Source organism: Ambystoma mexicanum, chromosome 5p (genome assembly GCF_040938575.1).
Source record: "Ambystoma mexicanum isolate Mex_15411 chromosome 5p, UKY_AmexF1_1, whole genome shotgun sequence".
Taxonomy (NCBI): Eukaryota; Metazoa; Chordata; class Amphibia; order Caudata; family Ambystomatidae; genus Ambystoma; species Ambystoma mexicanum.
Genome location: NC_090930.1, coordinates 798,372,938 through 798,661,295, shown reverse-complemented (window position 1 = coordinate 798,661,295; position 288,358 = coordinate 798,372,938). Strand labels below are relative to the sequence as shown.

Sequence of the window (288,358 nt, the reverse complement as noted above, 5' to 3'; positions counted from 1 at the left end):
CATTTTATAGATGGACCATCTTTGGTGATCTTGATCGTCTAGCCCAGCAAACAAGATGAAGTGTTCTGAGGAGAAGGTCCATTTGATGAACTCCATGGAATTTTGATAATTTTTGGATGCCAAATTATGTCATCATTTGGTCACACAGTTCTAGATGCTCCCATACTGATTATTTGGCATTCTTGTAATATGGTGTCATATAGCTCCTGATGGATTTTATTTGCCAAATTGGGTCTTTTACAAGGCCTCTCTTCTGTTTGCCTTTTCTGCTGCACCAGAGTACACTCACCCTCTGACTAAAAGCTGCTATTATTGGTGGTCCTCTAGGCACTCCCTACCTCTATGAGACTGGGAATCCCTCCCAGAATGATGGGGTCTGGTCTCTTCTCCACTGTGGTGCTGTGGGCTCTCTGGGTTACTTCCCTTGGGCTCCCCTCTTCACACAGGGGAGTACTCATCTTCCTCATCCCTTCTTCTGGATACGGTGGAGAATTCCTCCCCCTCCCTGAATGTGAATGTTTTTAAATACTGTTTTGAAGCCTGGATTCTGGTTCCTCTCTGTCTGCAAAGCGGACCAGGTGGTCCCTTTGTAACTTTAGTTTCTGCCAGTCTAACTCCATGATCCTCTCATTTTAGGAGCCCTCCTGTTCAGAAGTATTTTCTAGGGTATTTCTAAATCTGGGTAGAGATGAATACCCATCAATGTCTGATAAGGACTGGCCTTCTGGCTCAGTTGGACTAGGCCTGGTTGAGTCCAGCTGCCTCATGTTTCCCTGTTCTTGCAAACTGGCAGGCATGAAGTTAGCAGCACCCTGTGCATATAATGTGGTGAGTTGACTTGAGGTCCCTGGTAAGGAGGTCATCACTCCATGATTGGAGGGTGCCTTCCCATTCTCTAACTGGCTGGGGTGCCTCAAAGCCTGCTTGCATTTGGCCATCTCCTTTTCCAATCTCCCAGATTTATTTTTCTCAGCCCCTATCTCTCGGTGATATATAGAGGCAGTTTTCAACTCTGCTATCAAGGGTTGAGTAGCTTCTAGTACTTTGGTTTGTGCCACTAATTGGTCAATGAGTCCCTTGGTATCCTCACAAAGGGACTCATTTTCCTTCTGTGATATTTGTATCATCTGGGCATTTTCAGACCTCTTCTTTTACAGGTGACTAATCTCCTCCCTTTGTGCACTTTTCACCTGTGTTGCCTGCTCTACGTCCAACTCTGCTTTCCTCACATATTCCCTTAATTTTCATTTTCTATCCTCATGTCAGTCAGTTCCTGAGAACATAACTCACTTTTCTCCGTGTCTGTCCTTAACTCACACACTTCTTGACACAGGGCACTTTTCTCATGACACAATTTGCTATTCTCTCCCTTTAGGTGTTCTCTCTGTCGTTTCAGAGAATTCAGATTTTGGCGCTCCTGATAAAATTCCACCTGGGAATTGACCTCCCTAATGATTAACTGACTACTCTCATCTTTCCGTTGCTTAATCTGCATTTGAAATGCAAAAATGTCCTCTAAACAGGCTCTATTGTGCACAACTTGCTCTCTTCATTTTTGTTGACTCTCAGATTTTCCACACCTTCCTGATACTCTTTCAGTGCAGAAAATGTAGCTTCAAGCTGCAAATGTGCTTGCTGCTGCGCCACAAATTCCTCTTTTAACTGCTGAATATTTTCTAATTTTAACTCTGAATCTTGGCTCTGTTGTGCTTTTTCATCTAATTGTTTCAATTCTTTCTGTGCTTGATCCAAAAGCTCAGATTTATTTTGCACAGAGGCTACACAAACCTGGTATCTTTCTTCCATGATTATCATATGGAAGTACATATGTGCTGTGAGCTGAGCCATTTTAATTTGCTCATCTATGGTGGTCTGTGTCATATAAAAGTCTGTCAGGGCCTGATGTAACAGGCCATTATCTTGCCACGTATCCACATTTACAGAGGTAACCTCGTGCATCATTCTAGATTGCCACATTTCATGCTCCTGTTCTACCCATTCACCCTTAACACACACTTTGTATAGAAGGAGTTTCCTGGCCATATTGATTTCTACGGTGCTAATTATGAAATGTGTTCTGCACCTAATATGCTCTCAATGCATGGGCAAAATATAAACCCTGATGCTACTTAGTTTGTACTTACAATGACAATCAATAAATTCTTCTATCTACAAACACCACCCTGAAACCCTGGGTACAGGTCTGAATGGAGCCTTCACAATGCAATACAACTTTCCATCTACTGAAATGCTATTACACCTAAATGAATAGACTGCTGCTACTGCACTGTCATGAGTGGAAACTCTCTACCAATCACGGCACAAGCCCCCAGTTTTGTCTGGGTTTATTACGCGGTTACGTGGAGGTCAGGGAGTTCCTTTCCCCACAATGAATGTGGCACACAACAAAGCACTTTTGGTTTTTATTTGGTTCACTGTGGTGAGGCCTTCAACCCGTCTCGCACCCAACCTCAAGAAGCACCCGGTGCCACAATGGACTAGGAACCAGGCGGTGTGTATTCAAGTTAGATACATTTATTAATTTTTTAAAACCAAATAGATTAACATCAGCCACCAATGCTGTGGCACCATAAAAACTAAAATGACTTCTGTACAGGTACCAACACAGAGATAATACTAAGATATGCCGTCACAATGATGGTGTTTTAAATCACCCACCAATACAGGAAAAGAACAATTCAAGGCACAGCGTAATAATTGATTGAGTTATAGTACTTTTCTCTCTCAGCAATTCCCCACCCTCGAAACATCAATAGGACTTGACTACTCTGAATGCAAGGCAGTGGCAGAGAGTGGGAACACAATGGGAAAATCGGTTTTGGGGTATATATATCACAGAAACAATATGGGAGAGATAAAAGCAATGGGAAATTAGTTTTGCTCCACAGAAAAAGAACAGGCAGGGCTTTGGGGTTTTGGTCAAAGCACAATGAGAACACCATTTTTTGTCTTATTAGCACAGATGCAATGGGAATGAAAGAAATGCCAATGGGAATATTGCTTTGCCGCACCTAAAAGGAACAGGCAGGGCTTTCGGATTTTGGTCAGAGCACCAAAATTCCAAAAGAAAAATAGTTTTTTGGATTATTAGCACAGATCCAAAAGAATAAAAGAAATGCAAATGGGAACATTCGTTTTGCCACACCTAAAAAGAACAGACAGGGCTTTGGGATTTTGATCAGGGCACAATGGATACCAAGGGGCAATTTCGTTTTGCACCTTGCATATGCAAAGGCGCTACTAGGCTTCCCCTTCTGATTTAAACTGAAGGGGATCAATGGGGAATTTCATTTTTCATCCTGCACACTCACTTGGAAACAGGGCTTTGGGATCAATTCTTTGGATACATCTTTATGTCTATACAAGCTCACAACAAACTGGGAACAGTTTGTTTGTTTCCAATGCCAACAAACACCACCCGTGATTTCTAGAGGGAAATTTATTGGTTTACTTTGTTTAAATATGCTAGGGATCTACACAGTGAAACAGGGCATTTTTCTATGTGGAACTAACTAAAACAATGCCTCAAAAATATAGGGTCTACACAATCTATGGCTTTGGGGTGGTTCTACTTAGAGTTGAGCCCCTGAAGTGGGCATCAGTAACATCAAGGCACCGCTGGGACAGCTAGGGGGGTCAGTCAAAGATCTCCTCTGAGTCCTCCAAGGGTTTCCAATCAGCTTCTATGTTTCCTGGCTCCTGTATCCACTGCAAGACTTAGGCCTCTCTGCTGGGATGATTCTCGACATGTTTCAGCAGCAGGTCACCACTCGGAATTAGTGGAAGAAGTCCAGTCCTGATGCAAACTGGTTTATTTATAGGGCAAATTACATCACAAACTTGTCATGATTCTCACGATAGGGATTGGTTGATTATCACTACCCACCTCTCACCTGTGTGTTGATAGGAATAGGCGATGGGGGAGTAATTTGGACAAGCTGTGGGAGGAGAAAGCTTCATCATCCCACTTTGACAGATCGGCTTGGTCATGTTTTAGGACACAGAAATCGCTCAACATGGTAAGTACCCTACATTTCCAAATCTTTACATGTATGAATATATTTTGAAGAATTACTTTTAAGGCGAATCAGATAAGGCTACGCAGCAATCAGCACACCCTTCCTATGCAGAGATACCGTTTTTCTTAATTTACTCGAGTCATATCAATGAAAAATATGCCACTTTACCATTTCCATGTTAATTATGACCTGCACACGCATACCAACTTTCACCTCTCTTGGAAACAAGGGAAGGCCCAAATCACATGTTCCTTAATAGTTTAGTTATGTTTATCACACCAAAATCATTTTAGCATGGTTACAAGGGGGTGACCGTCATCTTTAATAGACTGTCACCTTTAATAGCTAGTCTGGAATGACCATTGTGACATGTACGCCAAACTTCTTCTCCCATTTAATCAAACTACAGTTTCATAAGCTTTCATCAGGGATGAAATAGACTATAAAATTGGAAGAGTATACACATAACAATGGAAATACGATATCAAGAGTCAAGCAAGATTTAAACCAAAGGCATCTGCAGCAACTAATTTAGGTACACCATCACAATCATCTGACACAGAAACCAATAGTGAATCAGATAAAGAAACAACTTCCATACCAAGTACTTCTGCAAACCCTCAGGATCTTTCGTTTTTAGAAGAATTCCGCAGATACAAACAAACAACAAGACTTTATATTCGACAAACCAATGTTTCCAAAACAACGTCAAGTTCCAATCTCGGCGCAAATACCTCAACCAATTTCACAAAAACAAGAGGGGGAAGAGAGGAGGCACAAACAAACCAAGGTTTAGGACAAAGAGGTATGCAAACAAGATCCAACAACAAGGAAAACAAAATGAACCAGTGAACCTAGTCCTCAACCTATCAGAACAACATTTGGATGACACAATGCTAACAGCGCTTAACAGGGGGCTAAACTATAGCCCAAATAACAAAACAGACTACTTCCACAGGCAAGTAGATCTGTTCAAATGTTGTAAGAAACTTAAGCTAAGATAATATTTTGCTGAAACACCAATGAAACCCAAGGTACACAACATTAAAGACATCTCACCCCTCACTGTGGAATTGGCAGAAGGAACAGTCAACATCATGAATGTGACCGAAGCATTTTTTTCTTTAGAAAACTTAATGGAAGAACAAAATATAGATTATTTTCGGACTGAAGAAACATATTTGAAACCCAAATCAAAATGTATACCAACTTTGATGGAAAACAACGCCATAGATATTTTTCATAAAGCAGTAAGTAATGAACTGCGTAAGAATTACCTGGAGAATAAAACTTCAAAAATCAAACATAACCTCACCAAGGCAGAGAAAGAGGCCTTATATCAAATATCCAAGAACCAACAAATAGTAATAAAATCAGCAGATAAAGGAGGGAACATAGTACTCATGCAAAGAACAGATTATGTGGTGGAAGGCATCAAACAACTAAATGATACAAAGTGTTATGCTACACTAAAAACCAATCCAATCAAACATCTACAAGCACAATGGCACCAAATGCTTAAAAACTGGAAGGAAATGGGCTTACTAACAGAAGAGGAATCAGACTACATGGACATAGCCATACCAATGATGTCTATCATTTACTTCCTGGCAAAAATACACAAGAACTGCAAGACTTTTCCACCATGCAGGCCAATTATTAATGGTATAGGGTCTCTCACGGAGAGGATATCACAATACATCGATCTACATCTTCAACCTCTCACACAGGACTCGCTTCATATCTGAGAGATACCAAACATGTCATTCAGCAGATGGAACTTATCCCGTGGGAATCCAACTTTTTATTTGTGACCCTAGATGTTTTCTCCCTATATACCAGCATACAACACATCAAGGGACTGGAAACAGTAGAATTCTTTTTGAAAACACGGTCTATATCATTCGTACAACAGAACAACATGATTTATTTTTTATTTTTATTAGTGTTAGCTTCAAAAGAAGCTTTTTCACCAATTACAGTTCAATTTCAGCATGAAAGAAAAATAAAGAAAGATAAAAAAATATATTAAAAAAAAGAAAAACGAAAATTCCATAATTCTAAAGAAAGAAAAAAAACATATGATACAATTGTTTCAATCAATTGCTATAAAAAGGTAAAAGAAAAAGGAAAAGGAGAGAAGTTTAAGAAAGAAGAGAAAGATACACGTAGAAAAAAGGGGGGGAACCACGTTCCGCCAGAATTAGCAGCTCTTTCAGTCTTGTTTTTCAGAAATGAACTTTCTTTCTCACTTCTCTCCGTCAAGTTTTTTAAAGATGATTGATACCATCTCCAGCAGGGCAAAAGTTATAGATAGCCTTGAGCCCTGTAGCAATTGTAACCAAACGTCTTTCTTTGTTGAAGTTCGATTATTTACAAAAAATCGCCCCAGCAAATTACGTCAAATGTCCATGATGCCCTGACAACTTATAATGAGATGGCGTAGTGTTTCCATTGGGTGACCACAGAGCCGACAGTTATAGTCTCTCATGCTTTTCTGTTTTCTCGCTTCTAGAATTTCTTTGGTCCGAAAGATGTTGAAGCGAAGTCTGAGAAATTGCTGTTGCTGCTCCGCCGAGGGGAATTTACTCAAATACAGCAGAGTTAAGCCACGCTTGTTCAGAGCAACGCAGTATTTGCCATAGAGTTTAGATGAGAGCGCCAGCTCTGAGGACTCGATCCAATCATACTCATACAGCCGTTTTTTTCACAAGATCTGGGTTTTCAATAAGTAGTTTCACAGTAGAGTCTATTGAGTCCAACAAGCCCAAACATTTGGCGCTCCATTCAGCAAAAGGCTCTTTTGCTAATTTTAGTGCTTTACCCAACAGCTCAAAGCCACTGTCTGGTAGGGGCAGTAAGCATTTATGATAGAAAGATAGAGTTTTCCAGCTGACATAAGTAATGAGAGAAGTCAGTCCGAACTCTTTTCTTATCACAGCCACCGATATACAGTTTGGGAGGTCAAGTATGGCTCTCCAAAATAGGCCCTCTAGAATTTGCCATATCTTCCAGCTCATCTGGAGAGAGCACTCAGCCCCATAGGTCACAATAGGGACTACCTTCATGGTGTAAAAACGGAGCATGGGTGTCAGTGTAAATTTGCAATATCTGCGTTTGATAAGTCTTGCCTGGGCTGTCAGCATCTTCAATTTGCGCCTGAGCGCTAATTCTCTTGGGGCTTCACTGAAGTTTACGTTGATTGGAATACCCAAATAGAGCAATTCTGATGTCTCTCGGATCTGGTCACCATTTATATACCAACCCTTGAATTTCATGGAGTTGCTTCTTGTCTTCCCCAGGGTAAGCACCATTGATTTGCTGGCGTTTACTCTTAAGTCATTGAGAGATAAAAAAAAGTGCTAGTGCATTCAATTGGTGCTGGAGCCCGATTGGAGTTTCATCCAGGAGAATGACATCATCTGCATACAACAGTCTATTCATTGGGGAGCCCGCAATGCATGGGGGGAAGCATCTAATGTCCGTAAAGGCGTCACCCATGTCTGAGATGTATAGTTTAAAGATATCTGGGGCTAGTCAACACCCTTGCTTGAGGCCCACTCCTGTTTTGATGGAATTTGACAAGTCACCCATTTGGTTCAGCTTGATTTGAATACTTGCATTATTATGAAGGGCCTCCATAGCCTCGCGAATGTCAGTAGGGCACCACCAGTCTTTTAGCTTCTGCCAAAGTTTTTCTCGATTTACTGAATCGAAGGCTTGCGACAGGTCCACTGATGCGAGATATACGTTTTTACCATTCTTTTTTGCCGTTCTCAGTTTCAGGTAGTTTATCAGAAAAAGGTTTAACGATGTTCCAATTCCTTTTTCAAATCCTCCTTGCCAGCCATTCCGATGTTTGGAATCCCAGTGCCAGGCCCTAAGGTGATTCAAAATCAGGGCCTCAAATAGTTTACCAATAACATCCAAGAGGGCGATAGGTCTGTAGTTTGTGGCCACAGACCTATCACCCTTCTTGAAGATCGGTACAATAATAGATTTCGTTCAGGTGGCCGGGATACAGCGTTTTGTTTTCACCAGTAGAAAGAATTGATGTAAAAAAGTTGACCATTCCTCTGGATATTGTTTTAGTGTCGAATTTGTGAGGCCATCAGGATCCGCAGCTCTGGAATTGCTGGACGATTTAATTAGGGCGAGGATATCTTCCCTTTCAGTTTCAAACTCCCAATTTGAGCATGAGTTTTCTAAAGCCTTCGTGGCTTGCAGGGTGGGCTTTGAGAAGAGCTTGGAGAAATGGTCCATCCAGTCCTTTGTCGGAATAGGGTTGGAGATGAGACTCTGTTGAGGTCCGTCTAGCATATTAAAGATTTGCCACATTTCACTCGAGTTTTTTGTTGCAACTAATTTCAGCATATGTTCAGCATTCGATTGCAATAGAAATTGCATATGCTGTTTTAACCAGTTGTTGTACGCGGTCCTCATTTTCTTAACAGCCACCAGCAATGCCGGAGAAGGATTTTTCTTCAGTGCTCTTTGCATCTTTTTTAGATTCCTTTTTCTTGTAGCAACCTCATGACTGAAGGTATATTCATGGCAGAAGCCCTTAAATCTTACTGGGCCAGATTTTCGCTAAAGATGGCCAAGGACAGCGTATAATCCAGGTCTTCCGGCCTGCCATTGTCTCTTAGATTTTTAGATAATGTTGATACATTATTCCTCAATAGTCTTACTCTGTTCCTTCCAGGCTGTACTTCCAGGGCACCCCCATCCGGTAGGGACTTAGCGGTTCTGCCCAGTTCAAGAGTTAATTTCAGCATATTGTGGTCAATCTGTGGAGTTTCTATGATCGTCAAGGCCACTACTCTGCAATGAAGGCTGTCGGAGGCAAGGACATAGTCTAGAATGTGAGAATCGGGCCCTCTCTTCCAGGTTGGATTTGGTGGAATGTCCCCCGGTGTAATACCATTTAGTAGTGAGATATTTCTCTGCTGGAACTCCTTCCTAAATGGCAGGCCTCGCTTTTCAACTTCTTGTAAGTTACTTGCATAGTGATTTATGAGAGCGCCACAATTATTGAAACAGTGAATATTTAAGTCCCCACATAAGATCACATTCAAGTTGGAGTAGTCAATCATAGCAGCGTCGACCTCCTCCAATAACTGGTCCATGAAGTTCTTGGCTGCAGGGTTGTTGCAGTTCCAATACAAGTTACACAGAAGGATCCTCCTCATAGGGTTCTCTTCACCTATTTGGTATGTCAGTAGGTTGATCTGAATAAATGGTGAAATGACCTTTGACCAACCAACTCGCAGGCCACAGCTTTCGTTAATGGTGGTCAATAGGCCTGCCATTGGTCTGCCCTTTAGGCCTTTTATTGCTGGGTTGATGAGGACAGCGAAATCCCTAATGATAGGTTGAACATACAGCCACGTCTCCTGAAGACAGATGACCTCAAGGTCTCCCAATCGAATACTACCTTCTCCCAGTAGATGTTTAAAGCCACGCATATTCCAGCAGCCCAAATTGATGTAGGGCGGGGGATAGTTGTTATCTGGGCTCTGGCGTTATGATCTTCTAGCCAGTGAGCCGGCCAGCCAGTCCCTGTTGTCCCCTGCCCTGTCACCCAAGGTCCCTTTTGGCACATCCGAAGTGTTTCTTGAGGCAATATGGTTGTTGATCGTGATTCTGAATTTGCCCTTATTTTTTATGTTCGGTCCTTCATCACATCTAATTTGGTTTGTGTTCAAGGTACGGTCACTATCCATATTGCCCATCTTCCCGCTCCCCGAATCAGAATTATTGCTGTTAGGATGATGAGATTTAGTGGGCATCTGATCATAGAGTTTGGCCTCATCTCTTCTTTCTAGGTTCGAGGTTGATCTGGATTTTAGGGAGAACCCCATATTCTTCAGAGGTCCAGAGTTTTGCAGCAGTACAGTTTTCACGTCCATGGAGGCAAGGTGGATTATGGCTTTGTCATAATTCGAATCATCCGGAAACTCTACTAGTGATAAGTCCTTTGTGTTGAGCCCAGATAGTGCATCGATGCTACGGAAGAGCCTCAGGTTGTTAGCTCTATTTAGGATAAGATTGTCTTTAATACAAAGGATTCTGCATAATTCCATGCAATAGGAATCTGAAAAAATCTCCTTTTCAGGGCTGTTCTCACATTGTCTGTTGCAATGTTATGTTCTTAATCACCCCCTTAGATTGCTTACCTTTGGCCCTACTGTTTTGATCATACATCATAAATCTCCTGCCCACCAGAAGCTGTGAATCCTCGCTGAAAGATCTTTTCATGTGGACTCTGGATGCAAATCTAGTTCTAAGTTGAGGTTTTGTAATCGAGGGCTGGGGCAATTTTTATAGGTCCTCACAATCAGAATTGCTAGAAGACTCACCATCAATGCCTTCAAAGTTGATCGCCTCCAGTAGGATGCTGGGTGAGGATGCCCAAGCATTGTATGTTTTCAATGCCTTAAGGCGATCCTCCAAGGAGGTATCAATCTTGAGGACCTCGTCCCAATCTGCAGAATACACCGAGAGGTTCATCAGATCCTCTAAGTCCCCTGAGTTTAGGATATTATTAGTCTTAGATGTGGAATTTTGGGCAAAAGAGGACTTTCTGATTTCGTGTATATCTTCATCCGATTCCATGCTCGTGAAAGAGTCTTCATTCTCTATCAATTGTTGATGTATTTGTATTGGATCTTGGTTGATGGTCTGTTTAAGCGCCACGTCCTTGAAGTTTTTTATTCCAGCCGATAGACATGATTTGCTTTTTGCGGTTTTATTAGCAAAGTTCACATGTTTGGGTTGTTTCTTGGACTGAGTAGGTTTCTTTCCGAAAATGGGACCAATCTTACCAGCAGAACTGTGTCCCATATCACCATTTGTGAAGATGTCATAAGTTTTAGGAAAAAGTGAAGACGCAGCTGCAGGAGGCCCAGGTGCCATAGTAGATCCAAGTGGCAAGGAGTTGGAAATAGCAGACCTGATCTCCTCTGGTTTTTTGAGATTTCTCCCCTCGGTGTTACTACATTAATTGTGTCTGTTGGGGGGAGGCTGCTTCGAGGTCCCCGGGATCTGATTGTCTTCCACTCCCACAAACTTCCATCCCCCTGGATGAGGCATTGGGTCGTCTGGGGATAATTCATTGCGTGATCAATTGATGGGTTGTTTTAAAGGCTTCTTGGATCCATCCCGATGTGATGTAATGGTGCCACCGGTGTTGACCATGACAGTAGTCGGTAAAGTTGGTGTAATACCCAAATTCGTAGCGTTTTCCCCAGAGTTTGTCGATGTAGTGTTTAAGTCAACATCGAAAATGGGACCATTCTGATTAGTGCTTGACAAGGATTGCCTTCTTTTTTTCTTATCTCTAATTAGAGGTTCCAGGATGGTCTTAAAAAAGCTAGTAATGTGCTCCTCTTGCTTATGTTTATTTTCGGATAAGGCTGATATGAATCCTTCCACGAAGATCATTTTGGTGTGGAGCATTGCGATCAGGGTGGATTGATCTTTTAGTTGGTCGCAATGCTCTCATACAATTTCATAAAAGGACTCATGGTGACAGAAAATGCCACAATCATATTGGCATCTAGGAGTGCACTTGATGAAGACTTTTCCTCCACATGTGCCGCAATCATGTCCAATAATAAGTCTTCATCGGATATTGAGTCATTGTTCCTTGGGTCGGTCCCCACTGATTTAGAAAGTCTGCGCCGTTTCTTGGGGGAACTTGCCCCCAGTAAGGGTAAAGGGTCTTGGGGCCTAGAAGACTTAGCTATAGTTGTGTTCTTCATTCTCCACTATGCTCAATGTAATCTTCTTTACTGTTATTCGCTCTCTTTCCTGTTCGAGAAGGGGAATTAAGTGCCCCTGAGTTTTCCCTCAAGAGAGCTACTTCTTTCTCACAAGCGATCTCCAAGCCTATGCTGCCATGATTTTTCTCTGGGCCGTTGGTGGTTATGTGATGAATAATTGAGGTTTGTCTTGTTTTTCCGATTCTGCCCTCATGGTTTTTCCGTGGGGGGGTGGCATCCCCACTTTTGTACTTAGACAGGGAGTCACGGCAGTAGGCAGCAAGGTGGGTGGGGGTCTTTAGGAGGAGTCGCTCTGCGAGTAGCATATGTTCCCAAAGTTGGAGCCGAAACTTAGGCCACTAGGTTTCCATGCCTGTAGCTTTGGAGCCCCTCGATTAAAGGTCTTATAAGGTTTGGGCTCCGAGGGTTTAGGCGGACCGGTAGGCCCCAGGGTTTTAGGCGAACCGGTGGCTGGAGCCATGTCGCAGGGTAAATCGGCCATAGGTAGATTGTTATCTTCATCTATGCTATCAGCAATCTCTTTAAAAGGTTGAGTTGAACCTTTGGCAATGTCCTTGTCGCTCGTCTGCGATTTTCCTTGGACTCCTGTTACTCTGTTGTAGTCGCCTCTAGGTCAGGTTCCACATAAACACAGGAGTCGTTTAACTGATTTTGTGATGTATCCGAACGTACCCCTTCGCCGAGGGTGTTTTTCTGGCTCTTGTTCAATGTTGAGTTCAAAGTTCCTCTCGGGATCCCTAGTATTTTTGGCAGACTCTGTTTTCCGACCCACTTCAACTAGAGCATCTACCGGGTAATTTATAGTAGGCTCTAGGTCGAGGCTAAGGACTATACCTCCACCCGTGGTATTGTCGAGACTGAGTAGGACTATAGCTGTCATTATACCAGTAATTTGGTCAGTCAAGCAAAAAATCACAGCCACTCGGACTAGCCTGGAACTTGTCTATAGTGTGTCAGTTGCCAACTGCAGGTACAGGCTGTGTAGAAAGCGCTGTAGAAGGCACTGTGATGTTTCCTACCTTCTTTAGCCTGTCCTTTTTTAGGCAATAGATGGTAAAAAGCAAGAACATGAAATAACTTTATTTTAGCACGTAATGGTTTAGCCACTATATGAGTGAGCAAGTGTTGGAGGAAGCACACTATGTGGCAGGGAGCTCAATGACATGTAATCCGCAGTCGCTCCTCCTCACACAACAACACGTGTGTCTGTGATCTGCCCTTAATAATAATACAATATTAATAGTATTAATAGTATCAGTGGTATTATTATGCAGTATTGGTATTGGTGCAAGGAGCTTTGTAGACCTGTGCTAAAGTCAGCGCTAGTGCAACGTCTAGGGCAGCCCCCCCCTTACCGTAGTCCTTGTTTATCTTTCTTCACAGCCGCCTGGCTCTCCTCCAGAGCTCAGTTGCCAGGAGGGTTGGAGGTGGGGGGGTGGGGATCACAGCTGTAATCGTGGTCCCAAAGCTCCCAAGCTCCCAGGCCCACCAAGCACACAAAACAAAACGGGAAGCAGGTCACGGGACTCAGAACGCTCAGGACACAGGACTTACAGGACACAGAACTCGGCTCAGGAGTCAGCAGTTTTCGAAGAAATGACCTGGAAGCTGGAACGTACAACGTGAAGGTACGCAGAATGGACACAGAACTCAAGCCGCACCTCTCAGCTCACACCAGCAGAGCAACAGAGGCCGCCTCCGAGTCCATCTAACAACATGATTATAGAAATGCTCAATTTTGTTTTAAATAACAACATCTTCATGTTCAACAAATAGATATACAAACAAGATCAAGGCACGGTCATGGGTGCCAAATCTGCACCCACATATGCCAACCTATTTATGGGGCATTTTGAGTTAAATCACGCATGGCAACACAAAGCATTCAGTGACAAAAATGTGGTATATTGCGGGAGGTACATCGATGATGTATTTATGATATGGAATGGAAACAGAATTGAACTGGACATCAGTACATCATGCATCTCAATGACAATAATTATAACATCAAATTTACAGAGAAAGTCAGCTCAACAACGATCACATTTTTGGATTTACAACTATATACAGATGGAGAAAGAATACTAACACATCTCTACATCAAACCTATGGCAGTAAATAATAAACTACATGCATTAAGTAACCATGTGAAACGCACCATCAAAAACATCCCATTTGGGGAAATTGTAAGAATTAAAAGAAATTGCAGTATGGAAAAGAAGCATCAAGCACACTTAATGGATTTAAAAGAAAAATGTATCCAAAGAGGATACAAAGAAGAAGCCTTGAATCAAGCCATAAGGAAAGCAGAAAGAATTCCAAGATCAAGTTTACTGACAAACAAACAAAAAATTACCATTAAATGTGTAAAAACACACTTCATCACTACATACAGCAGTGAAGCTTACAAAGTGAAAAAAATATTAAACAAACATTGGAACATTTTGCTAACAGATGAGACATTACACGAGTACCTAGAAGAAAAACCATCAATGGTATACAGGAAAACACCCACATTAAAACAGAGGTTAAGCCCTAGCCACCTCAAGGACTGCACAAGCAATCTCAGTGAATTTCTTAAACTACCAGCACCAACAGGATCATATAAATGTGGGATTTGTACAATTTGCGTCCAGATGTTGCATGGCACAAAACACATCAAGCTACCAACTGGAAAAACACAAGAAATCAGACAATTTATCAATTGCCGAAGCAAATTTGTCATTTATGCAATAATATGTGTTTGCGGTAAGAAATATGTTGGAAGTACACTAAGAGAAATGAAAAATCGTATTATGGAACACCAAAGAGCAATTAAAAATGGAGACATAAGATATACTAACGCCACACACTTTATACAAGAGCACAACCAAGGTAACATCAAGGACATTAAAAGTTTTGGGCTTAGAAAAAATTCCCCTACCAGAAAGAGGTGATGACAGAGAACCTCTACTATGTAGAAGACAAGCTAAATGGATTTGCATTTTGGACACATGCTCTACCGGACTGAATACAGAACACGAGATGGCCTACTGGCTGCAAGAAGAAGGTATGAGAGACCTATTAAGGCACAGGAACAATGAAAATGGACAAATGGAGTACAGGAGGCTTAACCCCTACACACAACGCATGGGATAAATCGATGAGTTCAATCTGAAGAGGAAAAACTCTTATGTTATCTATTTTTTGTGTTTTTAAAATGTGCATATAAATTTTGTCTCCACTTATATATTCATCTTTATTCTCAAAAAACCTTTTTATAATTTTTCATACTTTTCTCATAATTTATTTTTCTTACCCTTCACTTATATTTTTCTGTCTCACATTAATACATTTTTTCTGATTTGAACTATGTATCCTCTTTTTTACAATTTTTTATAACTTTTACACCATCTGGATAATATGGGGATCAAAAGAAATAATGTGTTACCACAGTTGAATAGAATCATTTAAAGTAAACAATAGTAACGTTAGCTTAGCGGCAAAATAAAACACTTTCCAAAATGGCTGCGGCACATTTTGGAACGCATGACGTCAACGTGGCATGCACACGTGATGATGTCATCACGTGCCAAATCGCACAATAAAAGCGGAAACAGGATATCCTTGAAAACGATTGCGGATCCTGGCGAGAATACACAAGGCAATAGGACCTTATAAAGAATAGGAAGACTAAGGTAAAGCAGAATTTCTGTTTTCTTTTTCTTTCTTTCTTCTTCTTCGCCTTAATTTTTCTTATTTTCATTCAGAAGCTCTCCTGATGAACCATGGCTAAATGCTGTGGAGAAACACCTGTTGGGAGACTATATATGTTTCATGGGAATTCAAAAACATGCATAAATGTATGAAGTCAAAAAATTGAAAATGAAAGAGTAACTTCTTTGAATGTAAGACGCAAATATATGAAAATGAAGGAATAAGTACTACAGATTGATCAATGCTATGTATGAAACCAATACATGGTGAATAAATCAATTTATAATTTCAAAAAAACTAAGAGTCTTTTTCATTACATTTGGTGCTGGGCTCGCAAAAATTACAAGTGACAACACAAGAGGAAAAATATTCAGACATTATTGTTTCAGCCACAATAAACACACTTGGAGTGCAGATCCTAGCACAAGCATAACACTGGCACAGAAGAGTCGCCCTTGAGAGGAGTATAAGCCAACAAAGGCTGAGTCATACAAACAAAATACAGTTTCATAAGTCTCTTTCACTCGGGCCCCCACCTTTTTTAAATGTTTCAATTCTCTTTTTAGGCATGTGACTGTCATGGCCACTGGACAAGGGGCCAGTCCTTCCTCATCCTCAGGGTCCAATTGGACCCAGTCCTGGCGCCTCTGGTGCCAGGCTCATGTAAAAGTGTGCCTTGCACACTCTGTGCAAATGGCAGGTGCAGCTGGGCTGGGCGTTGCCATAGAACAGCATTGGAAGGTGCGTGCCAGAGTCTCTGGGAAGGGCAAGGTGGAATCAGTAGGCAAGGCTAAAGGGAGGGGCCTGAGCCAGCCTATATAAGGCCAACCCATCCACGTGCCTTTGCTTCGCGTTATTCTGCTTTCAGCAGCGTAACGCTCTCTGCTGTGCTTACCTGTGCATCACTGGATTCCTGCAGCTCCATTCCTGAAGACATCTCTGAGGACGCTCCTTACCTGCTGCCAGTCGCTACATCGCTGTGCGCACCTCTTACCAAATCCAGTTACTCCATCGCTGAGGGTGCTCCTTACCTGATGCCAGCCGCTACATCAATGTGCGCGCATCTTACCTGCATTCCATCACTGCTGGAGCCGGAGTCTTCATTTTACCTAATCCTAGCGCCCAGTTACCCAGAGCTCCTCTTCTCTCCATTTTATCTGCTTTATCTTCATCCTGCAACTGCAACACTTCATCGAGCATCTGGACGCCATTCGTCGGCATCGGCCTGCACCTGCGAGGAAAGAAAGAACACAACAGGTTAGAACTCATACGAATAACGAACGCTTGGCCGCACCATACAAGAGACTAGAGTTTCCTTATAAAGACCAACTCACCTGTCACTGTTGAAACTCCATCAGTCTCTAGGGACTTCCCGGACCCTCCTCGCTCCGATTTACTTCTTCGTACCTGTGGGGATGGAATGAGACATTGCAAGAATTATTATAGACAAAATACAGACAGTCTAATCAACAAAAGTCATAACTAAAAGACTTACCTTCTAAGTGGATTGGTCGCAGCTGGTCTGGATCAACACTTCCACGGACCAGTGAAGCAACTCGGTCCGTTCTAAGCGCCCCTACTAGGATAAGCAGGACGGATAGCTCAACATTACAAAACAACAGGTGAGCTTGTGTGGGAAGGTGCTTGCACACTGTATTTTGGCACGAAACGGTTGGGGGAAGTCACAATATCCCCCACTCCATTTTCATTGCCTCTCATCTTCACTCAGGGGCAACACCAGTATCTCGAGCAGCAGGCCCGGCAGCAATCTAGAGGGGGAGACCATTCCGAGGAGCCAAGTCACAGAAGGGCTCCAACCGTGCCCCAATGCCCTTGCGGAGACCAGATAAGCATAACAGTGACTAGCAGTGCCTGGTCTGTGTATAGGTCTGACTTCCCCTTCATAGCATGTGATGTCCAGATAACAGCTCCTTATGGACACTTTATGGGCCCAGTGACCTCAAAGGTCATTCTTGCTGCAAGAACAGAGATGGGATTATCTGGTCTTCACTGCTTTTTGATCTAAGCTATGTAATACTTTCTTGTAGTTTTAAGAAATGGTTCCGGTTGATGATGACAACAGGCCTGTCCTCAGAACAGCAGAGGGGAGGTCCTGGAGGTTAGTTTCTTATTGGGAGTAATAACCGGCTTGTGTACCCAGCAGCACCTATCCTTTAAACTCGCTCACAATTGCACATTTTAAATGACATCCTATAAGGCTTTCACAGTTTCCACACACATGAGTGTCACTTCTAAACTGTCCCTGTGTATACAGCTGTTAGATGAGAACACCATATTCACACTTTGAAGGTCTAGTGAGCATTTCGTTTAGCAGATTGTCAATTTGGATGAAGGAAAAAATGAAAATGACATTATTTTATTTATTTTACATGCAATGCTCCGTTTCACTTTAGCTGCTTACAGGACAATTCTGGGATCCCGTTGAAGCTACTCTGCACTGCGCTTCCTTTGTATGTCAATGCAGTTCTCCATGGATTTGTCAAAACATGATTGCCACGTGTCTTTCTTTTCTTCCTGAAAGGCATTGCGCATATCTTTGCACTTTAATTTTAGGCCCACTTTCTTTCCTTTAGATTTAGGTACAATAAGCCTTTATGTCTGACATCCTTTCTGTGATGGCCTTATATTTCGGTGAGCATTTCCAAATGACTGCGTCTTCTTTATTTCTGGCATCCAGGGGCTATATTTCACCCCACAAATTGTAACCCATCAGTGTGGTGCAAAACAGGTCCATGGTGAAGGCAGGGTGGGGACATCAAACAAAGATACAAGGCCTGGACATTAGATGCTGGACCTTGTGGCCAAGCAGCAGTGATTGGTTTAGTTACTTTAATTTGGAAGCCCCGCCCCCTCTGAGGCATCGCTACATATTGAGGAAGCCACACGCACCAGCGCGCACACACCAGGAAGAAGCACCGGTGAAGCACCGCTTTGCCGCTTCGCCGCAGCACTGAGCGGCGCCAGTGCTTGGTCGTCATTTCTGTCTGTCCTGATTCCATTTCGTGACATGCCTACTCTGCGAGTTTGGAAGTTGAATTAACCTGTACCCCCGAGTAAGTGTCCTCCTTTGCTTACACTCCTCGAAGCTCTGCTCTGTGGGGGTGGATCCGGAACTAGCGGGAGCCTTCGTGTGTTTGTTTTCTTTTGTGCTCCCGAGTAAGTGTCTTTGGTTTTTATATTTCTCGAAGCCCCCGCTCCGTGGGGGTGGATCCGGAACTAGCGGGCGCTCTCAAGGGTTTGTTTTCTTTTGTGTTTGTACTCGTTCACCATGAATCTGCCCATTTACATCACAGCTGCCTAACGGGTGTGCAAACGCAAGGCTTGATTTAAAAAAACGCACTACATCATACAAAAACTTTTTTGATGCAAATAATTGCTCCACCCCAAAACGCTTTTTGGCGGTAGCCTCTAAAGCTGCTGCGAATTCACTAAAGCGGTCTGGTGCCACAGACATTCGTGGTTTCTTTCCAGTTAATGTGGTAACGGTGCCTGACACTCCTCCCCCAACGGGCTGCTTAAATCAAGTGCGAACTGTTAATGGGAGAGTGGGGGATGATTGTGTGATGCCTGGAGTTCCAGTAGATTGCACGGTATTACGAGGGGTATCCGTGACATCTGTTGCCACTTCTATTAGTGAGAGTTTTGTTATGGCCTCTAATGATGTCGCTGTAATTAATTTGAACTCCATGCATACTGATTATTCTTCTCAAACCTTGTCCGGAAAATTGTCGTTTTCACCAAATATGTTCCCTGTGGTTAGTCCATCTAGGTCTAGCCTCTCTGCTTCCTTTATGGCTCCCACTCCTAGGCAGACTAGGCAAGGGGAAGATGAGTCACCTTCTCCTAGAGAAAACAGAGTGATTAATTTAGCCTTTGAAGCCATGAACACCACAATGAACACTCTAGTTAAATTATTTGAATCTTTAAATGACAAGATTTCAGCGCATAGTGCGCAGATGGCCGCTATTGTGGCCTGGCAGGCCTTGCATAGAGATTTGAGGGGAAATGATTGTGGTGAGCGAAAAACAGTAGCTCTCTCCCCAATCAGGGCTCCGGTTATTGATTGTGCCACCTCTCCTATAAGGCAAACCATTTCCACTCATTCCTCATGGCCTTGTTCGACCTCAGCAGAGAATTCTGCTGTACCTTTATTTACAGAAGTTATCACTGATCCCTTTGTGTCTGATAATGATGAGGTTAATCCATCCACTCAATCGCCAACTCAGCCTGAAAGACAAAAAAAATATATGGAACTGAACAATCTAAAAAAGATTAAAGCAGGGGTGGCTAACCAAAAAGTTATTCAAGAGCCGTATGCCCCCTTGGATAATCTTGTGGCTACAGATTGAATCTAATCCTACCATGACTCCAAGTTTGGAAGAAGGGTCCCAGACTGTCATTCCAGCCCCTAAGCAATCTAACACACTTACAGTCTCAAGTGGCTCAAGTGGCTCAAGTGATAGGCGGGAAGAAATCAGAAGGGAAGTGGACGCCTATATGTCCAGGTTTGTGCATTTGCCCAATATAGGTACCCCCAAAACCTCGCTTAAAACGGTGACTTTTGGTGCCTTGGAATCAAGTGCTACAGGCCTTAAACCCAAAACATCAGGTTCAAACGTGAATGAGCCTTGCCGCTCCCAAAATCAAGAAGGTTCTTCGGCGCGGGTGAAGCCCACATTTGACTCCTTTGAGGGAAGCGGTGATGAAATAGCTCAGTTACTGCAAGCCCTTCTGCCCAAACCAACTCCCAAAGTTCCAATACCTGAGGAATTAAAACTACCATCTCGTAAGCAGCCCTTTAAAAAACCGATGCTGAACCCTAAACAAAACATACATGTAAACACTTTAATTCTGGGGTGTAGACCTGATCCCTATCCTCAATATCTGCTAAATAGGCATAGTATATTGGAAATATTCTCTGATGTTCATCAACTTGAGGACATAGGTTCAGCAGACATTGAACAAATTGAATTTAAAAAAAAATATATTTTTATTGGCATTTCTTCAAAGTTAAACATCGGGACACAACACAGTCCCACCATCCCCTCCCTCCCTCCCACCCCTCTCCCTCTCCTCCGGTTAATGTCCCTGTATTGTCTTTGCAACCCTTGGAAGTGTTCATTTTAAGCTGTAAACATATCAAGAATGCGGATGTTGTGTGGGCACCATTGCAGAATATAATCGCTTTGTAGGAAGTCCATGGCGTCTCCCCAATCTGTGGTGAACTTCTGTCTGTCTCCTTGAAGGTTAAAGGTGATCCTCTCCATGGCTACATAGTTCCAGATCCTCCTGAGCCATTCTTGTGTTGTTGGGGGGGTCTTCTGTTTCCATTTTTGCGCAATGGCTAGCCATGCTTCTATTAGGAAGCCCATAAAGTTCCGTTTTTGAGTTTTCATAAGGATCTTATCTCGGGGGCCCACATACCACACAGCCATATCTCCTCTCCTAAATTGGCCGCGCCCTCGAAGATTTTCTGCATCTGTGCTTTCACTTCCGTCCAGAATTGTTGCAGTACTATACAGTCCCACCAGATGTGTCTCCAGGTTCCCAAGGAGTCACATCCCCTCCAGCATTTCCCTTGCGTTGTTGGGAACATTTTGTGAATTCTCTCCGGCATGTAGTGCCATTGGACCATCACCTTCATCCAGGCTTCCCTCGTTTGAACTGCACGTGTCCATTTTGGGATTATTAGCCAGAGGTATGTCCATTGGTCCCGATCAATTTGTTTCCCTAGGGTTACTTCCCACTTTTTCATGTACTGCCACGTGATGTTTTCTTCTTGGGCGTTTATAAATTTGTAGAGAGCGGAAACAATTTTTTTCCCCCCGTTTGGGTCAACATATATGTTTCAAATGGGGTGAGGTCCCTTGTCCATGCTGTTGTTATTTTTGGTGTTGAAAGCCAGTGGTGGAGCTGCTTGTATTGGTATCTATCCCTTTCCGTGAGGCCCAGCAGCTCCTGGCAATCTGAAAAGGTTCTGATCTGTTGGCTTTCTATCATATCGCCTACCTTTGTTCAGTCAGCCTCGCGCCATTTCCTGAAGGATCCTTTCACTAGTCCGGGGGGTAGGTCTGGATTGTCGAAAAGTGGCATGAAGGGGGCGGGATCCCTCGTTAAGGTTTCCTTCTTGGTTGCTCTGTTCCATATTTCCATGGTGGTGTTCATAACTTCGCTAAGTTTGATGTTGTGATATCTGTGCTCGGGTCTCCTCCATGGAAGGTGGCGCAGATTTGATCTTGCGACGGCTCTGTCCTGTGCCTCCCACCATTTTTCTGAGTTGTCTGTGATCCATTCATGTAGGACCCACAGTTGTGCCGCCTCGTAGTATTTTTTGAAGTGGGGGAGTGCCATTCCTCCATCTGATTTATGTGCAGAAAGCACCTGTTGTGACATTCTCGGTGTTTTGTTTTGCCTAATGTATTTTGTAATGATTTAAGAGAGGGTCTTGAAGAATGTTGCCGGGATTCGGATGGGGAGAGCTTGGAAGTAATACAGGAGCCTGGGCAATATCGTCATTTTGATGACCGTTAATCTGCCCCACCAGGATATTGATAGAGGGTTCCATCTGTTTAGGTCGGATCTTACTTCTTCCATAAGTTTAGGGTAGTTTCCGTTATAAAGGTCTTTTATTTTAGGGGTCAGGGTTACTCCCAGGTATTTCACTCCTCCTTCGGCCTTTAGTATGTTTAGGTCTTTAGTTGTCTTGTATATTCCCTCTGTGTCTCCCGCCAGGGCCATTACCGATGATTTCTGCTTGTTTATTTTCAGCCCTGATATCGCTCCATAGTCGTCTATCTGCTGGATAAGGAGGGGTAGTGTGTTGCTTGGATCTGATATGGTCAGCAACATGTCGTCTGCGTATGCCGCCGTTTTGTGCGTGTGTCCTCCCATTTCTATGCCCTTGATGTCCGGGGCCGCTCTGATCTTCGCTAGAAGGGGTTCCAAGAAGATTGCGTAAAGTAGGGGTGATAGGGGGCATCCTTGTTTTGTTCCCCTGCCTATTATGACTGGGTCAGAGAGTTTGCCGTTGACTGCAATCCTGGCCTTTGGTGAGTTGTAATTTGCATGGATCATAACAATAAAATCCTCCCCCATGTCCATTTTCCGTAGTATAGCGAATAGCATCGACCACTCTACCCGGTCGAATGCTTTATCAGCATCCAGTGCTATTATTGCCGATGGGATTTCCATGATTCCGGTCTTTTCTATAAGGTGGATTATTCGTCATATGTTGTCGTGGGTCTTTCTGTTGGGGATGAAGCCTGATTGTTCTTGGTGAATTAATTTGGGGAGCAGGGGTGCCAGCCTGTTGGCTAGGACTTTTGTATAGAGTTTGGCGTCGACATTGATTAAGGCGATTGGTCGATATGAGCCCAGACTTTCTGGATCTTTCCCTTTCTTATGGAAGACTAGAATCTTTTGGCGTCATTCATGGAAGTTGCTATATTACCCGTTGACTTGAAGGTGTTAAATAGCGTAGTTAGATAGGGTGATAAAGTTTCTGTGTATGTTTAGTAAAACGCTGCGATAAAACCGTCCGGCCCTGGAGCTTTATTCTTAGGAAGGTCTCTTATTGCCTTCAGCACCTCCTCTGTTGTGATTGGTTGATCGAGAGTTTCCTTTTCTGCCTGAACCACTGTGGGTAATGTTATCCCAGACAAAAAAGCCGCTTGTGCCTCTTCGCTCAGACGCTGTGACGTGTACAGATTCTGGTAGAATTCTCGGAAAACCTCTTTTATATCCTTCGTTTGTGTTCTCTTAACTCCCTGTCCATCCGACAGAGTTTTCACTGTTTGTTCTTTCCGTTTGCCTTTGAGTTGTCGTGCTAGTAGCTTGTCTGCTTTATTCGATTTCATCGCGTACCAGTGTTTGGTGTGAAGTAGTTGCATTTCAGCTCTCTTTGTTCTTATCAGTTCTATCTGGCTCTGGATGTGACGGTAAGCTCTCTTCATTTTCCTTGAGGTGTTCTTGGTCATTTCTTCCCTTAATTCTTCCAGTATGACCCCCAACTCGTCTTCCCATTTGTGTAAAAGTTTATCTTTTTGCGCTTTTAACGCTATTAGATGTCCCCTTATCACCGCTTTGAAGGCTTCCCACGTGGTGCTCGGGGAGACGTCCTGGGTAACATTATTCTCAAAGTATTCCTCAATTTTCTCTTTGATTATTTCTTTTGTCGCTATATCTTGAATCATTTCTCTAGGGAAAGTCCAGCGTCATAGGCCTGATTGTTTTCACAGTTTAGGAAGGGTAATCCATAGTGGGGCATGATCTGATAGTGAGATTGTGCCTTTTTCTATGTCCTGTATTTCCCCGACTAGGCCTACTGTGGCCCATATGTAGTCGATCTTAGAACTAGTATCGTGTACGTGTGAGTGATACGTGTAACCTTTAGTGGATCCTCTGAGTCTTCTCCACACGTCTTCTAATGCCAGATTCTGCATAGTCTGTCTGAGTGCGTGCGACGGAGCCCCTTGTTGGGAGGTTTTGAGATTCGAACGATCTTCTGTTAGATTCCACGCTAGATTGAAGTCTCCTGTTAGGATCACCTCTCCCTCCGTAAAATTTTGTAGTGAGTTTATTGTTGCTTTGATGAATCCTTCCTGGCCCGTGTTCGGGGCGTAAAGGGTTGCAATGGTTAGTTTACGGTTGTCTATTTGGACCTTCACAAATACGTATCGGCCGGTTTTGTCCGCTAATGTCTCCTTGATTTGGACCTGCAGATGGTTGGCGAAGGCTATGAGTACACCTTTTTTTCTCGTCATCATTGGATTGGATGATTTGTTTGTAGCCTTTTATCCGAAGTAGGCTTTTCCTCTTTTTCTGAATGTGGGTTTCTTGGAGCAATATTATGTCGAACTTTTCCCTTTGTAAGAAGTGTTCAGTTTTCTTCCTCTTCACCGCTGTGTTCAGCCCTCGAATGTTAAACGTTAGGATTTTCAGCCCCATTCTTTCACGTGAACTTGGGTTTTCTTATTGGGACCTTCCTGTGGGTTGCCATGGGGTCCATTTAAATCAGAGTGTGAGTCTTCCCCCCCCCGAACTTCTCCTTGATTTCCCTCCCCTCCCCTCTCCCTTCCATCCCCCCCAACATTGTCCCTGAGGAGGGCTCTGGGCCCTATGGTTGCTCCGGCGTGGTGCCTTTGCTCCATGCCCTCTAAAGTCTCAGGGTGATTATTCGCAGGGGATCCTAAACCCTGCTTGTGGTGCGAATTCCACTGGTGTCTCGTGGCTCTGCCGCACCTACTTTTTGGCACTGGCCCTTGCTAGGATGTTTGTGCCGGTGTTTGTACTCCCTCCTAGTCTGCATTGGAGCTACTGGTTCTGGTGCGTTAATTTTGTTCTGGATTGCATGATTGGAGTCTTGTCCTTCTTTTCTCTGTTTGCCATCCCCTTGGTTGTCTCCGTTGTTTTGGGGGTTCTCTTGTTTTAGTATGGTCATATTCGAGTTCCTGACATCCCATAATCCTGAGACCCTCTTCGCATGTTGTGATCCGGTGTTGCCTTTCTTCCCATGAGAATAGAAGGCCAAAGGGGAATGTCCATTTGTACCAGATTTGTTTTTCTGATAGGATTTTGGTCAGTTGACTCATTTCTCTTCTCTTTCTGAGCGTGGATTCAGCCAGGTCCTGGAACAGTAGTATTTCTCTGCCATTCATTCTTATTTGATCCAAAGTCCTGGCCTTTCTCAATATCTTTTCCTTTTGTGTGTAGCTAGTCATGGCCACTAGGATGTCTCTGGGACGGGATCCTGGATGCCCTGTTCTCCTGGGGCCTACCCTGTGTATTCTATCGATGCAGATGTCTTCCCCGGGAACATCCCCCAGAATATCATGAAATACTTGTTGCATTGCTGAGCGGAGATCTTTATCCTCTACTGTTTCCGGCATATTTTTGATGGAAATGTTTGATCTCCTTGATCTATTTTCCAAGTCCTCGCATTGTGATTCAAGTTCCATCGCCAGGCGTGCAAGGCGGTCTTGTGCCTCAGCTTGTAGGGTTGCCTCCTCGTCCACGTTCTGGACCGTCTTTTCCAGGTTGTCCGTCCTCTCCTCTAGGGATTCAATGTCTTTTTTTAGTTCCTGTAATGCCTGCTTCAGTTCCCCTTTCATTTTATCGAATTGTGACTGAGTTGAGGTGATGAACTGGTCTTGGAATTCTTTAAACCATGTTTTCATGTCTTCCTGAGTGGCCATGTCTAGTTCTTCGCTACACTCTATTGGGTCTGCTTCTTTACTATTCTGTTTATTTAGTTGTCTTTGTCCTGCGTTTCCAGTTCCCCAAATGTGTGTCAGATCTGGTACCTGCTTGGCTCCTTTTTTGTTTGTTGCTGCAGCCTGTGACCCCTGCCTCGCCTTGGCTTTGGACACGTGTGTGACTTCTTTGCCTGGTGCGCTATCCCTGCGTCTTTCTCTCGTTGGGCCTCCCTGGTTCGGATACTTTTGTGTAGGGTCGTTTTCGCCCCCGCATGGGCTTGTGTCCCGCCGTTTCTCCGGTGTGAGGTCTTTTTCTCGGGGAGGCTGGTGAGGTTCCGCCTCTGTTATTGCTCTCGGAGTTGCGGGTCTCTTATGAGTACCTGGGGGTCTGTTCCTTTGGGCGCCAAAATGCTCCCCACGGGTCCGTTGTGTGGTGGTGGCCCCGGTCCATTCCCAGTGTGGCCCGTTTTTGTGGGACCACCGATTCGGCCCCTAATCTGCATGCTGGGGCGGCATAGCTGGTTGCCCCGAGGGGGCCCTCCCCACTCGTCCCCGGAACCCTGCCCCGCCTCGTACCTGCTTATCGCACCTGGATCACTGGGTTCCGTCTGTATCCGTCGTAGTGTGCCGGGGCTTGCCGTCCGCTCCCCGTCGTTCCTCTGGGGTGCGGTTCCTTCCGCCTGGCACCTCCATCTCCTTGGCGGTCGCTTGCCCGTCCGGTCCCCTCCTTTTCACTCGGCTTCCGTGTCCGCCTGCTCCTCTCTCACTGCTTCCCTGTGGGGCGGGGACCGTGGCCTAGATTCACTTAGGGGTGCACTCCGGTGGGGGTCCGGATGTCCCCTGTAGGGCTCGCTCCTCTGTTTCCGGCGTATTCACTGGCCCCGCCTTCCTCGGCCTAGCGGCGCGGCCTCTCGGGCCTACCCCGGCGGGGAGACTGTCCCAGGTCAGGACCGGGGGGCACCCCTCGATCGCCCGCAATCTGTTCGTCCCGGCTCCTCTTCACCCCTTTTTCACTGTCCAATGAAGGAAGGTTCGTCTTGAAGGGCACAGCGCCTACTTATTTCATTTCTTTATTGTTGCGGCCCGAGCTTGGGGACAGAGCTACGCTCACGCACATCTACCATTCTCGGCCGCCATCTTGGAATTCACAAATTGAATTTTTGAAAGAGAATGTGCTAACCACCATTTGTTTGAAATTGCAATCAAGGTTGGTACGTAACATCATTTGGGCACCAAAGAGTGAACTATTTGAGCTGGGATTTATTTTATTATTGGGTCCTGGTGAGAATGAAAACCACAAAAATAGTTCCATTCCTAAGTCAGTCACAAGCAATGTCATGGATTGTGCTCAGTCGATGCAATCTCAATGTGCTTGTCACTGCATGACAAAAAGTTAACTAACGCAACAGTGTAACAATGATGTGATAAAGTTTGCCTCGTGGAATACACGTGGGCATTCTCATTTGTTTAATAATCAAAATTCCTATCTCAATAATTGTGACATTATCATGTTGCAAGAAGCATGGCTGACAATGTCCCCAATTTGGCATGATAACATTATGCACTTCACCCCTGCCTTGTGTGGGGCTAAAGGTCGTCCCATGGCCGGTCTGATCATGTGCATCAAAACCAGCTCAAAGCTTAAAATGATTTCCACTTTTTCACCGAATCCATATTTGCAATTGACCATAATTTCCATCAGAACAACGCTGTATGCGTTAGTTAACATCTATTGCAACTGGCAGGGTCTTGATGACTCGACATTTTTTAATGATCTTGACTGTCTGGTGGACTTTGTTACCTTGCTCCCAAATGTGGCTCATGCGGTGTTGGCTGGGGATCTTAATTTGCATTTGTTTTCACCTGATAAAGCTGGGGAATCCGTACGCCAAATTCAATGGAATCATATAATGTCTTCACGTGGCCTAATGATGCTTAATTGTTCATGCTTGGATAATAATCCGCCAAACTTCACCTGGCATCGTGGGCAGTCTCAAGCCATTATTGACTATGTGTATGTGGACCCCAAGCTGATGTCATTGGTAAACCAATTTCAGACAGTGCCAGTCTCAGTTAGTGACCACATGTTATTGGCCAGTTCATGGCTTCCTCCCCCAAAAGGTCTGGTAAATGTAGAGTCAAAGTATCATGGGACCGTGAAGTCCAATACTCAGGTCAATCGGGTAAGATGGACCGAAGAAAGTCTTACACAATACTCTTCTTCGCTTTCATCTGCATTTGCCCATTCGTGACTAGCTGGGGAAAAATCCAATGTGTGCTATTTCGATCTTATGCAGCAGCATCTAGTAAGTCAGCGAAAATCTTCCACTCTGACAGTAGTGAAAAGACACACATTTGACGCACAGGTCAAAATTTTAAAAAACAAATTCCGTGCACTGAAACGGAAAGCTGCTCAGTTGCCAGTTGAGCTTAGAACAGCTGCCTTGGCTATAATAAAAACACACTTCAAAAATTGGTTGCAGAAACACTGTGCAACACTATGGCAAAAGGATGGGGAGCATATGCTTAATCTAATGTGTAATCAAAACACTGCACTAAATTGTGCAACTCTCAATGAAGCTATCAGTACTCCTCAAACATTAGTTCAGGGCCATAATGTACCTGAATTGGCTTGGATTGTCCATTTTAGAGCTGTGCATGCCTCCACTGCTTCTGTCCACACAATACAGGAGGAGGTCCGGGCTTCAGAATTTCATCTTGAGATATTAAGAACGGACATACGATACTATATCTCTTCCATAAGCCAATCCAGAACACCAGGCCCTGATGGGTTGTCTAATAAGACCTTCAAACTTAACATTGATTTGTGGACTGAGATATTGTTCCAAATGTTTGAAAACATTAACATCATGCAGACGATCCCCAATTCCTGGAAGCATTCTATAATTATTCCCTTGTTTAAAAAGGGTGATAGTAGTTTACCACAAAGCTATCGACCGATTGCTTTGTTGACGCTCCAGGAAAACATTATAGTCGTATTGTGTTACAAAAATTCAATGAGTGGTCAAAACTCGCAGGTAAACGAGATCCTTTTCAGGCAGGGTTTGTTTCGGGTTTGGGTACTTCTGATAATAAGCTTCATCTAAACTTGATTAAGGGCAAGTATGTTGAACGTGGTCAAAATCAAGATATAGCGTTTGTTGATTTCAGCAATGCTTTCGACTCTGTTGATCGTCAGTTGCTGTTCAAGAAGTTAGAGCATTATGGTTGTCCTAGCTCCATACTGGCTATTATTAAATCTTTGCACACATCTCTCCAAGTCAGATTGTCCTTGGACGGAATGTTGTCTGCCCCGATTCCAACTTACCAAGGACTTAAACAGGGGTGTATCCTGGCCTCAACAATATTTTATTTGTTTTTGCTTGATCTGGGCTCCAATCTTGTCGATCTTATTTCCGATGCACCTAAACTGGGTACACAGAAAATCATCTGGCTTTTATATGCCGATGATCTCGTTTTATTATCATGCTCTCCTGGTGGGTTGCAAAAATTGTTGGAAAAACTTCAAACCTCTGTGAGTGAAAACCATCTCACTATTAATCTTGCTAAGACTCAAGTGGTAACCTGTGTTCCTAACGTCAAAAAGAAGTCTTTTAATTATAAGTGGACATTACATGATCAGGAGGTTGTTAAAGTCACTCAATATAAATATTTGGGTCTTCCTTTTACTGGGCGGCAAAATGAACAAATCTATTTGGCACTTTTAGATGCGAAAGTTCGCTCATTAACATCTCAAGCAAACATACTACTGTATAGATATGGGAAATTTACGTTAAACCATGTCCTAAAGTTTTACCAACAAAGAACAGTCCCCATTATTAGTTATGGAGCTGATACAAGAACCCCTAAGGAGAGAGCTTTTTGGGATCATCTTGAATCCAGTTTTTGGAAAGCAGTCTTAAAGCTCCCCAAATGTACTCCTTTACCGATGATTAGTTATGAATTGGGTACTGTGTCTTTGCATAATCAAGTAGTCTGGAAGTTCTGTTTGTTGTATAGAAAATGTCTTATAAGTGCCTATGTTTCAAATGTGTTGGGTATCCTCGTGAAACACTTACTCATTCCACGTATTGCTATTGCGAAAAAATGGAATAACTATGTGTTGGATGCATTATCTAGTGCTGACATCTCGCTTAGTCTCTTGTTATTGAATCCAACTAAAGCTAGACAAAAACTTTATCAGGCTGATTGGATTTACACCCGCAGTCAATGCTTGGACAACGTGGACAGTGATCCTTCTGTGCGGCCTCATAAAAAATTACGCACCATGGAACAGTATTAAGTGAAATGTCCGTCCAACTACATCAGATCTCAATTGCTGCACATCCGATTGAATTTGTGTGCGACCAGAAAGATTATGGGAAGAAGGCGATTATTTCTACAAATTAAATATTTTGTCGGTATTGTAAGGATGTTGGACAGATTGTAACATTGTGCCATCTGGTTGTTGATTGTCAAGCTTTGATGGAAACATGAAAACAACTGTTTAAGATGTGCAGTCCTCTTGCTCTGCCTCGACCCAGTGAGGAAATATGGGCCTATCTTTTGACTAATGCTAAAGCCTCTATTCAAATTGCACTATTCCAATTTTTCAATGCAGTTATTCCTTCCTGTGTATTGTGAGTTATACCCTGTCAGTTATAATGCTTCTTGCTGTATACATGGAGTTTTAGTTTTCATTAGGAATTTGATTTTGGTATTGTGTCTTGTAAAAGCATACTGATGAACTCTTTTTTTATGTTGAAATTTTAATTGTTTTTTTTTTATTTTTTATTGTTAAAACTGCTGAATGATCACTGTGATGTGAATAATCTTTGTGAAAAATTTTGTAAGGTTGATATTGTTCAGCCAATCAAAATAAATAAAATAATAATAATAATAAAGTAAACAACTTTGCGATTTCCAGAAGGCCGAGTAGGAGCTTTCCACTCGCAGAGATGGTGGGAGTAGGTTCCACTGCTTGGCTGCAATGGTTGGGAAGCTTCCACCTCCAGCTTTCACCCATTTAAATTTGGGCTGAACGAGGCATTGGTCGATCTCGTTGGTCTGGATGATGTAGCTCTAGTAATTTTCTGTGAGAGGTAGGGGTGCTTCCTGTGATAGGCATATGTGAGTGATTGATAGTGTCTTAAATCAAATCCTCTCGCGGATGGGGAACCAATGTGCCTTTCCTCTTGCTGCACTGATGTGTTCAAGTGCGAGTATGTTCAAAGCTGCTCTGAGGACATTGTTCTGGATGACCTGCATCTTCGTAATTGTTGAGTTCTCAGGTGCTTGCAACAAGTGTATTGCAGTAGTTAAGTCTTGAGCCCACAATGGCTCTGGCAATTGTGAGGCAGCTCTCCATGGATAAGAAGGTTCTAGCTGCATTAATCAACTTGGTTGTGTAGGTGGCAGATGAGGTCATGGCACTCACTTGGCATGTGAGGAAGAGTGTGACGTCACCGGTGAGGTTGTTTAATAGGACTTGAAGTGTACAAAATGCAGTAGAACTTGGTGGGTAGTTTGCCAATTGCAATTGAAAACCAGTGTTATGCCATTTGGGTGGAGATTGAGAAGCTTACAAGTGCAATTGTGATTTGAGCCTTCAGAGCGGAGAGCCACAAGAGGGGCAATGCCCTGAGCACACCTATGTTTTTGGTGGTGAGCCGAAGAGGCTAAAGAAAATATTTATTATATTGGATTGATTAAAATTGGTAAGTATTGGTAAATACTGATCTAGGGCCTCATTACGACTCAGGCGGTAAGGGGTTTACGGCGGCGTAAACAGCGCCGACCCTTACCGCCTGAGTACGAGGTCCCTTAGCGCCATGGAGGTTTTAACACCTGCTTTTAGCAGTTGTTAAAATCCATGGCGCTAAGGGACCATGGAGTTAATTACGCCACCGTAATTTACGGTGGCGTAATTAACGCCTTCCCCACTCCCATTATGCCCTATGGGGCAAAAATGGGAATGGGGAAGGGTAAATGGGGATTGGGGACTTACCGCCCCGCCGACCTCGGAATGGGGCGGTAAGTCCGCCTACCACCATGGCGTAAACGTAGTTTACGCCATGGTGGTAAAGTCACGGCCCAGGCGGTAACTTACCGCCTGGGTCGTAATGAGGCCCCTAGTGTTACATAAGGCGATGGAAATGAGGGCTACACCTCTTCAGCATTTGTGCAAGTCCCTCACACAGTATCAAGACAAAATACGCAAGTAAAGCGCAGAATGGACTCACGACACAGAGGGAAAGTTGGCAAAGCCATGGCCCAACGACAGAAGTTTTACCAAACGTATGCAGCAACAAATGACCACGTATTTGCAGGCAGCTTATAAGGGGAGTAAACTAAGCAAGGATACACCAATCCCACTTTCCCATAGTGGTGAAAGCGCACCTGATGGCGCAAAGCAAGTGAGCGGAACAGTGCAAGATAGTAGCATCGAATGTAAGGAGCGCAGCGAGATTTGAGTTAAGCTAAATGAGAACGACTTGGGGAAAACAAGACTTAGTGAAGGCCAAGAATTGGTAGTACTGAATGAATAGATAGGCAGCCAGATATTGTGCAAACTGGATGGGAAAACAGCATGTGAGACAGCGCCCACAGGGATGGAATTGCCAAGTAGCAAAGAACTAGAGGAGGTAGCTACAGAATGGGCTGAGATAATGGAGGAAGTGCATGGAAGGTAAAGGGAAGAGAAGGAGGAAAGTCAAAGATTGAAAATAGAAAGAGAGAAAGGAAAGGGAGAAAAGGAAACAGAGCTAGAAGACTTAGCAAGAATGAAAGCAGAAGAGCAAGAAAGGCAATTGCAAATAAAGAAGGAGAAAAGGAGGTTAGAAGTCAAGCGGCTTGTTAAAGAACACAGAAGCAGGGACAGAGAGGAGCGCAGAAGTGAGCAAAACAAAGACAAAACAAAGACAAAAGCATTGAAAGATGCTCTTCGAAAGCAGTAGAGAGGAAGATGGACTTGCCACATTTAGGTGATGAGGGCGAAGATATACGCAGGAGGATAGGGGAACTCTATAGGAGCAGGAGGAGTAGCACGGTTGACCCACAGACAGAGAGGAGTACTGAACCCTTGGTGAGGAGGGATCACAGAGATACATACCGAACAAAGGAAAAATTACAGGAAGACACAAAATTAAAGAGACTTAGCTTCGATGAAGAACTAGAAGGGGACACTGACATTAGTATTGGGATTATGGGTTGAGATGAGTATTCACAGGGGAGCAAAGACAAGGAAGAGAAATACACTCTTGCCACTCCAGGAAGGCAAGCCCAGACAGAGACACAATGTAGGGAGGCAAAGAAAATATGAGTAGAAGAGAGGAGGACATTGAAGGGCAACTACAGCATATCTAGGGTGGGGCGTGAACGCAGACAATATCACTTCGTATGAACAGAGGCTCAAGGCCCAGCCAGGACGGAAAAGCATTATCACTACTAAGTACATGGGAAGACAAGACTGAGGGATGACACTAACAAAGTTGCCATTATTGGAAAAGCGTGAGGGGCGACCTCAGTATATCCCCAGGCAGCAGGTGAACAAAGACAATTTAAGATGTAAACTGCCTTTGTTAACTGCAGGGGCTGATAAGTTGATTTATGAGATCGAAAGACTAAAAGCAGGGACGTCATTAGTGGTAGGGGACATGAAGAGTCTACTCTCAGACATTCTTGGGGCGGTAGCTGACGATGTATGGAAAAGAGCAGGATATCCTGGAGTGACTGCACAGAACACAGCACATGATGGTGCACCTTCAATAACTGCTGAGCAGCCGTATGGCAAGCTCTAAGGGTACAATACCCAGACACCTCAGACAAAGGTGCGATCATGGCACGCAAAATGCATGAGGACAAAGACCCACTTCAATATATTCAACAAATTCAAGATAAATGGTGCCTTCAGGTGAGAGAACCGTGGGACAAAACAGTGGGGTTATTTTACCTCATATTATGTCAGGGGTTACCAGAGCAAGTACAAAAGCAGCTTAAGAAGCTAGTGGGGATGGAGTCTAATCCATGGTCAGAAATTCAGCTACCCATAGTGCACTATTGCAGGCTAATGCAAGAGAATGCGAAAAAGAAGTGCGAGGAGAGGAAAGAAGAAGAAGCAAAGTTTGTACAGAAGAAATGCTCTAAGTATAGAATTGAAGGGGAGATATTAACATACAGAGAAGGTCAGAACCGACCACAGATGACAGGGGGGGGTTTTTCAGGGTGAAGGGATATGAATCAGTGGCCAAGGGGAAGATGGGGGATACCTCAAAGAACATGGTTCGGACACCCAATGCAGCGGGACGCAGGAGCATTTCATGGGGCACAGAAAAGTCCAATGAGGTCCCACACAATGTTAGGTGGGTGGACACAATGGCCATATATCGCAAGTGAGCAGATACAGGGGCGGGATGCCTCAGAATTGAGGAATGCAGCAACATCCCACATACCAGACAGAGCAGACTGACTATTATGCTCCAGATTACATGCAAGCACAGATGTACGCACCACAACAGACCCATACTCAAGACATGTAATATCAGCCCATGACACATGCATTACAGACACAGGCACACATGCAGCAGTCAAAACCAGCACAGTAGGCACCAGTTTAACAGAACATCATAACCACATCACGTGCAGCCTTCTTGATGTCGGCTCCCATGCGAAAGCTGGGAGGAGCAACTGTTGTAGGAGGCAAGTTATTTTCAGGGACAGGAATGTCATATCCACAACAGGACAGCCCATAGACAGTCTGATGTGTTGGATCCCATTTGTTACACCCAATCCGGCTGAGGAACCACATATAGGGGTGACTATAGGTAACACGACTTTTTCCTTTCCCGTGGACACTGGGGTGACTAGGTCCTCTATAAGGGAGAGGAGAAAACCAATGTCAAGCATTGCCATGAATGTGCAGAGATTCTCTAGGGCCATGGATTGGGTTCCTTTTACTGACGAACTACCACTCCGTGGGAGAACATGACTTGTCCATGCCATTGTTGTATTCCCAATAGACACCACTGAAGACAATGGGAAGAGACACGATGTGGTGACTAAACATGACCATTTAATTTACAGACAAAGGGATGGTGTTCTCAACACCATGGATTCATTACATGAATGTGAGGGAACTCCTCCAAGATTATTGTGGTATGATGTTACAGAGGGGGGGTGCCAGTAGACACTGAACAATTTCATTAGATCTATCTATCGTGATTTGGAAGTGGACATTCCAGCACAATGTCTGGCGGCAGGCTGTGCACATTCTGGGTCACATCAATGTTGCGGCAGACTCCCTGAGCCGCCAGTCTGCAACGAGCTACAAGTGGGAGTTGAACAGCATGTTCTTACCAGGATCTACCAGCAATGGGGGTCTCCAGCGGTGGACATCTTTGCAACCTTAAATAACCAGAAACTTCCTTTTTATACTTCCAGGGACGGTCTCAGAATGTCTTCATTGGGGGCGCTCTCGAGATCCCTTGGGACAACATGAAGGCTTACGTCTTCCCGCCTTTGCCGTTGATTCATCGGTCGCTCAGGAAACTCAGAAGAACTTCCAACTGCACTCTTCTCTTCATAGCTCCTTGGTGGCCAGCCAGGTTCTGGTTTTTAGAGCTGCAACACTGATCGGTATGCAATCTGATCAGGTTGCAGGAGATTCCCAACTTTCTCCACGAGAGCATTCACCAGTTGTGGCACCCCTGCCCACAATCTTTCATCTTTGGGACCAGGTCCCTGAGATCAGGTCCTTAGTGCATTTTCACCTTTCAGAGGAAAATATGCACATAATTCAGGCAGCACGTAAGTCTTCTATAACGGCTCAGTATAAAAGCAAATGGCTTTGTTTTTGTCATTGGTGTCTTGCTAAACAGCTTGATCCTCGACAGGCTTCTATTGTCTGTATCTTATCTTTTATATTAGACCTTGAAGCTTCTGGAATCCACGTATTATCCTGCAGGACATACCTATCTGCCATTGCAGCCTATCTGTCTACAGACAGTTGCTCCTTTTCACTGGCAAACCCAGTAATCAAGAGGCACTTCGCGGGTCTTCTTCATCTCTTTGCTCCGGTCAGGCATCCTCATCCAAAATGGGATCTGAATATGGTCCTCACCACTTTGTGATATAAGCCATTTGAACCTCTGGCCACTAGCAATCTCAAGAACCTTTCTTGGAAAGTGGCCTTCTTGCACGGCTCCGCTCTAGTACCTAACTTCATTAACTCACCCATATATTCCACATAGGGTCGCCACATACAACCCTTGCCCCTGAATAATGATACACTTTGACCCCCCTGTACACCCTCCAGATATCAACGACTAGAAGACAATCTAACTGGCTCTCCACAGTCGACAAAATTAAACTCAAAACTGCTTCTCTAACATTCAAGTGTCTCAACAACCTAGCACCAAGCTACCTAACAGAGAGATTTAAAAGAGGAGTTACATCTAGACCCACGAGAGCTGCCTATACGAACTGCCTATCAGTTCCCCCATTCAAAATGACCACAAATGGAGGAAATAGTTTCCCCGTCAAAGCTGCCCAATTGTGGAACTCCCTCCCACCCACACTAAGGACGGACCAATCATGCCTACATTTTAGAACAAATTTGATTAAGTGGTTTAAAGAAAATGACCTATAATCCATCCCCATGATCCATTCGACCTAGCAAACAAATTGGACCTTTGACCTTCGTGCGCGACTCGCACCTGCACTGCATTTGGACTACCTACTGTATTGATTCTGCTTTTGCAATGCATATGTATTATTTGTTGTACTCGTACTAATCTGCATTTTGTCTATGTAACCTGTAACCTATAAGTAACTTGTAAGCCTAAAGTATTCTTGCTCCCGCACCCTGATACCTTCGGATCTGGCGCACGTTACAAATAAATAAACAATCAAACAACCATAATACCACTTCTAGATCAGAGGAGCAATCTTGTGTGCCAAACACTGCTTGCCTCAATCCCTCATCGTCACCTCGACCTACCTGAACACATCAACATCCACCTTCCCCCTAGCATCTATTAAGAACAACCCCACACTCCCCATCCATACACCCCATGCAATCTCAAACTCACAAGCCAGAGGAGCTCTCTGGTGCTCCAAACATCACAAGTCCACCGCCACTACCGCAACATCCTTGTGCACACTGGGGAACTCCTCATACACTCACCATACCTCCCACGCTGCCCTCTCCCCCAGCTCAACCCCAGCCCACATACCCCTCTTCATACCCTTTCACTTCTCTGAAAGTAGCATGTCTCACCCTTTCTTGAACAGTCACTTCACCCTCTTCTGCCTCTGACCCTCCTACCCTCTCCCACACTCCTCTGGCACCCAAACCCACAAAATGCTGAAAGAGTGACGGGCACATTCCCTCAATGCTCTATACCCCACCACTTCTCCATCAGTCCAACCTCCCATCCTTTCCTACCCTACCCTCAGACCCTCCCCTTCCCCCTCTCCCAGTCTCAACCCCCTTGCTCTCAACTTCTCACGTAGTACAACTAAACGCCCTGCACTCTCCAGACTCAAACCACAAAAACCTGCCTAACCCCCCACACCACAAACACTCCACTCACCACCCTCTGCCCTGATTCTCCCCACCACGTCTCTCGCATACCTACCAGCGCCCGCCTACTGTTCCCACTCCCCATTGACGGAATCCTCTGACCTGAGCCACAAAGTGCACATGCATCCAGACCCCACACTACCACCCTCAGTCTCAATTGACCAGACTGATCCTACCACACCCGCCATTTCATCTGACACCCATGTCCACCGAGCACTCCCAGCGATGAGCGTCATGAAAACCACCTCCCCTCATGAAGTCACATACATCCTTTTCAATGCCCGCTCCATTGCAAGAAACAAGCACAGCATCTTTGATCTCCTATCCTCCGACAATCCTGACCTTTTAAAATTGAAACCGGGTTCTCAGACAATTTTGCAACAGTCACGCACAAGGCCCCCTCCCCTGCTACTCGCTTATCGCCCACAACAGACCTTCCCCAATGGTGGCGAAGTGGCAATCCGATCTAAACCTCATTTCTCTGTCTCCTTCATCGAGACCCAGACATGCAAAGCTTTCTGGGAATCTCTTCTAGTAAAACTCTTGCTACCATCAACACTCACCCACAGCTTCCTACTCATTTACAGACCCCTTAGATATGACAGACACTTTGCCAACAATCTCTGTGACTCAATAGCTACCATTCAGGTAAATCACCCAACTCGCACACTATTGGGAGATTTCAATATCTGGTTCAATATGCCCAACAACCCCATGACCCAACCTCTGGTCAACAGTCTTGATGCCCTCAACCTCTCCCAACATACCACTGGTCCAACTCACTCAGGTGGGCAAACCCTTGATGCGATCTTCAGCTTGTAGGACCTCGTCTCTATATCCAATCCCATGTCGCTTATCTGGACAGACCACTCTGCCATATCTTTCTCTATCCACAAACCAGCCCCTCCTCCCATAGCTCACCTACCCCCACTTTTGATCACAAATACTGCAACAAAATCAAGGTACTCCCTGACATAGCCGAAGCCCTGCTAGTGTGTGTCCCCCAGCGACGACAAGGATAAAAAAGATATCTTGTATCAAAGACCCTGCAGCATTAATTGCTTGAAATTAACAATTGCAAAAAGGGACTATCACTGAACAGCATCCACAGTTTGGGCAATGATATTGTCTATCTATTGAACCAGTATCATGCATATGTCCTTTTTGCACTCTACTCTATGATTTAGTCACTTTAGTGAAAAGAAATGAATTTAAACCCAATGTTCTTTGTGTTTTTTGTTTTTGTTCTGTGAATATAATTGTGTTAAAATACTTATGTATACTGTAATCTTTCCCCAGAAAAACGTTGTCTTCTCAATGTAGCATGTGGATGTACTTGTATTTTGTTCTCCCTTGGTTGAGATTATAACCTTGTTGACTTCCGATTATGTGTTGTGTTTTTCTAAAAATATATGATTTTGATCTTCTTGGAAGTAAAAAGTGATTGTCTTTTATTCTTCCTAAACTATATTGGTTATCTTTTACCTATTTCTCAAACACTGGAAACATCACTGTAATATTTGTCCTTTGAAACACAGAGCAACTTCACTATTTGGGTGGACACATGAGAACAGTGGTTGATCTCACCTTAGGATTTCCGCAATCCGGAAACCTTGTAAAAATAATAATTAACTTTTAAAAGAAAAAATATGAAAATAAATAGTAGCAAGGGTACATTCTTCTGTTTAGATGTTCCCCAGCGACGCTGGCCAGTGGTAGTCCCTTAACCATTGAATCCTTTGACTCCTGGCTTAAAGAATCACTTATTCCTCTCACCCCCTCACGCCTGGCATGAGGGGGAAGCCTCACACAAAGATCCATCACTCCAAAATGGTTCATGCCCCACCTGAAGACTTTCAAAAATCAAAATAATTCTTGAATTCGAATGGCGAGCATCTAAAACCAATCTCACCAGATCTACGTTCGCCCTTCACCATCGTAATTACTAATCCGAGATCCGAAAGGCCAAAAAGGCCCATTACAATAAACACATTTTGAACTGTGGCAGCAGCAAAGAACACCACAAGATCATCTGTGAATTCATGAAAACTACTTGCACCTCTGCCCAAACCACTCACATGCAAACACTCTACTACTACCTCTCGCTACATTTCTACAACACAAGACTTGACAGGATGGCAACCCTTAACACCAAACTTTCCACCCTCACCCCCTGCCCTACATCTACCACTCCCGATCCCGTTGCCCCAGCGACCACTATGCTAACCTTTGACACTTTCGAACCCATCTCTAGTGACGAGTTCCTAGATCCACTGTCCAGCAGCAGACCCTCCACATCCCCCCTCAACCTCTGCCCCACCTCTTTTCTGAAATAAATATTTTCCTCTACTTGCGCAGGAGAACATGCAAGATCCATACTAAATGACTCCCTCACATCTGTCAGCTTTCCAGAAGCCTTCAAAATAGTGCATGTCAAACCACTTCTAAAAAAGGCATCCCTCGACCTCCTTGACCCTGAGAATTACAGGCCGATCTCCAACACCAGATTTCTTGCGAAACTCAATGACCGGGCTGCATACTCCAAGCTGAACTGCTTTGTAGAATCCAGAAACCACTCTGAACTCGATCTGGGATGATCTCAAGGTCATGACAGACTGAGGGCTGCGTAGCACTGATTCTCCTCGATCTGTCAGCAGCCTATGACACTGTTAACCATTCAATCCTCCTTGACCGCATCCACTCCCTAGGAATCCATGGCTCTGCATTCAAATGGATTGCATCCTTCCTCAGCAACAGGAAACCAATCACCTTCTTCTCAGCCTTTGTCTCAACTGCTCGCGCTGTGAACACTGGAGTACCTCACGGTGCCTGCCTCTCTGCTCAACTTTTCAACCTCTATCTGACCACCCTACCAGGAATCATCCATGTGTGTAACTTCTCCTTTTACAACTACATCTACAATACCCAAATTATCCTAAGAATTCCCAAAACAATCACCAACCCACATCCCTATCTTGAAGCATGTCTCAGTGATATTGACCGATGGGTGACAAGAAACCACCTCCTTCTGAACCCTGATAAAACTGAAATCATGGTGTGCAGCAATACTGCCCTTCTCCCACAACCACTCCCATAGCCCCCCTCCCTTGGCAGCCCCCCTCTCTTTCCAAAATAGTCAAAAACCTTGGCTGCACTATGGACTCAGGCCTAACCCACTGCTGTCAGATCAATAATGTATTATAATCCTGTCACTACCACCTCAAACTCCCTAGACACATTATCCCTTACCTCACCTATCCCAAAGACTTGCCGCTGTTATGTCTATTTTTATGTCGAGACTGGACTATGCCAGCTCCTTATACCTGGGAGCACCGGGATACCAAATTAAACTCGAAAGAGCCCAAAATGCTACCGCCAAACTCCTTCTCACCCTGGGACACAGAGACCACATCTCCACCGCTCTCCGCACCCTCCACTGGCTCCCTGGTGGATGAAGGGCCAACTTCAAAACCCTAAGTATTACTCACTGAGCAGTGCACAAGTCCGGCCCAACGTACTCACAATTGATGATAAAACCCTATCTCCCATCACGCACCCCAAGATCAAGTACTGCCCTCTTACTAGTGATTCCAACCTCCAATTCAGCCATGCCTTCACAACTTTGGCTCAAACTCTGTGGAACTCACTCCCCCACCAAATTCGACACACCCAAGACTGCATGGCCTTCCGCAAAGCTCTAAAAACCTTGCTCTTTCCATAAAACCGATTATGACAATATAAGGCTGCTGACACCCTGCAACCTGCGGACAAATGTTCAAGGAGATTCCGAGCAATGACACTACTTAAAGTGATTAATAAGTGACTAATAAGTCACTCTGAAAACACAACAATCACAAATGCGTTAATGAAATCTGGAACAGTGGCTCGTAAGGATAAAACCTCCTCTCCAGACACTCACCTCTCCTATCACTATGCTCACTCTCTACTCTACACCAACAACACACAATAGAGCGCATCTACACCCCGTGATCAATTTCAGTCTAGCTGCTCAAATACGAACAATACTCCATGAACTCCTCAACATCCTGCTCGAACGCAGCTATACCCCCAAAAAATAGCCTAGCTGAATACATAAGCGTGTTACACAGACCTAGCACAGCCAGAATCCAGTCTCGGAGACCAACCTCCAGAGTGCACATATTCAATTGATATCAATAACACCACACCTAGGGTTAGGATGCAGATACCATCAGCAATCGCATCAGCTGTGCACATATTGAGTGCAGCCAAGCACCCTATGATACCCTACTCTCTCAACTGACCTGGTCTATGGTCCCGAGGGCGTTCAACCCACAAGCCCTTTGAGGTCATACCAATGACATATAGAGCACTATATAAATGCCAAATAACATAACTTAACATAACATATGAGGTAGAAGTGGTAATCGCATGGATCCCAGAGATACAGGGTAGACTGTTACACATACCCAATGAATTCTTATTCAGACCAGAGATTCCTTTAGATGAGAAAAAAGGAAAATTGGTCCCAAAAGAACTTGAGGCAGTTAATAGTGAGAGACGGGAGAATAGTACTGCATGTGACTGATAATACAGGACGATCATGGAGAACTGTCATTGCAGTGGGGGAAGGATACAGGTTGACAGACGTGACAGATGATGAGCTGTACCGATAGCAAGGTGATAAGACATAAGCATTACACATTGAGTGGAAATATATTACAAAGAAGTGCCGCAGAGAATGGCTGTGTTGCGAAAACTGACACCACCATTTCTCGAGAAAGACTTAGGGCGGGTACCCAGTGTATTATGAACCAATAGTCCCTATGATGTGGGTCTGTTAAAAGGGATATGAGCGGTCAAGATAAAGCTTAAAAAAAGGGCTATTTTACCAATGGCAGGACAGTTATCCTCTATCAAGGGAGGCAGACGAGGGTATTTATGAGACATTCACTGCATTAGTGAAGCAAGGCATTCTGGTACCTTCAGAATCGCAGTGTAACACCGTAGTGTATACGGTGAGAAAGGAGACAGGGGGATCATGGCGTTTTATTCAGAACATATGCCATTTGAACCAAATTGTCGAAGCAGAATTCACATTATTTTTGAATCCAGCGACAATTTTGTGCAGCATCCCAACTGAAGCTACACACTTCACAGTAATAGACCTGAAGGACGCCTTCTTTTCTATACCACTTCTTTAAGAGTCACAGGACTTAACCTCCTTCCTATAGAGAAACCAGAATTGGAAAAACACCAGACTCCAACAAGGATACTGTGAGTCACCTTCCATCTTTAATAGGGTCCTTCAAATGGATCTAGACAACATACAGATAGCGAGCACACTCATACAATACGTGGATGACATTTTAATCTGTAGCAAGTCAGAGGAACAGTGTCAAAATGACTCTGTATATTTGCTGAAAGTATTGGCAGAAAAAGGTTACAAAGTGGACAAGGCACAATTACAATATTGCCAAAGAGAAGTGCTATACGTAGGGCAGTTGATATCACAAGAAGGGTGAAAAGTGACTACAGGCTGAGGCAATCAGCAGAACGTTGATGCAAAAGAGAGTGAGAAATGCAGCAGTTTATGGGCCTTGGCAATTATTGCAATGCATGGGTGTTTGACTGCAGCACATACACAAGACTCTTTTTGAACGGGTTTAGGAAGGCACAGAAAGAGAATGGTAAATTGGTATGGGCAAATGAAATGACTGAAGTATTTGAAGAGCTGAAAAAAGTAATATGCACAGCTTCAGTACTGGGGATACCAAACTAGCACGACAAATTGCATTTGTTCTCACACTCCAATGGAGTAATAATGACTGCAGTATTCACACAGAAGACTACCCTGGGGCAAATGCCATCAGCTTATTATAGTGGATGTCTAGACCCAGTAATGAGTGGACATTACCCTTGTGAGCAAGCACTGGCTGCTGCCACATTCACAGCAGCACCACACTTTATGTGGAACACACCCTCTTTGCAATTCTCAAAAGACCCAAGTGTAGGTTAAGCACACAGTAAGCTTCTGGATACAAGGTGATTATTTCAAATCCAGCAATCAAGGTAGTGAGGAGTAGGACTGTAAACCCTGCAACATGTTTAGCTGAGCCAGTAGAGGAGGGAGACTGTGTACACAACGGTACTACATACATGGGGGGACAGTATGACGACCTGCCCAAGGTGGGGGAGACGCGCTTTACATTGACATCTCATTGACAATAAACCAGACAACAGGGGAAAGACATACAGGGACGGCAGTGGTGAGACTAAAAGCAGATGGTACAGCAGAGGTAATAGCAAGCACGAGATTGCCTTCACATTTTCGGCGCAAGCAGCTGAATTAGTGGCTCTCATGGTGGCATTTGAAGCAGACAGGGGCCTCTACATTACAGTGTATTCAGATTCAGATTATGTGACGTCTATAGTACACTCTGGGATGTCACGGTGGCAGAGAAGGGGCTTCTGACATGCTGACGGCACACTGGTGCAGCATGTACCCCTTTTGGGTAGGCTCATAGACGCACTTCAATTCCCAGCAGCAATAGCGGTCATAAAGAGCCAGGTCCACATGAGGGAGAGGACGCAGTCACCCAGGGCAGCGAAGCAGCATATTTTTCAGGAATAACAGACTTTTGTACCCCATCAAACACACAGATACGTGCGTGCAACAGGATTCTAAAGGAAGGGTATAATAAGTTACCAGCCACACAGATAATGGAGTTTCAGGGAAGGCCACCAACAAAGCAGAAGGACTTATGGGTGAGAGGGGGATGTTCAATATCTCCTACGGATGCTTTGTGGTGACAGGAAAGCACAGGCAAGCTAGTACTCCCAACAACATTATAGCAGATTTGGACTTCCACAACTGCATTATCCTGCTCATATGGGCAAAGAAGTACTTGCTACTCACGTTTGGAAAGATTGGTTCCATCCTAATATGGCAGAGCATATAGCCACGTTCATGGAAAACTGTCACCGGTAAAAAGTTCACTACAGGACATACTTTAGGTGTAGTGAGCAAAGCAAAACCCTGCCCGATTGGGCTTTTCCAACATTTACACATTGATTATGTCGATGTAATCCAGGTGTGCAAGGGCTTATGCTACATGATAGTGGTTGTGTGCCTGTTCTCCAGATGGATTGAAGCAGGTCCCTGTTCACACCCAGATGCCCTCACGGCAGCAAAATTCCTCATTAAAGAGGTATTCCCACGATGGGTGGTGTGTGAGGTCCTGTGGTCAGACAATGGGCCTCAATTCCTTGTGAATGAGACTTTTCACCACATCACAACCCTACTGTGGATACAGCACAAATTCTCCTGTGCTTATTCACCGGGTGTGAGTGCCTCAACAGCCTGCTAAAAGAAATGATTGTGACAATAAAAGCCACCTTAAAAAAGGTTTAGCTGCATTGTTTGCCCCTAGCATTGTTCTCATTGTGCAGTCAGCCTGGATCCAACCGCCACTTAACGCCCCATGAGGTGGTGACAGGATGGCGCATGCAACTACCCCTGGCTCCTCGCACTAGGGCATTGACAGATGCAAAGGCAACCTCCAGTGTTTTTCAAAATGAAATGTACAAATATGTGGCTTCTTTGATGACTAGTGCTTTTTTTATTTCTCGCCAACTGCAGGCGCAGTGCGAGAGGTCGAAGAACAGTGAGAAAGATATCATCCCAGCTGCCAGTGAAAGACTCCTCAAGCAACCACTACTTTATCCTGGGGACACTGTCCTCCTCTGGAATTTCATAATGCCCTGGTTTAAACAAGAGTTTGAGGGGCCCTACACAAAGCAAGCAACAGAGCATGCTGTGAAATGGGAAAAAAGTGTGGAACTACATTGGAGACGTTAAGCCCTGCCGAGGTGAGACGTCTTCCCATCTAAATGATGACAATTTGATGGAAGGAGAAGACAAAGAAGAACAACCACAGACAACATGGTCCAAAGCCAGAGAGTTAGGGAAGGGCAATACACACACCTAGAATAGGCACACTACCTTTTCTTTACAATGGGTTTCATCGAGACAGCATGGATTGTTCAAGCAATATGGTCAGGAATGCTTTATCCACTTTGTGATATGGACAGAAACTGAATGAATGATTCCTCCAAGATGGTTTTTTCCTGCCTTTCTGCTTTATGTAGCCCAGACACACCCACATTTGAAATCCATCTATCATTATTCTACGTGGAGATGCGAGAATCTGTATAGTGTGGGAGAGATTGTTCTTTACAGCACCCGCCCAGTACTATAGGCGTAGAGATTAATCTAACATGCACTTTCACAGCAATAACATATTTCTCAGGCTTTTCAGGTTAGTTATACAAAACCTTGCTTCAACACAAAGAATCATTCAATAACAACATGGGAAATGCAATTTGTAATATTGTGATACCTCTTTACACTCCTTGCTTTATGAAGGTTGATATCTTCCCAAGCACAAGCTTTGACCCTTACTAACATAGCCCCAATCCATGCTTTCACGGAAGCCATATCTAGACAGACAACAAGCACTGCTAAAGAAGTAAAGAGAGTTAGGCACAGTGCAGAAGTAGATTTCAACCAGGTAAACGCCTACATAGCTGATTTGGCCCATATATCAAACAACATGTGGGTTAGCCACATGGCCAAAGTGGAGAAACAAATGACGAAAGAGAGCCGTTATGTCTGCTCTTTCATCCCCTATGCAATGAGTCGATCCAGAACGATCATGGCAACTGAAATTCCAGCTGCAAGAGCACAATGCCTCATGCATTTATCGCTATGCATCACAAGAGGACGATTTCAAGGGAAACGCACCACACTAAGGTGGATGTCCAAGAAGATATTCCTGTACGAAGATAACTACATAAAGACTCAGGAAATGTTTGATGATTACTGCAATGCAGACAAATGTATAGAGTACATCACAGTGTCTGCGCAAAGAAGAGGAACAGACTGGTGTATGGACACGTATTCACAAAAGATGCATGGAATAAGGAGTTGTTAGGAGCAAAGGACATACTTTTCTAACAGTTCCAGTTTCAGTGGAAGTAGTACAGCAAGAAAATGACAAGTACCTCAAGGAATGGAAACAAGTGTCAAACTGATCACAGGGGTAGAAAACGAAGCAGAGTCCATGCCCATAATACCGCTCAAGGAAGCAGCTTAAATTTTTCTAGCATGAAGGTGAAGTAGAGGTTCGGGAAAATGACTGAAGCAGATTTAAAAAAAATACCAGGCATGAAGCCCGGTACAGCAGTGCTCATGGACATTGGGCCTGTGGATGGAAGGCATATCTGCAGCTGCCACCAAACTGGGGAGGGATCTGTTCACTCATACATCTGAACACACCAGAGCTAGTAGTGCGTAGGAAAGACATACAAATAGAAGGGTTCCCTAAAATGGATACGAGTACAAGAAGGAAGAGATCTGTAGCGTTGAGCAGAGTGAAAAGAGGGAACTATGTCTAATCATATATGGAAAAGGCATTGGATGCCATACTATCAGAGCACATGCTGTTCAGCAGTACTGAGATGTTCTTTGCATCTATCGATCCAGCAGTACAGACACGCGCAAATGCCAAATGCCTTCAGATTACACATTGGGAGCTGATGCAGACAGTAAACTCACCCGTCAAGGGGTTCAACGCCATCAAGGAAGAGCTGAGAGCAGACTAATGGCCCTCCAGAATAGACACATTGTAGATCTCCTCACAGCCATGGAGTGAGGTATTTGCACCAAGATCAGGGCTTCTTGCTGTACATTTGTTCCTGACAATGACTAAGGCAATGTGACGCTGACAGAGGCCATCACCCAGCTCTCTGAACTGCACACAAAGATGAAGGCAGAAACGAAAAATCTCCGAAAGGACAAAGGCTGGCTGTCTTATATATTCTCATGGATACCAACATGGATGGCCAACGGACGGAAAGTACTGGCAGCAGCTTTGATATTAGTGTTACTGACATTTTGTGTCATCAGGATAATCATCACAGTGTAGGAAGACAACTAAAAAGATTTTAGGAATGAAAGTACTGATAGATGTAGAGACTGAAGAAGATGAAGAAACAAAGACACGGAAAGCACTGAAATAACAACTGACAGTGTCCTCTGTTCCCGACAGGAACAGTGTTCCAGTACCCATACAACACCCATGAACATTGGGGAAATGGGTTATGGTGCAACCCTGAGGGGCACTGCAGGTATGTGACTTGAGCCTGGATGATCATTCAAAATAATATGGACTTCTCCGAGGGATAACAAAGGTTTGTCTCTTGAAATTGCAGAGAACACAAGAGAGTCGTGCAAGTAGTGTGGTTGACAGGTCAACCAGAGGGGAGATTGTAGATGATGGGCCAAATCTAACAATCATGCCCCCCACATGACTCAACACAAAGGCAGAGAAACAGATGTGCCTCACTTTTAGTCCCATCACCACAATCATCGATGTATCACAGGTGTGAGAACCATTATTCGCTCAGACAGCCATTCAGACCATACCCAATCAATGTTTTGGATGACATGAAAAGGACATCGATCAAGCAAGTCGACTGACTGCAAATCCAGAAATCAATCACATCATCACAGACATCATGAAGTAGCCGCATTATACATGAAGTACATATTCATCCATTCATGAAGTTACAGGAACATGCACTTGTTTATTGCATATAGTCACAAAGCACATGCTTATGACGGACGTAAGTAGAGGATGGACACAAATATTTTTTTATATCCATATCCTTCGCCAAAGCTGAAACCGCAAGATGAAAAGTATTTATATATTTAGCTTGCACATGCTTGACTGCTACTAACACAGAGAAGCCATAAGGAATGATATGGAAGCCATAGCCCTGTGAATCGATGGCCAGAGAGAGACAGGCTTCGAGTACATGGAAAGCTGACATGATCTCAGCAGCCAGAGACAAGCAGAACCAAGGCACTCAGCCAAGGACAAGTGGAGATGTAAAGGTTCCAGTTACCAAGACAATGAGCCACCTGCAGAAAATCAGGCTAAAATCCTCTTAATTAAAAGCAGGACAGCTTCATTTTGAGGTCTCCACGTATGAAGCCCAGCCAAACAGGACAATGCCCATTCAACCAAGGAAGACGTAGAGGACTGTTTCCATCAAACCACAGGGGAAAGAGCTACAAGTGTTGCCTACAAACTGCTAACTGAATGCACTCTCCCAGGCTTAGGTGATCAGAGATGGCAACATTAGGGAACACTTTGCAGCTCCATGTTCATTCACATAGCCTTGAAATGATACACTCAATCTGTTAACTGCCCAGCGTCCCAGGGATGGGAGGACACATTCTGCCCAATCCAGATACACCTTTCATGTGGGGATATCATTTGTTGCAAGGGCCAATGGTCTCTTTGCAACCCTGCAACATTGGTGATTGATACTAGTACAGGTGGTCCTAGTAGGGGCCACTAGATATGGTTATTCAATGGAACAACCAACCCATATATCTTTTATATGTATCCTACCCAAACTGACCAAATTAAATGTTTTATAGGTTTCTGGGATGGAACCTGGATTTGTGACGTCACACCGGAATAAAACCCAGTGACACATACTTAGAAGACGAGAGCTCCAGAGGGTACTTGTTTTTCTGGTGTGATCCCTGTTATTTTGTTTGCTAATAAAAAGGCAGTAACTTTTGCTTCTGTTTTGTGGAGGGGAGGCTTTGATGGCCGAAGCATTCTCTGCTGATTATTGGGGGACTGCTAAAGAGCCTCGGCCACACCTACACACTGTATCGACCTTATATGCATAAGCTCTAAGCGGTTCCAGAAATGTGAACACTTGGTGATAATACCAACTGAGCTTAGTGATCATGATTATCTTACTGCAACTTTGATTTTAAATTTAGAGGCTTCAACCTGCTATGAATTCAGATGAATTAATCATTAATTGTGCATACAACCTATATATCCTGGAACTTAAATGCGTATCTGATAAACCTACATAAGGAAAAGTTAGAGGAGATATGTCCGCCTGATGTGTTAAACACATTTTTGAAAGAGAGGCTGGACAGTATTAAGTACAAGGAGAAAGTGAATGCTAGATCATAACCACATACATATGATGCATAAGTAATAAGGTACAAAAAGGGAGAGGAGGAGATAAGTGAGGAGTATATCATCGTCCTGTTTGGATCAAATGGAAAAAATCCAATTGGTCAAACGCTGTAAACAGCGATATAAAAATTGGCTACTTCAGCATTGCCACCATATGCTGCAGAAATGATGTTATCAGTGATTACATTTAAACAGGAAAGTCATTTCTGGTTAATTATCAACTCTACAAGTGTACGCAACTGAAGATGCAGATCAATCCGGTCTTGCAGGAGAAATGTAAATCATGCTTCAGTAATTTCCATAAGAGCAACCTGAAGAAAAGTAATTTGGGATTGAAAAAACTAGATAAAATGGGAAATTAAATGCTCAAAGTGAAGACATCCTTCTCCCTATTAAATGTGCGAGCAAATTCGAGAGCTGTTGGCTCAAACAGCTTTTATAATTTTACAAATAATTCTAATCTGGAGTTTTGGGACAATATATTATATGCATTATTCTGCACTGTCATCTGCTGTGGCAAAACTCCTGACTCCTGGAAATTGTCATATGTGGTGCCCATTCTTAAAATGGGCAACTAATTTGACCCACTTAACTATCACCTGATTACATTACTAGATGTGGAGAGTATGGTCTTCTCCTCCTTAATCTTAAAAGAAATAGAAACCTGGCCAGTCAAGGCTCAACACCTTCCTGGAAATTAGACAGGCTTCCATAAAATGGTCAGAACATCACTACATACATTGATTGTAAGCATATTCCAATATATATATATATATATATATATATATATATATATATATATATATATATATATATATATATATATATATATCGAAGAAAGAAAAACAAGAAAAAAAAGCTAATCAAAGCATTTTTAGGCAGCACTCTTCTCCCAAGTAAAAAATGCACCAGATGCAAAAAAGGAACTCCATCACACGTCCTTTATTTTGCCAGAAAAACACGGTGGACAAGCAGTTTCAGGAGAGAACAAACAATAACGCATTTCACCCTTCCGGGATTCGTCGGATTGTATGTACACACGGGTAGGTTATTCTGAACTTTATTTTAGCTTTATTGACTTCTCCAATGCCTTCAATCTCATAAATTGCTATGCGCCAAGTCGGCTAAAGGGGCCTTCCTCCATGACTGTTAAGTATCTTAGTCTATTTACATTCTAACGCCTAGGCTCGATCTGGCCGGGTGTGTAATGGAAATGATTCCAAAGGACAATGGGTTGAGGCCGGCGTACGTTTTGCCCCCCTGTCGCTTCCACATCTATATATCAGATTTGGGCAAAGCCATAGAGGACCATGCATTTAGTTCCCAGCGTTTGGGTGAAACTAGAATAAGATGGTTAATCTATGTTCATGATATCCTATTGCTAGACCAAAACCCAAGAGGTTTGCAAAAATGTTAAGTTGTTCTACAATCCTATGCAAGAGCTAGCAGGGATATTAATAGATAAAGCCAAGACAAACATCATGAGGTTCTCCCGCTAACAGGTGGAAGTGGGTTTTATATAGATGCTTGAGAAAATCCCTATTGATACTGTTGAGAACTTCATGTATCTTGGAACTCTGGTGCATTGTAGATGGAGATCTGGAAATATATTAAAAATTATGAAAAACAAAAGCTGACAGTTTTACACCAAAAAAGAAGAAAATCAATAGGAAATATCGGAGGTTTTCTTTGCGTAATGTAATTAAATATTATACAATGAAGGTTGTCCTAAAATGGATTTTTCGTCTGGAGAGGATATCTTTCAATAAAGAATGCATGAGAGGTCTAGAAGCAAATGTTTGGATGAAAGTACTCTGTATTGTGTACCGCTTATGTCCACCCGTTATGAGCTTGGCCTACTATCCCGAGACGCTAGGGTGGCATGGAAAATGTAACTTTTTTATATGAAGGTGATTAGTCCCCCTGCAGAATTGCTTATTTTAATGATAAGGACTTGCTATTGGGCCAATCCTGTGAGAGCTTTTAAGACTGGATACAAATTGTAAATCTGGACTAGAGGATGTGATCCGATAGAAATACCAATGGTGGTAAAGAAACACCTTTGAGGTGGGACTAACAGGTGTTCAAATCTGGGAAAATTCAAACTATACCAGGACCTTGCAAGGGAACATAAGACACAAGATAAGCTACCGAGGTATTTCGAAAAATTACCAAATGCAAGATTAAGAGCACTGTTTATGAGATTTCATTTCAACCTCATTTTGATGAGCGAGAATTGTACTACCTGTAATGTGATTTTCCACCTAACCCATGTTGTCGTTTCTGAAAAATTGACCCAACGAGAGACACATTAAGACATTTACTGATATAGTGTATGGGACTCCGAGGTTTGGAGCTTGTTTCTGGGGCAATGTCCAGGTGACTATGAAATAGAAGATTTGTTGTGGCAACAGTGTTACTCAGATAAGGTTACACTGACCATAAAAATAACAACAATTTTAAAATCTGTATTTTATTGAATGGTAGCCTCATGATGATTGGGAAATACCTGGAAATGTAAAGATGAGAACAAAGTGTAACTATTATTTAAAATGGCCATGTTCCCTTTTCTTATTTTTTCTTTCTCAAAAAAATGTATGATATGAATGTTTTTTATTTGTAAATTCATCCATCTATAATATTTGTTTCATTTTTACAGATTTTTTTAAAGATTTAAATGCTTTATTTTTTAAAACCATAATTTAGTAAATAAAGAAAAGAAAAAGTTAGCAGAAAACAACACACCTTGATGATCTTAAGTTAAGGAATCTATATCAGGATTATTAAAAAGGGGAGGACAAGACTTGCAGATGAAAGTGGTGTTCTCTCTCTCTCCATGCATATAAACGGCTAGGGTTAGTTGGAGACTTATTTATCTTTAGGTTCTCACACATCTCTGCAAGACAGCATTCTGTTTTTGCTTTGTCCAACTACCTTTAAAACCACCTTTAATCAGTATCGAGTGATAAATCCACCCACCTGGCAAATGGTCGACAGGAAGTGATATTTCCCAAAATGTGCTCTCCCAAGAAAATCAAACACTTTCCCCAAATATTCTACGACTGAAGATTACAATAGTAAATTAGATCCATCCTAGGGTAGGTGGGGGTGGCTTTTAGGGGTGCAGGAAAAAATTCACCTACCTGGTGACATTTTCCCAGGTGACAATATCACATAAAAACCTTGTCATAAGGCATGCATGTGTGATATAGGTTTTTTTTAGGGTTCTGACAACATTTGGCAATGAACACATATTACAAGCCACCTGCAATGAAGGAAAGTTTCCTCCAGCACTGCGGGTATGTATTCCATTGTTTTAAAAGGACTTCCACACCGTTTTATTTTTTAGCCTCTAAAAAAATATTGAAAAATATCTGCAGCCCAATGTTCCTTTCCAGAAATTCAGTTGCACTTATAAACATGTATTTCAAATCTTGCTGAGGTGCAAAGAAAATCGTGTGTACTATTTCTATGCAATTAACAATATTTTAAATACATTTTAATCAGAACTACCAAGAGGAGAGGGACGGGCCTCAAGGCTGCAGGCGTTTTTTTCAGGAGCCTTTCTTCACCTTCGGCGTCTGGGAATTTGACTGCACTTAGCATATGATCACAACACCTACAAGACTGTACATATAGGGCCCGATTCATGGAATATTTGCCTGGTTCAAAGTGAATATGCACTGCTGAAAATTGACTTTGCCCTGCCGACGCAAACCCTGATTCATGGAACCGTGCAGAGTGTATTTTTGCAGTGCAACATCCAGGCAAAGTCAATTTGTACTGCAAAAATGACTATGTGCTGAATTTGCTCGGACTTTGCACTGCAAAAATACACATTGCACGGTTCCATGAATCAGGGTTTGCGTCAGCAGTGCAAAGTCACTTTTCAGTATTGCAAACCCACTTTGAACCGGGCATATAGTCCATGAATCGGGCCCTTAGTGTGGTAAATTAATAGACATGCATGTAGCTATGTAGGTATGCATGGAATTCATAAAGTGAAACCCTGAATGGGAAGCAATGAAGCAATGTACAAAGGGGATATACCTAGGGAGTAAAGGTCGGGTGCTGGGTATCAGAGGTGCTGGGATGAGCAGTGGGATCAGGGCGTGGGTGGAGCTACAGAGCTTGAGAATAGGTTTGAGTGGCGCCATTAGTGAGTGCCAAGGTGTTCTTTGAAGAGTTTGGTCTTCAGGTCCTTCCTGTAGTGTAATAGGGAGGGGGCAGTCCTATCTGCATTGGTAACTTGTTCCAGAGACAGGGTGCATAGCAGGAAGAGGCCTGTTTCATGTTTCCGTCGCCCTTTGCTGTGCTTTGTTTGCAGCATGGCGTTATTGAGGCTTCTGGTGGTGCGCTGATCCCCGCATAGAGTGAGTTTCTCGGCAAAGTAAAGTTGTGTTCTGGTGGCGACTGCTTTGTAGGCATATACATTGGCATTCCTTTGTGTGTTTGAGGCTCCAATTGGCATAAGATTGTAGCAACTAAAGGCTAAAACTTTCTTAGGGTAATTTGCCTGGCATATATGATGCCATTGCTTGGGCTTTTGAGGCGGCCCTAAACCTATAACGGCAAAACGTACTGGCTTTGCTCAAGATTGTTTAAATATGCCTACTGCAAGCAGTAATCATTATCTAAACGTTATATATCCTTATATTGCATTGGATGTCTGATGTTCATTTTGACAATATCAAGCTTGGCGCATTTGCTTCAAAATACAACAGACTAAATGAATGCAACATTACTCATATTAAATGCATTTAAAAAAGACTCACAAACCCATAAAGAAAATCAATACATGTGTGTTTAGATTTTATTTGAAGAGCGAAGTTGGCATTGATGTGTGATAGTCATCATGTCAAGCAGCAAACACATTTCTAAATCATTTGGAGGCACAGTATTCAGACGTTTAGAAAAAGGGAGGATAGTTGAAAGCCGTATTCATTAAAACAAACCTATCACTGGACGGACTAGTGCTGCAGAAAGCCTTGTGAACAAACAATACAAACACGCAGCTGTACTCCAGAAGGTTCGTCACCGGCGCATAGCAAAGCATGGCAGCAGTCCTGTGCAAGCAAATATCTACACAGAGATCACTTAAACACATAAAGCCCGATTCATGGAATTTCTTGCCCGGTTCAAAGTGACTTTGCACTGCTGAAAAGTGACTTTGCACTGCCGACACAAACCCTGATTTATGGAACTGTGCAAATTGTATTTTTGCAGTACAAAGTCATTTTGTACTGCACAAATGACTTTGCACTGGCATCGCGCTGCAAAAATACACTTTGCACAGTTCCATGAATCACGGTTTGTGTGGGCAGTGCAAAGTCACTTTTTAGCAGTGCAAAGTCACTTTGAACCGTGCAAGAAATTCCATGAATCGGGCTTTATAGTGCACTTGTATGTGGCCATGAACGTAGACAGCAGGTTGCTCTGCAAAATGTAATTTGTGCTTTGCTTTTGCATGATTTCATGGTCATCATTTGCTTGTCCACTTATTGGCGTTATAGACCGGCTTTGCAGCCAGCTCCTTGCGGTGACTATTCCGCAAACTGTCCGTTATACCGTTTTGCACAGACAGCACCACGAAAAAACACAAATGTAGGCGTCCCACTCAAGCCTACGTTCAAATGAAACATGGTGAACAGTGTACATGGTATCACAGCTTGTTTCTTGCAATGCATTTCTTTCGTTTGCTGTGATTGATGACTGCTGACTGTGCATTACACAAGTGAGGTGTATATAAAACCTTCTCCATTCTGTCTAGCTTACAATTGTAGGAAACAGACGCATTGCCATTGGAGTACCCACTTACCAATAACACTTGAGGGCTGGAAGAGATTGCAGGCAGTGCATGGTCACAAAGTATATGTGTGTGTGTGTGGGGGGCAGCTCAGAGAGCCACTTGCTTCATAGATCTATGTGCAAATTGCAGTAACCAGTTGAATCCAGCAGGGCTGACTCAGCAATGTAGCCTCTGGATCAAATTGAGTGGCGTAACACCTTAGATTACAGTGCTTAGGAAAGGAAGAAATATGTCATGAAGCGCTATAGAATGAAATTACAATTTGTTTTATTGTTAATCTCAGGGACGTTTCACATTTATAGGGGGCAAAAAAGAAAATTCAGGGAGCAGGTCCATCGAGCACAGGGTTGTTGCTAGGTCTGGATTAGATCCAGGGCTACACTAATATCGGGACTGTCCGGGCTAGCTAGTCGTTTAGTTGTAGCTCCTGAGCTTCTATCCAGGGCTACAACCAAAAGACCCAGGGCTATAACTCCCTCTGCCCCCAAACCCTTGAGCAACGCCTCTGATCGAGCATATAGAAATGCATCGAGATTTTGCTCACCATGGAGGTAATAGTGCTGGCAGTATAACTGCATGCCATCATACCACCACTCCCCAACTAATTCAAAGGCAGCACTACAACCTATAATCAAATGCTAAATTACCAGTACAGCTGCACATATCAGTGAGAGACTTTTAGAGATCTGCTGCCCCAGCCAGGGCTCGCTGAGGAAAATTTGCTGATGTCCCCAGCATGACAGTTTCAGGAAACAGAATCAGATTTCCAATACTAGGCGCCACCCCATAACAAATGAATGCAGCTTATATGTAGCCCCTTGTTGCACACCTGAAATTCATTTAGCAAAAGATCTTGTCCCGGTTTAATAATGCACAAATACTTCACAGTGCTGTCGCTACAAAGTGGGGCCACTTAAACAACATCAGGAATGCGTTTTTTCTTCATCTTTCTCTTCATCTTCTGCAATTGTCCGTCTGTCATCTCTGACAAGTTTTCCACCTACAAAACAAAAAGCAAAGGCAGGCGTGATTCGGGTGTTTTTATATGTCATGCGCAGAAGGAGCGTCTTTCAGGAAGATGAGCGCCTGCAGGCAGGTTGCCACCGCCTATACCAGTCATCCAATATCCCGTTTTCTTCATGACATTCCCTTCAAGGACTTCAACGTTTTCAATGTCTCTGTGACAAATTAAATATCAGCCTCCAATCTATATTTAGATCAAATATTGTCTACAGTGGTTAACGATGCAGAACTGTGACCTCATCGTGTAACCAGGGCGGCCCCATTAGCGATTTGACTTCTCTTTAAAACATTTTAATTTGGAGCCGTTACCTAAATGAGAAATTAAATGTAAACACGGTGTTTAAAGGAGAGGCAATTTGCATGAGGAACACACTGAACGTAAAGATGGGGCTTATGCTGCGAACGAGACTTTCGCAAACAAATCATTGGCAAATGCAGCAATTCTGAAATGTGCTGCTGTTCACTGTAGTCTAAATGTATATGCATGACTTTCTGCTCGCACCATAAAGAAGTGTCTCTGCTCAAAGAAGACAGAAGCTGAAGGGTGGTTCATCGCATGGCTATTATGTGAGTTGTTAGCCTCTGGTTGCTGATTTAATAGTATAACATTTTACGTCAGCAGCAGAGGTCCGGAACCTGCAGCGTATACAGACTGCCCGGGAGGCCCATACAATGCATGATTATCCCACTTGTCACCCTTGTAACTAAGCTCCCCTCAAGGAACAGCGCCACTATGCCCGTGGGCTGCTTTGTGCGCTATACAAATGTAAAAAATAAAAAAATAAAAAATGCTTTTGGCCCCTACACTATACAGCATAGCATCATCAGTAATGTTAAAACACACCCTGAAGCTCGGATTACCCAGGGCTATAAACAGTGTCCAACAGAACATTGTAAGCCCAAAGGCCACTCCAAAACAAAAGACAAACACATATACTAGGCACAGGAGGGTGTATATTGCTGAACAAATATTGTGCTGAACCAAGCCTCAGCCCCAGTTTACCAGACACGCCCACTTATAGAAGGCATCAGCATTCATGTAAACATGCTGTAAAATGTAAAAGTGGGAGTCTTGTCTGGGGTATGATCACCCTCTGGATGAAATGAGTAGTTGCAGCTTTCAACATATGTTTTTGTTGTCCAAAACGATACCATTTCACAGCAGGAATCACTTAAGATATTGGCATAAATAAGCATATCTCTTCATGCGACGAGGATGGGAAATACCTTGGGCTTTGCAAACTATCAATCCTAAGAGTTAACATGCAGGCAGCTTGGGGAATATTCCCCAACTCCATCTGGGTGCCACATTGAAACCGGAACAAAACAGAATTCTCGCAGGTGTGCCTGAGAGTCAGAGAGGATGGGCGACTTTCTCTATCCGCACAATTTCCATCTTGACCACAGCTCATATTATCCCAAGTAACAAACACGTACAAGGTCCTGCACTAGCTAACATTTCTCTTTAAAAAGTGACTCGCCAAAAACGGTTCTCAATGATGCCTTGACCAAAATAAAGCACTGCAGGGGCCTTGAAATATTCTGGAACACATGGCACTTCAACCATAGAGAATGAGAACTAATATTCCCCCTTTTAACACGTGTTGCATTGTTCCTACCAAGAATGTCCAATGTTTTGCGTTTTGGGCTGAATTCCTCTTTTCTGTATTGCATATTCATCTTTTGTCTACTCTACTGTTCTGGTCACTACAACATGCCTCACCATTTTGTTACTATACATTACCTTTTATATAGCTACTGAATTATAGATTTGACCTAATCACTGAATCATTCCTTTGTTCTGGTATCTTAATGGTGCCCATGGTACATGCATGCCCTTCATCTTTCACAACTCTCTTGCCCACTCATTCTTATTGGGATCTTGGCACACTTGAGCTCTGGGCCCCACCCACCGTACAGTGGACAATTCTCACGAGAGCTTCTTGAAAATCAATATTCATTCATAATAATTGTCTGTGCTGAAATGTGTGGAATTTATGGATACAAGGTTCAAAATGGCTTCCAACTAGATGCCTGAGTTTTGACACATGGATGACATGTAGTTCCTTCTGTGTGGCTTCCAACAGATGCTTCTTGTGGTGCTTTACAAAACAGCAGTGCATGTTATTTGTCGTCAAGGTCCAGTGTCATATTTCAGGTATGTAAACTGTACTCCGCAATATTCTAGTATTGCAATTTATCATTATGCTCCTGTCTTTTTTGGTGACTTACTTTGGCAGTGTTCATTAGACCACTTACATTATTGGTTTCATTGCTGGAGTTCATTTATTGCATTGCTTAGTTGCTAAGCCATTGTGCCCAAGCACAGGGCACTAGGCATATAGATGCCAGCTTCAGTGGTCAAATTCTGTGGCAAAACTTTAAAGGATCTTGTGCTGCATTGGAATGTCGACAGAGAGATAAATACATCAAGCCAGCAACAGGAAGTCCGCCTAACTCCTCTGCTAGGCAAAGCTTTCGGGATCCCCAAATTATCCTTTTCCTGTGTTAAGTCCTTCACTCTCAAAGGACATTTAGAAAAGATTTAATATTGGTCAATAAAATCAGGGTGACAATGGTGGTTCCATGCATTCCATCTCAGCAGCAGAAGCAATTATGCACATTGCAGCGATTTACAGACACGTGTATGCAATGTAATTTGGCAATGGTATAGCGCCTAATCCCATCAGTATGGCCATTAGTATGGCCTCAGAGCAGTGGTACTGCTAGGAGGGGGTCTGAGGTGGCTATAGGCCGTGTCTTTAAATTGTAGCCCCGCATAGGAGCTACAAGGAAACAGCTATCTAGCCCGAGTCCCGACAGTCCTGACATTAGCGTAGCCTCAGATCTTTTCCAGACCTAGCAAAACCCTTGCCGCAGAGCACTGTAGGTGAATGGCCTCAGAAGACCGAAGTCGTGGTTTGGGAGATTCCTTGGAGGAGTTTAGAATCAGGTTGGTTGTATGCCTTCCCTTCAAAATCCCGTTTTGCTATATTGTTCATCTGCCCGCCGCTGCCTATGCGCTGTGTCATGGACAAGCAATGCCACTCACATGTGGTGGTAACAGAAGGGCGTTTAGTAAGTGCAGTGGCTGTTGGATGAACGGCTATAGGGACTAAAGGACAAACAACTACAATTAAAAAGGGGTTTCCAAAGTCAAACAGTGCACATGATGCATTCATGTGATGTGTGATTTCTTAAGGGTATCTTAAGGGTGTCCAACACCTTTAATATTTATGATTCAAACTACTTCTCAACCTATACTAACAAGTCTGTATCTGTCCTTGAGACACTTAATGCCATAATGCAAAAGCACCAATGGCAGGCCAATGGAAAGATTGAATACCTTATTATAGTAAGTCGCCATCTCTTTGTCTACCCTAAGCTAATCACATAAATGTTCCAAAGTTTGGCCCAAAGCAAAAGTTACAAACACTCTTCAAAGTCCAGCCCTATTCTAATAAAGCCATAACATAAGTATTCGGCTGTTTCTCAAATTTGGCCCCTACCTATGTTGCTCACGCAGCGATTGGCATATCTTACATAGAAGATACCATCATACTAGCCCCTATTGCTCTGTTTTCCATGTTTTATCAAATTATGTTGCCTGGTTATCTTACCTGTTGCTTATCATCCGGTATAAAATGCCGAAATTAATTGGATACAATATATATCAAATACTCTCTCTCAGGGACAAGTCTCACATTTCCGATAGGTTAACTTTAACCTTCTAACAAAAAGGTATCAAATTGAATATTATTTTGACCTAACATGTGCAAAACCCTAAGAGAAACGTACGCCTTGATTAGGCCTCATAACTGCTGTGTTTTAGCAGTATTTTATTTATTTTTTCATTTGTAAAGTGTACAGAAACCAATAGGCATCGAGGCTCTGTTAAAAGGTACCAGTTACATGTAGCCAGTTGGCAACAGGAAGTGGTATACAGGGTAGAATAACAGAACAGAGATGAACAGAAATTTGAGGTTACATATGTAGTGATGATCCAAGAGGGAAGGTCAGGGCTAGGCACACCAGATTATGCAAACAGCCAAGTTTTGAGGGCTCTGCGGAAGACCCAGTAAGACTCTTCGGCCCTCAGAGCAGGTGGAAGGGAGTTCCATTGTTTAGCTGCTATGCATGGAATACTTGATCCTCCCGCTTTGGAACATTTGAGATTAGGTTGAACCAGCCTATGGGAGTATGGTGTTCTGGTGGGCCTAGACAAATGCATCTTACAGATGTCCCGGGTCAGGTAAGGCAGGGCAGACCTGGAGATACACCTACCATTGTGAGTGTTTTGAGAATAATCCTTTCTCGAATTGGGAGCCAGTGTGCCACTCCATCACCAGCTCAATTTTATGAAGCACTGTGGAATTAAGTAATGATGTGGCTCACCCACCTGCTGGGCTTGGGAATGGTCATAACCCCAGATTTGAAATTCCTAAAGCAAACATTTACAGACAGTGTCCCTGGATAAAGTATTGAGGCACAAAACATTAGCACTCAAATAGAAATCGGCCACCCATGTTATAGGGGATCAATCCATAAGGTTTAGCACATGAAAGAAGGCTTTGAAATGATGAGGTATGTAATCAGACAAGGAGGCCCACACAGTGACGGTCATTCACAGGACTCGAGGGCACCACGTCTACCATCACATCATCATAATAAAGCTGAGCACAAGGATATGCTGGGAAGAAGAGCAAAACGGACCCAAAACAATACACTTCAGAAGAATCAAAACCTGGATTTTACAGAAAGATGAGAAACTGCAAAATTCAAAACGGCATTTGTCCTTTCAGACACAATTGCAGTCTAAGGACACGCCCTTTCGCTAAATGCCCTGGTAAGAGAAGAATAGCGCTGCATGTGTTACATATATTTTTTCTCATATTTTACTTTATCAAAAAAGGCTTCTGGATCTGTAATTGTCAGATGTTCACGGACACCTTTTTTGGGGGGAGGTGGTCTGAACACCCAGAAATATTGGACTTAGTGTTTCCAATTATACAAAATGTGTATTCTATGGGAACCTTTCGAATTAACATTACCTGGCACAGGAGAAACATGTTAACAAGAATCCTTCCTGACAGTAGAAACACCTCCAAAGGGTCTGCATGTTCCATGTGCATGTGTGTGACCAGGGCTGATCTGGTTAGAATTCTGGAAAAATACAGGTTTATCTAAGTAGATAATTTTATCTTGATAACTGTGCACCTGCTCATATCCAGTTCAAATTATTTCCCTGCAGCGCACCATGATAGACACCTGCATTGTGGTAGAACTGAGGAATGAGAATTTGTCCAACTTTGTCTCATACAATTAACTAGCAAATATACATCGACTTATGTAGGGGGATAGCTTTGGTTTAAGGCTCAGTTCCTTCCTCTACAGCCCCCATTGTATTTGCTTTCATCAGGGTTCTTTTGTAGCGACAGGTAATTGTTAGCATTATTTGAGGAGAGAAATCATTTAACCAATTCTTTAGAGCTTTTTGCACTGTCATTGTTTTTTCTGAAGAAGAGACACGGTCAACATGCTTACACGAGGATAGATAAGATTCAAATTATTCAGAGCCTCTTCTCCGTTTGATTGATAAGAATGCCCTTGCTTTCAAGGTCTGAGGTAGATGTTAAAAATGACTTCTGACAGTAGGAATCCCTCTAGAAAAGCAAAGGTTCCAGCTTCACCATCCCTGTTAAAAAGCCTGAAAACATCTCCGGTTTGTCCCAGATACCCGAGTATGCAAAGAGAGGCATTCAAACAAAAGGCCAGAATCAATTCCATTGAAGCCAAGGACCAATCCTACAGAACAAGTTAAACAGGATCTTCATTGGCATAGCAAGTAGGCACCAATGCATTCTCTTTGCCATGCTTGCAATGGACCTCTCACTGTCATCTGCCGAGTATCACCCAGAATGGGCTGTAACTGGTTCTGCAGGACCTTTGCCAAAATGTGTGTCATTTCGACATCACTTAGAACTTTTATCTCTCTGGTGAGCTTGATGAAAAGTTGAATGGTTGGTTTTATAGACATAAGTAAAATACCTTTTTTACAAGGAGAAGTTAACAATCTGTGCTATTGATGTATCAGGGCTCTTCAGATTCTATATGTGGTACTTGGGGGCCGACGTTTGGTACACATAGCAAATTAATTCAGAAACAAATGCTGTGTATCATTTTGCTGAAGTGAGAAATCGTCATACTCATGAGGGCAGGTCTTACAAGTGCTTAGACTTTTCGTGTGCTTTTTCAGTGTCTTTAAAAATGGCCACTTGGTTTGATTTTGAATAAAGTTAAGAGACCGGCAAAACCTGAACAGGACATTTGTTCTTGGTAAAGACAGATGTGCTATTAATATTGGATCAAAGTGATGAATAATGGTTCTGTTTATTCGTGATTTACAAAACATCTTGCAGATCTACGAACATACAGTTTGGGTGAACCAAAGTTCACAGCTTAGGTGCACAAGACTTTAAAGCTACCTGAGATATATTTATGCCATGTGATATAAATTGCTGTTTACATCACTTTGTCTCATATCTACACAATCCAGATTGTTCTATTGGCAGACATGTTATGTATGCTGTGACGTATAATGAATGTTATTAGGTTCTATTTTATGGAACATTAGCACCCTAGATCAAATGTGGAATCCTGACAGCCAATCATGACCCAGGGATTCAGGCAAATATTTGGCTGGGTAGCAATGGATCCTGATGCCTGTCAGGATTCCAGTGTTTGCCATGCTGGGTCCTTGTCAGGCCTCCCCCTCCATCTGCTTCACTCACTCCGTCGCCTACTTCACCTCTGCCCCCTTAGCTCAATTATTACTTACCTCTGCCCGTGTCCCCAAGCACGCTCACCTCTCCTTCCTCTCACTGCCACTCCACCATCTCCCCAGCCTTCCCGCAGGGTAGCCTGCATGCCATAGAAAGCAAGAACAACTGCACTGCATTTACTGCCCAACCACAGACTCAGTGGCCAAGGCAAGGAATATAGTGCTCACTTAACATTTCTTGGAAAAGAGCCATTGGGGTGCAGAGAGATGACGGACAGGCAGCGCACCACCCACCCGTCGGCCAAGCATTCACGTGGGTGTAGACAGCAGTATCGTCTGTATCAGTCGGTAACAGACACTCCTAGCTTCACTCTGGCCCATAGTTGGTGTTTGAGGGGACAAAAGAAGCTGCATTGCTTGCTGTCATGGGCAATAACACATAGTTAACATTCAAATTTTACAACTGATAATTTCCCTATTCACCTAACAGTATAAATACAGAAACTGCTTTGCATTAGTTAATTTAGTTTTCACTAACTAATTTGGTCTTGTTATGTTTGAAATTAATTACATGATATTTCAGTATAAAGCCACACAGAATTTGCATTATTTAAAGGAAACCATTATATTTAATCAGATAATACGCTACAGCAACCAACACACAGTCAAGTTGCTTTTATTACAGATGTTGCATTTGATAAAGAGTTGTGCCAATCATGAAATAACCTTGTAGAGAAGGAGCCAAGTACCACCACCTCAAGCATCTCGCCCATATTGCCTATATGTTGGGAACCAGAGTGTGAGACATGTGCAGTACCAGTGAAAATACTGATACCAAGGAGAATCCTGGAAGCAAGGTTCCCATTGAGAAAGCCATACCTGCATACAAGACAGTATGATGGCCATTTGAATGAAATCCCAATAGAAGCATGAAAAAAGAACAGACTGGTGATGTCATGCAAAGTAATACTGACGCACCTGGAAGAGATGCATAGATAAGAAAGTGAAAATAGTCTATAAGGCATCAATAGAGTATCAAAGATAAGTGGCATCTTGGGCTCGAGATGAAGAGGCTTATGCTACAGCAATGATGATCAAGTCATTTTACAAGTGTACAGATGCAAGGAAACGCAAGCAGACAAAGTATTCTTAAGGCTAGCTATGTAGTGAATAGATTGCGGCAAGCGCCAACGCATACATATATAGAAGTAAAGAATGGATGTTTCCACTACGTGTTATAGCATAGCTGGACTAAAAAAGGAAGGCCTCTTTTCCAGTGTTTCGCAGTTGAAAAGCAATTGAATTATAGAAGTGAATCTCATAAGGGCGAAGCTGAATCAACCCCAAGAAGCCAAGGTCGTATCGGACTGGGATGAGCAGACATTAGTTACAATCGTGTGAAAGAATGAAACTCCTGCTCAGAAGACATGAACGGAAATAAGGAAGACCTCAGAGGTTCATTAAATAATAGTATTTTAATGCACCAGAGCTCAAATTTGTGGTCTTCAGTCATGTGGAGGGATGGAACTGGACAAAAATGACAAACCACACCTACGCAGGGAGGCAGAGAGTTCCTCTACTCCCCAGAATTCTAAAGAACAATTAACATTTCCAAGGCCAATTTCAAAGCCTTAATTGACGTGCAGACCATTGAGGTGATGATAGATGATATGCTAATTGGTGAGAGGCTATGGTTATGACCAGCTCACCAGCATCTGGAAGACCAGCCTGAGTGCTGCTAACGTAGGTGGAAAAGTACTGAAGGATGTAAGAGTGCCAACCAATTGTAGGGGGCCACGTAATTAAGAGCCCTTTAGCTTGTGTAACCAATGGGACATCGTGTATATAGTGACGTTCATAGTGACTTGTTTGAGGGGCAGGCTTATTTGTCCCACCTGATGTTGAAGAGCCTATCATTTTTTAGACTAGTATGGAACGTATACTAAATGTTCCCTTTAAGCCTATCACATTTGCCACTAGGTTTTTGTAGTTTGCCACATAGGATGACGTTAGCCAATACATAGAGTACCGTCATCAATGAAGAGTTTTGGCTATAAAAATAAAAGTTTTTTATGAACTGCATTGAGAGACCATGCTCGGAGATGCCTGTTTATGTCTGTCATTCTTCCTGTTTTAGATAATTGATATTAAAACAGTAAACTTTGCTAACTCCCTGAGTCATTTTGATCAATGTTTGAGTATCTTCTGCATCCCCATTCATCTCAAAGTATGGCTACCTCATCTTAAAGGGCTGGGTCGGCTGTCCCGGTTCAACTTGAATAACTTTCATAATGCAGGCTTAAAACACTGAAGTAAACATAATTGGCAAAAGATAGTGAAAAGAAGATGGCCCATAGTATGGATGCTCAGTTAATGAAAGAATAATACTGTTGATGTGGCAGGATTGTTATGCTATGCTATGTTATCTATTCTATGGTAAGCTACATTAGGTTCTCTCTCATACATTTAGGCCTTAGATTTTCCATTTTGCCATTTCCTCCATTTCCGCTTTGCCTCCCTCTGCACTCCACTCCTGACATGCCCAAACCCCTCTTGGAGTAGATTATACCAAGACACTGTAACAAGGCAAAGGGACACGTCAAACCTTCTCTTCCGCTTGCTCTCTACAAGTATAGCATAAGCACCATACATGGTAGATAACAGTAGGGTTTCTGTGAATGCCACTTATCCATAGTATAACACGATCCCTGCAAGGCTTCGTCACAAGGCCACAAGTGAGATGTTGACAACTATTGCCAAATGTCAGCAATTTCATGCCAAGTACCTCCCACCATTGTGTAAAAGTATATTAGTGATTGCATATGATAATCTATATTACCTGCACTCTAAGGGCTGTCCCTTGAGAGCTCTGAGTTCTGACGGGCCACCACTTGTCCTGCTGTATTTTCCTGTTTATCAGCAGATCATTCTGTATGCTGTGTATTTTCTATCTAATACAAAAAGCTTGGTTTACCCATCAGTATGTGTCTAATCTCCTAATTTACTGCACGCTGAAGCTGAGGCCAAAGTGACCCATGGGGAGGGGCCGCTTTGGTTACCGCTGATGGTACCCGGGACTCTGGCCTACCTGTGCAGGGGTTTTCTGTGGGCTGCCCTCGACCACGGCTGAGTACACACCAAGGTACTCATCATGACACAGTTCACTTTTATAAGCGTGGCACACTTGTTGAAGGCAAAGGTACCAAATCTGCAGTGGGGGTTGAGAGGTGGGCCCCACAGGATCTCCAGCGCAGCGCATGGCTCTGAACCTGTTCCCCTCAGGCTGATCAATAAATACAACCTTCCAGGCTGATTATTTTCAGTCACTCAGTTTTCCGCAGGATTGCACTATATTTTGGCCGAACATTGATATGCCACATCATGTATACACTGCCTCCCTATGTACACCCTCTGGTATATTTTTTATTTGTTTGTAACTGGTTAGATAGCTGCGCCGCAGATAATTTTAGCTTTGTCCGTCATATTCATTATGTCTGTCTTGCTTCTATGCCCTGTATGCGGGCTTCAGTGTAGAGATAGGTTAAAATTAAGGTCCCATGGTTGAAATTAGGGCTGCAGGCTTTTCCTTTGTATAGGTATTCCTAATGCAGAGCGACTTTTGGCAGACAAGTTCAAGACAAACAAGTAGATTTCCCATATTTTAGCAGGGCAGGTCCCTGCAGTCGCAGAAGCACTGACAGGCTGCCGCTTGTGGGATGTTTTTACCCATGCATCCAAGCCCTACAATAAAACTGTGCAGTACTGGCATGGAAAACATCATGATGGCCAGAACTCCCCAGAGAGTGCACAGGGAAAACATGAAGAATAGGCTGCCACCCATGTTTGCCTATGTTGTGAGCACAGGAGGTCACTGCCTAAAACCACCATTGGGATACACACGCAGTAGCCTGAAACCATTGGGAGTGGCAATGCTGATTGCCAAAAAAGCAATTCAGAACTGTGGGGAATTCATTTTCTTAATCCCAAAAATGGTTGCATTACCAGTACTCACCACTATCAGAAAGCCGGCGTTTTAAAACCACCAGACTTTTGTGTAAAACTGAACAAATGAAACAAAACCAGACCAAGGAAAGACTTGCTAAGAGGTGGATACAATGTAAAACTATATTCTGAAATGACTTGAAGGAAGTAATTATTTAATGTATATGTAAAAATTGACAGTTTGATTTGAATGTAGAAAACTGGGAACAAAAAGTGACATTTAGCTGAAACCTGGCTTAATGAAACTGGATTCTGCCCGACAACTACCCCTGACAGGAGTTGAAACCTGTTCAGCCACTCCCCTTGCCAAAAGGAGTTGTCACCTCTCTGATTAGATTAGGGGTGGAGCAGCTGGGGACTACAGGGAGTTGAACAAAGGCCTGTCCTGGACTCAGGCAAATGTTATATTGGGGGGCCGTAAACTGGGAGGGGCAGTGCCTCTGCTAGCAGCTGAGCTTGGGGGAAGTGGATAAACCAGTTATTTCACCCTGTGATGTGGGAAGCCACACCCCTTTTTGACCATGGCATAATTTTAAAAAGATAGATAACTCATAGTGCGGACTTGTCAGAATTATATAAGTAATATCATTATTTTTGTGATTTTTCTGTGAACATTTTGAGAGGGGTTAGGACCCTGTGGTTTATTCTGGGGGGTTGCTAGCGGAAAATAGGGTCTCACTCCAAATGTCTGCATGTTAAAAATCTGACACTTCATCAATTAATGTCCATACTCCTTGCGCACATGTGTGTAATTTTGGGTAAATGTCCGATATTGCAAAACCAGTTAAAAAGCGCAAAATGTTGTCATTTTTGAATGCAAGCCCCCAGTTAGATCAGAGGCGGACAAGCATGGACCATAAGGAATATATAATGTGCACATGTAATTTCAACAAATTGTATATCTGGGAAGGATGTATTTGAATCAAATATAGATTTGTGGGCAAACTGACCAGGGGAGGATCCTCTGACCCATAAACAGACTTCATCATGCTGACAATCCGTTTCCTTCCCTCAATCATGGGAGAGGGGAGAATTGGGCCAATGACAAGTAGAGAGGGGCAGGCTTAGCTAGGCCCAGGCACACACCCATTTTCAAAACACATAAAAAGAGACTGCTGGGACAGGTAGAGACATTCAATTCCATTTGCTGCGGAGCATGCTGACCGACGATTTCACACCCAGAGATCCAGACTTCAAATCCATCAATCTCCAAAGACCAGAACTTTACTTCAGAACTTAAAGCAAGGGCCTAAACCCACAAACTGAGAACTCTTCTCAGCAGGCCTCAGCATCCTTAAAATCATTTGCAACTATTCCACAGCCGGGCGAGCTGTTTGAATTCTTTTGCCAAGAACAATTGCCAGAGACCAGACCAGAGATCCAGAGTGACCCAGACCGCTGTGAGCAGAACCAGAGAGCTGACCCAGATCACTGTGAAGTGCCGAGACCAGAACCGGAGTCCAGTCCAAAACCTGACCAGATCCGTGGCGAGGCCTATTTCAAATTTATATTGTGAGTACCTAGCAGAACCAATCTCTTAGTTAAAATAATCTAATCCAAACTATTTTAACCTAAGTAGAACTGCCTCCTAGAAATCGTGTCATCTGTCATTTTTAAAGCTGCACAACTGTCACCTGTCAATTCTGCAGCTGCAAGCTGTCACCTGTCATTTTGAGTTTACTTTAAATCCGAAAAACGACCTTTACAAAATCGTTCATATCTCTGGAACCGTTTGTCCTAGGAACTTGGTTTAACTTTCCTCTGAAAGCTTAGAATCCCAGCTTTCCAACGAACCTAAAACCTTGCTACTCCTTATACTTTTGCCGTAATCACAATTCACGCACTCACGAATTTTGCCGCGATTTGCGATTTGGCCTGATTTCTTTACCTGTAAAAAGATAGCAGCTTTTTGCTTTCCTTTGCTAAAAATGTTTTGCCTCTTAATAACCATCCCTGAATCATTGCTAAAGTGAACCTGAGCTCATCCCAAGTATCTCTCACTCACCCTGAACCTCCGAAAGGGAATTAAAAGCATTTTCAGCATATTTCTCACTTCATTGCCACCACATTCAAAGCACTTGGGCCTGTGTTTTAAAACTCATACCGGTTTTCTCTAAGCTTGCTGGGGTGGGAATTGAATTTCGTATTGTATTTGATTGCATTCCTGAGAACTGTGTGCTCCTCTTTCCATCTCCTTCCATTTCTTACATTGCATAGGGGAGGGGGGTGAATTGCCAGAGAAAAAGTGATTATCTTATCTTTTGCTAAAATCATATCAAGTATTTCTGTACTGCATTTTATTCCTCATTGCTTTTCCCTTGAAATCATAAAAGTATTTTTGCTACTTTATCCATCCTATACTAACTCCTCATTGATTATAAAGAAGTGTGCTAGTGTCAGATTACCCATTGTTGATTATCATTATATTTATAAGGGCGATATCGATTATTAATTTATTATAAAAGCGTGGTATCTATATTTTGTTTTATTTCTCAAATAAACCTTTTAAACTTGCAAAACAGAACTACTTCTTGGCTCAGTGCGGTCAGGGGGATTCTAAGAGAGGGGTGTTATATAGGGGTAGTCATCCAGAACTCATGAACTGGACATAAAGATATATCAATAAGAGTTTCCATTCAGTATCCCAGACTAGGCATTGACTTAGCTGTAGTGTTGAATTGAATCCTCTTACACACAGTCCACAACTCCCCCCTCTTCCCTGTATCAGAGCAGCTCCCTGCAGATGCAGAAAAGCACTGGCAGGGTGCCTAGGCATCAAACATAAAACAAAGATAAAGACAAGCACTGAACTACAGAATGCAGTCCCTGGGTAGTTCTATTCAGTAATTTTGATCTGGGTATTGTAGTTTTTCGGACTCCTGCTTTTCCCTCAATAAGCATCTGTACTTTAAAGCGGGCCTTTCTTGCAAACAGCTTGCACGTGTTGTTAATGTCTATTTTCCATGTTAAGTAAATACAGGTTCTGCTGCTGCTGAGGTTCATTGTTTTTTCTTCACACATTTTCTGGTGAGATTTTGATTTCTCTTTTTGGTTTGTCATGTTAAGTTTAACAGTTTATGTTGTTGTCCGGTTTGCAGTTTACACCGTTTAAAGATGATGTTTTGATCCTCATTGTGTTTTCTTGTGATTAAGGCCTACAGCCCAGTGTCATGTCATGGTCAATTTCTGGTTTGCAAACTATTGGGACATGCCACTGTCTCCAGAATTAGTGATTTTCAGAGTCACTGCACCCGTGGTCAATGTGTACCACCACATAACCACAATTTGTGACCATTGAAGGGTGTAGAGATTTGGGGTCCAGATGTGTTGTTGTATGGCCCCCCAGATCAGTCATAGGTTCTGATGCATTTGCCCCTTGTTGTCCATTATGAGTTCTTTCTCAGCGTGCCATCGCTGTAAGATTATTGTGCATTCCTGGGGCTGCTGGTTCTATAGGCGCAGCTGATTGTGTAGCCTTGTGTTTGTCCTCCGCCGCTGTGTTATTTTTGCCTTTCTCCAAGCCGTGGCTTGCCTTTGCCACTCAATCAGAAGGTCACCATGATCCTCAATTACCACACATATCCTTGGCCTACGCCAGACCTCTTTAATTTGCTGCCTGCAGGCCTGCCTTGTTTCGGGAATTTACATATTCCCCTGGGGTTACTTATGTGATTTTTGGTTGATTGACTTTGTGTTTTATTTCTTGATTTATTGTGGGTATTGCCAAGATGTTTTTGCAACTATTCACCAGCGCCCTGTCCATGCTACAAGGAACTTAGTGCACAGACATACCTACACGCTTTGCTTCAATGCTCAGGGAGGCCATGATTGGCAAGAACAACAACAAACAATTGATCATAACATTTTCATCATTGGCCTGCCTTCATTGCTTTATCTACTACAACACTCAGAGCCTTTCAGTATATATTTGTGTTCTTGTTTCTGCTAAAGAGGCAATGCTGATGGCACTCTGCCATTTGGGAATTAAGTGCCAAATGTTATTGTTATGCTAAACCCTGAAGCGGTTCCTCTAGTCCTTCTTGTGTTTTACTTTCTCTTTATAGTCTGCAAACTATCACTCCTTGCTTTCTGCTGTTTGCCCTTATTGTAACACCTCCTTTGTTTATCTTTCCAGTGTCACCAACAGTAAATACCAATCATCATTAGGTTGTGTGCACGACCCCTCTTGACCGGTACTACCTGCAGGCCCAATCTCCCTTTGTGTCTCCCTGTTCTTTTAAATTCCTAGACTTAGCCATGGGCTCTGAGCTATCCACAATACTACTTACACATGCAGTAGGGAACAATACCTTCATGTTTTCAACATATTGTGCATTCACCTGTAAATATTTGAAAGAGTGGAATGTTTTCACTCAGGTACAAAAGGAGTTTCAGTGGCCACTTGAGGGCTCATTTCATGTGGTTCATATTGCATGAGGCTCTGGAACAAAGAAGAAAGCATAAGGTGTCTGATGGCCATTGGTCAGCTTATTTCGTCTGGTACAAAGTGTCTACAGGCAGATTGCGTGACAGACTAGATCACAGAGGAACTCTCAGGCTAAGCTAGAGAAGGAATTCGGACAATACAAGCATCCCTACAAGGCCGGTCAGCCATACAGTAAACTCACCCACAGAACAGGACTCTACCCAAGTGTTTCTGCAGACACTGTTAAAGACTCCCCTTCAGAAGCACCTACAGCACCACCTGTTGACCCGTTAGACGAACTACCTCCTTTTTTGCCTCAGTGCACCTGCACACCCTCTACTCTGCACCACGGTGACCCACCACCCCCTACACCACAGCTAGCTGACATGCCAGCCCAGCCAATCGCCACCCTACCCAACCATCCTCCCCAGCTGCTCACCACCCCACCTTCATCCTCGGCCACCCTATCTTCCTCTCCCACCACGACCTATACATCCACTCCTCAAGGAGACTTAACCACAGCTCCTCCTCCTAATATTACCGCTGTTACTGCTCCTTTTCAAGGTTGCTTGTTGAAAGGTTACAATCGTTTATGCAAAATACATTGATGTTTCATTCACATCATAGTTTGCATACACATTGAAAATGAATGTGGAATTTAGCAACATCAATATTAAGTGCAGTCACGGTTGTAAGTACATATCATGGGACAGGATGGGGGGGGAAAGAAAGGAATAAACAGACATGTTTTTTATTCATTTATTTATTTTATTTTTATATTTGTAAAGCGCACAAACCCTGAGGCACCACGGAGCAGTTGCAACCAGTTACATGAAGCCAACTTAGCTGATGCAATGTACATATTGACTTGGGAAGTGCATTCAGGTTCTCCAGTGAGAGGTGACAATCAGAACAAAATGAGATACAGAAAGAGATGCATACATTAAAACATAGAGGGCAAAATGTAAACAATTTTAGGGGATTGCTGAGTTTTAGGCAAAGAGACACATTTTTAGCACCTTACGGAAGGCCCAGTAAGTAGTTTCCGCTCTCAGAGATGTGGGTAGAGAGTTCCATTGGTGCGCTGCTTTTGAGGGAAATCTCACCCCATCCCCCTCGGCTCTCTTGACTTTGGGGCAAGTGGGTCTATGCTGGTACGTAAATCTAACTGGTCTAGAAGAATTTCTTCTCTGTATTTTCTGGGCCAGGTAGGGTGGGTGGTGTTACTCAAGGATTTGTGTGTAATCGATAGTGTCTTGAAGGTGATCCTTTCTTTGATTGGGAGCGAGTGAGCATTTTTCCAGGTAGCTGATATGTGATCTCTTCTTGGGATGTTCAGGGCTAGTCGAAGGGGGTTATTTTGAATTGTCCACAGTTTGTTTATGTTCTGTTTAGAAGTGCCCGCATACAAGATGTTACAATAATCCAATTTTGTGCCTGTGATGGCTCTGGCAATTGTCAAGCAGCTCTCTGGGGTAAGGAAATGTCAGGCAGCGGTGAGGAGTTTGGCAGTGTAGGTTGCTGATAACGCTACTGCGCTCACTTGTTTGGTGAGGGCGAGTGGAGAGTCTAGGTGGACACCCAGCATTTTTTTACAGAGTCTGAGACTGGTATCTGAATGCCGTCTGTGGTGAATGAAGAGTATTGTGGGCTGAGCTTCTGTAGTCGGGCGGTTGAGCCATTAAGGAAAATCTCTGTTTTTTCATCATTGAGACAAAGGTAGTTTGTAGCCATCCAGGTTTGGATGGTGGAGAAGTAGTTGAGTGTGCAGGATTCCTCTTTGTAGGAGCCCGACAATAGGATGAGGATTTGAGTGTTATCAGCATAATTGGTGTATGATATGCTGATGCCATCGAGGATGTCCAATAGCTGCTTGATGAACATTTTGTAGATGGAGAGACAAAGGAGCCTTGGGGAATGCCACAGGAAATGATTATGGGAGGTGCATTAGCTGTGTCGGAGGAGACTCCCATGGTTCTTCCATTGAGGAAGGATGCCATCCAGGCAGTGGCATTTGCAGAGAAATTGGCTGAGGTTATGAGATTGTGGAATAGGGTATTGTGATCAACCAGATCAATTGTGGCAGAGAAGTCGAGGAGGGGCATGGCTGGTTTGCCTTCATCTGAGTGAGTGTAGCTGGATTTTCAGGTCAAGTAGGGCCGATTCTGTGCCGTGCCCTGGTCGGAAGTCTGATTGGCACATGCCTAAGATGTTGATTTCGAGGTAGGCTTGAACCTGATTGTAGGTTGCTCTGTCTAGGATCTTGAGAAAGAATGGCACAGTGGGCATAGCGTGAAGGTATTAGTTAGAGCAGAGTCAAGTGTAGGTTTTTTAAGGAGAGGGCGGATCCAAGATTCCTTTAGGCTGGCTGGTGCTTGGTTGGCTGCGAATGAGGCATTAATGAAGGTGGTGAAGAAGGGTATTAGGGATTCTGCGCAGTCCTTGATTACTGATGCTCGGCATATATCAGCCTTGCAGTTTGAGGGTTTGAGGTTGCTGATTCTCAGTTTCGGATTCACAGATATCCCTGAATTGGAAGGGGGGGCTGGATTTGCTATGACAGGGGGTGGCATTGTGGTGGCTGAGGTTTTGACTAGCTCGAATTTTTTTCCTGAAGTAAGTAGATCTTGTCTCTCATGGCGCTCTGGATGTTAATGGGTGCGGTGGGTGTTTCCAGCTCCCTGAGGATTTTAAAGAGCGCTTTACTGTTTGAGTTTGCTTGTTGGATTCTCGAATTGTAGACTAGGGCTTTAGCTGCTGTGATCGCTTGTTTGTAATCTTTAGCAATATTCAGGAAGGCTGTTTTGGAGCAGTCAGTGGGGTCTTTTTTCCAGGCAATTCAGCCTGACACTTTTTTGCACGCATGGCTTGTAGGTCTGTGGTGAACCAGGGGTTGAGGTGGTAAATTGGTTTGGTTTTCCTAGGAAGGAGTGGGTGTACAGGATTGATGGTGTTAGTGAGCGTACTTGCATATAGGGTAAGTTACGTAGCAGGATTCTTTGCTAAGGGGTTTGAGGTGGGGGTAGATGGAGTCATTAGACATTTGCGGGCACTGCGTGTACAGGTGGAGGTAGTGCGAGCTGGGGGCTGGTGGCTGTTTGAGTGTAGGGAATGAGAATTTTATGATATGGTGGTCTGACCAAGGGCAAGTGGTGTTGGAGATGATGTTGATCTTACTGTTGAGGACTGCAATCCAGTCCGAATTCTACCCTTGTCATGCGGGGGTAGAGGAGATGCAGTGCACAAAGTGAAGTTCAGTTAGGGCAGCTGCTGTAGAAGTGGCTGCCGGGTCTGAGGGATCTAGATAGCCTAGGTTGAAGTCACCTAGTAAGATGACTCTTGAGATGAGGTTAATGTTACCTATAGTGTGGTTGAGATTTTCCTCAAAGGCATCAATGGGTCCTTGCTGGCGGTAGAAAATATGCAAGGTGATGAAGTCTGTTGGGGAGTTGGTCAATTTGACTACAAAGTGTTCTCAATGTTCGTATGTGGAGTTATGTGAGGATCTAATTTAGAGGGTATCCTATAGATGATGGCAACACCACCCACTGGGGGGGCACGGTGGTCACATCCAAGTATGGTGAATCCATCAGGTATGTCTAAGGACAAGGCAGGTGTAACGCTCACCTGATTCCCGCAGAGGCGCCGGTCTTGACTGGGTGAATGCCGTATCTTCAAAGGTGATGTGTAACACACGGTTGGCTCTTTGGGCTGGACCTCTGTGCACTGTATGTCTGACTTGAAGAGTAAGATGTCTGCAGATAGAAAATATGGGATTAATGAACTGGGGTTATTGGGTGCCTCTCTCCTCTTCCCTTTCTCTTCTCCTGTAGAACCCCAAAGGTTAACGCCCTCACCTTAGGTAAGTGAATGCCGAGCTCTCCATCTGCCTCGGGGCAGGGTGCCGTAACCAGTTTCTTCACTGGATAAGGGTGCAGGCCTCTTGACCTCAGAGGACTGCTGTCCGTCGTTAACTGCACGAACGGTAAGTTCTGGGCACTTCAAATGTCTTAAAAGTCTTTTGTAATGATATCTCTTGTTTTGCAGGGTTCCGGCGATGGCGGATGGCGGGCTGATGAGAGTTGAGGATCGAACCCGCGTGAGGAATAGAAGCGCCTGGAAGCACGTAAGTAAGCGCTTGTAGCCTGCTTCACGATGCGCACTAACTGTCCCTTTTATCTTGCAGGTACAAGTTCGGAGCTTTAAAGAAGCTGAAGGGTGCTGGAATACCCACTGGATTCGGCGTGGGAAGGAGTAATGGCACGTGAGTAATAAAGTTGCACAATGTCTTTAAACGCACCTTCTTTTGTCTTTCAGATGCGGGATGCAGCGCCGAAGGCCTACGGAGCGTGCGAAGAGTAGGTAAGCCTTTGTCTTTCAGATGCCGGAATGCAGCGCGAGGCGTTGGTGACAGCCGATGGACCAGGTAAGAGATGCGCTGCCACTGAAGACTGTAGTGCTAACCTGTTCTTTCTTTGTCTTTACAGGTGCTGCTGAAGACTGGATTCCAGGATGGTAAGCCTTTGTTCCCTTAGGCCCAGGATCAGAAGCAGAAGACACGATGAGCGTTCTGCTGCAGAGAATGCAGAATAACACAAAGCAAGATTCATCCATCGGGTGTGGTTTAAATAGCCTCCTGTAGTGCTTAGGTGTCTCCTTCCACAGCCACGCCTAGGTAAGAAAAGAGTTCCTGCTTTCCAGAAGAGTTCCAGTGTTCTGAACCTAGGGAGTGGCTCCTGCCCCACCCAACAGGAAAAGTAGTCCCAAACAGAAGAGGATCAGGGGTTCAACTGGCAGGTAAGTAAGCAGCATGGTCTGCTGCAGGTAAGTCCACCCAAGCATTATGAGCCTGGCGCTTCCAGCGCTGGGACTGGGCATCTTTATGAGCCTGGTGCCACTGGCGCCAGGACAGGGTCCAAAAGGTCCCAATTTGGACTGGCTGGCACTCGGAACCGGGGTTATGGGTCTGCTTCCAAGGGAGTCGGGCAAGTCCTGATCTTTTGGAAGCAGAGATCATGACAGCACCCCCCCTCAAGGCCCCTCCCAAACCGGGCTTCTCCGGGGGTTTGGGCTTGTTAGGAAATGTTCGATGAAATCTTTTGATTAGACGAGGCGCGTGGACATATTCTGCAGGTTCCCAGGATCTTTCTTGGGGACCGTAGCCTTTCCAGTCAATCAGGTAAAATAGTTTAGATTTGGAGATCTTGGAATCCAGGATGCTTTTGACTTCAAACTCGAGTTCTCCATCAACTAGAATAGGTTTTGGAGATGTAGTTAGTCGGGTTTGAGGTTGCACGGGTTTTAATAGAGAGACGTGGAAGACCGGATGTATCTTCATGTGAGGGGGCAAGTCCAACTTGACCGCTACTGGATTTACTATGGCAGTGATGGAATAAGGACCAAGGTATCTTGGGTTGAATGTGCGTGGTCCTTTTAGAGGTAGATATTTGGTGGATAACCAGACTTGATCTCCTACTTGATATTGGGGGGCTTCCTTCCGATGTTGGTCTGCTCCTTTCTTGTATTGTTCTTTAGCCCTTTGGAGGTGAGAAACGGCTTCCTTAAAGGCTTGGGTGATTGTAGAATGCAGGTGGTCTACTGCTGGTGTTCCAAGATCTTGGAGTGGATCCAACTCCGAGGTTCGAGGGTGACTACCGTATAAAAGAAAAAACGGGGTCTTCCCAGTTCCCGAGTGGACAGAGTTATTGTAGGCATATTCGGCTATCCAAAGGATATCTTTCCAAGTTTTTTCAGTTTGTTGTAGCATGCAGCGCAAATACTGTTCCAGAGTTTGATTGGTCCTCTCGGTTCGTCCGTCGGTTTTAGGGTGGTGGCTGGTCGAAAGTCTCACATCAATTTGAGCCGACCGACAGCAACTTCGCCAAAAATGAGAAATAAATTGACTACCTCAATCCGAAATTAGAACTGAAGGAAAAACGTGCAGTCGGACGATGTTTTCGAGAAATTCTCGGGCCAGAGTTGCTGCTGTTGGTAAGCCTTTGAGTGGAATGAAATGCGCCATCTTGGAGAATAGGTCCACGATTACTAGGATCGTATTGTATCCGGAGCATGGAGGTAGATCGGTGATGAAGTCCATAGAAAGCGTATGCCAAGGGCGAGGCGGGATGTCAATAGGGCGTAAGAGGCCGGCTGGTTTTTCCTTTTGACTCTTGTTTTGGGCGCATACTCCACAGGACATTATAAAGTCTCTGATATCTTTTTTCCAAGACGGCCACCAGGAGTAGCGCTTGATCTTTTCCGAGGTCTTGGTCATACCGGGATGTCCTTCCATTAAAGAATCGTGATAACAAGAGATTACCTTTTTCTGTAAATCTGTGCTGGGCAGGTATAACCGTTCTTGGAAATATAATAGGTTGTCCTTCACCGTAAAGTCCTTTCCCTGCAGATGCCAATTCTGTATGTCTGCTGGAGTTACCAGTAGCCTGGCTTTATCCTTAACTTCCTCTATGGATTGTGTGGCGATTACACCTAGAATTCTTTGTTCGGGAATGATAGGTACAGGTTTAGGATTGATCAAATGTTCTTCCACTCCCATCCGAGAAAGGGCATCAGCTTTACCGTTTTTTGTACCAGGTCGATAGGTAATTATGAAGTCAAACTCGGCAAAGAATAGTGCCCAACAGAGTTAATAATAATAATAATAATAATAATAATAATAATAATAATAATAATAATAATAATAATTAGGCTTTTATATAGCGCTACAAACCCTCAGGTATCTGAGCGCTGCTTATTATTACCCACGGTGTGTGGTGCTAGTTGCCTAGAGGATTGAGCTTTTGCGGTTTTCAAATATTGCAGGTTTCGGTGATCTGTAATCACAGTAACGGTGTGTCGGGCCCCCAGAAGATAATGCCGCCAAGCCTTAAAGGCAGACTTGATAGCTAGAAGTTCCTTATCAGTAATAGTGTAATTGATTTCAGGAGGCGAGAATTTGCGGGACCAAAATGCCACGGGATGCAACTGATTGGTTACTGGGTCCTTTTGTCATAGAACTGCCCCCATGGCAAGGCTCGAAGCATCAGTTTCAACGATGTAGGGGAGTTCTGGGCGAGGATGTTTTAAGATCGGTGCAGAGATAAATCTAGTCTTCAAATTCTGGAAAGCTTGTTCCGCCTCGGTAGACCATTCAAAACGTTTGTTTTTCTTTAACAAGGCGGTGATGGGCTGGACTATTCTAGAGAATTCAGGGTTTAACCTGCCTTAAAAGTTAGCGAAGCCTAACATGCTTTGAACACCTTTTACGGAGGATGGCGATGGCCATTTGAGAATTGCATCGACCTTCTTTGAATCCATACGCACTCCGCTAGGTGATAATATGAATCCCAAGAATTCAACTTCAGTCACGTTGAAAACACATTTTTCCAACTTAGCGAAAAGTTTGTGTTGACGCAATCTCTCGAGGACCATTTTCACGTGTTTCCGATGTTCAGTTTCCGATGAAGAATAAACGAGGATGTCGTCAATGTAAACAACAACACACACATCTATGAGCTCTCTGAGGACATCGTTCATAAAATATTGAAAGGCGGCCGGGGCATTGCAAAGTCCGAAGGGCATGACCTGATATTCAAATAGCCCATACTTGGTGCGGAAGGCCGTCTTCCATTCATCGCCCTCTTTTACTCGTACCAAGTGGTAGGCTCCTCTAAGATCCAGCTTTGTATATATGCATGCTTTTCTGACTTGGTCCAGGAGTTCAGGGATCAAAGGTAACGGATATCTATTCTTAACAGTGATCTGGTTCAGGGCGCGATAATCTATACAAGTTCTAAGGTCCCCTTCTTTTTTTGGAACGAAGAACAAAGCTGAGGAAGCAGGGGACTTGGAAGGACGAATAAACCCATTCGCTAGGTATTGATCCAGGTATTGTCGGAGGTGAAGATTCTCAGGCTCGGTGAGGGCATAAATTCTACTACAAGGAGGAGTAGATCCAGGTATCAGGTCTATCTGGCAGTCATAAGACCTATGAGGAGGTAGAGAGTTAGCCTGATCCTTCCGGAAAACATCTTGGAATTCTAGATATTCAGGAGGTAACTGGGGAGCCTCCGAGGAAATTGCTGCCAGTGCAAAACCAGGTCGAGGGTGACAAGTAGAGACACATTCTGGAAACTGAACCGTTCTTGCTCGCCAATCGATCTGAGGATTGTGCTTCTCTAACCAAGGAATTCCTAGAATAATCTGGAACTGAGGGGCCTTGATCACATCGAACACGATCTTCTCATGGTGTCCATCTTGACTTACTAGCGTCACTTCTTGGGTGGTATGCGTTACTGGTCCGGAGGCTATCTCCGTACCATCCACCGTAGTAATGACGTCCTTTACAGCCTTTGGACAAAGAGTCAGATTCATCTTCAAAACCATTTCATGATCCACATAATTGCCGATGGCACCGCTGTCGAAGTAAGCTTCAATCGCATGTAATCGATCCGGATGTTCAGGGCTAATGAGGACCATAGGTATCACGAAATGCGAGGTCACTGAACTGGTTTTAACGCTCGGCAAGAGGACCTCTATTCTTGTCGGGCGAGGTCGTTTCCCTGCTCAGAGTTTGTGACCTTGGTAACTGCAGCTCCTACTGCCTTCTTGGCTGGTTTCACCAGACAGTCTCGAAGAAAGTGCCCCGAGTTTCCGCAATAGAGGCATAATTGCAGCTGTTTTCTCCTTTCCCGCTCCTTTTGTGTTAGTGGTCCTTTCAGGCCCCCTATTTGCATGGGTTCCCCGGAGTCTACTCCTTTGGTAGGAGTTAGTGGTTTGGAAAATACTCGAGCATCAAACTTGGAACGATCGGCCTTCCTGTGCTGCAGTCTGTGGTCAATTTGAACGACTAAGTCAATATAGTCCGAACAGTCTTGCGGGGGATTCACTACTTGGGCTAACACATCTTTGAGCTCTCCACGTAGACCTCTATAAAACAGCATTATTCTTTTGTCCTCAGGCCATCGAGTTTCCACTATCAGTCTGTTGAAAGACGCAATATAAGCCAAAAGGTCTTGATTACCCTGTCGCAATGAAAGGAGCTCATTGTCCAAGGCCTGCCCCTGTGAATGTCTTGCAAACAGTTTTTCCATACTGAGCTGAAAAGCTTGAAAATCATGGAGAACCGGATCATCTTGATTAACTAGAGGGATCGACCAGTCTGCCGCATTGCCACTAAGGTACGAAAGCACGAAAGCTACCTTAGCTTGATCAGTTGGAAAGGCTGCTGGCCGGCATAAGAAGTGCAACCGGCACTGATTAATAAATACTGCAAACCTCTTTGGGTCACCAGAAAATCGTTCGGGCGGAGCCAGAGGTACATTCCCAGGTAGGTTGATCTGCACTGGGTTCGTAGAGGATGTTGAAGGAAGATTTGCCCCTGATGCGGGTAACGGAGTTTGTCCGGCTTGTGACTGTAGCAATTGTCTAGCGAGATCGTCTGTTCGCTCCTTGGAAATAATCAGTTCCCTTCTTAGAGCATTCGTTTCCTGACGGGCTGCATGCACTTCTGCTCTTAGTTCCCCAAGTAACTGGGCTAGCTGGTCGGTATCCGAGGTTTCCATAGCGCCTGGGTGGGAGTTTTGCGGTAGGCTTTGTGTTCTGTAACGCTCACCTGATTCCCGCACAGGCGCCGGTCTTGACTGGGTGAATGCCGTATCTTCAAAGGTGATGTGTAACACACGGTTGGCTCTTTGGGCTGGACCTCTGTGCACTGTATGTCTGACTTGAAGAGTAAGATGTCTGCAGATAGAAAATATGGGATTAATGAACTGGGGTTATTGGGTGCCTCTCTCCTCTTCCCTTTCTCTTCTCCTGTAGAACCCCAAAGGTTAACGCCCTCACCTTAGGTAAGTGAACGCCGAGCTCTCCATCTGCCTCGGGGCAGGGTGCCGTAACCAGTTTCTTCACTGGATAAGGGTGCAGGCCTCTTGACCTCAGAGGACTGCTGTCCGTCGTTAACTGCACGAACGGTAAGTTCTGGGCACTTCAAATGTCTTAAAAGTCTTTTGTAATGATATCTCTTGTTTTGCAGGGTTCCGGCGATGGCGGATGGCGGGCTGATGAGAGTTGAGGATCGAACACGCGTGAGGAATAGAAGCGCCTGGAAGCACGTAAGTAAGCGCTTGTAGCCTGCTTCACGATGCGCACTAACTGTCCCTTTTATCTTGCAGGTACAAGTTCGGAGCTTTAGAGAAGCTGAAGGGTGCTGGAATACCCACTGGATTCGGCGTGGGAAGGAGTAATGGCACGTGAGTAATAAAGTTGCCCAATGTCTTTAAACGCACCTTCTTTTGTCTTTCAGATGCGGGATGCAGCGCCGAAGGCCTCCGGAGCGTGCGGAGAGTAGGTAAGCCTTTGTCTTTCAGATGCCGGAATGCAGCGCGAGGCGTTGGTGACAGCCGATGGACCAGGTAAGAGATGCGCTGCCACTGAAGACCGTAGTGCTAACCTGTTCTTTCTTTGTCTTTACAGGTGCTGCTGAAGACTGGATTCCAGGATGGTAAGCCTTTGTTCCCTTAGGCCCAGGATCAGAAGCAGAAGACACGATGAGCGTTCTGCTGCAGAGAATGCAGAATAACACAAAGCAAGATTCATCCATCAGGTGTGGTTTAAATAGCCTCCTGTAGTGCTTAGGTGTCTCCTTCCACAGCCACGCCTAGGTAAGAAAAGAGTTCCTGCTTTCCAGAAGAGTTCCAGTGTTCTGAACCTAGGGAGTGGCTCCTGCCCCACCCAACAGGAAAAGTAGTCCCAAACAGAAGAGGATCAGGGGTTCAACTGGCAGGTAAGTAAGCAGCATGGTCTGCTGCAGGTAAGTCCACCCAAGCATTATGAGCCCGGCGCTTCCAGCGCTGGGACTGGGCATCTTTATGAGCCTGGTGCCACTGGCGCCAGGACAGGGTCCAAAAGGTCCCAATTGGGACTGGCTGGCACTCGGAACCGGGGTTATGGGTCTGCTTCCAAGGGAGTCGGGCAAGTCCTGATCTTTTGGAAGCAGAGATCATGACAGCAGGGCCAGATGACTGAGCCAGGTTTGTGTAATCGCAAGAAGGTATAAATTCTGGTTGGTTATCAGGTCATTTATGTCTGATGGATGGGTGGGGAGTGACCTCGCATTTATGAGGTCTCCACGGATCTGCGGGGGGTTGGGCTACAATGGGAGTGTGGTTAGTGATGTCTTCCATGGGGCATTGTAAATGGCTGACTGTGGGCAATGGACTTATAGGGGTCTTGGAGCCTGTACTGGTGGCAGTGTGGATAGGGGTGAGCGAGTGGGGTATGGAGGGTGGGCCGTGGGATGTTTGGGGTGAGGTCGCGGGTAATGGAACGGGAGCGTAGGCCAAGGTGAATATTTCTATATTCATTTGGTGCTGGGAAGTGAGAAGGGGACTACTAATGTTCTGCAAGACCAGGCGTGCATTTCTCAGATCTAGGAGACATGGGTACGAGTCCTTTGCCGGGAATGAAGTGATCAGGTAGTTTGGATGTGCTGCAATATTAGATGAGAACTTGTTGTGTAGTATGTCTCTGTACAAGGCATGTGCAGCGCTTCATAGATGGGGGTGTGAGTGTTGGCGAGCTGGAGCATTGTATGTCTACTCTGCTGATAGGGTTCCAGCAAGACGCTCGGTTGATCGGGTGCTACAACTGCGTGACTCATATTCGGGCTGAGTCGGCTGTGAGCGAGGGGGGCTCCGTGGCTTTGGAGGGAGAGCGTTTTGCTGCTCGTGCTTTGCGTCACATGTTGTGAGTCTGAGTGAGTGTTACGGTTTGCTTGGATGGGTGTGAGTGAATAGCTGGTTGTCACGGCAGACTGCGAGGGTGTTTCACAACCACAACAGTGATCCAGTGAGGGGCCAGATAGGTAACTTGCTGCTGAAAGTCTATGGTTCTTAGAGAGGGAGGAACATTCGGGGGAGGAGGAACGGGGTGGGGAAGGGGTGTATACAGCGTTGCGGGTTGTGGGCACAATCAGGAGGTGTGCAAAAAACACGGGTCAAGCCGCCGGTATGATATAGTGTGGCATGCTTATCTTTGCTTGCAGTCTCGGGAGGATAGCTCAGCGGCAACGTGCTTGCCTTGGAAGCAAGACGACACGGAGCAACACAGGTTCGATCCCCGGGTGCACACTTAGAAACCTCTGGGTATTAAGCGCGTTATAAATAACCTATCATATCATATCAGGATGCAGCTCGTGGGGAGGTAGCAGGCACTCAGGCATTGGCAAAGGTGGCAAGCAGCAGGCAGCTGCAGATAGCTCCTTCTGCCTTTGGAGTCTGCCTTGGGAAGATGCCTGCTCCACCATTCGGTAGACCTCGGCAGGGGACACAGGAAGCAGTTGCAGCCAATCAGGTTGTTCGTTGGAGGTATGTGCCTCCTCCAGGGTGCCAATTTCTTCGGTAATGCGGTCAGCCATCTTAGCAGGGGGTGATCTTGATCCAAAGCGGGTCATCTCTCTTGGAGGAAACATGATGAGATCCTCTTGATAGAAACGCAGAATGTTTGTCATCAGTATCAAAAACAAATAGCAAACAAGGCATATAGGTTTTGTAGTTCGACCCCATACATTACCACATGCTATTATAGTATCTGACTAATTAGCTGGTGGTTCTCCAATATAACACAGTTGAATAAGCTTGTAAGCACTTGTATGATCACATGGAAAGTCTCATTGCCATTGGTGAAGTGCATGAGCCAATGTGATTTGTGCATTCACATTCCATGGTCGGTCACCTAATTGTATATATGAAGTTGTCTATATGGTGGAGTGTAACATGCCCCAAGTAAACTATATATTCCATTCTCCAAAATGTCCATCTGATGAAGGTGGGAGGTTGGTGAGGTGGGAAGGAGAAAGGAGCAGAAAGAATCCCACCTATTATCGGCTAATTGCGAAACTGAAATAACACCATTAAAATGAGCTTTTAGTAACTTGCTATGTTGCCAAAAAGGTCACATTCTCCCAAATATTTTGCTGTCATCATATGGCTGGGGGCAGCCCATATCTTAATAGGTTGCAGCTCTGCAAACCCACTGTCTGTTACCTAGGAAACGACATGCCCCATGGCACTGGGCAGCTTTCCCCCTCTCTGTATGCTGTATATTTTCTCTCTCATACAAGAAACGTGGTTTACCCATCAGTCTTTATCTAATCTCCTTATTTACTGCATGCTGAAGCTGAGACCAAAGTGACCCTTAGGGAGGCGGCGCTTTGGCTACCACACTGAAATGCTTAGATAAATATAGCACCACAGAGAACTTCTTTTGTCTTTTGCAAGAGATTCTAACTAAGAGAAGCCAAATAAATCATTGAGCTTTTCACAACACGGCTATTCGTAAATCTGACATATCCTCAGGGTAACGTATGAGGAGAACTAACAAAGAAGGGTATTAGATGGCCCTGTGATTTACACTTGTATTTTGTGTTTGTGTTTATTTGAAGAACAGGGGTGTCTATTTTGAACAGAAATTACTTACAATAACACATTTGAAGATTGTGGAGGCATTCCCACCAAGGGTGCCTGTAGAGTAGCATAAAGATGAGAACAATTAGTGAGCCAATTTATGATGGTGTAAAGAAATTAGGACATATACCAGGGACAGAACAGAATAGACAGAAACATAATGTACATAAGAGAACAGGTAAGAGACATTGGCCTAAGGCACAAGCTCTTTAAACTAAAAAGGCGTAGTAATTCTATGTACTAAATTACATTATTAAGTGTCACTGGAGGCAGAGGTGGTGTCAGGTAGGGAGGATGGATAAGAGAGAAGGGGGAGCTCCATGTTTAACAAGAAAGTGATGTTTAAGCCAAACTTTGAAGAGATCCAAAATTGTGCTGGCTTTGATTGATATGGGCAGCGGGTTCCAGTGGAGCGGAGAGAGTAGGAACAAAGACCGGAAGCGAGAGAAAGCACAGGGATGTTATGGGGCAGTGAGATTGAGTGCAAATGAAGATCCCACGCGAATGAGATGGCGGGGAAACTGAGCGTTACTGAGGAGCAAGACAATTGATAGCTCTGTAGACTAGGAGAAGAAACTTGGGTAGGTCGTAGAGAGTGCAGGTAGCAAAGTTGAGGACTTTGTTAAGAGGGAGGAAGGAATTGAGAGGAAGGCCAAGGAGTAGGCTTGAGCAGTAGTCCTGTTTGCTAAGCACAAGAGTGGAGGTTTCTGAATGTTGAGCATGTGAATACAAGCAGCAGAGGCAGTGATAGAGATGAACGGTTGCAGTCGTAAATTGCTATTAAAGAGGACCTCAAGAATGCAGGTCTTGGCTGAAGCAGCAAGAAGGTCCGGTGGTGAAGGATATAGGAAAGGGGATGGCATTTGAAGTTGGGAGAAAAAGGACTTATTTTTGAAGAGTTCAGCATGAGGCAGTGGATAGCCATCCAGTGACAAATTCCATTGAGACACTTTGTAATCTGTTCTGAAACGGCTGGGCTGAAGGAGCAAATGGAAAAAAATATGTCAAAACGGTGATAGTGAAATCCAAAGGATGGGATTAGGCTTCCTATAGCTGAGTTACAGAGGATGAAGAGCAGAGGTCCAAGGAAAGATCCTTGGGGGATGCTGAAAGGGAGAGGGGAGGGGTCAGATGTTTGCAAGTTTTAAGAGATTTTAAAGGATTGACGTTCCAGGTAGGAGGTGATCCAGGCAAGATCAATTTTGTGAAACCTTAGGTCCTGGAAAGTGCGGTGGGGAGAGAAGTGGTTGACAGTTTCAAAAGCAGCAGAACGTTCTAAAAGGAAGAGCATATAAGAGTTCAGAATGGTGAGCATTAGAGATAAATTTGGAGCCATGCATGAGTGAAGTCTGTGTGGAGTGTTTAATATGGAAGTCAGATTTAAGTGGATCTCCAAGCTCATTATCCTCAAAGTACTTGGAAATCCAGCTGAACACCACCAGTGCATGGACTTTTGAATAATCGGGAAGGAGTGAAATTGGGTGATAGTTTGCTGGAACGTGTGGGTCAGCAAGGGTGTTTTCAACATGTATAAGGCAGTTGCAGATTTGAAGGAGGCAGGAAAGAGGCCATCAGAGAGAGAGGAAAAAGTGTTCATAGATATATGGGCAAGTGATTGAGACTCTCTGGGTCATTCCGAGGTTGGAGGTCAGTAACTGTTCTTACCGGCATGACGCAAATAGCATGTCCGTGTAGTCACAAGCCCGCTAATAGAGGGCTATTACAACTTCACGGGCACGAGCTTTGCGCCATGCCGGTAAGGGCATTACCGCAATGCCATAAAAGGCCACAAAAAGGCCCTTAGGGGCATCATGTATAGCGCAGATTGCACTATCAGCATGAACCAATGCAGCATTAGCGGTCACCGCTATGAGCGGTGACTGCTAATAACGGTCACCATAAATAAGCAGAACCAGAAGTAGCGTCATCGCACAGGAACGGGAAGGAGCACGGCGGCCAGCTTTAAAAACACAATCCATTGCCAACCTCAGCAGCCAAGACCTGTATGATACTGCTGTTGGTGAAATATCATACTCTACCATACAACAATGCCAAAGGCTGTCAAGAAGGGCGCCTCCCGCCAGCGCAAGGAGCGCTTCAATGAAGATGAGCTGGCCATGCTAGCTGAGACCCTGCAGGAACATGCTGACATCGTGTTTGCCCAGAGCATGAAGAGGGAGGCCATTATATGCAAGAAAGATCTGGGCACTTGTGGCGCAGAAAGTAAGCGCAGTCGGGAACACCCCACGCACTATAAAAGACTGCAGGAAGCGGTGGGATGACTTGCGGCTACGAGTATGCAACATACTCTCTGCCAACAGGAGCCAGGCAATGGCAACTGGGAGAGGAGCTTGCTCCCCCATAAAGCTGGCCCGATGGGAGGACATCTGTGCTAGCCTGATTGGCATGGAGGGCATAGAAGGTGTCGGCGACATTGAGTGTGACGCCACAACATCGGCGGATGGAGGTGAGTGTCCTAATAAAAAAACTGGAATGCAGAGACTGATGAAAGTCCACCAATATGTCTGTCCAAAGAGGCAAGCCATGGCCCAACGCACACACATTCCCAGCAAATTTGTCAGACGCAGCACAGACACAAGCAGTTGCCTGCAGAAAGGCAATGCCGTACATGACACATACCACACAAAGATGCAAATGGCATAAGTCACACTGCAAGCAGGCCCCAACCAATATGCATGTCACATACCATACCTCTGCCCCAACATGAGTGACCCCAATGTATGTCTGCATCACCCACCCATGTAGCAAGCAACGTGATCATCCAAACTCAAATGCCTTTTACCCTCGATTGTGTAGATGATCAATTGTACAAATGTATGTGTGATGCCTATCAAACCATCATTCATTCCGTCCCTTTCTTCGACCCCCACAGGCTCAGACCATGACAGCGATGCACAGGACTCACCCCCACAGCAAACCACACCCCGGAAGAGGGCCCGGGATGAGGCCAACAGGCCTTGGGCCAACCCAAGTCCCGCTGTGCACCACCAATCAAACCACCTCAAGTTGCCAGGGCACCGGTGCTGCCAAGGGCCGTTGAGAGTGAAGCGCCAACACCTGCCACACTGCCACACGAGACAGCTGAGGCTCCACACTCGGCAGAGTCCAGTTCGGTTGGGGAGGTGGCAGCCACAGCACCCCTGGCTGAGGAGGAGGAACAGTAAGAGGTGTGGGTGCCTGTGGAGGACGAATCCTCGGAACATCCCTGCACACCAAGCCCTGCACCATCCCCCCAGATCACATCTCTGGAGTCAGACCACACAACCACCCCGGAGCAGTCTGGCGGGGGATTTTTCCCAAGGGCCCATGAGCCCCATAGTGGGGCCCATCCAGGTCCACCATGACACACAAGCACCCTCCACCCCCACAGGTGTACCGGCAGGGCCGCAGCACCATGAGGAGATGACTGCCCTTGTGCGTCAGTTCGTGGAAGACAATGCCCAGGCAAGGCAAGAGTGGCGGGAAAACATCGCCTCTCTGGGCAAGACAATTACTGACAACACCGCCTCCCTGGGCAAGATTATTGCAGACAATACTATCCGACTGTGCAAGGAGGTATCCGCCCTGCGGCAGGTCCTCAGCCGCATTGCCGATGCCATGGAGGCAGAACGTCTGGCAACCCAGTTTGCGCAGGCGGCCACACCATCCTCATCAAGCTCAACCCAGACCAGCCCACTCGGCAGGTCATCGCGCACCCTGCGCCCGCCGGACATGCCGCCACCAGGTCCGGGGAGTGCAAAAAAGTAGACTGGCCAGTCAGATGAAGACATTAGACACTTGTTGGGACATGTGTGGGGGAGTTGTGGGGGGAGGCGGTGAGGGTGTGTGGGGGAGTTGTGGGGGGAGGAAGAGGGGGTGAGGGTGGTGGTTGGTTAGTGCACTTTAGTTATCATTGTAAAATGTAATGCACCCGTTGTGTTAAAAGAAATACTTGAGTGGACATTCATCATTGCGCATGTGTCATTTATTCATATACAGTGCATAATGTACATGTACCCACATACGCAGTGCCCTCTGTCCAACTATCATGTCGCTCTCTGCAGCCATGTGTGTCAGAAATATTGTGCAATCACTGACTGACGCACAGCACATCCCACCTGTGCATCAGCACTGTGATGATGTCCAGCCACATCTTCTTCATCCCCTTCATCATCACCAGGTGGTAGCAGTTCAATGTCATGGGGCAGGGGCACGTTCCGACGGATACACATATTGTGCAGCATGACACATGCCATGATGATCTTGGCCACCTTCTCATGCCTGTAGAGGAGTGCCCCACCCGACCGGCTAAGGCAGCGAAATCGTGCCTTCAACAGGTCAAAGGTCTGCTCAATGACGACACGGGTGCGGGTGTGGGAACGATTGTAGTCCTCTTAAAGCCTGTTCTGTGGGTTTCGGACAAGGGTGAGGAGCCACGGCTTCAAGGGATAGCCACTGTCACCTGCATGGGAGGCAACAAAAAGTACATGTCAGTCAAATCATGATGGACAGCTGTACTAGTCACACATGCCTGCAGGTATCGTTGGTCACATGCACATGTCCCTGGTTGTATGCACGCCATTTTCAGGCCCTCAATGTGTCCTGTGCCATGGACTAATTGTGTGGGTTGCATCTTCAAGATGATACATGGTGTGCACTACCGTCTTGTTGCGCATGCATCGTGTACGCATACAGCTGTGTTCGTGTCAAATTTGTGATGTGTTGTTTTCTGTGAGATTTACTTACAGGGAGCGTTGGCAGTAGTCTGTGCAATATTAGGCATTCAGTGCTGATTTTTCACATGGTGACATGCAGCATTCCTGTGGGTGTGGCGGCCCTGTGACAGACAGTGGATTCACTTGTTGATTCAGTTCAATGCACTCCCAGCGATGCTTGTCCTGTGTGGTGATTTGCTGGAGACAGCAACATAGTGCATATGCACTGCATGTTGTTGGATGGCGTTACGGAGGGTGAGGTCCACTGATGAGTGGTGCACGTGTTGTGTGATCGTTTACTGATAGTCATGTAGTGATGGGTGTCGACCTTACTTAATTCCTATGGGATTTGGGTGTCATGTACCGTTTGTGATGCTTTGGGGCACAGTGTTCGGTGATGTGCACATAGTGCAGTCACATCAACATTGACAGTATGGTGGTGTGTGCATCTCTCCCCCCATTTCAATGCCATGTGCCAGTCATGCAACTTACCAAGCAACCAGGCACGTCGTCCAGCATGTCGCTCCATGAAGCGTGGTAGCGTGGTGTTCCGCAGGACCATAGAGTCATGAGTTGATCTAGGATATCGGGCACAACAATGTGTGATGATCTTGCTGGCGTTGTATACCATTTGCACATTAATGGAGTGGTATTGCTTGCGTTTGCGGTACACCACCTCCATGGAATGCGAGACCACCAACTCCACGTGGGGGCAGTTGAGGGCACCTACACAATTTGGCATGCCTGCTAGTGCATGGAACCCAACATTTGTATCAAAAATCTCCTGGGGAGTCCGTGGTAGGGATATGTAGTCCCGTGTGTGCTTGAGGAGGGCATCCAGCACTTGGTTCAGAATGCGAGAAAATAAGGGTTGTGATATGCCATGCATGTGCCCCACTGTGTGCTGGTAGGTGCCAGTGGCAAGGAAGTGGAGCACAGACACTACCTTCAGTAGTGGGGGGGTGGCGGTGCGTAGTTCAATGAGGCTGACAATGTCATTGTGTATCATGTCCACGATGGTGGTGATGGTGTCCCGGTCAAGACGGTACAGGGTGTGGATCTGCTCAGGGGTTATGTTGAAAGGACTGGCTCTGATGCGAGGGATTGGCGGCTGCCTGCATGGTAACGCTGGCTGCACTGGTGGGGCATGCTGGGCCTGTCTCACCCTCCTTCTCCTCCTGCGTCTCCTCTGTGGTGCCGGCTGTTGTTGTTGTGGCAATGCAAGCATGTCCTCCAGCTCCAGCATTGCTACAACTATTGGAATCATCTTGGTGTGGGAGGGGGTGTGGTATGTGGGTGTGCTCCTTTTGTACTGGGCCAGACTCCATTGCCTCCACCTCTGCCAATTGTGTGCACCTGTGGCAGTTGGGAACACTGCACATGGCATTTTACGGTTGGTTTGCGATGCCTGTATTACCGGCATGCCGGTATCGCATATTAGCGCCTTCATGATGCCGGTATTTGCTTGTCTGCCTACCTTGTGATTTCTGCGGATTTACGGTACCGCTAATAGCGGTTTACCAGGTCCAAATAGGCCGGAGGCGTATGCGATGCTGGTAATCCTTTACCGGCATCGTTTTTCCATTACCTCCAACCTCGGAATGACCACCTATGTCTTTGGAATACAAAAGAGGTGATGGCTAGAAGGTTTAGAACTAATCCTAACCTCTGGCATTGCCCTGGGCAACCTTCCAGACCATCATTCTTTGTTCACCAAACCAGTACAAAAATGGAAAGACCATAGGGAATTCAGGCTTGGTCCAACCCCAAAATGTGCAGTCCATCCCAAAATGCTTGGCCACATCATTTCAGCAAAAGACCACAAGCATCCCCAGACAAGTTTCAGTCCCATTGGACCTCATTAGTGAGGAGTAGATTGGGTCTCTAGGCCTAGCAGGCACGGGACCCACATCTGGACATACCCGTCCCACTCGAGGTGACTAACCAAAACAAAAGAGATGATGGCTGGAAGGTTCAGAAGAAATCTTAACCTCTGGCATTGCTCTGGGCAACTCTCTAAACCATCATTCTTCGCCTGCCAAGCCATTGTAAAAGGGGAAAGACCATATGCAAATCAGGCTTGGTTCCATCCCAAAAGGGGCAGTCCAGCCCAAACTGCTTGGTTATATCCCTTCTACACGAGACCACAAGCATTCCCAGACAGGTTTCAGCCTCATAAGTGAGGAGTAGGTTGGGTCTCCAGGATCAGTACCCACATCTGGACATAACCATTCCACTTGGGGTGACTAAGCAAAAGAAAAGAGGTGATGGCTGGCAGAGGCGTTTCTAGGAGGGGCTGAGGGGGCTGTAGCCTCGGTCTTTTGGTTGTGGCCCTGGATAGAAGCTCGGGGGCTACAACAAAAAGGCTAGCTATCCCGGAGTCCCGCCAGTCCTGAGATTAGCTCTGCCCCTGATCTTTTCCAGACCTAGCAACACCTCTGATGGCTAGAAGGTTTTGAACTACTCTTAACAACTAGCATTGCTCTGGGCAACACTCCAGACCATTGTTCTTCACCTGGCAAGCCATTCCAAAAGTTGAAAGACCATTTGTAAATAAGGCTTGGTCCCACCCCAAAAGGGGCACTTATGCCCAAACTGCTTGGTCACATCCCTTCTGCATGAGACCACAAGCATCCCCAGATATGTCTTAGTCCAACAACCATTTGTGCAGCAAAAGTGTTGATATAAGAACACAAAGTGGGCTGGCACAGAGAAGGATGGGTGCTAATTAAATAGGATAGGTGGGGGAAAGTAGTTGAGCATTGACGAGGTAGGAGAGAGAGATGGTGCAAAAAAGGAGGGATGGGGAGGGAGAGACAAGAGGGCTGGGAGCGTATCACAAATTTGAGAGATTTTACCAGAAAAGTATTCAGCAAAGCCATTAGCAGAAACGGAGGAGGTGATGAATATTTGCATGGGAGGTGTGAGGAAAGGGTAGAGGAGCAGGTGCATGCCTCTACTCTAGTCCCCGCCGCCCCCTCACCACCGTTTTATTAGAGTAACAGATGAAGAGCTACAATTGGAAACCCATGCACAGGTTTTTGTGACATGTTCATATCGCGTTGATTATATGAAAGCCGAAATGCACTCAGACAGTCATTCACAAGATACCATCACGTTGGGACAGTGGAAGGATGTCACCAAGAAGGATGCCTTCCCACTACCAAAGTTCCAGAATATGGCTATGGGAATCATGGATGAACATTAAGTAAAAGTCTGGCGACAACAGAATGATGTCATGAAGAAGATATATGAACCTATGTTGAAACAATATACTTAAGACTGACAAGGTAACTGAAGCACGAAGAAAAACATGTATCTAAAAATGAAGTAATGGTAAATATAAGAAGATAAAGTAACTTGAAGACCAAAAACTATAAATATGCGGTAACACAAGGTAGAAAAACATAGAGAAGCTTGCTAAAAAAGAAGGTATATACACAACGTTTAGGACGGCCATTGGAAGAAAATGGACGATCAGCCCATCTATCTCAAAAAATGGATTGCAAATTGAAGAATTAATGAAAATCTGTTTTTGTGTGCAGAATAAGGGAGTGGCTTGGCCTGGGATCAAGGAGGCTTTTTAGAGAGTTGGGTGCAAGGCACAAAAGGAGTCGAATGAACAGAACATGTGCGCAAGACATATTTCTGCTAAAATTAGGAGAGACAAGGAGATTTGCAGATGACAACCAGGAAGGAAAATGCCTATGTGAGGTGGAGTGAGCAAGTCTCTGAAGGTCAACAGGGGTAATGACACCCTGTTTAATAAAATCAAATAGCTGTAATTGAGAGGCTGAAATGGACAAAACCGTGGTCTCCTAACACATAACGAAGAACTCAAAACAAAGGCTATTCATTAGAGCTTTGATTTAAGATAGTGGTGTGCTTGCACTCCCTCGAATGTCCCAAAATAGTGAGCAGACTAAAAGGTCAACTACAAACAATAGACTGACTCAGAATTGGGTTGATGACCTATGATGGACTAATTGGGAAAACAAAGAACAAGTTGACACAGCTCGAAAACCTAGGTTTTGTTTTCACTCATGTGCTGCTTGACGAGCCGAAAGTCCAAGGTTGGATAGGGTTGCAAGCCAATTAAAAAGGCCTGCTATGCACTTTCATATAAAATGTTGCAGTTATTAGTCCACTGCCATATTCTCTGTATAATCGGTATGTGACATGTCTAGAAGTAGATTGGGAGTGTCCTACAGACAAGGACAGCCAATGAGATATTAACCCGTATATAATTCTATAAGTAGATATATTGCCCTAATCCAATCCCTCCCGGCTATAGGTTTTTATGAAATGCCATGTAGGATGAGGTCATACCTGATGTATGTGAAATTATATAAACTCTGAACAAACAAAATGATGCGAGAATAATGAGCATCTACTTTGATAGCGGTTGTATTTCCCTGCTTTCTTTCCTTGAGATTAAAGTAGTATTTTACCATCTTCCTTTTGTCTGTCCGGTTATTTGGTCCGAGATAATTATTGGTAATTCTATCTAGCGCATAGAAGACACTTCAAGGTGCTAGAGCACACAACATTGGAGGGGAAAGTTGTCATGGGTTATTGTGAAAGGAGGATATTAGATTTGTGAAGTTGGAGGATTTGTCACAGTTCAGCACAGAGGTTAGGACACCAGGGGAATTTTTGTAGGCTAGGAGTAGGGAAGGTGTATGTTATTTGTGCCAGTGTCATACCTGATAGCATTTGTTTGTTTTGAGGGTCTGAATTTCAGAGGTGATCGAAGGCTGAGGACGGGAAGGGGAAGGTGCAAAGGTGCAAGCAGTGTAGTGATGGTCTAATGGAGTCATAAGTGCATAGTGAAAGTCAGAGAAAGCACAGTCAATGGAAGAGGAAGGAAAGAGATAGGAGAGAAGTCCCACAACATCAAGGTAAGTGGCAAGAGAGGCCTTTCTGAATTTCCTGTTAGTCATTGAAGAGGAGAGATGAAGCATAGAAGGTGGAGGGACCAAGATGCTAAAGTGAACAATGAAGTGATCAGAGGGAGAGGGGTCAATGGAGATGTCGGAGGAGGAGAGTAAATTAGAGAGAAAGTTAAGGTCAAGAGAGATCCTGACAGAGTGGGTAGGCTGGTCATGGAGAGAGTTTTCATGAAGGAGGGATTTAAGTTTCAGACAACGGACTGCAGAGGGCTTGGGTAGGTTAAAGTTCACCAGCATGATAATGTGGATATTAGTAGGATGTGTTTCAGGGAGAAGAGAAGGAGGAGGAGTTGAGGGACCATGGGTCCGATAGAGAGCCAGAACAGTGAGAGGAACTGGAGAGAGCTTGCTCTATGAAATGGCCTATTCTATTCTCACATTAGACTGTAGATGTTGTTCCTTGCATTCTCTTACGTGACTTTAACCTTCCCTCTCCCACCATTTTCCAGAAATCTAAACTTCAGTCTTTTCTTAGTGACCATGCTATCCACTCTATCAATAAACTATCTATGCACACAAGGGTTAACTCTTTGGATCTCTTATTCATCTCCACCTCTTTCTCAGCCACTCATACTACTGCCACTCCATCCATAAAATATTCTGCAATCCCCCCCTTTCTCTCTGACCTGCAGTTCTCATTCCCCTCCTTCACACCCAATGCCTCTTCCACCAACACTTCCTTCTCCAACTTCCAATCCCTTCTATATGACTCATTCTCTCACTTCCCACTGCTTGCTTTCACCCCAAGTCTCAGCATCCTTAGCCGTGGGTCACACCATTCCTGTGATCTCTCCGCACAGAGATGCATTGGCTACTGCACAAATGGAGGCGTAGCCACTCACATGAGGACCTGCAACTCTACCTCTCTGCCCTGAACTCTGTCAATTCCACTCTTGATAGAGCAAAAAGGGAATTCTACCTAACCCTCATTGACTCTCACTCCAACCATCCTTGATGGCTACAGGGCACCCTAAACTCACTACTCACTACTTCTAAATATGACTTCCAACTCCACTCTCACAGCTAATGACCTCGCTAAGTACTTTGCTGCAAACATTTCCAGAATTGGTGACTCTCATAACCTTCCTCACACTCCCTCCTACATTGTACACTCTGCCTACTCTACCATCATCCTCTGCCTCTATCTCCCACTTTAGTCACACTAATACTGATAAAGTGCAATCTCTACTGCTGGAGGCTAGCCCTCTTGTACCCCATCAGACCCTCTCGCTCCTCAGCTAGTCCAGCCTATTGCCCCTTTAGTGGCCTCTCACTTAGCTGAACTCTTCAACCTATCCTTCGACTCTGCTTGCTTTCCTAAAAAAGCCAGGGGCTGAGCTGAACCTACCGGCAAGCTTTTGCCCTGTTTCTCTTCTTCTGAACTACTCTAAAGTGCTTGAAAGGGTTGTGTTCAACCGGCTTACTAATATCTTAGACATCCACAACCTTTGAGACCCCTACTAGCAGGTTCCCACTCTAGTCACTACACGGAAACCGCTCTCATGAAGGTGTCCAACTTCATCGCCTCTGCTAAGCACTCCAACGTATCCTCTATCCTAATTATTCTTGAAATGTCTGCTGCCTTTGACACTGTCAATCACTCTGATCTCCGCAATGCTCTCTATCTTCTTGGGATTCACAATCAAGCCCTTGCCTGTATTAAATCCTACATTTCACCTCGCCACGTCTCTGTCTCCTGTAGCAACATCTTTCAACTCACTCCTCTGTTAGTGTTCCACAAAGTTCTGTCCTGGGTCCACTCCGCTTTACACTCAACACTTCTACTCTTGTGGCACTAAACTCCTCCTTTGGGTTCTCATACCAACTCTTCGCAGATGACACCAACATCGTCTTCTCTTTTCCTGAACTCTCCTCTGATATCTCTATCAGAATGTCCAACCGTCTCTCTGCCATTAAATATTGGATGGCTTTACACTCTCTGATGTTAAACTCTACCAAAACAGAGGTGCTCTTCATCCCTGCCAAAAGTTCTCTCATCTCTTCCTCTGCCTATCCAGTTCCCACCTGACACTCTACCCTACTCTTCTTCAGATGGAAGCCTCAGTGTCATATATGACTCATCTCACACCTTCTCTACTTTCCTCTCCAAAACTAGAACAGCAGCTCACCTCAACCTCCTAACTATTAGGAACATCAGGCAACTACTTCCTTTCAACACCTCCAAGCATCTCCTACCCACGCTTGTCTTCTGTAAACTGGACTACTGTGCCAGCATCCTCTTTGGTTTCCCCAACTATGGCTTCTGTCCTCGCGACAAAATCATTAACTTCACTACAAGAATTTTTTGAACTCCCTCACTTCAGAACGACATCCTCATTGCATCAGCAGGCTGGATGGTTGGTGATGGAAAATGAGGCTAGATTTAAATGTCTTTTCCTGGTTCACAAATATATCCACATTAAAGTTCCACTGTATTCATCCTCCTCTTTCCAACTCTACAAGATTGTTGTAATCTCTGCTCTGCCTCGCTGACTACCCTTGTGTCTCCTCGGCCTCCCTGTGCTTCCTCTCACTTCCGCTCCTTCTCTATTTTTGCTCCATTTGCATGAAATTCTCTTCCCCCGGACTTCCGAGAAACAGTCTGCATGGATTTGTTCAAAACCAAACTAAATACTTACATCTCCGCCTCTGAGTTACCCTCTTAACTACCTCTCATCCGCCAAATAGCTAACATTTTCCCCTCGCCTCAAACCTGCCTCTGTCCCTCTCTTCCTCTGCCTCCACTCTAGCACTTCACCCATCATGGTGGTCACATCCTCAGCACAGCTGGTTGTACTGCCTACCAGCACCTAAAAATGTCCAATGTTCATTTTCCTTAATCTATGCATGTGTATTGTCCTCAGTGACTGTTCCATTTACTCCCCTCCACAACCAGTTCATAATGTCCCTCAAACTCCCCCCATTGTAAGACGATCACTGCTTCCCATCAAATCTGATTTCTGATCTATTGCACGCTCTTTTGTGATCAAAGAGCATTGTTGCTCCTGTATAAAAATAAATACAATTGTTAAACCAACCATAATATTGCTGGTGTACAGTAAAGGTCAGCAGTCAAAATGTGTTTATTCTTAGGAAACGGTTGCTCTATTTACTGTTATTGTGTAGCCCTAAAACTCACCCTGATGAGAAGAACACCCTTTCCCTTTGTGGTGTCGGACAGCCCTAGGTAGCGCTGAGGCACCGCCTATCTAAAAGAGATAGATAAGAAGAAACTCGCCCTATTTCTACAATGAATTTGAGTGATTAGAGCAAGTCCGTGGCTCATCGCTATGTAGCTAAAAACACAACTAAAATTGCAGTTTGGGTTAGTTGTTCCCAGGCTGAATACTTTGGTTAGTCAGGCAGTTCACGTGGGACTGTGTCATGAGGACAGTTTATTTGCCCTCTGTGAAGGGTGTCTGACTAGCAGGGTTGGACTGGGACAAGAAAAAAAAAAGTGGCCCACCCCTCGCCTCAGAAAAGTGGCCCACCCCTCACCTCAAAAAGTGACCCACCCCTCACCTCAAAAAGTGACCCACCCCTCACCACAAAAAAAGTGGCCCTCAAACCATCATCTGTGAATCGCGTCAATTCACAACTTAACAGAAAATGCTACTCATGGAGGCTTCATGTGTCTGTTGCATGTTGTTATGTTTTGTATAAACGCTTGAGAAAGTGATTACATTCCTTTTGTTCTTTTTTTTTAAAAAAACAACATCATCACATAGTAAAATACTTATTTTGCAGAACTCATTTATCTTCCTTGAAAGGATGAAGGACTAAATTGGCCTTGCCGGGATTTGAACCTGCACATCACGCATAGATCTGTGGATCTTGCTGACATTGTACATTCTAAGCACCTGTCCATGCTAGTAGATAGTACATAACATGAATGGAAACCAAAGTTTGGGTGGCTTGGTTTATCCTCCGATATTAAAGAAGGGCCTAATTTGGTCATGCAGGGCCTTCCCAAAGTCACTTTGCCTTTTAAATGGAAGACCGGCTTAGAAATGTAGAATACATAGTCCATCATAGCAGGAATGTTGGCATGCCCGATGCCTTCTAAAGTCTTACGCTAGTAGTGGAAAGATGTGATTCATTTGGTAGCCAAGTAGATCTCTTTCTTAAATCACCTGCTGCGCTTGTCACCACTTTACTTTGTTTTTTATGGCTCTGCTGCTTTAATAATAGTGCATTGTTCTCTTGAGTTGATTAGACTAAATGCTTGGTTTGCGTCCTTCCAAACTGCCAGATTGCTAAATGTACAGAACACGGGCAACCTCCTGAACAGAAAACGGATTGTTTGTGGGATTGTTTGGGTTCTTCAGAGGATGCCCGGCTGGTACTCACTACACATAGATTATACCTTGTGCGCCTCAGAATAAGTAAACCTGTCTGTGGCCTGTGAAAAGAACCTGTTTCATCCACAGACACGTTTCTTCAGTTTGGCCGGCATATGCACAGTGGGCTCACTTTTACTCAGAGCAGTGTATGTAGGCATCCACTTTCCAGTGCAGCACCACGTTCAGGCTCATTGCATATTACCTGGCCATTTTATTGTCTCTCTGCCTTATATTCCATCAGCCATTTGCAATTAGAATGTCATAAATCCACGTGCCTGGAGCCAGGTTAGGGTGCCATAAGTTGGTTCTATGAAAGCACTCCACATTCAACCAAGAGAATTAACAAGCATTGGCAATGCCAATAATGTTGGTGTTTACTGATGTTACTTGCATTTTGCATTTATAGGTGCCAGGGTGCAAGGAGGGGGTGGTGGTTGAAACAGGGGGGTATGTAGAGAGAATGGGGGTCTGGTGATTGAGGTTAGAGAGAGTGGGGGTACAGAGAGTGGTGGTTGGGTGGGTGTTGGTAGAGATGCAGTATGTAGAGAGAGTGGGGGTGGGGAGTAGAGAGTGGGGGTTAGTGGGAGTAGAGATAATGGGGGTAGAGTGGGTTGATTGAGGTTAGAGATTGGGGTACAGAGAGTGGAGAAAAGGTGGGTACTTAAGGGTAGAGAGAGTGGGGATCAACAGAGTGGGGCTAGGGACAGTGGGGTTAGTAGAGTGGGGTAGGGTGGGGTGGGTTTCGAGCGGTGATAGAGTGGGGGTAGGGTAGGTGGGGATAAAGAGAGTTGGGGTAGGGTGGTGGTAGAGCAACCTATGTCTCTCCAGATGTGTTGGACTACAACCACCCTGAGTTCTCAGTGTTAAGTATACCGGCTAAGGCTGATGGGAGTTGTTGTCTGATATATCTGGAGAGCGAAAGTTTGCATACCCATGTGCTAAAGATTTCTATTTCTATTTTCAGAATGCACATGCCATAACAAAACTAAGAGTTACAAGGGAATAAGCATAGCAAAGTAGATATGTTGCTATTATAAACCAGCTGTCTGTTTTCAAGTCAATACATACTTTTCATAACACTGGGAAGGTGGCCCAACAATATTCAAACCGTACTGCCATCAATGGTAGTAACTCAGCCAGAAATAAAGTACATCTGATCTTGTATAAAACATGACTTTGACCTCATCTTTCCTGAATGTTTATTATAGTTTTGCAATATCGCTTGACGCTTTTCTGCGTTCACTTAGCTTAATGGCTGGGACTCCTGGGAGGGTTGTCCTGCTGATGCTGGTGAGAGCGACGGCATCTGCCGCCGGACACTCGCAGCTAAAGGGCTGGGGCTCTGGGCTCAGAAAGCCGGGAGATAGCTGGCAGGGGAAGGGCAAAACATTGCACACATTGGCAAGACGGGCACAGTGGATCTACTGGATATAGTTGCCTATGCATAGGTGTCTGTACATCTCTCTAAGAAGAATGAAACCCCTCCCACTGCACTGCACCACCCTCCCTCTTTTTCCATGTGCATACATTTATCAGAAAACAGTGCAATGCCAAATCCTCTTCTCATGGCGACTCGACACACCGTTTAGGAAGATCTCAAAATCCCACAACCCGCCACCACCCTCACACACACACTCCAACAGGGTATTACAGAAATAAGCCACACCCCTTATGGAATCTCTCAGTTCTTGGGCATCAGTCTGCCAGTCTAGATATGCTTATGCAATGTTACGTGTTGGTTTCCTGACTCTTGCTGCTGGGTTTTTAAAATAACAAAGTAGGCAAACTGTGGGACGTGGTGGCTACTACGGGAGACATTATGTTTTCCCATGAAGCGAAGGTATCAAAATATTTGGTGCAAAACATGCCAGGAAGAGTAAGCTTACGACGAGCCACGTTTTTATGTCTCTCTGCCCTTGTAGTCTCGGCCTCTCTCTTTCACGTGGTATATTACCTCAAGATCTCACTCTCTCTTGAGTGTCATTACACACACACCCTCACCTACACATAAGGGCCCTTCAGATAATGTGTCCAATCAGGATTACTAAACATCCATGAGCGGCTGCTGGCCATTCTGAGACTGGTGAGTGCAGGGTAATGCGTTTTCTCCCAGCAATGTTTCGCATCAGCACATTGTAAAGCTTGTGGTAATGTGGGATGTGGAGAGTTACCACATAAGCAGAGCCCTACATACAACCAAGTGCAGCATTTCTCATCCATGGTTACGCAGCCCGCATGTGGTGTTCTGCAGACCTGGGTGAAAACGACAGGGGAGGCACTTAAACAAACTGAGGCAACAGGAACATCTGTCAGTTTGTAAAAGGAGGCACAAATCATCATTATGACCACTATACGGACGGTGGACTGGAAACCAATCACACACCCCAAGCAGCTGATCTGAGCTCTCCTTACCGGGGTCAGTGAGTCTGCTGCTTGCTGCTGCTGCTGGGGCGTGGGCCTGGGCCAGGTTCAGGGCAGGCTGCTGGCTCTGTGGGCGCCACGGCCACTCTAGTGCTGCTGCCTGCTGCTGGGCTGGCTGTGAGTCAAGGTCAGTCTTGGGCAATAATGGCCTGGGCACTGAGCTGGCTGACTAGTGTGGGCTGCTGCCTGCTTCGTCGACTCGTTGCCACTATATCAGAAATCACCCTCACCCCACCCCAACGCCACGTGTCCACACTCTCGCAGCCCCAGCCCCCACCCACAGGCACAAGTTGCTTTCAACTTTGCAGGGCAAGTGGCAACAAATTTGTTGTGGTTACTGCCTGAAAGTTGAAAGCAACTTGTTGTGTGTGAACTCTTGGGCAGCCCCGGCCCCAGCCCTGCAGGCAGAGGAGCCGGAGCAGCAGTCCAGCCAACCTCGTGCTGTGTGCTGCAGTCTGCAGACCGCTCCCGCGGGCCCCGCCAGTGTTGTATTGTGTATTCGTTTGTAAAACACAGAGTTCAACTTCCAGGTGGGTGGGGGGGGGCGCTGTGCTGCCGGCCTTCTTATATGCATGATGCATCATGCATGCATCATGCATTGCAAATCAAAGCAAGGTAACAACAACGTGTGTGTTGTTGTTACCTTGCTTTGATGAATATGCTCGCTCCACCCTCCAGGTCAGGAGAACCATCGGCACTGCAGCTCCAGGCTGAGCCGCGGAGGCTCCCCCTACCTGGGTGGGCTGGCCCCCAGTCCCCTGAGTGTGAATGAGAGAGCCTGAGAGGGCTGCTGCGTAACAGGCTGACAGCGTCAGTTTCCAAATTGTTGTAATTGTTTCCTTTTCAGCCCGGCGCACGAGGCAAGCTGGCTGCTCGCTCGGGCAATGCCCAGCGAGCGGCCCAGGCCACCATGGCCCACGGGCATGGTGACGGCATGGGGCATGATGCACCATGCATGATGCACCGTGCATGCAGTGCTATTAGATATTTCTGTTTTTAATTCTTCTGTGTGTCGCCCTTATTTAGGAGACATCAGGAATTCTGGTCGACCGGCTTCAATGACATTTCCTCTCATGCGTCATCAAGCGGAAACTCGTGCTGAGGAGCCTCGCTGCACGCTTGGAGACACCCGGAGGAGAAAAAGAATCACCCCGTGGGACAAAAAAGAGGTCCTGTCCAATACAGGATCTGATTTCGATAATGAGGATAACAATAGAAAAAGAGAATAACCTAATTGTTTTATTGAAGATTTCTTTGAGCTAGTCAGACACACTTCACGGAGGGCAAATAAACTGTACTCATGACACACAGTCCCACGTGAACAGCCTGACTAACCAAAGTATGCAGCCTGGGAACAACTAACCCAAACTGCAATTTTAGTTGTGTTTTAGCTACATAGCAATAAGCCACGCACTTGCTCTAATCACTCAAATTCATTGTAGAAATAGGGGGGAGTTTCTTCTTATCTATCTCGTTTAGATAGGCGGTGCCACAGCACTACCTAGGGCTCTCTGACACCACAAAGGGAAACGGTGTTCTTCTCATCAGGGTGAGTTTTAGGGCTACACAATAACAGTATATAGAGCGACTGGCTCCAAAGAAGCCTTAACTGTCCTGTGTTTTGTGTGATGCCATGTATAAAGTTAACAGACAGGACAATGCCCCAGTTTTGAGGTGTAATTTTAGAAGTTGAAATCATCCCTGTATTGTTTGTATTCTTAGGAAGATTTGTGAAAACGATGACATACAGTATGCCGGTATAAGTGCATTGCTTTGTCACCCATATTGAGTGGCCTGCTTTGAAGCTCGGGGAAGGGGAGGCTGAACCAAAAGACATTGATGGGTTTTAAAAAAAGATTGTATTCATAAGTTCATTTGTATCTTTTTATATTTCTTCCATTACTTCCAAGAAGTCCGAATTCCAAATCGAATGTTGATTTGATGAATTGTTATTGATATAGTGCTTACACCCAACTGCTGTAGATGGAACATATTTACGATCACAACCAAAGTTGGTACTCATGTATTGACCTCAGAATGATAAAAGGCTGAGTTGGCCTTGCCGGCATTCAAACATACAACCAGCAGATCACACAGATTGCAGCAGCCAGCACTCAACCCGCTGAGCTATCTTATAGACTAAAGATTGAAGAATATTGTTTTCTTCATGCATCAGAAAGCAGGCCATATTTCTTGTAATCAAATGGAGAGTTTTGTCTTCAATTAACAGTACTAAAATACGTCGCTATTTACTGCAAAACAACTTGAGACATGCCATTCAATATATTCCCATCATGGGTCCCTTCTGTTCTAGCACATTCCCTCCGGTCAGGACATGCTGTCCTCTTAGATGCTTTGTTCTTTGAAAAGCTCTTGCCAAGTGGCCCTCGTCGAATAGAAAACGAGTGGCTTGAGGAGCAAGCGACTCACGACTGAATCTGTTCTCTGCTGTATACCCAGCGCAGAACAGAGGCGGATTAATGAGGCCGCCGTTGAGTGCTCATCAGTATTCATAGAGTCCGTTTACTGTTGTGGTGTCTTTACAAGGATCCCCTTGTTCGCTTAAATCGTGTTTTCCACACCAGAGGACCGGCAGATGGCATGCTGAATGCAACTATTTTTAATTGCAACACTTGTGAAAACATGATATGCCATGTGGTTTACTAAAGCACTAATAGCGCGTGGGTGACATGAAGGGGGGGATTGATAATACGTCTACCAAGTGGGCACCAGGCACAACGATCCATGTTTAGCACTCGTGAAGGACCATCCCTTTTAATGGAGGAACATGTAACAAAATGGCTGTTGGTCCTCTGCAAGACTGACAGTAAAACAAATCTAGGCATGAGCTTTGCGCATTGGAGTGCCTGCACCAAGCTCGACCCCCGATTTGTCAGGCATTTTAAACTTTTGAATTTTGGTTCCTATGTCATGATTTTTATCCACCGACTGAGGCAACACTATTAGTGCAGAGAATGGCGGCATTGCAGAGGCAGGCCATGTCTGCAGGTATCCTTAGGTTGCTTAGTTTTGGACCAGGTGGTGCTTTTGTGCCACCCCTAGTTTGGCTCCTCAGTTACCCTTAATCACCAGGATTCGCCTTTCCGGTGCTGCTTTGCTCTGGTCCACAGGAGGCGATTCAGCACTACTTTTAATTTCCGTTCATAGATAGAGCCGCCTAATGGAGGTACATATATTTGGCTCCCAAAATACACGTGAACACCACTCAGTTGTTTTCTGTCACGCAGCACTTTTGTGAGTCTACATATATTTTTAGACCACATATGGAGCTTTTGAGCCACCATTAGTTTTGCCTCGAGTGACTATTGGGTGCCACCGTTAACTTTGCTGAGAGATGGCGCTTGTGCGCCTTTAGTTTTGTCTCAGGAGTTATGTTATCTTAGCGGTACTTGTATAGTGCACCGTCACCAACGGAATTGGTCCCCAGGCGCTCTGGAGGATGTGTAAACAGTAAGGGTAGGGGTAGGGGTAGGGTTAGTCGGGAGGAGGGGAGAAGAAAAGTGGGAGAAGTGGTGTGCTGTTGGCAGCTTCAGCTCGGTATACACCGCGTGCTGGGTTTTGGTGCTAGTATCGGATCGGATGAAGGCCTCGAGTGCTGTGGGTGAAGTTTATGTGTTGTTGATGCAGTGTGGTAAAGTGCGTGCGGATTGCTGGAAGAGAGATGGTTGTGTTTTGTGTGGCTTTAAGTATGCAGAAGATTGAGGGTTGGGTTAGTAGGGTCTGTGTCCTTTTTCAGGTATTTATGATTCTGTTAGAGTTGTATACCTGAGGGTCGTTTGTTGCTGGTTCCTCGTAGTGCCTCCATTCACTGTAAATATACGGGGTGCGCCACCTGACAGGTAGTGCACAGTGAGATGCACCACCGTCGGTGGGAAGACGTTTGAGTCCAGGGGAGTGCTGGGACATTGCATTCCTCTCTAGCAGCGACGCTTCTTTGTCCTTCCAGGTCATCTTTACAATCTACTGGGACACAGGAGGCCGCCTTTACATTCCAAGTAGTTCCGCTTAGCAAAGTCAAAACGATTGGCTTTCCGGAAGTATGCTCTTTCCATCCCTGGATGCGGCAGGGCCTTGCATTCATATTGTTATGCGAGAGCACCTACCCACCTCCAAATGTGGAATAACCTTATTGCACTTTGGCATGTTCACAAAAATAAATCGATTGAATATTACAGACTTCTTTTAGACAGTATGGAAGACTGTTTGGTGCAACAATATCACTTCTGCCCTTCTCCAAATGGGGTTCAAATTATCACATCCAAAATGGACATGCAACAGCTATACTCATACAAACACTGCACACTCCCAGTTGGCAAAACACAACATTCCTAATAGCAGAATTATTTTTTTTCACCAAACTATGGGTTCAATATAACACAGTGTTCTGAATGTTGCAGATTCAACAGCTCGTCCTTGCTAAGAATGCTTCCATTGCGTTTTTGAAAAGAAGCTCCCTCTGAGCGTGCAACGGGTCTGACATTTTAGTCAATGGGTAGAAGGGCCGCTGAACAATGGACACCGCATCAGAACCGGAAATGCCTCCATCAAGCTTAGGCCTTCCTTGATTGTACGGATAATGGACATCTGTCCACATATTCTAACCAATGCATGGCCCCGTCTAACTCCCAGAACACTGTACATTTTGAGGCGATCAATCACTCTCTGGCAAGATACAGAGGGCTCCGAATGCACCCCTCACTGGCATAACGAGCACCAAATAATTAGTATGTTGCATAATTATCAACAGATGAACATTTAACTTCTAATTAAAATGATAATTTGCCATTTAAAATGTCAGATAATATATGGGGTGCAGCTGTACTGGTATTCTATCTAGTTATGTTGAATATACAGTACACACGGGAATTGTCATCCGCAATGCCTGCTACCTGTAATTGGTGCCACTGTGAAGGTGAGAACACGCAGGTCTTCACATCGTATGCAATCGGATGCAGAGTGGATGCATAAATCAACTGTGCACTGCATACTTAAGTATTCCTTTCATTCCCATGGTAACATGATACCTGACTATCAAAAGACAGCCTCATAGAAAATGATACACCGGCATATGTGCAGTAGACATTTTACTGACAAACAGATCTATTGTTGAGATTCCAACTATTGAAATATCTGAAAAATGGCAATATAGACTACACAACTGATGCATTGCCTGTATAAAACACAATATTGTACTGTCAGAATACAGTAGTGATTTTGCCATTTTATAAAGGGTAAGGCTCTGCATTTCTTTCCCCTGAATGATTGTTTAGGTTTTAAACGAACATTGTTAGAAAGTAGAGAGGGAAGCTGCAAACTATTAAGGGATACATTAGTCGTTGCTGACCAATTAGTGTGGTGTGGTTGTTGCCCGACCTCTTTTCAGCTGCCATTAAACGAGAGAGAGACGAGGCCTATGACCGACAGGAAGTATAACATGACATCTCTTAATCCTAGTCATCCCCTCTATGCAGTGGATGTGTGCTCTGGGGAGGGCTGGATGAACCAACACAGCACACGTGTGTGTTATTGGTTTGTCTCTGCCTTGGAAAGCTGTGTCTTAGAGGCCACCCTCAAAGCCATAGCGTATACAGACAAAATCCTCCCAGCATCCATCCTCAAGACCCTCCCTGCAGAAGCTATCCTGCCCTACCTGGACATCATCAACAGCTCCCTAACTCAAGGCACCTTCCCATCGACCCTAAAGAAAGGACCAATCCTCCCTCCACTAAGGAAACCCATTCTGGATCCCAACAACCAAGGTAACTATCACCCCATCAACCATCTTCTCTTCCTAGGTAAAATCATTGAGAAAGTGGTAGCCATGAAACTGCAGCAACACATTGACACCAACAACCTCCTCCAAACCTAACTATCCGGGTTCAGACCCAGATGCAGCACAGAGACAGCAACCATACAGGGGGTCGACAACGCCCTCAACGTTCTAGACAATGGCCAACCCTGACTCGCCCCACACTCCTACAGTTCAGAAAAGAACTGAAGACCCAATTCATCAAGGAATCTCTCCTCTTCAACACCTGGGCCATTCTGTCGCCCGACGCACCACCTGACTCACTAGATGCTCCCCACCCCTCTCCACCTCGCCATCCGGTACAGCTGTACCCCTCCTCTGTGTCCCTCTTTATTCTACCCCTGATGTATATCTGTTCTGTTATCTCTGAAAAGCGATCCGTTATGCATCTGTGCTGTTGTATACCTCTGTAAAGTGCTCTGTTGCTTCTCGAAGCTAGGTCTGCGCTCAATAAATACAACAATAATAATTATGATAATACGAATAGGCAGATCAGCATTCCTCTGGATCCTTCACTACTGTAGTGCTGGGACGGTGAAGCACCATCTGTCATACTGCCTCGAGAAATGATTTAGACATGGGGCTCTGGCTTATCCTTTGATCAGCTTGGGTCTGTGTTGTGACACTCGAGCATCTGAATAGCTGTTAGGGAGAATTCTCACCCAAGCACTAAATTCCCTCTACCTTAGAGCCCTCCAGCTCTTTTGCTATATTTTGGGACTTTTAACTTTCCATTTTCAATGTGTTTTACTTTTTTGTTCTTTGGATATGGAGTTTTAATCAACTCCATAGGCATCATCTTTTTCTTATGTGTCACACAGCACCTTCAGTGCAGTGGCACAGGGGTGTCTTTTATACTCCCCAAGGTTTATATCCTTTCTCTGGGACTGACTACTGTCTCCCAGAGCATGTAAAGTTAAATTGACTTACTAGTCTCTTTAAATTTACCGACCCAACACACGCTATCTTACTATAGAGTGCTGGAGGGGTTGCCTAGCATCCTGGAGTCTAAACACTCATGTAACAGTCAGATGTTACCCTTTCCTAATTTAAATGGCTGGTGGCAGTGGTTTTAAACAAACTACCATGATTTTCTCCAACCGCGAACACCGGTAGCTAAAAATTGGGTCAGCCATGTTTTCCAATATGGCGTCTCAGACCTATCTGTAAAAACAGACTCTGGTTATCTTTTTTGCCGTTTCTATTAGGAAAGATCTTTCTAGTGTCCAACTCTGTGTGCCAAACCAGGTTTGGTCCCTTTCTTCGTTGGCCTTTGGCAGGCTTCAGTGCTGAAGCCCTCTTCTGGCGCCTGAGTGTCTGGGGTGGACAGAATGTGAAGGAGGTGCCCGAAACTCCCTGTGCTTAGTCTCCTAGGAGGCCTGAATGCACTCTGGCATTATTGGCTGGATTGTTGTCCAGCAAGGACAGCCACCCTGCTGTGTGAGTGACAGCAAGGCTGGAATGAATGGGGGAAAACTGTTTAAAAGCAGGCTTCTGGGACTTGGAAAGCAGAGTCGACCACTGGAACGAAAGAACCAAAGACGAGCTGAAGGAAGACGACTGCTGCAACTCCTGGGCCACCGGTGAAGCCCTGTTGCAGGTCCGAATTGCCTGAAACTCCATCGACAGAGAAGCCCTTCAAGGTTAACTTCTTCCCTTGAGTTTGATGGACACAACCAACTCGTAAGCCGCCTGGACATCATCCTTATACTGGTAGTATTTTCTGCAGAGTGCTCTGGAAAACCAGATAGCCAGTGGGAAGGACACCAGTTAGTGTTCTTTAAGGCACTCACACCTTAAACCGATGTTTTTAAAAGGTTGTGGCCTCTTCCCTGGGCAGTGCAGGAACCTCCCAACATCCTCCTTGTCCCCACGACTGAAGCTCAGGAACAGCGAGATCTGCAGGAAATGCCAGGAACAAGTGCCTCAGCTACAGCTCTTCTTCACTTTAAATGGTACTGTGCAAATGCGGTCAGGAAATCTTTTGGGCCGCGTTGAAAGTTTGTGAAACTTTTTCAACTTTGAAGGCTTGTTCTTCCATAAACCAACATCTAACTTTTCGTCTGACCAAATTCTTCTAAGATCCGTGGCAAGGACTTAACCGTTTACTACCTGAACTGTGCTACCCTATACAAGACTCTGAACCATTGACTTTGGCCAGGCCTATTGAAATGAATTGCAGGTTGTAGTGAACTGAAACCCTTTGCCCTGCCTATGAAAGTATTTGTGCCTAGATTTCTTTTAACCTTGTCTTTTTGCTCCTTTTAAAAGTAATTGAAGTGCCATATTGCTCCCACTTCAGGGGAGCTGAACTTGTTCAATAACTTATTGGTTGTGTATTTGTAGTATATTAGGATATGATATTGAGCTGCTCTTGCTAGTGTAATGTTTTCCAAACGACTGTGTAAATAAATGTATATTCTTTTACCAAGACCTTGAGTAACTGGTTATTTGAATCACTAATTGTTGGTCCCTTGTGTAACCCCTTGTACTGCTCACTTTACTCTTGAGATAAGGCTAGCTGCTCAGCCACTGCTACCACAATAATGTGTAGTACAGGCTTGTACCAAAGGTGAAATTGTACTGACACTTGTAGTCTTAATTGCATGTAGTGGTTCCAAACCGTACTGCATGTGATTATGCCTAACAATTGCTGACTGGATCTCCAGGTAAATTGAAGAATGACTCATTGTACTAGATGTGGTGCATGAACATATGATGTGGGTTCCAATGTTCGGTTGCATTCTACAAAATCCCTCCAATTAATAAGGGAGTATCAGAAACCCACATCATCTGAAAGCCGCATATCACACTAACTTCCTATTCCTTTTTGCTGCAACTGAAATGGGTGTTGGTCTAGGCTTGGTGCAGTTGTAGCAGTCAGCCATGATAATTTAATAATGAGACATGAAATACGGGATGCACCAGTCAGGTATCAGGCAGCTTTAGACTAAAAACAAAACAAGACTAACATTGAACGAATGATAAAGGTCCTAGAAAGTGAGGAGCACGTTTCTTTGTTAAGTTGAACACAGGTAGCTTTTAGGCCGGGAGCCCAAACTCGTTCCCAACCCGAAATTGAGATTTGAGGGTGCATTTCTTGTTGCCATGTTTCTTTTGCATTCCCTTGGTGTCCACTAAGAAGGATATCACTAATAGATGGGTGCCTTGTATTCAACATACTAAGTTGTCTGAAGAAGGTACATATTGGGAACAACGGGTGTCCCAGGAAATATCTAATGGTTCGGCCAAGACATGCAGTAAAATGAACAGAAGCCTGCTGCTGAATGTGCAGTCTTATATACTTTTCATTTCTTTTTTATTCCACCACACCCTTTCCTTTACAAAATCTACAGGTTGCCATTGTCACGCCTAGTCCGTCTCTTGCAGATATGATCTCCATTGTGCTACAAAGGTAGCACAATGGAGATCATATCTGCAAGAGACGATCATATCTGCAAGAGACCTTCTCCTAATCCTCAAAAATTAATCCCTTATCTGTTGGTCAGGGTATTTCTTTAGGTAGAATGGGATCTGGCCACAAGCTCTTGTTTCAGTTTGCTGAATAGGGAAACAGTGTGTAGCTTGTTGCCTCGTTGAGGGTCGCAATCCAGTCTTTTCCCACAGCTTCCTTTTTACCTTGCCTGGGTTAGCCAATAACTTCACAAGAAGGCCCCAGGTCGGTTAGCAGGGTTTTACAGGCGGATTCCCATGCTGCAGCCACTGCCCGTTACTGCTTTTAGAACTACCAAGATTGGAGGAGGTAGTTCTTTCGAAAAGGTCAGAGTTCTCCAGTCTACCGCTGCTTTCAATGAGACCAGTCCAAGTTCTCTTCTGATAACTTGACTTGGTGTGGACCTTGAAAGGTTCAACACTCTTCCAGAACATTCCCTCCAATCTGTTCCTATGGTTTTTCGGGACTCGTGGCAAAGCATCTGCTCCATAGGTCCTGGTTGGACTACTTTTGCGCTATAAAAAACGAGGAGGGGTTGGATAGAAAACCGGCAAAACCTGTGCTTCAGAATCAAGGCTTGGTTTGCTAGAGCAGTCATTTTCATTTTTTGGCTTGCAACCTTTTGGGCTTCAACTGTGCTATTGCTAATCTGGATTCCCAGACATTTAAAAGAGTCAGCTAGCTCTTCTTGATTCCCAAGTGTCAAGTAAACCTCGCCCTCTTTTTTCCATGACCTTTTTGCAGGATTCAAATTCTTGTTTTACCTGCATTGCTCTTCAGGTAGTTTTGCCTGGTGGATTCGTCTAGTCAATTTAACTGGCGTTACAGAACAATCGGGGTTGAATTTATCAAAACCAGGTTGTCTGCAAAAAGTACTCTTACACCTCCAATTTCTGTTGGGAAACATCTTGCCTGTTCCATAAATGCTGCCAAGTCGCATATATACAGATTGAACAGGGCTGGCGCGAGTGGACAGCCCTGTTTGACTCCCCATGCCGTAGGAATCTCTTTGCTTAAAAGCCTGTTTATATTCAGACAAACTCTGATCAAAGTGGCTGTATGGAAATCCTTTATTTGGTCCACCAGGTCCAACGGGCAGTTCCATGAGAGCAGTTTGGTGCACAATCTCTCCCCATTTAAACTGTCAAAAGACTTTCACAAGTCGACAAAAGGCAAGGCAGATTTATCTGTTTTTTACAAAGGTTTTATCCTTCAATAATGATAGCAAAAAGATTGTAGGGGAGGTCCCCAACCCCTTCACAAAACCTGATTGGAACGGATCTTTGCGTCCATCGCTCACCAACCACGTCAACAGCATTTTTAAGAAACGTGTTGCATATAATTACTCCAATACGTCCAAGAGTGTTATAGGGTGGTAATTACTTGGATCCTCGCAATCACCACTCTTGAATATCGGAATCACGTTAGCAGATCGCCACTTAGGTGGAATGTTACGGGCTGTCGGCACATTTTCCAACACCCTACTCAGAACCATGGGTCATTGTTCAGGATTTTGTTTAGGCAGAATGTTGGATATGCCATCAGAACCTGGTGCTCTGGAGGCTTTTTCCTTTATCAGGGCCATCAGGCCATACTGATCGTAGTGCAGGGTCCACGTGGTTGATTTCCAAACAGTTTTCTCTTTTTGAGGCTGCTCAGAGAAAAGGACTTTAAAGAACCTTGCCCAGGTATCCTCAGAGGCTCCATTTATTGCTGTCATTTTTCCACAGTCACCCAAGATTTTAATTATGGCCCAGGTTTCCGATATGTTCTTCTTGGCTAATGCGCTCAACATTTTCTCTGCGTCTTCTGTGCCATTTCATTCCTATGGCCCTTTAGCCAGTTCTAGTAGTTGTTTCTCAGTCTCCTAATAACTACGGCTGTTGACAACAAAGAGGGTCCTCTTTAGTCGGACAAATGCCCGCCTCACTTCACGCCATTTAAACACTACCTGATTATTGAAATAATGTTGGTGGTTCTTTACCTGGCCCGTTTTATAGACATCAGTGAACCCTTACAGTCCTTAAATTAGGTAAGACGTCATACGATGGATGGGATGCAGAATAACTCTAACAACAAATAATAAGACCGACTCAGGAAGTTAGCAAAAAGCATTTTCCAACTGTTTTATTAGCAATTTTCTAAAACAGGGAGTTACAACAGACATCAACAGATGTCGCACAAGCTCGCTCAATGCATTTCATAAAAAACAATTCCTATATACTAAAAATTCATCATATGTGAAGTCATACTAAATGAAAAATTAAGAAAACCCTACAGGGAATTGTGGTTGGCTTAAAGGAAACATTTAAGTATACTTTATATAAGGGAACCGGTTGTGATTGGGTCTCTACAGTCAGGTGGACAACTTATGCCCACCCCTAGTGCAAGTCATCTTCGTCAGTTATAAGAATCACGGTATATCATTAGCTCACAAACTATAAGGCCCTTCATTATATGGCCTTCTAGAATTGGTTGGCACGCTTGTACCCTTCTGGAAAATTTGGCTCATTAGTAGCACGTACACTGGTTCCCCAGGTGCCAGTGGGTGGACTTGACAGTGTCTCCCCACCCAATTAGCCCTAGATCTCTCATTGCTCATGCCTTCTGTCATACAATTGTCTTTGAACTCGGCCTTGTAGTAGCTTCTTGCTCTTGGGAATATGTGGGAGTGTCAGAACACGCTATCTTCTTTCTGGTGCAGCATGCCCACCTTCTATTTTCATCCACAGCTCACGTGACTGGAGACCGTGAATCGGCCCATTTTATAGCATTTAATTGTCTTAAATTAAGAAACTTGGCAACCATGGTGTTCTTCTCTGTACCTTGGTTCAGCTTCCCACAATTACTGCCTTTAAGAAAAGATAACCAGTTCTTGGCTGCTTCAGCCTTTGACACCAGGCCAGATGGTCCTTCTTGGTCTCTTTGTTTGTCAGCTAATTCCTTGCTGCGACACACACATAGCCATCAATCCTTCTTTCTCCATGGGGTTGAGCTTACTAAAATTGTGACCTTGAATATCCAGAATCTATATAATGGCAGCACCGCCTACAGTCTATTCACTACATATAGCCATCCTTATGATTACTTAGTCTACTTGCGTTGCTGCATCTGTACAGTTATAAAAATGACTCGCACTTTTTCTGCAGTGCTCTTCACACGTGCAATCTTCATTCTGCATGTGAAAGCTTACTCAATTCTTTATTTCGTCATCAGATTCTGTAAAGTCTATGCATCTTCTTCGACCACTCTTCTCCTGTGACATCACCAACCTCTCTTTATCTCATTTTCATATTCCTTCAGGGATCTCCTCCACAAGATTGTCGTCTCTCTGGGGGTACATCACTGGTGTTGTGCATGTTGCGACTTCTGGTTTCCAACATATAGGAAGAATGGGGGCGGGGCTTCCTGCAGAGCCATTCAGCTGCTCCTCTATATTAGACATAGTTAACGTTGGCCATAGCCAACTGTACCTTATTGGCCAGGGCATTTTTTGGGTAGGTGGCACTGAGATGTTCCACACTCAGCTTTAACATCTTAAGCCTGGTGCCCCTATTTGTCGAGACAACATCAATGGACATTTAAGATTTTTTTCTTTGGGCCCCAGTTGCCCATAATATTTTAAGCAAGATATGGTCACTCACTTCAGTTGAAACTACTTCCAGAGAATAGATGGCCTCCATCAAATCTCTAGATACGAATATGAAATTGAAGACAGACAATTGTAGTCCTCGGTTCCAGGTATGATGACAAAACTTTGCCTTTACAAAGTGGCCATTTAACATATGGAGATCACGGGACTCCATTAGATTGTTCCAAAGCAGCTATCTATGTTTCTATGAGTTTCGAGCTGCTCCACTAACGTTTCCCTTTTCATTCTCACAGGTCGCATTGAGGTTGTCACATATGATTGGTGAGTTCTCCAAGGTGCAGGCTTCATCTATCGGCGATGTGACCACATCAATTAAGTCCTCTGTATTGATTCTAGAGGATTCCAGTAATTGATAATTATTACCAGATCGTTTATAGAAGACTTCTTCAGTGATTTGTAGTCAGATCTTGCAGTGAGAGTAGTCAGCTGAATGAATGGCCCCGGTTAGAGCAACCAATCGATTTTAAATCGTTTCCTGACTTTATCAAGGTCAGGAGGTCCGCAACTGGTCGACCTATACCACTATATATTGGCGGGTTCAAAAATGTCATAAAACCATCCATTATAGGTTGGGTTCTTAGCCAAACCTCCTGAAAGCAGATAAAGTCTATCCCATCCCACCTCGTCTCCCACTTTATAAACAGATGGGAGAAGACTAGTGTATTTCATCAGGCTAATGACAAGCTTCTTTTGGTCCTTTTGATGGCTCAGCTATTTGTTGTCGTCACTCATCAACGCAGCTGCTAACCAGGGCCATGATTCCAGCTCTGGTGGTTCTGAAGGATTTTGCATAATTAATTCAGGGTTACATTCAGAAACCTTTTTACTTTGTTGAGAAATTGTTATTGTTAAGTTTAGTTTAACCATTGAGATGAATTAGTGATATCCTTGATTTCCAGGCCAGTGGGGACCTCTCAATGGTGGTTTAGAGCCACCAGGCCTTGATTCTACACACCGTTTAGTGGCTGTGTGCATTGTTGCTTCCTTTGATGAATGATATGTGCCCAAAATGTTTGGTTGAGGTTGCATGGCAGCATTTTCTGCCACATGATGTTGCAAGTCTGTTAAGTCAAATCCTAGGAGTAAGAAGCTCAATGCCGAGGCCAGCAACAGTTTTGTTTTACAATTGAGCAGAGATGGAGGTAAACCAGATCCATATGGTCCTCTCGAATAAACTCAGTTATCAGGAAATCATCTGTATTGATTTGGTGAAGGGTGGGCACACATTGGCAAAGTTCTAGGACATTGTATCTATTTAATATACACTCATCACCTTGGTCTACCACTCTTTTAAGCCTAAGGCATCTGGTGTAGTCTCTTGACAAGGTTTATAGATCGATATTGCCTCCATCTTGGAATTTTTCATGCCTTAAATATGGTTCTGCACGAGTGTGTTTTCTCAAGTTAGTATGCTTCCCTCCACTTTTTTTCTTGCTGATTTGGTTTGGTAAAATGTACTAATCTCATTGTCAGTTTATCTGACCCACTGGTAAGGCCTTCGTATAAGGGAGAACTCCCCTGTTGCTTTCTCGCAATGTTTACTGGTGGACATTTGCCTCGTGTATCAATTTCCTCAGGGTGGCCGTCCTCCCAGGTTGTCACCCCGCTGGTGCTATGTTTAGCCTCCACCATCCCTCTTTTCTCTGCTAGGTTCTGAAACGTTTATTTGCTTTGCTGGTTGGCAATGGTCTCCAGGTGGGCTGCCAGAGGTGCACTCGAATCTGAGGGTTAACATCATGTTGGTTTTCCACACGGGCGTCCCCTTCCCCGTCCACTGAATAGACAGATGTTTGTTAGAAATTCTTCAACGTCGTCAAATATAGTTTGGCTGGGTTCCGCCACCGGCATAGGTTGTGTTGTTTTGGGACACTTGGATGAGCCATTCAGTATGGGTCCAGGTTTTTTGGGGTTGGAAAATATAGAATAAGCCTCAAAAGTAGATCGTTTTGTTGTTTGCATCTCAGCGGCTCTCACCGACCTCCCCTGGATGAGACCACAAGCTATTTTTTCTGAAATCACGCCGGCCAGCTCGTCCATCCTTTGGAGCGATGGCAACGGAACAGGTCCTGTATTGGTAACATCAGCCTCTTCACATCAAACTTCAAGTATCTGGGTTTTTTGGGTTGGAGGTCAGCCTCTGTTGGGGTTTCATGTAGGTCTTCATGAGTCCTATCCCTACTCTCTGTTGGTGATTTAGCCTTGCCCAGCGGAGACGACAGAGGCTTCACCAATACCGCCTGAAGGGTTTGTGGCAAATGAGAAGCCTTCGATATAAATAATCTTCATGTGGACCATCGCCAGCAGCGTGGTTTGATCTTTTAAGGTATCGTTTATAGCTTCATAAAAGGAGCCATTGTGATGGTTACTACGGACATCTGGGGCAGCAGGTCTACTGAACGCTTATTTCCCTTTCCTGAGGAAGTGATGGTCCCATACTCTGATTTGGGACATTCCAATCCTTTCTCAAAGGAGTGGGTGGAGCTCTGGGCGTTATTTGGCCAGATGAGGGCAGTCCTTTCCGTCGGGGACCCTCCTGGTGGCCCGGAGGCCTGTGGCCGCTGAGCTGTCCTCTCAGTATTCAGGGGCCGCACCTGGAAGAATGGGTCAGAATATACACTTTCTGGTTGGAAATATGTGTCATTATTAATAATAGGGAACTTTGCCAACAAAATCAATAGTTTCCACGCAAAACGTCAATTTCATGCTGAAATCCTCTGCCTGGTTAGTTAGTAGGCAGAGTATTTGGTGTTTTCTTATGCAAGCTTGTCAGCAAAATCTCAGAAGACTGCAGATGCTTCCTTTTCTTTCATCGTAGTTGCTAACACCAAGTTTGTGCACACTTTTATTTAGCAGGGCGTTTGCCCACATAGACCCGAGTCATCTTGCGATGCAGAAGCAGTAGATGGAGCTTGAACAATCAGTGTTTCCGCACCTTCCAATATTTCTCTGTCAGTTAGCTCCATAATAGGGTCTCTCTGGTCGGGAGTCTTTCCATCCTGATAGCCGTAAAAAGTAACAGGTCTGACACCTTGTGCCCAACCGAGCCAAAAGAAACAACATTTTGCCATTTTCGGCTTCCCTCCAGACCATTTCCACCTCACTGAAGGCAAGTTATAAGTAAATTTGTTCGAGTTCTCGCCATGGTTTAGGTCAGGAATGATCTTTCGTTTATTCAAGTCCATAAAGGGGGATGTCTCCATGGGAAGGCAGTAAACCTCTTCTGCCTACCCCAAAGTCAGATCTAAGGCCATTTGGTGTTCCAATGGCCCCCCGTCCTGGTTCGAATTACTCAATGGAGTAGGCTGTATAAAGTCGAATCCGATCCCCATTAACAGATCTGGACAAAAAGCTCCCTCTGCCGCTGCCAGGGGGGAATAACTCAGTTTGGTTACAAAGCAGTCAATTATTCTCTGTGTCTTTCATTTGCTATAACACAGCTTCAACGGCTTTGTGTGAAGCGTTTGATTCTACAGTATGTGCCCGAATGTTATCGGGATGCTGTAATACTGGGGTGAAGGTGAATGCTTTTTAATTGCCTGAAAAGCATGTTTGACTATTTTATCCAATTAGAACCTGCATTTTTTCTTCAGCAGGTGTGTTACGGTAGCAGACAGGTAGGCTCCGAGATTAACCTTTGATAGTAGATTTCCAATCCCAAAAACGTCTGGATGGATTTGACATCCTGCAGGCTCTTCAAATCTATGGTTGCTCTTGGGAACCATATAGACACCATTGCTGCTGATGACATATCTGACGCATGGAATTAGCATTTTTCCATTTTTATAGAGCGGGGGTTCTGTTGAAGATGGGACAGCACTACTGAGGCACAAAGTGCATGGTCCTTCCATATAAAATGTCATCTAGGTAGACCCCAGCTGATAGAAGCAACAGTTCAGAGACAATACAGTCCATGAATGTCTGGAAGATATTAGAGGCACTGGAGAGCCAAAAGGGCATCACCGGGTACTCCCAATGTCCTAAACTTATCTTGAGCATCATCTTCCATGCGTCTGATTGTAATGTGGAGCAGATGACACACCCCATGCAGATCCTTCTTTGCAAACATGGTGGAAGCATGTAAGGCCTCCAATGTGTTGCGTATTGAAGCTACACAGTGTTACTTTATATGGGTGATGGTGTAAAAGTCCTATTAACTAATAACTTCTTTGTGATAAGAAATAGTGGAACCCTAGCCAGAGACCAAGAAAGCATACCGTAACCCCCAATGAGACAATCATTTTGGAACTTCAGGAGCTCTGTTCTTTCTTTATCAGTAAGGAGATACAGCAATGTAGAATGGGTTTATCAGGTATCAACCCAATTACGCAATCAAAGGGGTAAGGTGCTGACAAGGAAATAGCAAATACTCCTGCATAGTTGGCCTAATATGATTGCACAACCTGGCAGGAGTTTATCATCTCTGAAGGCTGTGAGAGAGTGTCTGGTACTGGGGACAAAATGACATTCAACATCTGGTATTCTTATAGGAACAGGTTTTGAGGTTTAATTGATGTACACATTTTCGTCAGAGAGACACAGTGTACCAAACATCACCAGATCTGAGGGTCTGCCAATCAGACCAAAAGCTCTGCGCTCCACATGGTTCTCAAAAGCTATGCAATATGCATTGTTGTTTATGATAAATGTTAAGGGTATTAATTGATTAACAATGGATCCTGAGGGTATGGGGCTCCATCAATCACCTTGATAAAGACAGCCTTTGGTTTCCCTTACACTGGAATGCCACTCTACACAAAGAGGCAAGGGTACCACTTTTGGATGGAGGAGTTGATGTTGCCTTCTTGTCTCCTTCATACACTGTCTCCCATTTAACCTATGGTCAATATAGAGCAACTGATCCATTAAAGCTTAGCTAGAACACGCTTCAGGTGTTCAAACAAGTGTATCTGTATATTCCTCAGGCAGCCCTGCCTGAAGAAGTGTGTACTAGGTTATCACTGGCCAATGAGAGTCTCGTGCCATTTCCCACAAATTCCTCCTATATGTGATCATGTCCTGATGTCCTTATTGTATGTCTGCTAGTTGGTTCTGGGCTGCTGATGGTTCGTTGGGTGATTGAAACACCCCCAGAAATGCTTCTTGAAATTCCGGGAAGTTGTCCAAGCGGGAGCTTTTGGCCGAAATGCATGGGGCTGCCATGACAGGGTCATACCTATGTGATTGCTCACAATAAACACAATTTCTGCCTTGACATTCACAAAGTTGGATGGTTTGAATAAGAACTATATTTTGCAATAACTGCAAAATTAATTGAGGTTCCATGGATCCCAATCAAATGTAAACATGCTTGATTGCACAACTGAGCTATCGCTCAGGGGTGCCGCAGTATTCAGAATTTACATCTCCTTAAGTGGAGTGTTATCCTGTTTTATCGCAGCTACTAACAACCAAAGTTCTTGATGTTCATTATGGACCGCTGCATGGCACTTTCAGAGCTGATAATAGGCATCACATTCAATCGAACTGTGCTTTGCTCGGGTGCTGCATACCACTTTGCTGAAGCACCATTGGCCTTTGGCGGTCTCCTCCATCTGTCAGTGGGATAGATAATGGAGAATATCATAACATGCAGAGCCCGTCTCAGTGCCATTCGAGCTTTGGTGTTGAATCATCAGGTTGGGCTGACTCCCCATGCCACAGGGACAGCCACCTATGATGTGGTTGGTGTAGAGACAGCACCGACATCAGAAGCTGAATGCAAGATGTGGCGTCCAAACCAAATGCAGGACAGGACATCAGAAAGGCAGAAAGAGCCACTCGGGGGCCAGGGGGAGGGGAATTAAGTGACTGAGACAAGAACAAAAGATGGGGAAGTCAAAAGTTAAAGAGCAGGCAGAAGGCCACGGAAGAAGAACTTGGGGTCTGCTGCTATGAGGAAGTAGTGTGAAGCAAGTTCTTTAGTGAGACAGACACAATAGCTATGAGAACATAGAGTGCAAACTCCAGAGGAGTTTAAGGCACGTTTTATGGAGCTCTGTTACCCCACTTATTTGTCACAGCTGTGTGGATGGGGGCTCTGCTCCAATTCCGATGTTGCCATAGCACCTATCAGAATTCTTTGTATTGCCCATGTGTAGAAGAAAGGTCCACCCCAACTGTGCTGTGCAGGCGAGTTGGCCACATGACCACATTCATGAATGCTGTAGGAGTGTTACAACAAATATGCCACTAACCCGGCAGGCAGCCAACATCAGCATTTCCAATAAACACGAAGAGCCCGTAGTTTGAGGTAATGTGATTAAGGCATTCATACCTGTTCATTTTGAAGATAGTTCATAGTAACACATGTATTTATGTAATAATAGTGAAAAGCCTGTTTGTGTATGGAGTCCTAGGACCTGCCTAAAGGCTATGCATTTGAGCTCCAGAATACTGGGAGTCGATGAGTGTTTAGTCTGCCAACACTTGGGATTCAGTAACATAAGATGATGTCCTTGTGTGTTGGCACTCCAATCAAGCACTACATTTGAGTGTTGCAAACCGCTAGTAGCATGGAAGTAATTAACAGTGTTGTGAGACCCAACAGCCTTGCAGGATGGTAGCCCCCAACCCCCACAGAGACATAAACACACATATGTTCCGTCTGGGCTCCACCTGCACTCTGGAGCACGTTTGTCAGGAAACCCCTTTATTCACTGCAACAGTGACTGCAACAGTGACAGTTACGTCACTCCGTCGCGGGCATCACATGACTCACGTCACCCTATCCCTCCTTTTTCATAACAATGAAAATATTTTTGCACAACCAAACTGGATAGTGCATCAACACATCCAAACTTAACAGAATTGCAGCTTAACTTGAAACTGTCATACTTGTGATAGTCCGTGTTTTACTCCAGTTCAATTTTAACAACACATTAATCAAGCATATAGTCCTTCAGGCGTGATGGACGGCTTCGGGACTCGCTCTGTGGATATCTCCTACCTGTACGTCCTCGGAACTTGTCCTCCCCATCTGGGCTCAGATCTGGCACTCCTTCAGGGCAACAGGTGCCTTCAGGTCACAGGTCAATCTCACCCCGCACTGGACTGTGGTCGATCGGGTGATTGCCCCCGAGCTTCTTGAAGAAGCTGGAGGTGCGGGTCACTGTCTTAGTTCCGTCCGATGCCATCACCATGGACCCTTACACCCCTACCACATCCAGTTGCTGTGGGTAATAGGGCAATGAGATCTTTCCTTCTGGGTGCTGGTTCTTGACTATCACCTCGTACCCCAGCGATATGTCGGGTGGCCACAGCTTCCTCCGGATGTTCTCCCTCTCCTTCAGTCTCCGGCAGTCATCGGCTACCTGCTCCTCATCGATCACTCCCGGTTCTCTCTCTGTGCCATCTGGCAGTGGGCCGCATGGGCATCTCTGGAATATGATCTCTGCAGGGGTCTGGTACAATGTTCTCGAACGATCGTGACTCAAACTCTACTTCCCGGTATCGGCTCCATTCATCAATCGCAACGACAAACTGTGTCTCTCTTCCTATCGAGCCAAAGTCCATATGCACCACCTCTCATGGCTTGGTCCCGCTTGGCATCGACACGATCTGCTGCTCCTTTTACACAGGGGCTGCAGCCTGGCATCATACCAGTCCCTCACAAACTCTTCAACGAGCAGTTCCAGATTGGGCAACCACACTTTTAACTTGAGCTATGACTTGGTTTTCGCGGACCCCTGATACCGGTGATGTGCCATTGCAATGACCTTGCCGACCAGCACTGACTGTACCGCCATCTTCTGGCCCCTCAACAGAAGTCCCGACTCAGAGAAGGACAACTCATTCCGCACTTCATTAGTTGTTCTAGCGCGACCTTAGCCTCTTGTGTGCACCTGTCCAACCCCATGAGGGCCCATTTCCAGTCTCCTTTGCCAAGAGCTTCCCGTAGTAAGTAGAAGCATTCGTCATCAGAAGAGTGTTCTTTAGTCTCCTGCCATGGAGTTTGGTACATTAGACTCCACTACCATCTTCACATGATCCTCGACATCAGTGTCTGCGTACTCTGCATTGTACTTCCCAGGGTCCCTAGACAGATAATCCACAGCATTGTTTGCCCCTGACCGATATATCAGAGAAACATTGTACTCGAGGATAGCCAGCATCCCTCGGTCGATGCGTGCATGGGGCTTCGATGAGGACCCTGCTAGTATGGGCAGTAGCGGTTTCCGATTGGTCACCACTGTCACTGGCCTTCCCAGTATGCAGAGCCAGAAGTGCATGCACCCCCATAGTAGGGGTGTAAAGGTATAACGGTATACTGTTATAGATACCGTGAACAGCTTAATTGACCTAAAATAACCGTCACATTGTTTATACTGGTATACCGTTTTAGGGCCTGCAGCTATTAAGTCAGCTTTTCAATCTGATTTGGGAAGGCTGCAGTAAGCAAGTGCTGTGCATTCTGGATCTTGCACTGTGGGATGTGGCATTTGGCAGACAAGAGCATAGGGAAAGTGAGGCCACATTAGTAAATGCAGCTTTGATGCTGTGACCAGTAGAGTCAGGTTAAAGATCAGTCGATTTGTAGTGTTCCCACCAATTTGAAAGATGGGTTACTACACATCCAAGAATTCGAAGGGTGAATGAACTAGAGTTGTTTGCTTCTCTTGGTCCTTCACCTGCCTTCTGCATATGGCACTGGACTCAAGCAGGCAGAACAGATTCTACATTCAATTTGAAGTATTCAGAGCAACGGGGATGAGATATAGCTCAGGTCTATCCTCGATTTGTGACACCACCCATGAAAGCATTGCTCTGTCAACTCACATGTCAAGGGTCCTAATGCGCTCAGACCTGTTTAAAATGGTAATGATGGACCTGTGGTGGTCTAGGCCATACTTGTCCCGATTTAACTTTGTCATTTTCAAAAGGTTTTTGTGCCACTATCTTTAAGAAGGTAAATGAACCTGTATTGCAAGAATGAAGAAATCAATTAACAGCGCCCACTGAACGCTGCCCTGTTAGGATTACATGGTCAGTGGCGACTCCAACATCAGACCTTTATAATACACCATGCAGATGGTAAACAAGCTATAATGGATTTGATCAATATGCAACCTTTCGGTGAGTGACTGTTGGCTATGACATATTGACAAAAGAAACACAATGGGCCTCATTACGAGTCCGGCGGTAGCTGTGCTGGAAAAACTGGAAGGCTGCCGTCGGACTCTTAGTGAATTACAGCCTCCGTGCTTGCCGGAATCACCGGGGCATTACAACCCCAGTGACCCAGTAATTCCGGAGACGGAATTCCGTTAATCCACTCCATGGGAATGGGGACCCTGGAAACACTGGTTCCGTCTATGCCGGAGCCCGTGTTTCCATTTCTGTCTGCAGGAGGGCGGCGTTACTCCCACCAGGTCAGACTTGGCAGGAGTGACACCACCCGCCTGCAGAACTCGTAATCTGCTTGTCCGGAAACAACTGTGGCGGCGGGTTTACCCCCACCGTTGTTTCCAGACCGGCAGACTCTAAATGAGGCCCAATGACATGGGCTATCAGACCTCACATGAGTGACTTTTCTCCCTTTTAATCTGATAAAGCGTCATCAAAACAAACTTTTATGACTGATCGCAGAGAGGGGTAATGATTCCCATGCCATGTGCATCCAAAATAATGCAGGTCGAGGCTGATTTTCAAAACGATGACGTGTGAGTGAGCAGCAAGCTCATTGCTCAAAATGTGCATTTTAACACTTCCACTAGTCACTCTTTCATTCAAGGCGATCAACAAGTGAGCGCCATGAAAGACCTAATCTGCAGCATCCTTAGATTCCTGGAGGATCAGCTAAAAATGTGCAGAGACAAGTTTCAAAATGCTGACAATTTATAACCTTTAAGAAAATAATTGTTAAGATTAGTTAACTCTACCTGCTAAACCGCGATAAGCATGATATACCGTCATTTGTCAAGAAGGTTATCATACGGCCATAAAACCAATATCGTGACACACCTACCCCAGAGTACCACCACGGCCTCTGGCTCTATTTGGGAGTATCTTTGCTCAGTGTCCGTCAGCGCCCTGCTTGCAAACACTATTGGCAGGACATCTCCTCTTGAGTTCTGCTGGGTCAGTACCGCCGCCAGTCCAAACGGGCTTGCATCAACCATGATGTCAGATGCCATGGCCGGATTGAAGAATGCCATGGTGCTTTCAGCTGTCAGGGCTGCCTTGATCTCTTCAAACGTATTCTGTTTGAGTGGGCCCCACTGCCATGTGCATTCCTTCTTGGCCAGGTTTCACAGTGGCACCGACAGTGTCGCTAGGTTCCAGATGACAGGTACGTTTATGCGATAAATGAAACACAGATGGCTTTACATCATCAATGCAGTCTTGCTATTAATACCTAGTTTAACCTTAGGAGTAAGGACCACACCAAGATGGTCATTTCTATGACATCATATTTTCAGGTAACATGAACTCCTTTTCTCACTCTATTGTGATTAACATAATGACGCTGTGTTGGCAATATCCCTTACTGATGTTAAAACAATATGTATTTTCCGCATAGAACTGAAGATTGAAAAAGCAACAAGGTAATCACTTTAAGATATACTTATGCCATACTAGTCCATGTACAGCAGCAACCTATATTAATACATACATCTATTTGCCCTGCTGTTTCCCTCTATTTTTAATTTTTCTGGCACTGACAGGGAAACACACATTTTGGTATGTGCTTTTGACGTTTACTGATCTTTTTCCTTTTAACGGATTACCTGTCACTGCTCTTGTAATAATCATATGATTTCTGTTTTGTGGACTGTTGGTTATGTTAATCTGATTTAAGATGGATGTCACACAGCCCTGAAGACGGAACTTGTTCTGAAATGCATTGGTTCACACTGCTGAGACACTGATTCGCAGATACATACTGCTTTGTAGAAAATTAAATATCTGAAAATAACCTTTACCCTCCCAGTGATGAAGTTATTTTTGAGACTTGTCTGAAGAGTCTGCAAACAGCAAATAACAATGTGCACAACTTTTTTTAAGAGCATTATGTGAGCATGCTACGAACTGGGAAGTCTTCCTGGTTCCTTTCTTCGCAGTCCTAATTAAAGCCCATCCCCAAAGACCCACCATACAGACTGAGGTCAAGTACCCAAACGTCCACCCTGGCAGGGTATTATGAGGAATCCGTTCAGATCCAATGTGAGGGTTCCACATACCAACCTACCAGCAGTCAGGGCTCTGGCATCCTCCAAGATCCCAAAGACCATAACAGTGATTTGGAGGGGGAGCAGCTGGGTACCTGAACCCGAACCCCAAAGTCATCAGACTGTAGCGAAACATGACCAGCCACAAACATGATCTCAGTCATCTGGCCTACTCTTCTGCACGGTTACATGTTGGAGGGAGGTCATCAGGAAACATTGATATTTCTTCAATTCACCAACACCACAGAACAGTCTCCACCAGGCCCCACCAAAATGCAGACTGGGGCAGGAATGTCAGTTGCAGAAGGAACTGGGTACCAAGGAGAAACCTCAATACTAGCCACCCTCTTCGCCAAGCTGATAGCATATGATCAGCAGAAACTCAGACCTTGGCTGCTCTAGTGGAAGTGCCAAAATAATAGGTATCTGATAAAGTGTTTAAAAAAGGTGCAAAAGATTTTCTGTATCAGTTGCATCAGGTTACAATATGTGCATATTTATATAGGACTCTAGTTCTCCGTTTTGACACCAATGAACCTTACTTATAATTCAGTTATTTGTAGTTAAAACACATAAGAATTGCCAGGGCTTAGTTGATGATTCCAAGGAACTAGAGCTGGTACATGGTCAGAAAGGCTGTACAGTAGAATATGCAGTGCATTCAACATGGTCCCTGGGATTTCTCAGCTTAGAACATCCTGCAGCATAGATCGATACCAGATAGGATAGAAACTAAACATGATGCTCGAGACAAGTACTTTTTTCACTTATTTAAATTGATAACCCCAATAGGATCACCACTGAAGAGAAATAGTCAGCAGAAAAATATGTTTCTTTAGTGTTTTACTTCAAATGAAACCGAAAAAGAAGTTCGAGGATTTTAAGTCCACATTTCTGTAGATGGTTTGTCTTAAAAATGGACTTGGGTGAGAATTGTAACATCACATCTTGAATACTTTTCACGGAATACTCCTATAAAACGTTTGACTTAAAGAAACGCGTACATCCACCAGGTAGCAGTTAATTGGTGCAAGATTCTGGTTGTCCAGATTTCGTATGTGTTCCCAAAACAGATAATTGAAAGCCATGTAATTGATTCAATAACATATCGTCATGAGGTACAGATCCTAGGTCTACTTGACAACAGTCATGGAGATGAGTTCAAAGTTCAAAGACAGCATCCCCCATATAGGACCCTCTGGTCCCTCTGCAATCGAAGGCAAACTTGTGCCACATCGTCCCACATGGTCCCACCAATGCTCAAAGACGTCCAGGGTCCGAAAATAAATCATCACTTGTTGAAGATGGCAATGAGAGATCTGCTAGGAAGGGCACACAGACATCCATCGTATGCTTGGAAAATGGCAAGACCTGCTTACCTCAGATGTTCCTATGCATATGGCTTGCTGTGCATGCTGGGCAGGGAGACCCAGAGCTCTAAAAAAAAAAAAACTCACAGGTGACCCCTCCTCCTAGATTATAACCATGTTATATATTTAATGTTATGCATTGGGCATTTATAATGAGCCTATAGAGCAAATGGTGTTTCAAGGTGCAAACCATGCCCTCACTCCAGACACCAAATCATACTAGAGTGAGCCTCTGACCCTGCCAGAGCCTGGGGGAAGCAAGGACAAAGGGCACACACAGTTTCTATGTATTTTTGGGAGCAGCTTCGATGTTCCAGGCAGGCATCCAAGTCAGGTTAGGAGATTTTGAATTCCAGTTCAGCCACGCACTTCAATAGCTATGTGTGGTGGGGGTGGTTGGCAAATCTCATTCCACATGTGGAATTCATCATAACGTCCAAGAAGGAGGGGGGGTTGATATGTCCTGCCTCACCCATGGACATTGTTGGAAGGGCTGTTCATTTGGCTGTGGAAGAAAACTGCCTCATCTGCTCCCAATGGACCATCCACCACTGGCAAGAACACTTTTAGAAATTGGTAGCAATTGAGGTAAAAATGTCCAACTTGAAAAAAACAGATTCTTTTCCAATATATCAGAAATTGTAATGGCTGAAACAAATCTAAGTTGATTTTGCTTACATTGGTTGAAAAAAATGACAAATCCAAAGAAATTTCAGAACAAATGAAAACAGACAAGTTTCCCAAAAATGAATGGACAATTAAATGAATTAATGTTTACTTTTCAACTCCTCCACCTTTGGTTGTTGACTCTCCCACCAGGAGACATACCCAAATAGACGCCAATGCAATTATCCTTCCAAAATTGTTCACATCAATTGGCCATAATAGGAACAGCCTCCCAAACATCTTACTTCACCCTCCTTCGAAAGGCAATGGGCCTCATTACACGGACGGCGGTAAGGGTTAACTGTCACCGTTAATTGTACCGGTGACCGTTAACCCTTACCGCCTTACTACGAGGTCCCTTTGCGGGTTGGAGACTTTAACACCTGCTTTTTGCAGGCGTTAAAAACTAACCCGCAAAGGGACCAGGGAGCTTATTACGGTAACGCAATTTGCGGTGCCGTAATTAGCACCTTCCACATTCCCATTATGCCCTATGGGGCAAAAATGGGAATGGGGAAGGGCAATGGGGGGAAAGGGGAATTACCACCCCACCAACCTTGGAATAGGGTGGTAATTCCCCTTTCCTCCAAGGCGGTGCCAGTATTTTACCGGCATGAACCATGGCCCTAATAGCACCTTGGTCCACCGCCGTCCGTGTAATGAGGCCCAATATCTTTACCGGAATGTCTAAATGTGCACATACATTTGTCCCGTAATGTTCACTACGAAGGCCTTTGAGATTGGCTGTTACTCACATTTTGTTTAGTGTCAGGTTCATGTGACCTGTGCTATTGTATACTTTAGGTGTGTAACGCGGTCTTCATATGACCGTATGAAGTCTTTCCATTGACACACTATGCCTGGGAGGACAACCAGTGGAAGATCCTCATGAAACCCGACAGCGGACTGTTCTGTTCCTGCTCTTCCTTACCACTACCTTTTTCTTGTCTATCCCCAAAGTTTCTCTTTCCGTGCAGCGGATAACAATGATTTAGGTGCATATGACAGCAATGCATCCATGTCCAAAGCAGACAAGTGTAACATTGGTTTGCAGAGGTATGGTTTATAAAACGTAACACCATATTTACCTTGCAGTAATGGTGGGATGTTTAAAGCTGGAGTATCTTTTCTTCTTGGCTTCCTCGGCTCTTGCCCATTGCCCTGCAAGGCTTGCCCCATTTTTCCTCTTTGTTGTTTTTCTTTTACGTCACATCTTTTAAGCAACTGCTCTGACAAGTCTGAAAGGGAACCTTCACCAGTGAAAAGTAGAACCTTTAATTAAAATGGGGCAAACTGTGGAATGGAAATAATATTTCGACACTGCAATTAGTGAACACATTTCAGTAAAAGGACATGGAATCAGGCAGTTTTAATTTGCTTGTATCACATTGTGGTGTGCAAAAAATATGGAATGATGCATTTTCAAGATTTTTGATGCACGTGAATCCCAGGGGAGGTCATTAAGTGGTGCTCGGACATGGGAGGGCCCTACAACACATAGAAACTACTTCTACTATTTTTTTAAATGTATGTAATTGTTTTTTTTTATAACACACAATACCGTACCTGAGTTCGGATTAGGGATTCCAACCTCTTGCACTGCTTGGTCTTGCTTCCAAAACCAGCACGTTGCCCCTGTGCGGTCCTCCGTTCATGGTTTATTTTCTACCAAAGTTTTGCTAATTGCATATTATTGGAACATCTCTGAACGGCAGGTGTGTCTGGAGGTGGGGACAAAGATATTTAAAACCAATTCAACTTGTCTTTAAGTTTCCTAATAGGCCGCCGTTGGGTCGTGCCTTCATTTCAAATGCTGATTATTTGGGGAGCACTTGGTCAAATTCAAGACCTGCATCACAGTTGCATTGTTAATATACATTCCCACAGATGCGAGTATTCAAATATTTCCATGAAGACTATTATTTTGTTTTACACATCTTACATGCAATTGGTGTGTTCTTTTGAGGCCTCACGCAGCAGCTGGTCTCGTGCAGGACTTCACAAAATATAAAATGGACGCTGCAAAAGTTTCGGTTAAAACGGAGTCATTGAAAATGCTCCATGTCCGTCGGTAGCTCAGCAGACATGGCCGTCCAGGTTCCATGTCATTTCCTCGTGGGATTAACCGTCGCTGGGTTTTTCTCTGCGGAAATGTTATTAAAAAAAGATTTTTTTTTCGATAAAATTTCCGCTGAGAAAAACCAGGGTTAATCCCGCAATCAGAGGACGTCGTTCCGACCGTCCAGATTCACAAACATGTCGGCATCTAAATAGAGCACTTTCGTCGATGCCAGAGTTTCAGAAAATGCTCATGTTACCCTATTAACAAAGGGGAGTGGGGCATTTCATTGGAGAAATGCGCCAGAGCAAATGACACACCGACCAACCCACGCACTTCTTCAACCAGGTGGGTAAAGTTCATCAGGAAGGGCCTTTTAATGGCGCCGGTGCTTCTGTGGTTCCAATTCCCATTGAGTACTATGGGACTCAAATGGGAATGGGGATTAACAATTACCGCCGCCTGACTTACCGGACTGCCGGGGCTGTAATGCCCCAGTGTTTCCGGCATGTCAGGCGGCGGTAATTTATTACGGATCCGGCGGCTACCTGCCGGTTTTACCGGCACGGTTACCGCCAGACCCATAATGAGGGCCATAGTCAATATCAAGTACATCATTGGACTTTCAATAACTTTTCCTCTATCAATTATCAGCGGGCAAAGCCTTTGCAATGAAACGCCATAACTGGTACAAAGCTATGAGCACATTTTCAGACTCTGTGTTGAGACAATAGTCCCAAAATGTATCATCTATTATTCGAAATTGTGCACGTAGCCACCCACGATGGTCATATATGCAGGACACAGTGGTTAGCATTCAGTGAATAGATGTTTAGGTGTTTCAAAATTACCAGGGACATATACAGCACACCCTATGCGATAGGGGACTCTTGAGATGTGCACCACGAAAAATGTAAAGGGGAAGTTTATTTATGCGTAGTCTCAAAATTAAGTTCTGGATTGTAGGACTCGGCACTGTCTCGGATGTCTTTGAGTTTGCAGGTATCTGTGCAGCGTTTGAGACAGTTATAAGTGCGTAGTGCCAAGAGATGTAACTAATTATTTGTCCAGTCCAATTGGCCCAGTTTTCTTTATATCTGTTTTAATACATCAAACCTTGTACCTAAAATCAGGGTGCCAACCGCCAACCTCATAAAGGGTCGCATTAATGGGTTGAATTCCCCTTCACCATAATTAGAACTTGATCTATTAACGGGCCCCAAATTGCAATTAAACTCAATTAACTGTACTATGATTATAATTTGAGGCCCTGCTAGCCACTACACCTCCACACAACCTCGTGCCTCTGTGAAAACCTTTACCATACTACTCAAGCACATCATAGAATGTACTCTTTCTAAAGACGAGAGCCCAAACTTTCTTTCATTTCTTTTCCTCGACTCAGGAGAATTTGTAATGGTTCGATTTTGAGAAATCTAGCAAAACGAGAACAACGTTTCAGAGTTTCGACCAGTTGTTCTTTCCGATGAGAAGTGTGTTGAACCCAAAGCTCTTGAAATACTAATTGTTCATGGGAAATACATATATTCGTACATCTGTGGCATGTTCCTTCATGTGAGTGGTGCAAGAAAATAGTTATTTAAACATTCTAGAAAAAAAAGCATAAATTAAACATGTTTTCAAAATGTAGTCTATGTCAGATAAGAGAAGGACGCTGACCGACCACTTGCTGGAAGATTGTATAGTGTGTACAACATAAGAAAACAAGTTTTACTCTTTGTCACTATGTAGTTCCACAAAATGTGATCCTCAAATATTTTTCCAAATATTCTATTAGCAAGTGAGTAAACCAAAATCTCTACGGAATTTGATCAATCCTGTGTTTACAGAGATTTCAGACCACGAATGTTCAAAAGCTTTTCAGCCACAGTGCTAGAGTTTGTAGTACAATGTTGTCATTCTGTACCTGATATAAAAGGAGAAATGTGTATGGCTGGGGTGTCTTTCCTCCTGGGTTTTTGCAGATCCTGGTCAATCGTCTGTGAAACTTGTACAGCTTTTCCTGTCCGTTGTTTCTTCTGGATCTCACAGCTTCCAATTAACTTTTCTGTCAGATCATCTGCTTGAAAAAAGTAAACACGTTGCCATCCCGTTAGGTTTATCTTGAACACACTGCTCTCGATTTCTAAAGACGACATTTTCAATTGGTAGATAAAGGATCCATTTAATTTAAAAAAAACAAGGCGACAATTAGCAAATAATAATAATAACGGTTCTATGTTTTTAGTTAGCACCCACTGTAAATGGCCGATATATTATTCAAATTTTTGAAGCATTGTTAGCCAAAATAACACTGGCTTTTATAATTCAAGTAAGGTAACAGCTCTTTGGCTGGTTGTTGCCTTCCTGTTCAGCAATTACCCACTCAGTTTTGTTGACCTTCATATGCCATCATCAAGCACAACCTGATTGGATACCTACTCGTAGCAACCAACCTTCATCCAAACAGGTTTTGCCTGACTTTGATATGACATGGCAGTGTGGGTGCACGCTGAATGGATTAATATTCATTTAACTCTTCCAAACGCCACGCCATTCCTTTCTCACTCCCTGCCAGCCCATTGCCCATAGGTGTTTTGGCTTGTTTTTTCTTTGTCCTGTCAGGGGCCCGGGAGCTGTGTAGGGTTTCATTGGACAAATATTGAGGGTGCCAAGGCTATGCACGATGGTTTTTCAAACTCAGTCCTCAGGGGTTGGTTGTGTATTTTTGTTCCATTTGTTGTGTGTTTGCAAGCCCAGTACACTCCTAAACAGCCTTCAGTCGCAAATGCACTGCGACTGATTTTGGTTCTATCACACCTGTGATTTCTGCATGGCGCAACCTTTTGTGCGTGACCTCCGGTCCCTGTCAGAGGGGATCCCCCCCGAACCTCCAGCTGCTGCGCAGTTCCCTCATCCTGCTCCTGCCCTCTCCGCCACTTACCTGCTGTCTGCTCCGGCCTCCAGCTTCCTGCTTCTGTCTTCCGTTTGCGCTCGGCGGAGTGCTGCGTAGGAAGTCTGGGTCATAGCCCAGTGCACTTGTGTGCAACCTTTTGTGCCTCGGGCTTCCGGCGCCTCATTCTTCAAGCACTGATTTTTGTGCGGTGTCTTTCTACAGCTGGAGACCCACATTAGGTTCTTGCAGCGGTTCAACCATGTTCCAGGAGTGAAGCAACACCGGTGCAGCAGGAGAGCATCAAGGTCAGTCTGCTCTCTCCTCACTCACAGCACAGACATCCTGCTGGGTTTTTCTGCTTGCTCTTTCTCCTTTTGCCTCTCCTTCGGTTTGCCAGGGGTGGGCAGTGGGGATGGTGTAGTGACATGGTTTCTACCTATTAATCCCAGTGTTGGCTTCTACTTATTCATCCCCAAGCGACATATTGCTGTGAGTGAGTGTATGTGTGTGGGTTCCCTAGGACATGGTATACCACAGCCCACCTTATCATCACAAAATGATTACTTCCCAGAACGAGTACAGGGATGAGTAGTTGTTTCTAAACTCCTACTCAGCCCCCACACTACTACTAAATGAGCAGGGATCCCAATCGACATGCACACACCTACAGGTATGGCTCCATCGCCTCTTATGGTAGCATGGGCAGAGGGCAAGCTATACACTTCAAGAGGGATGCGAGCTAGCAAAGAAGTAGCTAAACAAAACTAGTACTATGATATCAAAATAAAGTAAATTCCCAGAAAAAGGTTCTATACAAAAACTGAGTTTTTGGGCCTGATTTACAAAAGTGTTCTTGAATAGGAAAGTCCCATTCAAAATCACTTTGTAAATCAGGCCCTTTAAACTAAAAATACAATCATAATGTTAAGGGCACAAATAATCCTCCCCTGTAAAGGAAGATACAGAACTTTGGATGATGACAGAAGTAGACAGACAAGAGTTTGTGCAGGAATGTTGAAGGACATACTCAAAAAAGGTCATGAGAAGGGGGATCTCAAATTGTCACAGGGGCCCTTACAACCAGGTCAGGTGGACAGGACAACTGTGAACAACTTTATATTCTTCACGAGTGGCTCCACAGTATCGAGCGGAGCTTCCTAGCACTTTTCAATGGGTTGAGTCGGGTGTTCCCAATGGATCGAGTCTGCATTGAAACCATAGAGCTGGGTTGACGCAGGCCAAAGAACAGACAGGCAATGATGGAGCAATACGGAAGTTGGTTGGTTGAAGTCCAGCGATGTTATGCAGTCCTGCAGCAATAATGGCTAAAGTTGAGGCAGGCGAGAATTGAGTCAATGGCTCAACTTCCTGAAGTAGTTTGGAAAAGCAGTGAGCAACAGTGGGGGTCCTGCAGCAGTTCAGAAATTACGCGAAAGCCATCGAGTCACTTTTAAATGATTCGAGTGGGGAACCCGAGTGCTCCTAAAAGCTTTTTCATAAATTATTAACTGAAAGCTCAAGCTGTTTAGAAGTTATGACATTCATCTATCACTTAAAATCATTCTGTAAAAATAAGGGACTGTTACTAAAGTTGTAAGTAAATAACTTTGACATTTGAATTTTCAACTAGGACTTTGAGAAAGGTGAGTTGTTTTCAAATTGATGGATAGTTGACATAACGATTAAACACCTTGAGCTTTTAGTTAATTTATAAAATGCATTTTATTGTTTGAAAAAGCACATTCTTCTAACATAAGGAACAACTACTAAGGTTAGTTTTGAAAATTCAAATATCAACGTTTTTTAAGAAAGGGGTTAATGGCGATGATCCGCAAATAACACTTGTGCTGAATTTCGAGTAGCATTTGTGCTAAAGCCAGCCATGTACCATTTAATTTATAGAAAAGTCGCTTTTGTTCCTGAATTGTGTCCCTCATTTGAAATTCCTTCCACATTATATCCACTTGAATATGTTTACATTGCAAACAGTGCAATTATGGATTAGGATTCTTGCAGGCATCATATTGGCAGCCTCACACAATGTTCTTTTACTTTGTTCTATAACATTGTCCCAATTCATATTACTATAACAGGTTACCATCAATTTGCCCCTGGGATTTTTGGTGGGCAGAACTTGCCTCAGCCTTCGACACTCAGGGGGCGATTCATGGAATTAATGTGCGCCGAAAATTCCCACGCAGAGGTGCCAAAACGTGCGATTCGCAGTAAAAGTGCGAAAATCGCAGGGCAAGTGCGAAAATCGCAGGGAAACCAGCGCACATCAATTCATGGAAGTCCGTGCGCGAGAAAAACATTGGATGTGCACTGAAAAAGTGCGCCGCGCACGCGTCATCCAACAGCGTGCGCCACGGCCACTGCGAAATCGCACATAGCGCGGCGCACATCACAAAAGTAGGCGGAACACGGGGCGTAACACTCGGAATGGGGAACAACGCGTGAAAATATGGGCGTCACAGGGGAAGTACAGGAGGCAAGTGCGCAGAACGCCCACACACTCGCCTACAACCCGTATTCATGGAATCGAATAGGGCAAACCAGCGCACGGTCAAAGACGCGCACAGGGCCAAACAAATACGCCACAAGAAAGCAGGCGGTAGCGTCCCTGCGCCTGAAATAAATGTGCGCCAAAATGTGCGCCAACAAAAAGCACCCACAAACAGCCATGATGAATGGTCCATACAGTGGCCCTCTGGGACAAATGAGGTGCAAAGGGGTACCGACAAACACGGACACCCGCTGTGTGAAAAATAGCGTGTGCATGTGTTTCGGGATGCGCGGGAAGTTCCACACACGATTGGCCTGGGTACGTGTACTTCGGGGTGCGCGGGAAGTTCCACACGCGATTGGCCTGGGTACGTGTGTTTCGGGATGCGCGGGAAGTTCCACACGCGATTGGCCTGGGTACGTGTGTTTCGGGATGCGCGGGAAGTTCCACACGCGATTGGCCTGGGTACGTGTACTTCTGGGTGCGCGGGAAGTTCCACACGAGATTGGCCTGGGCACGTGTACTTCAGGGTGCGCGGGAAGTTCCACACGCGATTGGCCTGGGTACGTGTGTTTCGGGATGCGCGGGAGGTTCCACACGCGATTGGCCTGGGTACGTGTGTTTCGGGATGCGCGGGAGGTTCCACACGCGATTGGCCTGGGTACGTGTGTTTCGGGATGGGGCGGGAAGTTCCACACGTGATTGGCCTGGGTACGTGTACTTCGGGGTGCGCGGGAAGTTCCACATGCGATTGGCCTGGGTACGTGCGTTTCGGGATGCACGGGAGGTTCCACACGCGATTGGCCTGGGTACGTGTACTTCGGGGTGCCGGGGAAGTTTCACACGCGATTTCAGCAGGGTACGTGTATTTCGGTGGTGCCGAGGAGTGCTAAACGTGATTTGGCCGTGTGGGTCCTCCCAGGTGTTCCCTCTACACCCTCCACGGCCTCTGCAGGCAGCCCACACCACAGGGGACTACCCTGCACCCCTGCTCATGTCCCACAGGCAACCCATCCACCATGGCCATGTCCCCCAGCCAACCCACATGTCACCTTGCACTACTGATCACCAACGCATGTCTCCCAGCACCCCCACCCCCCAGCACTGTGGGGCACTCCCCACCAGGCCCCCACTCATGTCCAACTCATGTCTCGCAGCACCCCCTCCCCCCAGCACTGTGGGGCACCCTCCACCAGGCCCCCACTCATGTCTCCCACCACCCCCACCCCCCAGCAGTGCAGGTCACCCTCCACCAGGCCCCCACTCATGTCTCCCTTCACCCCCACGCCCCAGCAGTGCAGAGCACCCTCCACCAGGCCCCCACTCATGTCCAACTCATGTCTCCCATCGCCCCCACCCCCCAGCAGTGCAGGGCACCCTCCACCAGGCCCCCAATCATGTCCAACTCATGTCTCCCTGCACCCCCACCCCCAGCATCCAGGGGCAGCCTCCACCAGGCCCCCACTCATGTCTCCCTGCACCCCCACCCCCCAGCATCCAGGGGCAGCCTCCACCAGGCCCCCACTCATGTCTCCCATCACCCCCACCCCCCAGCAGTGCAGGGGCACCCTCCACCAAGCCCCCACTCATGTCCACCACCACCCCCACCCCCCAGCAGTGCAGGGGCAGCCTCGACCAGGCCCCCACTCATGTCTCCCACTACCCCCACCCCGCAGCATCCTGGGGCACCCTCCACCAGGCCCCCACTCATGTCCAACTCATGTCTCCCATCACCCCCACCCCCCAGCAGTGCAGGGGCACCCTCCACCAGGCCCCCACTCATGTCTCCCATCACCCCCACCCCCCAGCATCCGGGGCATCCTCCACCAGGCCCCCACTCATGTCTCCCACCACCCCCACCCCCAGCACTGTGGTGCACCCTTCACCAGGCCCCCACTCATGTCTCCCATCACCCCCACCCCCCAGCATCCGGGGCACCCTCCACCAGGCCCCCACTCATGTCTCCCATTACCCCCACCCCCCAGCAATGCAGGGCACCCTCCACCAGGCCCCCACTCATGTCCAACGCATGTCTCCCATCACCCCCACCCCCCAGCAGTGCAGGGGCACCCTCCACCAGGCCCCCACTTATGTTTCCCATCACCCCCAACCCCCAGCAGTGCAGGGCACTCTCCACCAGGCCCCCACTCATGTCCAACTCATGTCTCCCATCACCCCCACCCCGCCAGCAGTGCAGGGGCACCCTCCACCAGGCCCCCACTCATGTCTCCCATCACCCCCACCCCCCAGCATCCGGGGCACCCTGCACCAGGCCCCCACTCATGTCTCCCACCACCCCCACCCCCCAGCACTATGGTGCACCCTCCACCAGGCCCCCACTCATGTCTCCCATCACCCCCACCCCTCAGCATCTGGGGCACCTTCCACCAGGCCCCACTCATGTCTCCCATCACCCCACCTCCCAGCAGTGCAGGGGCACCCTCCACCAGCCCCCCCCCACTCATGTCTCCCATCACCCCCACCCCCCAGCAGTGCAGGGCACCCTCCACCAGGCCCCCACTCATGTCCAACTCATGTCTCCCATCACCCCCACCCCCAGCAGTGCAGGGGCACCCTCCACCAGGCCCCACTCATGTCTACCACCACCCTCACCCCCCAGCAGTGCAGAGGCACCCTCCACCAGGCCCCCACTCATGTCTCCCATCACCCCCACCCCCCAGCAGTGCAGGGCACCCTCCACCAGGCCCCCACTCATGTCCAACTCATGTCTCCCATCACCCCCACCCCCCAGCATCCAGGGGCACCCTCCACCAGGCCCCCACTTGTGTCTCCCATCACCCTCACCCCCCGGCAGTGCAGGGGCAGCCTCCACCAGGCCCCCACTCATGTCTACCATCACCCCCACCCCCCAGCAGTGCAGGGGCACCCTCCACCAGGCCCCCACTCATGTCTACCACCACCCCCACCCCCCAGCAGTGCAGGGGCACCCTCCACCAGGCCCCTGCTCATGTCTCCCATCACCCCCACCCCCCAGCAGTGCAGGGCACCCTCCACCAGGCCCCCACACATGTCCAACTCATGTCTCCCATCAACCCCACCCCCCAGCAGTGCAGGGGCAGCCTCCACCAGGCCCCCACTCATGTCCAACTCATGTCTCCCATCACCCCCCCCAGCAGTGCAGGGGCACCCTCCACCAGGCCCCCCACTCATGTCTACCACCACCCCCACCCCCCAGCAGTGCAGGGGCAGCCTCCACCAGGCCCCCACTCATGTGTACCACCACCCCCACTCCCCAGCATCCAGGGGCACCCTTCACCAGGCCCCCCACTCATGTCTACCAACACCCCCACCCACCAGCAGTGCAGGGGCACCCTCCACCAGGCCCCCACCATGTCTCCCATTACCCCCACCCCCCAGTAGTGCAGGGCACCCTCCACCAGGCCCCCACTCATGTCCAACTCATGTCTCCCATCACCCCCACCCCCCAGCAGTGCAGGGGCACCCTCCACCAGGCCCCCACTCATGTCTCCCATCACCCCCACCCCCCAGCAGTGCAGGGCACCCTCAACCAGGCCCCCACTCATGTGTACCACCACCCCCACCCGCCAGCATCCAGGGGCACCCTCCACCAGGCCCCCACTAATGTCTCCCATCACCCCCACCCCCCAGCAGTGCAGGGGCAGCCTCCACCAGGCCCCCACTCATGTCCCCCTGCACCCCCACCCCCCAGCATCCAGGGGCACCCTCCACCAGGCCCCCACACATGTCCCCCTGCACCCCCACCCCACAGCATCCAGGGGCAGCCTCCACCAGGCCCCCACTCATGTCCAACTCATGTCTCCCATCACCCCCACCCCCCAGCAGTGCAGGGGCACCCTCCACCAGGCCCCCACTCATGTCTCCCATCACCCCCACCGCCCAGCAGTGCAGGGCACCCTCCACCAGGCCCCCACTCATGTCCAACTCATGTCTCCCATCAACCCCACCCCCCAGCAGTGCAGGGCACCCTCCACCAGGCCCCCACTCATGTCCAACTCATGTCTCCCATCACCCCCACCCCCCAGCAGTGCAGGGGCGCCCTCCACCAGGCCCCCCACTCATGTCTACCACCACCCCCACCCCCCAGCAGTGCAGGGGCAGCCTCCACCAGGCCCCCACTCATGTCTACCACCACCCCCACCCCCCCAGCAGTGCAGGGGCACCCTCCACCAGGCCCCCACTCATGTCTCCCATCACCCCCATCCCCCAGCAGTGCAGGCCACCCTCCACCAGGCCCCCACTCATGTCCAACTCATGTCTCCCATCACCCCCACCCCCCAGCAGTGCAGGGGCACCCTCCACCAGGCCCCCACTCATGTCTCCCATCACCCCCACCCCCCAGCAGTGCAGGGGTAGCCTCCACCAGGCCCCCACTCATGTGTACCACCACCCCCACCCCCCAGCATCCAGGGGCACCCTCCACCAGGCCCCCACTCATGTCTCCCATCACCCCCACCCCCCAGCAGTGCAGGTGCAGCCTCCAACAGGCCCCCACTCATGTCCCCCTGGACCCCCACACCCCAGCATCCAGGGGCACCCTCCACCAGGCCCCCACACATGTCCCCCTGCACCCCCACCCCACAGCATCCTGGGCAGCCTCCACCAGGCCCCCACTCATGTCCAACTCATGTCTCCCATCACCCCCACCCCCCAGCAGTGCAGGGGCACCCTCCACCAGGCCCCCACTCATGTCTCCCATCACCCCCACCCCCCCAGCAGTGCAGGGACACCCTCCACCAGGCCCCCACTCATGTCTACCACCACCCCCACCCCCCAGCAGTGCAGGGGCACCCTCCACCAGGCCCCCACTCATGTCTCCCATCACCCCCACCCCCAGCAGTACAGGGCACCCTCCACCAGGCCCCCACTCATGTCCAACTCATGTCTCCCATCAACCCCACCCCCCAGCAGTGCAGGGGCAGCCTCCACCAGGCACCCACTCATGTCCAACTCATGTCTCCCATCACCCCCACCGCCCAGCAGTGCAGGGGCACCCTCCACCAGGCCCCCCACTCATGTCTACCACCACCCCCAACCCCCAGCAGTGCAGGGGCAGCCTCCACCAGGCCCCCACTCATGTGTACCACCACCCCCACCCCCCAGCACCCAGGGGCACCCTCCACCAGGCCCCCCACTCATGTCTACCACCACCCCACCCCCCAGCAGTGCAGGGGCACCCTCCACCAGGCCCCCACTCATGTCTACCACCCTCCCACCCCCCAGCATCCAGGGGCACCCTCCACCAGGCCCCCACACATGTCTCCCACCACGCCCACCCCCCAGCAGTGCAGGGGCAGCCTCCACCAGGCCCCCACTCATGTCTACCACCCTCCCACCCCCCAGCATCCAGGGGCACCCTCCACCAGGCCCCCACTCATGTCTACCACCACCCCCATCCCCCAGCAGTGCAGGGGCACACTCCACCAGGCCCCCACTCATGTCTCCCATCACCCCCACCCCCCAGCAGTGCAGGGGCACCCTCCACCAGGCCCCCACTCATGTCTACCATCACCCCCACCCCTCAGCAGTGCATGGACACCCTCCACCAGGACCCCACTCATGTCTCCCACCAGCCCCACCCCCCAGCATCCAGGGACACCCTCCACCAGGCCCCCACTCATGTCTCCCATCACCCCCAGCCCCCAGCATCCAGGGGCACCCTCCACCAGGCCCCCACTCATGTCCCCCAGCCAACATGTCATCACAATCTAGATCCCTGGCCCTTAAGGTCAGCCTCCAAATGCCAAACACCCACCCGAGTATTGCATCCACCCACTTAGAAATGGCAAAAACATGATAGAACCCCAATTGCAAGTTTGGAAATGAACACATGTCCCTCACATACACCCAATGGGTGTCAGTGAATGTCAAAACCCATATCATGATATGCATGAAACCAATGAGATGATACTACATATTGAAGTTTGAAGAAAAAAATATGTATTAAAAGCAACATAAATCGAATCAAAAATAAACAAACAATAATGGAAATTTTAACAAAAAAAACCAGCAGGTCTGTGAAATAATGCAAAACCACAAATCATAATGCAAAGGAAAGGTGTCCGAAGTCACAGTCCACAAAAAGAAAACCATAGCTCCATGGGGAAATCATGGTTTCATGCATATCATGATATGGGTTTTGACATTCACTGACACCCATTGGGTGTATGTGAGAGACATGTGTTCAGCATCCAGGGGCAGCCTCCACCAGGCCCCCACTCATTTCCAACTCATGTCTCCCATCACCCCCACCCCCCAGCAGTGCAGGGGCACCCTCCACCAGGCCCCCACTCATGTCTCCCATCACCCCCACCCCCAGCAGTGCAGGGCACCCTCCACCAGGCCCCCACACATGTCTCCCACCACCCCCACCCCCCAGCAGTGCAGGGGCAGCCTCCACCAGGCCCCCACTCATGTCTACCACCCTCCCACCCCCCAGCATCCAGGGGCGCCCTCCACCAGGCCCCCACACATGTCTCCCACCACCCCCACCCCCCAGCAGTGCAGGGGCAGCCTCCACCAGGCCCCCACTCATGTCTACCACCCTCCCACCCCCCAGCATCCAGGGGCACCCTCCACCAGGCCCCCACTCATGTCTACCACCACCCCCATCCCCCAGCAGTGCAGGGGCACCCTCCACCAGGCCCCCACTCATGTCTCCCATCACCCCCACCCCCCAGCAGTGCAGGGGCACCCTCCACCAGGCCCCCACTCATGTCTACCATCACCCCCACCCCTCAGCAGTGCATGGACACCCTCCACCAGGACCCCACTCATGTCTCCCACCAGCCCCACCCCCCAGCATCCAGGGACACCCTCCACCAGGCCCCCACTCATGTCTCCCATCACCCCCAGCCCCCAGCATCCAGGGGCACCCTCCACCAGGCCCCCACTCATGTCCCCCAGCCAACATGTCATCACAATCTAGATCCCTGGCCCTTAAGGTCAGCCTCCAAATGCCAAACACCCACCCGAGTATTGCATCCACCCACTTAGAAATGGCAAAAACATGATAGAACCCCAATTGCAAGTTTGGAAATGAACACATGTCCCTCACATACACCCAATGGGTGTCAGTGAATGTCAAAACCCATATCATGATATGCATGAAACCAATGAGATGATACTACATATTGAAGTTTGAAGAAAAAAATATGTATTAAAAGCAACATAAATCGAATCAAAAATAAACAAACAATAATGGAAATTTTAACAAAAAAAACCAGCAGGTCTGTGAAATAATGCAAAACCACAAATCATAATGCAAAGGAAAGGTGTCCGAAGTCACAGTCCACAAAAGTAAATCCAATGGAAAATTAAAATCGAAAACCATTGCTCCATGGGGAAATCATAAAAAAAATTAAAAATCCAAAAGTCAATTATATACAGATAAACAATCCAGGGTTCATGATCCCAACCGAAGAAATGAAACCTATCTAATAACACTACCTAAAAAAAGAACTATATACAAAAATGTGACCCATTGTCCAAAAGGTCCAAAAAAATGCAAAACCAAAGGAAACCTAACACTAACTGCAGAACTATTTACAAGTGCAGCGGGCTAGTCCGATGGCTCACTTTGGGATGTTCCGGGCCAGGGCATCATCGAACTCCTGCTCAATGTCCCGGAGGCGGTCCTTCTCCATGGCCCCGAGGGTCCGCAGGGCCGTCCACATGTTCACCCCAAACTCCCTGCGGATTGCCTCGAGGCACTCGGCCCGCCTCAGGGCCCTCCACATGGAGTTCTCCGCCCTGACCATCGTGAGCCGTGCCTCTTCCGCCCGCTGCCGCTCCGCATCTATGGCGTAGCCCAACCGCTGCCACACGGAAGACACTTCCCGTCCTGGGTCCTCCTGCCCTCTGGCCAATGCCTGCCCCTCCGATGTTGAAGGCCCCGAGCCATCATGGCTCCCACCACGTTGCTGCTGCTGCTGCGCCTCTGCCCGTGCACTGCCTCCTGCTGCCTGCACATCCTCCGCTGGCTGGGGTGCAGTCGTTGATGTGGCCACCCCTGCTGGACGTCCGACTCCCGACTGTGGCAGGGATGCCTCCTCCACCAGCCTGGCCGCACCGTCAGAGGCAGCTCCACAGGGCACCCAGGTGACTGACGGTTGGGAAGATGGCACGGAGGACGACTGGTGCATAGGGGGTTCAGTTGAGGAGGGGGTCATAGCAAGCCCCATCAAACGGAGGAATCCGGCCTGGGTGACCTGTCCCAGTAGGCCGACGCGGTCAACGAGCCATTCGAGATGACGTGCAGTCTCCTCATGAAAAGACTGCAGGTCACCTCGCATGGCCCGTTGACGCAACGCCACACCAGTCAGGACAGGCTCAACCCGGACCCGGATAGCCACGTCCGCAGGCAGAGGAAGGCCAGTTGTCGTGCGCTCATCCCCTGCCTGAAAACGGGTCTGGACGTAGGCATCCCTGCTGGTGCAAGATGATGCAGTGACAGGATCAGGGACAGGATTGCACACAGGCACCTCCGCGGCGACCTGTGCTGCCTCCTGTCCCTGGTCCTGCACTGCACCACTAGCACCAGTGGAATCCCCACCTCCAGACCCCGTCTCTGTTGCTTGCACGGCCTCCTCCTCCACCAAACCCCCCACCAACCTGGATGACTCCGTGCCATCTTCCCCCGTTGGGCCCTGTGGGGTCCCAGCTGCCCCTTCTGCTGCCGAGGAGTCCAACTCCGACCTCCGCCTCTTGGACCTCCCCCCGGCAGCTGTGGCCTGGGACGCGGCACCAGACTCCTCACTCCCTGACGAGATCACAACCTGGTAGGGGAGCCGGGCCTTGCGTCTCCGGCTGGCGGTGCGATCCCCGCCGCTGTGCTCCACAGCACCTTCTCCGCCCTCTTCATCAGTTGACGCTGCAGACAGGGAGAAATAAAACACAGGCATCAGAGCACTGTACAATGGACACATGCACACATAAGTGGCATTGGCAAACCTCAGACATGGCATCACAATCGGCAACACACATGTCATTTCAACTTGCACACATGAGCCATACCACAGCCACATCGCAACTTTCAGCACCATCCATACACATACAACAGCATGAGCAGGCAAAGGTGAGCCAGACATCACATGCAACACAGGGAGTGCACTACACATGCACGCACACCACCACACTTGCATGCATGTGTACACCTCAGCCAACTGTCGCAGTGTTCAGATGGGCATCCATGTCACATCTGCCAATCAGGCTTCCACATCCCGCTGTCACATGCATCCATGTTGCATCACTGTTGCACCCTTGTCAAATACACACACATGCACATGTACACAGTGCTGATACATGCAGCTGAAAGCAACATACATGCGTGACATCACGAACATGCCTACTTACATACACATTCATCTAAACATGTGTGCCCACACAACTGCATTTGGCATGCAAGCCTACACACACAAGCACCATCCATGTCTCACACATTACAGCCCTCGCATGTGTTAGCCTCACGGCCCTGTACACCCCCACTCATACTCGGCCCCATAAAAACAGATGTGCAACCGGCACACTACTGGCACATCACCACACGCACAGCTTACAATCATGATGCATGTACACTTACCGCTCGACTCCAGACGGGTCTGCCTCTCAAGGACCTGGACGTGGAGCGCTGGGGATATGCATTCCAGGACCCTCATCTGATCTTCCGACAAGTGGCCCCGGCGCCCCTTAGCATCCGCTGCCTTCAAGAGGCGCTGGGCCTTGTTCAGGGTCCTGGACCTGAAGTCCTCCCAGCGCTTCTTGACATGTTGGAAGTCGCGGACTGCCACCCCCTCCGCGTTGATGGCAGTCACGATGTCCGTCCAGATCCGAGTCCGTCCTTCCTTGTTGGCGCGCACACTTCCCTAGAGGGCATCATACTGCCCCAGGACTTGCTCCACCAGGACACCAACTTCCCTGTCACTGAAGCTGGTGCCCCTCTGCCTCTCTGGCCGGGGTTGTCAGTGGTGCCAGATGTTGCAGTGCCCGACATGACCACCCCAGAGGCAGGAGTGGGTGGGCAACTGGGTCCTGGGGCTGGGCTGTGGAGCGATGGAATCCCAGTCGGGAGTCTTCGGTTCCAGCAGGGGTGGTCACAGCAACAGCACCCCTGGCTGATGTGCAGGCAGCAAATGGCAGGGCACGTGGGCAGCAGGCAGTCAGGCAGCAGCAGATGGCAGGTGGGAGCGTGCTCGTGGGTCTGGGGGGCAGTAATTCGGCCTTCTGGGCAGGAGCGTGGTCTTCCGTCTGCTTATGCGTGGCCAGCTTGATACGGAGTGATTTTGCACATGAAAATCATGCACGTCTGCGTGTAAATCGAGGAAAGGCCCTTAGCAACTATGCACGTCAGCACGCATATGCGATTTCATTGGAACAAAGGCCCTTAGCGCGTAAGCGTGTCTGTGACGTGACGCGTGCAGGTGTTTCCCTCATCACACGTGATGACAGTGCATGAAACCAATGAGATGATACTACATATTGAAGTTTGAAGAAAAAATATGTATTAAAAGCAACATAAATTGAATCAAAAATAAACAAACAATAATGGAAATTTTAACAAAAGAAACCAGCAGGTCCGTGAAATAATGCAAAACCACAAATCATAATGCAAAGGAAAGGTGTCCGAAGTCACAGTCCACAAAAAGAAAACCATAGCTCCATGGGGAAATCATGGTTTCATGCATATCATGATATGGGTTTTGACATTCACTGACACCCATTGGGTGTATGTGAGAGACATGTGTTCATTTCCAAACTTGCAATTGGGGTTCTATCATGTTTTTGCCATTTGTAAGTGGGTGGATGCAATACTCAGGTGGGTGTTTGGCATTTGCAGGCTGACCATAAGGGCCAGGGATCTACATTGTGGTGATATGTTGGCTGGGGGACATGGTTGGGGGCCTGGTGGAGGGTGCCCCTGCACTGCTGGGTGGTGGGGGTGATGGGAGACATGTGTTGGACATGAGTGGGGGCCTGGTGGAGGGTGCCCCTGCACTGCTGGGGGGTGGGGGTGGTGGTAGACATGAGTGGGGGCCTGGTGGAGGGTGCCCCTGCACTGCTGGGGGGTGGGGGTGATGGGAGACATGAGTGGGGGCCTGGTGGAGGGTGCCCCTGCACTGCTGGGGGGTGGGGGTGATGGGAGACATGAGTGGGGGCCTGGTGGAGGCTGCCCCTGGATGCTGTGGGGTAGGTGTGCAGGGGGACATGTGTGGGGGCCTGGTGGAGGGTGCCCCTGGATGCTGTGGTGTGGGGGTGCAGGGGGACATGTGTGGGGGCCTGGTGGAGGGTGCCCCTGGATGCTGGGGGGTCGGGGTGCAGGGGGACATGAGTGGGGGCCTGGTGGAGGCTGCCCCTGCACTGCTGGGGGGTGGGGGTGATGGGAGACATGAGTGGGGGCCTGGTGGAGGCTGCCCCTGCACTGCTGGGGGGTGGGGGTGTAGGGAGACATGAGTTGGACATGAGTGGGGGCCTGGTGGAGGGTGCCCCTGGATGCTGGGGGTGGTGGGAGACATGTGTGGGGGCCTGGTGGAGGGCGCCCTGCACTGCTGGGGGGTGGGGGTGATGGGAGACATGAGTGGGGGCCTGGTGGAGGCTGCCCCTGCACTGCTGGGGGTTGGGGGTGATGGAAGACATGAGTGGGGGCCTGGTGGAGGCTGCCCCTGCACTGCTGGGGGGTGGGGGTGATGGGAGACATGAGTGGGGGCTTGGTGGAGGGTGCCCCTGGATGCTGGGGGTTGGGGGTGGTGGGAGACATGAGTGGGGGCCTGGTGGAGGCTGCCCCTGGATGCTGTGGGGTCGGAGTGCAGGGGAACATGGGTGGGGGCCTGGTGGAGGGTGCCCCTGGATGCTGGGAGGTGGGGGGTGGTAGACATGAGTGGGGGCCTGGTGGAGGCTGCCACTGCACTGCTGGAGGGTGGGGTGGTGGGAGACATGTGTGGGGGCCTGGTGGAGGGTGCCCTGCACTGCTGGGGGGTGGAGGTGATGGGAGACATGAGTGGGGGCCTGATGGAGGCTGCCCCTGCACTGCTGGGGGGTGGGGTGATGGGAGACATGAGTGGGGGCCTGGTGGAGGCTGCCCCTGCACTGCTGGGGGGTGGGGGTGATGGGAGTCATGAGTGGGGGCCTGGTGGAGGCTGACCCTGCACTGCTAGGGGGTGGGGGTGATGGGAGACATGAGTGGGGGCCTGGTGGAGGGTGCCCCTGCACTGCTGGTGGGTGGGGTGATGGTAGACATGAGTGGGGGCCTGGTGGAGGGTGCCCCTGGATGCTGGGGGGTGGAGGTGCAGGGAGATATGAGTTGGACATGAGTGGGGGCCTGGTGGAGGGTGCCCCTGGATGCTGGGGGGTGGGGGTGGTGGGAGACATGAGTGGGGGCCTGGTGGAGGCTGCCCCTGGATGCTGTGGGGTGGGGGTGCAGGGGGACATGAGTGGGGGCCTGGTGGAGGGTGCCCCTGGATGCTGGGGGGTGGGGGGGTAGACATGAGTGGGGGCCTGGTGGAGGCTGCCCCTGGATGCCGGGGGGTGGGGGGGTGGTAGACATGAGTGGGGGCCTGGTGGAGGCTGCCCCTGCACTGCTGGGGGGTGGGGGTGGTGGGAGAAATGTGTGGGGGCCTGGTGGAGGGTGCCCCTGGATGCTGGGGGTTGGGGGTGGTGGGAGACATGAGTGGGGGCCTGGTGGAGGCTTCCCCTGGATGCTGTGGGGTCGGAGTGCAGGGGGACATGAGTGGGGGCCTGGTGGAGGGTGCCCCTGGATGCTGGGGGGTGGGGGGGTGGTAGACATGAGTGGGGGCCTGGTGGAGGCTGCCCCTGCACTGCTGGGGGGTGGGGTGGTGGGAGACATGAGTGGGGGCCTGGTGGAGGGTGCCCCTGCACTGCTGGGGGGTAGGGTGATGGGAGACATGAGTGAGGGCCTGGTGGATGCTGCCCCTGCACTGCTGGGGGGTGGGGTGATGGGAGACATGAGTGAGGGCCTGGTGGAGGCTGCCCCTGCACTGCTGGGGGGTGGGGGTGATGGGAGACATGAGTGGGGGCCTGGAGGAGGCTGACCCTGCACTGCTGGGGGGTGGGGGTGGTGGGAGACATGAGTGGGGGCCTGGTGGAGGGTGCCCCTGCACTGCTGGGGGGTGGGGGTGATGGTAGACATGAGTGGGGGCCTGGTGGAGGGTGACCCTGGATGCTGGGGGTTGGGTGTGGTGGGAGACATGAGTGGGGGCCTGGTGGAGGCTGCCCCTGGATGCTGTGGGGTCGGAGTGCAGGGGGACATGGGTGGGGGCCTGGTGGAGGCTGCCCCTGGATGCTGTGGGGTGGGGGTGCAGGGGGACATGTGTGGGGGCCTGGTGGTGGGTGCCCCTGGAGGCTGTGGTGTGGGGGTGCAGGGGGACATTTGTGGGGGCCTGGTGGAGGGTGCCCCTGGATGCTGGGGGGTGGGGGTGCAGGGGGACATGAGTGGGGGCCTGGTGGAGGCTGCCCCTGCACTGCTGGGGGGTGGGGGTGATGGGAGACATTAGTGGGGGCCTGGTGGAGGCTGCCCCTGCACTGCTGGGGGGTGGGGGTGCAGGGAGACATGGGTTGGACATGAGTGGGGGCCTGGTGGAGGGTGCCCCTGGATGCTGGGGGTGGTGGGAGACATGTGTGGGGGCCTGGTGGAGGGTGCCCTGCACTGCTGGTGGGTGGGGGTGATGGGAGACATGAGTGGGGGCCTGGTGGAGGCTGCCGCTGCACTGCTGAGGGGTGGGGGTGATGGGAGACATGAGTGGGGGCCTGGTGGAGGCTGCCCCTGGATGCTGTGGGGTCGGAGTGCAGGGGGACATGGGTGGGGGCCTGGTGGAGGGTGCCCCTGGATGCTGGGGGGTGGGGGGTGGTAGACATGAGTGGGGGCCTGGTGGAGGCTGCCCCTGCACTGCTGGGGGGTGGGGTGGTGGGAGACATGTGTGGGGGCCTGGTGGAGGGTGCCCTGCACTGCTGGGGGGTGGAGGTGAAGGGAGACATGAGTGGGGGCCTGGTGGAGGCTGCCCCTGCACTGCTGGGGGGTGGGGTGATGGGAGACATGAGTGGGGGCCTGGTGGAGGCTGCCCCTGCACTGCTGGGGGGTGGAGGTAATGGGAGACATGAGTGGGGGCCTGGTGGAGGCTGCCCCTGCACTGCTGGGGGGTGGGGTGATGGGAGACATGAGTGAGGGCCTGGTGGAGGCTGCCCCTGCACTGCTGGGGGGTGGGGGTGATGGGAGACATGAGTGGGGGCCTGGTGGAGGCTGACCCTGCACTGCTGGGGGGTGGGGGTGGTGGGAGACATGAGTGGGGGCCTGGTGGAGGGTGCCCCTGCACTGCTGGGGGGTGGGGGTGATGGTAGACATGAGTGGGGGCCTGGTGGAGGGTGACCCTGGATGCTGGGGGTTGGGTGTGGTGGGAGACATGAGTGGGGGCCTGGTGGAGGCTGCCCCTGGATGCTGCGGGGTCGGAGTGCAGGGGGACATGGGTGGGGGCCTGGTGGAGGCTGCCCCTGGATGCTGTGGGGTGGGGGTGCAGGGGGACATGGGTGGGGGCCTGATGGAGGGTGCCCTGCACTGCTGGGGGGTGGAGGTGATGGGAGACATGAGTGGGGGCCTGGTGGAGGCTGCCCCTGCACTGCTGGGGGGTGGGGGTGATGGTAGACATGAGTGGGGGCCTGGTGGTGGGTGCCCCTGGAGGCTGTGGTGTGGGGGTGCAGGGGGACATGTGTGGGGGCCTGGTGAAGGGTGCCCCTGGATGCTGGGGGGTGGGGGTGCAGGGGGACATGAGTGGGGGCCTGGTGGAGGCTGCCCCTGCACTGCTGGGGGGTGGGGGTGGTGGTAGACATGAGTGGGGGCCTGGTGGAGGGTGCCCCTGCACTGCTGGGGGGTGGGGGTGATGGGAGACATGAGTGGGGGCCTGGTGGAGGGTGCCCCTGCACTGCTGGGGGGTGGGGGTGATGTGAGACATGAGTGGGGGCCTGGTGGAGTCTGCCCCTGGCCTGCTGGGGGGTCGGAGTGCAGGGGGTCATGGGTGGGGGCCTGGTGGAGGCTGCCCCTGGATGCTGTGGGGTGGGTGTGCAGGGGGACATGTGTGGGGGCCTGGTGGAGGGTGCCCCTGGATGCTGTGGTGTGGGGGTGCAGGGGGACATGTGTGGGGGCCTGGTGGAGGGTACCCCTGGATGCTGGGGGGTGGGGGTGCAGGGGGACATGAGTGGGGGCCTGGTGGAGGCTGCCCCTGCACTGCTGGGGGGTGGGGGTGATGGGAGACATGAGTGGGGGCCTGGTGGAGGCTGCCCCTGCACTGCTGGGGGGTGGGGGTGCAGGGAGACATGAGTTGGACATGAGTGGGGGCCTGGTGGAGGGTGCCCCTGGATGCTGGGGGTGGTGGGAGACATGTGTGGGGGCCTGGTGGAGGGTGCCCTGCACTGCTGGGGGGTGGGGGTGATGGGAGACATGAGTGGGGGCCTGGTGGAGGCTGCCCCTGCACTGCTGGGGGTTGGGGGTGATGGAAGACATGAGTGGGGGCCTGGTGGAGGCTGCCCCTGCACTGCTGGGGGGTGGGGGTGATGGGAGACATGAGTGTGGGCTTGGTGGAGGGTGCCCCTGGATGCTGGGGGTTGGGGGTGGTGGGAGACATGAGTGGGGGCCTGGTGGAGGCTGCCCCTGGATGCTGTGGGGTCGGAGTGCAGGGGAACATGGGTGGGGGCCTGGTGGAGGGTGCCCCTGGATGCTGGGGGGTGGGGGGGTGGTAGACATGAGTGGGGGCCTGGTGGAGGCTGCCACTGCACTGCTGGAGGGTGGGGTGGTGGGAGACATGTGTGGGGGCCTGGTGGAGGGTGTCCTGCACTGCTGGGGGGTGGAGGTGATGGGAGACATGAGTGGGGGCCTGATGGAGGCTGCCCCTGCACTGCTGGGGGGTGGGGTGATGGGAGACATGAGTCGGGGCCTGGTGGAGGCTGCCCCTGCACTGCTGGGGGGTGGGGGTGATGGGAGTCATGAGTGGGGGCCTGGTGGAGGCTGACCCTGCACTGCTAGGGGGTGGGGGTGATGGGAGACATGAGTGGGGGCCTGGTGGAGAGTGCCCCTGCACTGCTGGCGGGTGGGGGTGATGGTAGACATGAGTGGGGGCCTGGTGGAGGGTGCCCCTGGATGCTGGGGGGTGGAGGTGCAGGGAGATATGAGTTGGACATGAGTGGGGGCCTGGTGGAGGGTGCCCCTGGATGCTGGGGGGTGGGGGTGGTGGGAGACATGAGTGGGGGCCTGGTGGAGGCTGCCCCTGGATGCTGTGGGGTGGGGGTGCAGGGGGACATGAGTGGGGGCCTGGTGGAGGGTGCCCCTGGATGCTGGGGGGTGGGGGGGTAGACATGAGTGTGGGCCTGGTGGAGGCTGCCCCTGGATGCCGGGGGGTGGGGGGGTGGTAGACATGAGTGGGGGCCTGGTGGAGGCTGCCCCTGCACTGCTGGGGGGTGGGGGTGGTGGGAGACATGTGTGGGGGCCTGGTGGAGGGTGCCCCTGGATGCTGGGGGTTGGGGGTGGTGGGAGACATGAGTGGGGGCCTGGTGGAGGCTTCCCCTGGATGCTGTGGGGTCGGAGTGCAGGGGGACATGAGTGGGGGCCTGGTGGAGGGTGCCCCTGGATGCTGGGGGGTGGGGGGGTGGTAGACATGAGTGGGGGCCTGGTGGAGGCTGCCCCTGCACTGCTGGGGGGTGGGGTGGTGGGAGACATGAGTGGGGGCCTGGTGGAGGGTGCCCCTGCACTGCTGGGGGGTGGGGTGATGGGAGACATGAGTGAGGGCCTGGTGGAGGCTGCCCCTGCACTGCTGGGGGGTGGGGTGATGGGAGACATGAGTGAGGGCCTGGTGGAGGCTGCCCCTGCACTGCTGGGGGGTGGGGGTGATGGGAGACATGAGTGGGGGCCTGGAGGAGGCTGACCCTGCACTGCTGGGGGGTGGGGGTGGTGGGAGACATGAGTGGGGGCCTGGTGGAGGGTGCCCCTGCACTGCTGGGGGGTGGGGGTGATGGTAGACATGAGTGGGGGCCTGGTGGAGGGTGACCCTGGATGCTGGGGGTTGGGTGTGGTGGGAGACATGAGTGGGGGCCTGGTGGAGGCTGCCCCTGGATGCTGTGGGGTCGGAGTGCAGGGGGACATGGGTGGGGGCCTGGTGGAGGCTGCCCCTGGATGCTGTGGGGTGGGGGTGCAGGGGGACATGTGTGGGGGCCTGGTGGTGGGTGCCCCTGGAGGCTGTGGTGTGGGGGTGCAGGGGGACATGTGTGGGGGCCTGGTGGAGGGTGCCCCTGGATGCTGGGGGGTGGGGGTGCAGGGGGACATGAGTGGGGGCCTGGTGGAGGCTGCCCCTGCACTGCTGGGGGGTGGGGGTGATGGGAGACATTAGTGGGGGCCTGGTGGAGGCTGCCCCTGCACTGCTGGGGGGTGGGGGTGCAGGGAGACATGGGTTGGACATGAGTGGGGGCCTGGTGGAGGGTGCCCCTGGATGCTGGGGGTGGTGGGAGACATGTGTGGGGGCCTGGTGGAGGGTGCCCTGCACTGCTGGTGGGTGGGGGTGATGGGAGACATGTGTGGGGGCCTGGTGGAGGCTGCCGCTGCACTGCTGAGGGGTGGGGGTGATGGGAGACATGAGTGGGGGCCTGGTGGAGGCTGCCCCTGGATACTGGGGGGTGGGGGGTGGTAGACATGAGTGGGGGCCTGGTGGAGGCTGCCCCTGCACTGCTGGGGGGTGGGGTGGTGGGAGACATGTGTGGGGGCCTGGTGGAGGGTGCCCTGCACTGCTGGGGGGTGGAGGTGATGGGAGACATGAGTGGGGGCCTGGTGGAGGCTGCCCCTGCACTGCTGGGGGGTGGGGTGATGGTAGACATGAGTGGGGGCCTGGTGGTGGGTGCCCCTGGAGGCTGTGGTGTGGAGGTAATGGGAGACATGAGTGGGGGCCTGGTGGAGGCTGCCCCTGCACTGCTGGGGGGTGGGGTGATGGGAGACATGAGTGAGGGCCTGGTGGAGGCTGCCCCTGCACTGCTGGGGGGTGGGGGTGATGGGAGACATGAGTGGGGGCCTGGTGGAGGCTGACCCTGCACTGCTGCGGGGTGGGGGTGGTGGGAGACATGAGTGGGGGCCTGGTGGCGGGTGCCCCTGCACTGCTGGGGGGTGGGGGTGATGGTAGACATGAGTGGGGGCCTGGTGGAGGGTGACCCTGGATGCTGGGGGTTGGGTGTGGTGGGAGACATGAGTGGGGGCCTGGTGGAGGCTGCCCCTGGATGCTGTGGGGTCGGAGTGCAGGGGGACATGGGTGGGGGCCTGGTGGAGGCTGCCCCTGGATGCTGTGGGGTGGGGGTGCAGGGGGACATGGGTGGGGGCCTGGTGGAGGGTGCCCTGCACTGCTGGGGGGTGGAGGTGATGGGAGACATGAGTGGGGGCCTGGTGGAGGCTGCCCCTGCACTGCTGGGGGGTGGGGGTGATGGTAGACATGAGTGGGGGCCTGGTGGTGGGTGCCCCTGGAGGCTGTGGTGTGGGGGTGCAGGGGGACATGTGTGGGGGCCTGGTGAAGGGTGCCCCTGGATGCTGGGGGGTGGGGGTGCAGGGGGACATGAGTGGGGGCCTGGTGGAGGCTGCCCCTGCACTGCTGGGGGGTGGGGGTGATGGGAGACATGAGTGGGGGCCTGGTGGAGGCTGCCCCTGCACTGCTGGGGGGTGGGGGAGCAGGGAGACATGAGTTGGACATGAGTGGGGGCCTGGTGGAGGGTGCCCCTGGATGCTGGGGGTGGTGGGAGACATGTATGAGGGCCTGGTGGAGGGTGCCCTGCACTGCTGGTGGGTGGGGGTGATGGGAGACATGAGTGGGGGCCTGGTGGAGGCTGCCGCTGCACTGCTGAGGGGTGGGGGTGATGGGAGACATGAGTGGGGGCCTGGTGGAGGGTGCCCCTGGATGCTGGGGGTTGGGGGTGGTGGGAGGCATGAGTGGGTGCCTGGTGGAGGCTACCCCTGGATACTGTGGGGTCAGAGTGCAGGGGGACATGGGTGGGGGCCTGGTGGAGGGTGCCCCTGGATGCTGGGGGGTGGGCGGTGGTAGACATGAGTGGGGGCCTGGTGGAGGCTGCCCCTGCACTGCTGGGGGGTGGGGTGGTGGGAGACATGTGTGGGGGCCTGGTGGAGGGTGCCCTGCACTGCTGGGGGGTGGAGGTGATGGGAGACATGAGTGGGGGCCTGGTGGAGGCTGCCCCTGCACTGCTGGGGGGTGGGGTGATGGGAGACATGAGTGGGGGCCTGGTGGAGGCTGCCCCTGCACTGCTGGGGGGTGGGCGTGATGGGAGACATGAGTGGGGGCCTGGTGGAGGGTGCCCCTGCACTGCTGGGGGTGATGGTAGACATGAGTGGTGGCCTGGTGGAGGGTGCCCCTGGATGCTGGGGGGTGGGGGTGCAGGGAGACATGAGTTGGACATGAGTGGGGGCCTGGTGGAGGGTGCCCCTGGATGCTGGGGGGTGGGGGTGGTGGGAGACATGAGTGGGGGCCTGGTGGAGGCTGCCCCTGGATGCTGTGGGGTGGGGGTGCAGGGGGACATGAGTGGGGGCCTGGTGGAGGGTGCCCCTGGATGCTGGGGGGTGGGGGGGTAGACATGAGTGGGGGCCTGGTGGAGGCTGCCCCTGGATGCTGGGGGGTGGGGGGGTGGTAGACATGAGTGGGGGCCTGGTGGAGGCTGCCCCTGCACTGCTGGGGGGTGGGGGCGGTGGGAGACATGTGTGGGGGCCTGGTGGAGGGTGCCCTGCACTGCTGGGGGGTGGGGGTGATGGGGGACATGAGTGGGGGCCTGGTGGAGCTGCCCCTGCACTGCTGGGGGGTGGGGGTGATGGGAGACATGAATGGGGGCCTGGTGGAGGGTGCCCCTGGATGCTGGGGGGTGGGGGTGGTGGTACACATGAGTGGGGGCCTGGTGGAGGCTGCCCCGGCACTGCTGCGGGGTGGGGGTGCAGGGAGACATGAGTTGGACATGAGTGGGGGCCTGGTGGAGGGTGCCCCTGGATGCTGGGGGGTGGGAGTGGTGGGAGACATGAGTGGGGGCCTGGTGAAGGCTGCCCCTGGATGCTGTGGGGTGGGGGTGCAGGGGGACATGTGTGGGGGCCTGGTGGAGGGTGCTCCTGGATGCTGGGGGTGGGGGTGCAGGGGGACATGAGTGGGGGCCTGGTGGAGGCTGCCCCTGCACTGCTGGGGGTGGGGGTGATGGGAGACATGAGTGGGGGCCTGGTGGAGGGTGCCCCTGGATGCTGGGGGGTGGGGTGGTGGTACACATGAGTGGGGGCCTGGTGGAGGCTGCCCCTGCACTGCTGGGGGGTGGGGGTGGTGATAGACATGAGTGGGGGCCTGGTGGAGGGTGCCCCTGGATGCTGCGGGATTGGGGGGTGGTAGACATGAGTGGGGGCCTGGTGGAGGCTGCCCCTGCATTGCTGGTGGGTGGGGGTGGTGGGAGACAGGTGTGGGGGCCTGGTGGAGGGTGCCCTGCACTGCTGGGGGGTGGGGGTGATGGGAGACATGAGTGGTGGCCTGGTGGAGGCTGCCCCTGCACTGTTGGGGGGTGGGGTGATGGGAGACATGAGTGGGGGCCTGGTGGAGGGTGCCCCTGGATGCTGGGTGGTGGGAGACATGTGTCGGGCCTGGTGGAGGGTGCCCCTGGATGCTGGGGGGTGGGGGTGCAGGGGGACATGAGGGGGGGCCTGGTGGAGGCTGCCCCTGCACTGCTGGGGGTGGGGGTGGTGGCAGACATGAGTGGGGGCCTGGTGGAGGCTGCCCCTGGATGCTGGGGGTGGGGGTGGTGGGAGACATGAGTGGGGGCCTGGTGGAGGCTGCCCCTGCACTGCTGGGGGGTGGGGGTGATGGGAGACATGAGTGGGGGCCTGGTGGAGGGTGCCCCTGGATGCTGGGGGGTGGGGGTGGTGGTAGACATGAGTGGGGGCCTGGTGGAGGGTGCCCCTGGTGGCTGGGGGTGCAGGGGGACCTGCGTTGGTGGGCAGTAGTGCAAGGTGACATGTGGGTTGGCTGGGGGGCATGGCCATGGTGGATGGGGTGCCTGCGGGACATGTGCAGGGTAGGCCCCTGTGGTGTGGGCCACCTGCAGGGGCCGTGGAGGGTGTAGAGGGAACACCTGGGAGGACCCACATGTGCAATTCACGTGTGGTGCTCCCTGCGCACCCCTGGAATACACGTACCCTGATGGAATTGCGTGTGATACTTTCTGAGCACCCCTGAAATACACGTACCCTGCTGCTTTTGCGTGTGATACTTCCCGCGCACCCCTGGAATACACGTACCCTGATGGAATCGCGTGTGATACTTCCCGCGCACCCCTGAAATACACATACCCTGCTGCTTTTGCATGTGATACTTCCCGCGCACCCCTGTAATACACGTACCCTGCTGTTTTTGCGTGTGATACTTCCCGCGCACCCCTGGTATACACGTGCCCTGATGGAATCGCGTGTGTTACTTCCCACGCACCCCTTATGTACACGTACCCAGGACAATCGCGTGTGAAACTTCCCGCGAACCACTGAAATACACGTTCTCCGCTTGGCGTTTGCTGTTTGGCAGCCCTGTGAACTGGTCCAGGGTTAGCGCAGCCCTTTGCGATGATTTGGGGATTTTGAAGGCTTTTCCTTGCGCGAGGCGTTCTTGGGGGCGTAACTGGCGCTGCTGCAGGGTCGCTGCGCCACTCTGCGCCACGGCTGGTTTCGGAGGCTAAAATCCATGAATACGCTGTGCGATGAAAAGGATTTTTTCGCACGCGGCTGCCGCAGTGTATCGCACGGGGACACTGTGCGCCACTTTTGTATGAATTTATATGAATTACCCTGACAGTCTTCCACTAACAAGCGCAGGGCTGTGGAAAGTCAACTCTCTGAACTGACGTCCAATGAATTCATCCTTAACTTTTTGTCCAAAAGCAAATACAAAAAAGGTGTCAAAGAGGGGCAAATGCCACAGGCGAGGGACTAAAGCAAGCCTGCTTTACAGGGCAAAATCTCTGTCCCTTTCCTTCTGACATCATATCCAAAGTGTTTTGTGCTAAAAGAAGTGGTGGAGATAGGAAGGCAGGAGATATGTATAGAGAACAACATTGGTTAAATCTGTCTACACTTACTCTACCACCTTCCCTTGTCCATAGCAACAAAGGCCTTTATGGTGTGCAACACCCTGGTGTGACGCTAGTCCTTTTGGGATGGGCATGTCCTATTTCCCAGGACAGCTCCCAGTGGGAGGCTGTCCTGCCGGAGAAGGATTTTACACGGCCTCACAAAAGAGCAAAGGAGAGGCCCAGCCATTCAGTCTCTTGTAGGGCTAGGCTGTCTGACCAAAATACACACAATCCTTCCAGAGCTGACCCCACCTCACCATGTTGACGCATACATGATATTAATCTGATGTCGCTTATATAAGTATGAGAGATGCGGACCACCATGCCTTAAACTCAGGTAGAGCTTATATTTTGGTTTACAACTGCCTCCAGGATACCAACTCTAATAGTTATGTGGTTTGGAAACAGAGGTGCACTAGTAATAAGCATCCTCTGGGCTGAAGGGACTTTGCTGTCACTGTCTGTAGCTGTGGGCACATTGATTGGTCATTTATTATGTACCTATTTACAACTGTTTCGAGGCGCAATTTGGCAAGCGAGGGGGAACAAGGGGAAAGCAAGACAAAAATCTTACTAGGTCTAGTGTCATTTATATCGGGCAAGTGCACAACAATAAGTGAAGGGAGGAGGGTAAGGGAAAGGGGGCGTGCTCCCAGACCAGCGGGGATCTGAGTTAAGTGCAAGGAAGGCTCAGGCTCAGGCTCCAGGGAGCAACCCAGCCAGCTAGTGCAAGGTGGGCCAGGTGGCAAGTGCATGGAGACTGGACAGGGGTGGGGGGGTCTGGTGCCCTGTAAGACTCATAGGACACCAAGCAGCCAGTCAGCAGATGGATAGGGAGCAAAGGTAGGTTAGCAGTGGAGAGGGTGCGAGAAAGGAGAAGTAAAGGAAGGTCTTGAGAAACATTCAAGGCAGAGAGAGGCAGGGAGGCCATTCCAGAGGGAGGCACCTGCAGAGGAGAGAGATCAACCCCCACACCTCCATTCTATGCTTGGAGAAATGACTGACCAACATATAATTAGAGGGAGATGAGCAGAAGGCTCTAGAAGGAAGGCATATAGGAAGAGATTGTTGAGATAGTCAGGACCACAGCCCCAGAAAACCTTGTGGATGATGCAGAGGGTCTTGAACTTGATCCTTCCAGCCACAGACAGCAAGTGGAGGGAGTTCACGACCAGAGAGATGCAGTCCCTGTGCGTGAGGCCAAGGATAATTCTTGCGGTCCTGTTCTGAATGAGTTGGAGAGGGCAAAGTGTAGAGTTAGGCAGACTGAAAAAGTGGCTGTTGCAGTAGCCTAGAGAGAACCAGAGCTCTGGAGACAATGAGTTTATGGGAGAAGGTGAGAACAGGGAGAATGCCTTAGAGGAGGTACAGTTGGAAATGGGCCTTCTTGGAAAGGTCTCTGATGTGGGGAGAGAAGAAGAGAGTGGAGTTGAAGATGACCCCAAGATTTGGAGAGGGCCAAGAAGGGTGGCCAGAGTGAGGGAGGAAAAGCAGGAGAAGGATCTCAGTCTTACTGGCATTAAGGCAGAGATTGTTAGAAGCGCGCCATGCCTGAATAGTGGATAGACAGTCAGGGATGAGCGAGAAGGAGGACAAGGCTAAGGGTAGCCTGAAAGAGAGCAGCATGTCACCCGCATAACACTGAAAGTTAGAGGAGAAGTTAGAGATCAAGAGAGCCAAAGGTGCCAGATAGTCATTGAAGAGCCAGGGTGAGAGGACAGAGCCCTGGAGGACACCACATTTGAAGAGAGAATGGTGGTTGAGAGAAAGGACCCAAGCTGAACTGGGCCGGATTGGTCCAAGAGAAAGGAGGTCAGCCACGCCAGGGCCTGATCTGTGATGCCCATGGTCTTGCAGAGACTATTATTCAAGATGGCATGGTTGACCATGTCAAATGCAGCGGAAAGGTCAAGGAGAATGAGGACAGAGGCGGAGCCGGAGTCAAGGTTAGAGAGCAGGTCTTCACAGCTGTTCAGAAGAGTAGTTTTCATGCCTCTGGCTGCTCTGAAGCCAGACTGATGGTCATGGAGACAACCAACAGATTTGGTGTGGAGGGTTAGCTAGGAGATAGCCAACTTCTCCAGGAGTTTGCCCAGGAAAGGGGGTGATTGAGATCAGGTGATAGTTTGTCGCAATGCAGGCGTCGGTGGAAGGCTTTTTAAGTAGAGGGTGTACCAGGGTGTGTTTCAGAAGAGAGCCCTGAACCTACTATGTGACTGTTGAGAGCAGCCGAAGCAGATCAGGATACTGATTCAGCAGTGCACAGGTGTACACTATGGTTTTGGCATGGAGTTTTCTGAAAGGGAGGTCTGGTTTACAGGTCACCCTATCTAAGACAGAATTACTGCATCATTGTACTACTAATACAAATTAAAAAAATCAGGGATTCTACGCCCTTGTCAGATGGCAATCCTTCACACCAACCAATAAAATATATGTTGAAATATTAAACATGCGTTGACACAGCCAGGTCCTTAAAAGCTTGTACTCTCAATGCACAATGGGCACCCATGTGAGTGGAAGCGAGAGGTCACCACTTTAGTGGTGAGGGCCAATGCATATGTCGTTAATGGGCATGTGAGCAGGCAAAAGTGGAATGGCACAAGGCCAGCTTATTGGCCAATGGGGGCTGTCCTTATGGACAAGTGTGGACCACTTTGTGGTCTTAATGCACTGTAAAGCCAGTAATCTTGAAAAACGTAAAGGTCCTGATGAACTCTAACATGCATACGTTTTTGTAAATGTTCTCACACGTGCACCTCCATGTACTTTTCAAAAGGCATTTCCTTTGGTGACCTCATCTATTTTTTTCTCCCAGTCTGAACTTGCATGCTCCCAATGCTTACAAAAGTATGGAGCGTCTGGCAGTGAGTCACTTCCACTCAGTGGCGGACTGGCCTAGAAGTATCTCTGGAGATTTCATGGTGGGCCTATGCACCAGGCACCTCTTTTATATGCAATGAGGTAAAGAATGTATTACATAACTTCTTGTATATGTTAATATGGAGCCACTTTAAAAAACATTTCTAGGGCCACTTTTGGTTCCCAGTTCAGCCCTGCTTCCACTCCGAGGCAGCTCACCTTACTGCACGCGAGTCTGTTCACGAATCATAGGACTCGTGTTCACAATATGATGGACCAGAAGGCAGTCAACGCTGTGCTCTTTGGAAATAATATAATTATATATTAATTTAGAAAAGAGTGCTCACTTCTTTTTGGCAAAATATCTGCAATTGTTTTTCAGATAAATCTATAACTTAAGAAAACTTTTCTACAAAAAGTAACTTCAAATGTACAAGTGATTCTTTTTTCAACAGGATATCTTTTTAACAACATTGTGTTAAGATAAAAAAAAAAAATCACAATTCATAAGAAACAGATTATCCCAACATTGCAATTAAAAGACAGACAAGAGCATTCATACAATATTTATACAATATATATTGATACTAATATATAAAAGAAAACAAACAATAATATATATTTTTTAAAGCCTTAGTTACTGAAATTCTCTTGCTAGTTCTGCAATAAATACTACTGGGAGTGACCACATTTCCTCCTTACGTTTAAGCCTTTGACAAGGGGTCCTCACGAGTTTCCGCTCTAAATTATAAATTACACTAAACAGAGACGGTTGCAGCATTTTGTGTGATAATACCTCTTAAAGTTAAAACCAGTAGAATACCAATAAGCCAGCAATTTTCTTGACCATCAATAGTGACAACCCGCAAGCACCCACAAACTCTGGTTTACTACGCAACTATAGTTTCGTACTCAATTGGAATGGAAACACCAGTGACCCCTACAATGGATTTGTTACACAAAAGCCCATGAAGGTCCAATATCCAGAACACAGATATTTTCTACAGCTTATGGACCTCATCACGAGTTTGGCGTTATCCGGGCGCATATACCGCAAATAGCGTTCGGCAGTAATAGTGACTGAGAATCCAAAAACTCAGCATTCATTGCGCTACCGGTGTCCTGCACTATTAGGCTGGCAGTGTGCTGTTGCACAGCACCATGGAGTCGTGAGTGGATCCTGGGTAGCAAGCGCAGCAGTGACTGATGGTCAGGTCTGGGTTACAGGTCATATGCACGTTCAGGGAATGGCAATGCTTTCGATTCCTTTAGGCTGCCTCATGGTCCCAGGGTGCTACCAGTGTAACATTTTGTAACGCTCACCTGGTTCCCACGGAGGCGCGGCGTCAAAGGCGCAGAACTCTGAAGATGGACAGGAAGGGCCCCTCTATTCTGGCTTCCCTGGCTCGTTGGATACCCTCCTGTGCATGAAAAGGGAGTATTACCAACTGTGGAACTATGCTCAAGCCTCCCACTCCCTTCCAACCCTCCACGATACCTCCTCCACGATTCCCCGTGAAGCCTCACCTTAGGGTTTGGAAGGATGAGCTCTCCATCCTGCTTCTGATGCAGGGGCGCGTTGAAACCCAGTTACTTCACTGGATTAAGGATTGATGGGAGTTCAGGTAAGCTTGACTGTTCAGGTAAGGCGCTGTAAAAGTTATGTTCAAAAGTTCAAGCTTAATAATAATGTTCGTTGTCTAATTGCAGCAAGCGCTAATGCTTATGTCTTTTTCCCCTTAGGGGCCGGGGTTCGGAGTGCCGGAGATATGGCGCCGACCCGAAGTGAAACAGTTCTGGATGAGCGCTCAGGTAATGTCTTTGCATTCGCTCATTCAATGTCTTTGTCTTTTTTCCCCACAGGCGCCGGGGTCCGGAGATGCCAGGAAGCGGCAGGACCCGAAATGCAGTGGGAATAATACAACAGGTAAGACTTAAAAGGAAACGGAGCTTTCCTTATTCCTTTTCTCCCTCTCACCTTTGTTCTTGTCTTTTTTCCTCTAGGCGCCGGGGCGTAGCTGAATCCGGAAGATCGGTGCTGAAGATGGAAGCGCCTTGCAAAGATGAGTAAAATGCAGCGCTGCAGCGATCGAAACGAAATGCCTTTAAAATGATGTCTTCCTTTTCAGGGCCGTTGGAGAAATGACTCCGGGATGCAGATTTAGCAGGTAAGGGCTTTTCTTCTCCTATTCTCTTCCTTTCTCCCCTTGCAGGTGTTCCAGGGTGCTGGCAGGCGTGGCTGAAGTCAGGATGCAGGAGCTGACACGGTGAGCGTCCAGCTGCTAGGTGCAGAACAACGCGAAGCATGTGTGGCTGTTTGGGTGGGGTTTAAATAGCCTTGGAAGAAGTTCCTGGTATGTATCCTTCCACCAATCAGGTATGTATCCTTCCCCGACCACGCCCGGGTGGTGAAGTAGTCCTACAGGTTAAGTAGTCCCATTCAGGCCTCAAGAGGGCCTGGATGAAGCAGCAAGGTCTGCATCAGGTAAGTGTGCACCCAAGCACTTAAACACATATCCTCTTCTATGAGCCTGGCGCCTAAGGCCCCAGGACTGGGGTCCGCTATGAGCCTGGCGCCTAAGGCGGCAGGACTGAGTCCAAAGGGCCCCGACTTGGGCCCGCTGAGACTTCCCTGGGGAAAATGATGTCTGCCTCTGGGGTTGCTGGGCCCGGCCTGGCTCCTTAGAGGTAGGCATCATGACAGTACCCCCCCTCAAGGCCCCTCCCAAGGTCTTTTCCTCCGGGGGTTTTGGTTTGTGCGGGAATCTTCGATGGAATCTTTGAATTAATCGTGGTGCGTGAACATAGTTACTGGGTTCCCAAGATCTTTCCTGAGGTCCATATCCTTTCCAATCAACAAGATAGAAGAGTTTCGACTTAACTATCTTGGAATCTAAAATGTCTTTCACTTCGAATTCTAATTCTCCATCAATTTGGACAGGGCCTGGGGGCTCAGACAGTCTGGTTCCAGGTTGTACTGGTTTTAGAAGAGATGCGTGAAAAACGGGATGAATCCGCATTTTGGATGGTAAATCGAGTTTAAAGGCCACTGGGTTGATAATAGCTTTGATGGGGTAAGGCCCAATGAATCTGGGATTAAAAGTTCGCTGACCCTTGAGGGGTAGATGTTTAGTTGCTAGCCATACCTGATCTCCTACTTGGTAAGGAGGAGTTTTACTTCGGTGCAAATCAGCGTTTTCTTTATACTTTTTCTTGGCTTGCTGTAAGTGGGTTGTAGCTTCTTTGAAGGCTTGGGTTATTGTGGAATGTAGGTGATTTACTGCAGGCATCTCCAGGGTCAGAGGTGGATCTAGGTCAGAGGTCCGAGGATGGTGACCATACAGGGTATAAAAAGGAGTCTGTCCGGTTCCAGAATGCACTGAATCGTTGTATGCATATTCTGCAATCCAAAGGATGTCCTTCCAATTCAACTCGGATTGGTGTAACATGCACCGCAGATATTGCTCGAGAGTCTGATTGGTTCTCTCAGTTTGTCCGTCGGTCTGGGGGTGGTGGCTGGTGGATAACCGCACGTCTATTTGTGCTAGTTGGCAACATTTCTTCCAAAAGTGGGAGATAAATTGACTTCCACGGTCTGAGACTAATATGGAAGGGAAACCATGTAACCGCACTATATTTTCCATAAATTCCTTGGCCAAGGTGGAAGCTGACGGCAATCATTTTAAAGGGATAAAATGGGCCATTTTGGAGAATAGATCCACTATTACGAGAATCGTGTTGTAATCACCACAAGGAGGCAGGTCAGTTATAAAGTCCATTGACAAGGTGTGCCAAGGTGCTGGTGGAATGTCCAAAGGTTGAAGTAGGCCGGCTGGCCTTTTCTTTTGACTCTTATTTTGGGCACAGATTCCGCAAGACAACACAAATGACTTTATGTCTTTTCTCCAAGAAGGCCACCAGAAGTGGCGTTTGATCTTTTCTTCTGTTTTCGCGATACCGGGGTGTCCTTCCATTAATGATTCATGATGACGGGTAATGACAAGTTCCTGCAATTCTTTACTTGGCAGAAATAACCGCTCTTGGAAGTAGGGTAAATCATCCTTAACGGTGTAGTGAGGACCCTTTTGACTCCATTCCAGTAAGGCAGAAGAGTCAAAAAGCTGTTTTACTTGAGCTTGGATGTCCTCAATGGTTTGCAATGAAGTCAAGCCCAGAATTCTTTGTTCCGGTATGATTGGCACAGGTTCTAAACTCGAATTGGGTTCTTCCATGCCTATCCGGGATAAGGCATCTGCCTTACCATTCTTGCAGCCAGGGCGATAGGTAATTACAAAATCGAATTCCGCAAAGAATAAAGCCCATCGGAGTTGTCGCGAAGATTGAGCTTTGGCCGTCTTTAAATACTGCAAATTTCTGTGGTCTGTAATTACGGTGATGGTGTGTCTTGCACCGAGAAGATAGTGACGCCAAGCCTTGAAAGCTGATTTAACAGCCAGTAGTTCTTTGTCGGTAATTGCGTAATTGAATTCAGGTGGAGAGAATTTTCTGGACAAAAGGCTACAGGGTGTAGTTGGTTAGTTTCTGGGTCTCTTTGCGACAGGACAGCTCCCATGGCCGAACTGGATGCATCGGTTTCCACGATGTAAGGGAGATCTGGGCGCGGGTGCTTCAATACAGGTGCAGAGGTGAATTTGGTTTTCAGGTCCTGAAAGGCTTGTTCAGCCTCAAGAGTCCATTCAAAGCGTTTGTTTTTCTTTAGGAGAGCTGTGATGGGTTGAACAGTTCGAGAAAATTCCGGGATGAACCTTCGATAGAAATTGGCAAAGCCAAGCATGCTTTGCACTCCCTTCACAGAGCTAGGAGATGGCCATTTGAGAATGGCGTCCACTTTCCGCGAGTCCATTCGGATTCCTTGAGGTGTCAGGATGAATCCGAGAAACTCCACTTCTGTGGTATGAAAAACGCATTTTTCGAGCTTGGCAAATAATTTGTGCTGGCGCAATTTCTCAAGAACTGCCCTAACATGGTTTCTGTGATCAGATTCTGAGGAGGAATACACCAGGATGTCGTCAATATAAACGATGACACAAACATCGATAAGTTCCCGAAGAACATCATTCATGAAGTACTGAAAGGCGGCAGGTGCGTTGCACAAACCGAAGGGCATTACTTGATATTCGAAGAGCCCAAATTTGGTGCGGAATGCAGTCTTCCACTCGTCGCCCTCTTTTATACGTACCAGGTGGTAAGCTCCTCGGAGATCTAGCTTGGTGTACACACAAGCATCTTTTACTTGGTCGATAAGCTCAGGTATCAGGGGCAAAGGGTAACGATTCTTAATCGTTATCTGATTTAGGGCGCGGTAGTCAATACAGGCCCTAAGGTCTCCTTCCTTTTTAGGTACGAAGAACAAAGCGGAAGAGACTGGTGACTTTGATGGGCGAATGAAACCATTGGCCAGGTATTGATCCAAATACTGGCGCAAATGCAGGTTCTCAGGTTCAGTAAGAGCATAAATCCTACTACAAGGTAGTTGTGCATTGGGTACCAAGTCGATTTGGCAATCGTAAGATCGATGGGGAGGTAAGGTGTTAGCCTGCTCTTTCTGAAAAACGTCTTGGAATTCTTGGTATTCAGATGGTAGCTGTACAGGGGTGGAAGTTACAGAGGCTAGACCCATAGCTGGATTCCTTGGGTAACAGGTTGGTTCACAATCAGGAAAAGTTATCTTCTTTGCTCGCCAGTCTATTCTCGGATTATGTGTTTCTAACCAAGGGATTCCAAGAAGTACTTGAAATTGTGGGGCCTTGATCACATCAAACACGATTGCTTCCCGATGTCCGTCCTGACCCACCAGAGCGATTTCAACTGTGGAATGCGTTACAGGCCCTGAGGCTATTTCGGTTCCATCAACTGTAGTAATTACATCTTGGGTTACTTTCGGGCGGAGAGGAAGCTTAATCCTGGAAGCCAATTCACGGTCTATGTCATTTCCAATAGCTCCACTGTCTATGTATGCTTTTATAGCATGCAACTGCTGAGGCTGTTTTGGGTTCACAAGCACCATTGGCATGACAAAATGCGAGGTCAAAGAGTTTGTTTTCAAGCTCGGCAAGCGGACCCCTACGCTTGTCGGGCTAGGTCGTTTCCCGAACCAGGTGTCAATAACTCGTTATCAATGGCTCCAACCACCTTCTTGGGTGGTTTAACTGGACAACTTTGAAGAAAGTGACCGGAAGTTCCGCAATACAGACAAAGTTGCATTCGTCGCCTTCTCTCTCGTTCCTTCTGCGTTAATGGTCCTTTAACACTGCCAATTTGCATAGGTTCGGAAACGTCAGTACTCTTGGAGTTAACGTGGGTCTTGATAGGTACTCTGGTTTCATACTTGAGCCGATCTGTTTTTCTATTTTGAAGTCTGTGATCAAGTTGAACCACTAAGTCTATGTAGTCTGCGCAGGCCTGGGGTGGATCTACTATCTGAGCTATAACATCTTTAAGCTCTCCACGCAGGCCTCGATGAAACAATGTGATCCTTTTATTTTCAGGCCATCCGGTTTCCACAACTAGTCTATTAAAGGTGGCGATATAGGACAAAAGATCCTGATTACCTTGTCGTAAGGATAGCAGTTCGTTGTCAAGGGCCTGTCCCTGCGAGTGTCGAGCGAACAATCTTTCCATGCTGGCCTGGAAGCCCTGGAAATCCCGGAGAATGGGATCATCCTGATTTACCAATGGAATAGACCACTCGGCAGCACAGCCACTGAGGTAAGATAGTACAAAGGCTACTTTGGTCTGGTCGTTGGGGAAGGCCCCGGGCCTGCATAAAAAGTGTAAACGGCATTGGTTCATAAAAACGGCATATTTCTTGGGATCCCCCGCAAAACGTTCCGGCGGGGCCAAAGGCATGTGTCCAGGTAGATTGATTTGTACCGGGTTATTCGAACCCATTGTTGTAGAAATATCTCCGGAAACAGGTAAAGGAGTGTGCTCTACCTGGCCCTGCAATAACCTTTTGGCCAGATCATCAGTTCTTTCCTTGGATAGGATTAGTTCCCTTCTGAGAGCATTAGTCTCCTGGCGGGCTGAGTGCACTTCTGCCCGTAATTCCCCTAAAAGATGGGCCAGCTGATCTGTCTCGGAAGTCTCCATAGCGCCCAGGTGGGAAATTGTGGTGAGGCTTCGCGTTCTGTAACGCTCACCTGGTTCCCACGGAGGCGCGGCGTCAAAGGCGCAGAACTCTGAAGATGGACAGGAAGGGCCCCTCTATTCTGGCTTCCCTGGCTCGTTGGATACCCTCCTGTGCATGAAAAGGGAGTATTACCAACTGTGGAACTATGCTCAAGCCTCCCACTCCCTTCCAACCCTCCACGATATCTCCTCCACGATTCCCCGTGAAGCCTCACCTTAGGGTTTGGAAGGATGAGCTCTCCATCCTGCTTCTGATGCAGGGGCGCGTTGAAACCCAGTTACTTCACTGGATTAAGGATTGATGGGAGTTCAGGTAAGCTTGACTGTTCAGGTAAGGTGCTGTAAAAGTTATGTTCAAAAGTTCAAGCTTAATAATAATGTCCGTTGTCTAATTGCAGCAAGCGCTAATGCTTATGTCTTTTTCCCCTTAGGGGCCGGGGTTCGGAGTGCCGGAGATATGGCGCCGACCCAAAGTGAAACAGTTCTGGATGAGCGCTCAGGTAATGTCTTTGCATTCGCTCATTCAATGTCTTTGTCTTTTTTCCCCATAGGGGCCGGGGTCCGGAGATGCCAGGAAGCGGCAGGACCCGAAATGCAGTGGGAATAATCCAACAGGTAAGACTTAAAAGGAAACTGAGCTTTCCTTATTCCTTTTCTCCCTCTCACCTTTGTTCTTGTCTTTTTTCCTCTAGGCGCCGGGGCGTAGCTGAATCCGGAAGATCGGTGCTGAAGATGGAAGCGCCTTGCAAAGGTGAGTAAAATGCAGCGCTGCAGCGATCGAAACGAAATGCCTTTAAAATTATGTCTTCCTTTTCAGGGCCGTTGGAGAAATGACTCCGGGATGCAGATTTAGCAGGTAAGGGCTTTTCTTCTCCTATTCTCTTCCTTTCTCCCCTTGCAGGTGTTCCAGGGTGCTGGCAGGCGTGGCTGAAGTCAGGATGCAGGAGCTGACACGGTGAGCGTCCAGCTGCTAGGTGCAGAACAACGCGAAGCATGTGTGGCTGTTCGGGTGGGGTTTAAATAGCCTTGGAAGAAGTTCCTGGTATGTATCCTTCCACCAATCAGGTATGTATCCTTCCCCGACCACGCCCGGGTGGTGAAGTAGTCCTACAGGTTAAGTAGTCCCATTCAGGCCTCAAGAGGGCCTGGATGAAGCAGCAAGGTCTGCATCAGGTAAGTGTGCACCCAAGCACTTAAACACATATCCTCTTCTATGAGCCTGGCGCCTAAGGCGCCAGGACTGGGGTCCGCTATGAGCCTGGCGCCTAAGGCGCCAGGACTGAGTCCAAAGGGCCCCGACTTGGGCCCGCTGAGACTTCCCTGGTGAAAATGAGGTCTGCCTCTGGGGTTGCTGGGCCCGGCCTGGCTCCTTAGAGGTAGGCATCATGACACATTTGTGCAGTCTAGGGATGCAATCACATTCGGGACTTGGGCAATGGCATACAACTATACCTTGATTTCGTTCACCTGTGCCTGGGTGGTGGGCAATGCAATGTGTTTGTTCACATGCACAGCAGTGCATCCATCACCTGGCCCATGATGGTACTGAATGTGGACTGGGCCATACCATGCATCATGGCAACTGTGTGCTGGAAGCTGCCCATTCCAAGATATTGTAGGATTGACACCAGCTTCACGAGTGGGGGCACAGCTCTGCTGATGGCAATCCTGCTACCAATGTCACCTTGGATTGTGGCCAGCAACTGGGTGATGGTAGCCCTGTCCAGCTTGTACTCCGATACCAACTGACCATCAGTCAGGACCCAGGGTGTTGCCCTGACCCTGGTGATGGTTGCCCACCTTGCTAGGGCTCATCTCCTCCTCCTCGCCCCCCACACCCTGCTCCCCATGCCCTGGACTGGTCGTCAGGCCTTGTAGCTCCAGGCGCAGCATATAGAGGTCCATGTCAAGGCTCCCGGCTCTAAATGGCAACATGGCATTGTAAGGATGTATTGGGCATGGGTGGGTCTTTTCTAGGCCTCTTGTGTGCATTGTTTGCACCTGTGCCTTTATTGCTGTCACCTCCCTGCTCCTAATGGCAACATGGTGTGGGGCATGGGTGGGTCTCTGTGCATTGTTTCCACCTGTGTCTGTTACTCTCACTTGTGTTCTTTTACCTTCAGCATTTGTCCGGAGGTATTTTCAGTGCTATTAGCGCCGGTTTTCCGGTGCTAGGAGCAGTGATGCTGTACGATTGGTCTGCAATAGAAAGTTTGGTTGTCGGTGCAATTACAGCCGGCTGTAATAGCTCCGGCTGGATTACACTTATGATCTGGTGCACTTGTATTGGCAGTGCTAATACCATTACCACTGGATTTAAGGGCTACCGCCCAACTCGTGATGAGGCCCATAGACCATACCTCTCACATTATTAGGGGATACACCGTTTTTATATACGACACTCAGTAGCTCACTGTTTCCATCTCCATATCCTTACACATTCCTTCACTCTTCTTGCATCTATCATTTCAAAGTTGGTGATACCCTTGTTTAGTATCCGGTGAGGGGGTGTGGCAGCTGCCCAGCCAATGAGGAGGCTCAGAATGCGGTCTATACCACACAGTAAAGACCCTGCCTGAGCCTCCTCAGAGCAGGAGGCCGCCATCTTCCCATTCCAGAAATTGGGTAAGTGCGCTACCTCCCCCATGTCCCCTGCCTCTTTCCCCCATCCCCACTTTTCCACATCTCCAACACCCCCAAACCCCACCCCACTTACCTTGTGCTGCCACATCCCTCGTAGGCACTGGGAACACTAGCGTTTACGGTGCATCCCTGATCCAGAAAAGGCCACCATGGAAAAGGAGAAGGGACTTTGGTAGATAACCTGGTATACTCCCCTGCCTGGAATCCTGCTCTGGGGTTTTACAGATCCCTAGTATACTTCCCTGACAGGTACCACCCCCTCCCCAAAATATCTGCTGCCTGGTGTCTTCTCTTTACCAGGACTTCTCATTGATTTCCCAGTCCTTTTCAATTTACAATGTCAGCATCTGCTTTGTTCTGTTCAATGTATTTACTTAGGAAAACACTTGTTTTAGCTCTCCCGCACAGACATCTCATGCGTAGGCATTTGTTCATTTTTCGTTGTTGCACTTTCTCTTGTCTGTATTCAAATCCTTTCTCTTTCAAGCATCAAGTTAACATTAGCATTTATCTGTGTTTAAATTGCCTTTGAACATTGTCCACAATATCAATCTCACATACTTCATTCACTTGATTGCATAGGTGTCGGTATGCCCGGGTCCCCAGTGGCTCGAGCAGACTCACCGGTTGTTCGCAGCATCTCTGACTTATGGTGTGACTCTGCGGTGAAGCTTACTCCCTGGGTTGGCTACTGACACGATGCAGACGTTTCCCTAGCGTTTCCTACAGCTCTGCGTTAACTTGCTGGTTTCCCTCCGTGGTCTGGACCAGAGAATGCTATTTCACAGCCCCACCATACATCCAGGTGCTCCGATGTATGTCTCGTTGGTCCTACGGGTATATCTGCTGCACTTCTTCCTTAACACAAAACCAGTTAGTGTAACTCTCGTTCCCGAGCCGCACGGATGTACCAGTCTTCCCTCTGTCAGCTTTCTCCTGCACGGTTCTCTCCGGTACTACTTTGCTCGTTATTGCGGATGTCATTTTTAATGTTCCCAGACAATTTAGTTTCAACAGAATAACTAGTCTGCATGTTAGTCTTTGGGCTTGGCTTGGTTTTCATCAACTCTTCTCATTTCTTCGAGTCAGTATTTGAGGCTTTATGGGAGTTTAAGCCCACAGATGTAATTGGAATTCTAAACTGTTGTTCAAGAATCTCACATAAAGAAATGTTAGAAACAGAAGATGTTTTACATGTGTTATGAATGTTTGAGGTAGGCATGTAGTTTGGTCAGAGTGACAGAAAGGATGAGGTTTCTGATTTTTACAATAAGGGGGATTTGTGGGGTGAAAACAAGCCTTCAAAACACTAGTATTATAGGGTCTTCATCAGAGACAAGGGAGAAATACTGCACCTCATCCGAGGGAGTCACACCCTCCTCCCGGTAGTTGTCCCCTCCCATGTGATTCTCACTCATATAACCACCCCCACACTCAGTATTATGATCGGCATCAGGTAGCAGCTGCCGTCTCTTGGCCACATGGGAGGAGATCACCACCAGGGAATTATTGGTGTGTCCTTACAGGATTTTATTTGGCCCAGGTGCCTTGCCCTCCACATTGCGATTTTACGGCATTACCTACCTCATTGATTGTAAATATTAGGTAGTCCTCCTCATTGGTACCAGGGAGTAATAATTAATTATCTACCTGCTCAGTTCGAGACCAATCTTTCATCTTTGTAGAGTGCAGAAACATGATTATGGTAGGCATCTTTGGTAATGACAAATTCAAAAGGAACACCATCAGTGTCGCCTAGATAGGCAATATTCCAGAAGGCTTTGTAGTCTTTCCTCCCGATCGCAGTTCTCAACTTCTACCATCTCATATCAGCTTGGGCACCATTGTCTTATTATATCTTTGTATTCTTTCCTATTAGATGGAAGCTGTGGTCAATAGGAGGGGGTTGGCTGATTTTAGAGTTGTCAGAGTTCCTGTTTTTTAATCCTACATTCGGAATCAAACCAACCCAATTCTTGGTTCTGCTTTCTCTAATTCTTCAAAGTTTGCAGAGTTTTGTTAGATGGTAACTAAGCGCCATTGAGATTTTGTTATTCAGGTCCCAAAACATCTCATCACTAAGAGGATCATGATAACATACTAGCTCCAAGCATTGCAATATGTAAAGGAAAATATTAGCCATGGTGGAATCAAGGTCGATAAAGTCCCATTTGAGTCTTTTCCTGATATTATTATATGCAAGGGCAAAATTGTCTGACAGAGGGATTGGATTAGACATCAGATTGGAAATCGAGACGGATTGTCATTGTCACTTTCATTTCAAGGTATTACTTTAAATTCCTGAGCCATTCACAAGTGTAGAACATTGTTGAGGATATAGTCAATATGGCTCACAGATTTCCCCTGCAAAAGGTGCCAGCAGGGGGCCCATCACCTCTCACAAGCCCATCACACACCTGCACACCCTTCCTGAACAGGTTCTTAGTCGCTTCCACAGCATACGTATGCTGGCGGAGCGATCTAGAGAAGTGCAAGGACGGTATGCTCCATATTTCATCCTCTTCTCGAAAATCTGATAGCTCTGGCTGGGGTTCATAATGTAAGTTAAAGTCACCCAGAATCAGGACGATACCTTTACTCATGTTCTTTAATGGCCATCTGCCAGCATTAGTTTATGGGTGTGTGGGTCTGCCGAGCATTCCTGCATAAGGGCAATTATAATTGGTTACTAAAACAAGTATTGATATTTGGGGCAGCTGCATTGTTAGACAAAGTAAATCAATATTGTAAAATAGCAAGTACATCGACCTGTGCATTCAGAGCTGTTTTAACCCAGATACTTACACCCTCAGTATGACAGCCCCTGGCGCCCTTAGGATTTTCAGCTGGAAGCTCAAAGTTAACATACTCCTCCATGGTCACTGGGCGGCAAGCTCATGGCCCTGGAAGCAGATGATTTCATAGGCATGACATGAACACAGTCTATATTGTTTTATGTCTCTGGAACCCAGCTATTTTCCAACAGAGAACCTTAAGTTCAGATATAGTAACAAGGTAAACATTTACAGATATAGAATGGACAAGGAAAGTACATTTGTCCTCACAAGTGGGCGCAGGTGCATCATGGACAAGGCTAGTACATGTTTCCCTCACAATTGGGTACATGGACAGTATGGGTAGGGCCATTTCAATCTTCCCTCACAAATTATCACATTAACAGCATGGGCATGGGTCAATGAAAATGTTGCTCAGAAACAGATACAGAGGGTGCAGGATCACAGAAAGCTTCCTTCAAAAATAAGTACACCCAGGACAGGGCCATTGCAGCTTAATTTGTAAAGGGTTACAGAGTGGGTGCTGGCTCCATGCAGCATGTCAGTTTCCAGGCATCCAAAGCTCTCTACATTCAGATATACCTCTGCCCCAATCAACTGCTCTTGCCAAAAGTCGGCGGGGGAGAGGGCAGGTATAGGAGGTGGAGGTGTGGGAGGGGCAGGGGGCTAAATGAGAAAACTGGGGCAGTAAAAGCAGCTATTAGTAGGCCAAAACACACACACACTTGCCAACATGCCCACGCACTGATTGGGGCCATAGCCATTGTTTGTGGCAGAAACTCTCCACTTCCAAGTATGCCCAGTATGGCTGATACCAGGATGTCCTATGAGAGGGCTGGCCGCGGAGGGGAGGGGGGGCGTCTTAGGAGCACAAGCCAGTGGGGCTTAACTGTAGCATACATAGCCCTTTTAGATCACATGTGCACTACAAAGACATCAGTAGTACTGTCCCCTATATTAATTGGCACTCCTATGGCATTCTGTTTGTTGTAGTGTAGTGGTAACATGAGGTATTGCATTGGAATGTAGAATCAGGCTGGTGGAACTTGGAATGTGGGGTGGCTTGGGGAAGGCAGTTGGAGCTGACAAATAAAAGAAGTATAGCCTACATAATAGCCTGGCGTCGTTCCTAATGTGATAAGCCATGTATGATACAGAATACAACAACTGGCGATGAGGAAGAAGATAACCTGCGCTGCTAAAAAGAAAAAACTGAGAAGACTAGTGTAATAAGGGTGGCCTGCGGAGGTAGCCAAAGAAGTCAATAATAAGCCTAAGGAGGTGGCTAGAAGGGACTGTTAATTGTCCTATGGAGGTGGCCTAAAGGAATCAGTAGTAAGCCTTTGGAGGTGGCTAAGTAAAAGGACATTGCAGAACAGTGCAAATGACCTATGGAGGAGGTCGTAATTGGTCGTAAGAGAAATGTGAATGAGACAAGGAATAAGGATCGCTGGGAGAAGCCAGAAACAGAAATCAGATCGAAGGTAAACAAGCAACCTAAAAGGGAAATTGTATCTACAACGATATGAGGGCAGCGCGTAAGGAGAGAAAGCAACAATCACTGAAACGGTAAAACGCGCAGAGCGTGGCGCAGCCGTCCTACATAAATATTCAAGGTCCCAGAGATCGGGAAGTTAAGGCAGCTTGCGGTGACATATATGCGCAGCCACAAATAAAGGCAACAGGCTGCCCACAAGGAAAGCATTTTTTGAAAATGTACACACTGCGTTGCTTACCAGAGCGCAAGATCCAAAGTACGGGGATCAACAGCAGAGTCGCTGCGTAGCCTCAGGATTAGAGAAAGGGACCTAAAAGCATGAGGAAACGTGCAGCCATATTTGTTCACATAAGAAAAAAATCACAAAGGTTGCTATAGCAACACATACCAGTGAGTGCAAGTAAGAACAATTTATAATGCTGCATTACATCGGATTATAAAGTGAATATGGCATTGTTGTGATTAAACTATACAACTCGATCAGTTAAATCATAGGAACACAGTAACAGCTAAATAGACACAACGGGCCTCATTACGAGGTGGGCGGTAAGGGATTACCGGCACCAGTAAGGGCACTGGTGCCGGTAATCCCTTACCGCCCTACTATGAGGTCCCTTAGCGGGTCCCTTCCTTAACGCCTGGTTTTACCGGGCGTTATGGAAGGGACCCGTTAAGGGACTTCAGAGCTAATAACGGTACCGCAATTTGCGGTACCGTTATTAGCACATTCCCCCTTCCCATTGAGCCTTATGGGGGCTGAAATGTGAATGGGGAATGGCTTTTTCAATGGGGACTTACCAGTCTATTCTGACCTTTGCGGGACCGGTAAGTCCCCATTGAACGGGACCAGACACGGTACCGGTAATTGAGGTAGTCATGGCGCTAATAGCGCCATGACTACCTCCAATCTCGTAATGAGGCCCAATGACTTTAATATTAGAGGACAACAAAGGAGTGCAACCTCATATGAATGATTGTCAGAAACTATAACGTGTGTTGATAATTTCAAATTTCTTGAAGCAGTGTTCCTACTGACTCAAACAGTGAACAATAAGCTATAAAACTTGTCAAAGCAAAATAGAGTGATTAAAAGTACGAAGTCAATAAGGATTTAACAAATAAAGACCACACACTCAGAGTACAAGCGTAGATTGAAATAGACAAAATAAATTAATTCCAAACAAGATTCAGACAAGCAGTGAAGCAGCCGAAGGAGCTGGAGCTCCCTACACCCTGCAGGGGCAGTGACCCGACTACGGATGAGCTTCCCACATTCCGGTACACCCATCGGCTTCCCTTGCATCATTTAGGTGCAAGCGCTACAAATCTGCAGAAATCTGGAATCACATTCCTATTTGTCCATCCAGGCTACTGCAATATCTTATTTGCAATCATTGCAGCATTACATGCTGTTTTTCTTCACTTTTGCCTACAATCTGCGTGAAGTATCCAAACCACAAGGTTGCCTACTCTTAAAATGGCCACTCTGCCGAAGTAAGGTGCTCCTCACCCGTGTCTGGAGCAAGCCTCTGCAAGACTTCCCTGGATTCGCTGGAGCTTCTCCATTTTTACCCCCGTCGATTCGCCAGCAGGCGAGAAGCCGGCACGCCTCCAAAGGTAGGATCACCAATGCTCTACCTGTCCTGATCCTGTATAGACACACCAGTCGACGGAGCACAGAACTCTGCCCATTTCTTATCTCCCAACTAGACTTCAACGCACATACCGCTGACCGCCGCTCCACTACAATACCCTGCAGTCGCTCGATGCGACACCATGACTTGGCCTTAGCTCAATGCTAACGGAGGTATGCATCTACCTGACCTTGTGCACCTCCCACTTTGTTGTGCATTTTGATTCCCTTACATTTGGCCAACCTACACCTATCATGCCTACGTAATATGCTTGCCTACGCTTATAACCATACTAACTCTGGCTAGATCTCTATCTAGATCACATATGTCACCATTATCGGCATTTGCACCTGTTCTGCTCCTTTGCCCATTACGGCCTGTGCCCTGACCTTTATAGTGTTAGGCACGCACATGCAAGCCCGCTCTGTGCCCATGTCGGCCGTTACTATGCCCACACCATGCTAGGCTTTAACAACTGCATCCGTCGCTGATCTGGTTGTGCCTACTATTATTGTACTGCATTTACGTTATGCGAGTGTCTGTTATTGGCTTTTGCTTCGGATTTCCCTATTGTGCCCATTTTAATACTGCATCTATGATAGGCGAGTGACCGCCACTTGCATTTGCATCTAATTCACCTTTTTTACCTTTATGGCGTGTGACGGCACCCACGCCCACCTACAACTGATTGTTTTACATTACTGAATCTATACAGCAACTAGAACCGACGCCTTGCCTTATGAAGTGTTGCAATTGCCATTTTTACATCTTGTGCAAAGAGCGCTACAGATAATTAGCTTTGATCCACCTGAGCCTGCTTTGAATATAGTATGATCGTCACTAAGCTCTATACTGCTGGTCACTGCCACTCCTAATCTCGTGTATCCTCCATGCCATACTGCTTAACTATCCCCAGCCAGAGGTGTTGCTCACAACCCTAAGTATGAATCATCCCATGGAGATTAAACCTACGAAATTTCTTCCACCATTGAAACAAAGTTCTCACGTGCCTTTTGTTAAACCAACCTTTTTCCTACCAAACCTAACACCCACATTCATGCCAACCAAATCAGATCTTCTAATCCTACATCCCACCTTACACCCAGCCAATGGATCAAACTATTCACTTCAAAGCCTACTCCCAACCAACCTTGTCGTGGCAACCTCAGAAACAAAAGACTAGGCTCCAGATTTTCCAGAGAGTATTGTCAGAGGGCACACACCATAAGAAAGTAGGTAAACTATCCTGTACCAACAACTCTGCTCCAACAGTTCTGAGACCACAGTGGCTCACAGCTATTATACCATATCCTAATAAACCGACTCAAGATTCTAGACAAAGACTCTCCCAGCCTATTACAGGTCATGACCCCTTTCAACAAAGGCGCTCTAATAAACGCTAGATCCATTATTGCACATGCAACAGATATAGCCGATATTATCAATAATAATGAACTTGACTTCCTAGCTATCTCAGAGTCCTGGCTCCATGCAGCTGTAGGGCCCGCCCTCTTGCTAGCCATTCCTGACTCCTAAACCATTGTAAGAGCTGACAGAGAAACATCTAAAGGCGGCGGGGTTGCCTTTATCGCAAAGGCTAGCCTAGCGCTCAGAATAACCACAGCCCCCTTCATCAAGTCCTGCAAACTTCTCAGTTAAATTAGCCACCTTTAAAACTAGTACTATAACCATCCACTTAATATACAGACCTCCTGGCCCGATTGGGACATTTGAGGAGGACATCATCACTATTCTCTCGGCCAACACCAAACCTACCTCACAAATCTTGGTGCTAGGGGATTTTAATTTAGGATTCTCTAATCCTAATGACCAGGCAGCTAAACTTCTTGCTGACTCACCATCAGAACTAGACTTTACACAAAGAGTTAGCCAACCTGCTCATGAGAAAGAAAGAACAGTAGACTGGTTGGCCGACCATAACTGTTACTTCCATCACAGCAATTGAACCCCAGACATGGACCGACCACTCTCTCATCTCCTTTACCATTTGCGCCAATCAGTTAGTGATTAAACCTAAAACCATTATGCCACCCCTCCTCACTAGAAACAAATGTAACATCACCACCGATAAGTTGATGCCTATCCGGATCCTGACCTTGAATTCTAATAAATCACAAGACCCAGAACAAGTGATAGACTTATTTAACAACACCATGACCCAAGCCTTAGGGCCTTATTACAACCCTGGCGTTGGACCATGGTGCTATTAGCACCATGGTCCATGCCGGATTCCGCCATGGTGGATGGCGGATTTACCGCCCCATTCCAAGGTTGGCGGGGCAGTAAATCCCCATTCACCATTGCCTCTTCCCCATTCCCATTTTTGCCCCATAGGGCTCAATGGGGATGGGGAAGGCGCTAATTACGGCACCGTAAATTACGGTGCCGTAATTAGCACCAAGGTCGCTTAGCGCCTTGGACTTTAACGCCTGCAAAAAGCAGGCGTTAAAGTGTGAATCTGGCGTTAAGTGTTTAACGGCGCTGCAGCCTTTTACGGCGCCGTTAACCCCTTAACGCCAGGGTTGTAATGAGGCTGTTAGACTCCATTGCCCCACTCAAACTTCTAAAGAGTAAGCCCAAAGCTCACCTCAACACCTGGTTCACCCCTCAGCTGAAGGCCCTTAGGCTTGAAAAAAGAAAAATGGAAACTAAATGGAAGAATCTACCCTCAAAAGAAAACAAAGAGAAAGTAACTGAAATATCCGCCAACTACAAAGCTGAAATCATCATGACTATAAAAGGATTCAGAACGGCAGTTCCAGTACAAAGGAACTACTTAGAATCCTGAGGGAACTATAATCACTCATAGTCCCCGACGACTCCAACCCAAAAAATAAAGAATGGTGTACGGACATACAAAATGCTCTAGCCAACAAAATTGCCACCCTCCAAAATGAAATAGCAATCTAATGTCTCAATGTCGGCAACTCAGACAGCCCAAAGCCAAAAAAAAAAAAAAAAACGTCCCAATATGCTTCAAGAATTCTAATTCGGCCAAGTGCCAAGTTTCCATCTCAGAGGTCGAAAAAAATAATTGCCTCCTTGAAACCTTTGAGATGCCAAGGCGACATATGCCCGGCACAAATAATTAAAGAAGCAGCCAGAGACCTTGCCCTATTTATCCCCAAATTAATAAACGCTTCCTTTAGGACACACCAGGTACCTACAAATCTCACAAATGCTTGGGTGCTACCCTTACTAAAGAAAGCTTCACTTGACTCTACTATTCAAACTAATTATAGGCCAAGAACAACTGTAACCTTCTTACTTAAAATAATCGACAAAGCGGCATAAATCCAAATCCAGCAGTACCTAGAGGCGAATAATCTCTTAGGGCTCAGACAATCAGGTTTTAGGCCTCTCCACGGAACGGAAACTGCATTAATCGATCTGAAAATGCAATAAGATCAATTGAAAGATAGCAGACAATGTGCCCTGCTCCTCTTTTTAGACCTCTCAGCCTCCTTTGATCTGGTGGACCACAACATACTCTGTGAACACTTGTCATCAGCACCAAACTTCTCACAAGAGGCCGTAGACTGGATCAAATCTTTTCTAAGCAATAGATAGATGAGTCTTCTCACCTTCTGCCGCTGCGGTCCCAGTCCTCATTACATGTGGAGTGCCGCAAGGTTCATGTGTCTCTCCAAACATGTACAATGTATTTACTAAACCTCTATTTGACAAACTAGATCATTTGGGTATCATCTACACAAACTACGCAGATCACACCCAGATGTTCATTCCTCTATCTGAAAACTATGATCAGGACCTTGCCTTACTAACAAAATATACCTCATCATTCAGGCATGGATGGCAGCCCACAGCCTCTGCCTGAATGATGAGAAGATGCAAATTCTAATCCTAGGTGCCCCTACTAACATTAGCAAACTAGACAACCAATACTCGTCTTTTGACATAGACGGCAACATCATTAAAACTGCCAAGGAAACAAAAACTTTAGGTTTTTACCTAGATTCCACCTTGAACCTCAGAAAACAAGTCAATGCGACGGCATCGACTGCTGCTTACACATGTAAGCTTATTCATGCCTGCAAACCATACCTGTCTACTAACAGTTGCATCATACTAGCAAGAGCATTAATCTTGTCTAAACTTGATTACTGTAGCGCACTGTACGCAGGAGCAAATAAACAAGTTTTGAACAAACTCCAAACTCTACAAAATAATGCTCTCAGAACAGCCTTGAGCATCCCTAGGAGAGATCATATCTCTGAAACTAGAAGGAACCACAAATCGCTTTCCATTAAGGACAGGATCTACTACAAACTATTTTCTATTGCTTATAAATGCCTCAACAATGTTGCACCACAGTATCTGAAAGGTAAAATACCCAGAAAACCTCATCCAGATCGACAAGATCAATCAATTCCTTCTGTATCTCAGTTCCACGATTTAACCTGAAAAGAGCTGGCGGGAACAGCTTCCCTGTTCAAGCAGCCCAAGCATGGAATGCTCTCCCCCTACATCTGCGCACCAACCAGAACTTCCACAACTTTAGGTCTAACACCAAAAAATGGCTATCCATGAATGACACTACCTACCTGACCGCCTAAAGCACCAGAATCCCTCCACCTCGCCTCTCATTTGAAATCGCACTTAGCTCTCGAACGCTTAAATCATGTACTGTATCTGCCTGATTACTATTGTCGGACTGTCTTTGTCAACTTGCCTCTGCCCAACCTCATTTGCGTTGTATGCTTATATTTTTATATTCAATGTACTCTTTTTGCTCTGCCTTTACTATTGTGTATGTAACTACTGTCACTTCTGTTGTGTATGTATGTAACTACTGTTATCCTAAACTGTCTTGTAATTCGCCCAGATACCACAGAGTGTGGTGCGCTTTGTAAAATCAATATAACAAACAAGTCACATCTGAAGAATTAGCAAACATGTCTTGCAACAATGGAAGTGGGGATATAAATCCATCTCAAGGTGCTTCTGGGATGTCCATATTCACAAGCCCAATCAGTCATTTATGCTGCCCAAGCCCATTCACTCTTGAGCCGCAGGAGGACCAGGGACAAAGCTGGCAGGAGTGGGTAGATGAGTTTGAAGAGTTTCTAAGGGCAGTGGGAAATCAAGATGCCCTGAATAAACTAGACATTTTTGTAAATCTGGTCAGAAAGGAGATGAAGAATGTTCTCAAGATGATACCATCAGAAGAGAAATCAACATACCAATTTATAGTGACTGCCATAATGGGACGCTTAATAATTCCTCCCAATAAAGATTATGAACGCTACACGTTCAATCAATGTGTGGAAGCTTCACATGAAACAATTGCACAGTTTGTACTTCGAATGCTAAGAAAAGCAATGTATTGCGAATTTGCAAGCTTTAATGACAATGAAGCAATAAGGTTGAGGATTATTGAAGGGTGCACATCGTCACACTTCCGGAAACATCTTCTAAAGAAGCCCCTCCCTTTAAAAGTATTAGAACTAGTGAGAGTATACAAGAGAGTTGATACTCAGGCGGCGAGCATTGAGAATACGAGAAAAGTAGATACCATCGCTGCACTGGGACCAGACATGTCACCAGAGAGACGGTGCTATAGATGTGAATTTGAGTTCCCGCATAAGGGACAGTGCCCATCCCATGGTCGAATGTGTATGAGATGTGGCCAGGAGGGTCACTTTCAGCTGATGTGCAGGGAGAGGGTGTCTTTATTGTCTGCATACAGATCTAGTGCACAGACATTGCCGAATAGAGGATATGGCATACAAAAATCCTCTGGTTCAAAATCATATCAAGAGAAAGCCACTATATGTCCCAACATCACTAGAGCAACATATCAGATACAACTGGAGTTCATCAGGGCGATGGAGGGCATGCAAATAGAAGCAGCTGAGTATATTAATGGAACACATGATCAGAGCGTGCAGTAATATCAAGATAAAGGGAGAAGAACACAACCAAAACCCACCAATCGAGGATGAACATGTGAATGCAGAGTTATATCAAGAGTATGATGGATACAGCAGAGAATATGTGAGATGTTGAACTGCCTGTCTGCACTTACATCTACTGGTGAGGAGCTTAATGGTGGTTTGGCAGAACCTGAACTTGGAGATGATATTCATACAGTGCAGACTAATGAGCAGATGATAACTGCCCTGCAAGGAAATGAAGAACTTGTTTGGTCTCTTCGTATTTAATGGGTCTGGGCATCAAGAGTGTTCTCGCCTGTGTGAGCAAACAGATATGGACTTGAGTATTTGGGTATGAACTTAAATGATAAGCAAAGGGGGATTGTTGTAGTATAGTGGTAAGATGAGGTATTGCATTGGAATGTAGAATCAGGCTTGTGGAACTTGGAATGTGGGGTGGCTTGGGGAAGGCAGTTGGAGCTGGCCAATAAATGAAGTAAGGCCTACATAATAGCCTGGCTCGTTCCTAATGTGATAAGTCATGTATGATTCAAGGCTGACCACATTCTCGTTATTCTACTTTATCTTTCTCCTTTATCCCTCCCTGCACAGGCCTTTCACCTGTGCACAACCATTTTATAAACTGGATGTCAGCTTGTCTCTCTAACTAAACACATCTTTATTTGTTTTCAGTCTATTTCTGTCATAGGATGAAACCACCTCCATATAACTACCACTCCTGTGCCTTCCCTTGTCCATTCCCCCTCCCGAGAATACAAATTACCAGAGAAATACCTGCCAATTGTGTGCTTTGTTGCAACATCCTACTAAATTAAGAGATGCACATTTCACTTCAAAAAGAATCCATGGCAAGCTGACACTTGTACAACAATGGGGATTTCTTACACAAGTGAAATGTTCACCTTATGAACAAGGCTCCCAAGTCGCTCAGCTCTTTCAGTGTCTGATAAAACAGCTGCCAACCACATAATTGGAAGCTTTGCAAAGGTGTAAAGAAATATTGCAGACTCTAAATAGCAGAAACCGTTTGAGCACAGGGAACAACCTGCAGCCAAACTCCATGTATGTCTGAAAACAGTGTTTGAAATTGATATTATTTACTGTTGGATCTCACCAGTGCGGTTAGTTGGGGGGAGTGTAGGGGTGGCAGGCTGGCCCATATTTTTCTGGGTCTGAGATCAGAGATCAGGAGAGACATTTTTTGCTGGATTCCTGATCCTGGAAAATATGGCCCCAATTTCAGCACTGCCTGGACACACACTACGTATCCTTATTTATTTGAACAGGCATAATTTTCATGAAACTATTGTGATTAAATGGGTTCTGCTATGCAGCAGTACAAGGATAGTTAGGGGGTAAATATGGCCCACTCAGCCCTCTACAAACCAAATACACAATACAATCAAAGATAAAACAGGGACAGTTAAGAGATATACCTACTTCGCCTTTTGTGGTAAATTGGGCCGAGCAAAGGCTGTGCTCTTAAGAAGGGTGCAAAGGTGAACCAGTAGTGACCCGCCAACACACTATCATGGTCTGAAATAAAGGGAATGTCCAATTCAAGTTCAATAATAATATAAATCCTTTAATAAAACATACCATCTGCACGTGGAAAAAAATAGAACACACTACATAAACATCCTCCCCGAAGGAAGAACAGAGAAGATACAACAGACTGAAGCAAGTAGCACTCTGCGTATATTTTCAGGGGGGGTTTGAAAAGTACTAACAACAAAAAAGGATATCTTGGTAGAAAACAGGAGAGATCATGACAAAACCATTTTATATGGTTCAAGTGGACTAAGGGGATAGTTCAGAGTCAACAAAACCTGGATTCAGTTCCTGGTGGGCTGGCACAATCAGGGGTTAAATATAGATGCAAGCTGATCAGGCTCAGTTAGGGCATTTTGGATTGTGGAGGCCCCGGCAGCAACGGGCGTCAGTAGGGGTGAATGCGTGTGCTCTGTGTGGCAGAATGGCGGCTCTTCAAGGATGCAGGTCGGGGTGTTCCGAGGATCGCTTTGCAGTTCACCAGGCAGAGCCCGGCTTTAGCACTGGGAGGCTTCCATGAGTGATGCTCCAGTGGTTCAAGTCAGAGGGCAATGGTTGTCAAAGTGGTGATCTTGGGTGTGTTGGTGTGTGATCAATCAGGTGGCAGTTCAAGGGCCAGGTGTGCCGCGCCATTGTTCTAATCCCCAGTTAGAGTAGATGTGTGACTGCAGTTATTTGGTTTGGTCCTGGAATTGAGCAGTCGCTTCGGGCATACCAGTTGACGGGCTTTGACTGGGACACAATGCAGTCTCGAGCTAGTCTAAGGTACAAGGAATGTTCAATGCATTGGAGGAGTACAGCAGCCAGCACCAGTGACTTCCCTCTTGTTCCCGGTGTGGTGAACACAAAGTGATTGATTTGGTGTGGTGAACAGGAAGCTTCTGATTGTCTTGTCCTGGGGTCGCTGTGAGGCCCACTCTAAAGGGCTTGAGGATAGGATGGCTCTGTTCAAGGTTGGATATCTCCTAGGGCTGGAGATTCTAGTGCAGTGTGGAAGGTCTTGATCCACAGCAGAAGTTACTCCTGATGTGCCCAGGGAATCGTAGGGGACAAACCTTGCTTCTGTCTTGGACGATTCCTTCTTCACCTCAGGATGTCGGCTTTCGAGAGTACAAATCTCTTAAAGGAGGTCCAGTGAGATCTTCAGAAAAAATCTGCAGCCTTAGAGGAACTGAGCGATTTTTCAGTAGGGATGGAAGACCCCTTCTTTGAAGGGCAATAAACCTAAGGTGATTGGACTAAAGCCAGACTTTTCCTTAGTGGTGCAATCTCTGCTCTGGAATGGAGTGGACTTTGCCCTCTTGCTGTCACACCCAAAATGCTTTTCTCCAGAGAACGTTGAGAGGACAGGAGAGAGAGGGGCTGAGAGAATCAAGATGGTGGAAACCTTCTCCCATTGACCAGTGCCTCCTGTCTATCAATCCTGTCCCTTTCAATTCTTACTGAGAAAAAAGGCCTATAGAGATGAAGCACCCTGGTGTGAGGCTACTCCTTTTGAATTTGTGTGTTGCCTTTATGCCCAGGAGGGCTGCCGGCTGTATGGCTGCCTCAGTTCAATGGTATTAGCTGTCTCCTCAAAGAGATCAAATAGGAGGGCCTGGCCCTCCAGGTTCTTGTCTTGCCATTTGGTGAGCTACAACCGCTTGACCAGAATACACATCACCTTCCATAGTGGAGCTGGCTCATAGGAGCTGACCCATGTGCGATATCTATTGGAATGTGGAGGTTGTGTAGCACCATGCACTATGCCTAAATGTAGGCATAGCTGTTATTTAGAGTTTACCATTCCACCAGCATGGGCAACTTATGATCATCATAGATTTGGGTACGGGCGGCATATCTTAAATGCCACCTCTGCTCTGCAGGGGCTTGGCAGTCTCTACGGCTGTCAAGTGGGCATCTTGTGACCTTCAAACCAGCTCTGTACCATGAGCAGACCTAGGCTGCCACGTATCAGACTACTGATGCGTTAGGGCACTAGTGCTTTTGGCATGGAGTCGACAGGAATGGAGGAATCTGTTTGGCAGATTACTTCTTATTGAGTTGGAATTAACCTCATCATACTATTTGTTCATTTTTTTTTTTTTAAGCAAGAGCTTTGAACCCTTTTGAGATGGCAATTCCTCACATGCCCTCCCACCACAAAGATTGAGACTCACCCTTCTAATGGTCTGCCTCATCCTCCTGGCGAAAGAGCTGATTGAGGCCTTCTGTTTTGGAATACTGCGACCCAGGTTTGTGTTAGATGTCCAATCCCTGTAGCGATATGGCCCAATGCAGTAACTTGTGGTTCCCTCTCTTCATGGCCATAAGCCATTTTAGGGGTCTGTGGTCAATTGGGACAGTGAAGTGGGATCCACATATGTAGGGTTTCAACTTGTGTACTGTTGAAACTACTGCAAATGCCTTCTCAAAAGGTAGCCAATTGCGCTCTTGCTTGGTAAAGCACCTACTTAGGTATGCACAAGGTTGTTCTAACGCTTCAGAGTTAATTTGCGCTAAGACTACACCGATGCAAATTCACAAGCATCTGTCTGGATTATAAACTCTTGCCAAAATCCAGGATCTTTAAAACTGGGCCCTGCCACAAGCCATCCTTCAAAATCTGGAAGGACTTCTGACAGGCAGACGTCCAGGTGACCTTTTTCAGCAGTTTCTTGGATGTGACATTGTTTAAGTGAAGTGCAAGTGTCACCTACCCCTTAATAAAAGGCTGGTAATACATGTGAGGCTGATGTAGGACCTCACTTGAGGCTGGTTGGTGGGGATGTCCGAATCCTTCAACGCCTGGATTTTGGCCTGCAGTGGCTGCTTATTACCACCATCTACTTGGTTACCTAAGTAAGTCATAGTACCCTACGCTGTCACAGCTTTATAGTTCAACCAGCCTTCGGCATGGCTTGGAGTAACTGTTCCAGGTGGGATAAATGGTCTTCCCGGGTTTTCTGAATACTGCCACGTCATTTAGGTAGGTGACCCAGAAGTCTTCCAGCACCATTAGGACCTGGTACACCATCCTCTGGAAGGTGGCAGGGGCATTCTTTAATCCGAAAGGCAAAATTGTGAACTGGTAGTGCCTGTCCAGACTAGAGAATGTGACCCTCTCTGTTGCATGATCTGTCAAGTCGACCTGACAGTGTCCCACTGTGAGGTAAAAGGTACTCATGAACTTAGTAGGTACCAAACGGTCAATGAGTCTTTCTGCACAAGGTATGGAGTGTGTGTCTGTCTTCATGACAGAGTTGAGCCTACGATAATCCACGCAAAAGCAGATCTCCTTTTTCAGAATCTTTAGAGACTGTTACCACAGGACTAGCCATGGGGCTGCAGGATGGCTCGATCACCCTCAAGATCTTGGTGACTTCCTCCTTGATGGCATCTTTCACCTTGTCCGGCATCCAGTGATTCCTACTTTTCACTGGTTAACTTTCTCCAGTATCGACATCATGGGCGCACCACTCAATCTTCCCATGAGTCAACAAGAACAGTCCGGTAAACTGATCCATCAATCACTGGCAGTCCTGCCATTGCTGTTCAGTGAGGTCTGGAGACATTTCAACACCATCTAGAGACCCATCAGTGGGCTCTGCGTGTAGCAAGTTGGGAGGGGGTCAGTATCATCTTCAGTCTTGTCATCCATGACCAGAGCTGTTACTAAGTCATCCCAGCTGTAATGGGGTTTGAGCTTGTTGACATAGATCTGATGTGTCTGCCTCAGGTAATGAGGTAGTTAAAGTCACTGACCTTTTCAAACACCACGTAGGGCCCCAGTCCACTTGTTGTGTAAGGCACTGGGCTTGATTTGCTCCATGATCCAGACTAGCTAGTCGTGTGTGTGTGTGTATTACGTCATGATGTCCTTCTGGTCATGCCAGTGATTCATGAGCACCTGGGTTGCCCTCAGGCTCTGGGTGATCTGTTCCCAACACTTAACCATCTTGGGCTGCTGATCATGCGGTCTCCTTTTCCTTAGATCGTGTGTGTGTGTGTGATGGTGGCAATGATTTGCCGTCGGGTTTATCGTTTTACAGCCCACATTCTACTGTAATGGCATCTTTAATAGCAATGCAGAGCTGAGAGGGCGTTCCCCCTCCAAATAAACTCCATGATAGCTAATGTGCATTGGGGGACACCATCAAATCCCCTGACTAATCTAAGAGGACCAGGATAATCTGATTCTCTCACACCCACTGTTGTCACACGGTGGTGATACTCACAGCATTATCATAAAGTGCTGGGGCTCTGCTCCCGTTAATGAACACGTGGTCCAAAAAGATTGCTGTATTCGTGCAAACAGGGGCATTGGTCGGAGGTCCAGTACCTTTCCTGCTCGGGATACATGGTTGGAGTAGGCTAACCCCAGGCCGAATGGGAATTCATCATCTAAGATGCCCACATTCACTATATCTACTTTGTCCTCCTCCATGAGCGTAGTGCTAAATATGGTCGGCTTGGTCCTAACCTTGCAGGCGGAATCTTCCTTTACATGCCTCTCTTCTCTGCATACAAGCCATCCTTGAGAGGCTGTGAATGTGGGTGCCCCAGTGCTAATGGTGCCCTCACTTCTCCTTTCTGACAGAGCAGACTATGCAGGTGACTGGAATTTCCCTCTCTAGATTTTGGGGTGCTGCCTTAGCAAGAGGGTGCAGATCTTTGTCCTTACCCACTTTGAATTTATTTTCCGACCCATTGTCATCTGATTTAGATGCAGCAAACACAATCTTTTACTGGATGGTATAGCCACAAACTGATCGGCTGCCATGACAAGCTCCTGAGGGTCTGTGATACTCTAACTGGAGGCTTGAGTACCTCCATCTCAAATTGTCTAACAACGGTTAGAGATGATGAGATTATTGAGTGGACTCCTGAGGAAAGGCCAATATATTCCACAATCAAGGCCGCCATCCTCAGGAAATTCTGCAGGAGAGGGAGAATTCTCATGAATGTGCCAATTTCCCTTACCTTTTGAGACCCCCAGCAACTTCGCTGGATTTCTTGGACTTTTATTTTTACCTGGAAAGAGGGGAGCCTTTTTTCCCACTCTCATGTATTTTGATTTGTGTTTTACTTTTGTGTTCTTTGGCTATGGAGTTTTGGACAACTCCACAGGCATCATCTTTTTCTTGTGTGTCACACAGCACCCTCAGTGCAGGGGCACAGGGATGTCTTTCAGACTTCCCAAGGTTGAAACACCTTCTCTGGGACTGACTACTATCTCCCAGTGAATGTAAAATTAAATTGACTTTGCTAGTCTTTTTAAATTGCTAGACCCAGCACACACTGCCTTACAGCAGAGTGCTGGAGGGAATACCTAATATTCCCTATGCCTAGAAAACTCATGTAGCCCTCAAAAGCTTCCCTTTCCTATCAGAATGGCTGGTGGCAGTGGTATTACCATGATTTTCCCGAGCCGTTTAAACGCTCCGGTAGCTAAAATCCACCGGAGCCATGTTTTTCAACATGGCCTCTGAACCCCCTCTGTAAAAACAGGTTCCGATCGACTTTTTTTACCATTTCTTTTTGGAAAGTTCCTTCTAGTGTTTGTCTCTGTGCGCCAAACCGGGTTTGGTCCCTTTGTTCATTTGCCTTTTGCAGGCTTCAGGAATGAAGCCCCCCCTCTAGTGCCTGAGTGTCTGGGGGTGGGCAGGGTGTGAGGGAGATGCCCGAAACTCCCTGTGCTTAGTCTCCTAGGAGACCTGAATGCACTCTGGCGTGATTGGCTGCCTGACTGTCCGGCAAGGACAGCCACCCTGCTGGGTGAGTGGCAGCCAGGCTGGAATGAATGGGAGCAAACTGTTTAAAAGCAGGTCTCTGGCACTTAGAAGGCAGAGTCAACCACTGGAACGAAAGAACCAAAGACGAGCTGAAGGAAGATGACTGCTGCAACTCCTGGACCGTTGGTTTGTCTGGTGAAGCCCTGCTGCAGGTTTGAATAGGCTGAAACTCCCGACAGAGAAGCCCCTTCAAGGACGACTTCTTCCCTTGAGCTGGTGGAAACAACCAACTCACAAGCCACCTCGAAACCATCTCCATACTGGTCAAATTTTCTTCAGGGTGCTCTTGAAAACCAGATAGCCAGTGAGAAGGATACCAGTTTCTGGACTTTAAGGCACTCACACCTTAAACCGATGTTTTGCCAAGCTTGCGGATCTGTCCCTGTGCAGTGCAGGAACCTCCTGACGTCCTCCCTCTTGTCCCCATGACTGAGGCCCAGGAACAGCGAGATCTGCAGGAACAATTGCCTCAGCTACAGCTTTTCTTCATTACAAAGGTACTGTGCAAACGCGGTTGAAAAATCCTTTTTGCCGCGGTGAAAGTTAGTGAAACTTTCCCAATTTTGGAGTCTTGTTCACTCCTAATCCAACATATAACTCCTTTTTTGTGCAAACTACTTCTAAGAACATTGGCAAAGACTTAACCGTTTACTTCCAGAACTGTGCTTTCCTATCCAAGACACTGATCCATTGACTTTGGCACAGGCCTATTGAATTGAATTGTGTCTTGTAGTGAACTGAAACTATTTGCCCTGCCTGAGAAAGTATTTGTGTTATTCTTATAACCTGTGCTATTTTTATCCTTTTTAAAGTTACTGAAGTGCCATTTTGCTCCCACTTCAGGGGAGCCTATCTTGTTCAGAAACCTATTGGTTTGGTACTGGAGTGGATTATAGTGTGACTTTGAGCTGCTTATTGCTTGTGGAATGGTTTCTAAATGACTCTGTAAATAAATTAATATTGGTTTACCAAGAAACCTTGACTAAGTATTTGTTTGAACCACTGTGATTGCAAGTCCTTTGTGTAACACCTTGTACTGCTCACATCCCTCTTGAGATAAGCCTGGCTGCTCAGCCCTGCTACCACAAAACTGTGTAGTACGGACTTATACCAAAGGTGACATTGTGTTTACACCTGTAGTCTTAATTGTGTGTAATGTTCCCAAAGGGTACTGCATGTAATTCTGCCTATCAGACGCCAAACAATAACTCAAGAGCTTTAGAGAATTCATCAAAAAAAGGGAGTCAAACCTTTGAGGCATTTACACATCAATCATCGAAATATCTGAGTGGTTGGGGCACAGGTCACTTTGTTTAAGAATGCTCTCACATGAAATCAGATTTAACCTCCCATGTCAACTGTGTTACATGTACCGTAAGCACTCAGATATTTCAAGGAGTGATGCCTACATTTAGGTATAGTGCACGGTGCTACTTATGATCACACATAAAGTGATCAGTTAGCTATAAGAACATCCTGAGTGGTTTAATGTGGTGTTTCCAAAACTTATAACAAGAATATGTTAAGAATTACAAGGCATAGCATGTTGACATGTGTACCCATGGGATGTATTGAAGTTCATGGTATTTGAAACTGTAGTTATGTTTTACCCATGTTCGCCATTTCAAACCAGATGTATCAAGTTGGTTTTTGGGTTAGCACTTTGATGCACTTGCACTTTAATTTTTGTGTTTTTTTAACACATTGCTCTGTAATGTTTATGGAGACATGCAAATGAAAGATTATTATGACTTGTGATAAATGTCATTGCATAAAAAAATGAATATATTGATGCAGGTTAATTTTCAGCATACACTCAGGTGCAAGATTGTGTTGATGAAACAATGCAAAAATGAAGCTTTGACAAAGATGCACAAATTAAGCTTTGACAATACTGTATATGACAGGGTTTGGCACCTGATTAGTCAGTATTAAAGTAATTCAAAAGACTTTGCTGTACATTTGAGCAACAAAAGGGCTGGGTGTCCTACTCTAGTCCGGTTGTTGCATCTTATCCTTAACTTGAATGTAAGAGTAGGATTCCATTCTCAAATAAAGCACAGGGTGGACCCATTTATACATTTTTGGTGGAAGGGAATAGACATGGTGACATAACAGCTGCCCGTAGTCTCCAATCTCTGTTAAGGCTCTCCTACCTCTGTGATATCTGGTACACCCAGTCATACCATGATATAACATGTTTTTTAAATTGATCTTACATATCACGCTTAGCGGCAGAGGCCAGCCTCAAAGTACGTGACTAGGTTTCAATCCAGTAATGGTCTGCACTGTTTTTCTTTCAAGACACAAACGTTGTCCCTGAGCTATCCTCCCATCCACCATATGTGTGATGTGATATTCAAATTGATGTGTGGTGCTGTGATTCTAGTGTTTGAATGTCGACTTTGGAAGGCACTGGACCTACTTGCAATTCACCCATTTCCTGATCCTGAATGTTTTCCACAGATAACATACAAGACCATTGATGAAAATCCTTTGGATAATTGGGCAACTAAAGTAGGGCATATTAGGCTTGATAAAGGTGGAGGGGCAGACTTGGTATGATAAACAATTTCTAAGTAGGAATCACATTTTTAAAGTCCATCATCTTGCTAGATTTTCATAGAAAACGTACACGTTTCTATGAGCAATTGCTGTTGAATTTACTGGAACCAGCTGGAGGCTTTTATATTTTTTGGCATTATATGTCCTGCTGTGGAGAAGCTTCCGGATAGTTAAAGTTGCATATTGGGACTGGTAATGCATGTTCTATAATGCCTCAGGGATTAAATGGTTAATACTAAACCAGTCATATTCTCTTTATTGCATATACATATAGTACAATGTAATCTAAAAAAAAGAAGAAGAAAAAGAAACATGCCATAACAGGATCCAGTAAAAACACGTGTAACCGGTCAGCTGGAACTTCCTCCAGGGGTGAAACTGTTTCTTAAACATTCATGCCACGCCGTTTGTCGAGTCAGCGTTTTACATGCCAGCCAAGCATTGTGAAGTTCAGGCAAGCAGTGCGCTTTCCTAGCAAAACCTGTATGTCATCCCATGCCCCCCTCGTGCTTCTTTATTTCTGATTGATGCTCACATGCTTTGAACATTCTGAGAAATATGGCAGGAGAAGGGTTAATGGACCTTGTTCCTGGAACTGCAGTGCCTGGGTTTTGCCCCCAGGGAGCACAGCCACTCATCGCTGGCCCAGCTGGCGTGTGTCGCCAGAAGGCAAGCTCTATCAGGTTTCTCTGGATCCTAGGGGTAGCTAGTGAACTCTGCAGAGGGTGGGCGGCCCATGTGTTATGAAGTATTACAATTACATCAGGGGCCATTTTACCTAGGCGGTTGCACAGCTGCTCCCGATTGTCCAGCCGGTCTTCGGGCGTGTCCAGCTGCTGCATGCATTCTGTTGACATTGTGGATTCGTTCCTCTGAAATCTCTGAAACAAGAAGCAAACAATAGACTTAAAATGGCTCCTCGCCTCTTAGTGTCTGTGTACTAAGATTTCACTGCATGGGGTCACCCAAAAACACACACATCATCATGGAAGTATCAGTTGTTAAACTGACACAGTACCAGTCTGGAGTAACACACACAGCAGGGCGAGTGTTGTATGTAACTGATCATTTCAAAATGGTGCCCCGCGGCAGGAAGCAGGGCTTGTAACAGAGAAAGAAATAGCGACACATATGAAAACTAAACAGAGAGGTCAAGACAGAGTATCAAACAGGAAGAGTACATCAGACACTGCAACGACAGAAACTGCAGAAGAAAGGAAAAGCGAAGAACAAAGCTCGCGAGAACACGCCATATAGTGATGGCCATTAAAGCACCTTAAGGAAAGTAACTTGGTACAGAAAAATATAAATGTTGGAAAGGTTTCATAGCTTTACAACAAAACCAGACAAGCTACATGTGTGATTGGCAAGCATTCCCCAAGCACGACATATATATGGCTGCAATAGTCACAGTGCGCGATTCACAGTTAAGGTACTGTTAACAGGTATATTTTTTAATTTTTTTGTTAGAGGGTGAGACTTAAAAATGGAGTCAGAGTAAAGATGTAGAGGCTGGAGTGATGTTGCAGGACCAATTTAGCTTTAAGAACATGGAGTAATTGTTTTAAGTTATGGCATTGCGTTGCCTTGTTTCTGATGCATTTTGAAGTTTATTACAATTTAAACACACACTAGTTGGAAGAGACGTACACATGCGCGCATGGATAGCCTCTCACACTAAAAATGAATACAACGGAAATGTTGGATTTGAGCAGCTGCTATTTCAATGAGGAATATACATGTTTCCTCTTCCTCTTTGTATGCCATCTAGCACTAAGGTCTGACGTAGCAAAGACCATATGATATGTCCTGCTGGTCTGTCCTGGTCAATCAATCGTAATATCTTCGCCACCAATCCGTGGCCGTTTTTTTCGGATGTGTAATCAGATCTGTCCCTTGAAATTCTCTTTTTTCTGTCTCTTTGTCCCTGCCTTTCTGAATTGGTCACCTTCTTTCTGTCTTTATCTCTGTCTCTCCATCTTGCCTTTTCACTGTCTGTCCAGCTAATGATATGATAGGTCATTTATAACGTGCTTAAAACCCAGGAGGTTTCTAAGCGCGGATCATGGCATCGAATCTATGTAGCTCTGTGTCGTGTTGCTTCCAAGGTGAGGAAGTTGCCTCAGTATTCCCATCTTTCTGTCGGTCCATCTTTCTCTCTGCCACTCTATGTCTCCAGGTCTCTCTGCCCCACTCGGTCTCTGCTTCTGTTCTTTCACATGGAGCTGCAGATTTCCTCACTGATGAGATGATTGGCAGGGTTACTTGCACAAGGCTGTTATTCACTCTTGAGTTGGTATTTCATTAGCTGAAGGATCTATTTTCCGGGTTTGGTAACAGCTTAAGACTGAATAATGACACAAACAGGCTGGTTCACTGTCACCCCCATGAAACAGTGTCCACACATGTGAAAGGGAAAGTGACAACAGTCCAACAGATTCTATGTGAAGACCGGAGGAGAGCATTATGCATCATGCTTCACTTCTTTTAATTCCACAGTTTCAACAGAAAAAATAAACAGCCACAGTTTCCATTTTTTTATTCTTTAAATACTACATTTCCCAAACATTTAGACACTCTTCTGTAGTCCTTTTCATTTCCTGTCCTGTAGCACTTAGCTATTTCCGGTCTGCAACTCCTTTTCTTTTCCTGCTCTTCAGCAAGATACATCTACACTGTCAAGCACATTATTTGTGAATTGTTATATGATTGTGTCTCATGCAAATGTGGGTTATTATGTAAACTGCGCGATCAAGCGTGAGCGTTAGCAGGCGAGGAATGAAGGACCTTGACCGCACGCGTTAAGCCATCTCAGCGTTGCAGTCAGTACCCCCGGGCAGGTTTCCTTCCTGCGTTTGGGGATTTCATTTTGTTCGTGGCTCACCGTGAGCACCAAGCAGGAACTGTGCTTGATGCTAAGCCTGCTCGGGGACCCGATTGAGTGTAAGGTTAGGGAGCCGGTGAGCGCAAGCTGGACTCAGGGAGGAGCCTCGCCCTGCGCTCGTGCAACTGGCAGTATTACAAGACGGAGAGCAGAGATAGCCGCTCACACAGGCAGCATTCACGAGCGGGTCAACGCTCTAACAGCAACATTAAAGCACGGAGCAGAAGATTTATAGCTCCCGATCGAGTTCCAGATCGCTTTGAGCACACATCACATGCCGTAAGAAGATTTACAAGTGAAAAAGGCCCATTACACTTTCTAAATTGAGGCAGAGCGACCAAGGGCACAAGTGATGAGTGCTTGGACTTGGAACGCAATCACACTTGTACAAAAATATCACCCCTTAAGATATCAAGCGCTATGAGAGCAAATCAGAAGCAGTACCTAATGCAGGTGCATACATCAACCAAGTCCCATACCAAGGGGTTCAGCGGATGTGCACTTCAGCCTTCTGAGTCCAGGCACTGGAACACAGCACCCATGCTCAGCACGATGTCAGAGTGGCGTGAGACAGAGCAGACTGAGAACGACCGGGTGCTCAGTTGTAATCAGGTGCTAGGGAACTCCTTGGTGGAGGTAGTGGCAGAAGGGGTGAAGTCACTGCAGAACAGGTTGGCCAACCTAGAATCCATCCCAGGGGAAAAAGAATAAGAGCACTCCTAAAAGCATTTTGTGCATGTCTGCAAAGGCTGCCGGGCAAGGCAAGAGCCTTCAGGGGTCACAGGGGAATGCAACCTGGAAGAGGAAAATCTCTTCTACTCCCCGGGGTCAATGATACAGGGCGAGCAACATACCCAAGAGGGTGTGGATGCTTTTAGGAAGCTGAAAGAAGCTTTCCTTCAAAGGTCAGCGGTGCCAAGCCTCCTGACCCCTACCCCAGGGGAAGATAATATGGGTGATACATGTGAAGGCACAGAAGGGGACTCCCCAGGGGCTAGCGCTTCCTTGCAAGAGGAGGACAATAGAGCAGATGAGGGCAAGGCAGCCCCAGTGGGAGGTTAAAGACCCAGGAAGGAAAAGTAGTTGGATATTCAAGACACAGATCTCAGACATGTTCGATTCTGAGGGAATTAGGAACCCCAAGTCATTGGACTGGCAGCCCTTGCCTAGGGTGGAAAAGTATATGGCAGAAAGAATTGGGAAGCCATTGGACAAAGACCAGGATGTGCATGAGTACGGAATGCCCGCGTCCTGACCTAGCAGGGAAAGTGGCTGAGGCCCCCGATTTAGACCCCAAGATGATTACCTTTGTCACCAAGACTTCGAAGGACATGAGGAAAGGTATGGATAGGTCCTGGAGAAGTTGCCAAGAGAAACTACGGGACATCACAGGACCCATAGCAAAAATGATGAACCTGGCAAAGCGCGCCAGAGACACAGGCGAAGAGGTTGACCCTGAATCTCTGGCAAATTGGGTGCTGCATGTTGTATGCCTTCTGGGAAACACCGACTGCTCTCTCACCTGAGAGGCATAGAGGTCTCCTGCTGAAGACTGATGCCAAACTGAGCGATCTCACCTCCTACGAGGCAGCGAAGCGGCACAGGGGCTTCTCTTCAGAGAGGCCTTTGGATGAAATGCGGGGATTTGTGGGAACATACACTTCCCTTGTGAAAGCAGAGGCCTCCGTCAAGAAGAAGATTTTGCAGAGCAGAGCTTTTGCGGGGACCAGCCACTATCGGGTGTCAATCAGTTGAGCGATTCTCCTTGTCTCGAAGACCCCATGGTGTCAGAACCCACTACTAGGAATCAAGGCAACAAGACACCCTCTTTCCAACCAGAGGGATTAACTTCAGGGGGCGTAGAGGAAGAGAAGCTGGCAGAGTACAAGGAGCAACAAAAGGTGAGAGAGATGCAGATTAATTACTCACCCATAGTGAGGAGAAAAAAGCAATTTTGGTTAAACTGGTATGTGCTCTCAGCAATGCATAGGTGTTGCAGACAGCTAAGGGTTTCAAATAGAATTTATTTAGCAACCAGAACAGACTGCCTGCCTTTGCTCCTCCTGTGCCATTCGAAAGGGCCAAGTGCCACTACATGACAAAACGTATGCAGCTTGATGCTCCCGCTTTCATGAGCAATATGTTCCTGGTGCACAGGAAGGAGAAAGTGAGGCCTGTGTTAAACCTGAAAGAGCTGAAGAGCTGGGTGATTTACAGGCATTTCAAAATGGAAGGCATCCACATGCTAAGGGACAGTCTCAGGAAGGACGACTAGATGGTCAGGATAGATCTGAAAGATGCATTTCTGACAGTCCCAGTAGCAGAAACCTATTGACCCAACCTAGCGTTCAGGTAGGAAGGGCAATTTTGGCAATTCAAAACTCTACCTTTTGGTCTCGCACCAGTCCCTTGGGGCGTTCACCAAGCTTATGAGATCGGTAGCGGCGACCATCAGAGAAAAAGGCGTTCGCTTGATAATATATTTGGATGAAGTCCTGCTCTTAGCAGACGACAGAGAGACCGTGACGTATCAGGCCCAGTGGGTGAAGACGCTCCAGATGTCCCTAGGCTTCCTGATCAATCAGGAAAAATAAGATCTGACTGTTACGAAGTGACTCTCATACCTTCTTATGGTTGACTTGATGAATTAACACTGGCAGCCCATCACCCAGGCATGGGGTTCACCAACTGACCAGGGCTGGAACCTTCACTCACACATTCCAACACTCAGACATCAACACTCCACATGACATCACAACATTCCTGCTCACCCAGGCAAGACATATACAACACATCCCCCCCCTTTACATTAACACACTGCACACACTAGGCACTGCACACAGCACATCTCCCCTGCGTGCGACTAATCACTACATGCAAAACACCACGGGACACACCTCCACTCATACCAACACACCCCATCCACACAGACTCGTATGACCAGGGCAGGCACACCCATGTGCACAACGCTCTGGCACTCAGCTTACTCCCAGTGTACTGGCCAGGCACATGGGTGTGCCCAATAAGAAACTGTTCCCAATAAGAAACTGTTTCCTGATCACGTAGCCATACGGTGTCGGGTACTTTACTCAAAATCCTTTCCATTCCTGATCACGTAGCCATACGGCGACGGGTACTTTACCCGAAAACCTCTCAATTCCTCACCCATGCGATGCGCTACGCCTGCATTGTTTGAACCTCTCCTGAGCGTTCGTCACGCTCACCAACTCTTTTCACAGCCCCAGCTACGTCACCAGTAGCATACTGGATGCAGGGCAGTAAAGAGCTCTCCACTCCAACCGTCAACGGCTGCTTGATTCCTCCACCCCCTGACATTGCAGTATAACGAATGTCAAATAGACTTTTCACAGGCAAATATCCACCACAACATAGGAGTAAACTGTGCAAAAGATGAACACCCAATGCGCTTTCTGATCAGGCTTTAATGCGCATATCCAACTATATGTGGAGGCATATCTTCACCGCCCCTCCCTGCTGCAGATGGGCACCGCTTCCCCTTAATAGAATGGGGAAACTTCTGCCATCCAATCAATAAGCCACAGCTTCCTCTTTGAAGCCCACCAGGCCCAGCTCATTCTTCTCCCCATGGCCCGTTTTCAGTGATCAGTTCCAGGCCCAGTTCTTACTTATGAACCTAGGGGCATTTGAGGATACCGCATGCCATGGGCCTCTCCTCCTCCCCCCCTGCCTGTGCCCTGGGTGATGGGCCTTACTTGTCTTGTTTTGGGGGCAGTGTTGTCCTCTTCCTTCTTCCTGCACCCCCCGCAGCAGGTTGTCCAGCATCAGCACGCAGGATCCTTGTCAGAAAGACAGACTCGTCGCCATTGTTACGAAGTGACTTGCATACCTTCTTATGGTTGACTTGCCAGGTTTATTAACATCTTCACCGGTATCTTTACAGGCAGTCATTTAAGTTTCATAAAGGACATTATCACTGGCAGCCCATCACCCAGGCAGGGGGTTCACCAACTGACCAGGGCTGGAACCTTCACTCACACATTCCAACACTCAGACATCAACACTCCACATGACATCACAACATTCCTGCTCACCCAGGCAAGACATATACAACACAGACCCCGACCAAGAGACTCGACTTCCTAGGTTTTGTGGTGAGGAAAGGTATAATGGGAGGAGTCAAGGAAGAGCGAATATGACACAAACAAAACAGAAGCAAGGAAAAAATACTTGTTAATAGGGCGGATCACTGCCAAGAGAAATAATCTCGGAGCACACACAACAAAGGAGAGAAAACCAGTACGTTGCAACGCGCCGAGCCGCCGAGTGGAGAATGCTTAAATGACACTCGGCGGCGGCCATGTTGCACAGAAACTAGATCGCTGAGTACGCTAAAGAAAATGAACGTAACGGCACAACTAATGGAAGACGAGTCTCCATTTCCTCCATAAGCGCCTTTTACCCAGGTTCTTGACAGTATGCCCCCTTCGAAGGCCTCGTTCTCCCGGCTTTCCTGGGTGGAATCTGTGGAACCTTCTTAATAAAAGGGGGGCTTGAATGTTTGACCAAGGTTCCCAGAAATCCTCAGAATCGGTGTACCCCTTCGAATGTACCAAATACTCTAAACGACCATCTGATATCTGGAATCTCGGATCTGGGACACCTCGTATTCATTCTTCTACAGAAGGACTAGGAGGTAATTGCAATTTTGGAGTAGACTGTGTCCTAGTACCAGGTAAGAAAGGTCCCAACAGGGAGGTATGAAAAACTGGATAAATCCGTCGTAGACTCTTAGGCAGTCTAAGACAAAAGGCAACAGGATTTATCTTCGAAAGTATCTCATAAGGACCTATGTAACGGGGGGACAACTTGGAGGGATGGACCGAGTAAGGTAAATACTTGGTGGAAAGCATGACTTTAGAACCTATTTCCCATCTTGGTACCTGCCTTCGGTGCTTATCGGCTCGTTCCATGTACCGACTACAAGCCTCTTGAAGACTCTTTCTTGCAGTGCTATGCGCCTCTTTGATTTGACTAAGCGAGGTTTCAATAGAAGGAATGTTCGATTCAACCAAAAAAGTAGGAGATATGGATATGGGATGTAAACCATAAGTACAGTAAAAAAGGGCTTATTGCCAGGGCTGTGTGTATAGAGTTGTTATATGCGAACTCTGCGGTAGGGAGCAGAGAAACCCAATTTTCCTGTTGCTGGTTGATAAAGCATTGGAGGTATTGTTCTAGAGTTCCATTAAGTCTTTCCGTCTGTCCGTTGGTCTGGGGATGGAACCCGGAGGAGAGTGCTCTCTCGATTCCTAATCTTTCACGCAAGACTTTCCAAAACCTTGAGGTATATTGACTGCCCCGATCGGATACTATCTTCCGAGGAAGACCGTGTAATCTGAAAACATCCTTCAGAAAAACCTCTGCCATAACAGAGGCAGTTGGAATACCGGCCAGGGGAGAGAAGTGTGCTAACTTGGTGAAAGAATCTATGGTTACCATAATGCATGAACAGCCTTGTGAGATGGGCAAATCCACTATGAAGTCAGTTGAGATGTGCATCAGGGTCCTGGTGGAGTCGGGCCTTGTTGAAGAAGTCCCAATGGCTTCTGTGTTTGATGCTTGCTCCGTAGACAAACCATACAAGTTTGAATATGTTCCAGTGTCTCAGCTGTCATGTTAGGTCAAAAGAAGGATCGTCAGAGCAAATCCAGTGTACCTCTTAATCCCCAGTGTCCGGTGACTTTAGAGTCATGGTACCAAGTGAGAGCCTCTTGTCTGAGCTCACGAGTGGGTAAAAACAACTTACCTTGTACAAAGTAGAGCCCTTCCTTCCTTTCAATAGGAAGATTCTTCAAGGTAAAAGTAGGTTATTCCAGTCCAAGAGAAGCCTATCGGACCTGTTGCAAGAAAGATGATACTGTCGAGATGATCCTTGTGTGGGGAAACATTAGCTCCTTTTCCTGAATAGGATTCTTATCATGGTCAACATGGCGATACAAGGCGTCAGCTATCTGCTTTTGGGGACCAGGTATGTACGTGATGCTGAAATGAAATTGGGCAAAAAAGTGAGCCCATCTGGCTTGGCGGGTGTTGTAACATTCTAGTTGTCTTAGCACTTGTAGATTCTTATAGTCTGTACGTATAAGAAAGGGATGTAAACTTCCTTGGAATAAATGTCTCCACTCTAGGCAGGCTAGTTTCATGGCCAATAACTCGCGTTCAATAACTGAGTAATTCCTTTGACTTGGGCTCAGAGTTTTTGAAAAGTAGGCGATTGGATGCCCGATGCCCCTGTTGGATTGAAGGACAGCGCCCACTGCTGCTGCAGATGCATCCGTCTCCAATATACAGGGTTGATGTTGGTCTGGCTGTATCAGTATGTGAGCAGAGCAGAATCTCTGTTTGAGTTGGGAAAAACTTTCTTCGGCTTCCTTAGACCAATTGTACGGGGAAGAGGACTTTTTCAGCAAGGAAGTGACTGGCAATGCTAGTTGGGAGAATTCTGGTATAAATTTCCAGTAAAAATGTTCCAATCCAAGAAATCTTTGGATGTCCTTGACCGAGGTGGGAGTCGGCCACGGCATTATGGCTTCTACCTTTCTAGGGTCTATGGTAACACCTTGGTCAGACAAGATCAACCCCAAATAGAAAATGGAGGACTTTGAAATGGCACACTTTTCAGGCTTTGCTAGAATATGATGTAACTGCAGTCTGCGTAATACCTCCCTGACATGTTCCTGGTGTACGGGAAAAAAACAGAATATCATCCAAATACACCACTGTGGATTGACCCAGTAGATCCGAGAACAGGCGATCCATAAATCGTTGAAATATGGAAGGGGCGTTGACCAGCCCAAAAGGCATCACCTGATACTCGAATAAACCATAGGGTGTGCGGAAAGCTGTCTTCCACTCATCACCTGCTTTGATGCGAAGTAGGTGATAAGCGTTCCGGAGATCCAACTTAGTGAATTCGGTTGACCCCTGTACTGTCTCCAATACTTCCAAGATGATGGGCATGGGGTAACGGTCCCTTATGGTTAGTTTATTTAGACCCCGGTAGTCTATACAAGGTCTTAATTCCTTTGAGTCTCGTTTAGGTATAAAAAACAAGGACGCTCCAGCTGGGGACCGAGAAGGCTTTATGAGCCTGTTAGCTAGATTGTCGTCAAGGTAGCCTCTGAGCACCTTCTTTTCACACACAGAAAGAGGGTACATCCTGCCGAAAGGAACCAAAGCCTCTGGAACCAAGTCGATACAACAATCCTCCGGTCTGTGAGGAGGTAACTTCAGAGGGATTTGTTCTTTGACTACCTCAGCAAACTCAGATAGGTAGCCAGGAATACAATGGATGGAACTGGTTTCAGTAGAACTAACTGTTTTAACTGTTTCAAATCTTGGTTCCGGTAGACATTCTTTTTTACAGTAACAGGAGTGAAAACTCAATAGATTGTTGGTCCAGTTTATGGTGGGATTATGTCTTCAGAGCCATCCGATGCCCAGTATAACAGGGAAGTGAGCGGCACAGATAATGTTAACCTCATCCGTTCTGAATGCTGCTGAATGAAGACCTCCACTTCTTCCGTGGTATGAGTGATCAGTCCAGAACACAAAGGTTTCCCATCCACTCCTTCCACCTTTTCATCTTCCGTTTTGGGAATTCTATTTAGACCCACCTTATCAGCCCACAGGGTATCTAAAAAGTTCCCTGCAGCCCCGCAGTCCAGCAAGGTTTGTGTGTCTGCTTCCTTACCACTGTACTTGATCTTAACAGCAATAACCATTAGAAGAAAATCCTCTGATGTTCTAGCGGAGGTAACAGAAAGTGTAGTGTAGGGACTGGAGGACGCCCCTCAATAGTCCGTCCTGTTAACTATCGAGGACGTTCGTTTCCCGACCTCCTAGGGGCAACATCAAGACAGTCCCTCAAAAGATGTGTGGAAGCGCCACAGTACATGCAGAGGCTCCCTTTTCTTCTTTTTATCTCTTCTGGAGTAAACGGAGCTCAAGTAGTTCCTATCTGCATAGGTTCGTCTCTGACAGGTAGCGTGGCAGGTGAGGAGGGTAAGGGGCTGGGTTCGGAATAGGATGAAGCTCCTTGGTTCTTCTTCTTTTCATTCCTTCTCTCTGTCATACGAAAGTCTATTCTAAGAACTGCTGTAAGAAGGTCGGCAAAGGTGGCAGGGCGAGGAATCCGAGCAAGCTCGTCCTTTAGGTCTTCTCTTAGACCCCTACGGAATATCGTGTATTGTGCCTGTTCCTGACAACCTGCTTCGGCGGCCAATTGCTTAAAGGTAGAGATATAAGTAAGCAGCTCGGAGTTTCCTTGGCGTACATCCAATAGGTCTTCACTGGCCACAAAAGCACTTTCTGTCCTTAGGAACGTTTGTTCTAGGAGTGTCTTGAAGGCGGCGTAGTCTTGTAAAATAGGGTCAGACTGGGATACCAATGGTGTAGCCCATGCCAAGGCGTTTCCGGTCATGTGAGTGATCATGAAACCCACCTTGGCATGATCAGAAGAGAAAGTGCCTTTTCTAAAGGCGAAATGGATGTTACAGGCCTCTAAGAATTCCTTTACCTTCTTTACAGACCCATCAAACTTCCCTGAAACCAGGGCCAAGGGGGGGGAAATCAGAAGATTGTTGGTCTCTGGCAGCAACCCTTTGCTGTAGGGATGCATTTTCTGTTTTGAGCATCTGAACTTCTAAGTTTAAGGATTGACCCGCTGCCACCAGCTCTTGGATCTGTTGTGGTGTAGCCATATTTCCAGTCGGGCGTTGCAAGCTATCAGAAGTGTCTGGTATATCCTCCTCATCTTCATAGGATAAGAGCACTCTTTCCTGCCCTTCCTCCTCACCTGAGGTTATTGGTGAAATCTCCAATTCCTTCCTTCTTCTTCTTCTTGGAGAATACTTCTGTTTTTATGTAGATAGGGTCTGCCTCGAGAGGAAGACACCGTGACTCAAATTCTTTGGCAATCCATTGACCCCTCTCCCGAAGCAGTCAGGTATGTTGTAGGGGAAAAAGCCTCTGCCGTAAAAAAAACCCCAAGGTTAGGATGGGCACAGATGATTTAATCCGAAGGTTTGCGAGGAGTGGAGTGAAATGACCCAAATCCGGCTAACACCGTAAGCGAAATGCACAGAAAGCACACCGAAGGAAATGCAATAGTTCCCTGCGGGAAAAAAAACGTGAACAGAGACAATCAGGAACACAAACACCGGAGGGCGAAGGCAGCAGGAACGGAAAAAATGAACCTGAAGCCTCACCGTAGCTAGAGAGAGTAGAAAGGACCAAGAAAGACAAGAAAACAGGAATAAGAATTAACTTAGTAGGAAGTACGGAATGCTAGGTAGATAAATGCCAAACTAAAGGAAAAATAACAGCGGAGTGTAGCGAGGAGGAGTCAAGGAAGAGCGAATATGACACAAACAAAACAGAAGCGAGGAAAAAAATATTTGTAGGTAGGGCGGATCAAAGCCAAGAGAAATAATCTCGGAGCGCACACAACAAAGGAGAGAAATCAAGTAGGTTGCAACGCGCCGAGCCGCCGAGTGGAGAATGCTTAAATGACACTTGGTGGCGGCCATGTTGCACAGAAACTAGACCGCTGAGTACGCTAAAGAAAAAGAACGTAACGGCACAACTAATGGAGGCCGAGTCTCCATTTCCTCCATAAGCGCCAGTTACCCAGGTTCCTGACACTTACAGAGATTGAAGATCAGACATCTTCATCAAGGTCAAGTCAAGCACAGAGTTACACTGCTGATGGCAGAACATGGAAGCGTGGAACGGTCGGGTCATTTTTGGAGACAGCTCGTGCCTGGTTATAGAATCAGACACCAGCAGAGCAGGCTGGGGCACCAGATGTGGTGAGACAGAGACAGGGGGCAAGTGGGCACCCGAGGAACTAGATCTACACATAGATTTTCTAGAACTGTTAGCTTGGTCCTTTGTGATCAAAGCTCTTGCAAAGGGCAGAGCAAACTGTTGCATTCTCCTAAAGATGGACAACATATCGGCCGTCCGACACATAAACCATCTAGGGAAGACCAGATCCAGATTGTTAGCGGAACTAAGCAAGGACTTTTCTCAATATTGCCTTTAGTAGGAAATTTCAGTGACAGCCGATTATCTGCCAGGGTTCCTCAACGTAGAGGCAGACTGAAACTCTCGGTATCTGACGGACTCCAGCGACTGTAAGCTTGATATGGGAATATTCCAGTGGCTCGACCACGTCTGGGGGCCGATTCACACATTGTTGGTGCATTTAACCTGGACGTGACTAGCTGACAGCTTCTTCAGTTGGAGGCTGGACCCGGCCGCTCTTTGGGCGGATTCTTTCCTTCAGAGTTGGTCCGAAGGAATGCACTATGCATTCCCGCTGTTCATGATGCTGAGCAGAGTGCTAGTGAAGATTCGCAGAGAGCGACAGTAGTGATCGTGACACCCATGTGGAAATCGCAAGTGTGGTTTGAAGATCTTATGGACCTTTTCTCTGATTTCCTGCCGACTATCAGAAGCCCACCTGCTCAGAGACCCAGCTGGGTCATTTCATCCTCTGAGAGTGAATGGTACACTCCCAATGATGGCTTGCAGGTTGTCAAGCAAAGAAGGGAAATGCTGGGCATTGTGCTGGGAAATGCGGCGCACCACCAGTTTTAGCTCAATAAATAAGTCTCAGAATCATGGGCCTCTTCCACCCACAGGAGCTATGATGCGGCATGGTGTTATTAGGAACAGTGGTGCGAACGGTGAGCTGTTCCACCCGTTTCTGCCCCTGTAGTGTCCATACTGAACTTTCTGGCATCATTGGAAGGTGGCAAGGCGTTCAGGACTATCAGTGTATACAGATCAGCCATATCAGCAGGACACTCGACAGTGGATGGTGTCCCCATGGGAGACCACCCAGGTGTAGTCAAGCTCATGAAAGCAGCATGGTTTCAGGTTTCTCCGACGCCGAAGTGCGCACATATGTGGGACATGAACATAGTTCTGAGCTTTCTATCGAATTGGCCAGCTAACAAGCACCTCTCGATGACGCAATTGTCGGGGACGTTAGCTATGCTGCTATGTCTAGTATTTTGTAGAAGAGTCTGACGTCAGGGTGCTTGAGATTGATAGAAAGATGTATGGCCCAGAGGACATGACATTTACTATAGCGAAGAGGATCAAGACAAATTCCTCTCCCATTACATATCCGTACCTGACCGGGCAGCCGCAGCTATGTGTGGCGGCTTGCATTTGCGTGGTGCATTTGGCAGGGATGACTGCTTCTCATCGCACGCAGAAGACCTTACAGAGCAGTGGCTTCAGCTACAATAGCCAGATGTATCTGCAAAATCATGCAGCAGGCAGGGATCGACTTGGACAGATTCAGAGCTCACTCAGTGAGGGGAGCGATGGCATCCAAGTCTTTCACATTAGGGGTGGAGTAGCAGACATCTTGCAAGCAGTGGATTGGGCAAGCGATAGTGCTTTCAAGATAATCTACTTTAAGCCAATCCCATCAGTGGTGGAGGCAGTGGTGCAAAGCTTTGAACAAGCACAATGCTCGCCTCCCGTATTGGCAGATATTGAAGATTACCTAGGTTTACAGCACTGGGAGTCTTGATTCTATTAAAGATACTGAGGCAAGCATAACTTTCCCAACCATTGCATGCACTGTATTGTGATATTATGATATTATGTTAACGCTGCACTTTGCTGCCGATTGTGGAACAGGGCAATGCATCCTCTCTCCCCAATTCTGTTCTTTCTGATTCGACAAGTGATGACCAGAACAACGGCTGATGAGGGTCAAGGACGAAGAGTATTACACAATGTAGTTTTAAAAACAATTGAAAGTTTGGTTATTTTCTATGTTTTAACTTGAAACTGCTGAAGAGTGGAATTGTAAGAAGTTAAGCATAATGCATAATGCTCGCTTCTCTGTCTTTAATAGAATCAAGACTCCCAGTGCTGCAAGCCTAGGTAATCTTCATTGACTCTTGCTTTTCTATCTATGCATTTTTTTCGGTTTTACTGTACCTATACTTTTATTTTAAAAAGAAACCATTCCGGAATGGTTTAGTTTTAAAATAAAAGCGTCAGAAGAAGTTGACACTTGCACTTCAGTGCACTGTACAAAACCTTAAAAAGCAGGTATGTTTGTTTGTGGGTTTGTATTGCGCATGGGAGGGGGCGTGGTAATGGGGTTTGTTAGAGTATCTAGCCAAGGATTAAAGTAGGAACTGATATCTTCCTCTGACAGAGCATGTCTAATGTCTTGACCACCTCCTTTGTCCACAACATCTGCAATCCTGAAACCTCTGCAAATTGATGTGTAGCCATTCATAGTGTTGACGTCCAGTTGTAGCATGATTGATATGTCATTGCTCACAATGATTACTCCTAAGAAGCTGTAAAAATGTACCCATTGGTGTTTTGAGACACTCCAGTGGCAGATGAGACCTCAAAGTTGAGATGTTTGGACCTTTTCAGGCTGAGGAGCATAGAGGATGTCGTAATGTATAAGAACTAGGGAGTAGCTGGAGTTGGTGTAGCCCACTTTCAGATGCATTTTGTATAACCACTGATCCCTGCACCAGTCAACATTAATGTTCTCCAGTGTAGATGGGCTGTGCCACTCCCTTCCGATTCCTTTATTTTGGAGTCCATATCAACACAATTGCAGACTTCCACCAGTCGTTAGCCTTTATCGTCCACCAATCGTTAGCCTTTATCATAACAATTGTGGAGGAAAGAAATCGATTCTCCTTTAGTCTACGTTATTTACACTTGCTTGGGTTGTATTGAATTGCTGATATGTAGCCATTTATTTTTACATGTGAAGCACACAAATCCTTCTAACAGAGAATGGAATCCTGCCAACATATCATCAAGTTCACATGTACCGACACTAAGCACAAAATATATTGGCTGGAGCGCTTACGCAGTATTGCAACTCAGGCCTGTCCATGTCCCCAATTCAGTGACAAATATTTTTTCCTGCACAGTAATGTGCTCATGCTTGATCATATTTGGAATGTGCCTTTCAGTGAGTTAAGAGTGGCATTCTCATATGGAACAGAATATTCTGGGTGAGGAATGTGTTTGCGACGTGAGACTGTTATATAGAAACTTTTCTTCAGCCATGACATTCTCTGATGACCTAGTTGCAATTAGACATTTCAAAGACCTAAATTATCACCTTCAACTTGGGATGGGCATGCCTGGGATTGGTCAAGTTTTTGAGAAGCAATATTATGTATTCTCCTTCATCATCATTCTCTTCCTGGGTCAAGCTGTACATATTCACCTCCCGGGCTTTGTGGATAAACCTTGTGTAACTGGCCCCTTGAATGGTTGACATCAATTGACACGTCTTGAAGTGATTATTGCAATCTTTGAGAATGTCCTTCCTGTGGATAGACATTGTACCTCATTTAGCAGGGATTCACAGAGGTATCCACATTACTTCACTTTCTTCTGGTGTGGGGTCTATGTGCTGATAAGGTACACAGTGCCCTCCATTTACTGCTTCACCACCAGGCTGGGTTGTGTTGCCATGGCACATGGGATTTCATATGACCTCAACAGTTTCAGAATGACATTGGGAGTCACGCAGGAATAGTTATGATGCTTTACTGATTGGCTTTTGCATGGTTCACATTCTGACTAGTCCCCCCAATCGGGTGGGGAATGCATCAATTGACTCCCCATTGGCTGTGTTACATGTCTGATGAAAAGCCTGGCATAACCTGCATTCAAATATGGTCTGAGTTGCCTATTGAGGACCACACTACTCCTCCCCTATATCGCAAAGGATAGGAATATCATTTAGAGTTCATAGTCTGCATAGTGAAGGAGCATGGATCACATGGTGCCTGGGTCAGTCTTCTTATTTGCATTAATGACATATGTGAACCACGCCATCCGTCAATACACATTGGATGGAGGCATTAGGTGATGTCAGAAGAGTGAAATGGGGTCTAAGATGCACCCTGCACCACTCTGGACAGCCCCGCCACAACCACCAGAGTATAATTATAGGCCATGGCAACAATGGGTCACTGGCCTGACCCACCTCATGACAAATGTATTGTACTCAGTGGCCACTAATCTCCTTTGCATATGTCTGCAATAGCGCGGAATAATGGACTCACACACTGAAGAACTGACATGGAGTTGCCCCCAAGCTTGCTAAAAATCTCTTCATTTTCCTGTGCACACCATCTATGCATGACTATTGACATACATGTATGCATGGCTGCATCAGTGTGTGTGCGATCTGCAATCACTGTGCCATGTGGCCTGTCCAAACCAGGAGGGTATCTACACTTTGTGGCTAACCAAGAGCAAATTTGGCCATGTTACAACTGAATGATCTCTAGATTCTCCAGTTTGATGCTGACATCAGCATCACCTTTTCTCCAGGTGGTTCCAGGAAAAGATAGGAATATAACGCAGATGTAATTGGAAATTGATTTAAGAGACCATGGGCCTCATTACGAGGCTGCCATCGGTATTTTATTTTTTCCGGCGCCCAGAAATGGGCAATTACCGGGTCATTACAGCCTTGCCGGACCCGGTATTTACCCATTCCTGGGTGCTGGGAAAAATTCTTCCCCATTCCCATTGAGCCCATTAGGGCACAATGGGAATGGGGAAGTCGGATGCACCGGCACTGTTATCAACGGTGCCGGTGCATCTGGCATGCTGGGCTCGCGGGTGCCGCTCTGCCCGCCAGGTCAGACCTGGCGGGCAGAAAGGCACCCGCGAGCACACCGCATAGTTTGCCGGTCCGGGAACTAGAGTACCGCAAGCTTACCGGTATCGTAGTTCCCAGACCCGCAAACTTGTAGTGAGGCCCCATGTCACCCTTAGCAGTGTTACGAGATGATTTGTACGGGCACACATGCATTTAATGAAAATACCAGGGTTTCCAGGGAGTTACAACGAGAAAGTCTGCTCTCCACAATGGGCATCATACAGGAGACATACATGTCTTAAAATAATGCCAGTCCTTCCTACCCTTAACCTTTCAAGATAGAGGCATATAGTTATGTCAAAAACAAGGGTGGGGGTCCTGGGAGTCCCTCTGCTGGACATCAGTCCTAGTTACGTTAGCATTACCAAGATTCTTTAGCTCACTATCTTTCATAGAGGAGAAATATCCAAAGCATATCAGGCTTTGCCCTGCCCCGTGGCAGTCCAGCCTGTGGCAGTCCAGCACCGAAATGCTAGGCAAATTCTCCTCTGAACAAGACTACCAACATGCAACCCCAGACACGTGTTTCGGGCTGGTTAGACCTCATCAGTAGGGTGGAGCTGTGCCTCTAAGAAGAGTGAGCAAGGGGTCCATGTCCAGATTCCCCTAGTAACTTAGGCTGAAACATGTGTCTGGGGTTGCTGTCGGTACTCTTGTTCGGAAGAGAATTGCCTGTTGGTGCTAGACTGCCCACGGACAGGACAAAGACTGATATGTAGTGGAAATATCTCTTCTGTGAAAGGATGGTGAGCTAAAGACTCTGGTTTAGACTCTAACCTGGGATATAGGCCGGTAGAGAGACACTCCCAGGACCCCCCTTGTTTGTGCATATAGTTATGTCATCCATATCTACTGCCCCACCCCAGCCCAATACCCCACAAGTGAGGAATGGTACTCGCTAAGGCAACCATGCTGCACTTATTCCAGGCAGGTACAGCAGGAGATGAACACAATGTAAACTAAAGAGGCCACAAGCAAAAACAACCTAACGTTTTGACATTACATGTGCATGCATTAGATGCAAAGAAAATGTGCACTCAACATGAAGAACACGAACATCATGTATAAATGCATATATTACCTAAAGAATATTAAAATGGCATCCATAAGACATGAAGAATACCAACATAACCTGAATCCAAGATGAACAACACGTGTATATAACTCACTGACATAGTAACAACAGTACTGGGCAGGCATCTTTTTCAAAATGGAAGTCGCAACATGATTCTAATTAAACAAAAAGGCCTCGAGGGTTCATGAGAACACAAAATGCTGAATTTACAGAAATAAAGATCTGTGCAGAGGTCAGACCAGCCAAGCAGACCAAGCCAAGGTTACTGAGAAATTAGGGATCGTTCCGAACTTCTCAGAGAGAACATGAGATAACGGTTCCCAAGATGCAAGCCATATATTAATTAAAAGAACAACCATTCTTTGTAAGCCAGGTGCAGGATAATTATAAGCCCAAAGACTCCAATGGGGAATGGCTCAAGAGTGTCCCCGGTGGTAGAGAAAACTGTAGCACTTGCACTAATAGTAGCTAAAATCCCAATAAATGCAGCGCAAAATAATTCCAAACGTGGTCTCCTCACACGTGACCCATACTTGAAGATCACAGTCTATTCATTAGCAAAGAACATCGATAGGACAGCTGCCTCACTCCTGACACAAATTCCCAGACACAAGGCGCCATACAAGGTAACCTAGAAAGGATTTACCCTGCCTCATGGCCTAGGAACAAGGGATGATATATTTTTAATTGAAAGAAAAGCAGTCCATGGAACTCTCTCCACCTAATCTTGTCTTTCCCATGTCTTGACGACCTGTCAGTTGTCCAAGGTTGGTCGGTAGAAGGCCAACCAATCAAGACCCCCAATGTAAGGCTGCCCAGTACGCATTAGGGCAACCAATGGCTTATTGTAGGGATAATGTTTTTTCTGTTATCAATTTAGTGGTGGTCTCAGGAGGAGCCAGCAGATGGTTTTACCAAATCAGATGTTTAAGCCATAGAGGGTGCATAGGTAGTCAGTCAATCTCCTTAATCAATCCCAAGTCCCTGTAGGATTTGTGTTAGTATTTAAGCCATTGTTTATATTGAATGAATTGAGAACGACGACCTTTATGCTTTTATGCTCTCAATGCTTTATTTGGATGTCAATAAAGCTGGGTTTTGACTTTCACTTTGTCTTTTTCCATGGAGTCTGTTTTTCTGGCTCCTAATACTCTGTGTAATTTGGTGGTTTTCCCAGGACGTCTTAACAGATGGTAGCAGAGCTGATGGTTTGTTAGAGTCCTCGGATTGTCGAGGGTTGCCCGCCGTGCATGGCCCTAAGACTACAGAGGAGACCTCTGGAGAGCGGAGGATCACACGTAACAGAGAAGCGTTCGACAGGAGCCCCCTTGGAGAAAATTCCTGTCCAGTCCCAGAAGGACGCCCCTTGGGGCGGACGGCAGCTAGCTGTTAAGGAAGACTCAATACCAAAGACCCTTAATGGATCCACAGATAGTAAGTATGACATAGGTGTGGTAAAATGAGGGAAGGGGGCTGTTGTGTATATTGGGTTAAGTGTGATGAAGTGAAAGATTGAAGATGAAAAGATAGCTTCTGGGACGGCCCAGGAAAGATCACTGGTACACCTCATTATGGGGTAATAATAAAGCAAAGGATACCCTCACCAGGAGTTAAGAAGATGGACATTGTGTAATTATTTGGGTAGTCTTTGCTGCCGCCAGCCTTGTGTTGTAAGGCAGCATAGGTTTGTGTGGAAAGTGAACTTTATGTATATTTTGGAGGAGGTGAAGTTGTGGTGTGGACCGAGGAGTATGGTCCCTTGTGGGAGCAGTGAGGCAGGGCTGCTCGGGGTGAGTGGCGGTTGTGGAGTCACTTGGAAGGTTTGGATGAAAGTGTGGTGGGGCTGTTCGGAGCACGAGTGGCGTTTGTGGTGCTGCTCTGAAACATTGCGTTACACAGGAGTCATGGTCTTTAAGAGAGAAGTAAAAGTAATGGGTTCAAAAAAAATATTGTTGAAGGGGTGAAAGAACATGAGTGATTGAAATAAAACCTGGTAAGTATTGGTAAGCCATTCCCGTTATTCAAATATGCGAAGTGGTAACCCAGTACAAGAACAAAGGACCTAATCTCAGGTTGGGCACAGCGGTAGAAATGTGGTGGCAACACTATTACTATCACATTACCGCTCCGCCCAATCCCAAGTTTGGGGGAAACTCTGAGGATTCACCTCCAGCTCTGAACTGGGAGGTCAATTCACAGACTTTCTGCCCATTTTTGGCACAATTACTGCAGCACAATTACTGCCAGAGTAATTGCGCCGAAAATGTCCCATTTAGTCCCATAGACTCAAGACAAATGGGGACTTGCACCATCACCACGACTAGTGATCCAGCACTAATAGCGCCAGAACTGGTGAATTTACTTCCGGGATACTGCCGACATTCTGATAGAGCCCAAAGTCCATAAGTTCCACACTTAGTGGGTGCGGGACACTGTGGCCAAGCTAAATATTTATGCACTTGCCTCAAGAGGGCACTCATTTGAAAGCAGCACTGCAACACATATATACATGACATGTATAAGGGAAAACAGTTACAGAATCGACTAGCCATTCTGGAACCGTGGAAAATGTATGGGGAAGATAGAGGAGTCTCCCGCAAAAGACCGGATGCTTAATCAGCATGACAAAGGGGGGAATAAAACTCTATGGGGGTCATTACAACCCTGGCGTTAAGGGTTTAACGGCGCCGTAAAAGGTGTCAGCACCGTTAAACCCTTAACGCCTGATTACGAGGTCCCTTTGCGTTACCCGACCTTAACGGCTGGTTTTACCAGCCGTTAAAGTAGGGTGCCGCAAAGGGACCTCGGTGCTAATTAGGGTACCGCAATTTGCGGTACCGTACTTAGCGCCTTCCCCAGTCCCATTGAGCCCTATCGGGCAAAAATGGGAATGGGGAAGGGCCATGGTGAAATGGGGAAATACCGCCCCGCCAACCTTGGAATGGGGCGGTATTTCCCCATTCCACCATGGCAGACTCGTTACAACACCGGCACCAACCATGGTGCTAATAGCGCCATGGTTTAGCGCCGGGGTTGTAATGAGGTCCTATGTAAATAGGTTGAGGCATTTACCAGGATGGAAGAGAATTAGTATAACAGACACAGTGGGCCTCATTACACGGTAGGCGGTGGACCAAGGTGCTATTAGCACCTTGGTCCATGCCGGTAAAATACCGGCACCGCCTTGGAGGAAAGGGGAATTACCGCCCTATTCCAAGGTTGGTGGGGCGGTAATTCCCCCTTCCCCCATTGCCCTTCCCCATTCCCATTTTTGCCCCATAGGGCGGTACCGTAATTAGCACCCTGGTCCCTTTGCGGGTTGGTTTTTATTGCCTGCTAAAAAGCAGGCGTTAAAGTACCAACCCGCAAAGGGACCTCGTAGTAAGGCGGTAAGGGTTTACCGGTACCGGTGCCCTTACCAGTACAAACCTTACCGCACTACGTATAATGAGGCCCAGTGACAAACACGAAGGGTTCAGCTGTGCTCAGGAGAGGGTGCTGGGTTTACACAGTTCCCCTTATTATAGAAAGGGGGAGGGCTGCAAGAATATATTCCAAGTCCATAAATGGACAATAAAAATTTGTTGTGTAAACTGCCAACACTGACACAAGGGCAGGTCAATGGATTTATGAATTAGAGAGAATGGCAGCTGGCATAACCTTGGCAGTAGGTGACATAAAACTTTTACTTGCTGCCATATTAGGAGAGATGACGTTTGGACATGGGCAGGCTATCCTGAACTGACAGCATTAATTACTGACCATGAAGAACCACCCTTTCATAATGGTTGAGCTAACATATTGAGAGCACTTAGGGTTCAGTACACAGACTCGTCAGACATGAACGCTAGATTTGTAAAAGGTGAGCGGATGAAATAGTGGTGTGGAGAGGTGATAGTAGCAGTGTTGTGGAGCGGTAAGAGTAGCAGTAGTTGTGAATTTAGAAGTTATTGTTGAATATGAATTTTATGGTAGTGTTTTTGTTTAGTCTCTTGGTACTAATGGCATTCTTTTGTCATGGTTAATGTGGTGAGTGACCGTGTATAGCAGATCACAATAGAAAGCAGATATAGGGCCTCATTACGAGTATGGAGGCAGTTCCAGCTCCGGGTTCTGTGAATGAGGAATTACCGGGTCATTCCAACCTTGGAGGACCCGGTATTTCCTCATTCACAAAACCAATCCCCATTCCCATTTGAGCCCCCATAGGGCTCAATGGGAATGGGGAGGGAGCTAATAACGGGCCCATTAATAATGGGCCCGTTATTAGCTCCCTGGTCCCCTTGCGGGACCCGTAAGGACACCTGGTTTCACCAGGCATCCTTACCGGGTCCCGCAAGGGAACCTTGTAATAGGGCGTCCTCTAATGAACGGTGCCGGTCCCGTACCGGCAATCTTCATTACGGGAGCGCCTGCCTCGTAATGAGGCCCATAGTCTCTAAGCAGTGACTTAAGTTAAGCATTTTGTACTTTTGTGTTTATTGTGTAGTGGTTTCTTGTATACATTCAATAATTACGTGAATTCCACTTTTTCTAGTGGTAGTATGTTTATTATCGTATTTTTATGGAACAAATGTATTCCATTTTGTATTTAATACTTTAATGACTAGTGTATTATGGCGTTATTGTGCAACAGTCACTGCCCCATATGCGTTTAAGTGAGCCATATTGGGTCACTGTGCATTGGCAAGAGGTGTATTATCGAGGTTGAAAATGAAACATTTATGATTATTACCGATTGCTATATATATGAACATCTTCTCATGGTATTTACATGGATGTTTCCAGCCACTAACCTGTGTAAATGTGAATATGTTCATTTGTAGGAATGCTCCAAGAAAAGACATGGGTTTTCAATTATGAATAGTACTAAAGTCAGGCAAAATGGTTTAGGCCTATCATAGCATCTTGTAAATACTTTGGGAGATTTTAATTGATATTGAAGTAGGAGGAGGAAGGACAAAATACAAAAGGATATACTTTGCTGCCATTTTAATCATGGCATAAAATGCATGAATTTCTTTGGAATCTGCTAGTGGATTCCATAGGCATCCATTGTCAATGCCTCCAGCAATAATTCATTGTGGGAGGGAGGTACACCTCTTTCTAAACTTGCTTGGTAAAAAGGAATAATGATGAAAATTGTACCTAGGCGACACTATTGCACGAGGGTGCACACACAGAAAGTCCACTGCATGCAGTTTACTCTTTTAAATAAGAGTCACTGAGCTGTTCTTTATGGATTGGGACACTGAACAGGGCCATGCTTTCCATTGTCACTTTTCTCATTACTTGGTGCTTGTGACGTTACAAATCACAATATATTTTGCTTTAAGTGTTTATAGTTTTTTTGAACTTTTACACTGAAATATCATAGGAAACATATAAAACATCCAAAAATATTTAAATACATCATTAATAGTGCACAAACACTACCATCTATCTATATATAAAAAAAGGTTGAGTTTGTTTGTGGGTTTGTATGTTGGATGATCTGGGGGAAGTAACTCCTCATGAACTGTGAGGTCTGGCATCATGCATATTTCAGGGAATATTCTTTATTTCATTGCCGAATTAACCCTACTAGTTCTAGCTCGATAGGTCATCACGTTCCCTAGATATTACTTTTTTTGTTTGTCATCATTACGTTTTGTGGTGTTCCGCCGCAATCTACAGGTCATTTGTAGAAAGTGCTCATCATGGCGCTGTCTGTGCTGAACTGGTGGTGTGTTTTTTTGTTGCTTTTTTTAGAGTGTGAGTGTGTCTTTCTAAATAAACGTGATACATTTTAATTTCACTAATGAGTTGACCACCACATTTTTATTTACCTCTGATTTAAATTCTCACACGAATATCAAATGAGTATGCTTACTCGGATTATTTGCAGTGTGTGTGTTTAGCAGCAAAAATGGCCACCACTGCAAATAATCAGAGTAAGCATACAAATATGACATTCGTGTGAGAAGTTAAATTGGAGATAAACAAACATGTGGTGTTCAATTAATTAGTGAAATTAACATGTATCACGTTTCTTTGTGGCAAACGCCAATATTTGTTCATCTCTTTTGGTGTAATGTCAAAAATCAGAGAATGGACATCCCGGGTGAAGCTAAGTACTTAAGCTAGTATTTTTATAAAAGTGAAAATGTGTGGGTTTGTGGCTTGGTGAAGCGTTGTTCCTCATACATTTCCACACCCTTTCACCAATCTGAACCACATGTTGCACAGTTACCTAGGCCCCTCTGGACATTATTGTCTACATAACATTGGATACCTGAACCCTTTCCCCGGATTTCAGCACCTCCACACATGAGACGTTTGGCTGAAATCGGCCAAACATCAATGTGGTCATAGAAGAACTGGTCCTTAACCCTAGAATTCAGTTTCTGGGACAGTTGCACAGCAATGCACCGCAACGAACTACACCACGCCAGGGTGAGGCAACAGGTGGGGAGAGAGCACAGTCGGTCCCACTATGCAGAAGCACACCAACGTCTGCTCTAGGGTGTCAGCCAGCAACACATGCTCATTCTCAGTGCACTTCACTTCAGAGTGCAAAGCACATCAAGCGATAAGCAAATCAGAACAGCGACCTACAGGATCACTGATGTTCAATAATTGATGAGAGTGTTGTCATGTCTGTCCACAGAACCCGTTCAGAGAATGAGTACTTTTTTCTATTCCAATATCCAATTCAAACTTATCGAGCACTTATAAAACAATTATATATACACATTTTCTCTCAAAAGTTCATGAAACTGTATTACAAAATGGACAAGGGCAATAGTGAGTGAGTTTAAATTACCACTCAGAGTCTCTCACAGAAACTCTGGAAAAAGGTGCCCTCATACGAATATACACATTTCTGAAACAGTTGTAATTGCAAAAATTAAATCTCCAGATACTATCAAATGTTTTAGCGTTTCATCAGACCCCTTATTATTACAGGGGTGATATCGATTCAGTAGGAAGCTGTCACGACCCTCGCCCAAAACCCCCTCTGGCAAACCCATTGGCCAGGTGGAGTCAGGACTCAGGCCTCTAGAGCCTTGCATCCTCCTCAAAAGCCCTCATGGGGCCAGTCCTGGCACCTATGGCGCCAGGCTCATACACCATGAAAAACAATGTGCTTGGGAACTACTTTATTGTATTGTCAGCCAACATGGAGGCATCCACATAGCTTGGTTCCTAAGAACCAAGCTATTTGGTCTAGTGTTTTGGTTGTGGCAGCCTAGGGACTACTTTACCTGGACTATTTTGTTGGGGCTATTTAAACCACACCCGAGCAAGACAACACTCTTCGCGTTACTTTGCAGCTTGCAACGTGACGCTCACCGTGTCCAGGTATTCCCTCGGAGAAGCAGAACCTGCAAGGAGACAAAAGGAACATCATTAGCAGCAGCATCTTACCTGAAGTCTTCATCTTTAAACACTCACAGCTACTGAGAACAGCTTCCTCGAATCTGCACGCCTCCCGGACAGAACGACCTGAAAGAGGAAGATAGAGGCAACATTAAAGAAATCAGTAGAGACATTTACAAATTACGAACTGCTCAAAAGGCTTACCTGGCTGGTCGCCTCTCGGCTGGCACCACTCTGGACATTCCACTCGTGCTGAAGAACACCGCGACCTACAAGGAAGGAAAACACAGGTTAGCAAAGGCAAGACTTCGCAGCGCTGTGCATAGCGCTTACTTACCGCATCATAGTGCTCTTAATGCACCATCATTTACCAGCGGGGCTCAACCAAGCCAGTTCGCCGCGCTGAAGCTCTGCATACCTAAGGGAGAAAAAAGAAACATTTTTAAACAAAGAAAGGCATGCAGGATAGCAACAAAACTAAAGAACAGCAATAAGACCTCCTGAACAATATCAAACGGGCCAGCATCAGCGAAGTAACTGGACCGCACTCGCCTATGAAAGACAACGCGCCCCTGCAAAGAAGGCAGGATGGAGAGCACGCCTAATTCTACCACAAGGCAGAACTTTCCCCGCAGACCACATCAGGGCAAAGCTGAGAAGCATACCAGCGAGTAACTCGGCTGGGTGGCGTCCCTGTGGATACCAGGTGAGCGTAACAGAAGCTCCCTAATGGGACCCATTGTTGTAAAGTTCCTAACAAATTGAAACAAAACCTTATGGAAAACTATCAGGAAAGGGTCGGCAAATTGTACTAGATACTTTAAGAGTACCAGGCGGTCTATGGATTTTACCAAACTCCTCAAAGTGAGGGTATTTAGAAATCGAATCCTGATCCCCGCACCATTCATGGAACTGAATAGATTTATAAACTCTTGCAGGATTGTCTAACAGGATTTGGCAACAGCTATCAATACCCTTTAAAAAGGTATCACAATCCAATAAAAAAGTGCAAGTTGTTTCAATGATTTTCTAATCAGAGCAGCATGTAAAATAAACAATTAGGATGTGGAACAAGCAATTTCCTGTATACCTTTAGTTTAGCCCAAAAAAAAGTATGACCGCCAAGACAATATCCCTAGTTTGTGTATTAACACGACATAAGGTAAAGCTAAGGCAGGGCCAGGAGTTTCTTCCAAAACATGCCCTCAGTGGTTTCGGGTTTGCACCAGTCAAAATTACACATTTCTAGACCACTTAGTATTGTGGGAATCACTTTGCCCACATAAAACCAAATCACAGGAATACATGTAAATTTACAATATCGCCAGAAGAACTTATTAGTTTAGGCATATAATTGAGCCGGTTTGGTTTCTATTCTGGCACAAAATGCCTTAGTGGATAATTTGGAATAACAGGGAAACCTAAATACACCAACATGTCAGTCTCTTTGAGCCCGATATTGTTAATATACCATTATTTAGTCGTGTTTAACTTTAGATCGTTGTGTAATCAAAGTTGCTAATTTGGGTATGCTCAGGATCAAATTATTCCTGCTCAGATACGAATATAAAAAATATATGGCCAGTTGCAACCCAATTGGGGTTCTGTCAAGCAGAATAATATCAGTATAAAGTAAAGTGCGGACAGTGACAAACCTATTTTGGGTGAAATATAGCTTTAGCCGGTCAGATAGCTCAGCGAGTAGAGCGCTCGCTTTGACATCCGTGCAGAGCCTGCCGACCCATGTTCGAATCCCGGCAGGGCCAAACTCAGCCTTTCATCCTTCTGAGGTCAATAAACGAGCACCACACACCGTAGGTAAGCAGCGCTCAGATACCTGAGGGCTTGTAGCGCTATATAAATGCAAAAACAAACAAAAAAAACAAACCAAACAAACAAAATAACCAATTCCTCCAAAATGTCGATTACATAAAGATTAAAAAGACAGGGAGCTAGAACGCATCCCTATCGAAGATCTACATTGGTGTTTACACTGGCCCCCTAATTACCCTCTTGATTGAGACAGACTTGAATGGTAGTGCCAGAATGAAACTACTAACAATCTCAACCCCCTTCGAAATCCCACATGTAGTCAATTTATTCCATAATCTGAACCCATCAATGCAGTCAAATGCGCTAGACAGGTCTACACAGGCCATAAAAAAAGGGGTTGACCTTTCCATCATTCCTGCTCTTGTAGTAATTGCAGTATAAAGCCATCCAGAGAGGTTCAGCATTTCTCACATAATTTAGCCCAAGTTTATCCATCTATAAAAGAGAAGAACAAATCCTGGAGTAACAGTGCAGAAGGGCTCTTGGATGATAATTGCTTGGGCCCTGGTGATCCCTTTTTTAAATAGGGGTACAATATGACAGGTTTTCCCATGACCAAGGAAGAATGCCCCCTCTTGCAACATATGCAAATAATTTATTAAATACCCTTGCCCTGAGATCCAGATCTTTTTTTAGTATCAAATTTGGTAAACCATCCGGGCCCATAGCCTGAGATTTTTTTAGACTTGTTAAACAAACACATTATGTTCAAAGTAGAATATCAATATTGCTAAACACCAATTGAAGAGCACAAAAAAAAATATTGAGGTTCCAAGAGAAAACACACATTTCTTCGGGTAATGCTTGTTCCAAGTCCCTTCAGAGATAGCATTAGAGTCTAACTGGTTTCATCCTTTAATGTAGCCACTATTTGCGCATTTCTAAAAGGAATGGGTATCAAATGTATTAGTGTTCGCCAGCATATGCTGGCTGTCTACAATATCAAATATTTGTATTATGGAATTTTAACCACTTGCTATTAATTTTTCTTTCTGACCTTGGACAAGGTGGTCTTCTCAAGTAAAGACAAATTCAGAGAACACCTAATTTTGGCAGCATTTGTTTGCTGTCACGGACGGCGAGGTCAAAAATGTAGGACCTTGCAAAAAACAACCTCCCAGTTTTTGGATCGGTTACCGGTGAAATTGAAAATGTAAGAATCTATCTCCCTCTCACACACACGATGTGATAAATGGTTAATAAACTCCCTCAAATTAATTAAATTTAGAAATCACATAGGTGTACTAAAACATATGATTGCCCTGATCGGAGGGCAAAATACCCACTGGGCCATTTATAGGACAATGATGATTCCACTGTAAAATAAAAGTAAAAGACAGGTGTGATCACTAAGTGAGGTTGGACAAATAACTGTAGAATCAATACTCACAAGAAGCAATTGGGATGAGAATACATAATCTATTGTTGAGCAACTAGAGCCCCTATGCCATGTGGCTTTGCTCAGGATATCTCCCTTGATATTCGCATCAAGCTTGTGAAGGGACCATGAATCTATGGTGTCAACCCATCATGCAGTTCATTGGTCAGATAGCACTGTAGGTTTAGTACATATTGCCAGAATCTGAAATAGTGCAATTAAAAACCCACCCTCATTAAAAAGTATTGCATCTTATCCAAAGGAATAATGCCAATTTCCAAAAGCATCCCTAAGGGCGAGGACTTGTTCAACATTCCAATATGTATTTATTAAAAGTACCCAACTTCTCCACTGTGGAAGGCCAATGAAGTCTTACTGTCAATATGTCTGCAGAGGAGTCCTCCCATACTTCAGTGTAGATGAAGAACCTGCACAGCCCACATCAATAGAGCTATTAAAAAAGAGGATTCTGACCCGAAGAGATGACATCCTCTGCAAAATGAGAAGGTGCCCCCGAAGGATGATTCAGGCTTGCTTTGATAGTTGTATCAATAAGTTCAGAGGAATTGGCCGCAAAGTTCTCAAAAAGAGAGGGGGGATAGCCAAGAGAGACACAAGCTCATTCATTGAAGCCCCCTAATCTGTTTTACTCTCGATACTCAAACAATTTTGCAAAATGCAAAAATGAATATTCCACCTCAGCTAGCGAACTGTCTGTAGATGGAAAAGTGGGTGGGGGGGAGGGGGGTGCCACATAACAAATAGAATGGAAGCAGCATTCAGAGGAATCCTTGATGATGCCATTGTAATAGTCACCACCTGTATTTCCCTACAAGAGTCAGCATTACCGACGGACTCCAAACAAAACATAGATTCTTTTAAAAGCAAATGACCAGAGGGGGACAGGGTCACTGCATCAAATAGGGGAACAGAATCTCCAAAGGCTAAGCATCACTCTGTAGAATATGAGGTTGCAGGGAGGGCATGTATACAGAACAAAGAGAGCCTTACCAGCGCCAACTACTGAGCAACAAAGAAGACGCAAAGCAAGGTTTTACCAGCTGGTAAATTCCAAGGAATAGCCATGCAGTGAGCCCCTGTGTCAAGTGCAGCAACTGCATTTTGCTGCCCACAGTTTTGCGCACTGTTCGGTGCGCAGCTCTCAGCCGCTAAGAAACTCTCACGTTTCCGCCAAAGGCTGGTTCAACCACAAAACTGCTCCTCCTAGAAATGTATTTTTTAATGTTGCTGTGACGTGTTAATGTGATTGATGTTGTTATGGGTTATTCTAGAAGAATTTGAAACAATGTGAAATGGTGTGACTCATTGACGGTGTAGAGGTGCCGCTTGAGTGTTGATTTAAAACAGTGAATGTTGGCATTATGGTGTTATTTCAGTAGGGAGGGTGTAGCAGTGAAGAGGGAGAAGGAGCAGGCTGCAGAGTGAACTGAGGGACAGATGAATAAGGGAGGTAGACTGTAATGTTGGAGAAGCGCTGTAGAGAATATGGAGGATGTCAGGTGGGAGGCAAGTCTGTGGATAGATTTAAAGAACAGAAGGAAGGGTTGAGAGAGGGACTAGTTGGGCATGGATAGTTATTTGGCATAAATGCAGTGGGGAATGGGGTGTAGGAACACATAGATTGCAGAGAGGCAATTGGGCATAAGTAGGGACTTTGTCTAGTGAACTAAAAGAGTATGAGGGGAAACCCAGGAGAACACTAGAGCAGTATTCAAGGTCACTGAACCATGGTTAATGCAAGGGTTTTAGCAGAGTGATCAGTGAAGAGTGGGCAGATCTTGCAGAAGTTAATAAGAATGATGCTAGAAACAGTGGCTGGGGAGGTGACGAAGTGTTTGAGCAATGTTCTTTGTGGTCACAGCATGGGTTGTTTGTACAGTATGCACATAGTAGTGATACAATTGTATTATACTGCCTATGTAATGCCCTTATTTGAATGTGTTAACCATTTTGTGCAACACTGTAATTTGCATGTATATTGTTACATTTAAGAAGTGTTTCATTTAATTGCCATTTCCTATTTCATGCAGGTCAAAGAGGATTATGAAGGTGGTGTAATTGAATGGGGGCAGAACACACACATCGTTATTGAAAAAGACAATTACATTTATTCAGGCATAGCCCATAAAACCAATACATAAAATACAAATGCAAAGTATAAGAGTTAAAAACAGAAGTTGATATTAAAGCAAAACAGCCAAACTGCTAGAAAGGGAGAACCATGACACATGTAATCCCTATCCTATAAAAGGTTCAAATAATACATAATGGGCCTCATTACAAGTTTGGCGTTGCAGGTGGTAATTCTGTTATGCCACCACATTTTTTGCTGGCTACGGTACAGCCAAATTATAGATTTGCTGGTAAAGTGGAGGATTTATCACCAGCAACAACTTCGGGATAAATCTGCCACTTTACCTCTAAAAATGAAGTCCATAAATGGGGAATTACACATCCCTAAAACCATTTGTAATCCCATGGTAAACTCACTGGACCAAGTAATGGTAACGGTAATTGAGTTTACGGGGAATTAATCAGATTTACCACTGAATTAATACCTGAAACAAAAGAAAAGAAAATTATAACGCATAAATACATTTATCCAAGGTGCATAATCATTTATCCTCTTTTGTCCTTATTTATAGTGCAAAAAATTCAACACATTGGGCATTGTGTTTACCTTAATAATGATAAAGGCTCTTTTCCCCTTTGTGCGCTTGATAAACTACGCACGCTGGGGATTTTGAGAGCGGATAAGGGGCAGACCCAGATACATGTTGAGAAGGGAACTGTTTGTGCTGCCTTGATAAATGCCAGATCGGCGATGGCCCATGGCACAGAACTCTATGACTTTATGGAAGAGTACACCCTTGAGATTTTTTTAAATAATTGAGACATGGTTCACAGACAGCCCTCAAGCATCTTTCCATAAAATGAATCCCGATGGATTCCTAATATAGTTTATTAATCGAGAAGGTACTAGAGGGGGAGGTATAGATTGAAAGAACAAAGAAATATCGAGGCTGAGTACCACAAATGAAATACACCAATCACGGGCTAATAAGATTCACAGATCTTTTATTACTGTACAGTTTACAAAGCAAAACAGATAGCTATCTGGCTCCCAACACCTTGCGATGTGTACCAGCCGACAGGGAGAGGTGAGAGAGAGTTGGACATCTAAACATTTGTGCTTTTATACAATTCGTGTAATATTGTCCAGCCTCTCTTCACGTTAATAATTTGTGGTCTAAAGTTTGTGCGTAGTTCACATACAGATTATACAATATTATGCAAAGGATTACATAGGTTTGCATTTCCATGAAGGCACAATGTTGATGTATGTTCTCAGATCCCACGGTAAGCTTTGTACAATGTTCCTTTACAATACAACTCGACCAATGTATACGCTCGAGGTTTGTTCTTCATTGTCCCAATGTTTATACAAGGATGAGTCTGGTGAGCGTAGACAACACTTAAACAACAGTTCATATGAAGCACAAGGTCTCATTGCTTAGTCTAAACAGTTGGCTCTCGGATAGCCTAAACATTAACAGAACTAAAAGGTTGGAAGGGTTGGTTGCAAGTTGAAAACATAGTCCACCATTTTAGAACGAATAACACACAAGTAGAAATCAAAATGGCGGATGAATCTTAAAATGGCGGCGACGTTAACCCAAAAATGGGAACTTTGCAATGCGGTTTTCCGTGTAGCGCGAGTAGGCTTAGGCCAATATAAATACTAAGGAGACACTATATGATTATCGTTTAACAAGCTGTGGTATATAAGTCCTCTTTATGGGTTTCTCACTTAGAATTACTTCAGTGGGATGGGGTGTCTCAAGTGGTTCAGTTGGTCCTGGGAGGATAGCTCAGCAGCAACTTGCTTGCCTTGGAAGCAAGATGACATGAAACAACATAGGTTCGATCCCCGGGTCTGCGCTTAGAAACCTGTGGGTATTTAAGCACGTTATAAATACGCAACTAAGACAAGAAAAAACAATTCCTGTAACAGCGCCTCGATGCCTGTGGGCTGTGTGAGCGCTTTAAAAATGCAAAAAATGAAATAAAATTAAATGCACTATCCCGTCTTCCTCTCTGAAAGTGTTTTTTTCTATAGACCCCCTGGCCTAGCAAAAATGTTCCTAGAACTGGATTTATTTCTCGCCATACCCAGAGGTAAATCCAGAGTTATTTTGTTTTTGGGCGATTTCAACGTTTGGTTGGATGATCAAACCAACTTGGACACTAGGGCATTGTGGGAGATTGCTAATCATGGTCTTTCCTCTTTACCTCCTCTCCTTCCCACGTTATGGATCATTGTCTCAACATCTTATTGGAACGTGGTAATATGGTGACTTTGAATGAGACTGTCCCAGTGCACTGGTCCGGCCACTATGCCCAGCTGTTTGTGCTGGAGCATACTACGGAGCACATTCAGCCTTTGAAGGACACTTCCACTGCTTTAGTTGGCAGTGTCAAGGATTTAGCAAACATCCGGGGTGAGGAAGTACAGCAGGCATTAGCTACTGTTGGCCCGACACTGCATTGTGATGAGTCTTTTAGTTGTGGCATGACCATTTTGGAAGATATTGGTTACACATCAGTGCCATTGAAAATTCCCAAATCTAGAAAAACGAAACCATGGTTTACACAGGATATGTTACTTCTACGGAGAAAGAGTAGAAATTCTGAGTGCAAGTGAGGGAGACTAATACCCAGGATAAACCTCATAGGTCAAAATTGCCTTAAAGGTATATAGGCAGGCCATTTTTCAAACCAAATCTGCATATATCCATGCAAAAATTGATACTGAAAAGAACCACCCGAGAGAGCTATATTAAGTGGTATCAAATCTATGTCATCCCGGATGTACCTCCTCTGTCTTAGAGCCATCATTGAGGCAGGCCAATGTAATTAATTTATTTTTCAAGGAGAAGATAGAAACAATTCAAAGAAACACCCTTTTGAATCTTCCACCACTTGATGAGAATCCTGCCCCGATGCAACATGGTACATTTATTTATTTATTCGCATTTGTAGAGCACGCAACAGCCCAAGGGCATCGTGGTGCTTGTTACAGACAGCATTCTTAGTTACAGAGAAGGATGACATTTTAATTTTTCAGTACAGACATGAAAAGGAGAAGAACATGTAGTGGGTTAGTTGACGAGAGAGGTTTTAAGATTTATTTTGGAAGGACAAGAGGGAGTTTTCAGCTCTGATATCTGTGGGGAGCATGTTCTAGAACTTTGCGGCTAAGTGTGGGAAACCTAACCCGTCTGCTTTGGCCCTGTTGATATGAGGAGAGTACAATTTGTTGGCATTGTGCGCTCTGGTGCGTCGTGTAGAAGTGGATTTTGTTATCGTTTCTGATAGGTATGATGGCGCTGTGAGAGAGGCATTTACGGGCGACAGTGAGGATTTTGAAAGTGATGCATTCTTTAACCAGGAGCCAGTGAGCTGCCTACCTGGCGTGTGTGATGTGATCCCTTTTGAGAATGCTTAATGCTGCTCTTAACGCGTTGTGCTGAGTGATTTGGAGTCCGTTTAGATATTTTGCAGATGTACCTGCTAGGAGGGCATTGCAATAATCTAATTTGGTGCCAATAGTTGCTCTGGCTATGGAAAGGCAGTTAGGCTTAGATAGGTAGGGTTTAATTGCGTTGATGAGCTTTGTGGTGTGTGCCGAGGCAGAGGTGATGGCGCTGACATGTCTTGTCATGGATAGTGTGGAGTCTATGTAAACTCCTAGGGTCTTTTCAGAAGTGGAGACAGGGATGATTATTTTGTCTATGGTGAAGTTGGAGTAAGGCTTGTCAAGTTTGGCTAGTGTGGTTTTTTGACCTAGAATGATGATCTCTGTTTTATCCCCATTGAGCCAAAGGCCATTGGCTGCCATCCAAGACTGGATGGTGGAGTATATTAGATGAAATGCTTCGGCGTCTTTGTTTTATAAGCCGGTGAGTGGTAGGAGTACTTGGGTATCATCAGCATAGTTAGTATACGCGATACCAAGTGCGTCAAGCTTATCGAAGTGGGGCTTCGTGAACAAGTTGTACAGAGTGGGTGCTGTGCATTATCCCTGAGGGACTCGACAGTGGATAGTAGCGGGGCTGCACTTGCTGTGTTAGACAGAACCTTCATTGTCCTGCCTTCCAAGAATGAGGTGACCCAGAGAGCTGCTTCTTTGGAGAAGTTAGTTGAATGGGTTAGGTGTGAAGTGAGTGTCGTGTGATACAAGATCGAAAGCAGCCGTTAGGTCTAGGAGTAACAGGAGGGCTGGCTTGCCTTTATAAATGATTTGAGTGATTTGGTTTTTTAAGTCCACCAAGGCTGTTTCAGTGCTGTGCCCTTTGCAGAAGCCAGATTGTCTTTTCCCGAGAATAGCGTGGGCTTCAACGAAGTGTTGGATCTGGCTGTGAGCAGCTTTGCCCTAAATCTTAAGGAGGAAAGGCACAGTGGTTATGGGGTGGTAGTTATTAGGCTGTGAGGGGTCTAGAGAGGGCTTTTTTAGAAGGGGGTGCTCCCAGGCTTCTTTTAGGCTTGCAGGGATGATACCAGTTCTGAGGGAGGCATTAATGAAGGCTGTCAGAAGCAGAGCGAGGGGGCCGGCACAGTCCTTAATAAGCTTAGGTGGACAGATATCCCCTTTGCACATAGAAGGTTTTAGGTTTTTGAGGAGGTTGATGACTTCAGGTTCAGTAATGTCTCTGAAAGAGAAAAAGGGTTTGGAGGAGCTTGTTGTGGAGGGATCAATTTGCTGCTTGGGCCCAGGAGGGTGAGAGGTAGGGCTTTGCTATGCTCCTGGATTTTATTTTTGAAGGAGATCAATTTTGTTTAGCATGGCAGATTGAATACTGGCACACCAGGCTTCATCTTTGATGATCTCATCAGGGGAATTAGGAGGAGAGATGAGTTCATTGAAGATGGTGAAAATGTCCTTGGATTGCGAGTTGGCATTTGAGATGCGAACATTGAAGGAGTTATATTTAGCTTTGGTGATGGCATCTTTAAATTCGCGGGAGACTAGGTTAAAGAAGTTCTTAGCGTTGTCGCTAGGGTTAGCCTGCCAATTTTTGAGAGCCTCCCTTTTGCAGGAGCGTATGGACTGCAGTTCTTCAGTGAATCAAGAATTAGTGTGCAATTCCTTTTTTTTCTTTTTACATTTAAGTGGCGCTATGGATTTGATGGCTTTAGTGAGAGTTTCTTTATAAATGTCTGCTAAGGTGTTAGGATTGTTTGAGAATGGGGGGCTAGAGCTGTGATAATCAGATAGGGGCGTAGGCTGTCTTCATTGAGTTTTTTTGAACTTCTCATTGTGCTGAAGGGCAGGGGGTGTGAGAGTTTTGGAGTTTGAGGTGATGGTTAAAGTGAATTGAATACAATTGTGGTCAGTCCAAGGCTGAGACGTATGTGATGGTGGTGAGACAATTGTGGTCTGCGACCCAGTCCAGGGTGCGGCCTTTGAAGTGCATTGGGCTCGTGAATTTTTGTGTGAATCCTAGATCCTTAAGTTCTTTGGCCAGGGGGGCGGCAGCCTTGTCTTTTGGAACATTGAACCCTAGGTTTAGATCACCAAGTAGTAGTGTCTTGGTGGAACATTTGATGTTGTTGCTGAGAAGATGAGTGAAGTGTCCCTGAAACTCTGATGGGAGCCCTGGGGTCGATATAATATGTGGCTGTTGATGGTGCTATTAGGGGACAGTGCGAGCTTAGCAGATAGAATGTCGGAGTTGCTAGTCCATGGGCGATTGATAAGTCTGAGGGAAAGTGCTTCTTTGAAGATGAGGGCTACTCCGCCTCCTATGCGAGCTGGCCTATCCTTCCTGAGGATGGTATGACCTAGTGGGAGTGCTGGAGCAACAGCTGGACCAGATGCTTCATGTAACCAGGTTTCAGTGAAGGCCAATAGGTCGAGGTCATGACTGGATAGGAGGTTGTTTATTTCTAAGGCATGGGCAGGAAGAGAACGAGCGTTGAGGAGTGCACATTTGATATGTGGTGTACATACGAAGTTGGTCTCTCGAGTGGTAGTGGCCCTGGCTGAGTCTGGAGTAGTGGGTGGAGTTGAAGTGAGGGGCCTTAGAAGATGGGAAGATGTAGGTTCTGGTACAAGTGGACGCTCATTGTGAGGTGTATCTAAGGATAGAGTAGGAGCCTAATCGAAGATTTCTTGGTGCCCTGAGTAGGGGAAGACAGGTGCATTCCAATGGTTGCGTGCGGGCTCGGAGTCTGGTAAGTCTGCTCACTATAATAGGTAGGCAAGGCAATATACGTGCTGCGGCTGTGTGAGCATAGGAGAGCTGTTGAGTGGTAGTATAAGTGGGAATGGTGGTGATGGAGGGGAGTCCACGGGTGGTATTGTCAGGTGGTGTTTGTGTGCAGGAGGATTTAGCATTGGTCGCGTTAAGATAATATGTGGAGAGAATAAGTAGGAGAGCAGTAACTGTGGTAATGGGGGGATGGCTAAGGCTGTGTGTCTTGCTAAGACTTTAGGCAGCATGGTGGTGGGTGCGTTAGTAAACGTTGAGCAGAACGTTAATGTGACACTGTCTAGGGGGAGCAACAAATCAGCAATAAACACAGTAGTTGGTGTGGTAGCGAGAGGCAAGCTTTCAAACAAGAGCTAGGACATGAGGTTCAGTAAGAGACATTTGCCACACTGCAGAGACAGTGCAGAGCAGGTCGTGGCCTAGGCTGGGTAAGGTGATAGGAATCGGGGACAATGAGCGCAATTAAGCATTTGCGTGCTTGGCAAATAGCGGTAGGCTAGTACAAGTTATTTGCAATATGCATTGGTGCAGGCATTTTAAGATACATTGAAAGTCAGCAGGTACACTTAGTTCTAGGCTGGAAGTGCAGAGAGAAATGCCAGCAATATGTCATCGTGCCAATAAAAACACAGTGGCTAGATACAAAGAGCTAGCAATAACACAATTTTGGTATGTGGGCCACAGTCACAGTGATAAGGAGCGCAGAGTACATTAATGTAGTGAGTTGCCAGTAATACAGTTCCAATAGGCGCAGAGAATACAGTAGATTACCGGCAGTATGTTAGCATACAAGAAAACATTGCAAGGCATGAAGGGATGCAGGCAATATGCTGTGATAACCTGACGTGGTAGTGCGTGCTAATTACAGTAAGCTAGGAGAAACACATTTTGGCAGCGTCTGATGAGAACAAGGTACTACATATCGTATACACTTATATGTGGAGCGACTGAAGAGGTTAATGGCGGTGAGGGAGCTTGGTAAGGCTCCCTACTGAACAGCACGTAGAGGTGTTAGTCTAGGTATAAGGCTTCAACATGTGAAACATTGCTGGGAAAGGCATTTTACATCATTAGGCATGTGAAGAGGAGTCCATGAAAGTTAGTAATCCAGTAGGCAATCATTAGCATTTGTTAGAGTAGCTTCTGGCTATCCGAGGTGATCTGCATTGGAAGTTTTAACGGTCCTAGAGGGGCTTATTACAGTTTGATTTTAAAATAGTGTCAGAGGATGAAGTGGTGGCGTTGACTACACAACTTAAACCCACAAATGATTTGTTATTTCCATTGCCAGCCTGTGCAGATAGGGGGCTGACTTTGGAGATCGGGCTTTTATGACAAATTTCATTAACAAATCTCTTGAACAAGGCTCCAAGCCGTTACGTCTAAAAAAACAAAAACAAAAAAAAAGCAGCTATTACTCCACTTTAAAAAAAACCTAATCTAGATGCATCAGTCTTGCAGATCGATGGCCCAATTGTGGGTATTCCTTGGCCGGGTAAACTACTAGAGAAGGTTGTTGCTATTCAACTACAAGCCTTTGTGGAAAAGGAGTCTCTGCTGGACCCTTTTCAGTTAGGTTTCAGACCCAGATGTGGGTCTGAGACAGCACTACTAGTGGTAATGGATGATTTGTTGGAGGCCACTGATAATGGAGACCTATTACTACTTGTAATTCTGGATCTATACGCGGCTGCTGAATATCCTAAGAAGGCATCAGATTAATTTCCATTCTTATGATGACGACACTCAGGTCTTCATTAAAATGGGGTATGTTGAACAGACATTTGAGGATTAACCAATGTCTGGAGGAGGTTAGCGAATGGATATCAGCTAATCAGCTATAACTAAATAGAGCAAAGATTGAGGATGCTCTGTTTGGACCACAGAACCTCCTTAGTGCAGTTATTTGCCCTCAGGAAATTGTCTGGGGGCTGGTCTTAAATGTACACCCCTCCAGATGAAAAAAAATCTGTTGCTGCATATGGCAAAACAACCTCGGTAGTGAAAGCCAGGTGAGTGCCCAGTTCAGTTTTTTACTCTCTGCGTGTGTTGCGACAAGTTCTGCCATACGTTCCGAGTAGTGTCCATGCTATGGTGGTGGGATCACTGATAAATTCACGTTTGGATCATTGTAACAGCCTCCTTGCTGGAATTCCAGCCAAAGAACTCCAGAGATTGCAAAAGCCCCAGAATGCAGCAGTTAGACTATCCTGTGGCCTGAAAAATATGATCACGTCTCTGATGCACATCATGCTCTGCACTGGTCCCGGTGGAAGATAATACGCTTAAAGTTGCATGCCTTATATATAAGAGCCTCAATGGACTTACCCCGACCTATTTGGCAAACAAACCTAGCCACCATCAACTAATAAGCCCTTTGCGTTCAGAGGATCAATTGCTGCTGAAGATTCCCCGCTCTTGATGTGTGACGTGGGGCGATAGGAGATTTCCGGTTTATGGCCCCAGGCTCTGGAACAGTATTTCCTGAGAAATCAAGTCTCTGGAAGCTATTTATAAGTTTCGTAAAGCTTTGAAAGCGTTTCTCTTCAGATAATGGGATCTTGGATCTTATACTTTTAGTCCCTTTCCGCCCCGTTTTTATTCTTATGGACTCTGTGCTCATTGCATGACTAATACCATCTGCGCCTCTATGCGATTAGGCTCTAGGGTTAGAGACTTAAACACAGCTAGCAGTGTATTGGTCAGACCATTGCGTTATCCATTATTTACACCTGGTTTAACTCATTATGGAAAGAAAATGCAGGGAACCATTAGGAAGCCCCAACATATGTTTTAAGAAAAAGTCTTCCCTTTTCTGAATGGCCCTGTAGTTCTCAAAGCTGAAGAGCTCAGTGACAGAGTCCAGTGTAGCCTTATATACTACGCCTCCAACGATTGGCTATCTTAATAATTTAGCATTTTAATAATTGTCCCATTTGTGTGCATCATTAGGGCAACTTGACTCGCAAGATGTGCCCTGCCCTTATATTTTCTGAAAATTCAACTCCTAATTAGCCCCCTCCATTGATGTGTCAATCAATTAGGTTGCTCCAAACCTGGGCTGGACCTCACAAACAAAGCGTGGGTTCAGAGAAAGCCACAAGCTGAGCGCAGGCACCAGCCATTTTCCCTCTCCCTCTGACTACTTCCCTTGTTCACTCCATCCCTGGCTCTCACCCTCCCTGACCCATGCCAATCTTCACTGTCAAGGTGACATCATGCTGCACCTCCCCTTCTGAACTGCCCACCAAGAAAATAAAACAGGGGCTCTGTGTGGCGCCTCACCCGTTTCCATAGCAACTATGTTGGATGAGGATTGCTTTGGCATAAACAATGGGTTCCGAGTCTGATTAGTCCTCTCAAATGTATTGCTCTTAGAACCCTGAGGGTTTGCCTTGGGAGTTGCTAATAGAAATAATCACCTGTAAGGGGACTTCACCAGCTGGTAACAGCACCAAGGCCTGGGGTTAAGGTCAGTGAAGCACCACGAAACAGTGAATATCGCTATAGTAAGTGAAACATTTGACTTGTTCAAGCTTAACACTATTTAGGGTAAAATATTGGTTACACTTCCTCATCCGTTCTCACTATAAACGTTTTTTATTGTTTTATTTATGGGTTATAAAGCTTTATAAACAATAGAACACCCTCCATATTACAATTTAGTTTGACTTTTTCTAATGCACAGCTGTTTCTCCTTCATATAGGCAGCATATGTTTCTATTAATCCAAGTTAGGAACGGGCCTCATTCCGAGTATGTAGGTAACCATGGCGCTTTTAGCGGCATGGCTACCCCCATACCGGGTACCGGGTCCGGGTTCCTTGAATGGGGAAATACCAGGCCATTCCGACCTTGGAGGGCCCGGTATTTCCCAATTCAAGGAACCTGGACCCGGTACATCCCCATTCCCATTGAGCCCCCATAGGGCTCAATGGGAATGGGGAGGATGCTAACAACGGGCCTGTTAATGACATGCCCGTTGTTAGCATCCTGGTCTGCTCGCGGGACCCGCTAAGGACGCCTGGTTTGACCCGCAAGCAGACCTCGTAATGAGTCGGTAGGGAGTTAACGGCGCGGGCACCTCTACCGGCGCTGTTAACCCCCTAGCGCCAGGGTCGTAATGAGGCTCATGGAGTTCTTGCCAATAACACTGGCTCATCAGCAGCACTTAGACTGGGACAGGAATTCCACCAACCAACGGGGCATCAAATGCACCATTCAATAAAGCTTCTCCATTGTACTGGTACAAAGATTAAACAAGGGGCCAGAACATACCCTGCCCATACACCCCTTGTAAACTTAAAGTGCTGTGTGCATTCAATGTGCAGACCTAGTGTCTCATTAAGAGTTGGGTGGTGTGGCTAAAATAGGTGGTAATGCGGCAGTAATGGAGGTACTGCCACATTAGCACTGCATTACCACACCGCCAACTACGGTTTTGGCAGTGAGGTGGAGGAAAGCCACCAGCAAATTGCTGGAGGTAAATCAGCCACCTTACTGCCAAAATGCATCCATTTTGATGGAATTACCGCTGGCGGAATTAACACTGGTGGAAATTCTGCCGAAATCCCCATGGAGTCTGATGGATTCCATAAATGGGCACCAACACCACCATACCGCCACTTGTAATCTGGTGGCAATTCCACTTGACCAAGTGGCAGTAATGGTAATACAGTTTGCCTGTATTCCAGTGTTAAATCGGCCAGTATACCACCAAACCTGTAACGAGGCCGCAAATCTTACAGATGCCCATGTATTGAAATTCAATAGTTGTATTAACATTAGTACGTCCAATGGGCACACATATTGAAATTGAATAGTTGGATTAACATTAGTACGTCCAATGGTACTGGTTTCAGTTCATGTATTCCCAAAGTGTTCTCCTGTCAATTAACTGAGCTAAAGACCATGATGGGCATACAGTACTTGGATACTAATATACACATGTTTAAAACCAGCTGTATTGTACTGTAGCTTTCCTAAAGCCTCCTTCTGATGGATTCAATAAATTATAATCCAACACCAATCTGGATTAGACTACTCCCAAATATCTTAGAGGATGTCACCAGTATTGAAATTGGGCGGTAGGCTTGTGGAAGATGTCCATCACCTTTCTTATGCGATTGAACGCCACCAACTATCCAGAAAGTTATCCATCAGCCAAGCACCATTAAAGACGTGGACAAAATGGGGGATGTCTAAAGATCTATATTACAATTGAACAAGTCCTGCATGACGCCATCAGGAACAGCCCGTGTGAAGTCAGAGAAGGTTATATCAGGTCTACTTCAAAACAGGTGAATTCATAACGATCTCTATGGGTATTGCACGCATTATGCGGGCTGTCTCTTGAATAAGCACTATAATTGGATGCGTTACACATTTTTTTAAATAGTACACCCACTCCGAATCTCTAATATTTGTTGCATGATGATTAACGAATACTATATTCAGCTTCACTTCTATCAATTTCCAAAAACCGACTGGAATCATTCTGCACAACAACATTTACCAGATTGTTCCAAAACAACTGATCCCACGCATCTTTTGCCTGGATACAGGATTCCTTATAGACTGCACTTTGCTGTTATCATCCTTTTGGCTCTAACAGTAATTCTTACAGGCCTTAAAGTGGCAACTAGTTGTCTTCTCATTGATCAAGTTACTGAGGCAAGCTGGTCCTGAACAAGCAATAGTTTTGCCTTCTGCAATATATACTCAAAGGCAGGTGGCAACGTGCATCATCGCTTACACATGTTAGAAACTCCTTACCAGCAGCTAGAACTAGCCCAGATATAGGCCCTCATTACAAGTCAGGCAGTGGACTATGGTGCTATTAGCACCATGGTCCATGCCGGATTCCGCCATGGTGGATGGCTGAATTACCGCCCCATTCCAAGGTGAGTGGGGCGGTAATTCCCCATTCACCATTTGCCCTTCCCCATTCCCATTTTTGCCCCATAGGGCATAATGGGGATGGGGAAGGCGCTAATTACGGCACCGTAAATTACGGTGCCGTAATTAGCACCAAGGTCGCTTAGCGCCTTGGACTTTAACGCCTGCAAAAAGCAGGCGTTAAAGTGTGAATCAGGCGTTAATGGTTAACGGCACCGACAGCGCCGTTAAACCCTTAACGCGTGACTTGTATCTCTTAAGGCATAACCTTTTCCCACCTGATGTTTTTGTTCCTCTTGATTAGCTCAGGTCCTAGTGAGTGATGTCCCTATAATTATAGACGATTGAATCTTAGGAAGGAGCAGGATTATGGTCACCTTCAACCTGGGTAGAAATCTCCATGTCCTTTATTCATATGCAAAAGGAACATCCTATTAAAACAATTTTGTTTTAAAAAACCTCTAGCATAGAAGTATTACTACTTGTATATTTGGGTTGGTCTGAAGTGGTTCTTCAGTTCATTGAACAAAGCACTTGATCTGTCAAAAGCCAAAGTAAGTGCAGCCCCTCTGTATCACAGGCTTTATGACTTTCAATGAGTGGAATACCACAAAGATCTTGGTCACCATCAAATAACCCCTCAGGGGAGGCATTCCCTGAGTTTACAATTACCTCCTAAAGAATTTTTTTAAACTGTTTGGCGCTTTGTTTACATGCACTAAAAACAGAAATCCTCTTTATGTTAACACCCACTTCAATATATACTGCCTAAATATTAACTGAGGCGCTAAGAATCTCCTTAACCTGCCAGTCTAGACACAGCCCACCAGAGTGCCTTCCGTGTTTATTTCTAACTGCTGATGTTCAGTAGGCGACATCAATTGACCATATTTCTCTAGTACACAACAGAATATGCCCACAGTCCTTTGCTAGCATGATTCACAGCAGTACCATTGGGGGTTACTGGGTGGCAGAATCCAATACACAAGCCAACAGCCCTTTTGTATCCAAGAGACAATTTCTATATCCCAGTCAGTCCACATAGTCTACAGAAGTCAAGACATTAGACTGCTGGATGTAGGAATGATGTTTGGTGGATCCCTTTCCCATCATGACATTCCGGGTCCCACAAAAAAGTTATCAGTAGCTTGTTGGTTAAGTCAAGGTGTTTTACATGCATCGCTGGAATCTACGACATCATTCAAATAAGGAGGTTGCTGTGTATTTATGGTGTTTACATGGCATTTGACAACATTACTGCTTGTGACCTTTCAATCACGCCCTTAATATAAAAGCACCTCATGTTGCCTGGATATGTTTAATCAAGAGGACCTGGCCAGCTGCTTCTCCTATCCAAAAGAATATCGCTTAGGGAAATGTCCATTAGTTTAATGTGATGACTCAACCAATGCGTCTACTTCATAATCAACTTGGCTGCAGTTTCCCTAGTCCCTTTCTTTCAGACTGAAATATTTGCCAAACATGACACGACTGGGTACGCCTGTGAGAGTAAATTAGACCAACACAAATCCTCTAATGGCCAAAGTTGGTCCATCTTCGCTGAGGGCGTCAAGTGTGAGACCCACCTGCATGTTCAATACCTGTAGTGTTACTGATTAAGTCACATGCCTGAGTTTGATCAAGCCCTGAATTGGTGTTAGAGTGGTACGTGTTGCTTCCTTATCTGAAAAAAAGAAGTTCCCTCCCAACAACTTTTGTTGTATTGTCAGCCTTATTGCTCACAGGATTATCTGTCTGAGTGCCCCGGTGCATTTTCACAAGTATTTGTATTTGTTTTTTTTTAATGTATGCTTATTTGAAGCACAGAGATGTCAATGTAGAAAAGAAATGTCTTACAATAACACCTTTACAGATGACTGAATCATTCCCATGAAGGCTGCCTGTAGAATAGCATAAGGATGAGAACAAGCAGCAAGAAAGGTAATGAGGGTGTAATAAATTAAGACATGTACAGGGAAAGAAATAAAAGAAAAACAGGAAAGAAATGTTTATTAGAAACAGGTGACCTACAAGGGTAACACATATCCTCAGGGGGCAAGTGGTTCAGACTACAGAGGAGTCATTAAATATACAAAATAACATTATTAAGCATCGCTGGAGGCAGTGGTGGGGTCAGGTAGGGAGAATGGAGGAGAGGGCAGTGGAACTCCCTCTTTAGCAAGTGAGTTTTAAGCAGAGCTTTGAGGAAATCCACACTTGGTCTTGCTTTGAATGTTATGGGCAATAGGGTCCAGTGGAGTGGGTGAGAAGGAAGGAAGAGCAGAAGCAAGAGGATGCACTGGGAGGATATGAATGGTGCGGCTAAGTGCAGAGAAGGATTGGAGGAAACGAGATGGTGCGTAAACAGATACAAATCAGGCAGAGACTGAGGAGTAAAACCATTGATAGCTTTGTAGAGTAGGAGAAGAAACTTAAAAAGAGAGCGGCTGTGCATGGCAAGCCAACCAGCATGTTGTCTTTTGGTCAAAGTGGGGGACGATCTGGGCAGGTTGTCAAGAGTACAGGTAGCAAAGTTGGAGACTTCATCTAGAGGCAGCAAGGAGCAGAGAGGAAGTTCAAGGAGTAGTTCAGTTTGTACAACACACAAGTGGAGATTATAGTGGTTAGTAATTAAAGGATTAATTTTCCAAATGTTGAGGTTAATATTAGCACTGGAGACAGTGCTAGTGATGAATTCTTGCAGTTGTAAGTCACTATTAAAGAGGTCCCAGAAAATTGAGCGGCTTGGGTTCGGGAGCAAAAACCTCAGGCGGGAAGGAGAAAGAAGGGGGGAAAAGAGAGGGGTGACATTGGAAGCGAGCAGAAAGATGACTCATTATTGGAAAATTAAAATGAGGCACTGGATTTCCATCTATTAACGAATTGCAGTGAGACAGTTCATAATCTGTTCTGAGATGGCTGCTGTGAAGGAGTGAAAGTAAAGAAATATTTTAGTATAATCAGCAAAAGGAGGATAGTGAAAGTCAAAAGATTAGATAAGTCTTCCTTTTGCAGAGGTATAGAACCCCAAGGACTGATGCATAGGGGATGCTGACAGGGAGCGGGCTGGGGGTCATAGGTTTACGAGATTTTCAAGAATCTTTCATCCAGGCAGACTCTTGGAAAAGCTTGCCATCCCCCAGCCTACTCTCCACAATGAATCTGTTGGTTGTCTCCATGACCATCAGTCTGGCTTCAGAGCTGCCAGAGGCATGGAAACTGCTCTCCTGAACACCAAGATCTGCCCTCTAACCTGGATTCCAGCATTTCTTCTGTCCTCACCCTCCTTCTTTCCTCTGCTTTTGACACGGTCAACAATGCCATCCTGATCAATCGACTCTGTGAGAACCTGGGCATCACGGATCAGGCCCTGGAGTGACTGACCTCCTTCCTCTTGAACCGGCCCCTTCCCCCAGGTCCAACCTGGTCCCAATCTCTCTGCTGCCTCTCTCTACCTGTGGCATTCCCCAGGGCTCTATACTCTCACCCTGGTTTTTCAACCTCTACTTGATCCCTTTGGCCCACCTGATCTCTACCTTCTCCTCTAACTTTCAGTGTTATGTGGATGACTCAGCTTCCCATCAGGCTCCCCTCAGCCTCCTCTCCTCTCTCACTCATTCCTGACTGTCTATCCGCGATTCAGGATTGGTGAGCATCCAATAATCTCTGCCTTAATGCCAGTAAGACGGAGATCCTTCTCATTGGGACCCTGGCACCAGCTTTCCCTCTCACTCTGGCCGTCCACCTTGGGCCTCTTCCTTCACCTTCCTGCGAGGCAAAAAACCTTGGTGTCATCTTCTATGCCACATTCTCTTCATCTCCTTACATCTCGGATGTCGCCAAGAAGTTCGACTACCAGCTGCTTCTCCTCAAAGGGACTTTCCCTTTCTCACTTTCCACCAGGAGCTCAGTCTCTCTAGCCTGGACTACTGCAACAGCATCTTTCTCATTCTGCCTTCCTCTACGTTCCGTCATCTGCAACTAAACCAGAACAGGACTGCAAGACTTATCCTTGGCCTCAAGTCCAGGGATCATATTTCTCCAGCCCTGAAATCTCTCCACTGGCTCCCGGTGGCTGCAAGAATCAAGTTCAAGACCCTTTGCATTGTCCACAAGGCTTTCTGGGGCCGGGGCCCGCACTACTTCCAACGCTCTCTTCCAAAATACATTCCTTCTCGAGCCCTTTGCTCAGCTACCTCCAACTCTCTAAGGGTTAGACGCTTCTCCAGCTAGAGAGTGGGGGGTAGATCTCTCTCCTCTGCTGGTACCTCCTTCTGCAATGGCCTCCCTGCCCCTTCAAACTTGAGCTGAATCATCTGAAGTTTCGGAAGCAGCTCAAAACTATTTTCTCCTCTGCTTTCTCTCTCTCCCACCCCTGCTGACCTACCTGTCTCCTGTACCGACCGGTTGCTTGGATACCCTCAGAGTCTCTCTGGGTCCAGGCTCTTTCATGATCGATCACCCTTGCACTGTCTCCGTGCCTACCATGCACTTAGAGGCTGTAACTGTAACCGTGCAGCCCCTTTTTCTCCTTGCACTACTAATAGCTGCGCTGCCCTAGCTGCACTTGCTCAGAGATTTTCAGCCCTGTTTTCCCCTCCCCTCTCCCTTGCACTTCCCCCTCCCTTTCCTCTTGCACCTTTCGTTCTCACAATGACACAAGGCCTAGTGAGATTATTTGCCTTGTCCTCCCTTGTCTTGTCGCGCATAGAAACACTTGTGTACAGGCCCGTTATAAATGACTTTTATCGTATCATTTTATCACAGATGCCCAGAAAAATATACAAAGCCGCATTAAGAAATGGCTAGACTGGCAACACCCAAATGCCAATCTAGCCAGGTAATTACACTTAGCAGGACAGTTTTATCAGAAATTCCCAGTTAAAAGAAAGTCATACCAAACTGAGGAAGGACTGGACTGGCTGCACCAAAATGCCTCTCTAGCCACTAATACCACATATCATGCCGGCTTAACCTGGACATGGACAGCCATTCTGATTTATCGCACAATCCCCCCTACACATCCCCACTCCCTCCCAACCTCCAAAATCAGCTCCTTGGCCAAGAATGACCTCCACGTCCCTCTTCCTTGTCCCAGAGCTTACGTATGAGGCTCCTTGCCTCATAGGTAAGTACTGGGATGAGAAAGAGTGGGACTAGGAGTAATGAAGACTACAGGTAGCTAAGTCAGGCATTAGCTCCATGTAACTCTACCTCATCCCAGTACTTGTGTATGAGCTAGAGTACACAAGTACTGCCTCATACATAAGTACTGGGACGAGGAAGAATAGGGCTAGGAGTAGTCAAGGCATTAAACACAAGTAGTGGCACAACACCATTGAGTTGACTGGGCTTCAGCAACCACCCCCCCCGACATTTTGGGCTATGTTGACTCGACCTGGCTGACCTTTAGAGCAGTTGCCAGACAGAACAGGACACAGGTGTTAAACAGCACCTGGGTTTTACTGTTAATAAGTGCCCAGCAATTACCAACGTAAAGCATTTCACTAATAGTAGCTGCATTCAAATACCACATTTTTTAGGCAATTCAAATCGCGATGTGGGTCTGGTACTTGCATGCCAGGGGAGTGATTGGAAGGGTAGAGAGGGAATAGGAGACTTAAAGAGAGAGTTAACTGCTTGTAACATTGAAGATGCACTAGAATAGTCTCATGAACACTCGTAAAGAAGTTCGATGCCCCCACACAAGTAAGTTTGCCCCTCCCCACCACCCGTGAAGTTAGCGCTTCTCCCGACATTTGAAGGGCTATCCCCCGAAATGTAGGTTTTGTTGTGCCCCTGTACACAAGCACACACATCATTCACCATATACACACCCAGCCATCCTACATTTAAGTGTGCACCCTTTCACTGTAACCGCGCACCTAGCAACCCATACATTTGTGTGCACCCTTTTGCCATACTCACACAGGCATCCACCTATACATTTAAGTGTGCACCCTTTCACCATACACTCACACGTCATGGGGTTGAGGGGAGCCCTATTACTTCAAAAAGAAATTGGGGCTCATTATGGGTCCGGCGGTAACTGTGCCGGTGCTACCGGCGAGTTCCCGCCAGACCTGTAAAAAATTACTGGTGCCTGACTTCCGGTGCCGCCGGGCTCTTCCAAGTCCGGCGCCAGTAATTTCCGTAATCCCCATTCTCATGGAGTCCAATAGGACTCCATGAGATTGTGGACACGGAAGCACCATTGTTAACAGTGCCGGTGCTTCTGTGACGGGTCTGCCTAGCGTGGCCGCTGGGTCCGGCAGGGTCAGACCTGTCGGGCACAGCGGACCCAGAAAGTAGACCTGTAATATGCCGGTTCGAAACAACAGTGCCAGTAAGATTACCAGTACCGTTGTTTCTGGGCCGGCATGGGCAGAATGAGCCTCATTGTTTCTTTTTGAAGTCACTCTAACTTCATTAAGAAATTATTCAGTTATGGACCGAACCATAACGGAAATAATTTCTTATGAAGGCAGAGTGACTTCAAAAAGAAACTATTTTTTTATAAGTCATAGGGCTCCCGCCTCCCCATGACATGGAGCCCTCCAGCCTAGGGTCTTCCATGTCATGGGTTAGGGGGAGCCCTCAGCCTTCCAAAAGAACGTTTTTTTTGTAGTCACTCTACTGTTCCAGAAATAAGTTCTTCATTAATGCAGAGTGAATTCAAAACGAAACTTTTTTGTTGAGAAAAAAAATCTTTATTTTTTTCAAGTGGGGCCCCCTCCCTTGGTCAGGTGCTGGCAGTGCCCCCCGCACTGCAGCGGCTGCGCAGGCCCCTGTTACGCCAGTCTTTGGATTGGTGTATTTTTTGCATCAAACATGAGCATGATGTACTCTGAATTGGAGGTGTAGACAGTACACTTTATATTTCTGTAGCCACTTTAACCCAGTCGTAGTTTTCTACACTTTTGAAAAAATGCACAATAGATCCCTTTTTACATTAATAGACATGCTTCTTTTAATTCACATATCATGTTGAAATTTCAATTTTCAAAACAAGAAAAATTATTAACCTGATCATGTTTTGTTTTATAAAAGAAATAACTATAGGTCCTGTGAACCTTTTGTTCTTTGGGTGGCTATGGCCCATCACTTCATCATTGGTTTATTCTGAAGTTTCAACTGGTGTGTGCTTAGTTTCTATACCCTGGTTTTGACATTGATCTCATCAACAGATATAAACTGGAGACATGGTGGTCATTTTAGATAAATTCCCAAGTATTCCTCCTCAATTGAAGTATATTGACAACATCACTGACATACAATATCTGTTTGTGTTGGTGGTGTTTCTGTTTGAGATATCTATGTATGTGTCAATGTCTGCAAATGCTTTGGTTTTCCAAAACACATGTGGCCTGTGGTGTTTGCCATAGGTGTATTGGGTGGAATGTTCATTGGTGCAATGGGCATACGACTTTTGTTAGTGATCCCTGGTGTAGTGCTTTTGTGAGTTATGTTGGTAGTGACTGTGTGTTGTCTGCTTCTGTCTGTGGGCTTGTTGGCAAGTGGAATTGTGCTGGTGGTAATAGGGTAGGTGCATGCATGTTTGATTTTTGTTTTGCACCAGTCACATGTGCACCAACACATCCCAAGGCTGGAGAGCTCTTCCATTAGGTTTCATTCCTATTCAAATGTTACAACATACTATTTGTGCTGTTTCGTCAACTGTCTAGGGTGAGAAATCAAAATAGTCCCACACCCAAGAGTGGAGATTGTCTGTGGGGTTAATAGTGTGCCTTCCAGAGTTTTGCTTAGGGGGTTTGTTCCACAGTCAGTGTACCATGTGTTTGCATGGTTCTAGTGTATTGTGGATCTGATAATGCATGTCTGCTTCATAAGGGGACATCTGTTATTGGGGTTTGGAGTCTGAGAGAATGATGTTGGTGCTGGTGAGGGTGATGGTTATTGTTGAGTTAGTTGGTGTAGAAGAAATATTTCCTGTGGCTTATGTTGGTGTGTTGGCATTAAATGGAATAATTGTGGGTTTGTTGCTGGATATGTGTGTATGGTAATGGTGTTTGTTTCTACTGTCGGAAGTGTAATGCTGGTTTGTGTTATATTTGCCACGCTTAATCATAGGTTCTGTGGATGTGCTACAATGTTGATCATACACATTACTTTTTTGTGCTGGTTGTAGGTTATGTGCGTGGGTTCACTTTTATTAGATTGGACATGGTTTTCATGCATCCAAGTGACTTGTGCCAAAAGTGGTCCTGCCTCCTAGCTCACACAGACAGTCTTGTGTTTCTTCTCAATTGTATGCAGTGATAAAGGCATGGAAGTGCAGTAGGGCAATTGACTAGAGAGCATGTTCAGGCTCTGCACCTGCCTTCCTCAGAAAAAACACAATTATACGATAAGAAAGGACATGTTTGAAACTGCACTTGGTTCTCTTGGAAATGCAGCTGGCACAAACAATATTGTTTTTGCGCTACACAAGTAGGGAACAGACACGGTATTAGCTTGCACAATTAGTGTGTTTTAAAATAGTTTATGTGACAGGAAGGCGTGTACACAATTTATGGACTCACTACGCAAGTAGGGCAGAAAATTGTAGGCAGATAAGGTTGCTGCTACCCATAGTAAGGGAAATCATGTGACAGGCATGAACCAGGAAATCAGCAGATGGCAAAGTAAATGTGTCCTGCAGAGGAATAAATGTGACAAGCAGTTGCTTTAAACTGCACCAGCACAGCATAGAATTAAGCTCTGTAGTTTTAAGAGAGGCTCGCAGCTAAGCACACTATTTGAGCCAAATACATTCAATTCAGGAAAATGCTTTGGGGGCGGGATAATAGCTGCCTCAAAGGAATGTCAAAGCCCAGGACTCCATATGGGAGAGTTACATAACAAGATACCATTGTGAGTGTTCAACTGTTTAAAGTAATTCAAGTTACAACAACACAGCAGACTATATAAAGTCCATGGGACGAACTGAACATCTCAGGAAATGTTCAAAGTGGCAGACAGATTAATGTCTCAGCGATCGGCTAAGCGTGACAGAGAAACCCAGATGCAGCTAAAAAGACAAATAATTACTGCGCACATGGTGAAAGCAGCATGATTCATAATAACAGTATTCATAAATGTGTCTGAACCGAATGGCACGGTTACTGTTGCAAGAATAGGGAGGGCTGGAATTACTGGAAGTTGGTACTTGAAACTCAGAGACATCATGGCAGCGATAACATGGGCTGTTTTATTTAATTAAGAACAACTGCAATATGCTTGTCCTCCCCTCCCATCTACATAAAACATGTCATTATGCTGCAAGTACACAGAGAGGGTGACTGCATGTTAACCGATAAGCATATGTCCTTTTTTACCGCAGAAGTAATTGAGAGCCTACCAATATTATTCAAGCATGATGATGTAGCACATTGTATGGGATGTTTTATGGGTGGGATCTTAAAGAGTTATCCAATCATTATTGTTGGACATATAAAATTATATATGTAGCTTAGTTGAGGGAACAAATGGCCTGGGGTGATAGATGCTCATAACTCAGTGCTCATGATGACATCAGAATGACTATATAAACAGTTTCCTGTTGAAATGTTGGAGAAGATCTTGAGTAAGAGCCTGGCTGTTAATTTTGTTTTTCCTCTAGCTTTACATTGCTTGGTTACCTAGCATTTGACATACCACTATCCATTCAGTGTTGTCTCTTTATTGGCAAATACCAGTTAGAGGGCTATATTGGTTTTGGGGACCTCCAATTTTCAGAAGTAAGGGTTTGGTTCTATTTTTTGCTGATTGGAACAAATACATGCAACACCTAAAATGTAAATGTGTCCTTAATCTGTCTCAAAACTAATCCAGTTGCATGGTTGGCAAAGAACATTCTTTCAGCACACAATCAGGGGAATCTGAGCTCTCATCATGCATTAGATAGATCATAAAGGTGGAATGTATTTACATATAAGTGTGGGTCAGTGGGTAGGTTCAGCCTTAGTGTTTGTAACTGTGCACCCATTTTCTGTGCCATAACAAGTTTTTTGCATTTTCTACAAATGACCTGTGACTTTGGTGTGTGCATATGGTAATCGATATGCTATGCATGTGTTACATCAAAAGTTTGATATTGGGCCTCATTACACGGCAGGCGGAGGACCAAGGTGCTATTAGAACCTTGGTCCATGCCGGTAAAATACCGGCACCGCCTTGGTGGAAAGGGGAATTACCGCCCTATTCCAAGGTTGGCGGGGCGGTAATTCACCCTTCCCCCATTGCCCCTCCCCATTCACATTTTTGCCCCATAGGGCATAATGGGAATGGGGAAGGTGCTAATTATGGTACTGCAAATTGCGGTACCGTAATTAGCACCCTGGTCCCTTTGCGGGTTGGTTTTTATCGCCTGCTAAACAGCAGGCGTTACAGTACCTATCCGCAAAGGGACCTCGTAGTAAGGCGGTAAGGGTTAACGATCACCGGTACCATTACCGGTGACCGTTAACCCTTACCGCCTTCCGTGTATTGAGGCCCATTGTGTGTGGAGTGTGACATTGCCATAAGCATCGTGACTTTCTAAAAGCATAGGCAATGTGTTAAAAATGTGTCAATGTGTTATTTTGTGCAGGCAAGCATACAGAACCTTACTTTATGCAACGCTGGTGAGTTTTGATACATCGGTGAGAAAAAAAAAAGAACATGAGGCATGATCAATATGGGCTAGCATGTCCCGCTGTAAAATGGACAAGACCAATTGCAGCATAAATAAATCAATCACCGAAGTCATCCATGACTGCGGTGCTCAGGATTTTAATACTCAGAGTCTGGTTTCTACTACATTTAGTCCCGATATGGTTTACCTTTCAAATTATGAATTGTTCCATTCATGCATCTCATGTATGAGGTGATGAATGTGTTCATGTTGTTTTTGTCCTGATTCTGTAATGCCCTTGTTTACTATGGATCAATGGGGATTGCTAGAGTCTTATAATGTGCTCGTTACACACAGTCTCATTGTGGTACTAACGTGCGTGTGTGTGTGTGTGTGTGTGTGTGTGTGTGTGGGAGGGTGCTCACATGTGTCATTCAAATAAGCAAATTCGCCGGGGTGTGGGGATCCTATGGAAGGCAGTGCAAAAAATGTATTCAATGGGCCTCATTACCCGGTAGTCGGTGAGCCCTGGCGCTATTAGCGCCATGGCTCATGCCGGTAAAATACCAGCACCGCCTTGGCGGAAAGGGGATTTACCGCCCCATTCCAAGGTTGGAGGGGCGGTAATTCCCCTTTCCACCACTGCCCTTCCCCATTCCCATTTCTGCCCCATAGGGCTCTATGGGAATGGGGAAGGCGCTAATTACGGCACCGCAATTTTGCGGTGCCGTAATTAGCTCCGAGGTCCCTTAGCGGGTTGGATTTTAACGCCTGCAAAAAGCAGGCGTTAAATCCCCCAACCCGCAAAGGGACCTCGTAGTAAGGCGGTAGGGATTTACCGGTACCAGTATTTTACCGGTACCGGTAAATCCCTACCGCCATACGTGTAATGAGGCCCATTGTCTTATTGTATACATGAAGATTAACTATATTTAGCATTGGCATTGAAATGTGTCCAGATGATTTGCTTGCCACACTTGATTAACTTTCATGGACGAAATTGAATGTTAGGGAGGAAAATGTTTTCTCATGGTTACCTTACCTGTAGCGTCTCTAACCTTTTCTTGTGCATTAAAGTGTCCTGACTGCCGAGATAACAAACAATGAACATTGAATTGATCACCACTGCATCTTCTTCCATGGACTTTTCAGGAGATGTACAAAAACCCACAAGTCAGCAAAGTAGTTTCTACAGGATTGAACTGTTCACATAAGGTTTTTCATCTCACAACAAGGTAACCTATACAAATGCCAGACAATAGGCATGAATTGTGAATTTCATTTGGAAATATGCACATTTCTTGCTTTTTTCGTTAAACCCTGAGCCCAAAATAGGAGACCACCTTCAGCGGTATAGATGGTCATCCACGTAAGACAGTTTTAAGTCCAAAGCATCTTTGTATGCTACATAAAATACAAATAAGTGCTTTGTCCATGCACCCCAAGTGTTGTATTATGTTGGATGTGTATAGCACGGTTCTGTTATTTACACAACGTTGTGGGGCAAAATGCCTTTTCTCAAACGACTTAACATGTTCTATACCTCCATGTATCCAATAAAATAACAAAATGGTAATTGTATTAAATGCCCTAGAAAAAGTCTTTAATTATGAGTCAGGCCACATATAGTATACGCATACTTGGCGTAGAAATACCATGGACAACTATACTCAAAAGGGTAGTCTGTTGATTCCTAGCACCATCACAAATGCCCCAGGCCCCGGGCCGTACAAAGTACGGCACGATGGAGGGCCTGGGGGGTTAGGCGCGGGGTGGGGGAAAAAACAGCGCGAAAGCACAAGGGGAGGGGTGGCCAGGTGGCGCCTCCACCCCAGCGTCGCCAAGGAAACAGCCTACAACACCAGGAAAGGTGTGAGGGGAAGTAACAGGGGGGCCAGGGGAAGTCCGGCCCCCCAAGGGAATAACAAAGGGGCCTGGGGGTATAAGTATAGCCCCAAGAGAAAGGGAAAGCACAATCCAGGTAAGGAGCTCACCTCATACGGGTAAGCTCCTAGGGCCTGGAAAAGGGGGATAAGAAACGTTTTGCCACCCAACCCACCCTGCAAAAAACGAAAGAAGACGAACCAAGGAAGAGCCGGAACGCCGAGTACTTTCTTCGGTACACGGTAGAAGAAAGTTGTAGGCGGCACGTGTCCAGGAGCGGATGCCCAAGGGTAAGAAAGACTTGCTGAGGAGAAGGTTTGGCATCTCCAACCCTGGACACTAAGTGCCCAAAAGCACATTGTTGTTGTATATTTTTGTTGTGTATTTTCTGTAGAAAATGAAGGCCTATGGCCTATAGTTTTTCCACAAACAAAACTGTCTGTAATTCATTCCATAGTTTAGGGGTTAGGAAACAAGAGCAAAGGGGAGCCCACACTACTCAACCTATTAGAATTCCCTTTAAATTGACAAAATAATGTTGCCATTTGTTAAGCTAAGCAGAAAATAAATAGACATTTTATGCATCATAAGAAATTATGTTCCCATTACGTTAATACAAAAGTAGGAAATTAAGTTATCATCTGTTGAATAACTGAGTTATATACTGGCCTCAGAATGGGGCACCCGTGAAGTTCACCAGTTTGAAGGCCAAGGCATGGCTAACTCTGCCCTTCAACACCCAAAGGATGATACATTAAGCACCATTAAATGTTGTCAAAAGAAGACCTGCTGTTACTGCACTTGTAAACTGGAGGTATCAGGCATGAAGTGTTACATAAGAACACAAAGTAATATCTACTGATAATAAACGATAATATTTACTAGCGAAGAACTCAACTCACCAATGCATTTTCCCAAACGGTTTAAGAGAAAGGAAAACAAAATGTAATACAACTTTGTCTTGGCCACTCATCACCATAAATCAATGCAACTAGGCAGGCCTGGAGATAGCAAAGCCTGTTTGGAAGTGCCCAATTACAACAAACCAATGTAGTGGGATGTTACTGCACAGTATCTCTCCTCAATACCATACGCAAACCAGGCTTGGCACCACCCAAAAAGAGGCAGTCTAGCTCGAGCTGCTAGGTCGCAATCCTTCTGCACGAGTCAAGATGCTACCCTAAACATATGTCCGCCTCATTGGGCATTTGCATGTGATCTTTCGCCTTCTGCAATTGAATGGCAGGTAGAAGAACCACGGCCTGGTCGGTTGCCAGAAATGTGCCATTGTTTTAGACTTATTGAAAATATTCCAGCCATCACATTTTAGTGCTACGGTAGTCAACCAAACTGGGATGGGTATTTCTTGACCCGTGTCCCGAACTTGCTTGCCTAGAAACCCTAGCTACACCTCATAGTTGACACCAAATGAGTCAGAGACATGGATGGGTACCTTGTGTGTTGTGCATAAGGGATGAGAACTTCCAGTCGGACCCTTTTTTGTGGGAGAGAAAGCCTGGTTTCCATATGGTCTTCTTTCATGTGTAATGGCTTGGCAGACTTACATGTAGTGGTTTGGAAGGCTGTCCATAGCTTGGCAGAGGTTTTTGATTAATTTGAGTCCTTTGAATGCTTTGTTAGTCACCCCGGATGGGGTGGAAATTTCCAAATGTGGGTCCTGCGCTTGCTATGCCTAGACCCCCAGGCTACACCTCAATGAGGATTCTAAAATATGCCCAGGGTTATTGTGGTCTCCTGCAGAAAGGATGTGATGTTGCAGTTTGTGCCGGAGTGGTACTTTTGGCGTGGGACCAATCCATATTGGCATGTGGTCTTTCCGTGTGTGTGCTGGCATACCAAGCTGCAGGTGGTGTGGAACGTCACAGAGAGCTTTACCGGTGGGTTTGCTTGATTGGGAACCTTCCTACTATCCCTCTTGCGTGTTGCATTCCTGAAATTACCACGTTAGTCGGGTATCGCTTTGAAAAAAACGAATAGCAAAATAACGAGGCAGAAACAAAATGTGGGTTGACCTGGAAGGGGGGAGGTGGAGGATGTGGGGAATTCCCCCCCCCCACATTTACAAATTGAAAAAAATGCTAACTTTTTTTGTTTATATTCGATTTAAATAAATTTGGTGTTTTCAGCCTCGTTTTAAATTCATTATTTTAACGTAGATTCCGATAGTCATATACATGCCCCCCCTGCCCTTATATTCTTTCCTATTGTATGCACTTCCTATTCATGCCATGTATGTTACCCATTGTTTATTCTTAGGACATGTGCGTGTTCTCTATTTTTAATTATTCCTTAGGGGTAAGCAGAGTGGTCTCCTTTCTTTAATATTTGTTTGCGCTAAACTATGGCTATTGGCTTATTTAAGAGATACGGTATTGCTTCCAGATAGAAATACTGTTACTGCATGCAATATGCATGCATGCAGCCAAGGGAAGGGTCTGCGTGATTTAGAGTCCTGCACACCCTTCAGTTATTCCCAGATGCAGTCATGGTTTTGTGTGGAAACCCGATGGTTTCTGGAGATCTCAGCAGAAGGCCCATTAATCCAGAGAGCTATTTTACCAGATGGCTCCACTCTTCTCCACCCTGAAACTCGTACGCCCTGCACTCTTGCAGCCTTTGCAGTGGTTTCATGTGTTTCAAAAGATGAATGGGAAGTCTGTATTCTAGCTCAATGGAGTTATGCACCTAGTACATTTACCTGTGAGCTCCCTGCAGGTCACACACTTGAATTCAGATACACTGTGTTCTGCGTAAGGTGTGCGCATCAATTATTCCAAAACAAAAACAATGCATTGCCTTAAGGCCCGGCGCAAGGCCTGTATGGGGGGGTGAGCTTTCATTTGAACTCCTGGTTGTGGGAATCAGTGGAGTCTTTTAGCTACTTGGGGCTGATCTTTTCTAACAAATAGAAATTATTTAATCAGGTGAAAAAAATCTCATTAAATCATCTACGCCAGTGTGGGTTCATCTCGAGTCTTGTGAACACTCTGGATGGAGAGGCACTTTCAATTCCCCTCAAGTATCAGATCCAAACAGTACCTGCAGTAACATATGGCATGTAATTATGGAGTTATGGTGACTGCACCTCCATCCAGACAGCTGAGAATAGATTTTTGAAAACTCTCCTTGGCTTTCCTTCAAGTGCACCATCCACTCAGGTGGCATGCGATTTTGGTATAATAGAAATCAAATAGGTTATGCTTCAGAAAGTCTTATAATGGCTACATATCTAGAACACTGAAGCCCTTGCATTATATCGGGAAGGTTTATTGGAGGCATTTTTCCCACCGGGTGGAAGGCAACTCCCATGGTTTATACATGTTAGAAGTATGCTAACCAGTATTGGGCTTGCAGACCTATGGGAAATCCCCACAATGTTTGGGGCCTGGTACAAAGATTATGTCAAGAAATGTTTTACTGAGTGGGCTTGGAGTAAGATGATCAACAGCTGCATGAAAAAGGAAAAAGTCTGTTTTTTTGCAGCTTAAGAGGAATGGGGTTTGAAAGCATATTTTGATTATCAGCTGAGCTCCAACCTTAAAAGTTTGTATGCAAAGTTTTGTTTGGGCATTCTTCCACTGGCCTATTTTACTGCCAAATGGAGCAAGGGTCGTACATCTGTTTGCTCACTCTGCCTTGATGTAATTGAACATGAAGTGCACCTTTTTTTCCTTTGCCCATTTTATCTTGTGGAGAGGCTGCAAAGGCTTAGGCCACTATGGGTCCACCAAAGAGAACCATCTATTGAGTTGTCCTTGACACACTAACATGTTGCTCTTCTTAGTCAACTATGATGGCTGTTTTTTTTGTTAACTCCCGTTTTTAAAAAGAGAAGACTATTGCAAGTTATATTTAATATTCTTAACTACTTTACAGGGAGTTGTTGGTTACTGCAAGTGGTTTAATTGGAGATGTAATTGCCATGGTGTTATTTGTTTTATATTTCTTTGTACTATTTTATCCTGTCATGTTAATCTTTTAAGGGGCTCCTGCCGAAATAAAGATATTGGATTGGAATCCAGATTCGGATTAAGGCATAGTGTTGCATCTGAGAGTATGTGTATGGACGAATGCAGAGGTAGTCCTCATGGAATGTTATGATGTCTGCTGGAATGAAGGGGACTGTGAGGTTCCATGAATGACAGCTAGGGGACTTGGAGCTGAGAGAGGAACCAGGATGGATGGATGGGCCCCACTCTCCCACTGTTAAGCTCTTATGCTGTAACCAAGAAGTAGTAAATCATCCTATTCTTTTACACTTAGCTGGGTCAGTTTGGTTCCTGCTAAATGTTCATTTTACCTGGGAACCGGAGCTGGTAGGATGTCTTACCCTATCTCTCCCCTATAACCTTCCTGCCTGAGGTCTAAGTGAATAAAGTACTTTCCCTGTACTACTTACCTGACTCAGTGTTGTTCCTGCATGCCAACTGGCTGTCCATGGGGTTCCCAGATACTACATAAAACATTTTTTGTTTGTTATTTTTACAATTATTATTTTGGAGGGGGGTGTGTGTCAGCTGACAGATGCATAGTATGTTTGGAATGTGTGAGGTCCTGATTGTGGGTTATTTTCAAAAATGAAGGCGTGCCAATGGAAATACTGAGTGACAATGGGCCTCCATTTGATTCCAGTAAAATAAAGGATTTTGCTACTAAAATGGGCTTTTTTGGAAACATTTATCAGTTTATCACCCGGAAGCCAATGGCATGGTGGAAAGGCTGAATACAGTGATACGTGAATGTATACAGTTGGTTTTGACTAATGGTCTTAATTGGAAGGATTATTTAGGTGCTTTGCTGTGACGTGTGCAAGTGACACCACATAGGGCCATTGGTGTGTCACCTTTCTGACTTTAGAGGTAGAGAACAGTAAGTTATCGCCTTCGTGGATAAATGGAAGATTAGGAATTAAGGAGGTGAAGGAAGGTTTTGTGGTTGACAAAATGCTGGAAATGCAGAGTAAGAACAAGGAGTATCATGACAGAAATGTAAAGGTAATATTAACATCGTGATTTTGTAAAAAAAAAGAGGAAAAGCAGAGAATTTAGGAATGATCTATCTACGATTTCTGGTCCCATGAGAGTAGTGTAATGTTTTAGAAGTGCTATGAAGGTGAAAGGCAGCAGGCTTGTTGCCAGGGAGTGGCAGTCCCTGGTGGAAGGAGGTCTAGCTTTCCTGAGGGGTGCGATTGTAGGTAGGTTTATTTTGCCACTGTGTGGCTTGTTTTGTGCTTGCGAGTGGTGGTTGAGTGACCATTGCAAGGGCAGGCCAGGGTGGAAGGAGTTTTGGTTTAATTTTTGTTTGTTGTCCCAGCATGTAGAAGGTTGTCATTCTCAAATGTTTGTGTTCTTGTCTAGGGAAATGTGTTGTACTTGAGAGTATGTGTATGGATGAATGCAGAGGTAGTCCTCATGGAATGTTATGATGTATGCTGGAATGAAGGGGACTGTGAGGTTCCATGAATGACAGTTAAGGGGCTTGGAGTATAGATAGGAACCAGGGTAGATGGAGGAGCCCTACTCCCTCACTACTAACCTCTTAGGCTGTAACGAAGAAGAAGTAAAGCATCCTGTTTTTTCACACTTACCTGTGTATTGTCTGGTTCATGCTCCATCTTCATTTAGAGACCCAGATACTTCATATAGCTCTGGTTACTTAAGCACCAACTAACACTTGATTTTGCTGGGTTCATTAATATAAATATTTACTGGCTAAGGCAAGTCCGTTTTGGTACCACATTTGGCCTTAATATTCTGAGGTTCAGTCATGCTCCAATGCTTTTTAAAAGCATTTGTAGCATGGAAGATCATCTTTACATTACAGTAGTTTTTAAGAATTGGAGTGACAGGTTAAAACAGACACTCACAGCGCCATGCAAGCCAATAGTCTCCATTTTGAATGGATTTCTTGAAAGAGGCCTTATTTTGAAAACACCCTTGGAGAAAATAATCTGTAACATTTGCAAGAGATGGGGGGTTTTAGAATCTGCAAAACAGGTTTTGATGAAATGCCTGAAACTGGGCCTTACTTATATGAGAAACTTTGGGGAATATCTTAACGAACTTGATTCAATCAAAGATCCAGTAGGTTCAGAGTGAAGAGTCAATCCTTTTAAACAAAAAGATATTTTTTTATGAGAATTAGAATTGACCGAGCAGAAGGATGTAAAGATGATTCCCGATACAGGAACTCCATTATCAACAAATCAGACTGTTACATGTATTGTGATTTGAAGTTATTTGTTTATGACTCATTTAGTCTGGGAATGTGCTACTGCACAGTCAGTATATAGTCCTAAACATTGGGAGAAGAGAGCAGCTGGCAGGAGATGCGGGTGTCTGGTGAGGGAGCTACGTAATGATCGACTGACAATAAAGTGTATTTGGAACTCATGTTTTGTCTTCAACATATGTCACAAATGACGACGAGGATTGCAAGACCTCCCCACATGGTGGTCGATGCAGCAGCTTAAGCAGAAGGGCAGTGTCTGCACCCCTCGTCCTTCATCTTGCCGAGCGTTTGCCAGTGCAAAGTTGAAGCATGGCTACGGCCCTGGAAGCAGCACCGGCACAAGGAGACACCGGAGTTCCTTGTTGTAGGGGAGTGACTCGCAGAACACAAGCCTACCCTGGTACGGAAAACCATGCAAGCAAGGCAATAACAGCAGGGCAATGGCAATCGGCTCGACAGGGCAAGCTTCGACATTGAAAGAAAGGACCTTGCAACGCACCTAATGAGTAAAGCATTCAAACTGGTGATGCGTCTGCAAGCACCTCAAAGCAGGACTATGCCTGGATTGTATAGCAAGAGCATCAGAGCAGAGCTACTCCTGGTTTACTCTGCAGGGTTGGACTGCATTTGTGAAGAACAAAAAGGTATGTTGCAAAGTGCCTGGTGGAATGTGTAAAATCTATCTTCATAGTTGCACTAGCAGTTTTGGGTTAAAAAATAATGTTTAACACACAATTTTCATGTAGCGGGTTGTAACTCTTGGTAAATACTAAGGAGGAAAATGAGTTCTCTACCCATTCAGTTTTTGGCCACTACAGGTAAGCCGGCAGTGAAGTGGGAGACCTTGAAAGAGAACTTCCAGGACTATGTCTTGGCTATACATGGTCCCACCTTCCGTAAAGAGCGTTGCAGAGCCCTCTCAATGTACAGATGGAGTTCAAGGGCAGGTGTATATTGATAATCTTCCCCGACTTAGCGGCACCAGATGTAGGAGCCAGAGAAGGCACCTGTGAAGAACTACCAATTGTCTATGACACTATTTTTTTTTTTATTGGAGCATTTCCTGTCCTCAATGCTGTGTGCCTTAAGCACTGGAAGAAAGGACATTATGCATGATGTTGTAACAATTTCTCACAAAAGGATAGACAAGAGGATGACAACAGTGAGTATGCTGCAAGTGGTGACTGTGACGCTGTCAGCTGGTCTGTGAGCCAGGTGGATTACAAAAAAAAGGGGAGATGAAAAACTACATGCCGCAGTGATGGTGAAGAAGTGGGTGCATGCATGCTAATCGACTCAAGGTCTGACTATACCAACATAGACTATAAGGTTTGGCTGGAAAAATTCAAGGGAGTTCTTCTAAAAACACCTAATATGAGTGCAAGTGCATATGGAGGGGTGCACATCGAGATGATAGGTTTCTTTCAAACTACATTGGAATGCAAAAACAAGAAAATGGAAGGAAGGGTGTATGTGTCATGGAAATGTGGCAGCATGCTCTAGTGGTATGAGCAAAGCAACATGGGCATCATCATTAATCCAAGTGGCAGAATACCCCTGGGTTTTGTGCGCTATATAAATAAAATAAATAAGTGTACCTGGCCATATCACTACAATTACTCAGGGAGTAATGAAACCAGAATACAAGTTTGAAGACGTTTTCAGTAATAGCCTTTGATGTTTGAAGGGGATCTGCCATAAGATTAAACTTAATGGAGGTGCACCACCCATAGCAGTAAAAGTTAGATGTGTTCCCATTGCATTGAGAAAGGAAGTTTCACAGTAGATTAAAAGATTAGAAAGTGAGGGCATAATTGAAATAGTAGAGACTCCAGAATGGATTTCCCCTGTAGTAGTGGTTAGGAAGAGCAATGGGAATGTGAGACTGTGTAGACCTTCGTGGTCTCAATAAGTGTGTTGTGGAAGACAGATGTCCACTTCCTGATATAGGGGAGTTAGTGAGCATGACAGCAGGTGCCAAAGTGTTCAACACTTTGGAACTGGCTTCGGCATATCATCAGGTCATGCTTCATCCTGAGTCAAGAGATTTCATGAAGAAATTTGCATGGCTATACGGTAAGGGAAAGAATAGGAGGAACGCATAGAAAAAAGGGTATATGCATATAGATTAGCCCCACATGCTACTGCAGGTTTAGTGTCGTTTGAGGTTTTGAGGAATAGAAAAGTTTGTATATCAGTATACCCATAGTGGTTGGGCAGGGCGCATTCTGTGGAGTGGGATGAATGTGCATTGAAAGAATGGATAAGCAACAAACATAAGGAAATGAAAGAGGTTTGACACGGGTCAAGGGAGCTAGACTCCTGAGGGGGACTGAAGGGGATGGTGCGTGGGTGCGCAAGTCAGACTTTGGCCCCAAGGGTCAGAACAAATTTGAAGAACCTTTGTGTTTAATGAAGGTGTTGAGTGATGCTGTGGTGTTGGAGGATGGTAAGCTGTGGAACAAAGATTGCTGTGAAGGGAAATATAAACTAAGAAGGGATGGGAGTTGTTTTTTTGTATTCAAAAGGAGTGGAGGTGTGTTACATGTATTGTGATTTGAAGTTAATTTGTTTACTTTTCATTTAGTCTGGACATGTGATGCTGCACAGTCAGTTCCTCATTCCATTCTTGCTATGTCTATAATTGAGAGCGTAACAGTGTTACATCTCAGAATGGGATCTGACATGTATATATGTAAGGAGTGCTGAACATTGGGAGAAGAGAGCAGCTGGCAGGAGATGCAGGTATGTGGTGAGGGGGTCTTGTAATTACGGACTTGTCAGAAGAAATGTATATCAAACTCATGTATCTTGCCTTCTTCATATCTCACACAGACTCAACCACTTTGGGATCTGAATTTCGATCTGGATCTGTGGTTCCCAATTTGGTGTATTGATTATCAATATATTTGGAATCTGCACTGCATAGGAGACATTTTCCTGTAGAATTTTAAAAAGTACAATACCAAGAAAACCAAAGGAAAGAAAAACCTTTGAAAACAAAAAAAGATTAAAATAAGCTCTTAAAGCATGCCCACTATCTTCAATATTCCATCACCACTAATTTAAATGGTTTTAATATGAAAATGTGTAGTATATATGTCCAAATGCATGCACACACACTTGTCACATACATTAGTCACATTTCAAAAACACCTTCTCCCAGAGCCACCTCTTGCCTTGATTGTCCCATGTTCTATTCACACAAACAAGAGCTTCCATCCAGGTTCCCTCAATAGGACTCCAGTGCCTAACCTCTCATGGCCAAGGTCTTTCATGCTCCCACATCCATCAGTCCTCCAAAGTCTCAATTACATCAGGTTCTCCATGATCCTACCCCCATTGGGCCATCAACTACCAGACTTGCCCTCAATTGGCCCCAATATGACCCATCTTCATCCAGTCAATGGAACTCCGATCCCACCAGCACCACCATGTCCTGAGTGCCTCTTTCCTCATCAATGCCTGGATGCCCCACCTTCCAATCGGGTTTCTAGTGCTGCTCTCTGTGTTAGAACCAGTGTGCAATCTCTACATCAGCTTTTCTGACGTCTTCCGATCCCCACTCAATTAGGTCCCCATCTCTGGATTCCAACTCCCCATCTGTCCTCATCCTACTCGATCTCTCCTCTGCCTTTGACATGTTCAACCATTCCATCCTCATACAAAGGCTCCACAATACCCTCTGTATCTCAGAATTGGCACTGGGCTGGCTGACATCCTTCCTAACTGACCGCTGGTCCCAACTCATCCTGGTCACCTCTCCTCTTCTACTTCCTTCTCCGCCTTTGATGTCCCTCTGGGCTCTATCCTCTCCCCTTGGCTCTTTAAGATCTGCCATGCTCAGCTAGCACGCCTCATCTCTTACTGCCCCAACCCCAACTTCCAGTGTTATGCAGACGACACACAACTCTTTTTCAAACTTCCTGCTGACCCTCTTGCACCTTCCATCATCTCCGACTGTCTGCCATCCAGGCCTGGTGCACCGCCAACAATCTCAGCCACAATGCCTGTAAAACTGAGAGCCTTCACATCAAGACCCCTGCTACCTCCTTCTTCCCTTCACTCTGGCCTTTCTCCATGGGCTCTCCCACTGCCCCTTCCTCTGAAGCCAGAAACCTTGGAGTTATCTTTGACTCCTCTCTCTCCTTCCTCCCTCACACTCAGGACATTGCTAAGAAGTCCCACTTTCAGCTCTTCCTTCTCAAAGAAATTCTCCCGTTTCTCACTTTCCCCCAGAGGCTCAACGTTACCCGAGCCCTGGTTCTGTCTAGCATTGACTATTGCAACAGCCTCCTCCTGAATCTACCTTCTTCCACTCTGCGACCCCTCCAGCTAATCCAGAATAGGACAGCAAGACTTGGCCTTAGGCCCAGGGACTGCATCTCGCCTGCCCTAAAACGTCTTCACTGGCTGCCGGTTGCTGCACAGATTAAATTCAAATCCCTCTGCATTATCCACAAGGTTGTCTGGGTCCGGGGACCTCACTATCTTATTTTACTAAATACTCTCCCTCTAGACTTCTACACTACTCTGGCACCAACTCCTTGTGTGTAAAGCCTTTTGCTGAACAGAGGGCAGGAGGTTGATCACTTTCCTCAGCTGGCTCCCTGCTATGGAACAGCCTTCACCTACCTCTGTGACTTGAGCAGGGCTTTCTTAAATTCCGAAAGCTCCTCAAGACCTTGCTCTTAACCTCCTCCTTCCCTTCTTCTCTCCTCTGCTAATCTCACAGTTGCTGTGATTGCTGTCCAGGGCCCTTATGCATCCTCGGGCCCCCTGACCTCCCACACCCAATCTTCCAGCTTCTGTCTACCCTCAGCACTTGCCTCGGAACACCCTCCACCCTGCAGGTTCATACTTACACCCAACGTGGCTCCTGGCCGTGTAACTGTAATGCTCACCTGATTCCCACGGAGGCGCCGACCTGTTCTGGACTGCTATGACCTCTTCTAAGGTGATGCACAGGACTCGGAAGACGGACTGGACCGGACCCCCAAACCTCGCCTGTCTGGCCCGTAGAAGAATCCTTATGTAGATGGAAAAGGGGATTAACTGTCTGCTGGATAATGTGTCGGATTCCCCCCCTTTCCCCTCTCACACTCCTCGAACCCCCTCCGCGATTCCCCGTAGAGTCTCACCTTAGAGTCTGAATGGACGAGCTTTCCATCCTGCTTCCGATGCAGGGGCGCGTTGATTTCCAGTTACTTCACTGGATCTCGGGTTTAGTGAGTATTCAACTCCGCTTGACTTTTCCGATATGAGGCCGTAAGTATTCAGTTGCAAAAGTTCAAGCCTTAATTGTCCGTTGTCCTTTTCTCTATTTCAGATGAAGAATCCGCATTGAGGAATGGATTCGCCGAAGGTAAACTCTGGTGAGTCTTTTTGATGGATGGTTCCCTTAGTGATCTTGCTTTCACCCAATAATGCGTGTGTCTTTTTCCCCTTAGGGGCCGGGGTACGGAAGTGCCAAAGAAGCGGCGCCGACCCGAGGTGAGGAAAGATTGTCCCAACAATAATCAGGTAAGTCTTAAGGTGGAAGAATCAGGCCTTCCTCAATCTGTTCCTTCGCTCACCTTTGTATTGTCTCTTTTTCTCCTTAGGCGCTGAAAGGCGACGGATGGTGCCTATGGTCGCTGAAGAGCCCGAGGGCGCATCGTGAAGGTGAGTGGAAGGAGGCGCTGCAGCGAGCGATGCGCTTCTAAAAATAATGTCTTTTCTCAGGATCGTCGGAGTGATGGTTCCAGACTCCGGATGGAGGTAGGTAAAGTTCAATTATTCACCTTTCTCTCCTTTCCTTCCTTTTCAGGTGTTCCAGGTTGCAGGCGGGCGTGGCTGGAGCCAGGATGCAGGAGCAGACACGGTGAGCGTCCAGCTGCTAGATGCAGAACAACGCGAAGCGTGAGCTGCTGTCTGGGCGTGGTTTAAATAGCCCCCAAAGTAGTTCCAGGTAAGTATTCTTCCTCAGCCACGCCCGAGTGGTAAAATAGTCCCATAGGTAAAATAGTCCCTTTCAGACCTCAAGGAGGTCTGGATCTGGCAGCATGGTCTGCATCAGGTAAGTCCATCCAAGCACTCCCATAATGAGCCTGGCGCCTATGGTGCCAGGACTGATGCCTTCTATGAGCCTGGCGCCAAAGGCGCCAGGACAATGTCCAAAGTGCCCCTATAAGGGGTTGCTGGGTCCCTCCCTGGGGACATGATGTCTGCTTTCGGGGACGCTGGTCCTGAACTGGCTTCCCGGGAGTAGGCATCATGACAGCACTCTCCCCCAAGGCCCCTCCCAAGATTGTTCCCTCCGGGGGTTTTGGTTTGTTTGGGAAGATCCGGTGGAATTTCTTAATTAATCGAGGTGCATGTACATGGTCACTGGGTTCCCACGACCTCTCCTGAGGCCCGTATCCCTTCCAATCGATTAGATAGAAAAGTTTTGACCTTAACATCTTTGAATCTAAAATGTTCTTCACCTCGAATTCAGGTTCTCCATCTATTTGAATGGGTTCTGGAGGCTTGATTAGTCTGGTTCCAGGTTGCACTGGTTTCAAAAGTGACACATGAAAAACAGGGTGAATTCGCATGTTAGCTGGTAAATCAAGTTTAACGGCCGCTGGATTGATTATGGCCGTAATGGAGTAAGGCCCCAGATATTTTGGATTAAAAGTTCGAGGTCCCTTGAGCGATAAGTGCCTGGTACCCAGCCATACTTGGTCCCCAATCTGGTACTGAGGTGCTTCACTCCGATGCAGGTCAGCATTCTTCTTGTATTTTCTCTTGGCTTGTTGTAAATGTGTAGTTGCTTCTTTGAAGGCTTGGGTAATTGTAGAATGCAGATGGTCCACTGCGGGCATTCCGAGGCCTTGAGGCGAGTCGAGGTCTGAGGTTCGAGGGTGATGCCCATATAAAGTATAAAAAGGACTTTGCCCAGTTCCAGAGTGTACCGAATTATTATATGCATATTCGGCTATCCAAAGAATGTCTTTCCAGTTACTTTCAGATTGCTGCAACATACACCGTAAATATTGCTCAAGGGTCTGATTCGTCCTCTCTGTTTGACCATCGGTCTGAGGGTGGTGACTAGTCGATAATCTTACATCGAGTTGTGCAAATTGACAACATCTATGCCAAAAGTGGGAAATGAATTGGCTTCCCCGGTCTGAGATTAGTACAGACGGGAATCCATGTAAACGAACAATATTTTCAAGGAATTCTTTGGCTAGAACTGAAGCTGTAGGTAAACCTTTCAATGGAATGAAGTGGGCCATTTTGGAAAATAAATCCACAATAACAAGAATAGTGTTATATCCTGAACAAGGAGGTAAGTCCGTAATAAAATCCAATGACAGGGTGTGCCAAGGTGCTGGCGGAATGTCTAAAGGTTGAAGGAGACTGGCTGGTCTTTTCTTTTGGCCTTTATTTTGGGCGCAAACACCACAGGACATCACAAATGATTTAACATCTTTTCGCCAAGAAGGCCACCAGAATTGTCGTTTCACCTTTTCTTCCGTCTTGGCAATACCGGGGTGCCCCTCTATTAGTGTATCATGATAACGAGAAATAACGAGCTCTTGTAATTCCTTGTGTGGCAGAAATAAGCGCCCTTGTAAATAAGGTAAATCATTATTTATAGTAAAGTCAGATCCCTTTTGTACCCAATCCTGTAAGTCTGTAGGGTCCAGGAGTTGTTTAACTCTAGCTTGAATGTCTTCAAGCGTTTGTAAAGAAGTCATGCCCAAAATTCTCTGTTCGGGAATTATCGGTACAGGTTCTGAGTTAGTATCAGTTTCTCCCATTCCTCTTCGGGATAGAACGTCCGCTTTGCCATTCTTACAGCCAGGATGGTAGGTGATTACAAAATCGAATTCCGCAAAAAACAAAGCCCAACGGAGCTGTCGAGATGACTGAGCCTTGGTGGTCTTTAAATACTGTAAGTTCCGGTGGTCGGTGATCACCGTGATGGTATGTCTAGCGCCAAGTAGATAACGCCGCCAGGCTTTAAAGGCGGATTTAATGGCTAACAGTTCTTTGTCAGTGATTGCGTAGTTAACCTCGGGTGCCGAAAATTTTCTGGACCAAAATACAACGGGATGCAGTTGGTTAGTTTCGGGATCTCTTTGAGACAGGACAGCTCCCATGGCTAGGCTGGATGCGTCAGTTTCGACGACATAAGGGAGATCTGGGCACGGGTGCTTCAATACAGGTGCGGAGGTAAATTTAGCTTTTAGTTCCTGAAAGGCCTGCTCAGCTTCTTCAGACCATTCGAAACGTTTATTTTTCCTTAAGAGCGCAGTGATGGGTTGAACCACACGAGAAAATTCCGGGTTAAACCTGCGATAAAAATTGGCAAAGCCAAGCATGCTTTGAACACCTTTCACGGAGCTAGGCGATGGCCATTTGAGGACAGCATCCACTTTTCGTGAGTCCATGCGGACTCCTTTAGGTGTCAGGATGAAACCAAGAAACTCGACTTCTGTGGCATGGAAAACGCATTTTTCAAGTTTAGCAAATAGTTTGTGTTGGCGCAATTTCTCGAGAACTGCCCTGACATGTTTTCTATGATCAGATTCCGAAGAGGAGTACACAAGAATGTCATCGATATATACGACAACACTAACGTCGATGAGTTCCCGAAAGACATCGTTCATGAAGTATTGGAAGGCAGCCGGTGCATTGCACAATCCGAAATGCATCACCTGGTACTCGAATAGCCCATATTTGGTGTGGAAGGCAGTTTTCCATTCATCGCCTTCCCTTATTCGCACCAGATGGAAGGCCCCCCGGAGATCTAACTTGGTGGATATGCAGGCATCCTTCACCTGGTCAAGGAGTTCAGGGATCAGAGGCAAAGGGTATCGGTTTTTAACAGTTATCTGGTTCAATGCGCGGTAGTCAATACAAGTTCTGAGGTCGCCTTCTTTTTTAGGCACGAAGAATAAAGCTGAGGATGCAGGAGACTTAGACGGGCGAATAAAACCATTGGCTAGGTACTGATCTAGATATTGTCGTAAATGAAGATTCTCGGGTTCGGTAAGGGCATAGATCCTGCTGCAAGGGGGTTGTGCACCGGGCAATAGATCGATCTGGCAATCGTACGACCTGTGAGGCGGTAGAGTGTTGGCCTGTTCCTTTTGGAAGACGTCTTGAAATTCTTGGTATTCTGGCGGTATTTGCAAAATGACAGGGGTTACTGTAGCTAGGCCAATATTTGGATTTCTTGGATAACAGGTTTGTGCACAATCTGGAAAGGTTATCCTCTTTGCTCGCCAGTCAATTCGAGGATTATGTGTTTCCAACCAAGGGATTCCTAGAATTACTTGAAATTGCGGAGCCTTGATTACATCAAACACAATTGCCTCCCGATGTCCGTCTTGACCCAACAATGTCACTTCAGTAGTGGAGTGTGTTACCGGCCCAGAGGGGATTTCGGTTCCATCCACTGTGGTGATGACATCCTTACTGGTTTTAGGGCAAAGAGGGAGGTTGATCCTGGAAGCCAATTCACGATCCACATAGTTTCCTATAGCCCCACTATCGATGTATGCCTGAATGGCATGTAACCGCCCAGGCTGCTTCGGATTTACGAGGACCATTGGCATGATGAAATGAGAGGTCAAAGAGTTAGTTTTTAAGCTCGGCAAGCGGACCCCTACGCTTGTCGGGCGTGGTCGTTTCCCGACTCAGATTCCATCAGGTTCTTATCAGCGACTCCTACCACCTTCTTAGACGGTTTTATAGGGCAATCTCGTAAAAAGTGTCCAGAAGCCCCACAATAAAGGCATAATTGCATTTGCCGTCTTCGTTCACGCTCTTTTTGAGTTAAAGGTCCTTTAACCCCTCCAATTTGCATAGGTTCAGTAACATCGGCACCCTTGGGGTTAACATGGGTTTTGACCAAAACCCGGGTCTCAAACTTGGACCGATCTGCCTTTCTGTTTTGAAGTCTGTGATCTAATTGGACCACCAAGTCTATATATTCAGTGCAGTTTTAGGGTGGATTTACGACCTGGGCCAGGACATCCTTAAGTTCTCCACGTAGACCTCGATGGAATAAAGTAATTCTTTTATCCTCCGGCCATCCAGTCTCCACAATTAACCTATTGAAGGTCGCGATATAGGCTAAGAGGTCCAGGTTACCCTGTCGTAGGGATAGAAGCTCGTTGTCCAGGGCCTGTCCCTGAGAATGCCGCGCAAAAAGTCTTTCCATGCTTGTCCAGAAGGCTTGAAAGTTCCGAAGAATTGGGTCATCTTGAGTAACCAGTGGAACTGACCAATTCGCAGCACTGCCGCTGAGATATGATAGTACAAAAGCGATCTTGGTTTGGTCGTTAGGGAAGGCCCCAGGTCTGCAGAGGAAGTGCAATCGGCATTGATTCATGAATACGGCGAACCTTTTGGGGTCCCCGGTAAAACGTTCCGGTGGGGCCAGTGGCATATTTCCAGGTAGATTAATTTGCACGGGGTTATTTGAAACCACTGGGGCGGAATTACCCCCAGAACCTGGTAAAGGAGTTTGACCAGCCTGACCTTGTAATAGCTGTCTGGCAAGATCATCAGTTCGTTCTTTAGATACAATTAAATCTCTCCTGAGGGCATTCGTCTCCTGGCGAGCGGAATGAACTTCAGCCCGTAATTCCCCCAATAGCTGGGCCAGCTGGTCTGTCTCGGAGGTCTCCATAGCGCCCGGGTGGGAAATTGTAGGTAGGCTTCGCGTTCTGTAACGCTCACCTGATTCCCACGTAGGCGCCGACCTGTTCTGGACTGCTATGACCTCTTCTAAGGTGATGCGCAGGACTCGGAAGACGGACAGGACCGGACCCCCAAACCTCGCCTGTCTGGCCCGTAGAAGAATCCTTCTGTAGATGGAAAAGGGGATTAACTGTCTGCTGGATAATGTGTCGGATTCCCCCCCTTTCCCCTCTCACACTCCTCGAACCCCCTCCGTGATCCCCCGTAGAGTCTCACCTTAGAGTCTGAATGGACGAGCTCTCCATCCTGCTTCCGATGCAGGGGCGCGTTGATTTCCAGTTACTTCACTGGATCTCGGGTTTGGTGAGTATTCAACTCAGCTTGACTTTTCCGATATGAGGCCGTAAGTATTCAGTTGCAAAAGTTCAAGCCTTAATTGTCCGTTGTCCTTTTCTCTATTTCAGATGCAGGATGAAGAATCCGCGTTGAGGAATGGATTCGCCGAAGGTAAACTCTGGTGAGTCTTTTTTGATGGATGGTTCCCTTAGTGATCTTGCTTTCACCCACTAATGCGTGTGTCTTTTTCCCCTTAGGGGCCGGGGTACGGAAGTGCCAAAGAAGCGGCGCCGACCCGAGGTGAGGAAAGATTGTCCCAACAATAATCAGGTAAGTCTTAAGGTGGAAGAATCAGGCCTTCCTCAATCTGCTCCTTCGCTCACCTTTGTATTGTCTCTTTTTCTCCTTAGGCGCTGAAAGGCGACGGATGGTGCCTATGGTCGCTGAAGAGCCCGAGGGCGCCTCGTGAAGGTGAGTGGAACGAGGCGCTGCAACGAGCGATGCGATGCGCTTCTAAAAATAATGTCTTTTCTCAGGATCGTCGGAGTGATGGTTCCGGACTCCGGATGGAGGTAGGTAAAGTTCAATTATTCACCTTTCTCTCCTTTCCTTCCTTTTCAGGTGTTCCAGGTTGCAGGCGGGCGTGGCTGGAGCCAGGAGCAGACACGGTGAGCGTCCAACTGCTAGATGCAGAACAACGCGAAGCGTGAGCTGCTGTCTGGGCGTGGTTTAAATAGCCCCCAAAGTAGTTCCAGGTAAGTATTCTTCCTGAGCCACGCCCGAGTGGTAAAATAGTCCCATAGGTAAAATAGTCCCTTTCAGACCTCAAGGAGGTCTGGATCCGGCAGCATGGTCTGCATCAGGTAAGTCCATCCAAGCACTCCCATAATGAGCCTGGCGCCTATGGTTCCAGGACTGATGCCTTCTATGAGCCTGGCGCCAAAGGCACCAGGACAATGTCCAAAGAGCCCCTATAAGGGGTTGCTGGGTCCCTCCCTGGGGACATGATGTCTGCTTTCGGGGACGCTGGTCCTGAACTGGCTTCCCGGGAGTAGGCATCATGACAGTAACACTCACCATACCATGCACTTTATGTGTGGCTCACCCACGAGCATGGATACTCCAGCACCTAGCCCCTCTGCTGTCTTCCTTGCTGTACTTGCACGTTCTGAATACTCACAAGGCATAGCAGGTTCGTCCTTTTTTCCTTTTCCCGCCACTGTTTTTAATATTTTGTGTTTCACTACCTTGTTCCCTCCCTTTGCCCTCTGGCTGCTTTGAAACAGCATATGCTTGCTGTATAAGCGCCAAACAAGCGAACAATAAATACACGAGTCCATCCCCCATAAAGGTCCCCAGTGGCATTAACTTAAATCAGTGGTCACATCTGTACTATCCACTACCAGATTTAGGCTTAGATGCCATATCTTCCTCTCAATTAAGTTTTCCAATGACACTATTAGGTCCTCTGATGCATCCAGCCCAATCACCATGATTTACGAATACTCTTCTCTATAGTAAGACACGTTGCACATACACATGACTGGGTCCAAAGCAGTCCGTGATCAATGTTATTCAAACTAGAGACACGATCCATGTACTGCACCTCTGGTCGATGTTTACCCGGTTTTCAACCCAGCCTGATTGGTGCTGAATCACACATTGAAATACAATAAAGTTTTGCAAGATAATGCATGACTTGACACACAAGCAATGTCGCCCTGAAACTGAGGTAGTCTCCCTGAATGTTTATTAAACCGCACTGAGCATTTAACCACATGGGCACTTTAAGGGAAAGCCCATAAAACAACTTTTCAGAAGTAAGTGCACATTACTAGGATATATTTAAAGATGAGGGATAGTGAGTAGTCAATGCTAGTGCATACTGAGTTGAGAAGCCCCCATGCTATAAAATCCATTGGTTCCTTCTGTGCAAATAAACATCATATGTGCAGCTCCTGTGAAAGTATGGCAGCAGCTGTAATTAACTACCAGTAAAGTGAGCAGTATGGACTGGGCTCTTTCGTGATGTGGAAGTATGCACAGTGAAACTTTTTTCAATGTGTGGTCTAATGTAATTTTAAATGTAAATATATAAAATGTATGTTTTGTTATTGTTTCCTGGATGGGTCAGATTCTGCTATTCTTGCACCGCCCTGGTGCTTTGATATGAAATGATGGTCCTTCCACTCTGATGCCCAATATTGGGGAGTTTACTGAGCGCGGACCTAGCTTCGGGAAGCAACGGAGCGCTTTACAGTCACAGGGGGAGAACATGGTTAGGGAAGCAGAGAAGCAAGGGAGTGGGGGATCTAGCAACAAGGATCTAGCAGCTGCAGAGGTTGCCATAGCAATGCTGTGATGCGCAAAGAAGTAGCCCAACGAAACTGCTAGAAAATTACCGTCGCGCCCTTTACCTCAGCGCTGCCAGTATGCATATCGGTGCTCTTACGAGTTTACAAGGATAAAGTGAGATAAACACACAATACATTAAAATGCAAAGTGGCCGAAATGAAAAGAAACCTTAACGCTGAAACTTAATCCATGATGATCAATTCGATGAGTAAGACGAATTACATCTCCCATCACCAAAATTGACCCGAGTAGTAATTTGTCAACAATGGATCTACAAGCAACCAGGGGAGGAAACAGTGGGGTTCAGATCACCCAGTCTCAGGTAAAGTGGTGGCTGTGTGGACCTAGGTGTTAGTGGGGGAGATATTCATGGGCCTTGAGCTCCTTCCTGAACTGTAGAAACGAGGGGGCAAGTCTACTGTTGACAGGGAGGAGGTTCCAGAGTCTTGGGGTGTAATGCCTGAAGGAGAATCAAAGTAAATATAAATGCATGTCTGTTCACACAACCGAATGAGGTGTCTCAACTAATGGATTAATTGTAAAGAAATAATTACAATGTTTCTGAAATACATAGAGCACAGTAATAAACACGCATGTGCAATGCGAGATGTCTGTATAATTGTACAAACAGTCAAAGTTGTATAGCAAGGGGTGCGTCCAATCAGATGCACCTCTATTACATGAAGTTATGAAAACTTCCAAAGCAGTGACTGATATATCCAAAACAAGATCTGGGAAGAAAAGAGCACCTCGGTAAGCGGCATGGTAGGTGTATACAGCTCATGCAAGAGCTTTCTTGAACCCGTACGTGGAAGGCAGGGTCATGTTATTCACTGTCCAGGCAAGGAACCGGCGTGAACATATGAGCATCTGTCTTAAAAAGGCACTCATGAAACTCATGGCATAATCTGAGGGTTTACAGGCAGTCATCGGTGAGTGCGCGTGCGGCGTGCCTTCTTGAATGATAACACTGACAGGAAGTGCTTAACAAAAGCATGATCTAAGGATATCCAGCAACTGGCTTATTTGGAGGTCTCTGGAGGGGGACACAAGATGGGGAAAGTAGTGGAGGCACGTTTAGGTGTGGGGGGGGTATAGGGCACCAGCGGGAGGCTTGGGGACGCAGGAGGCACCAGGGGGGACTGCCCCCCCATCCCTCTCCTGGCTCTGGCACTGGCTGGGGCCCGTCGGTCCCTTAAGACAAAGAGGGACCAGACCCCAAAGCTGAAAAGCCCTTGAAAGAACAACGCTTCCCCGTCGCCTGGAGAGCTGTGCCAAGCAATCACACGCACTACTAACACACATTGCAAACTGCCATCTTCTTCATTACACAACAAACGGGGCAGGAGCAGTTTAAAAAGCATTCTCATGACAAAACGGTCACGCTGGCACCTGCAGGTGGCCCATGTTTACCAGTCACACACTGCCGTTTTATCATGTCCCTGACCTTAGGGCGTGCATACAAGTCCACATTTCTGTTGTAAAGCATTAATTACCGGCAGTGAAGTAACTCACTTAGGGTCTGATTCAAGAATTTTTTAGTGTGGTGCAAAGTGACTTTGCACTACCAGCAAACACCCTGATACACAGAGCGGTGCAAAGTGTATTTTTGGGGTGTAAAGCCTCTTTGCGCTGCACTAAATGGGCCTAATTCACGGTGCAGAGCAAAGTGACTTTACACCTCAAAAATACACTTTGCACCGCTCTGTGAATCTGGGTGTTCGCTGGTAGTGCAAATCAATTTGCTTCTCACCATCACCAATAATAGCCTTTCAACTATTGGGAAGGAAGGATAGATCAGGGGTAGCGTGCTTGTCTTGAAAGCAAAACACCACAACATGGTTCGAATCCCGTCTCCGCGCTATTAAGAGTCTTATAAACGAACAAATGTAACCACGAAGTAAGGGGTTAGGAGGTGACAAGCTGAACACATGGCTTTATATCTAAGCATTAACATTTATTATATTAGATTGATTAATCACTTTCCAGATTGCAAAACCGTAGCGTGTGCCAATACGTATCTGTGTAAGGATCTGGATTATGTTGAGGACACCCTTCAGTGATTTTTCTGAAAGTATTTTTGCATTATCAGCAGTCATCTCATTATCAGTTATTGTCGATCAACCAGGCTGCCTCTAAAGTCATCGTAAATCGGCCTAAAGACAAAGCATTTCACATCCGCGTGTACATATAGGGAGTGGACCCTGAACAGTCATCAAAATAAATGCCCCGAGTATAAGCACGCGAGAGTTACACATTCCATACTACTTAAAAGGCAGTTTTGTTCCCAAATTTCCCTGTCACGTGAGTTCCAGAATATCCCTTTTTAACGGGTATCACTGGTTGCAAGTTTAATGCCTTGCCTTTTCTAGCGCCCAGAGCAAATTTAAGGCACACGGTAACCTTTTTTCACAACTCTGTCCGCACAATCAAAATCAGAGGGCAAACGGAACAAGTTATCGTTCAAACGTTGTATCTATCCCAACTTTACTCGCGTCTTTCTTTCATGGTCTACTTGCAAGCAATGCGTTAAATTAGTGCATTCGTTTAGCTGCATCGCAAGGCAGGCAGTGCGGGACAGACAAGGCTCCAGCTCGTGCTCTGTGCACGAGCGGGCGCGCATCGCGCTAAGCGCTGTATCCGCCTGCATTGCTTGCATCTGAAGATAGGTTTCCCTGGCACACGCTGTTCTCAGCCAAGTGGCACAACAGGAAGCAGTGGTACTTACCGCGGGGAAGCCGGAGCTGCTGCGATAGGGAGCCTGTGACTGTGCTCGCTGGTCCAGGGGTTGCCTCCGGTGCTGCTGCTTATCTAGAGAGCAGCAGCAGAGGTTGCCATAGCAATGCCGTGATGCGCAAAGAAGTAGCCCAACGAAACCGCTAGAACATTACCGTCGCGCCCTTTACCTCAGCGCTGCCAGTATGCATATCGGTGCGCTTACGAGCTTACAAGGATAAAGTGAGATGAACACACAATACATTAACATGCAAAGTGGCCGAAATGAAAAGAAACCTTAACGCTGAAACTTAATCCATGATGATCAATTCGATGAGTAAGACGAATTACACCTCCCATCACCAAAATTGACCCGAGTAGTAATTAGAAAGAGGGGCAACCCACTTGTATCATGCGCGTTTAAAGGGTGCTCCGTAGGTCCGCCACTGCCAGGGGGGACCAGCAAACCCGGGACCTTCAATTCCAGCTTCTTGGAAGTATAGGCGATGGGCAGGGCCACGCCCAAGGTGTGCTCCTCTGTTAAGCCGATGGCGCCGCCGTGTATATCAGAAACAATTTGAACGGAGGTACCCGGGCAGAGCGTCGAGAGACGGAGAGGGAGGGAGCGGGCCTGCCCGGGGCACTGCAGGCAACAGCTGGTGGTTGAGTAAGGATCGATTCGAAAGCCTCTGAGAGAAGCCGGGCCTGCACTTCACTTGCCGAGCTTGTCACCGGCCACTCTGTCACGACATGACTCTGCTCACCATCTCACCCACAAGTTGCGATGGGCTTTATTGCAGTGAAACATGAAATCAGGGTCGGACCCGGGCATACAATTGTCTCGCGTGCCAATAAAAAAGTGGCCCACAGTTGCAAATGGCAATTAATTCATTTTGTGACAGACTGTTTGAGCAGTATCCAAGTGGGAGGTTTTTGATAAAATATGATGCAAATTGTGCATTTTAAAGAATATGGATTCAGTAACACCGCCTAAACTACTAGCCACATGGTGAAGTAACTTGTCAAACTGGCCCACATGAGCCAAAAGAGTGACCCACTTTGACCCAAAAAAAACGGGTCCACGCTAGCATTTTGCGCTTTTTGGTTGGGACATTGCGCCATAGACCAGTCCGAGCCTGAGTAACACGTGCGACCCTGTTTGTGTCATAACAAAGGAGAGCCTTCAGCAAGATAACGTAATGGGCTTGTTTTGATGTGTTATGTTGCACATATTCAATGAAAGAAAGGTTTGGTGCTCTGTTAGTACAGTTTTAAAACCACTTCTAATCTGATACCCTTTATATTGAACAAACCTTACCTAATATGCCTACAAAAGTACACTCAAGTGGATCTGCGCCAGCTTGTTTTTCACATACCAAATGTATTGCACACAAAATATGAAAAAGTTCCCTTTGTGATCACTTGTTTCGGTGTCAGCCGCCTTTTTCAAATCAGGGCGTTTAGTATCTGTCTATGCTTATTAGCAATAGATTGTATCAACAGGATTCAACCCTTTAAATTACACCAACGGACAGATGTAAAAATGACGAATCTATTGATAAACCCCATGTCACAGTGGACGAGGAACCACCGTGGTGTGTATCAATATGATATTTTTTTGTTTTATGGTTCGATGAAAATAAAAGCAAAATCACACAATTGGACAGCAGCCATCAATGTTGTGGCAATACAAATGCAAAGATTCCTACAACACAGTTAGTTAAAAATCCCCACAATTCACATGAATCTTTTAATGGCAAAACAGGAAACAATTACTTTCAAGCATGTAATGGTACTAAGGTTAAGCACCCTCCCTGCAACACTCACCCCCAAACATCTGCTAACTTAATTCTTTTTGGATGGAAGGCAGTGGCAAGGAGTCAGGATAAAGAGGGAAAAATCGGATTTAGAATTCAACCCACCACCCCAAGACGGGAATCCTGAAAGGAAAATGAAAACCCCGATTTATGAGCAAAATGGTATAATCGGATTTTACTTCTTACTCGCACAGCAGCTTACAACCGCGGTGGGACAGCTAGAAAAGAAATGCGTGTTGCTACACCCGAGAGATGAGGAAGCTTACAGACTACTAAGCAGAGCACCAGGGCACCATGAAGATAAGGTAAGAAAATTGATTTTGGGACAGAAAACAAACGAAGAAGAAAAACACATACGACACAATGGAAATTTGTTTTTACACAGAACTTGTGATGACAGGCAGCAAAGGAGAGGGCTTTTTTGTCAAAATCGGAAATCAAGGAGAACGACATAGGCACATAACGGATAGGATTCGGACAGAAAGGGATGGTTCTCAATGGGTCTACGGTTTGGGTTTTTCTATGGGACAGATGTAAAATCAGAATTCATGGGAATACACACAGTACACGGGCAAATTTGTTTTTTGTTACTGAGAGACAAATTCTACTGAGGCTATATTTGAATGACTATAGTTATTAAAGAGAGGCACTTGGCACGTGGTGGTTAATTTCGAATTTCAACCAACTCACACTGTGAATCCCTTTATAGGGGAATTCATTAATTTACTTGAAAATAATGCTAAGGGTTTATACAGACAACTGAAAGATCTTTAAAAGGAATACACAAACATACACATGCTAATACAGATTTGTCTATGAAAAGGTGAATGGATTATACTGGCAATTTGGGACTTTTAATGGGGTTTTCTATCGGATGCAAGATTCAAAGAGAGGGGTATACAATTTGGGACTGGGGTTATTTGCTACTTACAGTGTAAGCTTGAGTTTGGTATTCTATAAAGCCAGCAAGGTCTCTGGTCACTCTGTACAGCGAGGCCAAGGGATCTGGTCACTGTGCTCTTCTAGATGGGGCCAGCAAGGCAAGGTCTGGTCTCTGCACTCTCTTGGATGGGATCAGCTGTCTCCTCTCCTTTCTCCCTGGATTCTAGTGTGTGTCTGCATCTGGAATCTGTGTATCTTGCTGTAAATGGGATGGATCTTTTGTGTCACTCTGTGTCCCTCTTATATAGCCCAAATGACATAATTTACATCATTACAATCTGGGGGTAATTACTCTGGGATAGGGCAGTCTACCATTCCTCTCTCCTCGCCCTTGCCCTATTGGTTCAGGGGAAAGGGCATCATTTTTGTCTCTCAATTCTACTTTTTAACACAAATGAGTTATGAATCAAAACTTCAGACTCATACTAGCCACCGCCATAAGAAGTAGATATGCAAATTCAATGGGTCACAGGGAATTGGAAAAACCGATCGCCAGCTCTGTGCGAGATAGCATTGCCCTCTTGCACATTTTGGCCCTTTTCATGAAATGCATAGTAGTTAAAATTCTGCCAATGGTTACATATGTTCATAATTATATTTTGCATCTTTCCCTCAAGTTTACTATTTGTCCCATGTATAATTCAGCAAGAAACGCGTCTTTCCTGACCAGTTCAGTTCACAAAGTTCTAATGCAAAATTACTACTTATTCAGGGTGCTGTGAAAAATGTCTTAAAATGAAAAAGTCCTTTAACGTAAATGGGAGGATTTGTGACATATGGGGGGGGGGAGGGACTGCAGAGCCCCACAGCAAACTGTCTCCTCCTGGCTCAGCTTGCAACAAAGGACTTTTATTTTTTTATTTTTTTTTTAAAAACTTTTCTTTATTGGCAAGAAGTAGCAGCCGGAACAGTGCAGATTAGAACAGTGACACACATTTCACATTGAAGCATAAATTATGGCGTACAATTGTTACAGAAGGTCATATACAGTCCCAACAGTGGTTAATTGTGGTAGAGGCGTGCATCATGTAACGAGATCGGCCCCCCGATCAGGAGAAGGAGGGGATGACAAGAGCTCCAAGTCCACCTTATTGTTCAGGTAACTACAAAACTCCGTCCATATGTATTTAGGGTGAGCATTACTAAGCAGCATGTTAACATAGTCTTCCTCACAGGATTGTGTCCAGGTGAGGGCCTTCAGCCACATCTCCAGAGAGGGGGGGGACCTGCGCTTCCAGCACTGCAGAATGCATTTCTTGGCCACACTCGCTGCCACATTCAAAAACTTGGCTACCCGTTTCGCCTCTGTCCCCTCCCAGAGCCCAAACAGGAGAGACAGGGGTTCGGGATCTACACAGAACCCCACTATCTCAGAGAGGGTATCGAGCACCGCGTTCCAGAACGGGGCTAGTGTCCCGCAGGACCAGAACATGTGTGCATGGTCCGCTTCGGTAGCTCTGCATCTCTGACATGAGTGGGATTGATCTTGGGCAAATTTTCCAATCGCATAAGGGGTGTAGTACAGGCGATTGAGCAGCTTGTATTGGATACACCTAACTCTAGAGTTAAGAGAAACCTTGCGAGTGTGCATGCACATCTTGGACCACATATCATCTGTGATGTCTAATCCCAGGTCCCGTCTCCAGGCGTCCCGCACAGTGTGGGGAGGTCCAGCAGCATGTGCCAACAACATTTTGTACAAGGAGGATACGATACCCCTACAACCAGCAGAATTGGCTATATAGCAGACCTCAGGTGATTCAGGGGGTTCGTTCGGGTATGAAGGCCACAAGCCTTGGACCGCCGCCCTAATATGGAAGTATTGCAGCATTTCTAGTGGGGATCTGGAGTGCCCCGGCCTCCACGTATCTGGGGTTATGAATTTCCCGTCAGGGAACAGATCAGAGAGTGATCTGTATCCCAGGTGCGACCAGTGGCGTATTAGGAGCTTATCCTGCGTGGGGGTGAGGCCAGGGAAAGACCAGAGGGGAAGCCATTTGTAGTACGGGGGGAGCCCGAACTAGGCGTCAGGATCTGCCGCCATGCTTTAATAGTGGAGGCCACTGGGTCAGCAGGGGCCTGCATATGATACGAGTGAAATAGGATCAGGGACATGACATTCACCTCCTCGGTCGCTAGGATTTCGAGTTTAACATGCGGGGGGCGGGGGGGTTCCTCGTGGTGGTACCAATATGTAGCATGTTGGGCTTGGGCTGCCGTCCAGTACTGGGTGAGGTCAGGAGCACCCAAGCCCCCCCTCTCGTAAGGGAGGGTCATGTGCAGCCACTTCCTGCGGACGGCCCCCGAGTGCCAAAGAAAACGGGCACACTCCGAGTGTAGGTCCGCAAAGTATTGTTTCCCGGGCAAAAGAGGAACATTAGCGAATACGTACAGGAGTTTAGGCACGATGATCATTTTAATTAGGGATAGTCTCCCTGATAGTGAGACGGGGAGGTTCCACCACCTCTCCATTCTGGTACGAGCGTACTGTGGGGCGGCCCCATAGTTATCAGACACTAACAAGGCTTTCGAGAGGGCCACCTGGACCCCTAGGTATTTGATGCCCTCGGGAGCCCATTTGAGAGGAAATTCGGATGCAGGCTGGGGGGTTGCAGCAGTAAGGGGAAAGATTTCTGATTTAGAGTAATTTATGGTGAAGCCCGAGAATGTGCCAATTTTAATAATTTCTCGCATGATCGGGTCGAGGTGGACTGAGGGGTCTCTGACATATAAGAGCACGTCGTCTGCGTATAGTGATATGATTTCGGGAGTGTCCCACAGGAGAATCCCTTTGCGCACGTGGTTGTTTCCCACGCTATAGGCCATGGGCTCGAAGGCCATAGCAAATAATAAGGGAGAGAAAGGGCACCCCTGACGTGTCCCCCTGTGGAGGGAGAAGGGAGCCGATAGGCGAGAGTTGACCAGGACTCTGGCTACTGGATTAGTGTATAGTAATTTAATACAGGACATCATGTATGGGCCAATCCCCATCTTTTCCAGCACCGCCCACAGATATTGCCAAGAAACCATGGTGAACGCTTTTTGGGCGTCTAATGTCACGGCCACCGCGTTGGCTTGGGGATCAATTCTGGAGATGACGTTAAACAACCGCCGAATATTTAAGGCAGTGGAGCGGGCTGGCACAAATCCGCTCTGGTCAGGATGAATCAGATATTTCATGATGGGGAGGAACCTGTTTGCTATGATTTTGGCGAAGATCTTGGTGTTGATGAGGGATAGAGGTCTATAAGATCCGCACTCATCTGGGGGCTTGCCCGGCTTAGGAAGCACGGTAATGATAGCCTCCCGCAGTGACGGAGGGAGGGTGGCAAGACGCAGTGACTCCTCCCAAAGCTCGTGGAGGCGCGGAGCGAGGAGAGCAACATGCTCCTGATAGAACTCGGCGGTCAGGCCATCCGGACCGGGGGCTTTCCCCTTAGGGAGGGCCGAGATGACAGCAGTGATCTCGTCAAGGATGAGGGGAGCATCTAGTTGTTCTTTGGTGTCCAGGGATACTAGGGACGTTGGGATGCGGTCTAGGAGGTCGTCCAGGTCCTGCGGGTTGTGCTCCGGTTGCTGGGCATAAAGGGTTGCATAGAACTCTGCAAAGGTCTCAAGAATGGGCCGGTCGGACCAGTGTCGCACTCCTTCGCTGTTAATGATACTATCAATACGTGCCCTGCCTCCCTCAGCCTGGGCGAGACGGGCCAGAGTACGGCCTGGTCTCTCTCCCTCCCCATACTTTCGGGCCGCGATGGGGCGGGCGAGGTATCTTATCTCGCTATGGGCAAGGGACTCAAACGTGTCTAGTTCAGTTCTAATTTGCGCTAGTATGGGCGGCATCGGGGTGGCCGCATATTCGCGCTCTAGGTCCCCGAGCCTGGCCTCAGAATGGTGCAGAGAGTTTCTAATATCTTTCAGTACCCCGGCCTCCCTGGAGATGCATATGCCCCTGATGAAAACCTTAAAGGCCTCCCATCTCACCCCGTCAGTTGTGTCATGGCGTTTGTTGCTATCAAAAAACGAGGTAATATCTGCAAGGATGTCAGCCTTGAAGACTATATCGTGTAGTGCGTCAGACTTAAATCTCCAGTTAGAATGCAGAGGTAGGGCCGGGCGCAGGGCGATATCCAGCGTGATCGGGGAGTGATCGGAGAGTGTGCGAGGGAGAATCTGTGAGGTGAGTGTTTTGCCCATGAGGCCCGCAGAGAGAAGGAACAGGTCAATCCTGGAGTGACTGTCATGGACGTAGGAGTAAAATGTAAACTCTTTCGACATTGGGTGGAGTACCCTCCAGGCATCCACCAGACCAGCAGTGAGCATGTGTGCGTGGAGGCGGCGGGTGGCTCTGGAGAGTGCTCTGGGTGCAACACCGGATCTATCCAGGTCGGAGTCCAGGATGAGGTTCATATCCCCCCCCCATATGATGGGGACCCCGACATAGCTAAGGAGGATATTAAGGATATGGTCAAAAAAATTGGGTGTATCAATGCATGGGGCATATGTGTTGACCAGAAGGCACTCCGCATTGGCCAGGAAACAGTGAAGGATCACATATCTACCCTGGGCACCGATATGGCTGGTGCGAAGGGAGAACTCCAAGGACTTGTGAATCAAGGTGAGGACACCTCTGGATTGTGAGGAGAAGACGGTGTAATATTTGTTGGGGCCCCATGACGGAGCGAGAGAGGACGATAATTGTGCAAGGGCATGAGTTTCCTGTAGGAAAAGTATCTTGACCCCGTGCCTCTGGACGTAGGCCGTGACCCTGCGTGCCTTTGTGTAATTGCTGAGCCCCCTGATATTCCAGGACATTAGCCTAATGGCCATTCCATAGCAATTTAGGGGGGATCCGAGTAATGTGTGTCATACACTGCCAAACCGGTGCCGGCCACTAGTACGGTGGCCTGATGTGTCAATTCAAAAGCTGCCACTGTCTCACCATTTTTGTTAATATAACATCCCCAAATAACACCTCCCCCCTCCCTCACTGCCACCCCCAACCTGTCAGTGGCCAGGAACCCACCCAAATTCTCATGGCGTTCGTGCCAAGCCCAACGTGGCTGGATCAACCCCCAAACCAAACAGGGGAACAGCCCATGAACTAAACAAGCCAAACTCTGCGTTGCAACTGCAGCGGGGGTAGCTGCTGCCGTGAGCCCGGTCAAAATGGTTGAACGGTGGAGTACACCAATTAGTGTACAGCGGTGGTTAAGTTAAGTTGTAAGAGGAGACCGCATAGTAGGGCACAGTGAGCAGGGGCTGTAGGGATAGATAGTCCAAGTATAGGTGCCGTGTACCGTGGACCCTACATCTGTGACCCACGTTGCATGTCTCAAAATTCCACTATGAGTTACGACAACAGGAGAATTCACAACAGAAGGGTACATGAAATTACAAGTAAATCACAAAGAACAGGCGTGGTATTAGTAGCACAATGAGGCATGTAACAGGTGCGTGGCAGGCCGGCTCAGTCCTCATCAACGGGATTGGCCCCAGGGCCCGTGAGAGGAATATGGGACTCAATAAATTTCACCGCCTCCTCAGGGACAGTGAAAAAGTACAGTTTATTGCGGTGGGTGAGCTTCAGCCTAGCAGGGAATAACATGGCATATTCCACCTTCCTCTCTCTGAGCATCTTCTTCACTCCATTAAATTGCCTGCGCTCTATTTGAACACTAACAGAGAAGTCCGGGAAAATGCGAATGATCTGGGACTCAAGTCTCAGTTCCCCTCTTTCACGGACCAACCGTAGGATGTGGTCTCTATCTCTGTAGCTGAGAACCTTGGCTATAATTGGTCTGGGGTAGTCGCCCGGCTTGGGGCGAGGGGCCAGTGAGCGATGGGCGCGCTCAATAGTAAAGAAGGGGGAAAGTTGAGGATCCCCAAGGAGGTCTCTCAGAAGGGCCTCTACTGCGAGTTCCATTTTGCCCTTGAGGGCTGTCTCCGGAACCCCAACGATGCGGATATTATTCCTGCGGGACCTGGATTCCAAGTCATCGCACTTCGCCTTGACCTGCTCCATATCTCGCACCAAGTCCGAGACCGTATTCTGGAGCACGTGCACCTCATCCTCAGTTGCTCCAATCCTAGTCTCGGCCTCACCCAGCCTGGTGCCATGCTGATCCAATTTGGTGTGTAGGGAGGCTACATTGGCATTTATGTCGTCCAATTTTTCGTGAAATGACGCAAAGTTTTTGGCCATTGTCTCCATGAGTGACATGAGGTCTGGCTGAGGGGAGCAAGAGGAAATATCTGAGTCGTCTGGAAGAAGGGCGGCACCAGCTTGGTCCTGCTTGGCTAGGGCTTTAGCAAACTTGTCCATTGCCCCAGCCTTATTGGCCCCACGTGCCTTGCCGGACATCCTCGGGGAGCGCTTTGATGAGAAAGAGAATGTTTTCCGCAGGGAGGCAGCAATGAGTCCCAAGGGGTTTAGAGAGGGGGCTGAGCCGTGACCAGCGAAGGGGTGGCCGTTGCCTGGGATGAGAAGGCAAGAGGCACCCACACTTGGCGTGTTCCGGGGCAATAAGTCCACTCAGGGGGCCCAGGCCTAGGCGGCCAGTAGTAGAAAGCAGCAAAGTCAGGGGCGGAGGGTACCCCTGGGGCGAAGCGAGAGGGTGCACAGATTCGAGGTGAGAAGAGTATTGGACGCCCAGGGTTGCGCCAGCAACAAGAGAGTGGTCACAGGGGGGCACGATGAGTATGGGGTTCACCTCCCTCACAAAAGTGGCACCAGCGCAGCCCAGGGACAAGGCAGAGCAGGAGGGCACGATGCACAGCGGCCAGATCCCTCACCCTCCTCACCTCGGGACCCTGTAGGTCGAAGAGCAGGTGTCCATCCGGGCCGTAGCAGGCCCAATAGCAGCAGTGGGTCCAGGAGGACACGGGCCCCCCAACATCCGCTGGGGCCCGAAACAGCCTCACGCTCCGGCTGCCACAGGAGACCAGCAAAGCAGGCGGCGGAGCCGCAGAGCAGAGGCGGATAGACAGCGTCCGTGCAGGGCCGCGCCGTGTCATGGTGTGTATTCGCCCGCGCCGTCCCAGGAGACCAGTGGCGCAGGGGCGGAGTGTTCGGGTGGTGTCAGCGCGGGGACCGCTCCGGCAGCCCCCGCAGTATCTTCGCCCGCTGGGGGCCGGCCCCCTCAACTGCCACGAAGCAGGAGCGGTCAACGAGGGTGCCACGCCGGGAGGCCACCCCCGCAGGCGGAAAGTTGGTGGCACACAGGAGCAGCTGTCCGCGCCGTCCAGGGAGGGAGGGCGGAGAGGGGGTGGTGCCTGGTCCCCAGGCGGCCGCACTCCGAGCCGCAGGGGCGAGAACCCTTGCGGGCCGATGAGGGGGTATGGGCCGCGATCAGCGTCACGCAGGCCGGAGGCCTTCACAGGCAGCACCTATGGCCCCCAATGTCCGTTTTCACCCAGAAACAAGGCAGTGTGTAGCAGCGGCGATGGGCAGCAGGATGCGTGGGGTCTCAACTCAAAAATATCTGCAGCACCGCTGATTCTGGCGGATGTGTAGCTCGCGGGCCACGGAGCTTAAAAGCTAAGCGGCCAGCTTGCTGGCTGCTCAACTGCGCCCCCAACAAAGGACTTTTATGACACCCTTTGAAGTTTGACGGTTCCTCCTTCAGATTGGGTGCTGGAGGAAATCACACTTCTTGGTCATGCACTAGCCACACTGGCTTCCTTTGTCCCCTCTTCCAGTAATGCCTGCTAGTCTGGTATAGCAGAGAATCCTCACACACTCAGCCACCTCACATGCCATTGTGGACTGTTTCACTTATTGGTGCAAATTTTCAGTGGGAGGCAAGACTTGCAAATTAATTCTGTTCCTGAGCGTTAGGAAAGATTTCCATGTCATGTGTAATTTTCCCTCCAGTTGTGAACCCCCCAACTTTTTGCTTAGTTTCAACACCATAGTCTGACTTTGCCAGAGGAGCCCAGCCTTATGCTGCACTCACCAGGGCTTTTCGCTCACTTTGTTATAGGGAAACTGACATGCCTTTAAAGACAGTCAGTAGTGGGAGACTTTGTTTCCCTTAGACCTTGTCAGTGTTGCAACGTTTTAGCAACATGTTGTAAGCGCACATTGTATCTTACATACAGTGCACTTGGGTCTCTTAGCTATTTCCAAAGGCCGTAGATACTCTTGAAGGATTTTTTAGGAGAAGTGCAGATGTACTATGGACAGGGCTGGTGCCAGCTAATCTTTTCATGTATTTTAACCCCTTCTTGCCTTGCAAACTGCATTAACCGCTTTTGGCACAGAAGGGTGGCCTGGCTCCAAAATGGCCATGCCACGAGGTTCTTTGTCCTTGAGCCATCTTGCCCCTTCACCTTCCCCAGGTCGATTCAACCCGGGTCAGTCCTTATTTGGGCATGCATTCTCACGCGAAATGTCAAGCTTTCGCAGGCTTCTGCATGCCTTGTGTTTGTGCTTCCAGGATGTGGGCTGGACTGTCTGAGTTCAATAAACATCCTGGTTGTCAGAGAGTCTGGAGTGTGGTGAATGCCTGGGACCACCGTGGTCCGTGATTGATCCACTTATGGTGTGCCTGTATGTGTGCAGATCTCCCATTGGGTCACCTTCGTTTTGAGCAAAGGAAATTTTGGATAAGAGAGGCCACCAAACAGCCCTACCATGTCAATCTCTGGAGTTCTCAATGAATGAAGGATAGGATCCAACTATCCTGAAACCAAGAAGCCGAGTCAAGGAACTGCTGGTGACCCGCTGGAAGGTTTGGCACCCTGAGCCTGCTCTCGTCCCGCTAGACCCCTCTGCATCTGATCGAACTAGAAGGTTGGCGAAGACACTTTGATCCATTAGAATAGTGGGACCAACTATTCTCGGCACCTTCATCAAACCCTACAAGTAAGCCTTCTCTGAAGTGTCCCTGGGCCAACCAGTAGGTTGACCAGCTTACGCAGGACCTTTGCCCTCATACCGCCATCGTTTAAAGGAGACCCTTGAAACTTGGTACATTGCTAACTCTCTGTTCAAGGCACTCTCACAACGAATTTCATATACTTGGCATTTCCAGGTCTGGAGTAAAGAGTGAGAGCCTGAACCAGAGTGAACACGGTTACTGTGTTGCCCAGCGTGGTGACAAACTTTGCAGGTGCACTGCATTTGTACCCCTCCTGGGTCTGAAGCCTCCTGCAATGAAACTGGCCTGATCCATCCACCTGGACTGGAAAAATTGCCACTGTCCCGTTTGGGAATCATCACTGTATCTTCGCCGCTGAAAGCCGCACAGCCACATAAATGGTCCCATTTGAACCTGCAACTGAAGTGGACTCGACTGCCGAAGTTTGGTCTGGAGTGCACCTAGGGGCAGTAAGTAACAACAGCCCTTACCGGTAGCCCCTAGCGCATCCAACCCTTTTTACGCATCAGTAATCCCTGAGGGTCCCTCTCCTTTCCCCTGCTAGTGTGAACTAGCGAACTATTCCCGAGTCTTGGAACCTGCTCTGCCCTGTTGGGGAGACCCTCCTCGAATAGTGGGAACTTATTCTTCATCACCTCCCTGCCTTGCTGAACTGCTACAGCCCCCTGAAGAGAACCCGTTTTCGCCCATCTGCCCTACCGTGTGCGCCAGTATTGCAAGTACATTTGAGCAATAGGCTCCCTTAATTTTAGGGACTGGACTGCCTTTCAGTAAGGATTGTATTTGATGCAGAATTGCCTAAAGACTCTTTGCACTACCTGCTTCTTTCCCCTTTTTAGGTTGTGAACCCCATTCAGTGCTTTTACCCTTTTGGCCACTTGGTCTTGTATATATGTATTAAGATAGGATTGCATTGATCTAAAAGTATTACTGTGATTATTATTGTGTGGTTGACTTTGAAACGCCTTAAAATAAATGTACATATAAGAAATATATACATATATATATATTTATATATATATATATATATACACACACACACACACACACACCTGGCCTAGGAGTGATTTGTAAGTGTCCTTTACTCTGTGTGCCTTTGGAGTTCTTTCAGTCACCCTCACCCCTCCTGAGACCTAGTCTTGACTGCCACCAATGCTACCTTGATTGGTCTGGCTTGTCCAGAAGGTTAACCTGTTCCAAGAAACTAGGCTGGCCTTCTGAGCCTCTGCCCACCAGGTCAGAGTTCAGAAATCTGTCTTAACACTGAGCCAAAAAACAGCTTTACTGGTCTCTGAACCTTCTCCAATGTAACTTAATCTTGTGTGGACAAATATAATGTACATTACTTAGCCAAACCCCGCACCCACACATATTCAGACATTCCATGCAAGCAAAAGCTGTCATTCAACGTTGACTTTGAAACATGTTTCCTTATTTTCCAAAGAGCAGATTCTCACGTGAGCAGGCCTTTCATTTAAAGTTTCAAAATGCAGTTCTGCCGGTCACGGGATTGTCTTCAATTTGTCCTTTGGAGGGGTTTTGCATGTACTGTGGTTTATGAACACAGAGGGATACTGCACAGGATTTCTTTGATTTGGAAACAGAAAAGAGAAAAAGCCACACTATTTCTTTCATTTGCAGTAATTTGAGCATGATGGTTCACATCAAAGGGAAACAAAAGCTATGTTGGGTTGTAATGTAGAAACCCTTGCTCCTCATGTGATTTATCACTAAAACAAAGCTGTTTTCGATGTCGTGCATACTTTTTGTTCTCCAGATGTAAAAAAAAACAGACGCAGCGCTGTTCTGAAGGCAAAGCATAACTTCTAGTTCTGCAGACGAAAATGAAATAAACGCAGGGCTATTTTTCAAAGCAGTGTTCAACTGCTTGCCACACATGTGCCAGAAAGTCAAAAGCACAGCCGTTTTGGTGGCACTGTTTAAATGTGGTTTTAGGTGAAGAGGATTTCTGCTTAGGGCCTTAAATGCAACCCACCTATTCCCCCTGTGCTCTTCCGTGACTTTTTGTTGGCGAAGAGTAGGGCACAGTGGGGTTCATTCCGCGGAATTCTCCTTCATCAGGGAGTGGCACTCCAGGATCCTCTTCCGTCATTAAGTTGGAGAGTATGGTGCGGCAACCTGTTTCCTTACTTCCCTTCCAAGTCCCCGGGGTGGTCCTCTCTAGACTCAAAGATAAGGATGTTGATAATCTAATATAAGATAGAAAAAACGGTTTTAGTACTTTTTACTGACATTATTCCCAGAAGATTCACAACAATGGAACAATGCTTACAGTTTACAATTTTTAAGATATTGGTTCTTTCCTTTTTACAATAGCACCAAGCAATTTACTCCACAGAACAAGGACAACAACTCGACTTTCATGACCTCTTTCTTCTTATTTTTACAATAACACCAAGTAAATCACTCCCTGGTATCTATATGGATAGGATTTACTGCCGGGGTTCCAGTTCCTTACTTGTATCCTTTGGAGGATTCCTGGGCTCTACTCTCACAGGGCTCTTCAATCAGCCACTAGTCCTGCTCTTTTAATGCTTTATGGGGATGGTGAATTGTTGGGCCAGGTCTGAGATGGTGAACTCTTCTCCAATTTGAACTTCAACTGCATACCAATTTCGGTTGGGTGATATTGTATGTAAATATGTGCTCTGTATCGAGCTTTGGATAAAGGCGCTATATAAATAACACATCATTATACGGTAGCAATTGAGCTGACGGAAATGCTTTTTTCAGGATTGTCAAAGCCCCTGGGGTTACCCTCCAGTTGGTACTGGGCTTGGCAATTGAGGAGATCCAAATTAATTGCGAATTGGTTAAGAATGTTACTGCCTAAGTAGAATGCATAGGGGACACCTCGCATGACCCAACAATTATGCTCTATGCTTTTACCAGAATTAGACATTTTTAGCCTACAACTGCTAAGTAGGAGATGTTTGGAATAGGGAATTTCCGGGCCCCAGACCCACTGATAAAGCGACTCAACAGTGAGAATGGTCTGATCTTTTGGGAGTTTTCTGAATAACGCTTCACTGATGAAGCTTTCCTTACTATTCAGGCCTACTCTGGCGAGAACAGGCTCCCTCACCTTATTTAATTGAATGGGGAGGAACAGCTGTTCACCCTTCTTCTGAATATCAGCCAAGCTTTGAGCTGGTTTTTCATCACTTCTTATCATGGGACTTGGGTTTTCAAATTGCGGATTAGTATAAAATGTCAGGGTATTTCCTTCCAGTGTGGCATGCCACTTGAAACTGGAAGGAAGGTTGATTTTCAGGAATGGAGAGGAGTTCCCATCACCAGTTTGTTGCCCTACAGCAATTACAGTAATGTCAGGGACTTGATCGTTCTGAAAATGAAACTCAATGTGGTCAGATCGCTGCTCAACCATGTGGCATGTGTCATTTAGACTGACATAGTTGGTACTCTGTTTTAATTTGATTGGCCGGTTAGTCTGTGTCCAGAGGACCTTGTTCACACAGTCTATTAGTGGAGACAACCTCCATAGGAGGTAATTCCCTAAGAGACAGAGGGTTCCCTCTGGAAATACGACTATAACGGGTGTTTCACCTTGTGTCGCCCAATTTTGATCTCCAGATCTGCAGTCCCCTCGACAGGAATTTAATTCCAGTCGAAGTTCTGGAGTTATCCAGGAAGAGCGGTGAGGGGAATTTGGTGGCTCTCCCCCCTTCCTGAATTAAGCTGCTCAAAATCCCTTTTGGACAAAAGAGTGGCTTGGGATCCGACGTCCACCAGCACTGAAATTGCACACTGCCTTTGCACCGGTACAGGGGCATAAAACCTACCTTCTTTCTCGTCCAAGGTGCAAAGGAAATGGCCATTTTGGGCAAGCTTGGCAATTAGTTTCTTTATTTTGGACTACAACACTGTGGAATCTTGGGCATTTTTTGGTGTCGGAGTTCGGGAATCTGTAAATAAAATTTGTCATCCTGCAGTTGGTGAGATTTCAGAATCCCCTTTTCCCCTTGATTCTGTGCTGTCCCCCTTTTCCCAGGTACAGTCACTTGAACCGGTTTGTGGGAAGGATCCCTCAGTCATTGCTACATTCTCAGGATGACATTTCTGTGTTTCAGCAATAGGCGATTCCAAGTCAGTCCCCATACCTACCCAGTCTGAGTTATGGTCTTTTGGGACCCATTTTTCTTTGAGAGGAACCCTCCATCCTTAAAAGAGAAGATTTTCTTCCCAGAATCCTCCAAGGATTTTTACCATTCAAGCTGGCGGACACTGATTTCCTCCACAAAATGGGTCTTGTTTGTCCCTATGTTTCTCCTACATACCCTCTGTTCCCTAGGTTGCAGTTTTTAGGGGGTAGGAGACTTAAGTTCAGGTGCAGGGGTTTCTAGGGACTTTTCACAGGTCAGGAAGGAAGCTTCCTCTAGGGCTTTGCATGCCCCTTCCTCCCGGGCCTCCTCCTCTGGAACCTGTTGGTTGTCGGGGTTCTCTCCCTGTCATTGTTCCGGGGTGCCAGACCCTTGGTTCGAGCTGTTCTGAGCAGCCATGTTTACCTGAGGGTTCTGCTGAGCCCTCAAAATGCAGTTCAGGTCTTGGGTCAAGCTCTGGACCTGGCGCTCCAGTTGGGACACCCTCTCAGGCTGATACGGGGGTCTTGAGTTAACTCTTGGCTGATCTCGGGAAGGGTAACTGTCCCTTGTCCCTGAGTAGCCTTGATATGGAAGGTTTGGAAGGTTCTTGGCTTTCCTTCTCCCTGATTTGGTGGTCTAGACTCCTGAAAGTGGGGAGAGAAAGGAGGGTTGTTCTGAACATTGGGATTTTGAGGGTAGCTGGGCAAGAAACTTAAGAGGAACAGTGAAAATTCTCAACACCTGTGCTGTACATGGGGAAAGAACCCAATCCAATGTAAAATGAGAGAAAGTATACTCATAGCCCTGACACCCAGGCAAACATAGTGAAAGAACAACTATGAAAACCCTATTGGTAAATATTAAATGCAGAGACTGGCATTCTAGGGTAAACGCCCTTATAACGATTAGGCAAAACTGAAGATCTAGATAGATCAGCAGAGGAAGGCATATCATGGTAACCCTAACAACCACACGGTGTTCCTATCACACATGTGGGGTTGAAACGTCCCACCAAAGCTAATGATAGTATGTAGGTACATCTTTTTATTTCCAGGCCCCAAGAAGCTTGGGTGAGAGAAAAACATGTGCTAGGAAATTCATAAGTCAACTGACACTGCTGGCAGCAACACTCTCCTTAGAGTGTGATCTATACCAAGATACTGGTGCATGACTGAAGCGTACAAGAGAAGCGGGAGAGAGGATGGAAAGGAAATGTGAAATGTGAGAACAAAAAAGTGGGAGCAAGACATTGAACCAGTGTAAAAGGTAAGACTAGTAGAGATGTAAAAGACCTCCATGCTTCTGCCAATACCACATGTATGTAAGTAATTGTGGAGATGATAAGGAGAGAACGGGAATATATAGGAAAATACTTAGGTACTAACCTGTACTAACAGGTGTAACTATAACTTGAGAGACCACGCTTAGCCTGGTGAGTTCCTCCCCCCCCAATCAAAGTGCCACACAATAAATCATTTATCTAATTCAAACTAACCCTATTTATCATTCATATAGATCCACGTGGTTGCCTCCCCCTGTGCCAACAATCGGGTAAAAGAACCAGATTGGGGTACAGAAAGAGTATGGCCCTCATTACGACCCTGGCGGAAAGGGGTTTACGCCGGCGTAAACCATGGCGCCCCTTTCCGCCTGAGTACGAGTTCCCTTAGCGCCATGGTGATTTTAACGCCTGCTTTTAGCAGGCGTTAAAATCCATGGCGCTAAGGGACCTTGTTGTTAATTACGCCACCGTAATTTACGGTGGCGTAATTAACGCCTTCCCCACTCCCATTATACCCTATGGGGCAAAAATGGGAATGGGGAAGGGTAAATGGGGATTGGGGACTTACCGCCCCGCCAAGGTCGGAATGGGGCGGTAAGTCCGCCAACCACCATGGCGGAGTTGGCATCTTAGCGCCATGGACCATGGTGCAAATAGCACCATGGTTCTCCGCCAAGGTCGTAATGAGGGCCTATATATTTATTTAAGTTATAGGTTCAATGGCCCTCATTATAAGGTTGCTGGTCCGGTAACAACGGCACCGGTAAGCTTGCCGGTACCATTGTTACTGGACCGGCAAACTACAAGTTCTGCTTGCGAGTGCCTTTTCGCCCGCCAGGTCTGACCTGGCGGGTGGACCGGCACCCGCGAGCAGACCATGTCGGATGCACCGGCACCATTCATGAATGGTGCCGTTGCATCCGGCCTCCCGATTCCATTGAGTCCAATGGGACTCAAATGGGAATGGGGACTAATATTTTCCGGCGCCCGGGAATGGGCGATTGCCGAGTCTGCCAGGGCTGTAATGCCCCAGTAATTGCCCATTCCTGGCCGACAGAAAAAAATTACTCCGTCATTTACTGGCACGGCTACCGCCATTGTCATAATGAGGCCCAATGATTGCACACACCACCTCCTCTGAGGCACAAAACAAATCTTTAATACACAACTCACTTTGTCTTTGAATTTTACTGATGTCTCATGTCCATAGGACACAGGCTAAATAACAATTCCACCCTCTTGTGCCACAAGCCCCTTTTATGTCAAAATTAAATTAAAACCTTTGGACGTTACTAGATCATGAGCATGAGCATTCCTTGGTAAGGCTTTAATTTTAAATCACATACACATTTTCGATTTTCAAAGCATTTTCACATGCAGCACTTGCTTTGTTTAATGTCCCTGCACACTTGAAAATGCTAGCACTTTTAAAATCACAGAATTTTGAGAATTCTTTGGATTGATAAAAACCCTCCTTCCTACTTCACCACAAAGCAATACACAATCTTTCTGTGATCAGGGTCACTTACTTCTCAGGGGAGAGAGTGCATTTTTCAATGGAGAATT

General features: G+C 46.6%; 1 protein-coding gene across 3 annotated transcripts; it reads right to left on the bottom strand.

Moving 5' to 3' along the window:
* Window positions 1-54,173: 54,173 nt before the first annotated feature.
* On the bottom strand, window positions 54,174-270,475 carry PPP1R17 (protein phosphatase 1 regulatory subunit 17). 3 transcript variants are annotated; one of them, XM_069613217.1, is made up of 5 exons: window positions 270,148-270,475; window positions 192,221-192,323; window positions 131,436-131,588; window positions 128,538-128,687; window positions 54,174-56,183 (listed from the first exon to the last, which is right to left on the bottom strand). In XM_069613217.1, exons 1-5 carry the CDS (start codon window positions 270,154-270,156, stop codon window positions 56,107-56,109), a joined length of 492 nt encoding a protein of 163 aa, XP_069469318.1. In that variant the 5' UTR covers window positions 270,157-270,475; the 3' UTR covers window positions 54,174-56,106. The 3 variants fall into 3 exon arrangements, with proteins under 3 accessions (XP_069469318.1, XP_069469317.1, XP_069469319.1); XM_069613216.1 differs by having other exon boundaries at window positions 128,538-128,699; window positions 270,148-270,471; XM_069613218.1 differs by lacking the exon at window positions 270,148-270,475 and adding an exon at window positions 269,756-269,954 and having other exon boundaries at window positions 128,538-128,699.
* Window positions 270,476-288,358: the final 17,883 nt, after the last annotated feature.

Bases quoted from the DNA above. Each gene is read 5' to 3' on its own strand.
- PPP1R17 (XM_069613216.1), bottom strand. The intron at 131,589-192,220 runs GTAAAATGGCCC...TTTTTCAAGCAG, and splicing joins GCAGCTGTGCAACCGCCTAG to ATGATCTGACAGAAAAGTTA. The intron at 128,700-131,435 runs GTACAGAATGAC...TCACTGGTGAAG, and splicing joins CATTTCTCCTTTTATATCAG to GTTCCCTTTCAGACTTGTCA.